The sequence below is a fragment of the Myiozetetes cayanensis genome, unplaced genomic scaffold (assembly GCF_022539395.1).
Source record: "Myiozetetes cayanensis isolate MyiCay16 unplaced genomic scaffold, myiCay2020 scf4, whole genome shotgun sequence".
NCBI lineage: Eukaryota > Metazoa > Chordata > Aves > Passeriformes > Tyrannidae > Myiozetetes > Myiozetetes cayanensis.
The window spans coordinates 28,882,367-29,132,270 of NW_026087631.1; the positions used below are offsets into that span (position 1 = coordinate 28,882,367).

The window sequence follows — 249,904 nt, forward strand, 5'->3', positions numbered from 1 at the left end:
AGATAGGGAGACAAAATCACACTGCAACACAGAATCTTATAATTTATCTCATTTTGACTTAGGAGCATTAACGTTACATCTAGAATGTGGAATTTGGTCACTACATACTGGAATTCTTACAGGATTTTTTAAATTGCTATTCAAAATCTAGTGCGACAGGTCTTTTTGTATTTGTATGGGTTTGTGACTGTGACATTAGGAGCAGTTTGGTCTTTCAGCAGTTTGGTTCTTCAGCATAGTATTTATGGAAAGAAGGGGGAATTGGCAAAGGGAAGAATCACTGAACTGTGAGTGTAGACAGAGTAAAACATTAAGTAATGGCTGCTGGATGTGACTGACTTTCAGAAATGGAATCATAAGCACTCCAGTTTCTCATGGGTCAGTGCTGTTATGGGGTAATATTTGTTTTCAAAGTTCACAGAGAAATTGAAGACATTCCCTGACAAAGATGAAGACTGAGTCCCTGATTCAGTAAGTTAGTTTTTCTCGGGGGGAAATTAGGTATCCTTAAAAACAAAAGTGGTGAAAATATGCTCATGAGTAGTAAAATCTGCTCAGCAGAGTTATTATAGACCACCAGGTAATTAACAACAAACTGGCTTTACTTTTAACAGTGAAATATCTTACTCTTTAGCCTTTCTGTCTAGGAAGGGATCATAGAATCATAGAATCAGCCTCGTTGGAAAGGACCTCTGAGATCATCAAGTCCAACCCTTGATCCACTACCACCACAGTTACTAGACCATGGCACTCAGTGCCACATCCAGTCTCATCTTGAAAACCTTCAGGGATGGTGAATCCACCACTTCCCTGGGCAGCCCATTCCAATGCCCGGACACCCTTTCTGTAAAGAATTTCTTCCTAATATCCAACCTTAACCTCCCCTGGCAGAGCTTGAGACCATGCCTTCTTGTCTTACTGATAGTTGTCTGGGAGAAAAGTCCAAGCCCCACCTGGCTACAACCTCCTTTCAGGGAGCTGTAGAGAGTGATGAGGTCTCCCCTGAGGCTTTTCTTCTCCAGGTTAAACAACTCCAGCTCCCTCAGCCTCTCCTCATAGGACTTGTGCTCCAGTCCCAGCCTTGTTGCTCTTTTCTGGACCTGCTCCAGCACCTCAATATCCTTCCTGAACTGAGGGGCCCAGAACTGGACACAGCACTCCAGGGGTGGCCTCACCAGTGCCGAGCACAGGGGAAGGATCACTTCCCTGCTCCTGCTGGCCACCCTGTTCCTGATCCAGCCCAGGATGCCATTGGCCTTCTTGGCCACCCGGGCACACTGCTGGCTCATGTTCAGCTTCAATCCAGACTCCCAGGTCCCTTTCTGCCTGGTTGCTCTCCAGCCACTCTGTGCCCAGCCTGTAGCGCTGCAGGGGTTGTTGTGGCCAAAGTGCAGGACCTGGTACTTAGCCTTGTTGAACCTCATCCCGCTGGAATCAGCCCAACTCTCCAGTCTGTCCAGGTCCCTCTCCTCAGCCCTCCTGCCTTCCAGTTGATTGACACTCCCCCCCACACTTGGTGTCATCTGCAAATTTACTAATGGTGGACTCAATCCCCTCATCTAAATCATTGATAAAGATATTAAACAGAACTGGGCTCAACACTGATCCCTGGGGGACACCACTAGTGACTGGATTTGAGTGTTGTTGTCAAATTAGAACTGAATCTCCTTAGCCATTGACAACAGAATATTGTGTGTCAAAATTCAGATACATTTGTCATTTGAAGAACATCTAAAATTATTGTAATAGGAAGAAATTAGGATAAGAGAGACAGACCTTCTTTCTCTACTGTATTACCAGAACTAGCCAGAGACGCAACCACAGGATTCTCAAGGTTCCAGAATTCACACCAATTGAATGAAACCACCTTCAGATTTGTATGAAAAAAAGTAATGCAAAGTAAATGCTTTGCCTTAGTATGAGGCAGAAAGAGCTGTTAAAAGAGAAATTAAAGAGAATTAAAATACCCTTTTCTTTATTAAGCTGCCCTGAAGACACAGAGAATGTGATTTATCCATTAGTTTTGTCCAGGTACTCTTGTCATAGAGTCATAAAATGGTTTAGATTGGAAGAGACACCTAAAGATCATTTATTCTAATCCCATGTCTGTGTGTAGGGACACCTTACACTAGACCAGGTTGCTCAAAACCCCATTCAGTCTTGCCTTAAAAACTGCCACGGATGGGGTGTCCACAGCTTCTCTGGGCAACTTACTCCACTACCAGCCTCACTACCCTCACATTGAAGAACTTCTTGCTTATATCTAAACTATGTCTACTCTTTTTTGTTATAAACCTCTTGTCTATCACTGCAAGCCCTGGTAAAACATCTCTTTCCATCTTTCTTATATGCCTCCTCAATTCATCCAGAGAGCCAAATAATGTCTTTGCAGAGCCTTCTCTTCTCCAGGTTGAACAATCCACTCTCTCATTCTGTCTTCATAGCAGAGTTCTTTCAGCTCTTTGATCGTCTTTGTGCCCCTCCTCTGGATCTGCTCTAACAGGCCATGTATATTTTGTACTGGGGACCCCAGAGCTGGTTGCCATACTCCATGTGGGGCCTCACAGGGGTGAAGAATAGGCAGAGAAACGTAACTGAGAGAAATGCTGCTCTGTAGCACAGCATCACCATGCACCCTTAATTACACCATTTCATCAGCACTTAGGTCTGGTTGCATATTGTTGTATAATAATGAAAAGCACTGCTGTGACAGTTGAGATGAAATACATGGGGAATCCTGAATATGTGAGCATAGGGAGAGACAGGAAACAGATGATCTGGGAAAGGAGTGTCTCCATGTGAGGCTGGTCAAGCAGCATCCATCTCTTCCAGCCTGTTCTCCCTTTGCTACAAAAAGCTCCTGTGTATTTGATTTCCAGAAAGGGCATGTGTCATATTTCACTGACCTTTTGTTAAGGAGGAAACAGTGGATGAAATGAACACAGCACAACAGTGTATGCTGGTATTTGCACCTTATTTGCTCATGCAAAAGAAACAACTGGATTCATAACTGAAATCATATAGAGGGACAAAGAGCTAGACTTCTGTGAGCTAGCCACTATACTGGCAGCTGTGCTAGAGACCTCCATTTCTGCCCTGGAAGCAGCAGACTGAAATTCCACATACAGATTCTCATATCCTCAGGGAACAATGCCTAGAAATGAGGTCTTGTGTGTCTTTTTCTAAAGAGCAGTTGCAGGGATTCTTGCAGCCAAAATTGCTATTGGAACAGCTCTGCTCACCTGAAATCTCAGCTGAGTGTTAATTCACTCATTGGAACTCTGCCCTCTGAAGTCCTGCAGATAGATAACCGGGTTGTCTGTGGCATCTAGTTCCTGTCTTTTGGTAGAGTGTGGTGGCTGACAGGGGGCCAAATGTGGCTTACACCAGAGGAGATGCATGCCAGCTGCCGTGTTGGGAAATCTCACTTTGTCTGATCTCCTCCCTGCACTTCTGGTTCATTAAGGAAAAATGCCAAGACTCTTTCCACCACAGAAATACATTCAGGTAGAGAGTTTCCCATCTTTACTGAAATACACAGGTGCCTGAGAAAACATGCAATAATGACTTCCACCCAATCAGAAGACTTCTAGGTGTCTTCAGGGACACTTTGCTGACATCCAGCACTGTGAATCCACCCAAAAATTTCAGGCAGTGTTTTTTAACCAAAAAACTCTGTTTCATAGCAATGAAAAGTTAAAAAAATTAACAATATGACACAGAGGAAAATGCTTTTGATCTTGTTTGACCTAGGCTAGAGCCCTAAGGACCTCAGTGTGAAGCTCATATGCAGGACAATCAAGACCCACATTACAACATTACTCAAGACTCCCCAGAAACAGCAGGGACTACTGTCCACGTCAAATACTAATTCTACAGCTTACGTGGACGTGGTGCACATGGTACCATACAGTAAACTCTATAAGTAGGCAGCCCAAAGAGTAAAACACCAATAATTTGATTTAACTATTCCAGTGACATTGGTGGCTTTTTCTTTTTTTCTTTCCCATGGTTTATAAAAAGTATCTGAGAGGAAAGGGAGCATCAGTCTGTAAAATATATTGCCAGTACATGCTCTTATCTGCAATACTATCATGGTACTGCCAGATCCAATAATCAGTGGAAAATAATTTCTCAGTAAAGAGTTACAGATTGCAGTGGGATTGCTTCCAGAGCTGACTGTCAGCTTAATCAACGGATCCTTGAATCCAGCGTGGCTATCATGCATCCTTGCTGTAGGATACCCCATTAGGCTTTAAATTTTGAGGTACTGTAGAACTGCCAAGTATTTCTTACACACCTTCAGTGAGATCCAGTTATTCATTACTTTGTACGTTTCACTTCTTTAATCATGGATCTCAGTAAAAAAATCATGAGCAACTTCATACATCCATAAGAATGTCCCTTACATTCACCTCTTGAAGTTGCATAAAAGAAGCAAGCAATGAGATCTTACGCAAAGGATCTGCCTCTAATTTCAGCAAGAACAAATTTCCTCACTTCTCATAAAAATCAAACAATGAATTCACCACATTTTAAATTTATTTATTTCTTCATCGTTGATATAATGCTAGTTAAATAATCTATCACATTAGCAAAAGAATTTAGCAAAGATAGTTGGCAGTATAATCAGGTTTTTGACAAATGTAGTTTTGAGAGTTGAATATAAAACATTTTCAAATGGACAGCGAAAAGAAGTTGCTGCTTTGTTAACAACAATTTTCTTAATATTCTTTTACTAATTGGTAGATCTTGAACAGAGTGACCTCTGATATTTTAAAGAATTTAAGTTACTCCGTAACACCAGATTACTATGCGCAGCTTTTTTTGAAATGTACCCCTTGTATTTGATATAATCATAACCAGTTCAGTGATAGGTCAAAATAAATCCTGGCACATTCAATCCTGAAACACATCTGGTTAAATACAATAATTTCTGCAAAGTAGAGGTATGATATTCATTCATTAACAAGACTCCAAATTCAGGATTATATTCAGACAATAAAAGTAAGTCAGACCCAAGGAGATACAACAGATTTGATTTGGGAATGGTGTGACCAGTAGGATTGGTTTATCTTTTCTTTCAGTGGTGGTGTTAGCAACATTTGGTTCCTTGAAATGACTTCTTGCAACGGAATCAAAGAATACAAGTATTGCAAAGAGTAGCATAATTCCATACATTAGGAATTAGATGATAAACCATTAAGAGCTCCAAAACCACCAAGTACATTTCCCTACATGCCATAGCTACCACAGTAGCATAAACATCCCTGGTTCGACAATAAAAGGTTTATGATACAGTAGATGAATTTCCAGTGATCTCAGATCTGAAGCCATGATCTTAAAAAGCAGCAAGGAAACCAAGAAATGCAACGTCCTTTTGCTTTATGACTGGCCTAGTAATGTTCAAGGCAGTGAAAGTTATTCAAATATTGTAATTCACAACTTCACCCTTAATATCTGGCAGCCTTTTAGCCTGCCCTGGAGGCAAAACCTCAACTAGCTTATCTTCTTTACAAAAAGGGCATTAATATACCAAATTATATTCTCCTTCAAAGCATAACAACAATGTTCAATTTTGCTTCTTCTCACCTGGGTCAAGAGAACTATTTGTTTATATATTTTGATAAAATTTTGATTTTATCAAACCCCAGAACTGCTATTACATATAATACTAAAATAGCCATTGAAATGAGGAAATGTTAGAAAACATATTTTTTGAGAGATTCTTCATGGTACGTTCACAGTTACTGCAATGACAGTAGACATGATCGCTACCACTATGTACAAATCAGTCATTCTGGATATTTCATTGTACTTCACAGTACCTAGCAGAAGAATATAGCCCTAAAATTGTAAACATATACAATTGGTTGCTGTGGAAAGGAAGAGGAGTGTAAGCTGGGGAAGAGGTAACAAATGTACAGCTAAGTCATGCAGATGGGAAGGTAGGAAATGGGGAAAACAGGGCTAGAAAAATGTTCAGGAAAACAAGGAACAGGAGGTGAGAGATGGGCATGGAGCTACTTAGGGGTCAATTCAGGCAAAAAAAGAGCCTGGAATTAAAAACTAGCTCTATAAAACTAGGACCACAAAAAAAGATACTCATGTCCATAGGGTACAGAAGTACATGCCTTCCTAGTGATTATCATATGCCTGGTTCTGGAGGGGACGATACAACACAGAATTTTGTACTCCTTCTTATGCCTGGTCTGTACTGTTTCCCCTGACTGGTCTCATCTCCTCTCCTTCCCAGATCAGACCTCTCTTCCTCCCTTTCTTTCTCCTCTATTATTCCTCTACCTTTCCTCTCCTGCTTTCCTGGCATCTGTTTTGTGCCAGGATCAGACAGGGTCCCTATGTCCTTAGGAAAGGTGGGGGACTGCCTTTTGGAGAGGTTTCTGCACAGTCAGGCTCTGCCTAGCAGCCACAGCTGGACAGAGGGTCTTCAACCTCAGAAGGCAACAGACAAACTCTGACAAGTTCCCACTGTACCTCTGAGAGATGACTTCTTTTTTTGGATTTATCATTTGTCTAAAATATATTTTTCAGTGATGTCAAGAGACACACTTTGGTTGTAAGCACTCATCCTTCCTGCCAAATTTCCCAGAATTGCTTCAAAACATAGGCATGCAGAGCTTCAACTGAATTACTGTATTGCTTATATTAACATGGAAGGGAGCATGAGTATCTTTGCCTCATACAGTTCTCTGATATAGCTGAAGTTTCCAAAATGTGTAAGTGGGAAGATTAAATGATACACTAATGAACACAGGGTTTTATATGGCAATGTGCCAGGCAAAAATAAAGATAGGCTTCAACAACTTGTCTTGTTTAAAATACCATGATCTGATAGGAGCACAGATACAGATGAATAACTTAAAAACAAAAACTGGGAGGAATGTTTAGGAGAGATAAGCAAATGTAACAAAATAAAATTAACAAATTGAAAACTTATAGCAGGAAAAAAATCTTCCCAACATTAAAATTTGATTAGCCGTAGAATACTGTTCCTTTGGGGACAGTGTAAGCCCCATGACTCATCACCCAGACTACAAAAATAGGTTGGACAAAATATTAGAAACATATGTCCTTCTGAATAACCCTGTGCTCTCAGATGGATGAACCAGATGACCGAATATGACTTTTCCATCTGTAGCATTCAGGAATCCAAGAGAATTTCTGTATTACTCTGTGACTGAACAAACCAGAAACCTCACTGAGAGACCTACTCCTGTCATCAGTGCTCATACCAATTAGCACCTTGTTCCAAAGCAGGCCTCTCTCCTCTAAACTCTGCTCAAAATTGTATTCCAAGGGAAAAAGCTCAAGGCAGAGAAGAAAATGAATGTGAATGTCCTTGTGTAGCAATACAGAAGATGTCTGAGTTTCTCCCCTGGCCAAAGGAGATGGAAATGCTAAAAAAGGGAAGGAAGGAGAAAGCACATGATTTATTGAAATGTGATCGGAAAATTATGGCTTGTCACCAAGGTCAACACCTCTTCCTGCAACACTGCATCTCCTCCTCATAAGCAGCATCAGTGGCTCAGAGGCTTTATCATACTGCTTACTCACTAGCAGGTATACACCCCTCTCTCGGTGCAGGAATCTTTGTAAGATGTTTAATGATGATTCAAGAAGCAGAATTAATTTACAGCTTAAATGGCCACACATAGTGCTGTCCTCCAAAGTACAGTCTTGATTGCCTTGAGTAACCTGTGCCATAGGAAAGGTCAAACACAAGGTTGCTACAAGAGAACTCCCTGCAGCAGCAGAAACAGACTGCTCAATCAGACAAAGAGAAAAATGAGGCAAGACAGAGGATAAGAGTTTTCACATTCAGTCTTGAAATTGTTAATTCCTTCAAAGAGGGACACATGTCTCACTGTAATAAATTGAAACAAGAGAATTTTTGAAGCAATAAACTGCATAGTGTTCAATAAAAGGAGTACAAAAATCTGTGTTCATTGGTAGGCAGAATGCAGTTTAAGTTAATCTATTGCAAATGCTCCTGTTATTAATCATTTGTAGTACTGGCCCTTTGAAAGGAATCATGCAGGTGAGCTCTAAAATTTAACAGGAAAAAAAACCTATTTCAGTTGCCTTCTAAGAGTGATCATTTTGAATTGTCTGGTTTAAAAGTCAGAAAAAGCATTATGAGCACTGGCACTTGGAATTACCATTTTGAAGTTATTTTCAAATCACAGGGATTATGTGAAAATCTGTGCCTTTGGTTTTCATCAAACCAGACATAAATATATAAACTTGTGATAAAAGAATTATTTCTGGGACACCAATTTCTGCCTAGCCTGTGCACAACCTCTGTCATCTATATTCAGTGAGGACTAAGCAGTGAGCTGTCACTGGAAACTATGACGGGCTATTGGATGCTGAACATGGATGTGCCTGCCCAAAAATCTAAAATTTATTTGGTGTTTAAGTGGCACAAGCTGGAACTTCTTGAGAATTGTAGACTATCCAGTTCATTCTCTTCTAAGCCTTCATGTTTTAAACAAGGTGTTTGTGTTTGACAACATTCAGATATTGCTGATGTCCAAAATTGCTGTTTCTCAAAAAATCCTTCCAATTCTAATGGCAGTGTCTTGAGTAGAGGACTATTTCCCTAGCAATGGAGCTGTATTAATCAGTACTACCTAGCTGTGGATCTTTTTGAATCTATCCTTCTCCTTTTGTTCCCCTACAATATAGTATTGAATCAGATGCTAGTAACTGAATTTTGCACATGATCCCATATACTTGCTTTTAATTTTGGAAAAGGAGATAACTAATTTTACAGCTTGAGTTTCCACAGTTAACATCATCAAATTGCACATTTAAAGTAGGAATTCACCCGCTTTTGTTATGCAGGAGGAAAGAAGCATAACTTTCATAATTATGTCATTCATGCTCCGTTTTATCACAAGTGACTAGTTTTATGAGGTTTGCATGGCCAGGTTTTGATAGTGGTGGGACTACAAGGGTGGCTTCTGTGAGAAGATGCCAGAAGCTTCCTCCACATTTAACAGAGTCAGTGCCAGCTGGCTCCAACATGGATCCGCTGCTGGCCAAGGCTGAGCCCATCAGTGATGGTGGTAATGCCTCTGGAATAACATATTTAAGAAGGAAAAAAATTTATAGCATAGAAGAGAAGAATACAGTGACAATATGTGAGAGGAACATCCCTGCAGACCCCAAGGCCAGTTAAAAAGGAGGGGCAGGAGGTGCTCCAGGTTACAGAGCAGAGATTCCCCTGCAGCCCATGGTGTAGACCATGGTGAAACAGCTGTGCCCCTGCAGCCCATGGAGGACCAGTGGGGTGCAGAGATTCACCTGCAGCCCATGGAGGAGCCAATGCTGGAGCAGGTTGGTGCCCAAGGAAGGGCTGTGAACCCATGGGAAGCCTGTGCTGGAGCAGGCTTCTGACAAGGACCCACAGACCAATTCAGTAAGGAACCCCTGCTGGAGCAGGTTTCCTAGTAGGATTTGTGACCCCATGAGGGATCCATGCTGGATCAGCCTGCTCCTGAAGGACTACACCCCTTGGAAAAGATCCATGTCGGAGCAGTTCATGAAGAAGGGTAGCCCATGGAAAGGACTCATGCCAGAGCAGTTCATGGTGAGCTGTGTCCTGTGGGAGGGACCCCATACTGGAGCAGCCTGTTCCTGAAGGACTGTACACCATGGAAAAGCGACTCATGGTGAAGCAGTTTGTGGAGAACTGTTGCCTGTGGGATAGACTCATGCTGGAGAAGTTCGTGGAGGACTGTCTCCCATGGGAGAGACACCTCCTGGAGCAAGGGAAGGATTCCTCCCCCTGAGCAGCGGAAGAAACAAACTGTGATGAACTGACTGTTACCCCCATTCCCCTCTCCCTGCACTGCTGGAAGGGAGGAGGCAGAGCACGGGAAAGAGGGAGGATTGAGGGGAAGGTTTTCTCATCATCCTGCTCTGATTCTGGATGGTAATAAATTCAAGCAACGTCCCCAAGTCGAGACTCTTTTGCCTGTGACGGTGATTTGTGAATGATCTCTTCCTGCCCTTATCTCAACTTAATAAGGCTTTTGCTACATTTTCTCTCCCCTGTCTAGTTGCAAAGGGCAGTGATAGAGCAGCTTTGGTGGATACCTGACATCTAATGGTAGTCAAGCCACCATGCTAGGAAAGTGAAGACCATTAAAGAAATTTTGGGAGATACTGTTTTTCTTTTTTAGGGGCCAGCAAAAAGGAAAATGTTGGCAGTAATAAAACACAGAAAAAGACAGCTGGAGATGACCCAAGGCTTGGCATGACAAAAAGGAGAGGGTTATTCACTGTGTGTGCAGAAGAGTATCTGGCACAAACCATTATTGTGAACAATTTGGCCTAACCAGGGCAACAAATTATGAGGCCCAAGACTTAAATGCAACAGGAGAGAATAACAGAATTCAGTAGAGACTTCTCATTGTGAAGCAGCAGAAAACAGGTAGGTAACTCAAGACTGAGTAGTACATTGTAAAGAAGAGGAGCAAAAGAATACCCTGGCTTAGATGGATTTCCTCTGGGAAAATGTAAGGACAGAAGAAAGCAAGGAATAAAGCTGCCTAAGGAAAGTTATCACCAAGGAAGGGATTTGCTGTACCAAGGGAAAACAGAAAATGAGAACTATGAAGCAGCTCTTCCCAGAAGAGGGTGGAGAAGAAATAAGGAAAACAGGCAAGGGATGAAATAGAAGGTAGGATAAGGATGACAAACATAAAATCATGGGAAAGGGGGCCAAACCATAAAATGATGTGCAAACAGAAGGAGGAAAATGCAGGGGAAGAATTTAATATGAACAGCAAAAGAAGCAGGTTTAAATGACTCCTTAGAAGACATTGATGGGCCATCCCCAGAGCCAACTTAAAGAGCTGTCTGCCAGGATGAAAAATGTGGGCTCTGAAGGGATCATCACAGGAGTGGAGAGTGCATGGGATGCATGGAGGAGGCAATGGGATGCATGACACTGCCAGATTCCTACTAGGATGACTCAAAGACATTCATGAGAAACTAGAGAGGACTGCGAAAGAGACAGAGGCACTCCAGTGCAATGCTTCTAGTACTAAAAGAGGTAAAAAGTTGGACAAGACATCAAAAAAAGTACAAACAGATATTGAGAGAAAGGAAAAATACCACAAATCCCTACAAATCAGTGCTACTTCATGGAAGAAATTTTCCAGTTTTCTTCTGTTTCTTCTGTACTCAGAGACAGAAACTTGAACATCTTGTTCTAATTTAAAAAAAAGTCTCCAAGCATAGAACTTTCTCAAGTTTCTCTTGCTCCCAGTAGTCCTCAGGATTCCACACACCAGCTAAACACCTGAGTTGAAATGGAAACAGCAAACTAACACTAGTTATAGAGGGTCCTCAAAAATAGCTTCTTCCTCTCAGGCAGTTCCCACATATAAAAACTGCCATGAGTGCAAATAAAATAAAGGATTTGAATTCTACACGTGTTTTTCAGGTCACTGTCTGAAGTTAAGTCTCCCAAGTCTTAATATTAAGACAGTCATTCTTCTCAAGCATGATGCACTTTGATATTGTTCAAAGTAAAAAATACTGTTGTTTTTAAAATATTTATTTGGAAGGGAAAAAAAGGAATATGTGTAAGCTTCTGTGTTGCATTTTCCAGATACCTCTTTCATCTTTAGAAAATGCAAGGTCTGTTCTAAGTTTCTAGAATACATTGAGAAAATTAAGATCATTGTTCTGATGAATGCTTCTGATTTATTTCTAATTGTCAAATGAGAAGCTTCGTATTGTGATAAGCTTCATATTGTGATAAGTTTTATCCCTTACCATCTTCAAGCCCTGTTAAATGCCAACAGGTACTAAACTCACCCTACCTGAGGGGAATATAAACTTTTTTGGAAAGTCAAAGTATTTTCATTTGATCTTACACAAAATATGTTCCAGCATTCACTTCCCCTGATCCTGTTTTCATGGCCCACACTTTGTGAAAGCCAGGTTTTCATGCAAAAAACCGAAGCTTTTGGCCAAAGGATAAGTCATATTCCTCTACAGTAATGAATATGGGTAGCAAAACCAAAAAGATAAGGAATGATTCTTTTGGCTATCATGTATATTCATAGGCCCTTAGTTGGGCACAACAAGTTTTTTAACACTTTTAATGTTATTAACACTCTCAATACTCTTAACTTTTCTGCAAATAAAATTCAAATAAAATTCAGTAATTCAACATAGGTGTAAACTTTTATTAGATGTGTTTATATGTACTGTTAATATTATGCGTGCAGAGCAGGAGACACACAGAGAGATTTCTGTTCTGAAATGTTTGGTCTCAGAGATGGACATCTGCTACCACCATGTTTTAGATCTTACTAATTTAAAACAGAAAGTGACTTACAGCGACATGCAAAAAATCACTTCAGATGTTCCCTCTTGGGTTGTTCCAGTCCACCTGCAGTTGCTGGTTCCCAGCATACAAGGAAATATCTTGCCAAAGCACAGAACTAGGTGGAAAGAATTCTAATGTTCTACTAATGGTACTATGGGCTTTCCTCAAAGTCTGTATTTTGAAACCATATTATTTGTTGTTTATAAATGTCAGTCATGCTCTTGTCAAACAATTTTGGTTTCCTGAGGTACAGGATTAAGGATTTAGAGAAGAATTCACAGTATGTAAACCAAGTTAAAATGATCATTTCAGTTACAGAATCATAACATCATTTAATTGGAAGACTGATTATTTCAGTGTTTTTCCCTTTATTCCTTTGTTCTCTTTATACCTTTATTCCATGTACAGCACTACATTATCAAAGAATGAAAGTGTCCTCTTTTCTGAGCTGCATTTCATTATTTTACAATTTTTAAAAAAAAATTTTATTTACAAAATAGAATCTATTTACATGGAAGTTTTTAGTCTAACACTAAGGCAATTCCTTTCTCATGAAAAATTACTGAAAATTCCTAGAATATTAGAAAAGACTGTAATGTTGAGATATAATCTCCTAACCCCAGTAGAAACAACAGGTGTTGGAGATCACTGAAGTCTGACAGGAACACCATTAGAAACTACAATATGTAAAAGAATTAAGTGTGTCATGTATGGTCAAACTTTCTTCTCAGCATCACTGTTTATCCAGCACTGCTGAGTGTTTCTGTAGGACGGTTACACTGCTAATGCCATTAAATAAGATAAAACTCTGTCATCCTGTCCTTTGCTCTCTTTGCTTTTTTCTACTGGAATACAATAGAAATACAGTAGTATTGTCAATGGATTAGGAATTTCCCTTGGTAGGAGCACTCACTCCCTTTCTCTCTAGCCTTTTTTTCTCTCTTTTTCCATCTTTCTGTCAGACTAAAATAACCTTTAGAATAGTATAAGTGCTCTGTCATAACCTCCCACAGTAAATAACAAATGAAGGAGATAATAACCCCAGTATAATAAAGGAGCAAAAATAAAGGAGATAATAACCCCAGACAAAGAGCCTTTCCTTTCTGATGAGCTTCTCTTCTGAAGAGTGAATACAGAGCTATGGAAGGAAACCAGATTCCTAAATAGTTCACATTCTAGTGGTTCAACACAGGACATTCTTTCCAGCCATACATTTTCCATAGGGAAACCACACAACACGATATGTAATAAGAAGCCTTGCAGACAGACTACATTGGCTTCCTCTAGCTTTTGCAAGGAAAATGCTGAACAAAGCACCCAGTTCCTAGACCTACCCCATTCCTGCCCAGATACAGAGATCTTACTGAGCTCCAACAGCATGGTGAATAGAACTGAAAGGAGCACAAATAGTTTTCTACAGTGTAGTATCAGCTTAAAGTAATAATTCAGTAACTTCAAATGGATGACCTCACTACTGGAGCAAAGAAAGTGTATCTGTCCTATAGAAATATTCAGTACATGTCATTAGAGTCACAGGCTGACTTAAGATCATACTGTATCAACTGGGCACAGCATAAGCTAAGAGGCTTTGTACTGAGCTCTGATTTTGCCATCCATTCAATTGAAAAAGCTGTAGAAAAGCTACAGCCACAGTGGGCAAATGTGCTGTTGGAGATGCCCAGCTGATAACCTGCATTCTGTGAACAACTAGTCCCATCCCATGGAACAACAGCAGCCATGTTCAGAGAATTTTCATCACTAAAATATAAAGGATTATAGAAAAATATGAAAACAGGTTCTTCTCTGATGCTCTGTGAGGAGAAAAGAGTCAAGTGTCCCAGCTTGCAGCAAAGTAACTCTGATTGGATATAAGGAGAAAATGTTCACCGGGGGACTGGTTAAGCACCAGCACAGGTGCCCCCAAAAGATACAGAATATCCATCCTTGGAGATGTCTTGGCCTCAGCCAGACCAGCCTCTGAGCCACTTGATCCAGCTTGGGTAAGAGGTTTGACGAGATGGTCTCCAGAGGACCTGCCCAAACTGAATTTTTTTAATGAAGTTAACATTTTCTACACAAATACTCTCCAACCATGTTTAAGCTACTTTCCTAGGTCACTTTGATTTTAGTACATGTTCTTACCAAAACTTTACCAACAGGGAAACAAAACACCTGAACTACTTCTGATCCAAAGCACACTGCGCTGCCTACCAGTCCCAGCTTCACTTCTGACCAGAGACTGCTCACATTTTTTCAGCAGATTAGGCAAAGCAAGGTTTGTTGCCTTGAGGACTAGCACAACTTTCCAAAGCTTGTAGTTCAGGCTAGCAGATCCAGGAGCAGGCAACTGATTTCAGTAACCCCACTCAAAACAGTCTCAGCATGGTTGCTCAGCAAGTTGACCAGCATATGCTACCAGCAGGTATATCCAAGATGTTCTTCACTAAATGAAAAGTGCAAGGTCGAACTATTTAGACCAGGTCTACTCTACCCCACTCTGCTAGCCCAGATATACCAAGCCTGTGCAATAAGTCTGCAAGTGAGGAACACCAGTGAATACAAATACCTTCCTCAGAAGAGATGGAACATTGCTAGAAGAGTCCTTAATGCAATAAAAGGTCTTTGCTCCTATCTTCCCTAGACAAACTTAGCACTTCAATACCTCCATACTGCTGAATAAATCAGTAAAGAGCTCCTCCTCTACCTTTGTCCTCCTTCTCACCTTGCCAGCCACACTGTACACTTGGAACAATTCCTAGACTGCACTCACAAACTGCTTCCAGACCTTGTCAAGGAAAGCCAATGTTTACCAAAGTTGTGTCAAGGAGATTCCTAACAGACTGCATTGGCAACTTCAGCCCAACTCTGGAGATGAGGACTTGGGACAGTTCACAGTCTTAAGAAGAGCATACAAGAGCATGTTATGCTATGCAGAAACCTCTCATTTCTACCATTCTTCAGAGATTTGCTGAAGGGTTTTGTTTCAGCTCCCAACCTGGATTTCCATGCTGTGGTGCAGATCTCAGCACACATAAGTTCACCCAAGTGCTGTGGCTAGTAAGTGATGAGTCACACTACTGGAAACAGCCCAGAGTTCGTGGTAGCAGGCAATTGTATAGCAACCAATGCAGTATCAAACAAATCATATTATATTATATTAATATTGGCAGTTCCAATGTGATATTATCTGTGGTAGGTATCTCCTAGAAAATTTGCAATTGACTAGGTAAAGAGGCTAAGGAGATGAATCAGTTCAAATGAAACACTTCAGAAGGAAATTTGAGCCAAGAGGTCACACCTAAGGATGAGTATCTGCTAGGGAACTAGGGGGAATTTTGTCTCTGCTGTTGAAGAGTACCTGCAGTGCAGGTAGCTCTGTTTGCAGCTGCAGTATGAAAGCCTGTGGGTGGTAGGAGCCCCAGTCAAGAGACCATGAACTGGTGCTGACCCTCTGCATTACAAAGGGCACAGGGACCCGTGCATCAGGTGAGGGAATTCAGAGACACCACATGAGCCAAGGACTCAGTAGGAAGACCCTACACTTGCCCCCATACAGACTGTGAGGGTATAAAAGCCCTGGGGTCCCTTTGTTCAGGATCCCCCTTGAGAAGCACCAGCTCCAGCTGTTATTGTGTTGTTGCACCATGATAAAATTACTTTCAGGATCCAGAGGTCTGAGACTTTGCTGTGGGAAACCTGGGGTCGAGTGGATAAGGAAACCTAGCCTTACTATGTGAGCATGGGATACGTGGGGAATCAAGCTCCCTGGAGCTGCTGTTGTCGCCAAGGGGCTTCAGTCCCAGCTCAGGTGGTGTGAGTATAACTTTCAGAGTTGCTACTGAATGGTCAGACAGCAAAGTTTCCTTAACACAGGGAAGTCTGAGACAAGGAAATAACCTCCAAGTGCAGATATTACAAGTGAAAATCCAATACTCATCTAGGTTTACACTACAAGGAATTTGTTTGGGAGGACGGTGAAGGTAAGAAGAATATGAAGCCCTACCCAAAGTAGCTATACCAACAAAAGACCTTACTAGGAAAGACAACTTTTTTTTCTGGATAATAGCTTGTTTCCCCTGGGGCCAGGTGAATGGGAGGCCACAGTGGCTTTGTTATATGTATGAACTGCAAATCTTTGCCTTTGTAGCTCTAGTGCTAATAAGCACTCCCTGTGCAAACACAGGTTAAATGTCAATCTTTTCTTGCAAAATTCTCTAGACTTCTATGGTTTAAAAAGCACTTTTAAGATAAAATTGGGTAGTTTGTGTACATTTCTGAATCTGTCATCCAGACGAAATTCTTCTGGCATGGCCAAAGCATTACCTTTTGAAGGTAGTACTACAGAATCAATGTATTCATATGCAAGTAGGATATATATTAATTACTGCAAAGGAAAGACTAATATATAAGCAAACAGCATGCTGCTTGTTCTGGTTTATAAGATTTGGAGGAAAAATTAATAAATCAAAACTATAAGAAAGCGACTGACCATGCTCTCTGATAATTAACAAGACTGATTCACATCTCTTGGAACAGTTAGATAGCTGACATATATCTGCCTAGAAAAATAGTGCCAGTGCTAGCATATCCCACAGCTGGCAGTGCTTGTAATGGCTGGTTCAGCATTCTACTCCTCTGGTAAGCATGCCTGCCTACCTGCACAAGCCTGCCATTTGGCCTTAAGCAAATTAGTCCCTGGGTTCTTGGCTGGGGTACTTTGGATGTGTTATTTAAAATCCAAATTTTTTTTTTCCTACTGATTTATCAAAAATTATTAGGTGTAACATGAACAAGATTTATTCTGGTCAAGTCCTTGGCATCATGCAGAAGGCTGGATAGCTGTTGTCTTACAGGGTCCCTAAATGGTGACGAAGTTTATCTAGCAATTGTCTTCAGTCATCTGCCAAACATGAAGCCAGGCAGAAGTGTCTTCACAGTCATGAAAAAAAGTAGAAGGGGAAGGGTTGAAAGAGGACTGCAATGAGGAAGCAATTAGGCAGAAATGCAAGGATTGTGCATTTCAGCCAGGCGTGTGTTCTTTTATTTATCTGGGTTTATAAGTGAAGACTACAACAGCAGCCAAATTTTAAAGAACAAATTGTACATCTTTAGTACTTTAGTTCCATAAATATGTAATTTTGGATGTTCTAGAAACACTAATTCTGGGCCAAGATGGAGTCAATTAAGAACACTATAATAAAAAAGTTAAAAAACCCCAACCAACCAACTAACAAAAAACAACAACAACAATAAAAAGGGAAAGTAAAAATAGTATATTTCAATACCACAAAAGATTTGTAGATCATCTTCAGCAATTGTGATCATGATCATGTGGAATTTTCATACCAGATTCTGATTTCTTCCACTGTATTACTTATGAGTCTGCCTGGTTGCTCTCCAGCCACTCTGTGCCCAGCCTGTAGCGCTGCAGCCTTATTGAACCCCATCCCACTGGAATCAGCCCAACTCTCCAGTCTGTCCGGGTCCCTCTGCAGAGCCCTCCTGCCTTCCAGCTGAATGACACTCCCTCCCAACTTGGTGTCATCTGCAAATTTGCTAATGATGGACTCAATCCCCTCATCTAAGTCATCAATAAAGATGTTAAACAGGACTGGGCCCAGCACTGATCCCTGGGGACACCACTGGTGACCGGCTGCCAGCTGGATGCAGCCCCGTTCACCAACACTCTCTGGGCCTGACCCTCCAGCCAGTTCCTAACCCAGCACAGAGTGCCCCTGTCCAAGCCATGAGCTGCCAGCTTTTCCAGGAGTATATTATGGGAGACAGTGTCAAAGGCTTTGCTGAAGTCCAGAGCTTTATGGTTTTCACAAAATGAGGCACATGCTGCAGCCTGATCTGTAGCCCACTGGCTAGGTATTTGGTGTTATATAGCAATTCTAAAATAGGAAATGCTTTATGATCTGTGTTTCTTCTTGTATATCTTTTCACATATTTGCTTAATTAGGTTCTGCATTACTATTTTTCCTATTATCACTTGCTCAAAGACAAGTGAAACTATCTAGCTTGGTTAGTCCATTTTCTTACCTGAAGATGGGTGTTGATAAGCATTTGATTTTCATTCCTAATACCACACTAAAATCAATGATTCATTAATACTATGTTTCTATTTAGTGCAAACTTGTGAGTAAACATCACTACCTAAACTAGCAAAAAGAACAGCAGAATACAGAGTGGATCACAAATCTCTCACTGATCTCTCTGTATTTGTTGTCTTAGAGGTATAAAGTGTTTGCCTTCTTTTAAATGATTATTTATTTTGTTTATACTCATGGCATTTGATTCATCCTCTGATTCACTAGAAATAGCCTTCTTTCCTTTTTAACTCAGGAGAAATGTTGGTCTTAACTCACATTAGAAAATGAGTAATGGCAATGCTATTTCTCAGTCCTTGTGAGCTCCCAATCCCTGTGGGTGAAATTCATCTTCATGGAAGGGGAGGAAGGGAGACGAGAATCTGCTGCAGACCTATGTACCATTTTCGTCCACAGAATAGGGTCTACCCGGAGACCCTGATACTTAACTCTTCCCATCAGAGTCTGACAATCATCTAGTAGTTAATCATGAATCTAATGATGACTGTCAATCCAGAACCTTGTCCCTGTAAAGATGCAGCAGTCTGCTCACAGCTTTCATGTTGCAGATCCAAGCCTCTGACTCAGACCAATAAAAGGATTTGGGGGTCAGTGACAGGGCCTGAGGGAATGGCATGAAGCTTTGTGTCAGCAGAGGTTTTAGGCTGGATGCTAGGAGAACATTTGGGCACTGGAACAGGCTTCCCAGGGATATGGTCACAGTAAGAAGCCTGAAAGAGTTAAATAAGTGTTTGGGCAAGGGTCTCAGGAACCTAGTGTGATTTTGTGGCCTGTCTTGTGCAGGGCCAGGAACTGAACTTGATGTTCCTTGTGGGTCCCTTCTAACTCATGATATCCTGTAGTTCAATTAACAGAATATTACTGTTCTTTCTTGCAACAAAAAATGTATGTATTAATGGAAAAAAGGCTATTAAACTCAGTTTGAACTAGTGTACAGGAGGACGTCCACAACTATAAATTGGTTATAAGGATGATACTTCAATCAAAACTTTGCAATGCAAAACAAATTTCCAAGAGCCTTTCTGAGAATGATTCAAACCAAGCGTTTGGATGCAAAGCATCCTTGTAGGCAGAGAACAAGGCATAACTCTTCCAGTCATCAAAAGTAAAACCTATATCACCTCTGAACTGTTCAATGTGACCTACTAGGAAACCTTCCAAAGCTAACAGTTCCAACTGGAGTTTCTTCCATGTGCGCAAGGATACATCGTGAGGACAGGGCAAGGGTTCTTCAATTTATCTTTATATTTTAAAGAGATCTGTGTCTCTATTATACCTTCATGTTCAATTATGAGGTGAGTTTAACAATTAAAATAATGAGGAGACTTTCAATACTTCTTAGTTTCCATAATTGAGGCCAGATTTTCAGAACAGACATGTGTATCAAGCACGAAGTACTTGGAGACCTAGTCAGTAGTGTCACAATGGGAACTGCTACACAACTAGCAATTTTAAACAAAAAATTACTCTAAACTGGTAATTGTAATAGGAATTTAATGTACTTATTGCATAGTTTCTTCTTTCTTCAAAAGAGCAGGCACACAATATAGAGGAGTCAATCCTTCCTCTTGCTCTAGCAAGGCTTATGACCCTTCGGTTCATATTCCTTCATAATCCTTATGAATCAGGAATAGTGTGGATATGAATGTGTATCAAATTTCAAGATCCAGGGTGAATCGCTTCCCCAGATCTGTAGGTCTTAGAAGATGGATAGTGTGGAGAAGAATATATTTCTGATCAATCCTGTTATATATTTGCTTGATATCAATATTCCATTTATTCTACTCAAGTCCACAGATGCAGTTATATTGTAATTTACTAGTTGGATTAAAAATTGTACTTAAAAATGTTATTTTATAACTGTTTTTTCTCTAGAACTTCCCAGTGGTCTCTGGGAACTGCTATATACAGTTCTGGCAAGCACTGACTTCATAGCTGCTATGAGTTAGTTATTTTTTTTAGGCACTATCCTAGTTGGCACAATGGGTTTGATTTTGTTAAAGGCACAGAGAATGGGCACAAATCAGGATTTTCTATTGAGTTCTTTACTACTAGCTGTTAATTTCAGAGGCTGAAAGCCATTGCTCAGACATTGCTCACCCTTCAGAAGTGCAAAAGCCATAGAGGTTGCTCAGCCTTCCTCTCTCAAGTGTAACTTGGCCCTCAAGCAGAAAGGACAATCTCTAAAATGTCAGGCTCTGGGCCAACACATGCCTAGACCAGAAAATAGCCTCACAGTAGTTACTTCAGTGGGAAATTTGGATCAGGAAACATTTTCAGGACCAGGGCCTTGACATATAGACTCTCATCTGATAGACTCTCATCTATCATTTCCAAGCAGGCAGCTGACAAACTGCTAAGGGTGGATCTTGCAGCATGAAACACTTGGGGAAAGCTGAAGCCCATTTTCCTTCAGATCACCCAGTAGCTGCCAGATTCCGTGGGGCTTTCTATCACCAGTGACCTCAACGGTATTTGAAGCTGTAATTTCACACCAGTGAAGTCCTGTAACAGCAAGGCCTGGGCTGTTTTGGGGAGGATGTGGTGTTGTTCAGTGGTCAGCAACGAGGGAACGGCATGCAGCCCCTTGCTGATGCTACATCAGTGGAGTATCCCAATGTTGCTTATTATGATACCAACCTGGACTTTGCACCAATCAGCACTTTGGGACTTAGGGTAGGTATCAGACAAGTTCACCCAGTGGATGACATACCTTTGCAGCCCATCCTGATGTAAAATGTAGAACTGATTCTGAGCACTCTTGGGAGAAGTGCCTGGAAGGTGGAGCAAGACATACTCTACTGTAACCGGCATTTGCTGTGAAATGCACTATGAAATATCCATCTCTGCATGCTGCAATCAAGTGACATGTTGTCCAACACTGATCATCACTATAGTTACAGGACTGATCTATTTTGGGTTTAAAATGGTAAAGAAATGTAGAATTTCATCCATTTGTAGGCTGGCCAGATACTACAGTGATACAAGCATTAAATATGACTGTGGTAAATTAAGTAACAAAACAGAGGTATGCAGACAGATATGTGGATTTTGAAATGTAAAACATTATGCCTATCTGTTTTGATCAAATTACACATTCTTCAGCATAGAATCTGCATGCTTATATGTAAGGCACCATGTGCATATATGCTTCTGTGTAACAGTTGTCCTTCACGCAAAGACCACTAACGAACAAACTGAAGCAAAGAGAAATCACACAGAAATTATGTCATAAGTACTGTTTTATTCCTTTTTTAAAAAAATTAAAACCCAGGAGACAAAATATCTTGTATAAATTGTGGAATACCACCTCTGCATATTACTTTTTTCTGTTTGGTTTTGTTTGTTATCAGTACACACTGCATTATAGCAAACTGTCTGGAGTTCTTAACAAATGCAATCAATCTGATCACATTAAATGGGAAGGTTCCTGCAAAAACTTATGAATCCGCTTATGAATTTGAAAACTATGCTTTTAATAATTTAAATACCATCTACCAATACTACAATGTCCCACTGAATAATTCAGAAAAGCATGTTACGTTCATGTTATGGCATTTCAAAAGCAGTATTTGTATTTTGAAGTCACCCTTTCTAATCAAGTTTCCATAAACAATCTGGTTAAGATAAATTAATTCCTAATTTGAAGTTTTGACCCGAAAAGTAAGTGCAACTAGTTTGCAGGTTAATTTAAAGTTAGCATTATGTCTAAATAACCACTGGTTCAGCTAAACCACTTTTGAGACCAGAAAATGTGGTACCCAGTTTGGGCTCTTCATTTCCAACAAAGGACATGGTGAAGGGGAACAAGAGAGCATAGCCGAATACTGCTGCCTTCAAGGGGTCTTGAATAGCAGAACAGTCTTCATGGAACCTCTTCTACCAACCTACCTACCACAAAACCAGGAGCTTCCAACACTAGAGACTAAGGAACAGCTGAAAAGACCATTCTCCCTTCTCCTTCCTTGATTTTCCCTACTGTGCCAGTCAGGCAAGACTTCTGACCCACACATCACCCATTCCTGACATCAGAATCAGATCAGTTTAGCCCTCATGGTCAAAACTATTTACACACAGTCACATTCTGTCCTTGTTCATAGAAGCACTGATAAGAGGCTTGCCAATACCCCACTTTTTGTCTGGCACCTGTCAGACTCACAGGGACAACCACAGAGAAGGCAGCCAGATGTTTTTCTATTCCATCCTGTTCCCAAACCTGATGCTCTGCACTTCAGTGTCTCATTCATGAGGTACATGCCCAGGCTTCCTACGGGCAAAGTGTTTACCACCTGTTCTCTGTCGTTACTCTGTGTACTGATTCTTCCCCAAGTGATTCAGTTCCTGTTTGGTGTCACTTCTCCACTTGTACAACTTTGCCTCTTCTTCCTAATGGTTTGTACTATCTCTTCTCTTCCATATTTTATCTTTTTCCTCCTCAACTCATGCCTGTTCTAATTCCCTGTTATCTTTCTCACAACAATATTTCCACCTAGCCTTTCTCTCATTATAACTTTCTAGTCTTTCTCTCATTATAACTTCCTCTTCCAGTAGCAAGTTTGAGAAATTACAAAAACAGGATGATGGGAAGAATACAAAGAGTGAGCTGTGGAATCCTAAACAGAAATAAGTTAACAAATTAAAAAAAAAAACTCCAAACACTGGAAGGAAAGCATCACATGCACTTGCCAGTTGGTAGCCATATCCAAGATCAAAGGCTTGTGCTCACTGCACATGAATCTTGCATATTTCTGAGGCTCAAAGCAAACCCCTGGGTCCTTCACAGTGACTTAGGCTGAGGTGTTCACATGTTACCTGATTTCTGAAAATTTGTCCTCTCTGTCAAAAAGAAAACATTTTGACTCAGAGAGACTGGTAGAAACCTCTTTTCTAGTTAAAGTACAAAAATCTCACAAAATTTTAAGTCTTCCTAATGGCAGTATACTTTCCGTTCATTTCCCGAGGCCTTGAGGCAAATGAAAAAAGTACTTAAGGACCATTTTTTCATCAATTATAAAACCAGTATCTTATCTTTTTCCCCATTATCTGTTAGCTGATCCATGGGAAAGAGTCTACGAAGACACTTCATTTGGTACAAAGGGAAGCAACATATCTGAAAAAAATGTTCTAGGAAAATTAATGCAGAACCTGGAAATTTTGCTTGACAAGGTTTCCTAAAAGCTGTGGGCTATAGCAAATGACAGTACAGCTCGTCTAGTCTATCTTTTTCCAATTTGCAGATCACCATTGTACTTGGACTAGAGCATGAGATGCTGTTATGAAGTACAGTGGCTGTCTTTGAACTTTATCGCACATAGTAAATCCATAACTGTGTAAGATTACCTTATTTGAGGATAAGAATTTAAAAAGTCAGAATAGCACAGATCAAAATTTAACCTAGGGTAGAAATTAATGTGGGGGAAAGACAAGAAGATTTCTCCCATTACTTACCACTGCAGCCAATATAAAACCACTGGTTTCTACCTTGCCATTTGTGGTTTTTCTGATGCCACTTAGATTGTCAGAGGTTATTGCCTCAAAAAAGTGTCTAATATGCACCTGCATTATTCATTGGTTCTTGCTGACTTTACAGAAGTTTATTTCATGTACACTTATAGATGTGAGCAAATGTGTCCCTGCATTACAATTGTAATATCGATTGGAAGGCATTTTAAGAACCACTCAGCATATATTCCACTAAATTGGCAGCAGTAATCTGTACACAAAGTGCATCTCACAGCCTAACTTCAACAAGCCCACTTTTACCCACAGCTTTCCTAGTGGGGAGCAAACATCTGCAGACATATTTGAGCACCTATAAAACTGTAACCATGGGCACAGACAAATCTGTCTTTCTTCTTCTCACAAAGGTAGCCGGCAGTGATTACTACTTATCTCAAACTGCTGCAGTTAATTTTTTTTTCCTATGATGGTACAATCTGAGTACAAAACCAGGAGTGTGATGGTCCCTGAAGTATCAGAACAGTCCTCACCCTGGCCCCAGGACAATGACACCTGCAGCTTTCTATAATATGGAAAGAATTTTCCCAAGCCATAGTGGGTGAATTCATCTTGCATTTTTTTTCCTCTTCATTACATCTAGTTGTCCTTCTGGTCTGTATTTTGCATGCAGTACTTGCAACACCATCTAGAAACAGAAATGTTATTTACTATCAGGGACGGAAATGATTGCATGTTTAGGGCATACTGAAATATGTGATCAGGTGCAAGGGAGGTACGTCTGCTTCAAAGCTGCTTGAGCTGGAAGCAGGTAGAATTACAGAAAGTACAGGGCAAAAGGGTTGACCTTTTGAGAACCATGTGTTTTGAGAACCATGTGTAATGTTACACTATCAGGCAGGAATATAATGTTTATGGACAAATGGAAGAAGAATTCTGCCATGGTCTGTTGCTTAGACAGCTGCCAAACAGGCTGAGTAAAATCTGCCCCAAAAAAAGCATGAGATCGTGCAGCCATAGGTTAGCCTGAACGACTGCATCCCAATTAAATCATCGTTATATGAGCGGCATTACAGCAACTAAGAATTGCCTCAGTACAGCACGAGCTTGTTGCTAATACAGATCACATTCCAGATCCACTTCAGTCTATGGCACACAGCCAAGTGGAAGAGTATCTGCTATGAGCTCACCGTCCTGGGGGAGAGAGGTTGGGCTGCAGGAAGCAAACTATATTGAACAGCAGTGCTGACCGGGTGTACCTTCTTCTCACTCAGTGGGTGGCTCCCAGTGGTTTAAGATCTGCTTCCATCTCTAGGGATTTCTACAAAGACGAGTTAATGAAAGCGTTTGCAATCACATTCTGCCTCCAGCTTTCCTTCACTTACCTATCTTTTTCTCTCTGAAATTAACTCTTCTGTGGCTACTCAGTACTTATATAAACCTTCACATTATTGTCTTGCAATGGCCATGACTGTGGATTGTTTATTAATCTCAGAATATCTAGAAATGCTTCTGATGCACCTAATTCTCAACTGCCCAGGGTTTTCCTCTTTCCCCTCTTCTCAGTGCCTTCTGAACACCAGAAATATACACCCCTTTACACCTCATCAGTTAGACTCCACTGAGACAAATGAGAGATCTGTTTATTTATCCTAGTCAGCTGCAAAGGAGTCCATTACAGCTTCAGTTTTCAGGGAGCTGCAACTGAGGAAGCCTTACCATATGTACAATTGTCTTCTCTTTTCTTCCACCTTCAGCTCATCTGTCACTGACTGTGTAGGTAAACATAACTAATTTCTTCCAGCTTACAGTGACATTCACTTCACTTTTAAGTCCTTTTTTTTTTTTTTTTTTTTTTTCTTTTTTTTTTTTTTTTTTTTTTTTTGTGTGTGTGATATGCTGCAGAATATTGCACCATTGCTTACTGCAGTATTAATCATTCTTGTCCCCAGGCAGCATATCCTGAAAGATCTGTCCCACACCACATGGTTGCTGAGGCAATTGCAGTTACTTCCATGTGAAAAGCTGGGCAGCTAGATCCAGGAGCCTAACCAGGAGTGTAACCAGAGAGTTAGCTCCCACTGAATCCCCCAGGAGTCTTGAATAAACCTTTTAAGAGTTGAGACTATGGAATGAATGAGGTGATACCTTGTGCTTAAGCTGAAAAATACTTGTGCAATCTGAAATTTAGATAAACTCTTACACTCTTCTTGTCAGTTTGCATTTTGTGGGTTTCACTAAAACTTTGCATTAAGACAAGCATTTACTTTGTCTGGTTTTGTAAAGGTAACTGTGCTTTCAGTCACAGTTTGAACCTAGGTGAATAATACCCTGTTTTTATCAACTAGAAAAATTCCTCCTCTGCTTTATCTGTCATTTTTGCTGTTAGGTCCTTATGTGAGACACCTGTCATCCTGCTTCTCCCACTCATGCACAGACCTACGATAAGAGGAGTAGCTAATAACACTGTGGCCTTGCGTTTTTTCGTTTCAATTCCTCACTAGATACCTATAAAAAGTATCTATATCCTTAAGTGGCTGCTGTTATCTCTGGATCCTTGGATTTACTCATCCCCTGTATATCACAGGACTTGAGCTAAAGCGAGAATCAGCCAACCATTTAGCCATATTAGTTCTTTACCCAAGATGGATCAGCATTACTGATGACCCTAAACTACACTAAGTTTCAGTGGCTTCAGCCCAGCTTTCCAAGCAGTCAGGGACAGAACCGGTACCTTAAATTTAATTTTCATTGGCCTATCTACAAAAAATTTCTGGTTTATTAAGCTATATCATTCCCTGTGTTTTGCCATCATTACTCACAACTAACCTCACTAACCATTTAGAAAGAGTTTTGTGTCAAATGTAATTATGCTCTGTTATTATATTTTATGCTTCATTACTTTCTCTTGGTTTTGTAATGTTGGGGGTTTTTTACCAACTTAAATCCCCACAAGAAGCAGTAAAGAGAAAGACAATACCAAACTGTGCCAGGGCTGATCCTGTCAACATCATAATCCATCCCTGAGAAGTACAACACCCACCTGTAGTACAGCAGAGAAATACTTTACTTTCATTATAGCTGATAGTGTTTGTTCAATTAAATCAAGGCACACAATAGTTCTGGCTAAATCAGAGCTTTCAGCTGTGTTTGCACAGGCAAAGAGAAACCTCAACCCTTTCAACACATCTAAGAACTACCCATTCAAGCAGAATGTCCCAAAAGCAAACATTCTCAGAAGGGAAACCAGAATTTAAAACCTGTTAAAACCTTCAAGTTTCAATGCAATCTGTTTTGTGGTCCCATTGTTTCTGCAGAAATTTCTCCAACGCTCAGTCTAGACGGTAGCCTTGACAGACATCTTTTATTCATGAAAGACATAGAGGGAGCAGGAAAGAGAAATGATCTGGCTGTTGCAGATTTCATTGTACACCTACTCACTTCTTGTTGCTATTTTGCTGACATCAGTGTGTTTTGTTCTTTTGCACCTATTATCCATCACCATATGTCCTCTATTCACACACTTGACCCCGGGGAAGGAAACAGCAAAGTATTCTAAACATCAGATATTCAGATCTCCAAATAGTCCTGTCCCTTGTGTCATTCACACACTTACTACGTGCATGTCCTCACAACAAATCAGAAGCAGATTTTCATTCAAGTTTTAGACCTCTTTTCCACAGACCATGGGGGCATGGGGCTTTGGATCACTCTGTCTTTGTTCAATCTGAGCATATGGTGTCAGTCCTGCACAGTGCTGATGCAGACAGTACCCAGATTGCACAATTCAGAATCTAAAAACTTCCACTGCCCTCTCAGTATTACTGGGGTGAGGACAAGGGGAGCATTTTTATGCCACAGAAGGAAGTTAAGGTCAAGCCATGTCTCAAAATCCACCTGTCCTCCCCCTCCCTCCTCCACTGACCAAGGACTAACTCCTCTGCAGAGCAAAGCTGAGGAGCAGCAAGAACTGGACTCTGAACTGAGCTGGAAGAACACATCTTGGCAAGGCACCAGCAGCCTGCAATTGTCCAAGTGCCATGTTCTCCTGTCTACCTCAAGGCACCCTTGCGCCAAGCAGAAGGAAGTGGAGGAAAAGCACAGGGGTACATTCCTCTGTGACTGTGGGAACACTTCCTACCTTAACGTGGTAGGAAGCCTGGAGCTATTTCAAGTCTCCACTGCTTTAACTGGATGCATCATGCACCCAGAGTCTTTTCATTGGTCTGGTTCCTAGGCTTAAAAAATCCCAGCTCTGCTGGTAGCCATGACTTCTAGCAGAGAAGTGATATTTTTGAAACAGAAGGCAAGGAGATTCCAAGGGAAAAACAGGATGCCTGGTTGTGCACCTCAAGGAGACACTGAGTAATGCCCACAAATCTCCGCTCACTGCTGAGAGAAACAACTGTGGACACGAGTGGAAGGTAGGGAAACAACTGGGAACACAAAGAGAGAGGAATATAAATAAATTTGTATTCTCCCACTGTATGCCACACTAGAAATTACTTTCCAGTTGCAAGCATTAGAGAATCAGGAAATTCAACCTTCACTCCCTTTCAACATCTTACACTTTGGCAGCCCACAGCAGTTCATTTGGCAGGCGCGTGCACCAAATGTGCCTTTCAGTCTTGTAACAGATGGAGTACATTACACACAAGACTGCATACCTCACGTACAATATCTAACTCTTAAACTAGGAAAGGGCATCCAACAGATCCCACTGACCACAAAATTGCTTCCATATCGTTGAGGGGAAGAATTCGATACATGACTTAGAAGTAAATATTCTCTCTCCATGGTAAACAAATGTGCCTGACTACACAGCCTCTGGTTTCATAGGTGTAAGAAATCTATTCTTCCATTCACATTTTACTCTGGATACATCCCACCTGAAATCTAGACCCAAATAATTAAATATGCTGTGATCTGTTTAGCTTTTTGGTATAATTCTTTCAGAAAGAATGAGTACCACAACATCTGGCTAGCTGTTTGGGTTTAGTGGCTTTTTTGTTTTATAATTATAAATCCCAGAATAAAACATTAGCCACACAGAATTGTCAGGGACCATAGGCTTTTGATTAATTTACAGATCAAAAAGTTTACTCAATCCATAGATCAAATATAAAGATAATGTAATTTCAAGTACAACTTACAGAAGGTTTTCAGAAATGCTCCTAGCAGACTGTTCTTTTCTAAGCACCCACAGCAGGTTAGTTTACACCTTTTAAAACATGGCAGCTATCAGGTGCATGTCTAATGCCAACCAGGAAAGAACAGCCAGTGGGTAGAATAAGAAAAATAATAGAAGGATGAAATATTAAAATACAAACATTGATGGGTTTATTTATATATTAAGAAACTTAAGGAGGAATTCACACAGTTGTGAATCACACAGTAGGTTAGAAAGTATCAGTGAGCGTTTAATACATATTAAATATATCTGCTAAATTATACAGAATATTATATAACTTACATTAAATGCTCATGTGTACTTTCTAGTTTGTGGTGTGATTTGAGGTGAGATATTCACTCCCTTCTGCAATTCCACAATCTGTCAGGTGGGGATAAAAATATTTGTTGATATCACTGGTCGAACCTGAGGACACCCTGCTATTTGAACAGCAGCCATTCATGTGTACAGTGTTACAGTTTTTATCACTGAATTGTAGATGATGCTGTCAGCACCATTGGTTCAGCAACACCAATATAAGCCATGGACAGAAAATCCTGCCTTATTCACTGCAAAGCTGTATTAAGAAACAGACTATGAGTCCACTTGCTCCTCTGTGATCAACATTGTCTCATCTAGAGTAGGTTCAGCTGCAGTCACAAAGCAATTCAATGTAAAATGTATGCAGCAGTATTAGCTGCTGCACAGCATGGCTTATCAGAGATCATGGGAGACATTCTCCCCTTCCTGATAAATCTGAGAAAGAGTTCTTCAAATTTTTACACAAGTATATGTAAACAGCTGCTTATTGATATCATGGCTAGGCTTCGTGAACGAAGATTTGAAAGGGCTCTACCCACGCTTGCTACAAGCACGCTGATGGCTAAAAAGGCCAATGCGAGATAGACAAGTCCGGTTGCAGAAGGCACAGCAGAAAGACTCCCCAGGTGATATCGACGAGATGCGATTCTTTCTGCGTTGTCTTTTCTCCTCGAGAGTGATCCTGCGTGTGTTCTCAAAAGCAGCAGCAGCCTTATAGATGGTGTCTCTCCAGACCTCACGATTGGATATTAAATACGTTTGGTATACAGTAAAACATAACACTTATTTGTGGACATAATGATGCATTATTTGGCCTGTCTGAACCCAATTATCTGGAGAAGTGCATACCCAATGAGACAGTAAATATATATACATGAACAGGATTGGAGTACAGAAAGGTTCAACAAAGTAATTGACTCTATTTGTTCTCATCTTACGGAAGGTAACCATATCAGGTCTACAAGAAAACCTCTAGAGTGAAATACTTTTCTTCCAGAAGTTCATTTCCTGCTGTCACAGGTTAAATTGAACAAAGCAGAGGTACAAAGACAGTGTTCAATGAATTCTTACATTTCAAAAAACTTACCCAGACCACAGAGACAAGGTAACAGGCAAGGGTAGAGATCCGTTCCTAATTCCTGGAAAGAGTACGAATTTACGAAGATAAATACTCCTGTATTCAGCCAAACCTTACCTCTTTGATTCAAGTACAGATGGATTTTGTTGTGGGGAAGACAAGTGCCAATAAAGCAAGTACACAAATTTCTGTAAGATGCAAAAAATGCCAGTATATGGGTGTATTGCTTCAGTAGAAATGTATAGCAAATAATTTCAGGCATAAAAATTCAATTCTGCTCAAGAACTCAGTTGCACCTATAAAACAAGTTTAATCAGAGCAGGCAAAAAAAGAGGAGTAAGAAGCACAGTGGACTGGCTGTGACTAGACCAAGCCTTCTCCTCTCACACAGACACACGTGAATCTCTTTGGTTCTGCTGTGCTTTTGACTCTAGACAAAGAAAGTATTGTACCCCACAGTCCTGGACCACTCTCCAGGACAGGGTTCTTGACTGTGGAGTGGATTGGTAAAGGACTGGGGCCTCGTGGGACTTTTATAATGCTTATAATTATAATGTGATCAAAGGCACTGACGACAAGGCATTCTGCAGACAGAGACAGAGCTGTGCTTCCAGAAAAAATGCCACACCAGATAAATCATCAAGCCTGAGTTGCCTGAGCTCTTCATGTTTGGTGGATGCATGCATACATTTAGGTTATCTGACCTTTGTTCACTACTTATGTGCAAGATATCAGTCAGTTTAAGCAATGCCACTCTGACATGCTCTGAAGTGAGGTAAGCCTATTGATTTCCTTATGCATTAAATCCAACTCAAAAATATAAAAGGATAAATATGTGAGATATATAGATATATAGATACAGATATATAGATATATACACGAGACTTTTCTGCATAGTTCAGGACTTGCTTTGCCTAAAACCATGACTCGGCAAGATGTAAGCCAGGTCTTCTAAGAAGGCATAGGACACTGTGTTGTGCATGTGCTCTGCTGAATACTCTGATGTGTGGATATTTACAGAATTAGCTGACATATGTCACAGATTTGTGACTCTCTGCTATCACCTACCAAGCAACAGTGGCAAGAAAGGCAATGTGTCCCCCTTCAGCAGTGGCAGTTCACAACCAGAACTTGGATTTGACCTCATCTGAATTTGGGGTGCTAAAAGCTGGGGTACAGGACAGTGTCTTGCAAGACTTCTGATGGAAACTGCTGCATCTAGACCAGATAAAACCAAAAGAGAACCTGAGTAAGAGCTCAGATAAGGGTAGGTCAAACATTCCCATTGTTTGACCTATCTTAGAACACTGTGTATGATTTGCAGGTAAACATGTAGGTATCCCCTTAAAATATCTCAAAGAAATGTACACATAATAAAGTACACCTTTTCAATATATATTCTCTTTACTTTTGTTTTGAATACACTGAACACAAACCTACAGTGTGGATTTGTTGTTGGATTATTACTGGGATATAAACTGCAACCTGACCATTGAAACAGCAAGCATCTTAAAAAAAAACAAGAACAAAACTAAATGAAACCAAACCAAACCAAAGGGGAAAAACTCATCATCAATAAAAGAGCAGTGGGTTTGGCCATTTTTTTACTCACAGTTACCAAATCTGTGAAAAATAGTAATTAAACACCTATACTTACACCCACAGGCACGAACATAGTATAAACATTTTGGTTTTTTTATTCTGAGGGCCTCAATCTTCACCCAGAAAGATTATTGAGACTATTTGTATTGTTTGAAGTTTGAACTAGATCATATCAGATATCTGCTTTCTTTGCAGTCTCTGTCTCACTCCTTTTACTCTCCCTTCCACTTTATTTAAAACACGTTTTTAATACAGGTCCTATCAATGCAGCTTCTCAAAGAACATTTCTTCTGCTATAGAAACTTTGCACAGGGGTAAAGGCAATGAAAAATTCATTTATTTCCAGTTTTGGAGCAATTCACAGAAATCTGTGTAGAGATTATGTGGGTTAGCAAAAACAAATCATTTGAGTTCTCCAGGCTCTATCTCCAGGTTATATCTTGGCAGGCTTCTGTTTCATCTTTCCAAATATTCTATAGAATTGCTATTTGTATTTTTGACAGCTAAACGCAGTGTTGCTGGGAGCTATTATTCCACTGCAATACTGCTTCATCCTCTTCTATCTGCTCAGCTATCCTCCCTCTGATGTGGGTAGGATTTTAAGATCAAATGCAGCTGCTTCAACAGGTGATCACTGCAGTTCACAAACTAGAACACTACTTGACCTGGACCAGAGTTTATACTGCTGCTGTAATGGGCTGGAAACACTCAGTGGTGAGCATCCAGATGTTCACCATAAAGGTGGTGATCTCCAGGAGGTGACTGTGAAAGAGTAGCTAGGACGACACTGCTGCTTCAGCATTCCTAGGGAAAAGTATGATCATCCAAAAAAGTCAACTATTCAATTGAACTCTACTCCTACTTAACAATAATACCTTACTACACATTACCATCTATTTTTATGCTTATCTTGTTTACAAGACCTTTACTAGTTTCCTAAATGGTTAAGAAAATCACACTGCTTCAATGTCCAAGGTAGCTACTTTCCATCTAAATCTATTCCTGGTCCTAGGACACAAAGTTCAAGTTTAGACATCTCTTTTGTTATCCATACCTTGCTCACCTTGTTGTACTACAGTGTGACCTTAATGATGTTTCCTCTTCCAAACTTGGAAAAGTGACAATGGATTTGATTTCCAATCATAGCATCTCCTTGACACTCCTTGACCTTAATAAATTGTCTGCTGGACTCTAAATGACATTTAACAGCTTAATCTCTGACCTGAATAGTGTGAGAGCTGCCTGTTTGAAAAAATGACTCTTTTTTCATGGGACACTGTTCCTGCATCTGACAAAGGTATTACTCCATGTAGAGCGCTGAAAAATAAAAGAAAGGGAATGATGGCGGATGTTTTATTCTATGATTTAAGTTCCAGGACACCTCCATCTTTCAAAAAAACTGACTGGGATTTTTTAGACCACTGCAATGAGTATTGTTAGACACTGAATTAAATCTTGTTGAACCTGGTTCGGCCGTTTCCCCTCACTGAAGAGGCAAAGCAATCCTTTTGCTGTAAGTAAAAGAGATTTGATGTATTTTTATTGAAAGCTTGAATGGATGCTGGGCACTTCAGTTAGAAAAGGAGTGAGATGCTGATAAAGGAAGAGAAAAAAAAATTAGATGTGGCACAGAAATAGGTACAAAACCAGGCTTGGCCCTAAACTGAAAGACAGCGAGGAGGATATTACTTGATTACTCCACTGCTCAAAACAACAACAACAACAACAACAACAACAAAACAAAACAACAACAACAACAACAACAACAAAAACACAACACAGATTTTCTGTATTATTGCAAGTAAACAAACTGGAACAAACTAACTCAGCTCATTGCTTGGTCTCATTTCCTCACTGGAATATCCTAAAAAGCCCCAAATGTTTTCTAGACACTTGGACTGAAAGGAAGGCAATTATCTGTGCTACATCTTTCAGGAAGTAAGAGAATTTGTGTGGGTTGATCTATTCCTTGCTGTTCTACATTTGTTCATGTTTCTGATGGGTGTATTCTGGTTAATTAAGCTTTACATAATTTGTTATTTAAATAATTGCTAAATTATTTAATTCTCAAGTTATTTGAAAGTCTAATTCTGCAAACAGGTGGAAAAAAAGAAACAGCATAACTGCCCATGAAACAGTTTAAGTTAAGTATTTTACTTTTCTACCATTCTCCTCCTCATTTTCCCCCACCCCTCAGAAGATGTGTGGTATTCTATAACTTGACCCCAATTTGCTCCAATTATCTGAACTTTCCCTCTCTGTTACTATAACCAACATCTTACTCACAGTGCTGCTAGCACTTAATATTTGTCTCTACAGGCACTCAGGCTCAGGAAGCTTTTGCAAAAGAAAGGCAGAGGGGAAATAAGCAAGAGAGCATGTTCTATAGTTCACCCAGAAGACGGAAAGCTTTCTCTCTTCAAGACACCTCCTCATGAGCCTCTTTTGTAAATAAATCCAGCATCCAAATTTAGAGAAAAAATAAATCAAGCACAATTAAAAGAACTTTACAGAAAAGCTTGACAGTTATCTTAGCTTTTGAAACTTTCCATTACTGACTCCCACATGACCTATATCAAACTAAACATCTTTGTTTAAAAATAAATATATTTGTCATTAGAAAAATGATACTTTGACTCCTCTCTATCCCCCATTCTTATCTCCACACCTGGTAGGTTGGCCACCTGTTTAGTGTAGCAAAAGAGCCTCTTCCCTTCTTATGGGAGAGCCAAGGATATAATTACTATATATGGAATACAACAGTCTTATACTTTCCACTTTTTATTTTTTGTGATAGGCTCTGCATCTTATTCTTCTGGGTAATTTCATGGTTTGTACATTTGAAGGTGGAAATGCAACTAGAATTCCATCACAGGTGTTGTGGACTGATAAAGATAGCAAATAAAGTCTATTTTTAGAGCTAGCTAGATAATAAGAAGTTTAATTGTTTATCACTAATGTTCCTAGACTCAGATGTTGTGATAATTGCAATGGATGGTCTGAAGTGGAAGAAACAGATGCCATAAATGACAAGACATGAAATGTTTTGCCGATGTACCTAAAGTTTTCCTTCAATATATCCTATTTACTTACAGGGGAAAGAAAAAAAACAAACCACAAACAACTTAAAATCCCCAAAAGTAAGCTTTTTATCAAAGACCTCTGTTATAGATGGAATTAAGTTTTATCCAAAATATCATTTAAATCACTTGATCTTTAGCACTAATAAGCACAAGGAAAAAACTTTGAAAACACAAGCTCCAGAGAAAATATGTACTATTTGGGGAAATTTCACCAGGAATTTTTAGATATGTCTACCTCCTCATCTTGTTCACATCTACTCATTATTCAAGTTGAATCACTTAAGTTCTCCCTGGATTTTGTCTGGTCCAAGGCCTCATCAAAAGAGGACTAGCCTCCAAGTAGCCTCTGAGTTGGATTAGGTTGCTCAGTGTCTGCCCTATGCCATGAAAGCTCAAGGGATAAACACATCTTCCTGGGGCACCTGTGCCAGCATTAAATCACTCACACATGTTTTTGCCTAAGAGTTACAATCTTTTTTGCTGCAGGTTGGGACTGTTGTCCTTTGCCCTTCAAGTACACACCCCTGAGAGCAGCAGGGTTTCATCTTCTAAACAGCCCTCATTTTGCAGCTCTAGACTGCCACAAGATCCCCTTCTAGTCTTCTGAAAATTAAGCCAGACAAAACCATTACCCTCAGTCATGGAATATGTTCAGAGATTTCCTGATGAGCAGGATAAACGTAGATGTCCAAACCTTGGATCATAAACCCTTAAACCATGAAACGTGCAAGTCCTATTATTTGAAAAGCTCCTCTAACCCCTCACAGTACACATGAAGGTAGTTCCAAAATAGCCTGGGATTAGAAACTAAATAAGCACTGGACTTTACACTGGTTTGATAATGATGTTGTTGCTACTGTTATTCTGAAATATTATTTTTGTCTGCACGAACACTAGTAATTGAAGACTGATTTTTGCTAGCAATAGTTATTCACTTTTTGCACAAATAATTTCTACAAGTAATTGAGAAACAGAGGAAAACTAATTCATTTCTTGTTTACATTGGCACTAGATTCTTCTCACTAAACAGAGTTTTTATGTATTTAAACTTATAGTTACTAGTCTTCTAAAGAAGTAATGCCCTTGGAGGAGACAATTTTCTTTTACTTGCTTTACACTACCTTTTCTTAAGCATAAACTATTTGTCTCCTAAGCAAGGTCTCTCAAATATTAGGTTCTGAAAAAAAAGGAAGATTATTTATTTTGTTTGCTCTGACAGTTTTCAGGATCTAAAATGCTGTCTGAATGAGATATTTTTCATGCAATGTTTCCAGGCACAAACAGTGATTTTGACAAAGCTTACCATAATGTAGGGAAATAATAGTTTCACCTGACAAAAGATTAGAGAGAATCAATAACCAATTACTTCTATGATTCTGAAGCCAACCCAGATCTTGCTTATGGAGTAAAGGACAACTACAAAATGAAGATTAGGCAAGATTTTTACATCAAAAGGTAAGTACTATTCATGTTTATATCAACTGAAACTACAGAATTATTTGTCTCAATCTTGTGGTACCAAAAAAGTGAACAAGCAGTTGTTCACTTGTACAGATAAAGCCTCTGTCACTGAAAGGCACATCAGAGAGAGAAAGGACAGTCTCTACCATTAACTTTTGCTTATCAATCAGTATCTCTATTTCCATTTCTTGAAGTTTAACTTTACAAGTCCTGCACTATTATCACAGGGCAACCACATGTCTAGAAATTCTGGTCAGTGTCATAGTATCGAAAAATGTTAAACACATTGAGAAAAAAACAAAACAAAACAAAACAAAACCAAGGCTTTTGCTGGTATACATTAGTAAAGTTGCATTGCAACTCTACTGGGAAAATCTGTTGGCTCAGCCAAACTAATGTAAACTATAATGGAAAAATCTTTCTTCTTGATCTCAGTTCTTTTTCCAAAATACCTTATACAGGAATGGAAACTACAGAAAACCAACCCATCTCCCAAGATTCTGTGGCAAGTCAGTCAGGCTACTGGTGTCCAGAGCACCTAGCTACTGTGCTAGCCATGCTTCCTCACAGCAGAACTAATTTACACCTTGCTTAACACCAGTGGCTGAGTACAGTGTCAACACTCAGGGAACAACCCTAGTGGAAAAACATATCAACAATTCCTGTAAACAACAACAACAGAGTGCAGGGGGGTAGGGGGGTGGAAGCAGTCTGACTACGGGGGTAAATGAGCACAAAGTTGCATAAAAAAGTCAGAACACAGAAGCATCTGCAGAGCCCTGCAGAGCAGAAACAGACATTTTTCACTCTTAAATGTAACTTGCCCATGAGAACAGTTCAGGTGGAAGAAATTCACATGGATAAACTCTACAGCCTAGCTAATAACTGTGAATTCACAGACAAATTTAGTTTCCATGGATGTCAGTTCAGTCTATGTAACACTTACTAACAATTAGGAAAAAAAATCCTAACATTTTTAAACATAATATTAAGCAAATTACTATGGTCATGATGAAAACAGACTACAAAGCCAAACAACCTGAAAATTTTGCATTTGATCAATTTACAAAAAAATACCTGGCCATACTTCAGTTTCAGCTTTTATAGAGGCAGCTACTGCACACCTGCGTGTTCACATACCAGAACAATTTTTTACATTTTCTACCTAAAAAGGAAAAGAAATATACAGCAAAAATTGCTTATAATTCTTAAAAAGCCTAGGGAAACAACTAATTCTAACTTAATGATTGTTCCCAAATGTATAGTATTCTGCTCACAAAAGAAATGTATTTCACTCAATAGATCCCCTTTGAAGCACTATGGTCATATATTGTTAAACAAATTGCTTCCTAATTAATGAATCAGCTTGGGAAAAAGTTCTTTAAGAAAGTCTATTCCAGTATGCTCAAATAATAAATTCAATTCTTTTTGTCTTCTTATATTCAAGAAATATTATAATAAATAGGTGCACAGACAGGAATGTCTCCCCAAAGATGGCCTGTTAAGTGAATATCAAAAATTAGAAGCATTCAGATCAAAAACATGAACTCAAAAAAAAAAAATTTTTTTAAGGGCAGAGGAATATACCTGATGCACAGGGAAAAGCAACACACCCTATCATGTGACCACTCTCTTCAATCAAAACTAATAACCCTTTAAATGTCACATATTAAATACACATGAAGTAATACTCAGAAATTACATTATTAGAAATTGCTTAGCAACTCATTTCAACTAACAAAAATACAAGGAAACCACAAATAATTAATACTTAATTAACAGAAAGCAAACATATTCATTAAATAAAGGATTTGAATAAAATTATTGTCTTGCATCTCTCAGCTCAAGTTACCATGACAACTTTTCTTTACTCATGAATAGCAGGTTTGAAGTAGTACCGAAGTATGATTCAGATGTACTCTACATTTTATTTATCAAGCAAGCTTCTTAGTAAAGAGAACATAAAATTCAAGCTTATTACACTCATTTTGTAAAAGACATCAGTGTGCACTACAAAAGACACTACAACGGGGATGCAACAGTAATTATTTTAATTTAAACTACTGACTGCTAGCAACAGTGGCCAATACTGAAAGCCTATGCTTACAAAATATTTAATTACTGTAAATAAGGCTAGTCAAATTTATTTCAAATATGAACAAGTTTTTCTTGCAACTGAAGTATCTCCATATTTAGTTCAATCACAAAAACTGCACAGGAACTAAACTGTTAATTTCAAAGTGTCAGTATATGAATGAGTAGCAGTAGAAAGTGCAGCATTCTCATTTGAGCTTAGTGTTAAATGGACAAGAAAAAGTGTTAAATGGACATGGTAAAGTGTCTTTCTTATCCTTCCACTGACTGTGGTGTCATCACATGGAAAATAGCTTAAATAAAAGTATGGTTTGTGGGTCTTTAATACTTTTGTGTTCCAAAATAGCCAAACTTTTGAGAATAACAGGATTAAAAGGAAAGAAGATGATACAGCATGAGGCAAGGAGTTTTACCACATAAATAAATTAGCTGGACTTCTTTCTCAGGACTTCCTTTTTCAGCTTCTTATACAAGTTCCATTCTCTGAGTTCATCAATTCAAAAACCTCCTTAGAATTAATAGAGCAGATTTAAAAGAAAGCATTTGCAATTATCACAAAAGTAGTATTCAACTTTTCCCAAAGGGTGAAGTTTCTGTTTCCTCAAGTAGCTCTAACGACAGGTGCAGAGACCCATGAGCTTACTCAGCACACCTGTCGTGGTTTTGCTCTGGGTCAATTTGCTTTTACACTCCCCACACAGTTATTATTAGTTGAGAGAAGGTTTATGCAGACAAAAGAGACTGGATTGGGGAAAAAAAAGTATGAGTATTTATTACTAACAAGCTAAAACTAAAGAACTATATCTACAATAATCTTACTTAAGTAAAAGCTGCTATGTATTTACAGAAAAATACTTCTCCCCCTACCCCTTATATCAGTTCAAGGAGGAGAAGCAATCTCATTCTCCATTCTCAGAGTTCCAGGTCTCCTCAGCAATTCTGCAGCACTTTCATCGCAGCTGGAACTCTTTCATCTCTCTCTCTTGCTCTGTGTCGGCCTCCAGGGCTGGGCCTACCCCCCTCCTGGGTTAAGGTTGGAGGCTGGGGGGTTACCCAGGTCCTGAAGGTTTTTCTTCCATAGGCTTACAAGGGGACACTTGCTTACTATGGATCTTCTTCCATGGAGTTACAGGGGATAATGGCTTATGAGTCCACTCCTGTTTCCCTATGGAGGTCCCTCTCCATGGGAGAACAGTCTTTGATAGACCTCTCCAGTATGCGTCTAGCATGGATCCCACACATGGATCCCAAGATCCCTGCTTGAGCCATTATTTGCTCTAGCGTAGGTCTTGTTTCTCTCAGAGTCACAAATCTTCAGTAGCAGCATGGATCTTTCACACAGATCCCAATATCCCTACCCGAGCTGTTTTTGCTCCAGCATAGGTTCTCTCAGGGTTACAAATCTTCAGCAGGACTCTGCCTCATTTCAGTCCTTCTCATGAAGTCTTAGCTTCCTTGTACATCCATAAACTCCTTTGTGAGCCGCATGGGGGTCTCCTCACCCCAACAATCTTTCACAGGTAGCAGGGATTTTATTTTTCAGTCTTTTCCCTGCTGAAGGGAGGGAGAGCAAAAGAGGGAAGAAGCAGCCCCCCTCCTTAGAACTTTCTTCTCTCTCCTCCGGTTGCCAGCGTCGACCTTGGACACTTCGTTATCTCTTCGCTGGAATTTCTTCTGCCACAGTTTCTGTCCAAGCAGTTCGTCTTTTAAAGTTTTTTTTTTCTTCACTCTCTTACAGAAGAGAAGGGAGTTTCAGAGCTACATCTGCCCCCCCTGGCCCATGCCAGGGGAGGAGGGGCCTGGCCCTCCTTGGGCCTGCTGCTCATCTGCATGGCTGCTGCCCCTAATTTCAACTGTGCAATAAATCTCCTCTTCAGTTTTCTTAAAGATGTAATTAGCAAAGGCGTCGCTGAACTTTTTGATCAGCTTTTTGTCCAGAAATCACCTGGACAAAACCATCCTCAGCCCCAGGGATGGGCTGGTGGGCAAAACCACGACAACACCTTATTAACTTGGTCTCAGAGTCATGGTAATGAAGCCATATGATCTACAGGCCAAAGCTGGTCCAGTTCCAGGCAACTTTTAGTGTAGTCAGAGGAAATGTATTAATTTTTTGTGTCTGTCCATAGAAATGTACTCACAGCCAATATTTTAGCTTCAGGTATGTGTTCTAGTTGTTTCAATTTTTAGAAGCTTGGCATGAGATACACCAGGAGAGAGCTTTAGAAAAGTGCACATTTAAGCATCAGCTACATTAACCCCCAGGAATAGAGCTGCTCAGCTGGGTTTACTGAGTTTATATTTGAAAAGATTGGCTGTGATCAGTGGCTTCCAATCTGAGGATTCATGCATTGTTTCTAACTGTGACAACCAGGCCTAGTCTCAACAGGTTAAGGTTAAAAATAAAAGGCATGTCTAACAGAGTGCTTTTTAGAGGACCTGAAAGGTGAAAAACACTGGCAGCCCTACCCATGAAGGTACTCTGTTCACTGCCATAGAGCATCACTTCACACCTCCCACTGACTGCACTGAGACTTCTCCTCCCACCAAGTCACTGAAAATACAGCTCACAGTGCAATTATTTCTGGCCTCTCTTTGTCAGTAACATTTCCCTCTGTGACTAAGGTCTTGTGCATAGCCCTGTTACTCAGCTTTCTTTATCTGCACAGGGAATCTCTTTTCTGTCACCTTGTGTTAATAAATATTTGCTCATGAAAAACTGTAGCTGAGCACTACTCCAATCTGTTGCAGAGAAATGCTGATTTGAAGTGTTTTAGAGTGTTTGCCTGAGGAATTCATTTGACCACTGTCTTTCACTTACTTGTGAAAGAACACATTTTTAAGCACTCTTAACCAGCTTCTGTTGGTATCTTTTGTCCTTCTCCCAGAGAGGTTATGGCATTAGAATCTAATTCTGAGGATAAAAAAAGTAGGATTGTCACATCACATTTGTGCCATAAAAGGATTTTCCTTAATAGTCTATACACAGGCTTTCTCAAGTGGTATTTAGAATGGCTGAATCACTAATATGAGTCAAAGTCACAAGAGTTAGATGAAATCTCAATGCAGAACCAGGTTGACTGATCTCAGCATAAGAAAACAATGAAGAAAACACGGAGTACTGTTGAGTTCTGAACAGCTAATCCTAATATTTTAAAGGCAAGCCCAGTTATCACTTCTATCACATATACAGTTATACTGCAAGTAACTTCAGGGTTGGGGGGGAGGAGTACAAGGGATACTACTAAATATTGCTTAAAAAACACCAAATGAGGTATTATGTGATTCCCCATCATGTCATATCACTTCCATACAGTACACACACCATAGGTATAAAGACAGAATTTGTGAACACTAAAACATGACAATGCTCTATAGCATCTGCAATTTTTTCTTTTACGGCACTTTGTCTACATATCATGTGTTCAAATTATCTACATATCATGTGTGCCACAGAGAAATTATAAAGCCACCAATAAATCACATAAGTAGCTTTTCTAAAAAGAAAATAATTATAGATTTGATGTTTTAAATATTTTAAAACATTACAGTTTTCAAATTAACTAAACATTGCAGTTTTAAGGCAATTTTTTGCTTGAAAAGAACAAATACTGGATTAAATTATATAAATAATGGCTAAGGAATAAAGACTATTTTTGAGGGAAAAAAAAAAAGAAAAAAAAGGCCACACAACTATACTTCAGAAAAGGGAAGAAAATATTTTTTTGCCATGCTCTCTTTTTCCTCCGATCATTTGTTGTGTTTAGAGGTTTCAAAATTTGCAATAAATCTCATAGGTGATAAATTAATAGGGACTGCCATTATCATGAACAGGGTCACCAGATAAATTGTAGGGGGTTATCCTATATATCAGATTACTAATCCTGCATTCATATAAATTTTTACGTAGGCAGATGGAATGCAGCACGGGTGAGTCTCTATTTAGGTTTTACCTGAAAAATATGTCAGTATTGAACCATCATATAAAGCATGACAGAATTATATTCTCTTTTCCACAATGAAATGGTCCATTTGTATTTCATTGAACATTTTTATTAAAAAAAAAAGCTAAGGAGGTGCTTACCAATATTAGAAGTCCAGAAAATATTTCTAATGTTCACTATGTGTATGTACCATCTTTTACCATAGAGCCAAACCTACTTCCTAGAAGTGACCTTTTCTGTCAAGACTGTAATGAGATAAGCACACGGTGACTATCCTTTAAAAAAAGTCTTGATTTTGTTCTGTTATCTGTACAGCAAAGCACAAAAACAACCAAACTTCAGTGAAAAGCTTCAAGTGTTCCACCAGCTCCATTTTGTGAAAATAATTCCCTGAACCATAGTGAACTGTAGCAAATTATAGTCACAAAGCCTTGGTGTCATTACTGCTTGGAAATCCTGCCTAAATAGAGGCTGCCTTCAGCATGAAAGTGACAAGGTCTGGCTCTTCACATCTTTAACTTCATTTTCTTCCAGGCTAGATAACAGAAGTTTTATCTTAAAACAAAACAAAACAAAACTGCTTCACAAGCTACTTTAAAAATATATTCAAAGCTGTTGGTATTTGCATAGAGATAAAAACAAAAAAGGGGAAGAATCACAATTTCTAAGAATTCCGTCACTTAGGGGAAAAAATCCATTACTCCTCCACACTATGAACCTGCCCAAGGTTGTATCAAGATCTCTATACGATCTTCAGCATCTCCACCATCTATTAGTATATATGACCAAGAAGATACTTGTCCAGTAAAATGAAGTTCATGGAGTTTTGTATTTTCCTTCTTCATCTTATAACATGGGCCCATTTGTGAAGTTGTGTAATCGTTCACTTAAATCAAAGCACTCTTTACATTTCATAAAAAGGCACATGCAAGGACACAATTTTGTCATGCAAAAATACATTTTGATTTATGATGCATCATAGCAAACTTTTCTGAACTTCTCCCAGGTCATTTCAAAGAAAGGAAAAAAGTTTGTCCAAATTTTCAATTCCCTTGAACCTACATACTTTAGTCTGTCACATACACCCATCCTCCATCTTATTGATGATATACACGGGCTTCTGTTTAGTATTACAAATCAAGATGATTTTTCCATTCTGGTCTATGTTGCTGCCAACAATGAGTCACCTTAATCACATGGCTTTTTAAGTGGCTAGTCCTTGTTCTTTGAGCTGAGTAAATTAAGCTTTTTGCAATCCTGACCTGCTGTGGCCTCTATTTAACATAACTGTTTATCTTTCTAAGATCAGATAATGATAACAGACAAATGCCTAGTTTCTGAGCTGCCTTACATTTGTGCAAATCTGCAGCTTTGAATCTGAATTCAGTAGCATTCTTTCAGGGGCACAGTGACATAAATTTATAAGGACTCCTTGACTAGAAACAGTGCTTTCTCTGACCAATTTTTAACCTAGGCCTAAAATACAGATATCACTCTAAAATCCCTGAAGTTATGGTTTCTATGTTAGCTCACACAGTGCACTACGGGAAAGAAAAAAAAAAAAAAAGAAAAGAGAGAGAGAGAGGAAAGATGCCCAAAAACTAATGAAAATATTATGTCCTGGTCCAATTGAGTTTTAAGGGCATTTTTCTGGAGGTGGTCAGAAAACACTTTGGTTTTCTGCATTAGGTAACCACTCTATCAATCATGTGCTTTATATTGCTTCTTTAGAAGCTACTCTACTCTACTCAAAAATCCATATTAGAGTATTTAATTTATCCTTCAGTAACAAACTTGTCTTTTATCTGAATGCTTTTCACTCCCAAGCAAATTGAAACTTGCTTTTACTTTCAATTTTGTAAACAACTATGTAATAGCAATGTAAAGAATGAAAAGGTATATTGAGATGTTTTCAGATTACCTTTAACATTTAGGCTCAATTGTATCTCTCTTCTCTTTATTGCCAAATCACTTACTTTCTTAGGCCCAGATGGTTATGTGCATTTAACCTTAAGCATAAAATTAATGGCACTGTTACCCTGCAGGAATGCAGGTAACCTGATAACATTGTTTTCACTTGCTCTCCAGGCTTATAGCAAACAGTTACTTGGAGCTAGAAGTGAAATTTTTAAGGATTTTATTCACGTCTTGGGCAGCATGGCTCTTCTGAGCACTACTGAAAAAGAAGAGGTAATGGACAGATATTTTAAAAAAAAACAGTCTGGATTTAACAAGCAACTGGAATTTGTACCATGAATGGTACTTGGTTTGTCTATAAAGCATGAAAAAGGAGATTAGATCCAAAAATAGGAGAGTGTGTCCATGAGCAAGTTAGGGTTTGGAGAAACATCCAGAATGATCATTAGGCTGTGCCAGAGAACATGCCTGGCTAGGCTTCAGCATCAAAGCTTATCAATTAACAGGGTTCACACACACACACACTCTGATTCTTCCCTTTCAAAAGCAAGTGAATCATCTGATACTCACTTTTGGGTCTGTGTGCACTGGGCAATGACATCTCTGCCCTGCTGTCTGAGGACTTCCTGCAGGTGATCCAAGCAGGTTTTCTACAGGTGACTGCAACTACAACTGTGTAGGACTCTGTGCAATCTGTTCCTAAAAATAAACACTTGTGCAGCTTCTGCAGTGTTGCACACTGCTAAAGCTACATAACTTTTAATGGCTCAATTTAACAATACCTTGCAGGTGTCTGCTTAAGTCAAGGTCATACCTTACTCTCTACATATACATGAAAATAAAAAGTCAAGACTTACACCCAATCTCCTATTCCCCTACCAACACTATAGGATGTTCTAGTTTGTTCTGATAGAATATTATTAATTGTTCTGTTTTAATATTCTCTAATGTTCCCCATATAGATCTGGCCAGACCAATACATCAGCAGTCCTGAAGGAGGTTCCTATTTTACATTTCACACTGGATCAATTTATGTTTTAAAACTATTGATTTTCTCACCATCTAAAAGTGTAAGTATTAGAGGGTGTTCTGTGGGTAGTAGAACTAAGAAGCGGGTTTCCTATGGTGTTGCGTCCTTTCTTCTCGACCCTCAGACAACACTCTTCCAAAATGCAAGCAACAGAATAAGCAGATGCTAATATCCAACTGTATATGTGACTGTCGACTGGTTAATGTGCTGCAGAACAGAGCATCTAACACCTGAATTGTCTATCAGTTTTTTTCAGTGAAAGCTTTTGTTTCTACAAAGTTACTGGTTTTCATCAGGTCTGCAGAAGTGTATAACTCATTCTAAGATTAAAGTTGAAAAAACCGCTTTATTTTAAATGTAAAATCTCTAATGCTAGCCAAGCATAAAGAGAACATGCTACTATATACACTGTAATATCCAGTCTCTGTGTTAACTATGTCTGTGTTCCAGCTGCTTGATTGCATCCACCACTTATCTATTGTCTGCTTCTGGGTTGTAAACACTTCATGGGATATGGGACTACCAAGTATCATTTGCCACATATCAGTGCACCACACAGAGTTTTCAAGCCTTGTTGGTCCTTACCATCTTTAAATATTAAACAAAAATTAAAAAATAGTGCTGATGAAGTAAATCTATAGTTGTTTTAAGCTACTTAGGTGCAATTCAGTCATGGTACACTACCCATCTTTAGCTTTCCATGACAATCTCTTCACATAAACACAGAAACCCAAAGATTTTTTGTTAACTCCAAACATTCTAACTCTTATTCATCAGAGAGAAAAACCCAGCAACTTTACTGCTCACTGCCTTTGATAGCTTGGTTTTTTTAAGTAATTGGGTAATAATGTGCCATCTCCCTTATAGCCATATGCCAGGGAAGTTCCCTATGAAAAGCTACAGTGACAGGTTTCTGAGAATTAGACCATCACACATTTGAGAGGTGTACAGATCTATTCTCCCGGCCCATCTGTTGGAGTGGCAAGGTGCCTGCTTGCAGACCAACATGTCCGTTTCAATAAGGCAAAAATAACAATTATTAAAAAAAAAAAAAAGCTTCCATCTGACATAATACATCCAGTATTTGTAGTTCCACAAGGAATCCCTCCTCAGTCACAGCAACACCATATGCTTCTTTCCCACAACACCTAGTGACTCATGTGCCAAACTTTGGTGGCAGGAAAAAAGAAGACTCTGAGTTCACAACTGCCAGGATGACAGACTGTCTATAGCAGTGGAAACCTGAGCAGTACACTAAGGTAACACGTGCTGTCCAAACATGTCACAAAGAAACACAATTGGTATCTGTGCCTGGTAAAAGCATTCATCCCTGAAGTGTATCAATTGTAACTAAGATATTCTAATTCATCTTCTCTAACTCCATATTAAAATTATAAACTTTTTTTTTTAACTGGTTTTCTCAGACAGGTCTTTTGGGCATTCTGTATTTATTATTCTCCTGGAGCCTTCATATCAGTATGTCCACATTAAAATAAAGTAATTTCTGACAGGCCCAAATTTAGCACAGGATTTGAAAGGCAAGCTGAGTTAATTCCTGTTTGCATATGATCGTGAGAACAAACATTCAGTAAGAACAGGGAAACCCATTGTTTTTGAAGGACTTACAAAAGCTGGCAACTCAGTAAGCAACTCCGTGAAAAACGTACAAAAAGAAGACTTGGTGTATTCCTTTCAGATGAGTAGACTCAAAGTTTAACTGGAGGAAAAGTTGGTTGATGCTTGTTTATCCTAATCTCCTGAATCTAGTAAACAGATCTGTTGAGAAACAAAAGCCTCTCCTGTAGTCATTTCCTGACACAGAGCAGAGTTTTTAAGTTTTAAGAAAATGCAGTTTTGGACAAAATACTATCTAGTTACCAGTCTAGAGGCAAACTTCCAGCCTAGCTGCATATATTCTGGATTGTAATTAGTTGAAACAGTTAATACAACAACAGTAGGGAATTAAATGTCAGATTTGGAAATCTGTGTTTATTGCAGACATCTGAATGACAAATTTAAACCTGACCAGGTAGCAGCAGAGTCTTCCATTGGAAAGTCTGAGTGAAACAGCAAGTACACACTGGTAAGCAAACCCAGCACTACATAGTGATAAATAGGCCAACAAGCACAGTGAAATAGTGACACCTATGTTTGAAAACTGTTTTCATATGGATATCAAGATGCTCTAAAAGGCTTCCAACTTTATGCTCATATTGAGTCACATGCACAGGTCTAAGTGTGTCGCAGTGTAGAATCAGGACTTCGCTATCTTGGGATTCATATAGGAATATAGTCTTCATGATGCTGAGAGTACTATAGTGATGCCACATTGCCTTTGGCTTTGAAGCCTATTTCTCTCCACCCTGAAAAAGGAGAGTTAATTATTTCAGAATGAGTACCAGGAAAAAAGAAACAAAAACATTACTTTGAGCAAGTACTACTTACAACACCAATAGGAAAGCTATAACAAAAGTCTTACTCTTCCCTTTGCAGAGTTTTGGTATTGTATTAAGCCCAGCAAGGAGGTATGTCTGCAAGGAGACATGGGGATTTGAGGTATCTAGTGCCTCAGCTGGCTCAGCATCTTATGCAATCAGTGTGTATGGCTGCAACTGAAGCTGGGTATGTCCTCAGTGGTCCCTGAACAAACTTCTTCTATAGAATGGACACCTGTGACTGCTTTAGATCAAGTTAAAGCCAAGACTTCTCAAGGAGAAGCGAAAACTTGTTTCCCGTTTTCACAGTGAATGAAGCTGTGTAGGTTTTAATATGTAAAGGGCAAGAATTGAAAACTTATTTGTGTTGCAGTACAAATGAATACCATAGTGTATAATTTATCATTTATAATTCATAGCTCATAATTGCTGTTAGTGAATGGGACAAATACTGTAGATTAATACCAACATTTTTCTTATTGCAGCCTGAAAGGATCTTCTAGTCTGCAATTTGCTAATTAAAGAGGATGTGCAATCACAGAATGAAAGAAAAGCTCTGATTATCTTAGCCTATGTGAAGCCAACACATTTTTCCAGTGAAACTACAATGGTGAGGGTTAATGAACAGCTTTAGTATAAAATAAAGTTAATTGTGCATATTACCACCAGTAGATAGCATTACTTCTTAACTACCATACAGTCTCACAACTGAGTATTTCCTTCTCTGAATCCCACAGTGCTGTCACTTAAAAAGAAAAATCTCCTAGAATTTCACATCCTACTCAGAAAGAATATATTAAAATATACTGAATTAAGCAAAAGATCAACAGTCATCAAATAATACTATAGAGGAGTATGTTAGAAGAAGAAGAGGAAGAAAGAAGGAAGAAAAATGTACGGATTGAACTGACTTCCAGTTCTGTGGGCTCCTTGCTGCAAGCCAAGGCAATTTCTCCAGCCTGCCCTCTTTTCTGAGGGCTCTATGGAAGCAGGTCACAAGATGAATAAATTGTCACACCATCTTCAGCTTGCACCTATCTGCCACCTTACACAGGATCCCTCAACAATCGTCACTGATTCATTCCAGATTTCTAGGAAGCATCAGGTCTACTATATAAGCAGAAATACATAAACTGTACTATATGCATAACTGCTTTCTCTGGCTAGGAGTAAGTACGGCTCACTGCTACCATTAGGCGAAACAACACTGCTCACTGACTAGCAAAAGCAGTCATCAAGAAAACATGTCACTCAAAACAGAGTCACAGAATATTCTCAGTTGGAAGAGACATAGGTATGTGTTGAAATATCCTGGATTTAAAAAGTCACCACTTCTTTCCTTGTTAGTCCAAATTAGGGAACTCCTAAGCACATCAGGACTAGGAACTTTTAACAGGGACACAGAATGGAAATGTCAGAATAGTATAGAAAAGGCAAGATGAAAGGTGTCAGTTGTTTTCTGAGCCGGCCATTTTTAAACACTCCTCTCACCAGAAGCTTTGTGTGGTTTTCAGCACATCTCTGTGCTTCCAGTTCCCCTGTTTCCCAGTGACCCAGAAACACAGTGATTTTCAAGGCACCTCATTTGTACGTAGGCAGCAGCTTTTACAGTAATGACATGCCAGCACCCTTTTCAGAATGAGAAATGCTGGGAACACAGTCAGTTCAGGGGAAATTGTTACAACTTCTTAAACCTATATAGAACCATAAGGCAGAAAAGTGATGCATTGCTCTGCAACACAATGATGTGCTCCATTCTTATAAACAGAAGTTGTGGTTATGGAACACATCTGCCAAGAAAACCTACCAGTAATTTGAGTACCCAGACACCACCTTCTGATTATCTGGACAAGAATAAGCAAGCAACAAATGTGGGATCTCTTCTACCCCTTTTCACTTGAAATTGAAGAACAGGGAAGAAACAAGTAGGGAGCATCAGACTTGTCCAAAGGACTCTGTGAACAGAACACACCCTGAAGAAAAGCCAAGTTACTGTAATCTTTCTCACTGTTGTCTAGCCCATTTCCACGGACTTAAATAACCTTATTCCAGGAAAAATGAAAAAATTAGTGAAACAAAACCTAGAAGCCATCTTCAAATGTGCCCCCAGTGTCAAATTAGCAGAATACTTCGCTCCTGTCTACCCTGCAAAGTGCCGTAAAATGACTGAACCTCTGTGGAAAGAAGATCACAAGCCACCACTTTTACAAACCACCCTAAAAGCACTATCAGCACTACCACTACTACAGAGTGGTAGTTCATAGAAACAAATAGTTATCATGTTTACTCACGACCCACCTTGACTGAGCTTTTCAACAACAAATAAGCAGTTTAAAGCCGCAACAATGATGGCAAGAATGAGTGGGTGCACATTTACATTAACTAATGTTTTGAAAATAAAAGATATTTCTAGAATGTGGGAATGTACCAGAAGCTAGAGTTAACTTTTCCAAAACAAGTGTAGTGTGTATACTATACACACTGCAAGATGGTGCCAATATACACACAAAACGTGTTGCTCTGAAAAGAATCAGTCCACCTACACAAAAATTAACAATCCTTTGGCTAAGAAATGACAAATTCTCACAACCAGAAGCTGGGGTAGGTTCATCTACCAACCCCACAGAGCAGTTGAGCAGCTCACATCAGACTGCTCAGCAGAAGAGTGAACACTATGCCAAGGACTAATGTGTCACTTTCCTGCACCAGTTTAAAGTTCTCTTTTTAACTCAAGAGTAAATAGATATATGCTGCTGTGCAGATCTCTGCACCAAGCAATTCCCACACTGACTTCCTGTGGCTTTTTCATTGATTGTGAGAATTATTTATATAATAATGGAATTCTTTTATCCGAAAAGTATATTTAAGACAGCAGCCTATTATGTGTCACTGGTGCTCAGATTACACTACAAATTAGCAAATGAGTCCTCTTTTGGAGATGCTCAGAGTGCATGAAAATCTGGTTTACTAACTGATTTGCCTGAGCCTGGGTTAAGTATTTCTTGTCCTTATTTCTACCAAACATTTGGCCCTAGAAGTACCGCAAAATAAAGAGAGCCTGAAAGTCAGGAAAGTCTCTTCCACAGAAAACTATTAAAACTGATAAGAACATGTTAAATGATAAAGGAAAGAATACAAGGTGAAAAACTGAATATCAAGTAAACAACTTTCTCATTCAAACTGCAAATGTGTATGTTAGGACAAGGAGCCATGGAGACAAGAGCTTGACAAGACTTGGCCATTTCTTTGGCTGTCCAGAATATCTGAAATGCTGCTAATTAATGTTAATACCCTCTGTGAGCCGTATCAAGCTTCATGCTTCTGGAGGTTTGTCAACCTCTAACAATCTCACCATCTACAGCTGACTTCACATTGGCTTATTGCTGGCTTCATAGCCTTTCCCTAATTCAGCTGGCACAGACAAAATACAAGGTACACTGCTAGACAGATCTCTGCTACACTCGAGTAATTCCTACAATCCTAGCAACTTCCAGCAACTCAGCATTATTGTCCTGGCCTTATTCCTCGCTATTCTCGGCATTACACTGACCTCTGGTGGGTTGCAGGAAAACAAGACGTCAAGAAATTAAGCCGACAAAATGCCAAGGAAATCACACCCTGCAAGTTTGGTGGGAACTCAGTGATGGCATGAAGAAAACCTGACATTGAGAGTGCTCCCAATCACTCAAAACAGCAGAGCAGAAGCAATGTCACACTAGTAACTCACAAATCACTTTAGAGATACTTCAGCTTCTACACATGATGTTCCCTCGAGATACTTTCTTTAACATGTTGTGGTAGGATTTCCTATAATACCACTAAAACATTGTATATAGAGCAGCCTCTCATTTCTATATGAGGAAAAGAAAGAAAACAGTAGGTGGATTTGCAAACTTTCTATGCAACACACACCTAGAACTAAGGAAAAAATGTTTAACATTTCTTGGCTATGGTCAGGCTATATTTAACTATTTTATTTTATTTTATTTTTTTCTTTTGCACATTTTAGTGTGCCCAAAGCCAAATCACTTGTTTTTAAGGAGTCCTGACCGTTTCAGTGACCTGTTTTGTGGCATGCAGCCAAAATACCAGCACTGACAAAACTCATGGAGCAGTTAATTGATGTTGGGAACAGAAATAAGAGGCCACAAGCCAGGAAGGGCAGGAACAGGTTTTCTTGCTGAAGAAAGCACAACAGGGAATTTTAGCTTTACAATTGAGTGTTGGAAATCACTCAGGAAAACTAAGGACACACCCAGAGTAGAACAAAGCAAGATGTTTATTAGAGATTCAGATTTTGACTGCTTGTTAGCGTTCCCAGGAAATCAATTACTACTGAAAAGGATGAGGAGCCAGAACTGTTTCTACTACACCGCCATAGTAGAGTGAGCCTGAACATTGAACTGCAATCTCCCTCGCATGTAGTGCTAAATATATAAAGAACAAACTTGATTTGACATTATATTTCCCAGGGAGTGGGGTGGTAGGGGCAGGGGGGGAGCCCTCTCCTAAGGATGTCAGTTGCCAGCTGTTGAATTATACTTTGAAAATGGGAAATAAGAATTAATTAAGAGATCACTGATGATCTGAAGTATTTTATAGATCTAAAGTCAATGCCATTCAAAATAGGCTCTTTCAGTACTAAGTTGTTAGAAACATTCTCTGCTCTTCAGTGATAAGAAAAGGCCTTTTATGCACGCTCAGAAAGTGCTCAACAATATTGTAACAGAAAGGGAAAATCTCAGTTTAGGTAGTGAGTAATACCAGGCTCACTTCAGTGCTGGATTCCAAGCAGCTCAGTGTAGCTGGGAAACACAAATCCTGTCCATATGTACCTGGAGACACAGGTACCTTGCTGCTGGAAGGTTGCAGTGGCACTTGCAAAATGGCTTTATGGATTTAAAAGAAAATGGTGGAGAAGTGTGCATATACTAGTGAGTGTAGACATTACCACCACTCCCTCCCATGCTTTCTCCAGCTGATGGGATGACAAGAACTGCACACTTTGGGCTAGCCAGATGATGATTTTTCAGAAAACCTTCAAGAATTTAATATTCTCTAGCCCTTCAACAAATGTGGCTGAAGCCATCTTGAAAAATATCACCTATTGATAAAAAGCAAAATAATTTCAGTGATTAGAAAAAAAAAAAATCTCATCAATAACTTCAAAGCCAAAAAGGCTGAGTGTTTCCTGTCTTTCACTGGGTAGATAAGCTATTCTATCTGAATCATTGCAGGGTGAAGTCATGCCCTCTGGCTAAGCTGACAGATTGGAATAACTCAGCCACTGCACGCTGCAGGTCAAGTACAAGGTTCTGCAACCAGGAACTGGCAATCCTCAGTATCAAAAGAGGCCAGGGTTCGAATGGATTCAGAGCAGCCCTAAGGAGAAAGACTTAGGGATCCTGGAGGATGAAAAACTGAACGTTGACCCAGCCATGTCTGCTGGCAGCCCAGAACGCCAGTTACGACTTGGGATGTATCCAAAGCATTGTGGGTAGCAGGTTGAGGAAGGGGATTCTAACTGAAATGACCACATTTTTCATATAATCAGTTAGTGTTTTATAGATAGAATGATTCTCATGTAGCTATTCAAGCTCTTCTGTATCCACACGTAGGAATAATAAACGCCACAAACATTTAAAATTTTTTCTTTATACTGTTCACTTACATAATAAAAATCTGGACTAGTTATATTTCACTTAAATTTCTGTCCAGGGAGCTGTCCCTGAGCTGCAAATCAACACCTGACTGTACCAGTAACACAGTTACAGATCTCCACTGATTTACTGGCTTGACTGTCAGCAACAATCTAATCATATCTTCCCCAAGACAGACTACTTGTGTATTTTAAGTATCATTTTACTCCAAGTGCTGCCCTTTATGCATGCATAAGTTTGGCTTGAAGTAATGCTCAAGATAATCTTCATGTAGAAAACAGAATTTCAAGCGACAAGTCAAAGGTGAATCTGCTTAAAATAAATGTTAACATTTAGTTTTGCTATAGAGCACTACTATGCCTTGTTTTAGAGGTTCGTCTAAGCATAATGACACAAAAACTAATTTCTGTAAACTAATGTTGCACTCCTGAAAGTGCTTAGGCTTCTCCAGAAGCTCTAAGTGGTGACATTTGCTTCCCCCTGGACTTTTTTGTCCTCTAACTTTTTTTTCCTCTGACTACCTAGGCTGCAATAAATCATCCTCTCCACTTGGACGTGTATTACAGCTTTCATATACAGTAAAATTTACATGAACCACCTAACAAATACGTATTCTCCGCCTACCTAATGCATACATACTTATATGATGCAGTCTTACACAATTCTTGAAACACAGATTTTGGGGGCCCTTTGTTGGTTTGTGGGTTTATTGTTTGTTTTGGTTCGGTTTTTAATATGCAAATATTACGTGAATGCCCCACAGCCCCCACGCCACACTCTCACAGCGCGCTGGGCGCGCACTGCGCCTGCGCACCCGGCAGTGTTGCGGGGCTCCCCGTCTCCCTCCTTGGGGTGCCTCCATCGTGTTCGTCCGGGTGGCCCCGGCCGGAGCTGCCCAGCATCTCGGCGCCTTTCACCGGGCGGATTCGCCTGCTCAGGACTCGGCCTGCTTGGAGGGCATCAGCTGTAGCCTCGCGTGTGCGGCAGACCCATGGACGCCGTCTCTGCGCTGCGGGAGGAGGAGGTGGTGCACGGCGTCTCCCTCCCGCTTTAGGGAGTAATGGTTCAGCCCCATGGGTCTCGGCGGGAGCAGCGGGGCGGCGATCGGTGCCGCGGCGGGAAGGCGCGGAGGAGGAGTTGGTGTGCTCAACTTCTGGTCAATTTGTGATCAACTTGTGATCAACTTGTGATCCATCCGTGATCAACTTGTAATCTTCGATTGTGGGCATGGGAACACGCAGAGCCTGCTGTCTTTTAAAAACCGGGCAATTCTTTTAAGTATTCTCGCTAGACTCCTTGTACTGTTCATGTATCTTTGTCGCTCTTCAAAGTACGCTGTGTTCTTTTTTGGGGGGAGGTTGTTTTGTTTTGTTGGTTTTTTTTTTTTTTTTCAGATAGAACCAGTAGAAATCTGTCGATAGCCTGAGCGAGTACCAGCGTGACCGAAAGGTGTCCCAAGAGCACGGTGTGCTTGGCTTTTCTTAATAAATATGTGCTCGTTTAAAATATTTATTTATTTATTTACAATCACATATTCGTTTATTCGCGGTTATTTAATTGTGAATTTTTAAGTATTTGGCAGTTGATGAATTGCTCCTTTTTATGTGCTGTAAGTTTTGCCGGGCTGATCGGTTCTAATACTTGAATTTTGGCCTTTGTGTTGCCCATTTATTCCTGCCCAGAGTGAATGAGATGTCAAAAAAGGCAAGCAGGAATTCCTGCTCAAACTGTTTTAAGGAGCTGATTATTTGCCTTTCTCCTCCCTGTTTTTGCAAGGGGAAAAACAACAACAACAACAACAAAACCAACCTGTTGAAATTGTATGGTTGAGCAGCTACGTAGCAAATTTTATACTTCAGTCTTTTAAAATGAAGAATCTCACCGTTATTAAAAGAGGAAAACCTAAAATTATAATGGCCACTTTTAGCATTGTTTAGCTGACCTGTCTATCGTGACTTCTTGCATCTGCAAGTAAAGAGTACATAACTTTCCAGACTCCTGCAGTGGCCTTTAGTTTTCCTGTTGTAAAAAGATACATAGAGATTCAGAATACTCAGCTACAGAAAAGATCAAAATCTTCTTCAATGGTGAAAAAATGTGGTTTGCTTTTGTGGATTTTAGGGTCTGTTATTAATGTCTGGTAAGAACAATATGAAGACTTAATCCTGCTATAGGACTGTTTGGTATTGAATAATATGTAGTGTACTCTTTTTCTGGGCTTTCCCTGGTGCACTTTTGGAAGTGTAAAGTATATTTACGTATATATATTAGGTATGTGTGTGTGTGTATATATATATATTATGTAAAATACATAAATCTGGCAGTATTAACTACCAGATTTCTACCAGGAGTTTAACACTGTGAATGCTTGTTACAGAGTTCTAGTGTGTTTTTGCTGGGAGTTCAGGAGCTCCTGGAGATGGCCCTGTGTGGTGAAAGCCTCTGAGCATGAGAAGGGCGCATAGGAAAAAGCCACAGAGTACTGATTTCACTGAGCTGTCCTTCAACTCGCCTTTTAGGATAACAACAGTTTTTTGTGCAGCTCTGTCCTTCAGGTTACTCTTGGAATGAAGGATACTTTCTGTTGAAAAATAAGTTTGTCAGTATGACTTTAGAGGAGCAATTAGAACTGAAACAGTGAGAGTGAGATAGCCTCATGGCTACATTCTCATCAGCAAAAGCAAAGTGGAAACCATAACGTCAAAAAGTTTGGTGTGAGTGGCCTGTTATACCAGTATGGGGCTGCCAGAGTGTCCAAGAGAAGCTTATGATTTTTCATATTTCATGTTTCAGGGGGGCGATATGGTGGAGCAGTTCAGAATACAAGGACTGAGAACATCAAAAGACTGGCAAAACATGAAAGCTTGGAATCTTACATGCAAGATGTTGTTTCATTGTAAAATCTTGAAAAAGCCAAAACTACTGAAAAGTAGAGTAGTGTAAATCAGCACCAAATCTGGTGCATAAACAAGGCATTAATAAAAATTGCATGCATTATCAAACATTTCTTCATTGCTGAAACTGTGGTTTATGTAACCTCCATACTCAAGGACAGGGCCAGTAATCCAAGTCTTTGAAGCCAGGAACTTCTTGATGCGTGCTGGAAATGTGATCTGAGAATGATCACTGGTCACTACATCGCTGGTTTTTGTTTGGGTTTTTTTTCCAGGAAAAAATGTAGCAGAAATCTTCAGTGCAGTAATGAAGCTCCATCAATGCTCTTGAAAATACTGGCACCAGAAAGTTTCATGCAATGAAATGTGAAAATCTACTTGAGCAATGTAAAAAACACAGACACACTTAATGCTTTAGCACTGCTGCTGATAGAAAATGAACCTGTGAAGTCCATCCAGACCTTTGGCACTACAGACACTAAATTTTTTGCAAGGCTGAGGAGTAAGGTGGGCACTCTTTGTATGAACCTGTTGGACACTGGGAGGAAAAAAGTATATGTACACCATTATTAGTAATGTATATAATATCAGGGCTGCTGCTTGTTTTTCAACATAAAATTACTGAATCTTGTCTTTTTATTAGTAGTGTTCTCTCAAACTGCCATATAATATGTCGCAGTTATATTGTATGCATGAGTTAATACAAAACATTGTGTTGAAACCCATCAGCCATGAAAGTGTTGTTACTGCCACCAGCTTGTATAGTATCTGAACTCTAGGTGGGCAAAGAGCCTCTATTGCAGGCAGGCTTTTTAAAAATTAGATTTGTACACTTGAGCTTTTCACTTCTTTCCCAAAGGGGTGAGGGGGAAGCTGATCCTTGTAATTTTATATCAGTCTCACAGATTTAGAGGATGTTATTGAAAACAGCTGTGTGCTACCATATGTCCAGTCTCACATTGTGTTTACTTTTTTTCGCCAGGAAGAATTGTTAGCACCAGCTTGAGACCACTAGCTGTGCAGCACTAATCCATAAGAAACAAAAAAAAAAATGTTTAAAAGATGGACTGTTAAGCATGTAGTGAAACAAGACACTTTACTGTATTGGGGCTGTGTCTGATAATGTTTATGTAGACAAAAAAAGGAAGATTTATGTTTCTGTTCTCAGAATTTCTATCTTTCCCAAGCTGTAATAGCAGTTGCTTTGGTTTGACAGTCCTGACTTCCTCTGAATTATTGTTGGGATACCAATGTACCCCTTTGGACTAAACAAACCCTGGAAGGGGTTGGGATGTAACCACTGAAACGGTTACAGTACTTGGAGATAGGGCTAGCTGAGGTTTGTATTGTGGTGAGCAAAAGTAGAAATTTAAATGAAGGAAACCTGGGTTTAAAAATAGCAGTAAAGGTATCTCTACAACATGGAAAGCTGTAGTCTTGGCTTATAACTACTTTCATCAGCTGTGTAATAATGGTACTTCAGCTAAAGTTGAAGTAGAGTGAAATACTCGAGAGAACAATTGGAAGTGCTGCTTGGCTTTTTTTAGGAAGACTTAATATAAATCAATTTCATCAGAAGAGCAAATGCTGAAATTTTGTATCTTGCAATGTCTGATTTTTCAGCATTGAATGTAAGCACATTATTAATACTGAGTTCATTTTTGGTTTGTCAAGAGGGAAGGAGGTTTAAACAAGTAATTAATTTTTATGATCCAACATGTAATTATTGGATGCACTTGAAAGTTTAGGGTTTCTGTTAGGGATTACATTCCCTGAGGATACCATCTGTTCAGGAGTTTTGCTCATGGGTCTTTGTTCTTGGAAGTATAAGACTGACAGGAGTAGCTTCTAAGATTTTAAACAAGCAAACAAAAAACAAAACAACCCCCCCCCACAAAGCTCTAGAGAGCAACAGCTAATGCCAGGTTTTGATGATGGATATCTAAAATGTTAATTACCTTCCAACAGGAAAAAAAAGTAGAACCTTAAGCATCAGTGTGTAATATAGATTTCATTGTGGGGTGGAAAGTGAAAAAAAGTGAGGTAGAGGGAGGAATAGGTGGGTGTAAGGGTCACAGATTACTAAAATAGTAATGCTGGTAAACGTGAAATATGATGTTAAGCATTAGGACTGCCTTTTATTTTGTATGAGTGGCTAACTAGATTGTACCCTTAAATAAAATGTCAGACTACTTGTTTATTTTTCTTCCCCTCTTCCTCTGTTTTACCTGAATTCAGTGTCTGACCAATTGTTGGAGTTGGTAGCAATAAACAGTAGAAGGGAGAGCATATTCTGAGATGACTTTAAGAGAACAAGAGAACAAAGATCTGTGAGCTAGATTGGTGTTGTACCAACCCTCCTTCCTGTTACTTGCCTCCAGCCCTCTCTGGAAGAGGGCTCTCCATACCAGAAGCTGCAAATCAGAACTTTAGAGAGGTGTGCACAGAAAGAAAACTGCCTTGTTCCAAATTCCTCTTAACATTTTAACACACTGCACCTAAGACTAGCTCTGTTAAATGGAAACAGTCTATCAGTGGGGGCATTCTTGAACATAAATCCATTGCCCCTTCTGCCCAGCAGAGGGGCTCGGTTCTAGTAAATTTAATGGTAGTGGTTTATGAAGAATGTGAAGTATATTCTGGTAGCCTCACTGAGAAAATACGTGCACAGTTGTAGCTGGTTTTGAGATTTTAACATAATCAGCAAGTGAAGTGTATCATTTACATTGTGACCAGCTGGGAGGGCAGTGGTTTTTTTCACTCTTGTATTGGGTCTGGTAGAGAGGCCCTTAAAGTGCTTGGGTCTGTATTGGCAGCTAGAAAGGTGTTGATATGGCATCAAGGCTGTCTCTTCAGCATTCTCCCCTCAGTAGGCAGGGAGTGGGCAAAATCTTGAGAGGGGGCAAGATCTTATTTGGGACAGCTGACCAAAGGGATATTCCAAACCATAGGAATCTGCTCAGCAATAAAAGCTAAAAAGAAAGGATAAGGAAGGGGGGAAGGGCCATTCATGCTTACGATGTTCCTACTCTGGAGCAATCTGTTATGTGTACTGGAAGTCCCAGAAAGGGGACGGATGTCATGTGCTGACGGGAAGTGGAAAGTAAATCTTTTGGGTTTGTTTGTTGTTTGGTTGGTTGGTTGGTTTTTGTTTTTTTTCCCATCTCCATGTGCCTTTATCTTGACCCATGAGGTTTTTTTCCATCTGATTTTCTCCCCCCATCCTGCTAAGGAGGGGAAGTGATAGAGCAGTTTGGTGGGCACCTGGTGTCCAGCCAAGGCCAACCCACCACAACTCTTACTCAGGAGACAAATAGAGGGAGAAAACAGGCACATTAAGGAGAGAGTGTCTGTGTGTTTGGTTTGACAGCTTATATAGTCTGCTGTTGCTTTTCTGGTGATTTTTAGATAAGGAAACTGTAGTGTGGATATACACTGGAAATAAAAAACTTGGGCTGACAACTTCCTGCTATGAGGAAAAATACTTAATCTGGAGAAGCTATATCCTCAAGTGGATTTTAATTGGTACTACACCTGTTTTTACCAGATGGTGGTGTCAAATGAATCTGTGTTTCTGAAGGCTTTGTGCCTTTGTGTAATGTAAATAAGACACACAGGCAACCATGGCATGCCCTGAAAATTCAAGTTTTACTTGACTTTTAAATAACCTGGACACAAGTATTGACACAGCCATCTATTAAACCAATTTAAAATAAAGCACACAGTTGTTTCATGAATACTTAATGTACATAGAACATATGCATCACATTGATATGTTTATGTATGTTGTTTTCAAACATCTTTCTAGGGAGTTTTGAATTAAACAGACCTTTCCAAAAGAAAACACGCTATTTATTCAGCTCAGTATTCACCTGTACAAAGGTAATGGATTTGGCAACTTAAATGGTATTGACTTTTTTTTTCCAACCAACATCTTCAATATAACGTACTTGATTAGAATACAAGTTGCAAGTGATACTGGTAAATAGGTGCAGTGTCAACAGCAGGTCAAGGCCAGCTCCTAATGAAAGAAACCAGCTAACTAAGCAAAGGAACCAATATGGGATATACAAAAATGCTTTTGTGTTGTGGTTGCAAGCCCTGTTACTAAATAAAATACATTTTTTGCAAAAAGTTAATCTATGTAGTAGTTGTTGCTTATTATTGAGAGAGTTCTGTAACTTACCAGTGCACTTAAGAGAAGTCTCAGAAGAGGTAAAAGCAGAGGCACAAAGTTACATTTGTCAGCCTGAGATCAATTCAGCAGAAATAGGATGAGAATATCTCAAGTATCAGTCCTTTTTGTCCAAGTGAGGAGAGGTCTGTGTGGCAGCAACCCTAGGGTACACTTTGCCTGACACAGTTATGCAGCTCGTGTCTTTTGCCTGACCCATCAGAAGGTACAAACATTTTGGACTGACATCCAAACTCCAGATCTGAAAATCCAACCGCCTCTAAGCAGTGAAAGCCCCAGGAGAGCTGGGTAAGGATAGCAACAGTGGAAAGGGCAAGATGTAGCTCAGAGCTGTAAGAGGTCAGTCACTTAAACATATAGGCCTAGTTTAGATCTACAAAGCACAGCTGTGACACAGTAAGTGCTTGCAGTGATTGGTCACTGGTAGGTGTCTCACAAAAATAAAAAGATCATAAGAAAGGGTGCCTTTCCTCAAATTATGGGAGAAGAAGCTTAAGGGAAAGGAGGCTCACATATATGGAAGAAATTGCCTTTTCTGTTCTATTAGCTGACAGTGATGTCCAAGTTTTGCCTTGTTTTGGCACAGACAATGTGTAATACAGGCACTATATGCTCAGTCTTTCTTTTGTGGATACAAAACTGTATTGTACTGCCCCAAACTGACATTAGACTTGGTAAAACCTGCTTCCTACATAGTCTCATTGAAGAGAAAACCACTAACTCAAATCCAGGGCTCTCTGTAAATTTCTCATTTAAATGCAAAAAAGTTGGATTGATTACAAAACAAATCTCTGGTGACTTGAGAATTGAAACTTTTCACTATTACACTAGACAGAAGCCTATTTTATGATGTAGTGGAGTAAGTAAAATGCCACACACTTGGCTGATGGTATCCAGCAATAACACACAAAAGCCCACAGGCAGATGACAGCATATAGGAAAACATGAGATTGGATATAAACCTTAAAAGTAATTTTCTTCTTCATCAGTATTTGAAAATTGGCAAGATATGGACACTATGTACAGATAATTCTCAAATAATAACACAAATGTACTGAAATACATATGTGCTACTTGTCTGTGCCTGAGTAAGGATTGAAGTCTATTGTTAGTGTTTTAGAAAGCAGCAAACTACAAGCAAGTGTATAATGCTTCAGTTTGGAACATCTTCTGGAAGAAATAAGAGTGACTTTCATTGCAGACATTGTAGCCAGTTCATATATGGTTTATCATATTTCAGTGGTCTTCCAAAAGATTGTGATGCTCTTGATTAAGCCATTTTGCCACAGTGATTTTTTTTTATCTATGGGTTGGGGTTTCCAGAGGTGGGAAGGGGGGTTTGGGTGGAGTTTTTTGCTTTTTCTTTTGTTTGTGCTTTTTTTAACTGTTGCTTGTGAGAATACTATACACCATAAATAGATCCTAAAGGATCGCTTTAAGTTGGGGCAATGACAATAAAACCATTTTACAGACTTAAAAAAAATGAACAAATACTTTAAGGCAAGCCCAACAATGTCCTAGGAATAAATCTGTAGTAAATTCAGAAAATTCTGAAGAACCTCCATGATAACAGAATATTTACCATAGAGGACTTCTCACTCTTTCCTTCCCTTAGATTTGTTCTCTGAGGCTGAAGAAGTAGAACTGTCCAAAGTAAGTGAGCAAAGAATAGTATTTATTGAGTCAATCTGTCTTCACTGGCAGGATGCAGCATTTCCCAACCTGCAGACCAATCTGTATTGTGAAAGGAATACACAAACTGTATGGTTACTGCCCTGGCTAATAACATCCACCTGACCATCTCAGATCATGAAACAATAAAGGATCAAAAAATTAAGTGGAAAATAAAACACATCATACAAGGCTTCAGGTATCAGTTTTGTTAGTTAAAATGTGTATTGGTAATCCCTTATGCTAACTCCAATTCTTAAACAGTATTGCTTTTCTGACAGAGCTGCAGTTCCCTGGTATGGTATTCTTGGGCTACAAAACACAGAATCACTGAAAATCACTGTAGGTTGTGGGGTTTGAGTGCAAGGAGGACAGATGTAGAAAGGCACATGAGCTACTAAAGCCATTTACAATGCTGTTTGACAAATTGAGTATTTAGTTTGAGAATTACACTTAGCAAAAATTACAAAAAAACCAAAGACTTTGCTAAGCTTCTTAGAAGTTCGCAACACCAGAAGGCTCATATATGTGCTGACTGTGGACAAATGGGAGGCATAGGAATGACTTTCAGACATTTGTACAGAGTGACAGGACAAGAGAAGAGCCAGGCATCACTTCAGATACATACTGGAAGATAACCCACTCAATGTGCAGCATCATTGAAACTTAGTATTCCTACCATGACAATAGAAAAAAAACAACTGTAGTTATCACACCTGAAATACTGCCTTTGTCATTTTATCGTAGTAGAAATGGCTCAGAGAAAAGTGACAGATATTTTATATGATAGAAGATTAAGGCAGATTTTGCTAATCTAGTTAAAAAATAACAAATAAAAGGCTATTTCCTATCTGTCTTAAATACTACTCCACAAGTTTCATTTAACCAGCACTTAAGTGCCTTGCTAAGCAGTTCTTAATACAGTGGGTCAGTATATATTTTCCAGTTTGTTTCCAGTGTGTTTTACTATAAGTTGGTAAATATATTTCTAGGGTATGGAATGTTCAATTAAATAGTCCCTCTACATGAAAGGACATTCAAAATTTAGAACAGTTAAAACTGCCAAGGGAAGGTAAATCTGTATCACCTCTGGAACTCACTGCTCTAGAGTGTTACTGAGTCTGTTATTTTTGATTCAAAATTTGTAATAACAATAAGAGCATCTGTTACTGTGCTAGGCTAAAATAAACCTTGTAAGAGCTATCAGTCCTTATGTCTCAGGACATAAGTTGATCCCCATATAAAATCATGAAGATAATTCTCCCCATATCACACTGTATTGCACAATTGACCAAAAATATGACTGTTTTACTTATCTTGAAGCATCTGGTTCTGATCATGTCAATTAACAGTCACTTTTTGGAACAAGGCTGTTCACTAAAAGAGCAGACTATGAAGCCTGTTTTGTTGCAGCAATTTTTTTTTCTTCCTTTTTTTTTTTTTTTTTTTTTTGTTCATTTTTTGGAAATGTTACTGCTGATCATTCAGTTTTACTAGGACTTTTCTTTTTGGTTGTCTACCAGGCAGCTTCTCCTCAATCAGTCACATCACTAGAATGGGATATCCAGTCAGTGATGAAAGCATTGCTTGGTCTTCCCAGCAAACAGGCTGCATTCCAGGTGTCCTGAAGAAATTACTACCACGTCGACATCAGTTCCTTCCCTTGCACACATAAACAAATTCTCAGCTTCAAAGACTAAAATCCATTCACCATCTTCAATTCATCAGTCAAGTCTCCACCTTGAAGCGTGACACCTGTACAGTTTTTATGATCTTAGTGGTGGGCTTTCCATCAACATTATTAGGGGATGGCTGAGATGTTTCTTCTATTAGACTGTCTTTAGATCCATTCAGTCTCTGAAAAGAACAAATTAAACATGTTGAAAAAGTTTTGGGGAATTTCAATACTGTATTTTGCCACCTGTTGATATGAAAGGCTTATGCTACAGATACAGCAATTTATGTATACATAATATACACATTTGACATTATACATATTTACATTTATACAATTTACATTATATATACAGCAATTTACATATACACACACACACACACCCCTCCCTAGGAATATTAAAGTCTCTTACATTTATTTGATCAAACAGAACATTTTCCCCCTCTTGCCTCCTGCCAGCTGCTGCCCCTCTGAAAAGTCCTAGTAAAAATTAGTGATCAGCTGTGACATTTCCAAAAAATTAACAAAAAATAAAAAAAAAAATTGCTCATTCAGGAAATGCCATAACTAATTATTTGATATTTAGCAAAACACTGCAAGCAAACACTCAAGGAATTAAAGGCCACTGTTGTGAGGGGGCCTGAGGCAGAGGGAAAAGAGAGGTGTTTATAGACACTGAACATTTTAACCTTAATTTCTCACAAGGTATGTATTTAAGCCATGTGTTATTGGATTGGAATAGAAATAAGACAATGAGAATTTTGAACAGAACGAGTTACCTATATCTACAAAGCATGTATATGTGCTTAGCCTTAAGTAACCCAACTTCCCCATCGCTGCTGAAGCAAGTCCTTACAGAAACATCAAGGACAGCTAATCTTTTTCAGTTTCTATCATATGCAGGAATAGAAGTATCCTTGAACTTAATTCCTATCAAAGAATAGGTAGTGTGTTAACTAGCCTTAATGTGAAAAATACCTGCTTATTGTTTTAAAATTGTACAAGCTTCAATTATTCTAATTCTTACAAGATAAAATAGGACATGTTTTGCTATTGTATTTTGTGCAGTTTCCACACTACATGCAGTATCAGCATGCAGTTTTGGTATATCCACATGCCAGATGAACAGACTTGATGACTGTCATGGGCAGTTAGATATCTGCAATTCTCTCTTCCATGTTTTGGTTTTCCTTTTGCATGCTCAGCTGCAAGTGCTTTTGAATAGAATTTGCTTCTCACATTTTAAGCTCAACAAAACTATCAAAGAAGAGAGATAGAATACTATAATATATGATGAAATGCAATGTGATTGCATCTAAAAAAGACACATTCTGTCCTAACCTAAAAAAATATTCAGTATTTGAGGAGGGGAAAAAAAAAGAAAAAAAAAAAGAAAAAAATGCTTTTAGCTGAAGCAACAACACTCTAAGAAGACCACTAAAAGAGGTAGAAAAATGATAGCAGGTTATGATTAAATCTGCATCACAAGCCCACTTGCATATTTTAAGAAGTTTTGAAATTAAGTTCTCCTTCTGTGAAGAGCAGGGTATTATGTTAAGGATGCATGAAACTCAAGCTGAAAAAGAGTTCTCCAGCAGCAAAAGCAGATGTTCACAGGGACATATGCTACAGAAGTGCATGTATTTTGAAATATCAACTAACTGTAAATAAAATCGAAATGCAAAATTTCTAGTCATACTGCTGCTGAGAAAAATCACAGCCAGCTTTACTTTTCAGTGAAAACCAAAGACTTAATTTAAATAAAGCAATAAAGCCCCACCTCTCCCTCAAAAAAAACCCCCAAAACCAAACAAAAACACAAACAAAAACCCACAAACAAACAAAATGGAAAATTGAAAAGGATTTACAATTACTAACCTGTTGAGTCAACTGGATGCTGGGACCTTTCACATCTGAAGATCGTGTAACAGGCAGTGGAGGGACCAGATCAGCTTTGACACTGGAATTATGATACCACAAAATGGATATTGCTTTAATGAAGTAAAATAAGTGTGCAGAAGAAGAATGAAACTGACCCAGACTGCTGCATAGATCTGAAAGGCTTATCGCCTGACTTTAGATATCTGAAAGCTATCATGCTAATCCTCAGTGGGCATCTATAGGGCACAGGCAACCCCATGCCTATCTTCTCCTGGTCTACAGAAGCACGTTAGTTCCACGGGCAGGGACACCTTCCACTAGACCAGGTTTCTCCAAATCCCGTTCAACCTGGCCTTGGACACTTCCAGGGATGGGACAGCCACAGCTTCTCTGGGCAACGTGCCAGGGCCTCACTACCCTCAGACTAAAGATGAGTCTCATCTGAAATCATGGATGAGCCACACCTCCTTCAGTTAACCAGCTACCCTTTAGCTGGTTAAGTACAACCTTTAGGGTTGTACTAGAGTTCCCATGAAACAAATTACAGAGTTAATACAGATGACATCTTAACTCTATTAAGGATGAAGGAATCTGGAAGGCAACTCAACTTCTCATGCCTTAGGCAACTTCATGACCTACCACTAAAGGTAAACACAGGTTTATTTCAACTTTTTCAGTTTTTCCTCCTTCCAAGTGGATAAAGCAAGCCACTGTGGCCCAGAATAGACCATAAATGGTTTTGTGGTTGTTTCATTCATGTGGCTCAGAAGACATACTATTTAGAGGGTTGCCTGAATCCTGTGCCACCAACCAGCCATGTTTATGCCACTTCTAATCACCATGATCTTTGAATAACTTTTAGGCTGCATTGCTAATAATCACATTCACATACTTCACTTCAGACAGGACAGATCTTTCACCATCAGAGCACTGGGACCGCCGATACTGACGGTAGCTTCGAGGAGAATGTGAATGCCTAATGCGAATTGGGTCACCTTGAGTCCTGAGAGAGACATAGGATTCACAGCAGTAGGTTAGTAAACCAGATCTTTGGCAGAAAACATAAATTCAGCTGCAGATTGCGAGAGACCCTCCCATTTCTTATTAAAGTATAACAGATGGCTTATTGCACTGGCTGAATTTAAAAGGCTGATGCATTCTTTAAAAAAGCCTCTACTTGGAATTCAATGCTTTAGAAGTGCAAAGATCACAAACTAGCATGCCCATATTTCAGCATGAAGTATAAATTAATGCATTCTTTATTAAAGCATCGTTAACATTAGCCTTTTCTGTTTAGTGGTGTTGTGGAAGCACATTATAATGCAAACGGGGATGCCATTTCTGCCACATGCAGCTGCACTGACACATGGAAACCCAAATGAGCAATTATCACAGTGAAATAGATGTTGGCTCTCAAGGAAATAGCTGTGCCCTGGCAGCTGCCCATGACAAGCCAGGGAGGGGGTTGCAGAGGTCAAACAGTGCCTTGGATGATCAGAATAAATATTCAAAACAAAGAAGAAGTTTAAATAGATTTGTTTGTTTGCATTCACTTGTCTCTGATTTTGTAGTTTATAATATAAAAAAGATCCAAGGATGGCTTAGGGAGACATACAGAACATAGAGAGATCTGACAGGTTCACGAGTGTGTGGGAGAGAGAGAGAGAGATGAAGATGATTTTTCTCATATTTTAAAAAGAGAAAATACTAGGTTTAAAGATTATTAAGTAACCTTAACCAATCCATCCTAGATGAGTATTTAGACTAGACAAGAGCTCAGAGATTATGTGTAAACCCATTTCTCTTTCAATATGACAGAGTTTACAGTAAAATAAGAAAAGTGGGCTTCTGTATACACAAAGAAAAATCCTGACATAAACTTACTCTACTTTAGTGTATGGAATTTCTTTCAACTGCTCCTCAGATAGGCCAGATGGATCCACAAGCTCCTTCCTATAAAGGATTAGGAAAATTAAAAAATGTAACAGTAACTATGAAGTGCAAAAATGTTCTTATTTTTATTACAATGGGCTTAAAAGATTTACTGAAAGAAGCTGTTGCCAGCTCTGAAGCTATCTTGACATCAAAATAGGAAACCTATTTAGAAATAAGTGTAACTTCACCTTGATTGCTTCAGCTGCATGTTGCATCCTGTTCCACCTTCCTCTCACCTCCCGGCAGATCTGAGCTTGTTGCTTCACATTATGATTAACATTGCATATACTAAACAATAAATATGCTCTGGAATAACTAAATATCTTCCTAATGGGTAGTTCTGTAGCATATGGGGTCTCATCCTAAAAGTGTCATTATTACAAACAAGGACATTTTGGAAGCCACAGAGGAATAAATCTCTAAAATGATGCATTGTTCTTTAATAATTTATTTACATACAATGGTCTTCTGTATTCAGTGCATTCACTGATCTGCAGTATCTTCTACACACAGCAGGTCATTAACACACACGTAATTTACTGTGGCACATAACTAAATCAGAACGTAATGCCTTATAGCTGCAGTGTAGGGCATGTGAACAACTACATTAGAGGAAAACCAAGCATCTCCCAGACCCTACAAGGACTGTACTTACTGAATATGTTTCCACAGTTCTTCTTTAGCTTGTACATCTGGGCTTCTCCTATAAATATGAACAAAAATAACAAAGGTGGAACTGTGAAAACGATAATGTTGCTGTTCAAATAACTTTTAACAGCACAGACTGTGCACAGAAATCTTGATAAATGTAATCTCACCATCCACCAATGACTTCAATTTTCAGGTTTGTTATCTCAGAAAAGGCATTAAACTTCATCACTTTATTTCAACTGTAAAGCAATTTCTGATTGAATGACAGGCTCTCAATCACAATTCCAGTTCCACTAGCCTATAGCAAGAGTATACATAAAATATAAACAACAGCAGAATTTCCCAAGCCACATCAGTGCCTCACTACTGCCACCCCTTATTCCTCCAAGGACAACACGTTTTGCAATAATACTTCAGTAAAAGGCCCTCAGAAATGTCCTATGGCCCACAGAGACCTTTCTGGGCAGAAGGAGGGACAGGACAGGACACATAAGGCTGACACTCCAGTAATGCCTGGCCATTCCCTGTCAGCAGGAGTTGCTTCACTGCAATCACAATTGCCTTCTGGTCATCTCCAAGAAGGGTTTCTGCTCAGTTTTATTTGCAGTTGGTATCCATATGAAAAAAACCCAAAGACCAAAACAAAACAATGAACAAATCAAACCAGTAACTATGCATATTTGTGCACACAAAATGTTGTACTAAGCATTTAATTCACAGGCAAAGTACGTACTAAAAATGGATAAATAGTAAAGCAAGCCTAAATGGCACGTGTCACATTTTCCACTGAATTACAGAGTATGCTGTTTCTAACTGGATCTCCTTTACTTTTACATTCCTTATCATTTATTATGGAAGGGTTAGTGCAAAACCACTGCTGATGTTGAAGCTGCACCTAGAATTCATCAAAACCCATTCAGAATAATATATTAAGTAAGCATTTTACACAGTGCCAGGGGATACATTTGCATGGAGAGATTAGATAACTCTTTTCATTGGCATTTTTATACCTAAACTCAGTGTTGACAGCCACGTTTCCACACCATCTAAGATATGAGATGCAACTTTTAGACATAACTGATTTCTCCTTCCATGCAACCTTTTGCTCCCTAAATAGCAGCTGCAAACTCTGCATTCACCCTGGGGCTGGGAAGATAGGCATCCTCTTCTGAGGCTGAATAATCTGGCAGTGGGGGATGAGAAAGCTCCCTGAAAAATGCCAGCTTCTCCAGGGAGGCTTTGTAATGCTTACAAGCCCTAGTTTGCCTGAGGAAGCAAAGCCTTAAGGTCACTCCCAAACCCAGGATCCACACAAAGCAGGGTATTGTCCACACCACTGACCCATTTGATCAGCTCATGGCTTTTACTTATTCATGGAAATACAGCAGTTCAAGATGTCACAAGTATCACAAAGTATCATGTGAAGCCTCACCTACAGTAAAAAATATTAAATTTGGGGGCATCATAGAGAGCAATGAAATAAAAAGTCATCTTCATTTTTCCATTTTCTAGGAACTGTACCTGCTGTTTTCTGTGACCTGTTCCAAGCACTTTACTCTGTGATCTCTGCCGTCTTCCTTTTGTCCATTTCTACAACTACACTAATAAGAAAGACTTTGCTCTATAATACAAGTTTAGAAAATGGCATCCCATTAAAAAAAAAAAAAAGCTAAATACAGTGATTCATCAGGGAAAACTGCTTTTAGATTTTGCATCCTGTAATTAGTTATTTTCCCATCTGTTTAAGAAGTGACACGATACTGGCATAATCTTACAGTATTTATTCAGGTTAACTCCATACCAAAGAATATGAAGAAATATGATACAGATAAACTAACTTAATTAAAGCATTTTCTTTCCAAGGGCTCGTTTGAAAGCAAAATGATGGAAAGTTTACAAAAAGAAAGGTGAAATGTAAGATGAAATGTAGGTATTGCATATACTGCACAGGAAATTCATGTTTGTGTGGTTCTTAAGAGCCCAAAACAAAGCAATTCTTTTGTTAGATCTTTAAAGCCAGATCACAATCCCCCTTTCACATTGGTTTCATGTTTTTACTGTGAATTGCTTTAGAATCACAGTTGTGATATATGGGACTCAGATTGTCCTATCTCAGTATCTGAATCAATACCTTCTGGACAATTTGTATGCTCATCAGTTTCTCTAACGCACAAGAAACCTAACAGGAATTCTCAGTAAGTGATGAAACTCATGGGGCGTTTTTGTTTATTTTTTTATTTTGTTTGTGCAAACTTGAACAGCTCTTCACATTAATAAGGTCTACATTATCTTTTGTTCTGCATCTGCACCCCTATTAATATTTCACTTTGAGTCACAAATGGTAAATTTAAATAGCCATGGAATTTTATGGCCATTCTTCTTAATTAGAAAAAGCCCTTTGGCTACACAGATGTTTTACATGAACTCTTGAAAATAAACCCTGTAGAACTAGAAGTGGGAGCTCTCTCCATTTGCTGATTCCTTTAGGAGAAAGAAAGGTCAAATTCTTGTCAAATATTTTTATTCTGGAGACCAAGGAGACACCACCTCACTACCACCACCAATGACTAATATTACTCATTATCAAACAAATGAAATGCACTGTGCCAGGTACAGTAACTAATATTTTAGCCACTACTTCACACTTCCAGAGTGTTAAGTGGAGTGCACTAATGAACTTAATGTGAAAGACTTATCTGTTCTACTAAAACAAAGGTTTTGAATTGATTTTGAAATGTGTACATTGAAATGATCATATGACAGCATTTAAAACCCAAACAACTATACCCTAGAGAATATTTCCTTTTTCTCTAATCTGTATCCAGTCATGTAAACAAACCATTGAGACAAACTAAATCAAATAAGTTCTCTTATAACCTACTACGGGTTAACAGTTTAGTGCCTTTTGCTAACTTTTTTCAAAGCACTTTGAAAAGAGTTCCCATTTTACTTTTTTTTAGTTCCTACTTGCATAAGTCAAGGATCTCTGCTGTACTTGGGAGATTTGGGCTTATTTCATTGAGGGTTTGTTTGGTTTTTTATCGGTGTTTTGGTTTTTTTTATTAATTGGAGGTTGAGTTAAAAAAGAGGAACACAGGAATCACTAAAAAAATAATGAAAAGAAATGAGAAACCATCCAGAATCTCCAGGATTTCCTCATTCCTTTGTTTCCTCTAGGACTTTTGATTGTTAAGTAAGATACTTCACATTTATGTTTTTTGTTAATAGTAGTTTAAATATAACTCAGAATGTTACTGCGCTGGGAAATAAAAGCCATTTCATAAGTAAAGTTAACCACAAGAGGGAACCCGTGCTGTCCAAACAATGACATTTAGTTGGCCTGTGGGGAAAAAAGAAAAGTTGGCTATAAATTTAATCAAACCATTATTAACTGAGTACATTTCCTAGTTTACAGCACTTTCTGTAAACAATAAAAGAAATGGGAATCAAATGTAATCAACTGTATTTTGTGGATTCCATGCAAGTGAGCTTTAATATTCCTGATTTTTAGTAATATATCACTGTTTACAATTACACCTAATAACACATGACTTGTGCAGCTGAAAGTGTGCAAGTCTGTACAAATCCTGTTAAAGTAGAAATTCCAATAATTGGAATTTTAATGGCAAATTCTATTTCTCATCAAGAATAAAAAATCTACAGAACTGGAAACAGAAATTAGTTTTAGCAACACAGGCAACTGAAAACAGAAGTCAGGTGGATTTTAATACTGAAAACTTCAGTGCAGATAACAGTTTCAGTTGGTATGAATTAATGTTTCTTGTTAAGTCTTAACATGAAAGGTAAATTTAAGAAAAGATGTCATTGGGAAGTACCCAAGTGAGCATGTTGCAGAGGTCAAATGTTACACCATCAGTGTAAGGGCTGGCAATATATCCATGTTAGGAGTCAGTGAGAGTGGGGATACAAAGACTGCTCTCTCTTGCCTCCATCTCCCAGTGCCTCATAGCTGCTCTCCCCAAACTCTTCAACATCCCTGTCCCTGACTTGCCCTGCCCTGCCCTGCCTGCTCTGCTGCCAGACACGCTGGTGTTGGTGCTGCTTCAGATGGTTGCCAGGATGGCAGATTAGACTGGACACAAACACAGAGTGTGCCTATACCCCAAATTCATGCCATTAGAAGAAAAACGCGAATTAAAGAAACCAACATTTTCATTAGTTTTGGAAAATTAATTTGAAAAGGTGGTAACTTCATCATGTTAAAACTGGCTGTCAGCAGGAATGCCACTGCCTGGCAGTAGAGCTCCATTGTGGAAATCCTGACATCAGGATGCAATGTATCACTGACTGCTGTTTGTCAATGGTAATTTGACATGGAAACATCAGCAGATGCTCTCATCTGGTCCACTGCAGATTTATATGATTAAACAAGTGTGCATGTATTTCATGCAAATGTCTGAAGCTATCACATAAAATCTGAATGCATCCACAGACTTGCTGCCTAGAAGCAGGGAATCACTGTCCTCATTACAGAACCAATTCTCAATGAGCCACAAAACCATCCAGGACTTCTTTCGAGGTGATGGAGAGAGTTCCTCTGTTACAAAGCCCTTCCTGCATTATTTGTGCTCTGAAATTCAAATCACTAAACAAAGGCAGTTTGACCACAAAGACAAATCTCCTAATGTGAGAGCACAGCCATGTAAAAATCTCTGTTCCTCAGCAGCTGAGGGCCACCACCATGCTGGAGACACACCTCCTGCTTTTTAACATGCTACAGCAGCCTTAATTTTCACACCAAACAGTGCAAAGGTTACATACGATCGAGATCTGTGCCTAGATCGCCGGTAGTTTGGATCTGCCTGGGTTTTCCCCTTCTGTCGCCGCAGCACAGCTTCCCACTGAGGAGCTGAGTCAACCATATCATTTTCTTGCCGTAATCTGCAAAACAAGTACCAGTTTAGTTTGAGGTCTCTGATGCAGGATGCTTTGAAAAGCAATTGAGATTTTTCTTTTCCCCCAAAAAATCCAGCTCCTGTAATGCAGTATTTTAACTTTTCATCTTGCTAAATTTTAATCAGTGTTCCTAAATTACATTAAAATGTAAGAACTGTATGAAAGAAAACATACTGATTTGTTGTTTAGAAACAGCATAAGCCAAAGAAAGAAATCATCCATGACTATAAGAACAGGCTCACAAACTGAATCATTCTTCCCAGCCCAAGTCAAAAGTCTAGATTTTTTTCCCTTTTTACAGCCCACCTCATCTTCAGCAAGTCAAAGACTCACGTCGTGATACAAGGTTCTACTACTACAACTTTTTCAAATATTTTGCTGCAGCATGCACCTTCCTAGGATCCAGAGAAAATCCCCTGATGCTCTTGGTGAGTTCCCACTCAGAAGAAACAGTCCCCTCATCCTGACCTGCAACAAAGCCCAGGATGAATCTCCCATGACACTCATTTTGTACCACTCCCTGAGGCTTTGGTCCCCATCTCTGCTTGTGTGCATCTAAACAATATGCTATGACTTTTATTTTTAATTTGGTTTCCTTTTTTTTTTTTTTTTTAAATACATGAATTCATTATTGGATTGCATTGCAGAGTGAACCAAATGTCAAAATCCTATCAACTCAGCATGTTGGTTAGCTCGATGTAGGCCTACAATGCCACAATCAGTCAGGACAGCCAGCTTGCCAGTGTTTGACCATTCCAAGTTCCACAGATGCTTCTCACAGTTTTGGAGTTGCACACATGAGTGGTGGAACACATGAGTGGTTGCACACATTCTAAGGTGGAACAAAGGGATATGCATGGTCACAGCAGTGAACTTAAAGTTCAGTAAGGATTTCAAAAAAACCCTGGAAAATATCACCTGAAAGTGGATTGTCTGATAGGATGGTACAACTGGCATAGTGAAGAAAACAGAGGAGCTTAAAATAAAATGGAAAGACTGACAGGTAAAACAAACAAGGAAGCCAGTAGAGATAAGGGGATTACACTGGAGACATAGGAAATGCAAAGCATGTTGTTGTTGCTCTTCACTGCAGATTTACTTTTCTCTTTGAGTTTTGAATTGTGTCAGGCTAAACTGGCTACACAGGCTGCTGCTTTTCCTTTAATCAGATCTTCTCTCACATGCATAATAAATTTTGAGCTGGATCTCCAACTACTGTAAACAGCCACAACTCTACCAAACATTAAAAAGCATCTAGAGGAGACTGCAACCTCAGGTTTTGATTTCGAAGCAAATTTTTTTTTAAATCTGTAATCTGGTGACAGGTATAAACATAAACTTCTATCTAACGATTTAGTAGAGGAACTCACACAGCAAAAAGTAAAGAATTGTGATTTTCATCCCAAATAATAAAATTTGTGGAGACAGCAATCATCCCACATTGTATAAACACAACCAACTGCCTCCCACATACAGCAGTCACATAAAAAGAAGACTTGCAGTGGCCAGACTGGCACTCCTACTGTGGGTGGTGGTTCTGCCACCTCTCCCAGACACCAACTCCTAACAGGTCAAGTAGACAGCTGTGCTCTGAAGGAGACACTCAAATGTTTGCCATAAAATAACCCATAACTACTCGTTCTTCTCAAGAAATCCACACAGGGCAGCAGAGCATGAGGTCCATACTCCAGCACAGAGAACATGATGTGCTTGAAACCACAAGCACCTCTGTGCTTGAAACCACACTTCCACACTTCTCAGAAATGACCTCTTGCTGAGGAAGTTCCACATCATTTCTGTTCAGGTTCATTCTACTAATCCTGTAGATCAGCATCTACTGATCCATGGCAAGCACAGTCCTTAGCAATGCCTTCATTTATCCCCAGGTGCTTCATATTTCAATTTTGCCTCCTTTCTTCTACTTGTTGAACCACACAACAATGTTCATCACTGGTTTTTATCTCTTCAATTTGAGCAAAATATTGAAAATCTAAATACATAAAGTAACATGGCAGCTATTAAAACAAGCTGTGTCAGCACACTTGAAGTACCACAGCACAACTCTACTATACGGGAAACATGAAGAAATAAAACATCCATCTTGCTGATGCAAATAACGGTACTATGCTCACATTTAACAAGGTAAAGGATGACCAAGGAAACACAATCTCTGCATTATTCAGATACAATGATCAAATTCTAATAATTTGAGGGAAATTTTTTTAGCTTTTTGGGAATAGAAATTACAAAAAAATGCTGAAAGAAATTTAACTCAAACACTAAATTTATATTTAAAGATTCTTCTGAATAAAAAGTGTTGCCCTTGTTCTCAAAGCCCATTACAACTTTCCTTTCATTCTTTTCACGATATGATCCCACAAGGGAACACATTGATTTATGCCTATATAGAAATATGTGACATATTTCACATGTTCCTGGCATGTGAAATAAATCCAGTAGAGATTAATAGCTGTCAGAGTAACAAATTAGGCATTGTTTGCAGGAAGACTTGATAAAATGGAAAGTCTTATGACTATCATCACTCATCTGTTGTCTTATAGATAGGGTTTTTTCTCATTTCAGGTGATATAGTAGCAAGGTACATTTATGCAAAAAAAAAATTCTCTTAAGCAATTCTAAAGACTTGATTCTTGACACGCCATTCAAAATACTTAAGCATGAAGTTTTTCTTTAGATACAATGTACAACAACAGGGGGCTTACTAGGACTGTGAAGGTCAAAGGCAGCCTGGGCTGCAGAGACCAAGAGATGGTGGAATTCAGGACCCTGAGAGGAGGGCAAAAAGCAAGATCACATCACTGGACTTCAGAAGAGGAGGCTCTGGCCTCTACAAAGATCTCCTTGGACAAGTCCCACTGGATAAGGCCCTAGAGGTAAAAAAGGTCTAAGAAAGCTGGTTAACCTTGAAGGATTATCTCCTCCAACCTCAAGAGCAGCTCCACCCCAGTGAGTCAGAAGTCAGGCAAAAATGCCAGGAGGCCTGCATGGGTGAACAAAGAGTTCCTGGCAAAACTCAAACATAAAAAGGAAACCCACAGATGGTGAAAGCAGGGGAAGGGAATGTAGGAGGAACTCAAGAACAGAATAGGAACCGAGGAACAGAAACATTGTCTGAACACGTGGAGATGAAGTTAAGAAAGCTGAAGCTCAGATGGAGTTGAATCCCACCAGAAATGTCAAAGGCCGCAAGAAGAGCCTGGATGGAAAGCCGCTTTGCAGAGAAGAACGTGGGGAGTCCCAGCGGACACGAAATTGGACACGAAGTTGAACACGAGCCAGCAACACGCTCTTGCAACAAAGAAGATGAATTGGACCTTGGGCTGCATTGAGCAAATTACTGCCAGCAGATCAAGGGAGGTGATCCTTCCCCTCTAGTCAGCACCGGTGAGGCCACACCTTGGAGCACTGTTCCAGCTCTGGGCTCTCCAGGACAAGATAGACATGGACACAATGGAGAGAGTCCTGCAAAGAGTCACCAAGAAGACAGAGGAATCTCTCATGAGGAAAGGCTGAGACAAATGGGGTTGTTTGACCTGGAAAAGAGACAGTTCAGGGGGATCTCATCTGTGAACATAAACATCTGAAAGCAGGTGCAAAGAGGAGGGATCCAGGCTCATTTCAGTGGTGCCCAGTGACCAGAGGTGATGGGCACACACTGAAACACAGAATCTCCACCTGGACATCAGTAAACTCCTTTCCACTGTGAAGGTGACCAAGCACTGGCACAGGTTGCTCAGGGAGGTGGTGGAGTTTCCCTCCTTGGAGATACTCAAAAGCCATGTGGCAATGGTCCTGGGCACCTGGATCAGGTGGCTGGACCAGACAATGTCCAGAGGTCCCTGCCAGACTCAACCATTCAGTCACTCTGTGATTCTAATCAGATGGCTCTTCTAAGTGTAATCAAGCAGGAAACTATTCTTCAGAGCACATTGTTTACTACTTTAATATATTTTTCTCCACACAATAAATTTTGACCACGGTATTAAAAAAGCAAATGCGTTTCTTCTATGATTAAAACACGCTTATCATACATTTTTCTTCACTTTCTTATGAATATCTGCCTTGAATAAAACATTCGTATGATGGAATGAAACCTCAAAGACTGACTGACATCAAGTAAAGAGTTTCTCCCCAACATTTTGCCAATGTTATACCTTCACAAGTTCTCACTTACATTTCTGTTTTTCTTCTGACAAATAGTTCACAGTGATGTCTTATCATGTGAACAATACATTCTATTCTTCTTTGATCAGATGCAGATTCCTTTGGTTAATGTGAGTATTTACTCATTGTATTCCAATAAAATAAAACAATTTTATTTCTGCTTGTGCCAGGGATCTGATTATTGAACTGGGAAATAAATTAAATTAATCTATGCAACAGGTAAAACTTGATTACCAGCAGTTGGAAGGCTCATTATAGTGTCCCATTTAACTCTGTTAGGGCTGGCTCACCTCTGCCAACAGGAAAGCTACTCAGCACCTCTGCCATTTCAGCTTGTTATATTCCTGCTCTGGCTGCTAACAAAATGCAGAAATTCATTATGACTGGTTATTTTCCTGTACCTGATCACAAGGCAAAAGTCTTATATTTCCAGTTCACTTAGTACTTGTTTAATTTAACATTGGTAATGACTTTTTATCTGGTCTTATTTTTATATGGTCTGATTTCAAGTGATCACCTAAGAGGAAGAGATGCTGCAACATTAACATTTTACTGTATCTTACATTTTTGAAAATGTGAAAAACTTGGAAACAATCCACACAAATTGATTTTTTTTCTTTTTAATTTTAAGTGTTTTTCCATGAGGTGAGGAAGGGTTGGTAAAGATCCTTTTATTCTTCAAAAAATGATAAGTAGTACCTAATCCTTCTCACAATTCAGTCTTTATATTGCAAGAAGTTCTTAAAAACATTCTTGTAGTCAGCCTCTAATTTCTTTCACTTGTTTGTGAGGCTCCCTGCACAAGGAGTTTCACTGGATAACAAAAAACCTGGTAAGAGTGTTCTAAGAGAAAGGAATACAAAATACCATTTAATACTGATCACTGAAATTACACTCGGCATTTCATTCAAACTTCAGCTGGAAAACAAATCTTCCATACACACTAGGTTATTGTTAGCCAAGTATCTTACAAGATTATGCTCTAATTTAAGCAAACTGCAAAGAAATCTTATGTCTCACATATGCTTTATTCCAGCCCCTTTGAACATCACAATGATTTTTTCCTGAAGCACTATCCAGCATCCATTATTACTAAGAGCTTCCAAAGATCTGAAAATCATTTATCACTCACAGTTCTGCATGTAAGACAACAAGAAATATCAACAGCTCGTGCAGGCAGCTTCTTAAAAAATTTGCCTTAAACAATTCCTCTTTTCTCCAGTCTTACTCTGTTAATGCAATATGAAGAAATTCTATGTGCTTTTTAAAAAGGTATTTTCATAAATAACTTTCTAATGCTGTTATCTCCAGTACTACATGAAAGGTACAGCTTTAAAGGGAATATAAAGCAAACCGGTTGTTTTGCCATCTTTTTCATATCAGCAACAAAAAAAATAGAATATATAAAACAGGATTTGTTAGCATTACTTGATATGAACTATTATCCTGTTAAAAGTTGACACTGTACACATTTTGGGTTTAGGCTTACACTTCACATTTTGGAAAATAAAATAGTTATACAATTAAATGCATGCATTCAAAAACAACGCTGAGTTTCAGATCCATTAAAATTATTTTCACATCTTCTCAAAAGCTTTTTTTCCTATAAATCTTCACTTGAATTTACTTGAATATATGTTGAAGTAGATCCTGAATATATAATTATCAAGATATTATCTTCTTTATTTGCATTTATATTGTAAGTCTTTTGTAAATGTGCCCCATATTTGATTTTGTGGTTCATTTCTGAGTTCTTCCCAAGTTCTTTCCAGCAAGCAGGCATTTGTTATATACGTGATACCTGTGTTTTAGCTGTTATTGCTCTTCTTATTCAGAAAAGGACCTTAAGCTTCCTCAGGAAGACTCTATGCGTATAAAACATGTTAGATTCCATCTTCCTAGGTTTATCTGAGAAAAGTCCACCTCCATTTGTTTATGTTTCATGTCCCCATGTCTAAAATATATAAAGGTCACCTGTTTCTCTTCTTCCGATGTTCCCTGTTGGAATTTTCTGATTCACTGCCACTGCTGGTGTTACAGCGAGATCGAGATCTGGAGAAGAGAAAAGAGACATCCCAGGATGAAATTATCTACAACCATCAAAATTACTGCAGTGCTAAAGAGGGAATAGCAACACTGCAAAGACACTACTAGGAAAATCAGAATTAAAAGACTCAAGAGGGCTTGTCTACACCTGCAAGTCATATTATCTTCTTCTCATGAATTAATAGGGAACAACTGCTTCAAAAGTAGTGCACCCAAAGTGTAGTGTCAGACGAATGCTATTTTGTTTTCAATTATTTCACTGTTTTGTTTTATTTTTTTTTTATTTTATCTCTTAGCATTCTTTGTGTATATGCTACAGCAGTATGCCTCTAAGGTGTGAAGTGTTGTATCTTTAAACTATATGCATTCTGGCTCTTTTCCTCTTACATATTGTGATATACCCCAACAGAAATGATACAGCAATTCTGATTTTGCCAGCAAAACAAAAAGCTCACAGATCTGTCTTTATTCACCACCTCAACTTCCACCTGGCCTCTAGTTAAAGTTCACATTTTTCAAGTGTTAAGCAGTATGAACAAAACACCACTGATTTTTATAAATACAGAGGGCTGAAGTGCACACACAGACCAGTGTGTACCAGCCTAGCTTTCAGATGACCTGATGCACAGCTACAAAAATGGTGCATCATGTGAGGAAAACAAAATAAAACAGTTACTTCTGTATTACCTCTGACTACAAAGCTTCAAATGGTAAGGTGACTTTTATGGTTCTAATTATTACTGAAAAAGACTAGTGGAACAGGCTGAATTACCTACAGACAAACTGCTCTTGGTTTAAGAGAAAGGCTTGGGCACTACTATCTGAGACCCTTAAATCCTTGATTGCATTTTGGACCAGACAGACCAGCTGTCAGGGTTTTGGTCCCAGAAACCAGGACGCTGTTATTGTACCACTGGGCTAGGTCCTAAAAACTGGTATTCTCACCAAAACCTGTTTCAGACCATTCATTCCTTAGTGTGATGATGGTCTCTGAATGGTCAGATTTGATGATCTTAGAGGTCTTTTCTAACCTAAACAATTCTTTGATTCTACGAGTCCCTCCAAAGAAAAACATGTTTCTCTGCTACATTAACATCTCAGCTAATTAATGAGGAAAGTTGACTGATATTGACATGAGCCAGTCTAGAATGATTTAGAATATCGGAAGTTAGAATCAGTGATGGTCCATGCACCAGAAAACAGAATGTCTGCTCTTGGCTTTTCTTTTGCTCTTTGGTAAACCACTTTCATAAGGAGACAGATTTGTCAAACTACAGAATGTCTTAGAATAATAGGACAACTAAAGCCTAGGAAAATCAGTTCAACCCAGTTTGTCTGATGGGAATAAGCTTGGGAAAGTGACATTTCCCCAGAAGAGAAGCAGAAACCTCTCTCCATTCCCAAATTTCATGCTCACAATCTAAAGGCACTGAGAGGGTCAGGATAGCCAGGTTCCCAGGTAAAATACACATGTTTCTGAGTGAAGCTAAAGTGGTGACAAAAAAGATGTAACTATAGAAAATTGTAACCCTAAAGGAAGAAGTAAGATTAAAAGGTGGTGCTGAAGAGACTCACTCCAGCACAAGAAAAGAGTTAAGAGCAACAAGTGCCCTAGAATTTCAAAAAAAGTACTTCAAAATACTTTTCTCCACCCCAATCTTATCAGATATTTAATAAATATTCCACTAATTTCAACATTAATAAGTCATTCAAGCAACACTATTCTTTCACACCTTCAGGTCATTAGCATGATTATTTTCTTCCACAAGTATTTTCTTACTGTGATTTAAGCAATTTATCCCATATTGTACCAAAGCATCAAAAATCACAGCATGGCAGGCAAAGTACAAGATAAAACAACCTATTTGATCAAAATCAAGATAAGCCCTTTCTCTAGTTTTTCAGGAATGGAAATCTGATCTGCCTTTTGGATACTACATATCAAACTACCTTGTGTTCCCTGTCAGGAAAGCACTTGTGAGGAGAGAGAAGGGCTGCTGAGCTGTCAGCTGAGTGGCAGCTGCTCACGGTTGCTGTCAGAATATTATCTTTTACTGAATATTAAACACCAGCTTTTACTGAACTGAGTAAGATACCAAAACCAGAAACAAAGGTGCTTTCCTAAGCCAAATGCAAGAACACATAAGATCATCATAATCTCTGACAAAGTGCCTTCCATCCTTTATTCTCTTTTTTTCTTGGTCATGCAATATATTTAATATTTTGTAGGTAGACCTTTAAAGGAGCAGGAAGGAAGGCATAGTCAGTTTGGCAGGATACACAGCAAATACAGTCCAGGAGAGGGCTTGGGGGGTTGAAGTGTGTTGCAGGATTTGGTATTTCAAAGAAACAGCTGGCAGAGAAAGCTCACATTCTGGTGCAGTCTATTTCTGACTACAATGAGAGTACAGCAGCCAAATTCTGAGGAAGTGGAGAAGGTCTGTTGCAATACACAATAACAAACTTATGCATTTGTATTGTAATACAGCAAGAACAGTCTTTGGGAAGAGGTCCCTTCTGAGCACTGGGGTTTTTCACCTGAGGTGCTTAACTAAATCTTCTCAGTTTTATGTGCTGGACATCTGTCACAGGACTACCCCTGGCAGCTTGTAATGGTAACCTTCTTCAAAAAAATAATCTGTTATCTGATGCAATAAGTACAAATTATGTAAGCACTTTCTCTGACTTCCTGTGATTGTCTCCGAGATGTTTGTATCTCTGCCAGAGCTCCTTTCCCGTGCTTCAGCAGTGAATCAGATCCTGAGAGTGCCTCCCCTCTTTCACAAGTTTCAACAGTCTCTGATATTGAAATGCACTCCACTGTCTCCTTATTCTGGCAGTGTGAGTAGGAGCACATGAGCAAGGAGAAGCACAGAACAGTCATGACAGGCTGATGTGGCAAAAATCTGTCAAAAACTGAAGCTGTTGAAGGCCACACCTGAATTCACACCAGCATTCTGTTTGGAATGTGACAATCAGTCAAGACTGAACAGGGGAGGGGAAAGAAGAAAAGCTTAAGAAAAAAGTCAGAAAAAAATGTGCAAAACAGTGAGAAGACAGTGAGGAGTTACACATGCCTTTGCACCCACCTTTTGCAGAACAATTCATCTCAAATGATAGCATACTTGCTTTCAAATCAGATTAATTAAAAATGGATAGAGAGGCTGAAGAATTAAAAACAAATCTGTAGTCGTAAAATCTGAAAGCTAAAACTTTTAGAATTGACTTTCAAGTTGCAGACAAGCCTTTAGTAAACTTTCACAAACTGCTTGCAGCATGGTGTAGTAACAATGTGCAAAGGTAGCTTGCAAGACTAAGCTGTGAGGAGGCTATGCCACAGAGCATTTTAGCAAAAGTTGGATAGGAAAGGAAAAATGAAATGGGCATAACACAACAAACCTTTTAAACATTAAGAAGATGGTGGAGAAGCAACGAAAGGAGGGGATGAAGTCAACTAAAATATGATCAGTACCTTCACTATAATTTCATAGCTGCTATAGATTATATATTTACCTTCTCCTTTGCTTTAAATCTGAATCTTCACCACTGTTTTGATTTTTCCTGCAGCATTAAGGAAGTTTTAATGAAATACCACTGAGTTACTTAATAAAAATACACAAAACCACCCATCTTTAAAAAAACCACAAAATTTTACCAAGTTTTTTGTTTCCTTTTGTTTATTTGTTTGTTTTTCAGCATAGAAAATAGGGCATATGCTTTTTTTAACTTTTCAGAATATCTTTACAATGAGTTTTGAAGGCATAGTCCCATTGAAGCTCTCACTGCAAACCCCTGACTTGCTGGGATAAGCATAGCATATTAGCATTTAGAGCTTCCTACTGTTTCCAACATAACAAGTCTGATGTTTCCCTTTTAACTCCAGTAAAAAGTGCATAAACAACACAGCTATTGTTATTAAACAGTTGGAAAAGGAAAGTGCATGAATAAAACCACAATTCAGGAAGACATAAATAAGTTAGAATCTACCTACTATTGTGAGTCTTCACAGTCTCGCAGGGCACGAGATAAGACTTTTAAAAACATTTTGTCCAAGAGAAAACCTGCTATTGGCATGACTGCCTGTCCACTAACTAGATCAGCCAAATGCAAATCCCATATGATAAAGACTTTCCATCTCAAAAAAATTCCTGTTGCATAGTGCACAAACACTTTTCTTTTCTTGGTACAAAACAGTTTTGCACTGAATATCTCAAGTCTTTTGTTTTTACAGAGCCAAACAAGTGCTTCAACAACTAAGGTACCAATGCATCAGACAACCTGTACTGCACTTGACTGCAGTTGAGTTAGTTTTCTTCCCAGTGGCTGGTATGGGACTGTGTTTTGGATTTGTGGTGAACACAGAGTTGATAATTTGTTATTGCTGAGCAGGGCTTACACAGAGCCAAGGCCTGTTTTTCATACTGCCATGCTGGCAAGGGGGCTGGGGGTTCATGGGAGGTTGGGAGGAGACACCTGTCCAGTTGGGACAGGTGAACCCCAACCGACCAAAGGGACATTCCAGACCATATGGCATCATGCTTAGTATATAATGTGGGGGGAAGAAGGAGGCAGTGGGGGGCATTTGAAGTGATGGTGTTTGTCTTCCCAAGTAACTTTTACATGTGATGGGGCCCTGCTCTCCTGGAGATGGCTGAGCACCTGCCTGCCCATGGGTAGCAGTGAGTTAATTCCTTGTTTTGCTTGGCTTGTGTGCACAGCTTTTGCTTTCCCTATTAAATTGTCTTTATCTCAACCCATGAGTTTTCCAGCTTTTACCCTTCTAGTTCTCTCCCCAGTCATACTGGTGGTGGTGTGAGTGAGGGGCTGTGTAGGGTTTGGTTGCTGGATGGGGTGAAACCACAACAAAATCCATTTGGGAAAGACATTGCTATCGACACCTATGAGGGCTCTATTCAATAGGATAAATCACCTCTATTGCCTTAGACAGAACTACACTGATGTACCTGAGATCACTAAGCATACACCATGAATGAGTTTCTTCCCTCTTGTTCTAGACAGCTAGTGGCATATAAAAAGGTGTGGAGCAGTTCAGAAACTCATCCAGTATAAAAGCCCCATATCAAAATAGATTTTCTAATCAATACAGCTGTGTTGTCAGAGACCCCTTTGCAAAGCCTGGCTTTGAAAGCCAGGTAATCATTTCAGAGCTGTCAAGAGGAGACGTAACTCTGAGGTGCTGCTCATAAGGCAGTCTTAGAAGACTGCAAAGAATGTGGCACAGTATCTATGCTTGCTTATACTTCACAACAAATCACAGCAGAACGTAGGGTGCCTCAGTGATGAAAGCAGCTTCTCAGCAGGACAAATCATCCCAGGTAACACAAAGTCTCTAAATACTGCATCACTTCAGAACTGTCCCTGTAATTTGCATTTTGGACATACTCAAGGACCCACAGCACAAGAATCTCCACTCATTTAGTTTTACTTCTCCGAGTTATTCAATTCAGCATGTACCAATTGAAAACACATTAAGTATTACATAGTGGTATTCTTGTTGGCATCCTCTCTAATGTAAAGTCACACATGGGACTGTTGAAGACAGCCTTATGGCTCATTCATTTAATCCTAGTGGCAATTAAAGCAAAGCAATGTACTTAAAATACTGCTCTGGGTTGGAAGCTCATTGTCAAGCAAGGGACATCCATCAGTCCTTTCGTTCACCAAACAAGAACAGCTGCAGCAACTGAAAGGATCTTGTACATGCCAATAATGAAATTTCTCATATTTTAACATAATTTTCCCAGTACCCAGAACAGCGCAAAAGCAAACAATCTGACCAAAGCTTCTGTTCCAAAACCAGATGTGGTATCCTCACTCAAGACTTTTTATTTGACTGGCTCCTCAAATACCCCTTTTTCCAGGACCCAGCTGTGCCTCCAAGAGCTGAACGCAGACATGCAGGACCTCAAGTTTCTACAGTGAGAAGCTTACAGTAATTAATCCCAGGCTCTTACCTCCTTCGGACTGGTTGCCCAGACTCATTTTCGCTGCCACCTGATGGGTTCCTTCGGTGAGAGTAAGGAAACTTTGGTGATTTGCTGCGGTCATGTGGGGAATTATACAGTCCACTAAGGTTAAAAAGGAAAAGCAAAGAGTCAGCTTTAAAATTTCCAGGACAGGTAGGCCAGCTAACTGAGGTCTAGCTTACAAAACCAAGAAGGCTCATACCCCCATGTGTACATATTCAGCTATACCTGCTTTTGTGCGTGCGTGCTATGTAAATACAGCTGGTACTGCTGTCTAGCAATAAGTATGTTTCTCTCTCCTAAATTTAGGAGAGAGATCTCTTAGCATTGCCAAGCCAACAAAAGCTTACAAAATGTAGGTCCAAGTGTATCCATATTCTTTTAGCATAATAAAATTTTTGTGCTTTTGTATGACTTATCCAACCCAGAGCTAGGTATTCAAATGCACCTCTATTCTTTATGTTTTCTGCACCTCTATTCTTTAAATTTTCTATGGATACAAGTATGAAAACTTCCTTTCATGACATATATCTTCATCACAGAGCTGATGCTTGGGAACATGAAATAATTTTAGTTCCATCTTTCTGCTATTCATCTACACAAATATCTGCCAAGAGTGTGGAGGTGTTTCAAGCCCCAGGTTATGTGCTTTAGCCTAAGTGGGAGCCAATATGTTGGGTTATTACCAAATAAATGTAGCCTTTCAACTGCATGAATAGATTACCCTGTGATACCTTCCCAGAGAAGAATAAAGACCATTTCCAAGAGTGTTACTGAGCCTGGCATGGAGTATATGTCACTCTTTCATGTCACCTGTCACCAGGGTGGTGTCTACTTATGTTCTGCCACTTTTTGGAGGGACTCAACCACTTATCTGTATCTAACATCACTTAGTCCTTTTCACAACTGTGTTGCAAAAAGATGCTAATTCTCCCAAAATTTCACCTAATGTGTTTTTTTTTGTTTTCCTTACAGCCTGTGACCTTTCAAGTTGGATACATTCTTCTTCACCTAATTCTGCAGACAGCAGATTAACCAATTAATCAGCAATTCTGCTGATTACAGCACTGCTCTGCACAGGTGAAAAGTTCCCACAGTTCATCTCAATGAGAATTATTATTAGAAGCTGTCAAAGCCCCTATGCAACATAGAGTCTGCTTATGTGTCTAAAACTGCATAGTCCTTTAGAATGCATGGATGTGATAAAACTCCATCCTACCATTCTTTGACTCCTGCAGGATCAAACTTGCTGCTGTACTGACCACAATTTAGGCACTAGAGCCAAAATGTGACAAGATGACACCACTACTTCTTTAAAAATAACGACAAAAAAAAAGGTCTATCTAGCAAGAGAATATTTGCACACTGCTTTGTCCTTACTCTGAAAACTACTGATGTTTACAGAAGGAGCACAAAGGGTAAATCATCATGGTGCCCCAAAAGACACGTCTGTGGAAAGCTGCTGGTGATTTTTATTCACTGATCACCTCCTCCTACACATAGTTTCCTCATTTTTAATTGTTTATTTATCCATGACAGAACCTATCTACTTACATGCAATACAGATTTATTATGACCCCAATAACACACTATTATATTAATATCCTTCAACCTACTGCTGTGGCATATTTACCATGGTACAATATCCAAGACATCATGCCCTGCCTTACCTCTGTGGGCCATTTTCCTCCCACGGAGCACTTGATTTACTTCTTTGGGTTTCTGGACTGTTTTCATTTTTCATCTTTTTAAAGCTAAATAAAAGTACATATATGTATATATATTTAAAACCCACAACATAGAATCACATTTTCTTTCACACTGATCTCTTAAAAATTAATTTTAAAGGCATACTGTCATTACAGAGACCCACCCTGTCATTTAGTTATTTGTCTGCTGTGTGAAAGAGAACAACTGCTATGTTGAAAAATGTCTCCTAGAAAGAAAGATCATAAGAGGAAAAAAAAAACAAACCAAAAAATCAGCTCTACAAGTTCATAATTATGGTGGCACTGAGTCAGAAAAATCGTCAGTCTTGTCTCAGAATAAAGAACAGACATTTAGGCAAGAAGTCTGACAATAGGGTGAACACACAATATTCTCTCACAGTCTTCCATAATATGCAGTTAATAGATTATTGAATCAGAGGCTTTATCTACTTTTTATTTCACATAACTGTTGATGAAACCTTCTTCCATGAATTTACTTAAACACCCTCTTGAATATTTTTTTAATCTTTGGCATAAATAGTGCCTGGTGGAAGAATGCTGCAGTATTTAATTGTGGCATAAACAGTTATTTAATTTTATTTCAGATCTTCCACCTGGCTCAAATCTTCTATCCTGTGTCGCTCACTGTTTCTGTGATTATAGAAAGAGGGGAAAAAAAAAAAAAAAGCAGCCCTATGAATGATAATTCCACAATCACAAATTGAACACCATATTTCTTTAATATACATTTTTAACAACTGTCTAATCTCTTTTCCAAGTGAAAGAATCACAGATTACTTCACCTCTCCCAATACAGGAGTCACCACATACCTCTGATTATCCTTATTCATATTTCTCTACCATTTTTCCAGATCTACAGTACCTACTTTACAAAGGGAGCAATAAAGGCATGGGGTAGTAACTATTAAAAAAATGACAGACCACAAGTTCATAGGTTCACTTAGTATCATATTCTTCTCATTCCCTCCCCAGTAAAGGCTTATGTCTTCTTTTAGCTATAACTAATGGTGTGAAAGAGCTGATTTCACTGACTGCTGAAAGGTGAAGTACCAGGACAGTCAAGGTAGTCACCAGCTTGATAGATTTATCAGTCTTTGTAACCAATCTCTCATACCTATAGGAGACGGGGGTGAAAACAGCAAGATGCTCCAATTCTTCCTGTACTCTCATAATTCTCCCAGTGTCCAGTTTTATAGCTTCTAACCCATTAATGCTCCCAGATGGACTGCCACTTCAAATGCTGGAGAATGGCTTTTAGCTGAAGCATGCTTTTGCACCCATGTCCTTACCAATGGCCAGGTATGGTTTTCCAGCATCACCATCTCTCTTTCTACAAGAACAAGCAGTTCACCTGATACAGAACTGGGCAGCCACACTGATTTTCACTAAGGTCTTCAGGAATTATTACTGACATCCTCCCAGTACAATCATTAATACATCGTATCTTTATAAAGTGCAACTCAAGCAGAATAAATAAAAGATTTACAGTTGCTTATCAAGAGAAGGATATAAGCTGGAGTTCTTTGCCCAGAGCAGGAGGTGACAGACTCAGCATTATGAAGGAATCATGGCTACTTAACTCACTAATCCACTTCTAACCTTAGCCTTTGGTTACTACAGGTCATTGAGTTAATCATTTAATTCTCACATAGTGAACAAAATGCAAAGCTACAGTAAGTCAGCAGGAAAAGAAATTAAATTACACCTTATCAAGTAAATCATTTTCTTAATACTGCATCCACTAATTATTGACTCATAGGTGCCTACAGTCTGTTCCCAGGCTCAGAAATATGTGCTTACTACAGACAAAGCAAGTAACTCAGGGAAATATGTCTCAATCCTATATTGCAAAAAGCAATTGATTTTGCACAGCATGAACTGCTGAACAATACTTATACTGAACTCAAAGAAATGTGAACACTCTTTTCAAATCTTAAAAAAGCAAGAGAGAGAAATTACCTGGGGGGTGAATATACTGCATTAAATTCCTGGGCCGTTATTCCTTTGGAGCAGACACATGCTTTATAGATACAAAGCTAGAGCACGACAGCTCTTCAGATACAAGTATTATCTCCAGGGATACAATTGCAAGAGATACTGAGTTCACTCAAAGTACCTGAAAAGGTTAGGATCTGAATTTCATGTGAGATTACTGTTGTTGGGCCTTTTTTATGGTTAACTTTGAATTTATACAATTTATGCATATGCAAACAACATACCTCAACAGTGAATGAGATACAGTTTAACTATGAAAACTCAGCTTGTGAGAGCTGATGAAAAATGTTTTGCAAACATGACTGACAATTAATGCAAGAATTACAAAGGATGGAGCAAACTACCTAATTTGCTTCACAAATTTTGGGTGCCAACTGTCACATATACTAAGCCTGGCAAACCTGAAAGGTGTTTTACATGGGCAGGCAGAGATACAGAGAAAAACAAATTAAATTCTAAAGGAAAAACATCTTCCAACACTTTTATTTTTTTGGTGCAACTGACTAACACTGTTAAAAACCATGACTCAGTAAGAATCTGCCTATGAATTGCTTTTAAACTGTCATGGTAAGAAACTAACTCAGAAACCTTAAAGCTTCCATGTTGAGAGCCCCTTATTTTGTTTCTTCCTCTATAGGCTGCCTCCCATTTCTTTTTAAAAGTTCATTGCTAAAAATTCATACAGAGCATTTGGAGCACAAGCTGTAGTGAAGGGTTCTCACGCCTCCCGATACGGCCATCTCTGTACTATGGAATAATGGCACTGCTTGCTTTTTATCTTTCAGTCTCGTAATAAATCCCAGAAGAGAATGTTGGGGCTGTCAGGATCCTTTGGATGTAATCTGGTCCAACTGCCTGCTCCAGCAGGGCCACACAGATTCAGTTGTCCAAGACTATTCCCAGACAACTGTTGAATTTTCTCCAAGGATGGAGATTCCACCACATCTCTGGGCAGCCTGTGCCAGCACTTAGTCATCTTCATATAGAAAAAAGTGTTTTCTGATGTTCAGAGGGAACCTCCTATGTTTCAGTTTCTGCCCATCACCTCTGGTTTTGTTACTGGGTACCACTGGAAAGAGACTGGCTCTGTCCTCTTTGTGCCATCTCTTTATTTATATACCTATATATTCTTTTCTGCTTAGTGGCCTCCCTTCAGCATGAAAATACTAAACTTTCTTTTAGCCTGTCATCATTAACATATATCATAACATATGATCATGATTTTCTAAGAATATTGGATCAAATTTTCCTCAAAATGAGGAAGCAATTAAACTCAGCTCTTCTACTGGAGGTCAACTGTACTAAATGTTAGGCAATTGGAAACACTATTCACTAAGTATTTTGCAGTAAATATTTTAGACCCCTCTTCATAGGTCAGCCCAGATACCTAGCATGTGAAGCCTGTACCTTCATTGAAGAGACAAGGCCAGAGTTACTAAGTTTAAAAAAAAAAAACAAAAATAAAACAAAAAAAAAACCAGACAAAACCCAACAAACAAAAAACAACCAAACAAATAAACAAACCTGTCAGGGTTACTGAGGATGCAGAGACAGACATTCAGGTAACTAAATAAAAAAGTGAGGTGCTGAGTTTTTGACTCATTCTTTTGTTAGATCGCTCTTTTTTTGATTCAGGCAAACATATCCCATGTAAAATTAATGGTGGGGATATAAACCCCTTTCTGAAACTGAGCTTTACATCTTGCTTTCAAATATGCTTAATTACTAGAGATGTGGACTTAAGCACCAATAAGTAGACACAGCAGACAACAGAAATTTAGAGCCCTGGCAATTCTCTACTTCTATGGATCAGGCAGAAACACTCATGAGTTTTGTAGGAATTGAACAGTGTAATGGGTAATCACCTGCCATATTAACAGCCTTGCTGGAGGAGAGCCCATGCTCAGCTCCTCACCGCCCACACATCCCAAGCATAGCTTGCCTAGTTCAGGGACAGAAGATCCCTGCCCTGAGGGCTCTGACAGCCAGCCCACAGATCCCAGGGGAGAGACTAGTAGGACTTCACAGGACTATCCTGACCAGTGCCCTTTGGGTCATTAACAGTTTTTTCCTATTTAACCTGGAACTGTCTGCCTTCCCATTAACTTGTGCTGATTTATGGTTTCCAAACCCTGTGTCTCTTGAAATCCCTGTTCCACATTCATCAGAAGATCAGGGTTTTATAAAATCAATTACTGGGCAACACTTTCTGACCTTTGACAGCAGATCATACGGTACTGAACTCAAGGGCAGGATAAACTGTTACTAATTATTACTATTGTTCCTCTATCCAACGCAATATTCAGTCCCTTAAGAGCTGTAAGGAAATGCTGGTATACATACCTTTTCACTGGAGAAGGTGCAATAATTTTGGTGGTTCCTTCATTTTCCCCATTTGTTGTAATCTGGCTCATGTTTTTAGAACCTGAAAAAAAGAATCAAAAAGAGAACAGTCCTGTAGCATAAATGCTTGCACATCTATTCAGCGTAATCACATATTGAACACAGGGCAGCATGAGAAATAAAATGACACACAAGCTATCTGGGGTATGCTCTACTTGCTAAGGGTGTATAAGGATCACACTTTTGTGTCTCATTCTTAATTTTAGTGTACCAGATCACAAGAAAGTTTAACATGGGGTGCATTCATTACTCTTCCACATAAGACAAAGTGTGAAGATGTTGTTCTCAAAGGGATATCATGCCACAGTCAACAGAAGGGAATTTCCTGCTCAGTCATCAACAGTGAGAAGGTGTGAAGAGAGTATAGGTTTGTTCCTACTGGTGCTATGATGTCACTTCCCACTAATTCTTCCTCTGACCTCTAAAAACAGAAGAATGTCTATGGCCAAAAATCACAATCACAAATAAATAAATATAAAGCAGATAAGAACAGGAAGCAGAAACGTCCAACCTTTAAGGAAGGTACTGATAGAGAAATGAAAATGGATTAGGTCTAAGTGTTAAAATACAAGGATATCTCAGGACTTCTCACCATATTTTTTCCATCCAGATACATTTAGCTTGCCCTTCCCAGGCAATCAAATACCCACACAATCAAATAAAATAACCCCTTATATTAGTGTGGGCCACAAAAGTACTGAAATCAGCAAAGATATGACGTTTTCAAACAAAAGAATTAATTTGCATACATCAGCTTTTAAAGCAGCCAGCACTGGTGAGTCCTCAAAAAAGAAACACATGCTTCTCGTTGTTGATTTCTATTCTATTATTTTAATAAGTATTTACTTGAAGGAAAACCTAAGACAACTTACCAGTGACTATCGCACACTGGCACAATCTATCCAGAAATACAAATTTGAGATATACAAATTTGATAATACAAATGAGACAAGATCTCATATTAGCTGTGTTTGATATCACTGTTACCCACAACAAGGACCTTGGATTTGATTTTTTTTTTTTAAACAAGAAAGCTCTTGCTGTACAATTCTTTTGTACTAATAACAAGCTTGATCAGGAGCTTTCTGTCCACACTTACGGTATGTACCACCTGGTGTACCTTTTACTAACTACAGTACTGTTCTACCAACCTGTGTATGATATAGATTATTTAATTTAAAAGAATAGACTCCATAAAAACTGTCCAAACACTAACACCATGGGAACAACTTATCTATATCACTGTTTCTTGCATGCTGAGGTAATAGCCCTCTCCAAAATACCTTAGATAGCCAGAAATCTCAAACATCTCATTTGTAGCAGGTTCTCCTGGTTGTTTACCTTTGGTCAGATAAGGTACTCTCAGCATTGTCTGCACTGAACTTTCCCAGTAAGCTGAATGCACACACTTCAGTTCCCTTTTACAGCCACCTTGGTGCCGATTTCTGCATTCAATTCAAGCAGACTATTACATTTTAAAAAAGTCAAGGGTCCAAAACCATAGCAGTCAGTCAAACTAGTTAGCTTGTCATGCCTGTTTCTTATCAACTAAAGCCATTTCACTGACGTTATCTGGAAGTAGTGTTTGTATTTAAACCTGGTCATGAGAGCAGAGGATGGTGTGATCAAATGGAAAACATGCAGTAAGAGCTCATGCTTTACACCATGTGCTACTAAGAGCCTGTAAAGATGAATGGACTTCCACAGCCTACTCTGTGATAATGTTTATTTTTCATGTCAGTTTCCAAGCCTGTAGCCTTAAGGGTGTGTATATCTCACACCCTATACATGAAATGCAGAAGTTGTCGCATCCATCGTTTTATAAAACCAGGGATTTAAATTAAAGCTTTAAAGTGTAAAGCTCAAAGTTAATAAATAAGCAAATAGATTAAACCATCTCAAGATGCATTTCCTAAAAATTTAACTTTCAAACCCAATCTCACAATTTTCTGGGAAAAGATTTATGACTGTGCCAGACCAACAGTTCTAGCTACCATGACTGAAGCTAGTGAAGCAGGGTAATGACAGGAATCTGTAGCAGTATGTGTGTTAGTCAGAGCAGGGACTGTGACTGCCTGTGATTGCTTGGGAATTATTATAATACAGACAGTACTGTAATTGTAATACCCACACCCAATTCTCCACCTGGCTTTTAAATCAGAGTGGCAGCACTTTTTTACACCAGTTTATACAGATATCCAGAGTATAGGGCAGGGACAAATCAAGTCCTCAGCTACCAAACAACAACAAACCCTAAACAATGTTTTCCACTGCTGAATAAACTCAGCCCTGTGGCAATAGGTCTGGCCACATCAGTGTTTGTCCTGAGAGGATGTTCCCAAGGAGTTTTCATGTCCAGCATTCAGCCAAAACAATAATGAATGCTTTCACCCTATGCACTGTCAGGAAAGCTGAACACTATCAGCCTTGCCCTAAGAGGGTAAGGCAGAATAATGAGAGAACCTGTTTGAGTTCGTGATTTGCAATTACAGCAAAATGCAGATGTAATTCTCTTTCAGATGAAACAAGGAGAAAAGTAAATGAAGCAAGTTACACATATTTCACTTATATGACTTTACAGAACAAAACAAAAAACCCTTCCCTAACTGAACGCCAACTTGAACATCAGCCTGAACATACAGCAAAAAAACCCCTATGCATTAATATAAAAACATACTATGAAACTGATATAAAAGCATAGCCATTGAAGTTTCCTGATCTGATTTTTCAACTAACCCTAGAGCAACTAAGATATGAAACGTATTAAGAAAGTGACAGAATGGAGGTTACTGCATTTTAAACCACTGTTACCTGGATTCTAGGAAAATAATCTGCCATGCTAAAGCCAAACTGTCTGCACTGTCTATCCTATCAGGGGAAGCAATCAATAGCACTGGCTTTTATACAAGAAAGATAGTTTTTCTCTGTTCACAGTATTCAATCCTTCTGTTAAAGCCAAATATTTTTACTGAAAATACAAATAATATTTTCTATCATCACCTTGTCACCTACTCCAGCTCTTAACCCAGGGTTCACCAAGTGGCTGCAGTCCTAATGAGTTTAGCGTACTTTAATGGACCAAAGAGACAAGGAAACTTTATTGCTTAGCTCTGCAAAAGATAGCTAAGCCTCAACCTTCAGGTGACAGAAAGAATATAAACAAAACCCACATCCCATATAATTGTTTATAACAGCAGAACGTGTATACCAAAAGAAAGAAGGGAACAGATTTCAGTGAGATGCCAGAGGCTGGAGGCTTTAGCACTTCACACACATTTATACGATGGAGGCAGAGCCAGTTGCATATATTACAGTCATGCATTTGTTCTAATTATCCCCAAAAACAGTGCAGTGGCTAGTCCCATTACTGGTATCAACAGACAAAAAAAACCCCAACCAAAACAAGAAAGGCTAATTGAACTGGCTGCAGAATGGAAACCTTTGATATACTTTATCTTGCAGTCTTAAGAAGAGAGAAAAAAAGTCAAGAGGCAAGTGAGGAAAGATGCTGAGCTCAGAGAAGGTGAAAGAAAGAGCTATCTGTAAGTTGTTACTGGATATTGGGGAAAAAAAAAAGGAATCCTGACTTTCATTCCATAAAACTAAATTATAAGCCATGTCCAGTTGGATCCTAATTTAAATGACATTTCACAGAAAATACCTCAAGAAATACACAATACATACAAAATTAAAATCACCCTGTTTAAAATGTTGAACAAGGCATATTTAATCCTTTTACCCCATACAGGAAAAGAAACATCAAGAACAAATGACTAACCATCAACAATACCCCTCTGCAGAGCCTCATTATGCAAAAGGGATATTTATTTTAAAAAGAAAGGTCATATTATTCTCTCAAGCATTTCAGTCAGGGAAATTTCTACGTATTTCATGTAACTTACTACACACCAGGGTAGTTTCCAAGATAAAAATTAGTCTGTAAAATAAAATCTACATTGGGTTAATGTATTTAAGCAAGGGATGTTTAAAATATATCAAACAGTCTTGATTTATTGTGTGAAATGGACTTTGCTATATCCAAAAACAGTTTTCGGTGAAAAGGGAAGGATTTATCCTGGTGACATGCAATAGATTGTCACGTTTTCTGACATAGGGAGGAGAAGTAGCATTAGTCTTCATTCAGCTTCTGAAAGCCTGTTTAAATGGAGAAAGAGTATTCATTGTGTATCACTGTGAATAGCCAAGGACAAAATGGAAAAGTAAAGATGACAAAATATGCTTATTTATAAGGAAAGAGGGAATTTAAACGACATAGCTCTGTTCCCTTAGCCCATATTTTGAGTGGGAAATGAAACAAATTTATTTAACAGTAATATCATTTGAGATAATGCACCTGCCTTAGTGGAAAATAACTGCACACGTGGAACAAATGGCTAACCAATTAAGTGTAACTAAAAGCAAAACATCCAGATGGGTAATAGAGATTACACGACTACATATAAGTAAAATGGTGACAAAGCAGTTGTTTTAAAAGGAAACAAAACATTTAAATCCACCAGAAGAGCAAACGCAGAATTCTGCATCATGTTACATCAGCAGAAGAGGCTACAGGAAGGTTTCAGTTTTCCTCACAATTCCAGTCAAAGAGACTGAAAAAAAAAATGAACAAGCACAACACACACAAAAGCACAGAGCCACACCCTTGCAGCAACACAGAGTGACTTTTGCTGCTTGTGCTAAGGCAATCATTATTTCAATTTAGGGACTAAGTTTTACCTGACAACTTTACCTCTCAATAGATAAAGTTTCCACATAACAGAACTGAGGACTAACGGGTGGGAAATGCTGTTTGGCTTGAACTCCTACCCAAAGAATGGGACAGTCCAGCTGAACAAAAGTTGAAGTCACTAAGTTCAAGAGTGTATGGCTTCTTGAACTCTCAGACACCCACTTACATTGACAGACACAACAAAAAGATAACAGAATCAAAATGCAAAACAGTCCGTCTCCTTTTACACTAAACTAAATAAAATAAAATTTAAAAATAAAAATGTTGTAAACTGCTTCTATTTTCCAAGGACTATACTTTTAGTTATCTTACATATCAAGACCCACTGCAGCTAAAAGGCAGAACACACCAGTTTTGTTTTTGAGTCAAAAGACAGCATCCAGAATAAACATGGGAGGTTTCCAGAGGTGTATGTCTATTCTCTATTCAAAAATAGGTTCTCAAATGTTTATAGGGGCATATTAATCCATTAAAAAAGAGAAATATCTTTGATATTTTAAAGCCCAGACAAGTTTTTTCTCAAACAGCTAAGACACACACACACACACACTTAACTCCATGCACAAGTTCAACAGAAATGCAAGTGCCTTCTGTCATAGATGAAGCTGAGCATACCCAGGTAATCACATGCAGAACTGGAGCTTGACATCTCTATTATTAAATTCCAGGAAACATCCATTATTCTAGGCATGACTCCTGTGATCCATGCTTAATCTTACACACTTCCTCTAACACCTGTAAAAATTTCTAGCTTCCCCTGACATCTTTAGCATGCAGAATAGATTTCCAGCTGAGAGATCTGAAACATGTTAAAATTGCCAAGGGCATGGGCACTAACTTCTGTTCCCCTTAATACGAAAGTAAAGGGATACTGCTTTTGAACTGAGGACACACAAGAGAGACTCCTCGGGTCAAGCAATCTAAATAATGGGATACCAACCAAGACACACAGGTATAAAATTCTTTTGCGAGAGACATGTCTACTGAAAAGAAACATGTTCTCACTGCCTGTTTTCAAACTTCCCCTTCAGACTTTACATTAGGCCTACACACATGGGGTTTTATCATCTTTAAGCCACAGCAACTGGAGTTTTTATAACCCGTTAGGTTTAGATAAAAACACTGACCTAAGGCAAAAGACACAGTCCATTCTGAGAGATCAGTGACGATGCTGCAGCAGTTCTGAATAAATTGTAGAAGATAAAATGAACCCAAGATGAAATAAGACATCTCCCCACAGGCTGAGCAAACAAGGGCTTACCTGTCTGTTGAGTTCTTTTGGGGTAAGTCTTGCTGCGACTTCTTTCAATGCTCTGGTCCGGCCGCGGAAGCTGCACTGAGGGGTCTCTGGTCATTCGCAAAGATGTTTTGCCACTTGAAAACACAAAGTCATGGGAAAACATTTGGAAAAGTTATCAAAGAAACAGAGGATCTTTAGACTGAAAAAAAGCTGTATGGGGTTTGGGTAGCATGTTTTGTTAGCTATTCACTTCTCATCCCAACTTCGATTCTGCTGAGTAGCACTACCCTGAATTTTGGGTTGAATCAGTTGTTGGCAAAATCAAGACACTGGACCAACCTCTTCCATATTTTGCATTTTCAAGAGGAACTAAGGCACTAAAACAAAATGTTGGCTTGTTAGGAGTAGGTCAAGATAGCATGAGCTCGTCTAACTCAGAATATTCTAACATATGACTTCCTTAAGTAATTTAATTTCTTCCTGAATTCTTTCTGTAAGTTTTCACCTCAGGAAAACATATTTAATATTGTCCAGTTCCAGCCAATAAGGGGATACTTCTCTGCCATGTGGAATGACAACCTCAAAGATTGCAAAACAAACTGTTACAAAGGGTTCTCACTAGCTCAGATCCAAACTATAATAAATTGAGTAAAAGTCCTGATTCCCATCTACAGTAAGGTTCCTCTTCATTGGACAACTTAAATAAGCTATTAAGTTTAAATACACTATTTTATGCTCATTTTAATGTTCCTCTCCATGTAACTAAGTAGAATATAGTGTTCATCAAAAAAATGTAAAATAGGCCTCATATTCCTCCCCAAAACTTCATGTTTGCTTCTGGAAACTTACTACACAAGAGAAGTAAGTTTTACAATTAACTCAGTTGACATCTGCAGTTTCATGATTATGAAGTAACAGGTACTGTACTAGAAAGCACCAAGCAGCTATATAGGTTTTACATATGGAGACTTCCTGAGTTATGTGAATAGACTCCATTAAATACTGATTGTATTTTCACCAATAGCCTTACACATGTAGTAAGCACTGCAGAAATTTTATCTTCTCAAAATTGTAAAAGAATTTAAGGACAAAAATTCCTGAATTCTAACACTACATCACAGTAATGCTTTTTTTCTTTTTGTATTCATTTTAATGGATGCTCCCAAGTCAGCCAGAAGGCACTTCTGCTCAATTTCTAAGTTTCACAACCATGACAGTCCCACAAATAGCAGATGCAGTTTTAACAAAACATCTGGGAACAGGATCTTCCTCTCCCCCTAATACTTCCAAAGTATCTGATCTTAAGACAAGGAAATTGCTTTCCTGAAAACTGTCTGCCACATAAGGAGAAATACCTAGAAGATTAAAAAAACACCCCCACCCCCCAAAAAACAACCAACCAAACAAATAAAAAAAACCAAATCACAACAAACAACAATAGCAGCAACAAAGAAAACAAAAACACAAACAAAACCAACCAAAAAGAAACAAAAACAAACAAAACAAACAGAGAAACAAAACAAACAAACACACACACAAAAAACCCCAAAACCTAAAAGACCAGCCAAAAGATAATATTATGGTCCCCACACATACACAGACAAATGGTGGGATTATGGTTTCTGCTTTAAACTAATGATGTGTACAGATACACAACAATGTCACTGCTTTGGGTGCTACAACAGAGTCCAAAGGCAGAGGGAAGACAGTCAAAGCTAACGGATATGCAAAGCAAAGAGAAGATTCTCAGGGAACATGAAAATGCTGTAACTACTGAATTCTAAGAAAAGAGTTCATGTCAATTACCAATTGATCATCACTATTTATCATTAACAACCTGCATTTACTAGAACACCCACTCAGGTCAGGAGGGCTCCACAAGAAATCACTGAAGCAATACAGGGAAGATTTCATACTAGAAGGGAAATAAATACTTTAATGTTTTCTAGATAAAACTAAGATTATAAACACATCTGTCAGTAATGCCCATCAAACCAACACGGCAAGCCATATCACAGGCCACCCTGGAAACTTAAAAAAATAAGATTAACTTAAGTGCACCACCAACAGCAATAGCTCATAGCTAAATGCTTCATGGCATGTGTTTTTTTTAACTGATTGGAAAGTTCTTGTCAGTTCAAAGCTTTCTCCTCCCTAGCCCCAGTGCCCTGCTCCAATCTGCTGAAATGGTCCAACAGAGAAAGTTCATCTGCAGTACCCCCATGAACTCCTATCCACTGTTACAAATGACGTAATGCAGGTTAGGATCCAACTAAGAAACCCAAAAGGCTGTATAACCATTTCCCTGTTATGTGCAGTAAAGAGAAGCTGGATCATGCCAGATAATGTGATGACCCAAAGAGTCTGGATTACGGAATACATATAGTGTTCCTTTCTGAAGATCAGATTCAGTCACATGAGCTCAGACTCAGAAGTGGCACTACAAGCAATATCTTACATCCAAGAGTAACAACTGAGTTTGAATTCTGATTGACTGAGAGCAAGTGTAATAGAGCTACTATTATACACAGCTATTACTACCTACCACAGATTCTAACTGCAATCCAGGAGCTGCTGGAGAAACTGGGGATTATGGTTTCCGTGTTTTCACAAAAGTATTCCTAAGAGGCAGTGGCAAAGATCTGTCTAACTAATGATTATCAGCCTTACTCATTATGATCCATGTATTTCATCTATGTATTTCTTGAGTGATGGTGGAAACAGTGCTCCCTATTTACTCTTAGGCTGAGTGTATGCATTCAGCGTCTTTCATGGCTTATAGCCTTGAACATTCATCCAACTTTGCCACCTATTCCACTCAAAAAAGATATACCCTTGTTTTGGTATTCCCCACTTGTCAGAAAACCCCTAACTTCATGACTTAAAGCAGTGATTTTAAGCACTGCCAAGGCTGCTCTCACTTTGACTACAGATGTTAACCAGTTCTGGGGATCTGGAGAATGAGAAGAAACTTACATTTGTCCCCATACTGCCAGACTCCAAAGGAGAGTCTGGTAAAATGGCCCTGATTCATGCTTTGTCTTCAGAACTGTTTTGGATCATAATCTGGGTGGGGTTTTCTTTCGTTGGAAGGAAAGAGGAGAAAAGAATGAATGAAGAAGAAATGAATTGAAGTTTAAACAATTACATAAATTCACCTGTACCGATGCTTATAACCTAGGGATCCAAACTTGCTGACTTTTCTTGACAGAGAGTTTGATTCATTCTCTGGCACTCTGTGTAGTTAGAAAAATAAAACAACAGAGTAAGTCACATAGCTGGGTCTCAGTTATGGATCCTTTCCCAAGTCAAGAAAAGAGAACACAGACTTTTGCCTCAAAAAAAAATTTTTATTCTGCCAGTTCCTCTTCATCTCTACCTCCAGACAGACTCTTATGGGCTGAGAGTCTCCCAAAGCCATCTGTTTATCCCTTCCTCTTTTGACTACATACCTTTTTATTTCAGGGTCAAGTGTAAACTGCTGGCACCAGCAGCCTTTCACTTAATATTTCACAGAAGCAGGAAAACCCACCACGCCACAGTAGCGAGACTGAAGGAGGGATTCAGAGCTTATTCCTTTACAGCACTGCAAAAGTCAGCCCCAAGCACACCATCAACTGGTTCCTAATTAGACACTGCACGTTTATCTTGGTGGTTTTTTGCAACAGTAAAATAAAGTGCTTTGAGATGTGCACTATTGGGAACATTTTATATACTCCAATAAGTAAGCAAAACATTATGGAAATTCAATGAGTTTCTATGAAAAAAACACCAAAAAACAAACAAACAAACAAAACTCCCAAACCAAACCAAAACCAACCAATAAAACAAAATTCTGCGCACTGTAGGAAATAATAGTGTCTGAAATCCAAGGGCCTCACTCAAGCCAATGATGCAACAGAAAATTTGATGGATGAAATCTGAATATCTATAGGGCAGCTTAAATCCTGTCATATTTGTAGACACTTCTATTAAAGCCTGATCTATGCAACCTGAAATATTGTTTTGAAAAAATTGATAAGATAAAAGAAACCACCAAACTACTCTATTTTAAAATCACTGTTTCACATCATTGTAAGAGAAGGGAAGGCATTGGTTTTTAACAGTATTCTGTAACCAAGAGTAAAAACGTGTTTCCATACAGCAAGCCTGTGTTACAACACTCTGTAGGTATAACAAGGTTCCCATTCAGTGCAGTGGCCCTAAGGAAACCACAGTTTCTGTATCACTCACCTGAAAAATGTATGATGCTCTACACAGCATTTCCAGAGATGTTTGCAGGTGACCTTGTTACGTGCTTCAAAAAAGAAGGAAGTTTCATTGCACTGAAAACAAAACAAAACAAAACAATCAGTATTCTTATGAGGGATTCTGCCAGTGAAGTGAATCTCATCTGCTGAACAAAATAATCAACCATATTCTACCAATCCACATAAGAAAAGAAAACAGTGTGATGAAAAGGAGGTTGTATAATTCTGTAGAATTCTTTCTGTAAAAGAGGTTTTTGAAAAACAGAAGAGAAAGGAGATTCTAGAAACACTTCTGTTCCTTCATTTGCAGACTCAACTTTTTTCCTAATTAAAACACACAAGTGTTTTTTTTTCAAAAATTATGATTCTGATGTTTTCTGAAACTGCAGCTCAGATGTCATTCAAAAATATTCTCTTTAACAGTTTACAAAAGGGCAAGAATAAGTGAAAGAAACACAGAAACTCAAGATTTATGATAAACTAATATGAAGCAAAACCACAGAAAATTCACAAAACAAATATGTAGGAAGAACCAAGGTAACCTGAGGGGGGGGAAGAGAGGAATGGAAGTTTATTTTAAAAAATCTAATCTCAGAATAATTAAAAAATGCTAGGAAAAATGTTAAAGTCATAAAATCCACCTTAAAATCTCTTAAGGGAAAAAAAATATTCCAAGCTCAAAACCTAATCTCTGGGAACTGCCAGAGAAAAGAGAAGTGAAACACATCTAAACTACAAAACACTTCCAACAGAAAAGATGAAGGAACAGACACGTCAGACTGCTTGTTTTCAACAGGCTAAACACAAAAACCAACAAATATGTTCACAAAAAATACTCTTTCATATATTTGTCACCCGGTAAACTCAAGTGCTCAGTTTTGTATCTGTGACTTGCACAAAAACTGAGTAGTCCCAGTCAGGTCGGTGTGAGTCCTCAGCGTGGTACAACACCACCATCTGCAACAAAACTGAGCGGTATGATTCATACCACTGTCAGCAGCTGATTTTAGGAAATCTGTGCCCTTGCATTAGTTGTACTTTTGCAGTGCCATGCATATGTAAGCAGTTCTGGTAGGTTTCTCCCACTCCTCACTTAATGAGGTATGGTGAGCTACAAGCACCTTGCAAACTGTGAACTAATTCAGTATGTTCTCTAGAGTTCAAAGTTTCACCTATAATTAAAAAAGCCCAATTATATCTCTATTAAAAGCTGTCAGGTAGCCTCACAAATTCACAAATTACCCTCCTCAAGCAGTCTTTCCTTCATCTTGAAATGAATAACAGTAAAAAAGACAGAATTTTGCACCTGTGGTTAGAATAATTGAGATTTCATTCACTGACCAAAGAAAAACAACAACAACAACAACAACAACACGCTAATTGAAAACATACACACGAGCTTAGTTTCTCCCATGCGTTTTTTTAATTAAATGGCTGGCTGGAACAGTCCCACAGAATAACCAAGGAACAAAAATCATCCTCTAGTCTCTCCTCAAAAGCATATTTTCTTCTGCAGAGCATCACATGAAGAAAGAGGAGTACAGGGAGTACAGTATAACATATGACCACTGAGAATGCTGAAAACCAGGATTCAACTGATACTGTTATGCATATTATATAATGATTCTGTAGTACACTACTCCCATAAATACATTCCTACAGTTCCTCTAACAAATTCAGTTTTGATAGGGGTCATTATCTCTCATTTGAAGGAACCGAACAGTTTAACTTAGAGCAAATATAAGTTTAATTCATAAAAAGTGTAACTCAAGATTCCTGAAGATCTTGAAGATTTTTGAGGAGAGAAGTAAGTTACTTCAATAGTAACCATATTGCTCTTGTTTCTCTGACAACAAGAAACAAGAGTCTGCCCACTGAAAGGTCATAATGCATTTTTACATTTTAAAACTTTTAAAGAAAACATGTCAAGAGTTACTTTGCATTTGCATATCTTAAAATAGCAGAAAAGTAGCTTCAGATTTCATGATCTGATTTACATTACAATTTCTATACCAGACTGTCATCTGATGTGATTTCATATAAACATCTGCAGTCATCTTCTAAAGAATAGTAACAAGTCAGGCCTGTAGTATTGCAAACTTTATGCAATATGATGAGTCAATTTAGCTTCTGTTAGGAAAAAAACGCAGTAACTCACTTTTAATATGCATGATCTTCCCCCTCCTTCATCCACTCCTAAATTTTACTTTTAGGCAAAGAATCCTCTGCTGTATTTAAATTTATTTAATTTTATAATCTCAGAGGAGAGAGTTTCTGGGATGTCAGAGGGCAGAGTAAAGCCGGGGTGATTTTTTTTTTTTTAAGATAATTTTTCGAAGAAAGCATTTTTGCCATAGCTTACTATTAGACCAGTTTGAAAGCCACTGGCATTCAGTGAAAGATTCCCATCGTGGAAAAGATTCTACTTGTCCAAGAAAAAATCTTGATGATTAACTACATGCTGAAACATAGAAATTTAGTATTCAGCAATCAAAGGCACTCAGGGAAAAAGCATAACCCTACAGATCCAATTTATCAAAAAGTTACAGAATTCAGATACGGAAAGGACACAAATCACCTTATTTGTGAAGAATTCAATAAGTCACTGCAACTAAGTCCAACCCAACAGCACATCTACATTTGGGACTTCGTTTACTTTTTAAGACTATTTAAGGTTTGCAAGAGTACTGCCATTACCCTCACAATTTATAAATGCATATAAAAAAATTAGGTAGTACTGAAAACAGTAATATCTTTCAGGTTTAACCTCTCTCCTCTAAGAGAAAAAATTGATTTGGACAGGTAAAGCAAGGATAAACTCACCTGTTAAGACCATGAACTTTTGTTTTAAATAAAAGGCAACATTTTTAGCATTTGGAATATTGTGGTTTCCTACACATAGTGAGTGTTAGCTGGTTTTTTTTCTTACTATTCCCATATATCTGAACCAAAAGACATAAAGACCTGTTATACTTCTACTAATGAGTTATAGGAGATGACAATTCTAAACTCATTCAGTGTTGCTTGATGCCTCACAAACTTCCACAGGCTACTCCTCTGGTTGCATTCAGAGTGACCAATGTACTAAAGGTGAGGCATTGTAAACCATGAAACCTCACTGCTTCCAGAGCAATCCTGGTCATCTGCACACTCTAGAGATCTCCTCTCTCCTTTGAACCATCTTGGTGTTTGACTATTCTTTCAGGAAGCCCATTATGCTCATCAAACAAGGAGAAAACAACTTATTTTTGTATGGTTATTTTCGATCCTATCTGTGACTTGCACAAGCAAAGGAGTGGGCAGGACAATGGGGTCAGAGGCTGCAAAAAGACAGGCACAATCCTTGCAGCAGTATCCAGCTGTTGAGCTGTTTGACTCACCTCCTCCTAATTCTGAAAAGGGCACACACTAAAAAAATCCGAGGAAAACATAAAACATTCCTCTCCTTTTAGATGCTTTAAAAACTTGCCTTGTAGTCTCCAAAACATGCTAAAGCTCATAGAGCCATAACCTCACCAACATTTTTACCCATAGGAGGGGGGAGAGACTAGAGTAGTGGATGCAGATAGCCTGACTACACCATGGGCTTATACACAGATGGACACCCAAACCTGTAGCCACAGCCTGTTTTGTGCTACCCCTCAACTCATCCAGAAGAGTGATCTGGCAGGGCCTTTAAGAACTCCACTAAAGAGCTGGCAATTGGTACAGAACTGCACCACAATGCCTCCATCCCTTAACTGAAAGACTGAAAGCAGGTTACCAGTGCCTTCAAAGGAGAAAAGTAAGAGGGGTCACCGCTCTGCTAACCACAAAATGCCTCTGGAACTGGTGGAGCAACAACGCTAGTCCAGGAGCGCCCACACTGTGCTTTTCAAACAGATCCCAGCTTGCTTTGCCACGCCAGTCTGACTGTACAGATTTCAGGCTCAGAGCTGCTTTGTGCTCAGATAGTTCAGTGCCCAGAGAGGGCAAGCTCAAGTCAAGCTGTAAGGGAATACACGCAATTAAAATGACAGTTCTTCCCTGTGGGGGCCAGATGATCCCTTGTTTGTGAAGTCTGTGGATTACTCCAAAGAAAAGAGGGTCACTTCAGTATACTTACACCCATTCCACTGCAGCCGCCTACAGAGCAAAAGCAAGGTGAAAGCCTATGATTCAGAGCAGGCCTTAGCTGCTATAATTTATGACAAGACATATATGGGATCCCACTAATCCAGGCTCAGAAAATGAATTAAGAATGCCCCAAAAGCACAGTGGGAACTCTGCCAGCACACACACCATCCTTCCCAGTCATGATAACCACTAATGTAACATAAGGAGGGATCTTGCCCCTTTACAGAGCACACTGTATGTTCAGCTATAACACAGTCACATACGTGTAACAGAAATACTAACAGTAGCTCTGAAGCTACTATTTCACAACATTCCTCTTTGCCAAGTTATACACCTACCTGGATACTATTGTTAATTCCAATAGAAAATACTCCGTCTTTATATATTTACATAATGCATACCAGTCATAGCTCATGCAACAGATGATGTTAGATCAGCTCAATCTTTAAGAATATTGTACCAAGTCAGGAATTAAAATTAATAAAGCTGTGCCAGTTTGCATAAAGCATGTCAAAATTGCAATAAACATATCTCTGCTTTGTATTATACCAATTAAAAAGCACTAAAAAGAATTTTTTTAAAAAAGCTGACAGTAACATTTTAGTGGCAATGAATTTAAGTTTATGCAGGCCTTGAACCAGTCTTAACAGTCCTTCTAAGATAGCTCAGAAAGTGGTTAAGAAAAGACACTTTCTTCAACCAAAACAAACTAAACTGTTTCATATGGTATATTAATGCCACTGTGCTGGCTCACCTCCATCCCCCACTACCACTCTGACTTATGTAGGTGTAAATGCAAATGATAAAAAAGTCATTTGAAATTCTTAAACCATAAGGAAGATCAAAATGCTATTTTTGTCTGGAAATTGTATATAAGCTAAATTGGACTTCAGACTGGGAGGAACATACCTTCAAACCCTTCCCAAGAAATTGCAGGAGCAATAAATCAAATTAAAAGTTCCTGGCTAGAACTGGTATCTCAAGATGGAATATAGCATTTGAAAGGAATAGAAGAGGTACAGCTGAACCACTTTATTAATATAATTATTTTCCAGATTTCTAAGACTTAGGAAAAGCAGATTAAAAAAATAAAGCATATTTACAGGGTTTTCTGAGACTATTTAAAAGAATGCAAAAATACTGTATTCAGACAACTTTCAGCCACCAAAATGGGGAGTATTATGTACTTCTGATTTGCATCAGTAGTTGGTATTGCTCTTGAAGAGTCTTTACCAATTTCAGTTTATGAAATCAGTTGAAATAGGCCTCTTCACCTGAATATTGAAGACTGCAGAGGAAGGTATGTCTTGAAAGTGTGTAAATAATTTTTAACTGCACAGTTTTGGAGGTTGTTCTGACTTGAAAGTACCCACATTTCAGAATCTCTTGAAATAAAAAATTCATAATTCAAAAAGACCATCCTCTTATGACAAAAATAATGAAAGCAAGTGCTTTGTACATTGAATACTTTCTGGTTTGGTGAATGAGAAACATGAAAAACATGAAAAGCTTTGCATAAACTCTGTGAAGAAGTGAAATCATTCATGTGCATGTTCAGACACAGTGCAACTGAAGTAAAAGGTGCAGTTACAGAAAACAGCGTGGGGTTGTGGGGAACAGCACAGAACTGCTTGGTACCTACAGGCAAAAAAAGCTCCACATCTCTCACTCCTGCATATTATTACATTTACATTCCCAGCCCACACAGTCTATCAAAGCATGTTTTTTGCTGTTTTGTTTCATGTCCTTAGTTGAGAGAGAAATCTAGGGGAGCCAGCCATGTTCCTCACATGGGGGAAGCACAGAAGGTGTGCTGTGCACCCCTTGGAATACTCACATCCACATAGTGCATCCATTGTGAACAAGCTCTGTTTTGCTGGTGGAGAGGGAAGGGCTTTGGCAGCCACCTGTACTGCTGGATTGTTTCCAGCAAGGTTGCTCAACAGACATCTATCTCTACCAGGAATTATGCACAGGCACTAGATGGATTTCTGTTTTCCTAAAGAAAACCGCAGGAAAATACAAATTTTCTCACCTTCACAATTTTTTTGCAATTGTTTGTCATGCGCAGGGAGTCCTTTCGTGTAGTCCTTGCAGGGAAAGGGTTCCTAATTTCATGCTGATACTTAGAGGTGCCACAAAAACCTAACATGTTTGTAGTTCGGAATTCACAGCGTGGGTCCACTCAGGGACAATGAAATACTGATTGAATGATTAACAGCAGTGAAAAAGAGTTTCAGTCTCACATGTCAGGATAAGTCATGGACGGACAAATATTAAAGGCGGTATTTTGTTTATGAAGGGGCAATAGCCTCAGAGAGAAAACACAATGCAAGGAAAGTAATGAAAAATAAAACCATAAATACTGATGGTCATGCTTGTACACAATAGCAACAGGTATGCAGGAAAAAATACAAGGAAGTTAAATATAGAGGAATTGTTCTCATGGAAGAGATATAAAGGAGTACAAGAGCTTTCACTACAAAGCAGAAAAGGTGAAGCACCTTACTTTACTATAAGACACTAAGCAATAATATTTCCACTCAGTAAACATCAAGTTCATGAAAAGTGAACATTGTAAACAACAAAATGAGCAGCCATAAGTATGGCTGACACAGACACCCCACAGTCTGATTTTTAGGCAGTCTAAAGATATGGACCTGTACATTTAGACTGCCACATCTGTCATCTGTCAAGAATATATGGATGTCCAGTTCTATCCCATTCTGGAAGGTTTGAAAAAATCTCAAACAAATCTCAGGAAGAGAGAATAAAGAAGTTACAAGAGAAAAAGCAGCACCAACAGCTTCCTCTTGATGAGCAGGGGTACTCATGAAAGGTGGCTGTCAGCATGAATAAAGGCAGCCAGTGTGTGTGGAAACATGAACCAAAATCCACCCTACACAGAGTTTTCATTACCATATGGAAAACATGATTCACACAAAGCACTCGATTCACTCAGAAATAATCTGCTCCGTTAGATGGTGTTAGCTTCCTCACTATATGCCATGAAGTCTCATTTGAGAAATGGGAAAATCCTCATTATTTCTACTCTTCCTGAGTATTTTCTGGAGTTCTCTCCGACTAACTGGAAACATGTAAAACATTCCAGACTTGATATAGCACAAATGATACAAGGAAAGTATTAATTCCCTCAGCTGTAAAGTGATAGCCCTGGGGGCAGAATGGAGCAAAAATGGCATATTTACTCTCCTAATATATAGTCATGTTCCACATGGAAGGACAAAGTGATGGTATTTGTTCCAAAAAACAGAGGAATAAAACAAATTTGGAAATTAATTTTTCGAGGAGTATTGGAACATACATTCATAGAAATACACTGATGAGCTTTTCCTTCTCTGGGTACAGAACAGCATAAATTGTTATAACCGCTTTAATCTAGAGACTAAGGCTACTATTTACTTATTTCAGGATATAATTTTGTTCAAAGTACCACCAGGCTGCTAACAAAAAGGGAAAAGATCTTTCTGTGCATTTTGGTCTTTTCTGATCTTCTTAAGACATGAAGCACTGTAGAAACACTTCAAATTAGTATTAGATGCCAAGGAGAATTTAATGATGGTACACACCCTTGTACTTACTGTTCACTTGAACAATTTCCTAGAAGTACCTGTCGAGGCTTGAAACTACCAAATTCTGTCAAAATGTTTGCCTTATGATCACAATAGCAAGTGTTCACCAGCCATCAACATTCACAGTCTCAAATTAGGCACATTTTCTAAAGCTTCCAGGTTTTCTACTCGGCATGTTAAAACTTTGCAATTTCACATGGTTTGGACAAAAACTATACAAATATGGCATCAAACAGAAACTGCAGCTTCACTTACAAGCAATTAATTCAAAGTCAAACTCTGACTTGTAAAAGGTAAAAGGTGAACTACACATGAACTGCACATGAACTATCATTCACCCTTTACATGAAACACTGTGACAAGTTTTGCCATCCTCCCTCCCCCAGCCTTCCAACAGCTCTCCTATTTCAACAAACACGCCATATGAAAGAAAATCTACAGATTACCACACCAAACCACTTGGGAGCATCAAAGGCAAAATTTACCAATACATCTGTGGAGACACAAAAAATGCTGTCAACCAGTCAGGGGTACACTTATATTTCGCAGAATATACTGAAAATACCAAAAGGTCTCATAGAAAAATCACAGATGAGACTAACAACCACTACATACGTGAACAAAGATACATAAAAAAACAGTAAAGGGGATTACTGCCAGCAGGTTAATACCACTTAAAACTATAAACTTTCAATCCTGATCTTCCAAAGAGACATACAAAGTATTTTCAAAAAATAATTCCTCAGACTAAACTTGTAACTAAATCAGATACCAAAATTCACAGAGTGACTGCAACTATTTGTTTCATTACACTTCATTTTTTTTCCTACATCCCCAACATTCCCCCCTCCCCCTATCCCACAGGCTTCACAGGTGATGAATATCTTTGTGTTTTTTACTCTGACTCTACCTTAAAACCTCCTCTTCCGCTATCAGATTGTTGTCCTTGCTCCACTGGAACCAAGATTGCTTTCTCTCGAATGGCCTAACAGCACATGATGTTGAGTTCTGACATACAGGTTTCAAGCTGTATAATATGGCTGCTTGTGTCCGAGCTACAAAATGACTTGTGCCCAACAGCTTTTTGAGTTTTCCTTCATCCACATTTTGTTAATATTAGCTTTCTCTCCAGCCTAGTGTAGAAGCACTTTGAACTAGGCACTTACACAACACCATTAATGAGGCATTCCAGAAGAAGTCTGATTTATAGAGCACAACATAAAATGATAAAATTTCATTATAGAATTCCTATTTCAGTACTGCTGAAGTTCTTTCCCCTTGGACAGAAAACCTTTCTTTACCTTTAACAAAACTGCAAGCCACTTCAGCAACATTCAAGGACAGGCTGGGTGGGGCTTGGAGCAAGGACAGTCTAGTAAAAGGTGTCCCTGACCATAACAGTGGTTTTGGAATGAGGTGATTTTTGAACTCCCTTGCAACCCAAACCATCTTACAATTCTAGGATGCTGCACTTGAGGATAATGCTATTTTCTTGCAGTAATTATCAATACAATGAATTTCACTTTGATGGTTTCTTACAGTAAATTTCAGTAAAAGAAAGTAGACTTGATGGACACACAAAATTTCCAACATCATTAGACCTGAGATAACTTTTTTTATCCTTTCAGGCTTAAATAAAGACTTACATCTTTTCCCAGGACTCTAAGTTCAAACTGTGTTTCCTTGAAGTGAACTTTTGTAATTCTAGGCCTGTAATATTGAGACAGACAGAAAGACAAGACAGAACTTCATGAGCCTTTAATTTCATGCATCATAAAATATAAAGTTGTATATATTTACACACAAAGACAAAAAAGAATTGATAGGAAGGTTTGTTTTTCAGGTAAGTCCCAGATATCAGCAAAAAATTAGTGGTATGTAAACATTTCAGCATGAGTATGGTAAAGGTGATCTACTGTTTTCAATAATAATTGCATAATCCAGAAAAATCTGCATAATCCAGAAAAAATATTAAGAATTCCAAGTAAACTTTTTTCTATTGCTATAATTAACCTTCCAAAGAGATATCACAAACCATACATTTTCATACAACATTGTTCCTGTGTTAGTGCGACTGCACATTTAAATAATACATACCAGAAATATTTTCCTACTTGTTTTTTATTCTTGTAGACAACAACTCCTATGGGTGTTAATCCTAAAAAATATTCGGATTTGTTTTCACCCTAGAAAATAAAGGTGTATGTCATTCATACAGTTTCAAGTTTTATCACAATAGCAGTGAGGTCCAGTGAGGAAGTCATCCTGATGACTTGAATATACTGTTTTGCTCTGTACGCAAATGGGAAAATAGTACTTGATCTGCGGACACCTATACAAGAATTTGTAGGCAAGGGGGGAAGGAGGCAAGAAGGAATGGCAGTGAGGGAAAGAATTCCACATACCATGGTGAAAACCAAAAGTAACTAATTTTTTTTTTTAACATGGAATTACTTTTGGCTGTTTGGCAGATGGCCAAAACTCAGAAACTAAATTCTTTATTGAGGCATGAATGCAACAGATATCCCAACTTTCAGATGAAGGAAAGAAGCAATTTTCTGACCTATTCTACTATAATACAACCACACAGCTGCCCTCTCTGTCCTAAACTAGAGTCAGTTGCATATTGCTAGCAAGTGAAGTAGCTTTGGGAGAGCCAGGCTTTTTTTGTTGTTGTTCAGAATGGGCAATGGCATACAGGGAACAGTCACGTGCATCATCTCCTTCAAAGTCCTGAAGTCAGTATACAATTCTCAAATCTGGGAGAGAGCAGGATGAGACAGACTGACTGTGGAAAGTGTCCTGTGTAATTACAGACCTTAAAAAGTCAAGCACTCCTGGCAAGTTCTGACTGTGCTCCTCAGTAAATTAACTGCTAAAGGTGACTTTACTTTTAATATGACCAAATGAGAAAAAACATCTTGTTATGTGTGTGGCTTCAATCCCAAATGAGGGCTTCTGTTGCTGTTGTAACATATGTAGGAAAAATTATATTCATGGATTAGACTTGGGCATATTGCAACTCACCCCTCATTACCCAGGCAGGGATTTCATTGCAAAGCAAAAGCAAGCCATGAGAAAAAAAAAATCCAAGCTCTGCTAATTTAACATGATTTTGTTGCATCATGTTGAATCTTGTTCCAATAACAACTCCACCTTTCTATGAGTGGGAAGGGCACAGAGCATGGGATATGAATATAATTAAGCCACAGGGTGCATTAAAAAATACTTTATATTGCAGGCTACACATTTTTCAGCAGGAAATACACACTTAATCTTCTGGTAGTATCTTGATTTCTTTATTTTCTTTCAAGTAATTTTACTAAGTGCAGACATCTAACTCAGTGAACTATTTATGTTACAACTTCCTATTTGAACCCCTGATTTTCTTTTATTCAAAAAAACCCTGCCACAAGTGCAATTATTCAAACAAGATAGAATGATGTTTCCATCAGGAAACATAGCCGCCAGGTGATGACTTGGATCCAATCCCAACTTAATGCTGATAGACAAAAGAAGTGAAGGCTTTTGATGAGGCAATACAGATAACTTGCAATGCTGCATGATACAACATGGGAAAAACTGGAAAGGTACTCTGGATCTTCAGTAAAACCTTCATGACAAATACTTTAAAAAGTCAGACATGCTTCTGTTACCCCACCTTAATTTTTGCAACGGTATTGAAAAGGTTTCAGGAGACACTTGTTATCATTTAAATAAGAATAATATACAAATTTTTCTGTCAAAGATAATGGCTATAACTCTCACTCATCTCTCTTGACACTTTCTCTATTTACTTCTTATGTATCTGAATTTGTTTTTTCCAGAGTATAACTGATGGCTTTTTTATAAATGTAATAGAATCACAGCATTTCATCTGAAAACCATTAGGCTTCTGTATGTATGAATGACTGAATTCTCTCCATCCATAAGTATCTCTTCCTTTGCATTTTTAAGTACAGTGTTTCCTTCAAGTTGTTCTGTGGACTGTTTCCTACATGAGTACAACTATTTTTTTTCACTGTTACCAAGTCTAAACAATACTTACATAAACAGGATGGAGATCAACTCCATACATTTCCAGGGATTTGGCCACGCCTAAATAGTTTACTTCTGCCTCAGCAGGAACTTGACCCCTGTAAACAAAATTCTGTGTAAGAACTTTGAACTTCCAGTCAAAAGATAAAAATTGATCGTATTAATAAACACAGTTTGCTGGACACATACACAGCCCTTCCTACCACTTTTTAGACTGTTATTTTGTCTTTTCAACACTCTATTTCTTGCTCCAAGTAAGACAAGATCACTAGGAGTTTCCGACCACAGACATATATGCTGTCATATATACAATATGTACTTACTACAGTGGCTAATCTTGTCCCTGCAAACACACTTCAGATATTCCATTTTTAGGCCTCAATATGAAAAATAACTTTTTTCCCAATAACTACATGATTATTAATAAAGCAGGAATGGCTTTATTGTATGACTGACTGGGGTGCTATTTCCCCATAGCAGTGCTGAAGCTACAGATGATTTCTGAAAGCAAGGTTCATGACTTCAGATAAACTATTCCTTTCTTGATAAAACCTTGCCTGTAGAAAGTCACACCAACTGGTAATAGCCCAGTGTGCTACTATGAAAACAGAGTTTGGTGTTTGTCTTGGGAGATTAGCAGTTTCAAAGATCCAGCCTCTATTCCTATCTGCAGATATCAGTTCATCAGTTGAAAAATACCATCAGCTGCATTCTGGTAGTAAACAACTGGGGAAAACTGGGAGGAAAAAAAAACCCAAAAAAACCCAAATCAAAACAAAATAAAAAAACCCCAGCTACTAGGAACATATTTGATATCACTGACAAAGGAGTTATTGTCAAAAAGAACAAAATTACTAAATAAATTTAAAGCCTTATCCTCAGAATTTAATTTGTTCTTCCCTTAATATCTGCCATTGATACAAGAGTAAGATTCTTGTTTGTAAGTCTGAAGTAGCTGAAACTGCATTTTCATTTTCACTCCTTTTCAATACTTCTGTGAAAGCTACGGGGCTGTTATTGGGAAAGTACAGCACACCTCATAAAAATATCAACTCAAAAAAATGTATATCCAGCTTCACCCTGTGATTCTTTTCTTAGAGAAATACTTCACTGGATTTGCTACCTTTCAAATCCAGTGTGTGAAATAGAGCTCAGCATTTTGATTCAAGACCTGGGAAAGTCCTACAATATGCACATTCCTGCTTCTTGTCTCCCCATTCTCTCTAGCCTAGCAGCTACTGTCCAGGTTTTCCCAGCTTTGTGTTATGCCTGACAAGGTAAAAGACACATCCAGCGTCAAAGACATGAAGTGGCATTGCTAAATGCAATAGTAGAAGTTTTCAAAATACCTCCTTTGTATCTGGGAGATAGGGTCCAGCCCATCTTATCCCTGCTTCAGATGATAGCTCTTCTTTCCAAAGACTCTGGGAAATGCAGCAGATCTAAATCTCATCAGAAAAATCCCTTTCTTCTAGAGCTGGATTTCCCAGTAGATGTGTCATTCATTGTCTGTCTTTAGAATACTTAGAACTCTGGATATTCAGCACATCAGTGATGTCATGTTTGTCACATCTTTTATCAACTTTTGCTCTAAAAATTTAGTCCACAGCTTGATTTTGTTCACTGGAGCAGTACTGTCCCAGTGAACTCCCAGGCAGGCTAAATATCAGTCCTGAGAAAAGCTAATTACCCCTTCATGAATTAGTGCTAGAATCCAGCACTAATTTAAATACTGATGGTAGTCTTTCCTTAGTGACCTTTCTCAGAAAAATGCTGATATGCTTATTCCTCTATTCTCATTTGTCTCTGAAAGTACTAAAGGACTCAAATAGCAAATAAATATGTGTCTTTTTATAACATATTTACATGTTACAAACATAACATAATGTTTCATATTTATATAAAAAACTGTATTTGCAAAAAGATTACAGGAAGTAAACATGTGAGCTGGAGCTTCCGAAGAAAGAAGGTGGAAGCCCTGAAGTCACTGCTTGATCCTCCAGATGTGCATGACAACTTTGGATCACCTCACACTGTTATCAGCCTTGGGATTGTCATGCTGGCTTATAGATGGGACAACAGTCACAGCAGGGAGACTGCAGAGACTTCATGAAGTCAGAAACCCCCTCCAACCTCTGACTTCCCTCACCGTTCTTGATTTAGAAATTTCCTCAGAAAACGGCATCCTTACTGAATCCCTGAATAGCTATTGTGCTGTGTAAAAAAAAACTGAGAGAAAACATGCAATCAAAAATATTTTTTCTAGATGTAACGAGCAGAAAAAAGCTATATGCAGTGCTACAGCTGTCCTAAAAAAACCCAGACAAACAAGCCCTGTGTTTTCATGCTAAGATCCAGAAAGAATAAAATGGTTCTTTCAAACCTTATCACAAACCTGTCCCTGAAATATCTCTGATCAATGACATAATTTGGGATGCCCTCAGCCATTACAGTTTCGAACTTTTTAACTAAAGAGACCTCTGTCATCTGTGTAGAAGTCAGTGCTGGCAGTGCTGATGATAAAAATCACGTTGAGCTAGTAGTGGGTACACCTTAAATTCACTCTTCTGTTGCTGCTAATTCCCTCACACCTAACTGCAGCCAAGCAGCGAGAGTATCAGAGCTCTAAGTCAATAAGCATATAAAAACACGAGAGACTGTTATGACAGTTAACATTCCACAACCACTGTTTCCTTGGCCTCTGAATTTCATTTTCAAGGTTAGAAACCTTTTGAGGCAAATGAGTCTTAATCAGATTTACTAATGACTATGCTAATGACTACAGAAACTTGGGAGAGAGGTATGAATGCTGCTTAGTATTGGTGGCCTGGTTCACAGTAATTCACCTCAAGTTTCATTTCTCACAAACAACTTCTGTGATGTTGAACCCAGCAAATTATTTGTGACTCAGTTACCAACCTCTGGAACAGAAAAACCAATACTTTTGCACTTCACAGAAGCATCTGTAGCAAGTTCTCTAAAATGCATCAATTATATAATGCAATCATGCAACCTCACAGAGATACTTATTGAACAACAGACTCTCTTCCCTGGAAGAGAAAGGTCAATGTGGCTACTGTCACAAGATGTAATTACTGGAGAACTTTTCAAAGAGAACAGCTGTGACCCTGAGTTAACACCTATTCTCATTAAACAAGACACAGTAATAAACAATACTACAGGCAAAAATTACTTAACCTTTATCCAGATTGTGGCTTCATTACAGCAAGAGAATCATGATATCTAGATCTACATACAAGATGACTGATTATCTCTGCATTACTTTGACAAAGGGTTTGATGAGCATATTCATAAAATGTTTCTTACTGCTCTCATCTTAACAAATGGTTATATCACAATTGCACTGAACTTGGATTTGTTAGAACAGGCATCTTTACACTTACTAGGAACATGAGCTTGGAGATAAGCAAGTAAATGTTTATTTTGGCTTTATGTATGGTTGAACTTCTGGCATATGTTTTACTAAAACTGCTGGGTTTGAAACACCCATACCTAGGTCTGACAGACCTCACATTTCCAGTTATTGTCCTACTCAGTTCCTAAAAGAACAACTTCGGTTATATAAAATCTTTTCTGTTTCTGAAAAGCACAACTGGATGCCCTGTGCTCTTTCCTCAAGTCCAGAGATCTCCATTCTGCACCACAAGCTGCTCCTCACCACCTACCAAGCATCTCTGAATCTGGCATTACCTTACAAGTTCCCAACAGTACTGAATTCTTACATCAGAGTTTTGTGTATCTGCTCTATGGCATCCTCCAGCTCTTCCTTCTGGTCTGGGACAAAGCGGTACTCCGAGACATAGCCTGCAGTGTGCTTGTATGGGTCATAGTCCCCCAGCTCAGCTGCAGGACAGAAGAAGAAAACAAAGGTCACCTATTTTTAGTCTTTTATCTCAATCAGAAAATATGTCTGGGAGTGCAAATGGAGACAAATATCCTGAGACACGCAGAGGGAAGGTCTTCTAATGGCATTGTTTCTTGTGAGGAATCACAAGGCTTCCTTTTTCTATAAAATATCAATGTATTTCCTAGATATGAAATTCACTTTCAAAATAAAAATAACTTTTAAAAGAATTTTCTTAAAGGAAAAAACATAATGAATAGGCAATATAATTTTCTTTGAAACAACCTTGAATTTGGATACATTAGACATGTCTGTTCATATGCTGTAAATTGTAAAATAATAAGTTGGTCAGAACTCACATCTACTGATTTTAACTATAATTGCATCTATCTGAAAAACTCTACAAATGTTAGTATTTCAATTTTTTAATAACCTTGAGTAATATCTGTAGACTGGGATTCTTTGAGAAACACTTCACAGAAGGTTTCTATCCAATGCCCACTAAACCAAAAATATAGCCAAAATAAGGCTTCAAGAGCCAAGAAGGAAAAGACTCATCTAATTACCAGTGTTTCTTTCCAGAATGTTACAATGGTATTGTTAGAAAAAGCCCCTGATACGCTCCATAGGAATATTGAGAAGTTTCTCTGGAAAACCTCCATAAAAATAATGTGGTTCTTGCTCACAGTAGGAATAAGAATAGGAATTACTACAACAGCAACAACTCCAGCATTCCCAGGGAGAAAACTGGTATATTCTGCAAACTGTGCCATGGATACTGATTTTACCACCTTCACCACTATAACAGTCTGCAGTCTTTGATCACAAAAAGAGGAAAACAACTCCTGTGTTAAGGAAATGATTTGCTCAGAGGCCAAAGACAACATCCAGACACAACCTGAATGGTGAAAGCCAGGCCTGTGGCTGGAGCAGAACGTGTGGCCCTGGCTTCTCCTCCAGATTTCAGCAGCTGCTAGCTCCACTGGGAAAAACACCGCTGATAGCGTTACACCGGCAGAGCTCCTCAGTTATTTCTGAATTCCCACAAACACACTTAATCTCAGCTTGGAATAGAACAAAAGCCTGTCCTGGGACATCACCCTTGAAAAAGCACCCTGGACTGTGGTGTTGATGCCTTGGGGTTCTTACGTTCAGTATCTGACATATATATTCAGTTCATACGTTCAGTATAGACATTTTTCAGGTGTCTTTCTATACTTTGAGCAACTGCAAACCCTAGATAAAAGGATAAAGCTTTTTATAGAGTCCATGGGAATGCATGCTTGCTGGTGCCTGGACCAACCTTTGCCATGCTTTAACTCTCCTCGTCCCATAAGCTTTCTCATTGTTTTCCAACAGAATAACTGAGATTAGAATCATAGGAACAGCATATTATATCAAAACAACAGCTCTAACCTCCTTAAAATTGATTACAGGAGAAAAATTTATTCTTTTTATTCATTTCTCAGAATACAATGAAGATGTTCCTATCATTGCATATTTTCTGCTTCATATTTGCCATATTTTTTTAGGGAAATCTGTTCAGAATGGTCATCTATTTACAGTTCTTCAGATGAAATCAGTCACATTAGTTTTGTTCTGTTTTGAAATGAATGTATAAAGTGTTAATGATGTCTTCAGTCACCACTTAAAATTAATTATAATGCATGATTAAAAGAAATAAGTTCTCAGTTGGTCAGAAGAACTTACACTGAATTATATATGCTCCCAGCTGTGCTGCCGTGTTGATTGGACAAGGTAAACGGCCCTGTAAAACATCTTGCTTCACCTGCAAAAAAAACTGATACCTAAAACACAAAGAGAAAACAAAGTTGTTGTTTCAAGCCTGATGCACCAATTAATATTTCAAAGTACTCAGTTAACTGTAGATACACCATGTACCATAATTATCTGATAGTAAAAAATTGTATTCCTCCCTGAATGGATTTTCCCATATTGACCTTGAGGTAATAACTAAGATTAATTTAGTGAAAGAATGTAGGTAGGGGAGCACTCTGTAGTTTTCCCATCTGCTTATACTGTGCAGACGCAATTAATTTTCCCCCTAATAATGTCATTTTGCTCTTTTGGCTTTCATGGAGCATTGAGGAAGTAGGGATGAGGACCACAATCAGAAAAAAAAGTTTAATCTGATCAACGGATCAACATAAAGGAGAACTGAGTATTGGATACTTCTTTACTCTAATATTCCCTCTCCACACATCAGAGTATCAACTATAATGCAGTAAGCAGGTTTGAAGGAGTCCATACCTCCATGTCCTTGGAACAGAGATGGCAGGGGTAAAAATGTAATTTTCAAAGTCATAACCTGCTTCTACACTTGATAAAGCACATTCTGAGAGCACTAACAGGAATAAACATGCACAAAATAGAAAAGTAAGGACAAGGAAACAAACCATCATACAAAGGGTCTGCTTGGTTTTGCAACTCACCATAATAATTTACAGGAAATCTTTTAAACACTGTTCAGATTTTGTCCAGTTTTATGACAACAGATTTATGCAGTGTTTCACACCATCCTAAGTGAATTTCTTTCACTAGCTCCTATGAAACTAACAATACTGAGAAGGTAACTTTTCACAGAAAGAAAGGGGTCATCCATACAAGCACGTACCTTTTTCATTATACACTAGTTCAGTGTTATCTACATAGAAGCCTTTAGCTACTCTGCAAATAATTTATTCTGTGTTGGTACAAGTTACTTATGAAAGCACCTTGCAATGATCTGTAAGTTCAAAGTGCACCTACACTGCTTTCATGGAAGTTTACAAACTGCAGGTTACACACAGCTGACCCTCAAAACATTTAAGATCCAACCAAATTTACTAGACTTTTCAGCCAGATGAGCCTCTGAACAAGGATGCCAGTGTCTTTCTGATTAATGATCCCCCAGAATTTGTGCTGCAACAGATAACAGCAATGAATGTCCATCCCCTAAAAATGGTTAATATTCTCTACCTTAAAGGAACAGAGCATTGCATAAGAATTTTCTGGGAATGTCATTAGACAACACAAGCACTCGGTGTTTCTTCACTCAGTACTACTTCTAGCTTACACTTGCAGTCCTACCTACACAAATCTCTGTTTGAATTATGATAATGACAAAGAGAATTTTACACCTCCCGTGGAGAACACAAAATCTTCTTTCCAACATGAAATGCATTTCTGATATGCACCTGTATTTCTCTTAGCACTTCTCCATCTCTACAAAGCAGAGCTTTGAACCACATGATGCTACAAATTTATTTTCCTTGGAGAGGTACCTATATGTCTGCATCCTCAAAGTGTAATCTCAAAATAAAGCAGCATAGGAATCTTCAAAACAGCCACCTTTTTGCAAGAACAGAGCCAAGTGTTAAGTGCTTAAGTGATTCCTATAAAGTGAACAATCTCAATTCCCACTGAAGCCACTAAGCCCCTTACAAAACTATGCCTTTTGTTCAAACCCGTAGCTAAAGCACTCTTGTCTTGTGTGCCGTCAAGTTTTTATGCATATATTATAGTGCCTAAGTGCCAGTTTCCTCTAGCAAACACATCTAGCAAACACTGTAGTGTTAGCCTTTGCCTACAAGGCAGACAGATTTCACTGTGAAGCAATTACAGATTTGACAGGTTTTCATTATTTGCAAAGAGTAATCATGTAATGACACAGATCATTAACATCTAATAACAGAGTTCGTTCTCATATCCTTTAAAGTAATAAATACATGCTTCAATCGGTTAGCACAAAATAGTTAGCACATCACTGGAACTACACACTTAGGCAGTAAATTATTAGCATAAATAAAAGTAGGGTCCTAAGTGGAAGGACCTTTAAGGGTACCTTCCAAGCCAAGTTATTCTAAGCAGGTGGGTTTTTGTTGTTTCTTTGGTTAGGAGGTTGGTTGGTTGGTTGGTTTCCACTTCCGCCACCTCTGGAAAAAAAAAAACACCTTCCTTCCAAGACTTACGAGCCTACAGAAATAAATGGTTATAAATATTTAGGGTATTTGATTAATCAATGCGTTTTGTAGAAGACCGTCAATATAATATATCTGAGATTCTCCCTCTATATGATGTGCCAATTCTGCATGACCAAATACTGACATGAACAGAGGCTCCCTAATCACACTACAACATTTCTTGACTATATTCACACACCTAATCAGCAGTGCAAATCAGTGACTGACCTCATCACAGGGCAAAGAGAAACAGTTTTTGAAAATTTAGCTCCCTGCCTCCACCCTGACCCCTGTGAGGAAATCACAACAGATTCAGTGCCAAAACTCCCTTCCCAGAGCCATCTTTCCCTGTAAGCAGGATTTAAAGAACCTCTAGAAAATTACAAGAAAAATGCATCAAAATTCCATGGCACAGGGGCATCCCACTGCCACCAACTTACACTCTTTTACCTGTGAAGTCACAGCATTTATTATTTATATCAGGCCAGATTTAATTTAGTTTTGTTTATTGGAGACTTCCATTCCTTGTGCCAGCATGGAAACAAAAGAATTTTCTCACTCCAGTACAGGAAAAATATTCTGCCTGTGCTGCAACAACTGCCACCTTTGACAAAGGAAAATTATAAACCTTGCATGCATTCTAATGAATTCTCATGTGTCATATTCTTACAACATCAAAAGAAATATTTTGATACTTGTTAATGCAAGCCAGCACACTAATTTTGTCCGCCTACCTACCCAAATTCTCAAATTTCCTTTTGAACCTAAAACTAATGGTCTGAGACATTTCATAAATAAACCAAACAGAAAACCCTGTGTGAGAGAGTTCAGATAACCATGTGTTTGCATGTGTTTGTGTGCATGCATGTGCATGTGTTACTGTGTACATCCTCATATTTTGTAGAGGCCAAGCTTAGGTAAAAGAATCAGAAGCATGCAACTCTTCAATTTCCTTCACATATTTTTAGAAAGACCAATAGAAATCCTCTTGAAAAAAAGCTCAGGAATTTTTGCTATGGCCAATAAAGAAGAATATTCATTGTATTTACATTTGATATCCAAGTAAACTCTAAACTTGATTATAGTACAATATAAACGAAGAAGAAAAAAACCAGAAAAACATGACCACAAATGCATATCAAGGTCCTTTAGTTTCTGATGCACTAGAGAACAACTTTTCTTCTTGGGCTTCCAAACAGTGGTCCATATCAACCACTGTGAATCTCACAGCAATATTCTTTCTACACACCAAATGTTCTAGCAAAAACATTCAGATGTTCAAGCAAAAAAAAACCCAACCCAGACACACCACAACAATATGCACCTGGCTGAAATATGTTACTAGTCTGAGAACAACAAACTATCCTTTCATTGAATACTATACCTTGTTATTTCTTCTTTAAGTTTACATGGGTCCTCTGCATAAAATTTAATGCCAAAATATAGAGTGTATGGTGGTCCAGCTGAGAGAAAACAACATTTGGTATAAAAATTAGTTGTCTTGAACTGTTATTGTTACAAATAACTGTTATAGTTGATTACAAAACAGCCACTAAAAAGCTTATCTTAATACTTTATGAAACTTGGGAGTTTCAGAAAAAAAGTGTAACATCCACATAGCAAATCCATACATTTACACTCATTACACATGAGGGGAAAAAAAGAATTTTTATTATTATTTTTAGCCTTTTATTTATTCACATTTTGTCTGTCTGCTTGGAATTTTTTCTTATTTTGAATTTTTCACTTTAGTTTTCAGTTCTAACTTACTATTTCTCCAAGAAATTCTTTTTTGCTGCTTGATTTTGACCTCTAAATACTACTTTCACTGAAGCCTTTTGAAAAATGTAATTGTACACGAAATTTGATTCTCTGTCATATGCTATAATACTGAATACTAATCCTTTCCACACTTTCAAATATCTTATGCAGCAACTTTAATCACGCACCAGTTCAATCAATAAACATTTGGAAAAGCTTTTCTACTTCACCTTTTAAAAATGTTCTTCTAAAAAAACCTGATAACTCAGTACCAAAATTCTTACAGCTACATTTATTCCACATGTGCCCCACTTCTACATCTTTTATTAAAAGGTCTCCAAATCATGTTCTTTAATTATAATAAAAATTACAGATCTTGTGTCTGCAATATCTGAAGACTATCAGTAATAGCAGACACCCTATTATCAGTAAGAGGCATTACTTTTACTTTCATAAGCAAAAGTGAATCTACATTAACTATGGTACACAAGACTATGACAGAGGTATCACAGCTACTATAAATAGTTATACAAATTAAGAACAGCACCACTTATTAGTCTAAAATAAAATTTAGGCATGCAGAAATCTTTTGACAAAAATCACACAAAATATTGTAAAATAATAGCATGTGCAACACATGTGTAAAATTTTGATACAGCTAAGAACTGCAGTAACAAACGTGTTCAAGAACTATCAATCTGCTGTGACTAGAAAACAAATATATTGCAGGCTGTATGGATGAAACATTGTCCTTGTTACTTCATCTTCAGATATGCCCCTTAAGTTCAGATACATACTGTTTATCAGTTCTTTATGTTCAGCGAGGGTCTTTGCAGGATCCAGCCAGTACTGTGAGACAGATAATTATAAAAATTAGTTACTTAACATGGAAAATGCTCCCTTCCAACTCAAAACATTCCATGATTCTATGACAAGTACCCATCAAGTGTCAAGAAATTTGCTACACACTAAGTAAAGAAGAAATAATTTTTATTTTCAGAAACAGTTTCACGAAGAAGAAAGAGAGGATAACTAGAAACTTGCACCAAGGTAGGAAGGGCACAGAATCTTCCACCAAAGTGTTTCCAGCACTAGTTGGACAACTGTGTCAAACTGACCGACGTATGCTTGGTGCACCACAAAGGGATGAGCTGTTACATGGGTTCCCATAATGTTTGACAGGCAATCTGCAGTATAATTTCTCACTGATTACTCTACCCCACCTTTATCAAACATCTAATAAAAGTCATCCTCATGTTACTGCTGACCAGAGACCAATTGTGTACTTCACATTATGGCTACACAGGTCACCTGCATCCTGCTCTTTTAATCCCTCCAGCTACTTATTTCTTCCTTAGCTTGACATTTCTATGATTCAGTTTGGGAACAAAGTGTTGAGGCAGCTGCCAAGACCATTCTTGTCTTTATTTTCTTCAGCTGTCTTCCCTCATACACAAGCTTTTTGCACCAGCTGATTGGCACCCCATCTTAAAACACTGGAATTGGAAAGGCTGCAGAACGCAGCTCCTAGAAGGAGTCATTAAAGGCAAATTAAACTACTCACTTAACACCCACACCTTTTTAGCTGAGGAACTACACAGGCCAATAAACAAAAAAACTCCTTACCTGTATCCCTGAACTAATCTTATCGGGAATAAGAATAATGTGATTAATCTAAAAATCTGCCCCTTCTATCCAGAGAACTTCTCTGGTCTAAAAAACCAAAATCGCTATTAGAATGAGTATGTAGCAGAAAGAAAGGAAAACATTGCAAAGTATTTGAGTGGAAAATCACAAGCAAATAATTTCAGAAGTAGTTATAAACAGCTATCATTGTATCAGGTTCTAGAAAACATGTCTTGTGAAGAGTGGCTGAGGAAGCTGTGGTTGTTCAGTCCAGAAAAGAGGAGGCTCAGAGGGAAACTCATTACCCCCTACAACTACCTGAAAGGAGGTCAGTCCCTTCTGCCATGTCTCCAATGAAAAGAGGAAATGGCCTTAAACTGCACCAGAGATGGTTCAGATTAGACATTAGAAAATATTTTTTCACTGACAGAGTGGTCAGGCATTGGAATAAGTTGCTTGGGGCGGTGGTGGAGTCACCATCCCTGGAAATGCTCACGAGGTGTCTGGACGTGGCATTTGGGCACATGGTTTATTGGTGATTATGGTGGGGCTGGGCTGACAAAGGGACTAGATGACTTGAAGATCTCTTCCAACCTTGATGAACCTGTGTGATTCTGTGATTACTTTGACAGAACATGAAAACTAGTAACTTCCATTAGCTGCTGATCCATCTGCAACAGAAACAGCAGTATACTTTGCTCTTGGTCATTGCTATTTCAAATCTTGGACTGTTTGTTATGAAAATTTCCTAAATTTTGAATGAAAAAAATTATTCAGTACATGCTTATATCAAATACATCCAGTAACTATTCAAAAATGAACCCTCCTAACCTCAAGAGAAGGTGGGAAGGGAGGAAGAAATGATCACGCTTATTCAAATATCCCATTAGAACTCCAAATCAGCAATAATCTAAGGTAGCACACTAGGCTGATACACAGATTTCACAGCCAACAGATAGAAAAAAAAGGCAAAATAACTCGGCAGTGCACATTCTGGCTATGCAATGTGGTTCAAATGTGGTCTGACCTTTCCTCAAAACCGGCATCACAGAATGAACAACATGCTGTCAGTATAACTTCTTAAGTCCGGCAAGCCTGTGCTACACTGCAAGAAATCAAAACTATCCTGTTTCAAAGTCAGATCAAAATCTATCACAGAATAACTCCTTCATTAAATTCTCCTGAACAGAACTAAATGGAAATTGGCTTCAAAATACATTGCCTCTTAGTCCTCTTTGCAGTTGAACTTTACATGCATAGGTAAACTGATTATCTGTTAAAAATTAAAAAAAAATGGATCGACACTCAAATTTGCAAGTGGAGTACAGAACAGTTGCAGATTTCTGGTTGTCTCTCTGCAACCTGAACTCCACTGCCTCTTGGTGTCCATGGGATTCACTGGCTGCCATGAGACAAACTAGGATTTGGCCAAGTAATTAAAGACCATATGGACACAAGGAGTCAATGCAATCAAAACACAGTCACATTGGAACTTAATTCTCACTAGGTCGTACTTGACTGGCAGTAAAATGATATTCTTTGCGTGGTCTTTTAAAGGAAATTTCCAAGCTTGGGGGAGAGGGACAAAATTCAAGGGGAAAATTTTAGATTCAAAGGGCATATGAAGAAACGAGAGGGAAGAAATCCGTTTATTCATATCACTAAATATTTCCTTTTCTTCCCTCCAAACTGAGCAGACAGGAGGAGCTGCACCCTCATCCCTGGAAGACAGATTGCTGCTACTTGTATTAGTAAAAATAAGTCTCAGCTAGCATGAGAAAATACGTGGGTGCACGCAGGTGAGGTTAAACACTTCAGCATGCTGGGGAATAGACAAGAATTTCATCTGCCTTTTCATTTCTCCAGTAAGTACTTAGCATTGTGGCAATGCCACAAACCCACGCTTAAAATCACTGTGTAGCTATTAATTATTTCAAAGGCTGCCAAAATTTCCTCAAGAATGCAAAAGGTGGGGGGAGGAGTGAGAGATTTCTAACATTTTATTTGTAAGCCAAAGATGAATGGAATTTCATGGATAATGAGAAGGCATTTTTCAAGCCAAAGTCAGACAACAAAGATGAAAACATTCGAAAATCCAAGAACCCCAACAACAGAGCCCTCAGAGCATACACATGTGTATTAGACAGTTAAATGTTTGCATATACCTGTAAATAGTTCTGGGTATAGTTACACTTTCAAGCTCATATGCTAAAATGCCAATAGAAATGGAACAAAAAAAAAGGGTCTTATTAATTCAATACACTTGCAGAACAGTTGCTGACAATAAACTCTACATTTGTGAATGCCAAAGCAGCTCTGATGCTCAGCCTTCACTCCTTTCATCTCTTTGGCATCGAGTGTGCCACTTCTCAGTGCTTTCCCACCTGTATCTCTGCTGCATAGATGTACAAACATCTCACCACTGTTGCAAGAAGATGGAGGATGCAGAATATACCTAAATAGCTGCAGAGGCCAAATTTTGTGACTCTGAAAGAAGTATTTATCACTTACAGAAGAAATGGAGGAAAAAAATAATATTTTTTAATAGCACATATCAATTCAACTATTCAATTACTAACTTGATGGCTACTAGTTTACTAATTGTTCTTTACAAACAAAATATGGTATTATTTTAATCATTTTTTAATTACTAAGACTGATTATAAAGGTACAGTGTAATTAAAGGAAATAATTCCCTTTAGATTTTTGGGTAGAAATCATTTTAAAAAAATGTTTTGAAGTACAGCATAAAGAATAAATGGGGTCTTTTGTCCTTTGTATTTTTATAAATCTGACTCCTATATAAGCCAGATGTGTAAGCAGTATGCATCCAAACTCCGTGCATTATTTCATATTTAGCCCTTCTAAATGCTTGCAAACATTTTACCACAGATCTGGAATCTTCACTTTTTGTATCTGCATAGGGTTAAATTTGGGTCAAATTCCATTAACCTGTTTGAAACAAAATATTAACTAGGTTGAAATGTTTGCTGTGGTATCAATCAATGAAATCCTGGACTGTCTTAATGAGATTCTTATGGAGCCATACCCATCATGCCATATGTGACAGGCTTTTTCCACATTTAAAACAGCAAAAAACCACAACTTTGAAGAGAAGAAGCATCATTTTTCAATTATAATCTGAAATTATCAAAATTTTTCTGCAACTTAAGACAACAATAACAATTAGAATTGTTGTGTCAGTTTTTTTCTACAAATGTTCAGTGCAAAGAACCTAAAACTGCTAAGCTCAAGATGTCTCTATTCTATAAGAAATGCAAAAATCTTCAGGCAATTCCTACATAAAAATATGTATTTAACATCTCTGTCTTTCTTTATTAGAATCTGAAGCTATATTGATTATATTTAGTATCAGATCATCAATGTATCTTATTGATCCTGCTGCACTCTAAAAGTTTACTCTTACTACCTATAATTCACTTGACCATCAGCTTTGTCCAGATTGTTTTAATCCATTAACATTCTTCTAAAATTTCTTTCTTATAGTCAACATCATCAGTCTCCACTTTCTTTTCACTGGTTATGCCATCTATCTTAAAAAGCACAAGTCTTTTTCCTCCTAGATAATTTAGTATACCATTCTTGTGGATAAAGGTAAAATCCATTTTAAAAAAAATCCATTCAGCAATACACAAACTAAGTACAATTTAAGATCTTGAGGTCAGAATATGCAGTGCATTGTATGACAGTAATTCCCTGGAGAAAAACATTATTGATTGCAAACAAAACTTCTGTTAAAATTATGCCCTTCTTTCCATAGCTAAGCTACATTACAGCCTGTTCAATCTGCTCCCCTATCCCCTCCTCATAGCAGGGGAAACAAAACATGTCAACACTGCAGGGTGGGTACATGGTATAGAGACAGGGTTATATGTTATATGTTATATCCAGTATAAATGAACATGGTGATACAGCTTTCTGTATTTGTATTTCTCCTCTTAGTGCCTAAGAGAGTATCATTATGTTGTACATTGTCACTATAATAGCTCAGATTAACATTATTGGAGAAGAAAAGAGGGATATTTGCATCACAGCCTGCTGCACAATTTCTTGTAAAAGAAGCTCAAAAAGCCTGATTCTTTTGGAAATTGAAAAGGGAATGCCTTTGGGCTTCAAAAGTACCCTTTTCCTCATCAAATTCTGCACAGTTTTTCCTGAGATATTATGCATTAAAATTGCTATTTCCATCCTGTCTTTTGCATGCCTCAAGAAAATATTGGCCTCCTTCCAGAACAATAACTAGCTTGGCTGTCCTAAAGCCCCCTGGTAATGCTAAAAAGGCAGTGGCAAAGGCACTCTGTGGAGAACACCTGGGAACTGCAGCACAGCAGGAACCAGGAGAGTGGCAGGATAAGTACATCACTGCGCCAGTGTTTGCCCCAAATGTCAAAGTGGTGAGAGAGTGTGGCCATCAGGTCAAGGAAAGGGATCCTGCCCCTGTACTTGGCCCTAGTGAGGCACATCTGGAGTGCTGTGTCCAGGTCTGAGCTCATCATGACAAGAGAGACCAGAAGCTCTTGGAGATGGTCCAATGAAGGGTAACAACAATTATGAGGAGTCTGGAACACCTCTCTGATGAGGAGAGATGTGGGAGCTGGGCCTTGTTAGTCTGGAGAAGACTGAGAGATCTGATTAATGTATATAGATATCTCAAAGGGGGGTGCCGAGAGAATGGCCCCAGACTCTTTTCAGTGGTGCCCAAAGACAGGACAAGGAGCAGTGGCCATAAAGTAAAACACAGGAAGTTTCACTTCAACATAAGGAAGAACTTCTTTCCACTGCAGGTGGCAGAGCACTGGAAGAAGCTGCCCATAGAGGGCGTGGAGTCTCCCTCTCTGGAAACATTCCAAATCTATCAAGATTTGGATCAAGTCCTGCATCACCTGCTCCAGCTGACACTGCCTTGGTGGAGGGGTTGGACTGGGTGGTCTCCAGAGGTCCCTTCCAACCCTGACAATTCTGTGATTCTGCGAGGCAGGACAGTTTCCTAAGCCACCCTCAGCTTCTGCAACACAATATTCTGGTGATTGTGTCTCACCTGAAAATACCAGATAAGGCAAAATGTCCTGGCAGATGAGGCAGAAGGCAAAAATGTCAATCAAGACTCAGATGACCATCAACATTAAGAAGCATGAAGACCATATCTGGTCTCAACTTGTGTGTCAGTAGTTTCTGCAGCAATACAAAGGCTCAAGTGATGGACTGATGATAAAGCATGCTAAGAGATTCAGTGGCAATCAGAGAAAACTGGTCTTTCTTTTAAAGTATTTGCACCAAAAAAAAAAGGTGCACTACATTAAAAAGCACCACATAGTTTGTCAACAAAAGCACTAAGAGATTAGGAAACACTACTGACAACCTACAGCACTAGTTGAACCCATCTGTCCATTTGGATGTAATTTTATGTCACAAGACTTTTAATTAATTATTAAATGTTACATTTTATTTAATTATTAAAAGACACTTTTTGCTGTTCCTTAGGAGTCTTGTCTTCTTCAGAGCACAGGACACATATAGTTCATGCTGTTCTGGCAGCAATCTGTAATCTCCGAGAGCTGGATTTTGCAAATTAAACGCTGTCCTTTTACCGGGAAGACTTTGGGGAAAACCCAAATGTCAACAAAGCAAAATTTGTACAGTATGATCAGATTACTACCATACAGAGATGAACATCCAATTTATGATTTATCCTACTGTTCATGGTCCTGCCAATGCCACCCAGTTTTGTCAGTCCCTCTGCTGCATCCAGCTATTCTCACAGGCGGATTAGTTTGCTGACTGTTCAGGAAGAGATCATTTTAATGTTATGTATTCATACAGTACATAGTACAGTGAAAGCTTGTTCACAGATCAGAGCCCTACTGGTACTACTAAAATAATTATGATACCACCCACATAAGAGGTAGCACACCAACACAGCACTTAAAAGACCACCTGGAAGTGCTGAGGCATGCAAAAGTAATGGGGAAAATAACTAAACAAGTTCTTTCAAACCCTTAATAGGAAAAATGCTTCTTTTGTGATTGGTTTGTGTTCTTAAAAATACATAGTTTTGCCTACCCTGCTTTATTCATCAGTTAAATATATAGTGGGACAAAAAGCCTGACAGTGCAAATAGTAAAACATTCCCCACCACAAGTGATGTATTAATAAATAGCCAAACCTCCAAACACTTTTCTCTCTCTGAGACTAACTCAGGAGCATGGTTTTAAAACTAATTAGCATGGTAACCTTTTTCCTCTTCCCTTAGGAAATCTACTGTGGTCGATCCAAAAAATATCCCATCCAAAATTCAAATGCAGGCTTCTTGCCAGCCACTACAGGACTAATTCCCACAACAGCCCACAGAGTTTTAGCCAAAGTGAGCATGCAATTGAATATATGCTTACAGCTAAAGCACAAGGTGTGTTTGTTGCTTGGAAACTTTCCATTTATATTGCCCATTCTTAAAAGTTTACTAGATTTCACTAAAAATAGCAAGCTGGAAACATAAAACCATACACCATAAACTACATAAAACTACACACAGTAGCACATTCTGACTCATTTATGAACTTTTTTAGATGAAACAGCATCAGTTTTTAGTTACCCATACACAGACAAACATGAGGAACAGGCATTTTCATAATATTTTGTTACAACATAACTCAAGTGTAAATGCAGCAGTACAAACTTGGCCACTCACTGTGGCAGCATCTACATGGCAGGGCAGATGCACTCAGTAAAGTGGCACACAGTTGTGGTCTCTTATTCTACCTCCTGTATCCACACAACACGACTGGTGTTGGTGCAAGCGCAGGTGAATGACAGAAGTGGGATGAATGCCTTTCTAAACCAGGGCGAAATCAAGAAACACGGTGCTTTCCTGACCTTGGGCTGGTCAGAGGACAAAACCTGAAGCTAACATTAAATTTACACCACAGGAGCATCACATGAGAGAAGAAATTAAAAAAAAAAGGCTGCATTTGTATGTGGAGAGGTTGAATTAATGGGGCTCTGGCCTACAGCTCATGCACACCACCACAGTACAAATACACTAGTATCATACAATCAAAACATCCAGTCTGTTAGCAGGATTTGTCCTAAAGCGTGTTCTATGTGTCAGGCCTTTCACAAAAGAGATGTAATCTTATCTGACTCTCATAATGTTATATACACCATCAAATGCATCCTGTGTATGCCTCTGGAAACATTCCCAGTAATAGCCACTTCTATTGTATTTGCCCCTATAGGAAAAAGGAAAACACTTTTCAGAGTAAAAAAAAACCTACCTGCTCTTCATTCACACCTCAGTTTCCTCAGGAAATCAAAAATACTGTTTTTAACAGTCTACTTTTAGTTCACAGCTTTCTTCTCCATGGAATGAAACTTGGTTAGAAACTTATCAAGGAACTGAATTCAAAAATGTCCAGACTACAGCACAGAAATTAAATACAGTGTTTGGGGCAGTCTGTAGCTCTTAGTAGTAATCAGTAATCTTCTGTTAATACTATTCTGAATTCAGTCTCTATCAACTTCTACTTAACAGAAGAAACTGGCAAATATTTAGCCAATTTATTACTGTTTAGATAAAACAGAGTCTTATGCAGTAGTCTGATCACAGAACATTGACTTCAAAAGTGTAACTTCTTGGCCTAATTCATCCATAGGCCAGGCATTATTCCCTTAATAAAAGTAAAGTGCTGTGAATACAGCACCAGTCTCTCTTGCCGAGCATCCCCAGCTCCTCACCTCTGCCTGCAATAACCCTGCACAGGCCATTTAGGGAGGTGGGGGCACTCCAGACAGTGCTGCCACAAGCCACTGCCTGCTTCAGCTGAAACACCTCAGCCTGGTTTCAATCTTCTTGTCTATTTAGGACTGTAATCTCCTGGTGGAAAAAGCCTCAGACATCTGGTGAGTCCCTGGCAAGAAGGCTCTAGAGAACATGGGCTCAAGGACACAGAGATGGTTCAGTCAGAGAGAATATGTTATTGCCAAACACACTCTAAAAGAGGCATCCAGCAAGTGTTCCAAGGGAAGCAGGCTGTGATGTGCTCAGGAACACAGCTCCCCAGACACTGCAGGGCAAAGCGAAGCTGGACAGTGTAAAACACCAAGAACTAGCTTCACAGTACACTGTTAAAGAGGAAAAAATATTGATCCTACTTTCATATAATAATTGTTAACTCTTTATACTTCCTTCGCTTAGTTTTCAACACCATTCAGTATTTGATTGTGTTCCTGTCTAAGATATTAGTGGCTATTCCAAGACTCTATCGCAAACAAATAGAGAAACTATTACTGGATACCTGTGCCAGGAAGTAGTGAAAGTTAGTGAAAGTATGACGATAGAAAGCTTTACAGGCGTTTATAGCACAACAAGGTAAATTTTATACGTGGAAAATCCGATCTGCCATGTGTTTTACTCACCGTTTGATGACTTCGGTCACAGTAGCGCAGTCCAAAGTAATCTATTTCCACCAGGTTTAAGTGACGAAATACGTAGCCCAGGACAACCGACCCTTTAGTTGACTTCTGTGGGAAAGAATTTACAGAGCCTATTCACAAAAATGCTCTGCTTTTGTCAGCTATGTGCAGTGGCATTCATGCATTCAGTTAGCTTTGTCTAAAAAAAAGAAAAAAAAAGAGGCAGTTCGCACTGCCTTTAACAAAAATTTCAGCAGTACAGATGGAAACATTTTGCCCTCATACACATTTGAACAATAATTCTGTAAAATACTGTTAGGAAGCTGGCAAGTCAGTAGTTACACAGTACAAAAAGAACAAAAAACCCCAAACAAACCCTGAAAACGGAGATCAGGAGGCAAAACTGCCCTTAAGATCTAAATCATATATCGTTAGCTGCTCTGTTACTAATCTTTGCAAAGAAGGTTTGTTTTTATTTGTTTTACTTTTAAACATTTTGATAGTAGAAGGGGGAGCAGTCCAGCACCCTGGATTGAAATAATCCTGCTGTTTCCTTGAATAGTACTTCATTAGGTGTCTACTACAGTATTTGCAAACAATGCTGGGGACCATATTGCAAACAACATTGTCCTGTTGAGAATGCATTATAAAAAGCTGTCTTCCACCTGAATGCCTTGTATTTGTCAGTTCACCTGGCAGCCAACAACACACAGATAGGAAGGTGGAGAACAATTACACAGAATGATCCCCCACCAGAATCAGTCAGGAACTTTTGACTATTACAGTCCTAAATTCCACAAGAAAATATGGACATAACTCATAATTAGGTTTTGCTTAACTGCTTCATATTTTGTAAACTACTAGATTGCAGTAAAATCACCAGAAGGATAGAAACAGGAAGAGGAACAGGGTATTGATAGCACTATTCCACTTTTTAGCCTATAAACAAATAACTACAAAATTAAAACAGTAAGGAACACTGATTTAAAAATCCTTTAACTTAGCTTTGCTGGTGAAGTATCAATCACATAACAACAGTGAAGATCTATTCTCTTTTCTTTTTGGAATGTGCATTTGGTCAGGCTTTGTAACAATAGCCACAAGGGCAGTGCCAGTTCAACCATTTCAGGTGGCCACTCACATTCAGTGCAAGCCATGACAAGGTATACCTTACATCTCTGGTAAGATGGGAATTGCATATCCATGCTATTTACCAGATTTACTATAAATCTGCTTAAACCAGGAGATTTTCTGGAAAGGTTCTCAGTGTCTAAATCCACCTTACTGGTTATTTACACTGGTTATTTAAACCACAATTACATATTCCTAAGCATGTACAGTGAGCCTTAATGATCAGCCACAAAACATAGAACAATCTAGGTAAAAACATGATTAGGGTAGGCAGAAATTCACTAAATCTCATCTTAGCAAGTTGGATAAAGCAAAGCAACACAGTGATTTTATCATCAGATTCCTCAATAGAAAACTGAATTTGGGTTGTCAGAACAAAGCAAGACAAGAATCAGCTGTAAAGTGACTATCAGGAGCACTGCAGCAAAAAAAACAGAACAAAGCAAAACACATCTTAAAAATACAAGCAATAATTAAAAATACAAGCAATAATTGTACTGCCTTGTCTTATTTTTAAAGCAATTGTTATTCCAAGAAGCAGAGGAGCACTAGTTGTCATTCATACTCTGGACTCAATGATCTTGATGGGTCCCTTCCAAATCAGCATATTCTATGATTCTGTGTCACATAAGGCAAATTACCATTTTCATTTAAACAGTACAACAATGTCTTGGAACCTAGGCATGCTAGAAACAGATACAGGAAAAGCTCTTATTTTGAGCCCTGACTCCAAACATCGCATGTAGATAAAGGAAGGCAACACTTCCTACTAGGCACTAAACATTAAAAGAACATTTTAGACAAAAGGAACTCCACCATCAGCCACTCAGAGTCAGTGGGTTTTGACATGGTTAACCACAGTGTGGACAGTAAATCCTTGCAGAAGGTATAAGAAGAATTACCTGCATCATGACTTACAGCAGACATGGAATGGGGCCCACGCAAGCCTTGCTGAGCTTCTGTGATCATGTGAAGGCCAAATATGTTAGCTTTCAATAAGCTTTCCACTCCTTGTCTGACGAGCAGCATTATTCACAGCGTCAGTTGGTTTTATTAGCAGCACGAAGAAATACTAATCAAGCCACAAAGATGAAGTAGTCAATTTCCCATTCAGGCATCTTACAATAACAGTACACATTCCTGTAATCAAAGAAGCTTAAGCCTTATAGGAGTTCGTCTTACATGACTCTTCATCAGCTTAGAATACAGCTACCCTTCTTGGCTGCAAGTCTTCTACTTCAGTCAGCTGAGGACTGCAGTACTACATATTCTAGCTACCTAAAGCTTTTGGGACAGCTTTCTTTCTGTAGACACTAAAGGTAGCATGTTTTCCCCAAGAAACACACACATTTGAAACTTGATTTAGTTGAAATTTAAGCTTCCTCTCTTTCCTTTCAGAGATAAAAGGCTTTTTAACTGCTTTTTACATATATTGCTAGGCACAAATGCCTGTCAATTTATTCTCTTGTTGCAACTCAGTCAACACTTCCACAGTGGCAGGTCCTGTGGAAACAGATGGTCCAGCTGTGAGGAAATGTTAAGCAAAATCATCCAACTTAAAATGGCTGGGGTTTCTCCACCTCTACAACAGCAAGATGCTCAGTGCTTTGGTTATCCTCAGCCAAAACAGACTGTGTGCTGTAGTCTCCACGTCTCTCTTCACCAATCCCTTTCACATCTTTCAGCAATGCCTGTGTGTGCACAAGGCAGTCCTTTGCAAGGGAACAGCCAGGATGTGAGCCAGGCCCTATCCTCACACTCTTCTAATCTCACCTTCTTTAACCTCATATTTTCCCAGCACTGATAGCACTCTTTAGGTAAAATACTGACCCTTGGAGAAACCACTGCAACCTCATTTTTAATTCAAGTTCGCATTTTAAGCCATGTGATTTCAGGGTTTCATGCCAGTAATTTGCCTCTTCAAGTCGAGTCAAGAAAGGAGTTTTGCTGATGAATGCCTAAGTGGCTATTACTTAGTCCTGAAATACATTTTTACCACATTTGTAGAAAGTTTTGCAAAATAATAAAAGTCATCTTATTTCCCCTGATAAAATTACAGCAAAACTTGAACTAAAACTATCAAAGATGTTAACAGAATTACATTCACATCCTATGGCATTGCAAAAATCACATAATCTGCCTTTCATTAAGCTCAGACTTGCTAAAGGTTTGCATTCTTAGGGGTAAACCCAAGTATATTTGAAAATATCATCAGCAATGCTTTCAAGAGAGAACAAAGAATTGTTCAAATGAGTCATAACATCTTTCTTTACATGTTAGCACTGCAGCTTCATAAACCAGAAAGGCAGGTTTCTACTGGCTAAAGAAAATCACAGGGAGAACACTCAGGAAAAGGCTGATTCAATTGCACTTTTCTTCATCAAATAGAAATTGTTCTTTTTAAAACAGTATATACAATACTACATTTTAACATAATCATATTACAGTATATTTGTACACAGAAATTCTTATCTTTCACACTGCTCATCGCTTTTTAGCTCCAGTGAAGTTTTTCTAACTGGATATTTTTAATTTACTCTCTTGTGTTCTACAGTGCAGTGGAGGTCAAATCAGAACCATGGTTGACATTAACTGAATTTAAACACAAAATGTCTGCCTCAGTAGGATGGTAGTCCCTCCCTCGAAGGAAAAGTGCTACGGGTAGTGAAGCCTCTTTTTATTAGACTAGAATAACACATTGCCTCTTTTAGTTCAAGAAGCCATCCTGAAACATTTCTCCTCAAAGTAGTTCAGTCCACAGACTCTATATCTTAAAGCCTCATAAAAGCTAAGGAACACAGAGATGAATTTATGAGCCTTCTTTCAAGAAAAGGACTTAGAACTTTGGTTGAACATAACCTCTGCCTTTTTGAGATGCCTTCCTCCATCAGAGAGTCACATCTGATGCTGAAGTTGTTATTCTGCTTATATACTGGCAAGAGATAACAGAAGAAAAGCAGAAGTTTCCTAAAACTGAACAAGGGAGTTTCTAACAGAGTATGGAAAAACAAGGAAGATGTTACAGGGGATGATACACAATCATGCTGAGCCATTCAGACACACCTGTGTAACATCTCCTGTCAAGGACAGGGTTGTGTGGGTTATGCTGCTAACAAGCCCTCCAAGCAGGAAGCACATTTGATCTTTGTCTATTCTGCCCCCGTACCTCAAGCTCAGAAAAGGCTAGCCACCCCCACAGTTTTTCACCACCTTCCTCTGACAAAAGCAGCAAAGCACAGAGCCCTGAAATCAAAGTTCTTGGTGTTTTTTAACAACACAGAATAAGGACCCCTTTCCCCCAAGGCAGTCAACCAACCAATTTGCATAACACATGTTCAAGCAGAGAAAAATCTTTAAATTAAAAATGCTAAATATGTACAAATATTCACCCAAGTAAAACACATCTTGACCTTAATTTCCAGAATGCATGTCCAAGCAGAGAAGAATTTACATTAGTGTTATTTTATATGTGCAAGCGTTCCTCAAAACAATCATGTAACAGACATAAATACTTTCAGGAAACTGAGGATTTAAAAAATGCAAACGTAATTTGCACAAAGGCTGCCCTGAGTATACACCATTCAAACGAACCATCCAAACTGTACAAATCCATCTCTGCCTCTTTCCTCATCTTTTCCTGACAACAGATATGCCAACCTGTTTTCTGAGGTTTTTTGTCTGAACTTGAAAATTTATGAATTTTTCCAAGAACTCCTTGGAAATTTATGGACACATGCACAGACCTTCCCACCCCTGCACCCAAGAATTTGATCTGATATCTGCTTTACCTGCTGGATATAACATATGACACTGAATTCTAAGTGCTGTATATTAAGATACCTGTAGACAAGTTTGTTTTCACTAATAGTCAATCTAATACATTCCAGTTAGAAAACACTATTCTAGAAAAATATCTTAAGGTGCATCATATTTTTTTTTTGTTTGTAATTATTGTATCTGTCACAAATTTATCTAGTAAGGGGTAAATTCCTTAAGAGAAGGATAGATTTCTAGGAGCATGGACTCCAGGCAGTTAAACATCTCCCTTTGTAACTACTGGCTGGAATGCACTTTGAGGCATTGCCACAGAGAGACCTATTTGACTCTGAAACATAGGAAAACAAAAGTTAAAGAAATAATATTTTAAAAATATCTGGATTATGAAAAAGCAGTTCAGTGGGCTTCTTTTCTGGGAGAGAAATATAAGCAAGTATATTTACATGATATAGCAATGCAAGTTGTACATGACACACACTATAAGAAATGCTCTAAGCAGGAATCAATGTCCAATGAATAACACAAAGGGCAAGTGGAGCAAGCAAATAAGTAATGGGAAGACAGCTAAATTTTGGATGTGTAATTAAATATTTACTAGTGCTTTAAAACTGATCTCTCATCTGCCATGAATGATATTTTTTAAAATTACAGCAACTATGCTGTTGCTACAGTTCTAGAGGAATTCTGACCATATAAATTTTATTTAAGAATCTGTTCACCAATCTATTCCCTAATATTAACATTATCCAGTTCATTAACACCTATATTCACTGTACGACAGATGAGTTAAGGTACCAACAATAATGCATTTCAAGTTTTCAAAAGAAAAGAACTTTTCTGAAGAACTGAATACCAATGAACATTTCCATCATTCTCACATACTTTGAATAATTCTACATCTAAGAAATAACCATTACAATAATAGTGAAATTTAAAAATACAGCATACAACCACTCATTTGGAATGGTTAAGATGTTGGTTACTACTGTTTTTCTCCTTTTCAAAAATACTCCTCATACATAGCCGTGTGACCTGGTGTACCTTCTGGTCAGGCAGGGGCTCTTTGTGTCCTGATTAGGGACAGAAACACACCACAAGCACCTGGAGAGGCAGAAGACAAGTACATGTGAATTGATAATGCAGGAACTTCTCATGTGCTCTCACAGATTTGTTTTAAATAGTTCCACATGAATGTGGAAGACACATCCCTTTGGACCCACCAGAAACCATGAGACAAGAGAAGGCCCTTTTCTCCAGGAAGCCGTGAGCAGTTCCGTGGTCAAACAGGGCTCTCATTATTGTGTGGTGGAAGTATTACCCTGTCAGAGAAAAGATGGTGTACTCACTTTCAACACATTCATTCCAGTTAAAGTAAGCATCTGCTGTTTTCCACGTCATGATATGGTTTCTGCAAAGTTTTTTTTCATTCATTCTTCATTCAGTCTTTCTTGAAACCTTCCTCACGTATACTTGTTGCAATTTTAAAAGTCTATTTTTATTGTTGCTTATTTTGGCATTCTTGATTTCCATTTTGTTGCCTTTTCAGCTCTTTTGCCATAGTTTTTTTCTATTTTTGTCTTACTTCCTTTATGTCTTATACTTTATTAAAGCAGTATTTCTCACGTTAATTCTGTCAATGTACATAAAAAATATGATTTTCAGAATTAATAAACAGGTACAATCTTTTTTGTTTCAATCATCTACTTCTGGTATGTTTGGTTCTATTTCTCCTCTTTGACAGATTTTGTGATTTCTGCCTATGGGCAAGGGGGAAGCACTTTAAGTACAAAAGCCTTAATTCTAACATTCCTATCTTTTCTTGTGGTCATTTATCTAATCACTTCTATTAAATTATGTGTTGGATGAATTTTTGTGGAGCATATTATGCTCATTATGCACAGCAGTTTTGGGCATAAGAATTTATAATTTAAATATGTCACTTGCTTTACTTAACTGCTTTAAGTGCAAGACTGACGGGAGAATGTCAGTAAAGCTTTAAGAAAGTGTTTAAAATTATAGGCACTTTATCAAACTGTTCAGAGATTTTATTATTACTTCAGCTGTTAAGCAAAGCAGTAATAATATTATAGTCTTATTATAAGAAGTTGGTTCAAACTATTAGCTGGTAGAATAATAAGAAGGTTTTTGTGTTGGATTGTTTGGGGTTTTTTTCAGAGTAAGAAGAATGGGAAGGAGAAAAGATCAATATACATGTTGTTTTGCCATTTCATTCAGTCAGAATGAATAGCTATACTGTCAGAGCTGAGCATACCTGCAAAAGCTTGTTTGTACAGAGCTCTACAAGACTGAACAGAAAGCAAGACACCTTCTCATGCTCTCTCTCCCTAAGCAAACTTGGTGTCCCGCTTAGCACTTGCTCTCAACCCTGGAGACTCAGATGCAAAGACATGGAAAAGACAAATAGAGGGTATATTTCTTGAAAGGACAGAGGCACCTTTTCTCCCTGGCTCTGGCGTGGGTGACTCGGGGAAAGAAGAGAGGGGAAAATACAAGATAAAAATACTAGCCCTCTCCATTAAATAAGCCTTTCCAAGCACACATATCTTCAGCACTTTTGCATCTTTCCCTCTGCAAGGTGATGTAGATTTGACCCTGATCCTTGATTTTGCAGAGCTGACCTTTCTGTGGAACAACCTCTGCCAAGGCACTTCTGAAGTCAGCTCAGGCCAAGTGTAAACCAGAGCTGTCCTCTGAAGTTGCTTCCAATATAGAGGCTCGAGATGCACAGAGTTTTCCTTGGTTGAAACAGCCACAGCCTTTACACTTTCAGGGTTCCACATGCTCCCTGGGCTTGGAGCAAAAGTGATTTTGTGAGCTGTCTTCAGGGAAGAATCACAGAGCCCCACTGCTCTTGGTGCTGGTGGGATTTGGCTGTGGCACAGTGCAGGAAGGTGAAGCCAGGGTGAAGCAGCCTCCATGAGATCCCCATGCAGGTGCTGTTCCCAAGGGACAGCATGATCCCTGTTTCCTCTAGTCAGTCCTAGGGCAGAATAGCTCTGCAGTCAGACTGCCGGCAAACGGGTATGGAGATCTCCTTTCCCACCCTGGTGCCAGGCAGCCCAGGGCTGGGATGTGATCTCCTCTTCCACCACACATCCATGGGAATCCTGCTGGACCACGGAGCCACTCATGGCTTCCTAGAGAAAAGGGTCTTCTCCTGTTTCACAGCTTCACAGACTCTGGTGAGTCCGAATGGATGTGTCTTCCACATTCATGTGGAACTATTTGAAACAAATCTGTGAGAGCACATGAGAAGTTCCTGCATTATCAATTCACATGTACTTGTCTTCTGCCTCTCCAGGTGCTTGAAGTGTGTTTCTGAAGCATCCCTAATCAGGACACACAGAGCCACTGCCTGACAAGAAAACATCATGGTGTTTTCATTTGCTGCTCTCCCTAGAAATCTATTTCTTTCCACATGTCAATTGCAAACCAGATATCTTGGTACTGAATTCGATGGTTTCTACACTGCATCCATTCAACAACTTTTTCATATATAATCATTGCATTTTATGAGTGCTTATTTTAAGATTCACCTGTGTCTGAATATATTTTCATTGAAACATACTGCTCATTTACTGTTCATATAATGATAATTTTCCACATCCCAAAATGCTTTTCCAAAATATTTTATCCCTTTAAATATTTAAAAGTTTTATTTGATGTAATTTTATTTCTCATTTTGGCTGACATTACAATATTACTTACTACTGCAGTGCTGACAGATAGAAGGCAAAGGTATACATATATTATCCTAAGAAAATGTATATACTTTTTCTGTACATCTTGAATAACTGGATTGCCATGGCGCTTCCCAGAAAACTGATCTCATCCTTCTGAAAACTTAATTCTCATTTAAATTTCTCGAAATGAACATCTGGGACTTTCTATGAAAAAAATAAAGACCGACATTTTTAAAAATACCTTCAATTTTGTTTAGTAGACATTCCCCATGAGAGCAATAGAACATACACTGTATGTAAGTCCCAGTACTTTTTTTTCTAAAAATAGTTTTCTAGATATTCTCCTTAGCAAATGTTACACAAATACACACACACACACACACACAAAGTCAAGCAGTCACGATATTTGCACCAGGACAAGAATAAGTTATCCATTATCAGGCTGTAATGGCTGCTAATGGGGAACTCTATACACCTGCATTCTCTCCTTCCCCTTCTAGAGTTTCTGCCTGTCCTGAGGAGATGCTATCCAGTGCGATACACTACATGGGGTCATATTACCATTTTACTGGCACTAGGCTGCATTCAACTTTACCAGCCTTAACTGAAAAAAACATAAAAGCCACTCCATGGGAAAGGAAGGATGCTAACAGACCTGAGGCAGCAGAGTGGGGATGAAAAGGACGTATCCATCACAGCTCCTCGCTGCTTTTCACCCTCTGACTAGTACTGCCTGGCCCCTCACACCCACACTCACAGCAAGACTGCCTCATTCAGCTGTCAGTCAATTCCTGAGTCTCTGCAGATTTCAGCCCTGCATATTTAGATGAAACAGAATCTGAGACGGGTCTTTTTTTTTTTTTTTTTAAGAATTATACTAATGCACATAAATAAACACAAAAGACAAGTGTTAAGTTCAAATAACAACATACAAAATTTATATTCAAAGCACCGACACAACCTGTAAACCATTAATTCATTCTCCTGTGTGTATGTACTGTGTCAGTGCCACCATCAATTGTTTCTCCTCCTCCCACAAGTCACACAGGACTATCACTGTCTTCTCCCTGGCATCACTGCTCATTCCTGTCTGTCAGTCGTGTGCTCCTTAATTAGATCTACCTATCTTGGCGGGGGGGGAAGGGGATGTTCCTAATCACTTCCCAGTTTCTTGTCCTTTCCTACATACTGTCTCACTCCAGACAGCACTAATAGCACCCTCCATGCTCATACTTTCTTGTCACAGACATTGCTGCTTCCCTTCGCTGACCATCCCCAAAGGTTCCTGCATATTGCAAATTTGGCCTTTATCCCTACATGAATCAAGACAGGAAATTTCTCCACAGTCCTGAACTGTGGGACAGGTAACAAAGAAACACATTTGACAGATCCAGATGCAAGGAAATTGTTTTCAGTTTTGGCGCCCAAACTCAAGCACTAGAAACACCATTACAGAGATGATGTGGTGGCCACCAGGGCCTGCTAGGGATGGTAGAGATGGAGCATCATTATAGGACTTCAGTGATAAAGGCTGAGGAAATCTCTCCTGAGAGACATATTTCAGTATTTCAAATGGGCTTATTGTGGGTATGTCTTTAAAAGAACAGAGAACAATGGATCTCTGGCATGGTGACCATGCTGACAGAAATTACCAAGTCTTTGTTTCAAGGGTTTTTCAGACAAAAGTTGTCTGGTTTTGTTTTTCTTTAACAGCCACTTTTTTTAGCATGTTTTACTCTTGAAAATAACTAAACTGATTTGAATGAAACTTTGTGAAATAACTCATCACAGAGTTCAAAACTTGATGACTGGCAAACCTACAGGCAACTCCAGTGGGGCTATGTTCTGAGACGCTTAGATGCAAAGGGGAACCAGGTTCTAAAACATTCCCATAAGTGAGATTAAGGCACAAACAAGGCCAGATGCTGAATCCCAAAATGATAATTCAACTTTATTTTATAACACAAAGGAGCAGAGAGAAAGAAGGAAGATAGAAAAGTAGGAAAAACTAAGATTAACTGTTAAAAACACAGGACAGGAGTTACCGCCACCACAGTAAGCAAGCTGGTGGATCTCTGCTGGGCTTCTTCCCTTGTAGCCTCCAAGGAACGAACCGAACTGGCAGGGTAACAGAGTGGGAGCAGCTCTTGCAGCAGTCCTCCAACAGCGCCCCAGCAGTCCCTGGCCACAGCCTTAAATACCCTGGCTGTGGTAGTCCCTGGATGCCCACTGCTGCTTCACCAGTATCCAAGCAAAGGTTGCCTGGTACCAAGATGGGCCCAGAGTGTCCAATATCTGGTTCTCCAGTCTCCAAGCAAGATCTGCCTGGCATACATTTTTTGGCAGAGTAAGTCCTTGCCGTGTTCTTGATTGCAACAACCTTTTATATCTTTTGCTAGTCTGTCTGCCTCTGATGGCTTGCTAGGTGCCTCCTGGAGCTTTTGCAAGTAACTCAGCTCCTGCAGCAGCCTAGCTGTGGAATTAAGGCTTTTTAGATTCACGCTCAAGTCAGTGGCAAAGCAGGCTCCATCTTTTAATCAGACTCCATCTTTTAATCGGCCCATTACAGGCTAACAATCCTCTCCATAGCACCTTCCATTCAGGAAGGTCCCACAAACTTATCAGACTGAATTTACAGCTATTTCCTCAGAGATTTCATTTTAAAAATCAGTATTGTTCTGAAGCAGTTCTTGAGCATGGAACTGTACCAGTAACCCAGTTATCCCCCTATGAAAAAGTAATGCACAAAATATCCTGTGTGGTTTTAAGAGAAACTGTACCCTATTTTAGTGAAGTTTTTTTTTTCCTTGTGACCTCCATTCCTTTTCCTTTCTAGTAATTAAACCTTTTGGGTAATAACTTGATGTTAATCACAGCGATTCACATTCTCACTAGTTTCTCACTGTTTACTCTTCATTTGATCCCTAAAACAGGTAGTAGATTTTGAAGTGCCCTTATATGACATGGGAAAACTGCATAAACCAGAGAACTCAATTTGCACGTTCATGTCCAAGGAACAAGGTCACCGTTCCACCAGTCATCAATCAGTAAGTGCCTACTTGCCATCAATATTGAATCTATGTGGAAAGTTTATATCCTCTAACATTATAGACATTCTTTTTCTTCAGCTTAAAAATTTCAGATATACCACAGTTTTAATTACGCATAGCAAATAAGATTTCCCATGTACTATACACCTATCTGGAAAGACAAAGCAGGATCATTTTTCTAAAACTGTGTGTGCAGCCTGCCATGATTAACTTGTAAACTCATCAATAAAATTATGACAATCTCTTTATTTTTAGTAGATCTTTAACATACCAAGGTTGTTGGGGAAAGATTTATTTAATATGAGGATAAAAAGCAAATAACTGCTATAACTTCACTTGAAACCTGTTCCTAAGCAAGGTTTTTGTTCTTTGATATGGAACCTGTAAGAAACTGAAAATTTTACACATGGTATAATATAGTATGTATGATATCCATCTACCTATCTCTCTCTCTATATATACACATATATATGAGAGTTAAACTTTTATATATGGTGGCTGCTTACCTATGTTAAAAAAAATTCCAAATAATGAAAAAAGCAACCCCTACACCATGTTACACCAAGTAACATATCTATGATAATTCTCCATGAAACAGAATATAAAGCAATTACATACATATGCAGTGTTGGATTAATTTCTTTACTCCCAGCTCATAGGTAGATTAATTCCAAGCATAGCATAAAGATCTATACAAAAATATGACACACATAATTTTACAGAACTAGATGCTTCTTTCTTCACATTTAGTATAAAACTAACAGATACATCTGTTCATTAACAAAAGCTTCAGAGATGTAAGCAGTTAATCTGTTAATGCTCATAGTCTATATATTGTGGCTCTACTGAAAAAGGCATCCTTGCAGCATCTTCAGATTCAGACTCAAGGGGTTTGTTAATAAAATGCCTCAGGCATGGTGACTTTTACTAATTGAGGTGGCTATGTGCTGTACTCTGTAAGTCCACTCATATACCTCATGCAAGAAGGAAAACAGTTTTTAAAACAGCTTTCTGAATGTAGACATGAAATCACAAACATATTTTACATCAGGGAAAAAGAAAAGCATTGGTTATTACCAAAAGACAACAAAAATCTGCTTAGAATCCACTGGTGATACGAAAATAACTCATTTAGATTTAAATCAATATTAATTTTATTACTGTCTTTTAAGGCAGAAAATTTTAAATTAATGTTAGAAATAAGATTTGAAGTCTTTGGCCTAAAATTTGCTCACTATGGAGCTACTGGAATCATGAGCTTAACCACCTTTCTTTGGACCAAAGCAGCAAACAGGTCCCAGCTACCTCCCAAAAATAAAACAGAGTAAAAACCGATGATTGCAATCAAAACAAAATAAACTATGAAACTGAAGACTGATTGTAAAAAATGTTCTGTTTAAATCACAAGCTTAGTGGTAAATCACTATTAGGGGTTATTATAACGAGTCTGCATCAGAGGAGCTCCAGTTCTGTTACAGCTGTACCCTGCCACAGAGCACCAGATAAACCTGATTGTGTTTTAAAGTGAATTAATTTAAACTATGGGATATACCCAATGCAATTCTCTCACTGCAGGCAAATCATAACATGTTCTGCAGACTAGATCATTAAATTTCAAGTAGAAAATAATTTACTTTCATTTTTAGCTTGCTCAAAATCTGCTTGGTGTATCCATTTCTGGAAGCCAAAATGATTCATCTCTGATCTGTGTTGAATACAAGACTTCTGGCAGCATAACTTTTGTTTACATTAAATACACCTTTGTGTGTGACTTGTGTCATTTGGACATGATCCTATTCACACTGAAATTCAAAAGTTAAAAAGGTAAAACTTTTGTTTGAAGACAGGAGATTCACACCCTTCAGTCGTGATCTAATTGGTTGAGGGTAAAATAACGTAGTTTGCTTAGAGTAAAACTAGCAGCATATTAAGCAGAACTAAATAAAGTAATAGCCCCTAGATTTGCCCTTGCATTTTAGTTGAGACACCATTCCTGTAAGTTTTTAAAGTCTACCACTTCATGTGGACTGCAACCATGCCTATGGCCTATCACTTTGGCTGGTAAATGAGATATGCCCAGGTAGTAATTCTTGAAGTGCTGTTACAAAGTCAGTGACTCCCATTTTCCAGTGTGAATTACTACTAAGCATCCTTCCTATAAAATATAGATTTTTAATTCTTGAATTTTGTGGTGATATAGAGTCTTAGTACAAAACTTCTCTGCTGACAATAACCACATAAAGACTGTTATATAAGACAACATCCAAAACCATATTAGAATACATATCTCTCTCAATGTACACAGTTACAATGTAAAAGTTAAATTATTTTTAAGTAACTGTACTTGTTTAAAAGCAGAGGAGGCTGGTTTGTTATTTAAAGCATCCCCCAAAATACTGATGCTTCCCAGCCACAGGAAGATCTGAAACTTCATCCCATGTAGCTAATAAAAGAAGGACAGATAGTAAGACAACAGTAAGACAACAACTGTTTCTTTCAAGTTAGAAGTAAAAAAAAAAAAAAAATACTATCCTGGTCATGAAACCTAGTTTCAAGTTCTTTTCTTAGAGATCATAAATGAATTGCACATTGAACAATGGCAAAAAAAATAAAAAATCTCCATCTGTTTGATTTTATTAGTGCAACAAGTCCTTAGAGACTCAAGACTTTTCAGTATCTTCCGCTGATACAGATTAGAAGAACTTCAACTGGGTTCACAGGATAATTCACAACACTTGTAAACACCCAATATTCAAACAACCGTAACAAAGCAGTTGGTTGTACAGTTCCAGGTGACAAATCTAAAGAAAATGTTTGAATAGGTCAGATGCACAGCTGTTAAAAAGTCAAAAACATTCTTGGTTTATTAAGCAGCAGGATACTATAGGCCTTACTATGTTTCCCTATACGTTTGCTCTCACATCTGTCAGGAAGGAGAAAAGGTGTGTAACTCCACTGTCAAAACCAAGTGGCATAACTAGGCTTCAAAATACTTCACTGTTTGACAAGTCAGCTCGTGAAAAAGCTGTTTTGACAGCACTCAACTCTTTGTGTCCTAATCCTGTATTCACTGCACAAACAAGACACTATTTAGGAAAACTATTTCACAGAAGCACTTCAACAGATAACACTTACCAAACCCAGCACTAATTTAAGACCTAACGAACTTAAACTGTAAAGTTTAAGATTTCTGTTTTATGAAAAAGGCTATTTTGTATAATTATTCCAGTAATTTATTTGAGAAACAGATGCCTCATTTAAATTAACAAGCAGAATAGATTGCCACTAGGAGTATGAAGAGGACAAATATTTCCTTCTAAGTCATTTTATAGCTATTATAATACCTATATTTGCCTGCTTTCATAAGGCAGACCCAAAGTATCTGAGAGCAGTTGGATATTCACACCCCTACAATTCTGGGACAGTTCTAGGCTGATTAAGATCAGAAGTTACACATTAAAGTCTTGGTAATTTATTGTCATCATATCTAGACAAAGTAAAGCTTTTTTCATATTATGTATGGACTGACATCAGAAAATTCATGACTATTCCTCCCTCTTAACTGGGTGCCTGAGTTATATCACACTGATTAGACCTCTTCTTCTGTAAAAATGTGAGTCTGGCCTCTCTACCAAACAAAACTTGGAATAATTCTGAAGAAAACAATTACTAAACCCACACAGATAAACAGGGTGCAACGAGGCACATTTTTGCTGGTTGTAGGCTATTCTGACTTACTAAGGAAGCACCCTTCAATGCTGAGAAGAGATTTTCAAGAACAGAAAATTGTGAGCATCTCATCAGTCTGATCTTCAATACAATATCTGGTTTAACATCACACAATACATTATTAATAAAATCAGATTAAGTGTAGTTTAGTAGAAGAACTCTAAAACAGACAGGCAGGCTAAAGTAAATGGATAGCAGATTTTTTCATTGTTTAAAGGAATATTACCAAAACGAATTCCTCTAACTCTGAACATACATCCCTTGGCATTTTTTTTTGTACTTAGGCAGTTATTACAAATCTACAGCCTAAAATTAAGACGTACAAAGGAAAAGGTTAGACCTTACAGAAAGAGGGTAGACACCTTACAGAAAGAAAACTTTCCAAACATCAGGATCAATAGAAATGGGATGATACTCAATCAGGCAAAATTGCAAGGACATGCTCTTACACACCAAAACCATACATTTCAGTTACATCTGGAATGTCACTAAGCAGAAATAAATAGAGTATAGAGGACAAAGGTGTATTAATCAAGCAGCACCACCAGCACTTGTCATGAACACCCTAAGTCAGCAGTTCACAAGACAATCAAATGCATTTCACCACCATTTTGATGTTCACCTGAAGGGCAGAGCGCTGCAAAGTGTTCTGGAACCCCTGCCACACAGACCGTCACACCAACAGGAACCCAGCAACCAGAGTTTTCCTCTCAATCAGAAGTCTCTTTCACACTACACAAGTGCTAATGTAAACGCAAGGAATGTTTGCAGCCTAACAGACATAAATTAAACATTGTAGATTAGAGAAAAGAGGAAATTATGGTAAGTTCATCCAAGTCCTGTACAAAGACAAACTGGGGGAAGTTCTGCAGAGGGACATAAAGGTAGCAGCACGAAAGGGGTACAGCAGATGGACCTACAGGTGTCTAGGAGAACTTGTCTGCACTGCAGAGAAGTCAAGGGAGGACACAGTTGCATTAAGAAACAGGGCCAGACTCTCATCAAAGTTGCTCAATAAGAAATGATCACAAGGTGCAGTAAGGGAAATTCATTACTGGAGAGTAAGTGCAAAAATAGGCCATCAACAGGTTATGGAGCCTCTGTCATCAGAGAGAGTTAAAGTTCATGTGGGAAAGATCCTGACCAATTTGCTCCAACTTGGAAGGCAGGTGAACTACATGATCTCAGAGGTTCCTTTGAATTTTAATGGTCCTATCACATAACTTAAGAGCCATACATTGCACAGTTCACAGAAGAGAGTTAATTAATGCTGCATCACTCTACATGGACTTGACCGAAATTAGACTTGAACGTGAACTCATGGAAATAGCAGTTTGGAGTAAGGATGTCAATATCTGTGGCTTTCAAAGATGTTGTAAGAAATCTCTTTCTCATCCAGAAAATATGAAAATAAATGTATACAACTGATACAACTATAAAAACTGGGGGAAAAATTGAGAGGTAGACTATAAAATTCCCAGCTCCTAAGAGATCTTGTGTAGACTTGTAGTCAACAGGCAAAATCAGTACTTTTTTATGGAAAAGGTTAAAAATGATACACTTACTGTTCTAAGATAATAAAATATTGTTTAGCCAAATGCTACACAAACTGAAAAATATTTTTAAGTGTGATAGCACATGATTAATTAATAGTGCACACACTCATAATGACTATTCTTACAAAAATACTTTATGTTCATTTTTATATTGCTTATTTTCACATAAAGGGAAAGCAGCAGTTAAAAAAAGTTACACAAAGCTCCTAGATATTAACTGCAACTCTTAATCACCGTGAGATATTCTAGTGTTAACCAGCAAGTCAGCTGAACATTAAAAGTAAACACACCAAAAGATAGATTATACATCAAGTCAGTTACACCATTAATCTCTATTTACCTATAGCACAATTTACAGAAATGCTACCTCTGAGGAGTTTCTAAAGAGAATAGTTAGAAAACTCAAGGCCAGCAGCACTTGTCATGAGTTCCTTTCAACAATTATTAACAGGAGACTCTTAGTTCCAGCAGCCTACTTTCAATAAATTACCCTGCTGCTAACAGGTCCACTTTGAAGCAATGACACAGGCATCTCAGTGACCCATATAAAGCCATTTCAAGCACAGCATTATCTGATAGCTTAGCATTAACTATAACATAAGAAAACTGACTTCACAATTCTTACTTTTACTTTTGTCTTTCATGTTTTTATTCAACCAACTAGCTACACATACCACTATGAATTATGACTGTTGAGAAGAGAAAACTTTGGTCAGCTTAAACAGAGTCAGCTATAATCACTTCTATTGTAACAGAACAATGCTTTGACTTTCCTTTGGGAAGGCAATACAAAACTGAATTTGCTTACACTTACTAACTTAACGAGGAAAGAAACCCAGTCCCAACAGAAACTGGAAATCAATCTTTCACTCGTCAGTAATTACTGCTTATAGGCTGGCAAAAAATTAAGAAAGAGTCTTGCTATTGTATACAGTAGATATGTCTGAACTTAGCACCGAGCTGTAACTGTTAATGGTGTCATCTCTCCTAATATATGTCACAGAGACAAATTTGCTGGGTTTGAATTATTACACAGATAGAGAAAAAAATGCAGTTTTTGTTAGAAGACAATTTTCTTACTAGACCTTTGCAGCTCAAGCATTTCACAGCCAAATCTGTAAATACAACAATTTTTGTCTTCTTAATGCTAAGATTATTCTTCATTCCTCATTTATATATGGAAATATATATTTGGGGTTTTTACTTTTTCCTTTTCATTTTTTCTATTTCCTTAAGGGAGAAACAAGTGCTATCTGCCTCTAAAACTCAGGCAGACCATATAGCCTCTCAGTTCAAAAGTCATCACCAAAACAACAATTGCAAGTAATTGTAATTATTTTTAGAAGTGTAAAGCAATTGTAAAATTGTAAATTTGTTAAAAGCTGGTTGTTCCAAAGGCAAGACATATTTCTTAGTTATAACAAGCAAAGTCCTATCTCAGCTATTAACATGCTAGGTACCATCACAACTGTACAAGTTTAGCATTTAAAAAGAAAGTTTCTTTCATGCCAGCTTACTCCTTAATACTTATACGCCTTTCAGGGAACATTTCCAATATTTCTTCTTCTGCAGTTTTGTACAGAAAAACATAAGAAAACATTTGTGAGCTTTGTAATTTCATGGCTCAAAACACCAAGCTCATATCCTGAAGGGAAATATTATTTCATAACCTCTGCTATATAAGTAGGTAGACAACTGATGCCTACATCAGGTTACACCTGTACACCAGTTTAAATAGATGCAATCAATTAGCATGTAAGACAATTGCATTAATAATGCTCAAGAAAAGACATTTATCCTACTGATCCTTCATTTTCCTATCTTCATAAATCTATTAGAAAGAAAATAAATTAACTCAAGATTTCAGCCCAAATCTGTGGTACTGGAAACCCAGGCTCTGTTTCAGAGAGGAATTACTGCAACAATTGGACCCCATACAGATATGTCAGCAAATCCTGATTTTAAGCTGTTTCATTAGGCATTGGTCCAATTCCTCTACAAAACAGGAGAATTGAAACAGGTCCCAATTCACAAATTATGCTGTGGATGAGAAGGTTGCCCATTAGTTGGGATTATACCATTTTCCACGGACAGTTCCACAAAGGGAATGCATTTTAAATGCAAGAATTTACTTCCAAATGTTTCAAATTATCCAGTTGAAGAATATGGAAAACTGTCATTAACAAAGCCTACTAACATTGTTGGCTTATTCATCCCTGTGGTGATGAATGTCCTGCTGCCTCATTCAGACCTCCCAAATTCTTTGAAATCCAGCCCATAAGGTCTCATGTCAGTGGCATCTCCGGATGCACCAGTCCTCCATGTCCTCCATCCAGCTCATGTGATATTGGCAGCCCACAGATCTACCTTGGGGCTGAGGAATATGCAGCAAACCTGTTGCAAGCTTGAGAAGCCCATGGCCATGCACCTGTGCCTGACAGTTGCTTGCCTCTGGCATGGGAAGTCCTGAAGCATCCCATCAGAGGAGTTTGCTACAAGCAGGGAAAAATCAGTTCTTGTTACTTGTATGCAAAACTTGACAAGTTTAGCTTCAGCCCATGCTTGCATTATCTACCCAGAAGGATAGGTGAATCAATCCTAGGCCATTTTATTTCTTTGAAATTAAAAAAAAAAAAAAATCACCGCAGGAGGTTCCAGCACCCAGTTACTGTGTATTTCAATTAAAAACTTTCAGCTTCTTTGTGAAAAAAGTAAACATTATGTAAACTACAATTTCATTCCTAATTTGCTGGCCTTTAACCAGCACAATACTTTAAACAGAAACAAGATTTTGACTGTGTGTGAAACCAAAGCCACAATACCAGGTCAAGTTCTGCTAACTCAGTCTCTAGGAGCACATTTGAACATAGAACGTCCATTTTGAGATACAATATATATGGTATTATTTAAAGAAAACACAAAAACAAAACCTACTGCTCTGTGGACTATGACATGAGCTTCACAAGTGTATGTACCTCAAACCTCACAGAGAGACCTGGACATGTCTTCATGCCTGCTACTGTCTATCATATAGTAAAAGTATTCCTTCTCACTATAAATATTAGTAACAACTTTGCAGCAGAACAGATCTCAACATATGCACTTGAATTGTAAGGCTACTAAAAAATTTTATTGTATTAGGAAGAAGCTTCATCGAAAGATATTAAAGGATACATGGCTGAATGAGTAGTCTGTGTGTTCCCACAACTACTATGACATTCAACAACTGGAAAAAAACTTACATGCTTCTACATTCAGAGTTATGAAGTAGAGAGAAGACATACTCTGTACAGCCCACCAGGATACATCTATGTCTGGTAATATAAATACAATAAATAAAGTTATAGTTAGGAATAGGAAGCCTATTTGGAGCATGGAATTACAAAATAAGAAAGCAAAAATTCAAAAAGCAAGTGCCCTTTAGTATATTAGATATGTCAGTAGACCTTGACAAATTACAGAGATGAGCAATCATCAACCATACGAAGTTCAACAAGAAAAAGTGCCGAATTCTGCACCTGGGATGGGGCAACCCTGATTTACGGATAGACTGAGGAATAAGATGTTGGAAAGCAGTGCCAGGAAATGGACCTGGGGGTCATGGTCGATGGCAAGTTGAATATGAGTGAGCAGTGCCCTGGCAGCCAGGAGGGCCAACCCTGTCCTGGGGGGCATCAGGCAAAGCATCGCCAGCTGGCCAAGGGAGGGGATTGCCCTGCTCTGCTTTGACCTGGGGTGGCCTCACCTAGAATATTGTGGCAGTTTTGGACACCACAATATAAGGAAGATATTATGCCATTAGAGGGCATCCAAAGAAGAGCAATAAAGATGGAGAAGGGTCTTGAGGGGAAGCCGTATGAGGAGCAGCTGAGGACACTTGGTCTGTTCAGCTGGAGGAGGCTGAGGGGAGAGACCTCATTGCAGTTACAGCTTATTCATAAGGGGAAGAGGAGGGGCAGACACTGATCTCTCCTCTGTAGTGACCAATGACAGGACCTGAGGGAATGGTCTGAAGCTGTGTCAGGGGAGGTTTAAGTTGGATATTAGAAAGAGATTCTTTCCCCACAGGGTGACTGAGCACTGAACAGGCTCCCTAGGGCAGTGGTCACAGCACCAAGCCTGACAGAGCTCAAGGAGCATTTCAACAACACTCTTAGGTACACAGTGTGACTCTTAGGATGTTCTGTGCAGGACCAGGAGATGGACTTATGGGTCCCTTCCAACTCAGGATACTCTATGATTCTATATTCTATCTATTAACATCTTGAATATCATAAATGCAAACAAAGCTTACAAGGTACCACATTTTCTCCATACATTAATTCACCACCCTCTGCTCTTCAGAGCTTTAAAGCTTTCATGTTGGTCACATATGCAAATAAAATATCATTAATTCATTATCAGCTTTAATTTCTCATATGTTGTTTCAAAATCTACTGACTGGAGCTTGCAGTAACAAACAATTACAAAGGTCTTACATAAATATTGGCATTTTTATCTCCATTCTTCTTTTTTTTTTTTTCCATTTTCATTAAGGGAAGAATAATATTATAACCCAATAATACTAGCAAATATAAAAAAGTAGCTATTTTACACGAAGTCTACCATGCCTTATAAAACCCTAAAAATTAAATTATCAGAAGTGTCAAAAATCTATTCCTTTTGCAACCAAATTATGGTGAATTGTATTTGAAAATGCATTAAAAGTAACAAAATAAAACTACAGATTATTAAAAGAAGCACAAATAGATCTTATAACTAGTACATTTTTAAAATGTAGCTAAGTATTTTTGAACTACATATAGCGGTAGAATAAAACTAAATGGATGAACTCAATGCTACAACTGGGGAGGGAGAACAATCATCCACCATGACTATTGCCAAGCACATCTATAACTTTTTTTTAATATTTCCATTTATCAAATACCATTACTCAGGAATATGAACAGCATTATCATAACCATTTACAATAACATATTCTTTTTCTAATTTAAGAAAAAGAGTCTGCTAATATTTTTTGTAAAAAATCTTTATTGCTATAGTTAGCAAACTTGGCTGCTTTCCAAGTTCTCTCTCGTTTCTCCACCTCAACTGGACAAAGGCTGAAAACAAGATTAAAAGCTCTTGGGTCAATATATGGATAGAGAGATTGCTCACCAATTACTGTCACGGACAAAACAAACTCAGCCTGGGGAAAGGTGATTTAATGTGTTGACAATTAAAAATGAGAGAAGGATGGTGAGAAACAACAACAAAATTAAAACACCTTCCATTTCTTCCCAGGCTTGATTTCACTTGTTTTCTGAGTCCTCTGGCTCCTGCTTTCCCCAGGTAATGCAGAGGGATGGGGAATAGGGCTTGTGCTCAGTACAAAGCAGCTCTGCTCTGCCGCTCCATCCTTCCCACTTTTCCCTTGCTCCCTTCACAGCAGCCACCCCTGAACACCCCTGCTACAAAAACCTTGCCATGTAAACCCAGTGCAATCATGTAAATAGGTTACAGAATAATCCTTGCAGAGTCTAATTAGATAGTGTTCAATACCAATATGATTCTGGAGGGTAGGAGGAGAAAAAACTGTTTAGAAGTTTTTTAACATTTCAGCTCTAGCATCATATGTAATATTTCATATGTAACGTTTTCTTCACCAACATAATTAACTCCAGTAAGGGGAAAAAAATTAAAATCAACAATTTGCTTTGTATAAAATAAATTGGTATTATGATAGGGATCTGTTTTTCACACATACATACACTCAAAATTTGTAGCCTATTGTGACTGCAACTCTGTACTGGAGATGTCTGGCAGTTATAAGAAGTAAATCTACCCTAAATATTTAAAAGTAATACTATAAAAATACTAACAAACTAGCAATTAAATTAAATTTAAAAATGCTGTGAATTATATATCCCAAAATACAATTTCTAGTAGATAACTGTCTTCTAGGTTCAAGCAGAATTTTTGCAACAGGTTTCCAATTACCTGTAAGGTAATATAAAACCACCCTAGTAAAATTTGTAGGCATTCCAAAAATCACTAAAGTGATAAATAATGAGGAAAGCCAGTTATTGGTGAAAATAATCCGAGTCACTTGGTTAGACAGGCTCTCTGAAAACACACATTGTAACAACTGCAAAGGGCAAAGTCATCCATAAAAAGAAAATTACACCAATTTTATGAAGTAAGGTTTGTATCCTGAAAAGCTGCAGCTCTGAATGGAATTTGGGCATCACCATGAATAAGCAAGTGAACATGAGCTCACAGTGGTGGAGTTATTAAATGGGGGCAGGGAGAGACTGAAACAGCCCTGTGAACTCCTGCTCCATGTATCCAGGTAGGATGGTGACAACACTTCAATATAATTGAATAAACAGGATTAGTTCTTTGCCTCTATACTTCAAGAAATTCAAAATGGTTCAGATGATGATTTTAAAAAAATCTAAACTCTGGAAAATGTGTCATTTGGGAGGAGAGAAAGAATTTTGACATTTCAGTGTATCAGAAAGGAATTAAAGGTCTGTGCCTCCCAGTATCAACACAAGGAATATATATATGTGACAGATGGCTTTTTAAGAAAAGAAGACAGAGTAAGTTCAAATAGATAAAAGATATCTACACAAATTTGCAGTACACATTTAAAAAAAAATTTCACAGTGACTATAACAAACATGTCAAACAACCTAACAAGTGATATGGTAATTCTTAATTTGAAACCTTACATTCTCATCACTGCCTTTTTTTCAAATTGAGCACAAATTTCTGGAGAGGCAGTACAGCACATATTTAAATTATCAGCAACTAATGAAGACAGAATTATCCTGAGTCAGGACTGATACAAGGATATCACCCTAAAAAGAAGTACTTACTGCAGTTACTGATTGCAGCTCCAGTGGGGGATGTCTGGCTGTCTATAAACATAACAGAAGCACATATATTTCAAAGCCTGGACATTTGATTCACTTGTTCATCTTTCCAGTTTCCTCAAAGCACTGCCAGCTGCATTCATCCACCAACAGTTGCCAGCACCAGTAACAATAAACCTCCTGACTTCTCGTTCTGCTAATGGACATCAACCACACCGAGCTGCAAAACATTCTTTGTTTGAGGGCATTTCCCAGAGTACATTTTCTTTTAGCAAGTATCACGCTCCACACATACCAAGATAAATGGTTTCCACTACACTCTTGGTATTATTCCCCTTCACTTATTTCTTACCACTCCCTTTGCACACAAGGCGTTTCCCTCTCACCCTTGCTTACATCCCTGTGCCCACTCCCACCTCTTCTCCACTCACAGCAGAGTCCGGCAGACCCTCCTGAACCCTCCCCTCCTACCCAGGGCTGCAACCTGCACCTGCTTCTCCACTGCTACACTCAGCTTATAAATGTTTACATTAAGATTTATGAGCTTATGTTGGGGTAAGAGGAGGGCACAGAATCAATTATGTGGGTGTGGCTTCATTGAAGTTCTGGAGTAGAAATGGAAAAAGAGGGAAGGGTAGAATTTATGAATGTAGACATGTTCTGTCAAACACTGTTAGCTAAAGCAGAAGTGTTTCTTCTAGATTAAATTCCATTTCCCTTATAAAACCATGAACACCCTACATTATTACCCCTTCCTTGGGGGAGCAGAAGGGCTCATTGCCAGTCAAACTCTCCATAATCCTTCTGAATAGCAGTGCTAGGGTTTCAGGGACACATTATCATGTTGGAGGGGAGTAGCACAGAGCAGTGAAATTCTGAAGTGAAAAAATTCTGTGATGCAGGAGTTAATTTTTTTTTCTCTGCCCAGAAAGGGTGAAAAGACACTACTGGCTGGAAAACCTTTACTTCCCTTAAATCAAAGTATTGGCTCTGGTGATACTCTATACTAGATATACTAGTCTTTTTGTTCATAGCAAGAAAACAGCACTGTATGCAAATGCTGATGGATAAAAAGCGCTCTCAAATAAGCCAGAACAATGCAAAAGGGCTGGAAAAATTACTTCTATATTCCATTGCAATTGCTATGTCAATAGATATCCTGAAGCTCTGGGATTCATTAAATTAAGGGCAAAATAACAGACAAACATGACAGCAGCTCAAGAAAACAGTAATTTCATTCCAGGTATAAAGAAATATTCTAATGCATTTTGTCTGAAAGAAGACAAATGCCAATTTTTAAGCACTTAGCTTTCTTGGTGTTCTTTCGCCAGACAGGCTGTTCTGTCATATCTGTCTCTGCAGGTCTATGAAACTATATAAGCCAGCAAAAATGAGCTAAAAGATGGACAGTTTTACATAATAATTGCTCCAAATTTGAAGCTGCATTGAAATTAGCACTTAGAGCAGAAACAAAATCCTTTTCCTTCACAGTGATGGGGGCTTTTCCATTTCAATTTGACACAGTCTGCCAAAAAAGGCACTGAATTTTCTTCTTATGGAAGCTTCTAAAAAATTAAGAATGTAAAGAATTACTAAATTCTTTAAAATAAATAAACAGAAGCAGTTTCTGAGCTGATAGTTTCAGACTTCTCTCTCTCTGACAGGTTTCTGTATCTGTATTTCACTCACATTTATTTGTCTATGTAATACCAGAACCCACAAACTCCATGTTCACAATTGTTTAGTAAGTCAGACACAAAATACTCTGAGATTTAAAGTGTCACACTTTGACTTACATATGCAATCTTACATATGCAACTTAACTTGTCATGATTGATTTGAAAGCTAGATAATGGATACTTTAAAATGGCCTTATGCTTTTCAAAAAAGAAGTAAACAACCAGGAAGATAATGGATTTTAGTTTAAAACTGAATGGAAACTAATTGTACAAATGCTATTTGGATTCATTAAAGGGGGTGGCTTTGTTAACTGCCATCAGATCTAAGTTCCTTCCAAACATTTCTGACCTCTTCTAGGTAAAAAACCATTCCTCCTTCTTTCACCTTGCAGATACAGTCATGGCTACACAACTCACCTGGCAGGTAAGCCACACTCAGCTGGGAAGCCCTGGAAACAGCAGCAATTACTAGTATTAGCTGTTTTCAACCAACCAAGTTATACTGATTACTCTTTTTATGTGAAGGTTAATAATAGACATGGATGCATTTTGAAAGGAATAAGATGAAGAGTACCCTTTTGTGGGATCTCTCTGGCTGAGTGAATAAGAAAATGAACTCTTGCTTCAAAGCCCTGTGCCTGAGACCAAAAGATGAGCTGTACTGAAAGCAGTCATGCATTAGGCTTCCTGTACTGATAAGCAACATAACACCAACAAAGATGACTTTCAACCCTACAGTCTGTTTTCTTAAAGTAAGCCTTTCTTATTCCTGCTATAAACTGGAAAGAGGATGGGCAGCAACTGGAAGGGTGGGTGTCCCTGGAGCTGCAATCCAGAAGGAGAGAGCCTAAGATGCACTAAATGGAAGCAGAGCAAAAGAGCAGAAATAGGCAGAAGGAGAGAGAGAACAGCTCCTTTTTCATTCCCACGACAAATACTGTGCCATGTGTGAAATAAGAAGCACCATTCAGCTCTGCCTTCTCCTGCCTAACACGGAGGGAAGCACAAAAATCTGCCTTCAGGAAGCAGCTCATGAGCTTTGCATGTCCTGTGTGCCCCATCCATCTATTCTCACCCTGTTGAGAGACTCCAGTTGTGAAATCGTTGGTTCTACAGAACCATCCTCAGATCATACACAACACAGAGAGAAAGACACGTGAGCAACCAAGGAGACAGGATGAAGAAAACACACACACTCACAACATCTAATAAAAACAGAGTAAAAGGAAAAAGGTAAGAAAAGAGCATGGATGAAATAGGAAACAAACAGCAACAAAAGCACACTGCTAAAAATCTCAGAAAATTGCCTGTCAGACATCAATTTATTACACATTTTGTCCATATCTGGGTTTAAAAGAATAATTTCTACTTCCTCTTGGATACTGCATGTAAGTCTAATTACAGAACACTCCCATGCAGGTGAAGTACATAGCATGCAGCCTGGATTGGCTTTATACTTCCATCATACTGTTTATTACCTACAAGGCAAAAATCCCACACCTTCTTCAGTCCCTACCTACTCCATGACTTGCTGCTATTACAGAGGTGAAAGAGTAAGCTGCTTTAGTATTTCACAAACAGAATATAGGACAGAGTAATTTGTGGGAAGTAATCTAGAAACAGAGGCTTTTCATCAGTTCCTGTTGGGCCAAGTAGGGATAAGGGAAAAAATCTAATTTTGCTGCCAGAAAGTTTCTTACACATAGGTAACCACACACATAATGTCCAAAATTCTCTGAAACAGACCTAGACATGCTGTTGAGATTTGTTGTTTATTCGCTTTTAAAAACTAGCCATGTTTGTTTGTGGCACTGTCAGAAGCATACCTGGCTTTATGAAACCACGACTGGCACCCTGCAGTCATGTCAAGACAGATTATTTCCACAGTGATGCTCCACAAAACCTGTCACGAACTAGAACTGTAATACTGCTATTTTCCTCACAAATCCACAAACTATTTAGAAGTCCAGACAGCAGCTTAAAACCCACTTCTAAACATTACACTAATGGAAACTTCAGGAATATTCAGACCATATCCAAAGGCTTCCCAGCCTGGCCACACTTCAACTCAGAACACAGCACCACACACAAATAAAGCACAAAACCACACCTGGCCTATTCAGGCAATGAAATGCAAACATCATTCAGAAAACCAAAATGAAAGGAGCTCTTTGCTTCCAGGGAGATTTAATGTTCCCTACTATTGTGCCAGTGGGACACACAATTCCGTCTCCACTGACCTGATTTCCCTGATACCTTGTATTCCCATGTAAGAGGCAGAAATACCTGGAAAGGCATGTTAGTGTTAGCAATGTACAGCTAGAATCACAGAAGGCTCAGGCTGGAGGGGACGGTGACTCATCTGGTCCAACCTCCCTACTCAAGCAGGGACATCCAAGAGAACATGGCACACAGTTGCATCCAGACAGTTCTTGAGTATCTCCAGTGAAGGAATCTGTTCCAGTGCACAGTCACTGCACAGTAAAGTTCTTGCTCAAATGCAGGTGGAACATCCTGGGCATCAGTTACTCTCCATTGCCTCTTGTCCTATTTTTTGACACCATTGAGCAGAGCTTGTCCATCCTCTGACACCCTCCCTTTGGGTACTTATAGACCTTGATGACGTCCCCTCTCAGTCTTCTCTTCTTGAGCTTGAACAGGCCCAGCTCCTTCAGCCTTTCCCTGTAAGAGAGACACTGCAGTCCCTTCACCATCTTTGTCACCCTCCATTGGACCCACTCCAGGAGTTCCACATCTCTCCTCGACTGAGAAGCCCAGAACTCGACACAACACTCCAGATGTGCCTTACCAGAGCTGAGCAGAAAGGCAGGATCAGCTCTCTCGATCTGCTGGCAACGCTCTTCCTAATGCACCCCAGGATTCCTTTGGCCCTCTTGGCCCCAGAGGCATTGCTGGCCCAGGGGCAGCTTGTTGTCCATCAGGACCCCCAGGGCCTTCCCCACAGAACTGCTTTTCAGCAGGTCAGCCCACAGCCTCCTCAGGCACAGGACCCTGCATTTGCCTTTGTTTAACTTCAGACAGTTCTCTGCCCATTGCTCCAACCTGCTCATCATCTCTCGTGTCCAGCATAAACCTTAAGCAGAGACTGATTAACATTTTAAGACAGTCAGCAGCTAAAACTGGAAAAGAAAGGCTGCAAAGACAAAGCGCTGGAGAAGAAACTGATTTTAAAAATCCTAGATAAAATTTATACCAATTACATAAACCATACAAAATAATTATCCTGGAACATGTACAAACTCCACATCTTTACAATTTTAATGCACAGTCAATGGAAATCTGCAAAGATGCTGTAAGATAGCAAATATGCCACCAATAGCATGGAAAACACACCTGAAAACTCTGACCTTCAACCTGAAACAATACACTGCTTTTAGGATTTATGTTCTAAAAATATATGGCGAGTTGATGTAGTCACATAATATTATACTAAAATGTTTTTTATGTTAATATCGGTTTTACATGTTAAGTTAGTCTCTTGACAAAAATAATTAAGACATTCTTATGGCATGCATGTGTGCACAATCTTCTCTAAAATGAAGATTTTCCAGTGAACATCAATGTTTTGAAACTTTTAACACCAATTCTAGTTCTGCTAGAACAACATTTATGTTGTTTTCCTAATTATTGTTTTAAATATATGTTTTAAATTTCTTGAGAAAATCACACACACACATTTTCCCCATGCCCCTGTCAAGTTTATCAAGGGTCTTTTTCAGCAAAAGAGAAAGTGACAATAGTTGACCCTCAGCCTTTTAAAGTTAATGGAAAATAATATTTAATTAAGATGTGTATATAAAGACACAATGCCAGTTCTTCAAATTTACAACATCCTAGTCAGAAAGATGACTGACATGGCACATCACATGGACAGCATATCTGTAACTTCCATCCCATCACCAAGTATCTCTCTGTTCCTTCACAAGGGGTTCAAAACCCTTTTCCAGACTTTTAGGAATAGCATGTGAAATAGAGCAGCTCAGCAATTCTTCAGCACATTGCATTCTTCAGCCGCCAGTCTCCTGGAAAAAGGCTCTGGTCTTTCAATTATTCTTTTTTTTAAGGTAGACAGATAGAGATGCAAACATGAATTACATTTATACTTTTATATATTGTATATTCTTTTATCTATAGTATATAAAAAATGTAATGTATTTTTATGTATAACATACACACACACACACACATGTAAGTGCTCCACTTGTTTATCTACCAAGAATTGCTATTGCTAACATCTGAAACAACTACCCACAATTAGAGCTGGACTGGCAAGATACGAATTCCTAAAAATGTGGAAAAAATGACCTAATATAACTGAATTGCTACCATTAAGCCTAAGCTTAATTACAAACTACTAACACTTTATTATAACTCCACTCTAAACAGCCCACCAAGGAAACTACTGACCTTGACATGTCAAAGCACGCATTATTAAAGAAACAGGGACACAACAATTTTATGCATGATAGTAAAACATTTGAGTCTGTTTTGTATGACAGGTCAGTCCATTGATAAACTTAAAAATTATATATGTTATACTTTTGCACCAAATACTGCAGAGTCAGCAGGGAGCTTCAATATAATACCAACTAAAACAATTATGTTGATTTACCAAAAAGGCACTATTGTAATTTCTCTATTTGGAAATTATACTATTAAAGTACAGCAAATTTACTGATAGAAACTAAAGTTCAGCAGAAAGAGTGAAAAATAACTCTTTAAACAAGCTGATACTACAGTATAAAGTAAAGATACAGTAAAAACTGTTACATATTGCGTTTGTTTGATGACAATAATTAGCAAATTTTTTAAGATTATGGATTTTTCTCCCAAAATGTTTACGCTGCATCCTGTGTAACATAAAGGGCAAGAAAATTGCTTGAAAGGCATTTTTACACTGTGTAACCTTTTATTCAATTTCAGGTTAATATTTTCAGTACCTACTCAGTAAAATCTACAAAACTCTGCAGGTAATTTGCACAGAACATATCCAGATTCTCAAAAATCCAGAATATTCTTGCACGCAACCAATATTTACTCAAAGTTTTAGTTTCCAGGTGCACAGATTAAAATACTGTAGCTCACTATAATCTTAAGCCAGCCCAGGTTCTGTAAACTGGAGAGATAATGAATTTTTTTCACAACTAATTAGTCTGCTGAACTTCAGAATGAAACTTTTTCTTGCTGACAACAGGCTCCAGCAACATGAAGTTAAAGGAAAAGGTTAATATGGGGAAAAGAAGAAATCACAATTTGTTCTGCTTTATGATAAAACTATGTCAAAACAATATTACACATTCTAAAATGTATCTTATTTGATGAATTACGAGCATATTGAGAAGGCTGCAGAGAACAACTCCCCATGTATTAAAAAAGATTGTTCTTAGAACAAGTGCAATGCACTGAACCAACACTTTATTTTTGTAAACTCTCGCAATGACACCAATTCCTAATATATTACAAGTGTGGTTGCAATCAACAAAAATGAAGGTCAATACTGAGCCTAGATATAAATCATGAAGTTTAATAAATCCATAAGGCAGGAAGATAACACTAGAAATGTACTGGTGAAGGTATATAATCTGTGGACGTGCCCTTTTTTTTTCTTTAAAAAAACAATAGCTCTAGAAAAACCCTAGACAAGAAAAAAAATCCTTTACTTCATCACAAACATTTTTAATAATGATTCAAAAAACATTGCATATATAAGAGAGTGAGGGAAGAAGTGTAGATTTAAAAGCATTTATTTTATATTACATATATTTCTGATCAGAGGAGCAGAAGAAATAAAAATTTACAAGTGGAATGAATTACGACAACTTCAAATGTAAACTGTATTCTGTAATTATTTATTGCATTTATTGTCAGCAAAATGAACAATAAATTTTTGTAAATTAACTAAGGCAACTAAATTTTCTTTGGAATATTCCTATTTTGCTCACACAAGTACATTTTTGCAAAGGATGCAGGGACAGAACATTAATGCCTTTGCCTTACAAACCACAGAGTTGTTTAAAGAAGACTTTTAAATAGCATTCAAACTTTTCATGGAGGGGATATGGGAGCATTTGAAGGAGGTCAGCAGGTGTTCAGTCCTTCTCTGCATCCCATACAGCTCAAAGTGGAAACTGTCAGCAAGTTCCCCAGTGGAGGCTCCCCACTTCAGGGCACCTTGCTGGGCTGCAATCCAAGGGTTCCAGCTCCCACACACTCCTCTTCACACCGCCTTTGCAGGGTGGGGAAAGGGAGTGGCTGGGACTAACCCTGTTCTAGCCATAGCCAGGTGGCATAAAACTCCTCAGGAATCACTGCCAACTGGAGTAAATTAAAGCAGACCTCAGGCTACCTTACACAGGGCTGGGCCAAGTCAGGAGAGGAGAACCACACAGCTGTAATTAGGACAGAGTTCAAGAAACTCATACTCTCTTAATCAAAAATTTTTTTCCTTGTAATTTGGTTGAGCAGGAACATTTTTACAAAGGTGTTTCTAGCATAGCTCCTGCCTTTCCCCTCTCCACAACCACAGATATAAATACTGAAAATTCTAAGCAGGAAGTAGCATGAATGGAAAGGGACATTATCTCTGCTGCGTTATTTCTATCTCTACTGCACTCAGGATGTCTGGATATTAAAAAAAAAAAAAAAAAGGGGACAGAGTCAAAAATTCAACTGCAATGCCAGTGCTGCTATCGAAGGTACTCCTCTTCCCCAGGACATGCATCAGGTATATAACTCAAAACAGGCTGTCCCTGAAGACCAGAATCTCAGGAAGGCAAGTGTCAAACTGGAGACAAACATAAACTCTTAGTCTAAAGTTCAAAGGGACTTTGGTAAAACTGAAGCCAACAACACTAGAAAATATTGATTCAATGTCTTCTTTCAGTTTCTGTAACTTTGCTGCCTGTACAGCAGTTGGCAAGAGAGGTGGTTAAGGCTATTTACAGGTTCAGGCAAGTGTTTCACTGTCAGAATGGCAACATGACCACAATGACACTGGAGAACTTTTCAAAGGCAAGAGCTCAGAAGTGGCTAATAAGAAACCTTACAAATGCCTTCTTCCAAGCCTGAGGCCAAACTGCAAGGAGCTTTTCTTCTGCATCACATCAATTCACTTCAAGGAACTTCCCGGAAACACAGAACCACTTAGTTTGGAAAAGATCTCCAGGATCAAGTCTAACCTCTGACCAATTACTACCTTGTCAACTAGACCAAGGCACTGAGTGCCACATCCAATCATTTCTTAAGCACCTCCAGGGATGCTGACTCCACTGCTCCCCTTGGCAGCCCTGTCCAATGCCTGACAACCCTTCCTGATGTCCAAATTTAACTTCCTCTGGCACACCTTTAGGCCATGTCATCTGTTACTGTCTCTAGTTGCCTGGAAGCAGACGGCTCTTCTAGAAACCGTGAGTTTTCTAAAATTGTTCTAAAATCATGAGTTTTACCTGGGGGAAGTAAATTCATGCAGATTTTTAAAAATGGGAAGGGACACTGGATGCAGCAATGTCACGGAAATGATAAAAATTAGACCCCTCAAATGAAAACAATAAACTTAAATTTAAAAATTAATTCTGCAGGGACAAATAAATCTGTCTACAGCTGCAGGCATCTTTTTAAGAGAAGAGGGGTCAGGAAGTTGGCAGAGCTGGTGGGTGAGATTTGTTTGCGTATTTTTTTGCTCTGCTTCTCTTTTGTGTGTTTTAAGGCATGCCCTGTTCTTTTAGATTCAATAAAATCCTAGGCTTTTGCCTCAACACATTTTCACTCTTCAGGGTTCTCTCATCTCTTCTAACAAAGAACTGTATGAGAACTTATATCTGATAGAAGGACCTATATCTGAAAATATCAGTTTTAATTAATATGTAAAATATACATTTCACACTGCAGTGCTCATCTCCCCTCATGTCACTTGCCCCTCCCGCTCCATTACCATCACCATCATTTGCAGAGATGAGACACAAAAAGAATGCTAAAATACTGCAGGTCCCTATGGTAGGGATTGTAAAAAAATACAATTACTAATCCCTAACTCCTATAACATAAAGTTAAAACAATGAAACAAACAAACAAACAAAAAAACAAGACACATACACACAAAACTAAACCAAAGCAAAACCTAAACCAAAGCAAAACCTAAACCAAAAACCAAACAAAACCAAAAAACTCAAACAAACAAAAAAGAAAAAAAAATCCAAACAAACAAGAAAAACTGCAGAAATGTGAAGCCCAGACCCTTCCAAGGGTTAGACTGGTAGAAACAAGAACTGTGCTCATTTACATACCATCTCAAGGCTTTGGCCAGCAGACCAATCTTACCAGTTTCCAGTCTCCCTATCATCTTCTTCAGAAGTCTATTTCATATCACTTCTGGACTTCTGCTGGATCCCAGCCCGGCTAAGTTTAAAGCTCCCTTGGAACAGGAAACATTCTGCCAAGCAAAAAGCTCCAGGGACAGCCAACATGAGGTAAAGAGATACAGATACACATTTGGAAAGTGTGTTGTAGTTTGGAGCAGAAGAGGAAGAAGCTGCCAAATCTTTTGTAAAGTCACAAGGTTAAGTCCTCCCTGCATGGAGACTCGCAGGAAAACACAACAGAACAATAATCCTTAGAGGCAGCAGCCTAAGGAACACTGCAGCTCAACCTGTCAAATAAGAGTGTCCATATGGAGGCATAAAAGGATATGATATTTAAAATGTGCCAATGACATCAGCTGACTTGCTGCAGACAGTGCAAAAGGGAATCTACGTTCAACCTGCTGGCCACAGATGAAATTGCTCCGAGTTTTTTGCTTCATTGACAGCATAAGGTAAACACTGTCATCTGTTCATTGGGCAGTCTCTCTATTCCTCTCTCTTACCAGTATAGGAAAAAAACAAAGTAGGTGAAGGCAGACTAAGAAAGATATATAGATTAATTTAATCCACTCTCCTTGTCATCCAGAAAGGAAACATCAGAACAAGAGGAACTATTCAAGAAAGCCCAGAGGGAACAACAAAGCAACACTTCATTGAGAACACAGTGCAGAAATAAAAATGAAGTTTTCAAGGTATATGCAAAAACACTGGGCAGGACAGAAAAAGTCCTGGAAATTTCCTTAGGTACATGAATATGAAACAGTGGTGGAAGAGGTCTGCATACAACTTAATGCCCCATATTCATACAACCTCCCCCATCCTGGTGGTCAGACAATTGCCTGGGTGTCTGTCCTCACTCAAAGTCAAAGCTTCCAGCATTTCCTGGCACCAAGTCTCCTAACATGCTATTAAAAAGCATGTTACAAAAGGTTAAAGATCAAATGTACTCTATGAACAGAGCCACTGAAGTTAGGAACACATGAAAGTAGCTTAACTGAAAACAAAAGTGACCCTGGCGAGATGTCAGGGAAAGCTTTCTACTAGAAGAGTAACAAAGGACTGCAGCTGAGCTCCTGGGAGGCTCCTTTAGTTGAGGTTTTCAAAAACAGATCACACCAAAAGAACCTGCAAAGAATGAACCACATATTTGTGACCATGATCTTGTGTAATGTTATTCACTATAAACTGACTATATATCCTACTCATCTAATTCCCTTCTATCCCTGTTGTTCTATAGAAGCAATATTAGCCATTGAGAAATGATGATTTTTACCTTCAAGGAGAAAAAAAAAATCATAACACTTGCTTTAACTCTGAGCTTCCTCAGAGAAATATGCAGGCTTACTGGTTTTAGGAGTCAGCAGGGTTCATGCTTTTGAGTTCCTCTCTGCAACCATGACAACAGAAAGTTTAAGTTATTTTAAATGAAAGCATGAAAGAAATTCAAGTATTTGCATTGACAAAAACACCACCAAAATGCAATTAACTATGAGAATCAGACTGTAGCATATCAGGTTTGAAGCCTTTCAGAGAAATCAGTCCTTTCAAGATACTTATGTAAGCTGAACTACCACTGCCACAAACTCTGAAGGCACTTAGCTGACAGCAAATGAAAGGTAATGCAACTAAATCCTCTCACTGCAATCTAAAATAAACTGAATTACTAAATATTTGCTACTCATGCATATGGACAGCTACCAGACTGAACACTTACCAGCTTGACCACAGGCCCAAACCTTTCCAGAGAAACTCATTAGAATCAGCAGACCCCACAAATACTGTGTGCAAGTAAAATATTTAGATACTGCAGGCCCTCTGGAGAACTTAATTTTAGATAGGGTAACACACCTAGCTGAATTACAGAACTTTAGCTCCCTGTCTCTACATAAATGACTCTATAATAGACAAACTTGCCTTTTGAAATACAGTTTTAGTATCTTCCTATATGAAGAACTGCAGTACTGCTTAGAGGCAAACATTTCAGCAGCAGCTGTTCCTTAAAACTGTTAAATCCATATGTATTAATGCAATTTATTAATACAATTGATTGTTTGTTTGTGATTGTTTGTTTATTAAAAATACAGGCTCAACAGCATAAAGTTCTCTTCTTTTTCTAGCACTGAGTAAGAAAATGCCAAGTCATATGGTTAAGATGCTGCTTCCCAGCCTCAGCTCTGAGTCCTGCTCTCATAGACCCGGTACCTGGATGTAAGTGATACTTTTGTCCTGATATTTACTCTGTAACCAGTAATTCCGTCCTGAGACAATTTTTCAGAGTTACCCGAGTGCCAAGTACACCCTTTAGAAAAGACTTTTGAAAGACTCTTATGCAAGCACCTGAATACTTCTGAAAATAACTATCATGCCTGTGCCTTTTGTTTACAAATGCAATCCTGCCTATGATTTTGTGATACACAATAATTCCCAGTGAAATTGCCAGGATATTCCTCACCAAGATCAGATCCTTCCAATTTCTTCTTTTAAATATGCATCACTTTTTTCTGTTTGATCTGAATTCTATTTGCTTTGATACACTATTGTCTAATGAAATTTGAGATAATTCAACACAGGAAAGTATTCTTTTTTCCAGCTGCAGTAGAGCACGTGTGGGATGACTAAACTCTAACCACTGACTTAACATATTTTGGCTTAATCAAGTATCACTAGAGGATATAATTCCCCACTAAAACAAGAGCCCAAAACCAGACCAAACCTTTGTTTAAAATAACAAACCATTTTAAGCAGATCCAGCCTTCCATTTAATAAAGTAGATTAAGGGGGAAAAAAAGTCACAACAATTATCTGTTGTGACATGGTTCAATAATTCTGTTTTTTCACCAAAATATTGTTTCTGCTAATATTTACCATAATTATATATATACATGTGTTTCAAGGCACTTTAATGTTCTCCTACATATTCTTTACCCACAAGCGAGTAGCCTGTATTACACAGGCACTGTCATAGTGCATACTCAAACAGACTAGAAGTGGATTGTATCTTATTTTCCCCATGAACACAGATGCAGTTAGTTAGAAAAACAACTTTTGCATGCAAAGAAAATCTTGAAGTTTGTGGATTCAACGGGCTGGGAGACCTGATGGGATGATCAAACAGGTTTGAGAGATTGTGGGATCTGACCTTTGATAAGCTCAGTACTTAAAGAGAAATTAAGTACTACCTGCTAGGCCTTGTGAGATGAGCTGCCATTGCAGCTTTGTGTTAAAGATGCTGAAAATTTGCAGGCTTGCCTATAAACCTCCTCCAATTCACACTGCTCCTGGAACCACCAGTGTGCCTCCTTCCCAGCCTGCCCCAGGCAAGGGTGGTCAAGCTGCTAATGCTAACCTATTAATTAACCCCATTATTTTTCCACTAAGGAAAAGTTAAGCTCAAAAGTACAGAACTATTTGTATTAACATACGTTGTTTCCATGATGGTTTACCTTTATAATTTTTTGCAACAAAACCGGACATCCTTAAACAAAATAATGTTAAGCAAGAACCGGTAACCCATCAGTCCAAAGGTACCCATAATATACACTTCTAATTTGTGACAGATGCCTAGTGAAATTTTCTCCCAGGAAAATTCTGCAAATTTTTACTATGAGGGCAACAACACCAGGCTAATCTGCTATTCTTCCCCTTGAGACAATATTCCCTGAACTGACAACTTGGCCTTTTTTCTCCTCCATCCTACCCTGCTCCCCTTCCACACCTGCTAATTTGCTCATTCATGTATTGCTGCAGCCCTAGACTAGATCTCTGAGGCAGTATCTGCTTCTGCCTTGGCTGATTGTGAAGCATTTTGATGTTTTATCAGTTCACTCAAGTGCTACCACAACTACAACGTGTCACTCTACAAAGTAAACTCCAGCCCAGATGTCATGTGGGAGGAAACAGCTGTACCCTTGAAAAACAACCTAAATCCATATGTACTGTGAATACTAGAGCATAAACTAATAGAGTCAAAGGCATTGTTTAATTAAATGTTTAGTTCCTCCTTCCAGATTGAAAATGGCTAGTACTCCTGACAGAGAGCAAGGCTTCTTTTGTGTATACTTAAAACAACAACTACTGCAGTTTCCTTTAGGTTATACTTCTGTTTTCCCTCTTATGCTTCAGACTTTGAAGAGCTAACAAAACCCATGCTTTTCCTTGAATTTTTTTCCCCTTTTTGCAAGCCTGTACTGAATAGAAAGAGCCTGCATCAGGCTGGTCAGGTTTCCTGTTCCCCTGTAACTCCTCCTAACTAACTTTAAAATGCCAGCACATTTGTATGCACAGTGAACTTCACAGCAAACACCTGCATCTTAAAGGCACTGTACACTCTGCTACCTCCTGTAATTTACTGCTTGAGTACATTCTTTTGGTTCATTTTTTGTACACTTGGAAATCAATGTTCAAAATTCAATTACACTGGTTTACTTCAAGTGATTTTTCTTACCTACCCCATATTCCTTCTGTATGCAAGAAAAGGAATATGAATCAGAGCAAGCTTGAAAAACTAGATAATAAGAGCCATACTGTTAGATGCTCTTCATCTTATAGATAATAATATTAAGCCCATCTGCTCTATGTGGTTACATTATGCAGAAAAAAAAATGCATATTAAATGCACATTAAGATGAAGAACCTTTAATCCACTGTAGGCAAAGGCAGAAGAAACTCCATCACTCTCAATACAATTGCAACAATCCACTGGTAGGTTAGATACAAACATACACTCAGTATAATCTCCTCAAGTTGAGCATGGAGATGGGCACAGCACACATTTATATAACTTTTAAAGACATGTGAATGCAGCAATAAACATTGACTTGTATTTTTGTGACTTTTCAAGTGCATACTTAAACCTCAGTAGAGCAGGCATGTAAAAATCTGGCTGGTTTGAACTCTCATCAAGACAACACTCATAGTAGGATTAAACATTATTGAAGGAAAATTCATTTACCCTTTTGATTGTGAACTTTCTTTAGGGACATTATCTGTTTATTAGAAGTTCTGGATTAATATTCTTGGAGGAATACATTATGTGTATGTCACACACAGCAATAAAAGTATTTCTGTATGCTGCCTTGTTGCAAAGATTCAATCTGACCTTTCTAATACTCATGGACAAAAATGAAAATTAAGATTAATAAATAACTAAAAATCAGGAAAAAAAAATTTCATGAGCACAGATACAGACTAAGCAAGAGGAAAAAAGAAAGCATGTCTATAACAAAAGGCTGGTTTTGACTGATTTTCAGCAAACTTAGTGCAAGTGTTTTAATTCCCTCCCCATCAAACCTTCCTCTCAACAGAGTATGTCAAGTGAGAAGCATGGTTTCCTCCAGGACTTTTGCCTACTTCTGGAGCTTCTTCATGCTACAGGAAAAATGTTCAGATTCTACAAAAACACAAACACTACAAAGAAAGATTTACAACTACAACAACAAAAGTACTGAGGAACTTCTTTTGACATTGACTTTCCTTTTGACATTTTATAGATTCCTCTCCCCAAACATCTTAATTTCACCGAGACCTTTCCAACTTCTGTACAGACACACACAATACCAAATATAAGCCTAATACTTTTCTCATCATCCATTCTGACTTTTCTTCACCTGTTTACAAAGGAGCAGACATTATAAATAAACATGGTTTGCATTGCAGTTTGTCTTTAGACAAAGATTTCAGAAGACAGTTAATGAAATCTGTTTCCATAGCAGATTTTTCAGAAGAAACAGAATAAATTATTGAAAACAGGAAAACAGAATAAATCATGAAAACAGCAAACACTTCCATGCTGTAAACATGGAAGACTGAGACTCAAGATCTGAATGCCAAGACCTGAAAGGCCAAGGATGACAACCAAAAAGGTTTTAGTTGTTTTAAAAATTCAGAAAATTTATTTTTTTTAAATATGAACAACATCTAACACCTTTGTACAAGATCTAACACATTTTATTTTCAGTAAATTTTCATTATCTAATTTCCATTTGCAGAAAAATTGCGTTCAGTTTGTCTCCTCTTGAAGTTGGTTCCAAAGCACACCAAGACACCTATTGTCTTCACTGGAATTGAAACCAGGTACACAATTTCAAATATTCCCAAATTAGGGAAAGACCTTGGTAACTCACTATCACACAGGGAAAAAAAGAAACATTATTACTAATTGGATGCCTGAGGAAAAGAATTGGTTTTTGCAGGAATAGCCCAGGGACACTGGAGCCACAGATGAAGGCACCACAGGGCTAAGAGCATTTTCTTAATAAATCTTATCCATACTAATCTGTAGCACTGAGAGAGCAGAGAATACTCCCCATTTTTGGAAAAAGGTAGTTTGTAGAGTTAACTTAAAGGCCCTATAGTTTGCCAAACCTTAGCACAGAAGAACAAAAGACTACTCAAAATAATCCAGAATAATCCAGAATAAACGTGGTACCTTTGAAGAATACCAAAAGCATTTGTTTCCAAGGAAGATTCCCACTGCCTTAGAGATTGGTGTGTTGCGGATGAAGAACACAAGCATTGAAAAGAGAACTGAAGGGTTCAGCCAATTTATACACCACAAGAAAAGGCCTATGGGCACATGTTTTGGAACATCTAAGTCCTGCTGAGGGACTTTAAGAAAAGAAACAGGGGGGAAGAATATGACATCACTTCAAAACAGAGTAAAAATATTTGATTTTTTGAACTTAAGAGTTTTATTCCATCCTGAAAACATCAAAACACCTTTAAGCCCAGTCCCTCCTCCCCTAGCCAAAGCAGCCATCGTAAATTAAACCTAAAAAGCTGAGGGCAAGTCAGGATATTCACAAACCTCTTCAAAATGTTCCACTACAAGGCATTGTGGCTTTCTTCCCTCCATTCACGAAGGAAATGGCAATACAAGAAAGTTTTTTGAAGTATAACCATGCTGTCAATTTGCATATCTCCTTCATTTGCCCAGGACCTTTTTCTCCTGATCACCATTACTGAACTTAAGCTACTTTTCTCCTATGATCCCTTCTAAGGTGTTCTAATTTGCTCTGAAGGGAGATCCATGCAGAGTTGTCAGGATTACTTGCTGCATGGTTCCCTTCAAGGCACCACGATACATATTATTCACCCCTTACAGTCATGTATGACACTCAGAATTAGGATGGTCTGAGGCTCAGTTTTGTTTTGTGCTGGCATATTGGATAAACAAACCAACCATACAGACAAAAGATTGCCTGACAGCCTGAAGCAGACTTGAAAGGACCCCCGAGGGGGAGGTCTGGACTGTGTGAAACAAGTGCAGATGTGTCAGGCTGCTCTGCTCAGGCAAGGATGCCATAGGCCCCTTGCACTCTCTCACATTGTCTTCCCAGACAGTACAGGCACAGCCACAGGAAACCACATAGGAAACAAGAACCTGAGGGCTCCTAAGTGGGAACAAACACTGAAAAAGCAGTGCCAGTCATGGCCTTCCAGTCCCATTTGGTTCTGACACAGGACTTCCTTTCCCTTCAACAGCCTTGATGAGATTACACTAATTTATAAATAATAGACATCTTCTGTACCACAATAAACAGATAACACCACCAAAACAGAATCAGAGCAGAGGCAAGGCCTGATGCAGCATTCTTCTGTATCTGGTGTTGGCCAACAACAGAGAGTTTTGAAGATAGTTTATGATGTCCTCAATAAAAAGATGTGGAGAAGCTGCTTTCATATTACATGTCATACTAGTACTCTAAGATTACTGCTTTTTAGAAGGGATACCTAATCATTTGCTTCAAGTTGCAAGTCAGTGCTAAACTCACTCCTCATTAATCTCCTAAGTATCCTCATTTTTGTAATTCTGAGTTGCTATTTTCACCAGTTTCCTGTGGTACTCACAAATGGCATTAAAAAAAAATTATTTTCCCTTATGGTTCTGAATGTAGTCCCTTATAAAGATAACTCTTGCTCTGATACTGTGAGGGGAAAAAGAACTAAGCCCCATAGCATTCTTCCTAGCCACTATTCATCCACAAGTAGGCAAGAAGTTTGTCACAAATTTTTTACGCTGTGACACTGTGAATCTGAATAAAACTGATGAAAAAAACCCTAATGTATTTAAAACCTAAATATCTAATGTATTTAGAAGATTCATAATAAAAAAACCTAGCTATTCAATATTTAATAAATGAGAAGTGTATTACTATAGATAGGAAATATTTTTTGTAATACTACAAATAACATATTCTCAGACATAAAAAGAGAACTTTCAGTGAAATATATAGTGTGTGGAAAACAAAAATCAGATCTAGTGGTTTTTTCCTGTAAGATTTTTCTTCTAGCTCAATCCTACATGATGATCAAGTGCCTTTAGATCTGCAAAGTGTTAAATCATGTGCTTGCATACATTAGTAGTCATGCCAAATTTTACCACTAATTGCACAGGAAAACTGCCATTTTCTGCCTTTTGAACACTTTTCGTCCAATTGAGATACGTCCTCCTTTTCCATTACTGAAAGGCATTCTATCTCACACAGACAGAGAATTTATCCCTCAGTACATTCATTTCTCATTTTCTGAGAACACAGGAAAGGCAGTAAAGTACTGAGCCATTTATTATCAGTGTGGCTCACTCAACCACATACAGATTTTACCCATGTACTCAAGACTTCAGGAACTACAGGAAGACAGCGTCTTCTCGTCTGCCTTATGGAGAGCCATTTGTAACACTGCAAAGTTTAAAATGTGAATACTGACAAATCCATAAGTACATGAACCATAGAAATTAGAGCCCCTTTTCCTCACATTAGTAACTATTTATTATTATATTGACTGTATTATTTATTTTAAATGTAAGCAGGAGGACTCAAATTTATAAAGGATTCCCTTTACTAAGCATAACTAATACAAATACCTGATAGGAGGGTGGGTTTGCCACTTGTAAGAACTTCCCTCACACCAAGACAGAGTTTTGAAAAAATGAGTGGCAAGGAGAAAGAAGGGCTTCCTAAAAAGGAATTCTTACAAACCTCTGAGACTTCTAAAACCAAGATTTAACATAACATTCCTAGCACAATAGGTTAATGATGCATTCATCTTACTAAAGATTTCCATGCAAAATTATCAAAAATGCCTACATGGGTATATTACATTTTGGTTGTTACTTTCAACAGAGATGATTTGTAATATCAATTCAAAGAAACTTCTGAGGAGTCTTTTTTCTGTCTCTGGAAAGGTACTACTAGAATTACCATTCACAAAAGGTCTCCTCCCTTGTCATCAAACAGCATTTATTTTCCCTTCCCATTCATAGTCTCAAATCGCCCCCCCTTTCTCTCCCTCTCACTCTCTCTCTCCCTCTCTCTCAATTTCTGACCTCCCCAATGCTACTCTTTTTCTTTTCCTTCCTTCACATCAACAATGGAATTTACTGACTATGAGATTACTGTTGCCTGTGTTCCCTGACACACCTCCTTACATTTGCCTCTAAAAGCATCACTAAGCAGTCCACTTCTGACCACTGGGACAACAGGCAAAATAAGGTATGGTATGTTTAGGACGACACTGAAATTTTTGCTTTTAAGCAATCAGTATTTGTGGTCACAAACCAAGGAAAGCAGCCTTATATCACAGATAAAGCACATTTCCCACTTAGCAAGATTTCCTCTCTTAATGCTGCAGCAAAACCAAAGGAGCAGAGCATTCATTTTGCAATGTTTCTATTGGTTTTCCACTTCTAAATAATAGCATGGGTTGACCTCAAGCATGTCCCTTTGACCTCAGTGCCTACAGTGTTCAACCATCCAAAACTCAGGATGCAACGGAAGAAATGGGAACAAAAGCACAATCAATACTGAAATGACAGGTTTCATTTTAAACTGTGAAATTAAATTGGTGTGCAGCAAGCACAAGATCTGATCAAAAAGGCAGGGTCTAACAAGTGTACTAAAAATGCAATCTGCAAAATTCTGTGCAGATATCATTATCCACTTGCAAACATCTTGGTTGTGAATAAAATGCAGCTAATGTAGCTGCTCTATCATTACAAAATTAAATCCCTTGAGAAAAAATAAATTAAAAGAAAGAGAATTTACAAAGAAATATATAAGAAAAAAAAAACAACATTGGCAAATAATCTCTCATCTTTGCACTAAAATATAGATATTAGTAATGATGCAACACCCCCAATACATAATTTCTTGTTTTCTCATAGGTGTTCAATATCATCTTGGCATCAGATACTTTACAGCATGAAGTGACATAAAATTATAACTTTTGATGAAATCCTGTTTCTGAAGCACTTTTCAAGTTATTCAATCTCTTCAAGAGTTTCCCTCATATCCTGGGATAATATTTAGTAGTTTTTCTTCTTGAGGGAAAGGGTTACAATACTGCAGGCTTGTTAGGGTAGGGTGACACTGGCAGCAGTTGATTTTTAGATTAGAATTTTAATAAACTATGCTAACACTATTTAACTATACTAAATAATTTAATCTAAGACATGTTCAAGAAATCCCAAGTTGCAGAAATCCAAAACTGCTTAATGACAAAGCTGCCTCACGCAGCTTACATTTACCCCGGTTATATTATGAAATTATTGCTCAATGAAACAAATCAAAAAAAAAATTTATAAAAAGATCCCTTCGACAACAGTAGTGCTCAAACCTCAGGTTGACTAAAAGGTAGCTTCATTTGGAATTTAATGGATTTCCTTCTTGTTGTCATGCTGGTTTCATTAATTCAGTCAAGTGCACCTAGGGAAAATGGAGTGTCTCAATGTTCATTTATTTTATGGTTATTCCACAGGGTATTCAAAATTGCTGGCCTCATCTGTAAAGTTACTGGTAAAATTAGTAATCTATTTCAAATATGTGACAGTAATTCTTGAGGAGCAGTTAATAGCAAGGTTTGTGGGTTTTTTTGTTCCTGTCATTGTTTTAAAACTAGAATTGTGCACAATTTCAGTCCATTTTCAGAGGACTGAAATAGTGCAAAATTTCACATGCACCATCTGATGCTCAGTGTGCAATCAGATGACTGTTTTATATCCATAACAGAAATTTAAGAAAGAATAGCATCCTTCTGATATGGAAGGGCTACGTTGTATCAATAATTTACATTTTGTTAACATTTTTTTGCTGGTTTTGTTACAGGCAATCCTTAGATGCATGGTATCCACAGCATTGAAGAAGAAAATATGTACTTATTTACACTTGGAACTTGATATTATCTGTTTAGTTTTCCTGCTGCTATGCAAAATCTGTACACATAACAGAAAACTGTTGTTTTATAAAGAACACAAATTACAAGGATGAACAAGGTTTAGATTGTGTCCTTTTAATCAATTCACTTTTTATTAACTATTCTTTTCAAAGCAATATTTTGAATATCTAGAAGAATCTGCCTTGAAAATATTTATTAATCAATACCAAAGTGGGCAAAGGAAAGATACAATTAAATATGGTTGAAATTTGATATTACAGTTTAGTAATTACTGTCAGTCATAAATTACCACAGATGGAAAGCAACTGCAATCAAAAAGATTTTTAAGATTTCTGAAGTAGTATAACTACATAATTAAGAAAATTTCTCACAGAGAGATGCTTTCCTTTTTAGTAAAATGTAGAAGAATAAACCAGCAGAAATCAGTTCCACAAAGAATACATTATATATTCACACAGCAAATGTGAATTTAACTTTTAACGCCAACTGCCAATTAAAATAATTAACACAATGTAAGAACTTTCTATTCATAGTATTCTATTTCCTGCTGAAAAGTGCATTCATAAAGCATTCTCACAAGGATTAAAAAAAAATAGGACCTATCATTTCCACAGTGATTCCTTGGTGTCCCTAGAGCTAAATTAACTTAATCCAAAAGTGCACCCCACATTTTCTGTATTTACTATATTTTGAAAACATGAAGCCTGAAATTGGTCAGCTTCAGTGAGGAGGAAAACAAAAACAAAACAAAACAAAAAAATTTTAAAACCAAACAAACAAACAAAAACAAACAAACAAACAAAAAACACCAAACAGGATAATGCCCAGAAAACTTTGGTATGTTTATCTATTTCTACAGATCACATACTGAATTATCTTTTCAATTATTCCATAAATACCTTAAAAACATCTGTCATATTTTGATGAACCCATTTGTATATCTTACACATCCAACCATTTAACATAGTTCCTAACCTCAGACACTCACTATTTCAGGTTTGAGGGGGTTTTTTTGAGGCAAGAAGGGTATTTTTTAAGCCACGTTGAAATGCTGAAGCCTGCTTTCAGGTATTTGGATCTCATTTTGTTCAGTTCTCAGTGAATCATTGTAAGGAAAAATCTGGTTATTTCCCAGATAAAACCCACACAGTTTCATTGGAGATGGAGTATCTTACACAGAGATTCAACCCACAGGCATAGCTTACAAACCACAAAATGCAACCCCTTATAGAGGGCTACATATGGAGGACCAGAAAGCCTTGTATATCACAGAAGTACCAGTTAACACTTTAACATACCAGTTAAGCGGTATGGTGGCCAGAATATCACTATTAAAGTGTAATACCTAATAAAAGAATACATTGTAAACAGAGTCTTCCAGGAAGAACTACTGTATCTTTTCTATTCATCACTTCTCTAATGAAATATTGCTGTTGGCCCACTACACATGGCAATCTAAACAGGACATAAAAACAGCACTCAGAGAGGAATTTCAAGGAATACTTCAGAAGTGCAATGACCAGATGGCTTAAAACTAATTAGAGAGCTTCTTCCCTGGGGAAGTGGACAATATTTTTTTGAGATCTTTATTCCAGCCAAAGAGATGCAAACAAAAAAACAGAGAAGATTCACAATATTTTTATCTTCTTCAGGAAAAAGAAAACAAATAATTGCCTTAAACTGTTTCAAGGAGGCGGGGCGGGGGGGGAAAGAGCTGTTAAATTCTTGTTGCATACACATTACAGGACGACCACTCTTTCTGAAATAGCCTATCACAAATAGGTTTCATAGCATTATTTTCTAAGATGTTTCCTTAATCTCCACCAACAAGTTTTTGCAATAAGGCACTCCATACTCATTCTCAGAGGACAATTACTCCAGTTCTTAACAAAATCGAAATATGTAATATCCACAACCCACCAGTCAGGTGTCATACCAAAAGACTACAGAGGTGTCTCATGACATCAACAAATAATCCATAACTACTTAGAAGGTACATTATTTATTATTACTTAGAAGGTAGTAATGTACATAAAAATGCCTAAGTTATTGTTTAATCTAGGTGAAGACAGGTCAAAGTAGCAGTCCTGGAAAAGTGATTATTTTTCAGTTGGCAGCTGCTTCTTACAACACTTCTAGAAAATTCTGTTAAAACCCCATTTCTTACTTGAAAACTTGAACATCCTTTTAAAGAGAAAAAGCTGCTCCAGTCTGAGACCATATACCTCAATTAAACAAACTGTACTAGAATCTAGTAAATAGCCTCTTCCATTCCAAAACTGTTTGAAGTAACAACTGCAATCACTTTATTGTTTCAAAACTTGTACTCTCCAAAATATCTCTGCTAATGTACTAAAAGGAAACATAAAAATTAAGACTATGAGACATCTGATGGCCTTTCCTGATTATCTAACTATTATGATGGAGAGCCAGCTTTCACATTTTCATACAACAGTGCTCTGACCTTAAACCATGAAGACATAAAGGGAGAACAGAAAGACAGTACTGGTAACAGTGAGAAAACAGAAAAAAAATTCTATGAGCAGCAAAAGTCAGTTTGAGAAACTACAATGAAGAGATCATCATCACAAACCCCTCAGAGCATAGCCCATGGCAGACTGGTCAGCTACCAGGCTAATAGGGCTGAGAACTTTTTTCCTGGCTCAGATATTGCCCTGCTGTACAGTCATGAAGAAGACAATCAACCTCTTTGCATCTCAGCTTCCCCACTTTGCTTTCCCTAACAAGCTCTTTGAAGTCCACAGAGAAAAGTATCCCTAAACTGCATTCAAAGTCATAGTCTTGTATGAACTTTTCTCACTGTTTTAATATGAAGCAGAATTTGAAGCCCACTGTAGTATAAGAATTTGTTAATAAAACTGTAATTAAGAAAATTCATATTTTGATGTGGATAGTTGCTGTCAAGCATAGCAAGCCAGAAATAACTACTACACAAGCTAAGCAATGCATCTTCAAAACTCTACAGCAGTTTGGAGACAAGTATCTACTTTATGACATATTTCTGATTCACTGAAGAAACAAACTTGCCTAGGACTCTTACAGGCACAGAGCTTAATCTTCCACCCTTCAAAGCAAATAAAACTATATCCACTAATATCCAGGAAGTACATAGATAGTAAAGAGCTATTGAGCTGTGGTTTTTATTTCTAGCAGACATGTATCTACTTGGGAGAAGAAAAGGGAACTATAACTATAACAAAAGAAAGATCACATTCAGAATCTGAAGTTCTAAGAAAAGCTTTGTTTTAAAATAAAATATATAAGAATATTTACAATCTACACACAGATGCCAAAGCTGAAATTCCAATTAAAAAAAAAAAACAAAACAAAACAGGCTGCTACAAAAAGGGAGATTCTCTTTTCCCTAAAGTTCCCTGCTGTGCAATGCCAATGTTTATGCCAAAATGTTAACAAACTATTACTTTTCCTGTCAGATCCTCATATTGTTCCGACTATGACTCTCTGTGGTTGAATCCAAGACAGAGAACGAGCAGGTGGAAGAGATGAAATATTTAGCATTATACCACATTCAGAGAACAGTAAGAATGGCAAGAAACCACACCCTCATGTTAAACTAAACAGTTCCCAACACTGGAAGTCACACATTCTTGAAAAGAAGTTACATCTTCAGACCCTTTCTTTCCCATGGGACAGTAATTTTTATTGGACACTGTACAAACACTTCACTTTCCGGGTTTAGATTCATTAAACTAGCAAGAGGAATATCTTTGCAGATTACTTTTTTAACATACTTCTCCTGCAACTGCACATTTATAGGCACCAAAAGCATATATGCATGCATAACACACATACCCACATCTGTGCATCTAAAGGCAAGGTTTTCAGAAGTGTCTAAACTTAGACTTCAAAGACTCTACACAGGTATGAATTCCAGTGTCACAGTGATTTGCTTACTCCTCTGTGCTAAGCATGGATTTGCCATGGATGAGCCTATTTGCAAGCAGTTGATTCAGCAAAGCTTGAAAATTCTCAGTACATGTAGACCTGGTAATACCCCAGATTACAGTTAAAAATATATTGTAAAATGTAAACTCCCTCTCCCCCCTACCCTCCTTCATATTTCCCCAGTTGCTTCACCAAACTTTAATCATATAAGCTGAAAACATACAGACATACAGACTTTTATTCTTCAGAAATCTTAGGTAATACAGGTAATATTAGGTAATATAGGTAATATATAGTTGGAAAGACTCCTGTCCAACGATAAATTTTGGAAGAACTGATTTCTTTCTTTTTCTTTTTTTTCTGATCCAACACTGAAACGATGCTCTTACTTCGCTAATAAATTCCAGTTACCGGTATTTCGATCAAGGGCTCCGAGTGCCTGAGACATGCGATTTGCTGTCATCAGGCTTAACCAGACAGGACCAAGTTAAGGGCCTTTAGAAAAATCTCAGTTTTCACATGGTCTGTCAGGACTCATTAGCGCTTGGCATTTGACGACTTTGAAGAGTTCATCCGCGCCGAGCGCGCTGCAGCAGAGCCGGAGCTGTTCCCACCGGTCGGGAATCGGGGCAGCGGGACGGGGACGCGGCTGGACCTTCATCCGTCCGCACGGGAGCTGCTGCCCGTCCCCAGGGGCGGCTCCCGCTCCGCTCCGCTGCCTCCGGTCTCTCCCGGGAGAGAGCACGTTCCAGAGCGGGCACGGCAGGGAGCCCAGGGCAGAGGGAGCGGGGTGGCTCAACCCGGGCGGAGTGACTCAACCTGGGCGCGCAACAGCCGCCTCTGTCTTCTTTTCTTGGTAGCAAGTACAGAACAATACCTGTGGTGGCGAGCGTCCCGACTGCCGCGAGGTGGTCGGCACCTGCTCGCTTAAATGAGTATCTCGATGTAAAAGCCCCCCCAAAAGCCACGTCGTGCCCCACCGGCACGCGTCACCCTAATAACACCTGTCCATAAGGAAAGTTAAGACATTATTTTTTCACCCCTCGAAACCGCGTTTTCCCACAGTCGCTCCCTTCCAGACTCCCTAAGCGCACTCGGGAGGCAGCCCGCGAAAGGGAGCCCTGCCCGGGAGGCTCCACTGCACCGCATTCCGCAGCCCCGCCGGCGTCCTCACCTTGATGCCCTGCTGCTGCGTGGTCAGCGTCAGCTTGGACTCGTCCAGGAGCAAAACTTCGCAGTAAAATTCCTCCGGGACCGCGCAGAAACAGCCCATGCCTGCTGCGGTGGCCGGGAGGGACGGGGCGAGGAAGCGAGGAGAACCCCGGCGCGGCGGCGGAGGGGGGCTGAGCCGGGTCTGGGCCGCGCCCGGCTCCGCCGATTGAGCCTGGCGGCTCCTTAGGGCGCAGATCCCGGCCCCGCCGCCATCCCGCCGAACAGCCTGGACAGGGGGTGCCGGGCGCTCCCTGTGGAAAAGACCAGCAGCTTGTTTTAGGAAGGATCCCGGAGCACAGCCCTAGCCCGCGCCCGGCTGTCACGGCGGCTCCCCCGTCGCTGCCGCCCCGGGGAGGTGCCGAGCCGCCCACCCGGCCCGTCCCCCGCCCCGTCCACGCATGTTTCCGCGCCTCCTCTTTGTGTGGAGCAGCGGGCGCCGGGGGAGCCGCTCCGCCGCCGCAGCACGGGGAAAGCGGGGGATGGTCCCCACCCGGCCAGCGCCGTACCTGCGGCCGCGGAACCTGCGGGGCGACGGCGGGGCCCGGGGAGAGCGGGGCTGGCGGCCCTCGGCTGCCCGCGGCCCATCGCCTCCTCCCCGTCGGGGGCGGAGGTACGGAGGGGAGCGCCGCCGGGAGCGACCCAGCGCCTGGGCAGACGCCGGCCGCCTCCTGCCGGCCACGGACACGGCTCCCCCCGGGCACGGCTTCCCCTGGGAAGGACCGGGGCGGCTCTGGGACGGGGAGCGGCAGCGGCACCTGCCAAGCCCGAGGAGCCGCCCGTGGGCTGCTCCGCATCCCTCGGCATCCCACTCGCATTCCAGGTGCGGGGCCAGACCCTCGCTGCCCTGTCCTCGAGCTCAGCCGGGGGGGCGGGAGCGATGGCCCCGGCCGCGGTCCTTGCTCCTGCCCCGTCGCCTCTCGGTGGCCGCGGCAGCACTGACCCCTGCGAGCTGGACGGCTCTGCTCCCCAGAGGGCGTGTGGGAGGTCTGGGAGCGGGTTTTGTCTCCGTACTTGGCGTGGTAGCACTTCAGGAGATGCCAAACGTGAAGGGTCATGGAGAGGCTGACTTTAGAGGTTCTTTGGCAGGAAGTTTATTCTCCACCATAGTGTTAAATAGTGAGGTTGCTACAGATATGTTCAATTTACAAACCAACAGCCCTGTAGTATTAAAAAAGAATAAAATTCAAAACCAAAACCCAACCAACAAAGAAAAGGTAGAACACAAAAGAAGATTGCAACTGCCTTTCCAGTTGATGTCTATAGTTTCTGGAGCACACACCAGTCCACCTCTGCATTTTCCCAGCTGCAGAGTCCTGTGCAGGGCCAAGATGACACTTGTGGGTCCCTTCCAACTCAACATGTTCTGTAGTTCTGTGGCTCTGTGCAATCTGTATTCTATGATTTTTCCCTCTCAGGCAGAAAGTTAAGCCCTGATCCCACAGGTGTCTGCCCATTTGCTTAAGTTTGCATGCATGAGTTGTCCTGTTGAAGAACATGCAAAGTTTGCATGTGTAAATTTAACAATATGCAGAAGTGTTTTTTTATTATTAACTTGTTCATATTGCATAAGAGAAGGGCACAACCAGATTTCTCAGTTGACAATCCCTAGGTATGTAGGTAAGTCTGCTTTTAATACCTATCCTAAATAAAACCCTGCTACTCCCGAGAAAAGCCACTCTCATTTTCGTGTTTGAACTTGGGCAGTGGGGTGTTGGGTTCTCTGTATCCATCCTGCAGCTGCCAAAACAGTATTCCATAAGCACTGGGAAGATCAGGACAAGACCTACTATATATGTTCATAAAAATAAAGCCTTTTGAATAGCCTATGAAATATAATGACTTCCAGAAGTTTAAAAATTTGAGTTCCTAACCTAATTTGTTGGGCAATATATGAGAACATCATCCAGAAAGCACAGGAAATTTGGAAAATTTACTCCTGGTTTTCTAAACACATCTAAACACATTTTTCAAACAGTTCTTGAATCCCTCTGACAGCAGAGAGTTTTCTAGAGAACAGATGGTTCCTTTTCCCCTCTCTTTAGTCTATGTAAATCCATATATCATGTACATTGTGACATAAATTACCCCCTAAGTCAGTTAAAGTCATTACATATGTATAAATTATTGATTAATCAAGTGAGAGGGAGGGTTCAGTGAACTCATAACCTACTTTGAAACCTTCAGTTGTAATTTTAAAGGTTCATAAGGCTAAAGTCACAACCCCAAAGTTGATCAGTTTAGATCAATAATAGCCATGCTTATATGTTGTTTATAAGCTGTCCAAGTGAATTATTTCACGTCTTCTTTTTTTGAAGATCAACTGTACATTGGCTGATTGGTCCATGGGGAAAGCACAAAATATGCAGCCATGTTGAGTTGATGCCAATGTTTAAAGCACAGAGTTACGAACTTATGGACTTGTCTCCTAACCAGCTATTGCCAACAGCTAGGCACTTGACAAAGCAGCATTACCAGAACCTACCATTTGAGATGAAAACCTGGGAGGGGATAGTGAACTATGAAAAATTTGAGGAAATTAGCCAGGGGAGCAGAGGAGGAGGGGGTGGAATGGATGGGATCTATGCTATGAACCAGTATGAGCCCTGAGAAGCTCAGGAAAGCAAAAACAATTAGAGGGCAAAAATGTAGGGCCCAAGCTCTTCTTGGAGTTCCATACTGCGTAAGGCCAGCCCTGCCTCAGTAGTTCAAGTATCAGGCCAGCTCACAACTTGTGAGAAACATAAAATGGTCATCTATTTTCCAAATCCATTAGGAAACTGAGCTCTTTTTTATTTCTCTCTGTGAGAAAAAACACAGGTCAAGCACCGCAAAGGAAAATTCATTGACATAAGCTCTCATCACACAAACACTTTTTGTTTAACTCAGGTATGTAAGTATAGAACCAGGGCATAAAGGCATTTTTGTTGATTGCCTGTTTGATGAAGTACCCAGCAGAATTCACTGCAGCCTCTGTGATGCAGTACACTTTCATTAAAATGTTCAGTTTTAGCTTTAATCAAGTATTTTCAGTGAGGTGGTATGAACAAGACACTGAGCACCACAAGGACTCCTATATATAAAGTGACCTATATCCATATTCTAGCATATAGGTAATTAAACTGTCCAAAGGACACAGGTTCACATATCTGGTTTCTCCCTAATTTTTTCCCAGTTTTGGTCACAAACATTTGCTGCTGGGAAGTTGATCTTGTAGCAAGAGTCATGATGACTTGTCTTAGCTGTTATGACTACCGATTCCCTATCACTTGTTTTTATTGATATGCAGGGATGAAATTCCTGCATGTGAACTTGCAGGGAATGAGTGAAGAGTTAAAAAGAAGCACAAAGCAACCTCTTCATCTTCCTTGTCATGTAAAGACAAGCCTTCTGGAGTCAGTTCCATGCTTGTGAAGTTTAGTGAAATCACTGAGGTTTAATGCAAGAAGCTTGAAATGAAAACAGAAAGCAACAGCACGTACTCTCTGGGCTACATGAATAGCCCAGAATGCATCTTTCAATAAAGAAAAAATCTTACCAAGACTATTGTTCAATAATTATTGTCCAATAGGATCTGGGGTCTTTACAGGAAAAATAAGATACAACTCCTTCAGCAGCACTGCCCTGCTCTGGTTTGACTCGTGTCCACCTGCCCATACACTACTACCCTTGAATGTTTGCAGTCCTCCCAGAAAAGTTTTCCACAGGTTCAACATGCCATTAAGACCTTTACTTACTTGTAGGTTTTCCACCCAAAAAGAGGAGCAAAATAGGCAATGGAACAAGAATCATTTCCACATAGCGTTTTACAGCACTTTGAGTATGTTATAACAGTGCATGAATTCACATTTCTCATTTCACTAATGAAGGCTTCACTTAAAACACATTCAGGGATGCTATCATATAAGGTTTTGTTCTGGATTCAGTGTTACTGCTACACATTAGACCTGTATGCATTCACTGCACCATTAGAATCCATGGTGAAAATGAAAACATTGTGAAAATAAATTTATTCAGATATCATCAGTTTTATATTTCCTCCCAAAATGTTGACATTTGCTATAACAATACATTTAGAGTCCCTAAAGTAAGACATGCTTATCAAGACCATTTAATTATGAGAAATGTTCTATTAAGGCCAAAGTTCAGATATACAATTCAATGATAACACACAAAAAAAATAAACAAAACAAAACAAAAACACAACAACAACAAAAACAAACAAACAAAAAACACTGAAACAAACAAAGAAAAATACTTAAAAGGCCCCAAAATAAACTTGAACAGCTAATTAAACGTGTTATTAATTCTATAGCAATAAACCTTGAGGCCCCCTTAACTGACACGGCACCGAGTGACAATCCATTCTTGGTGGTTTTGCTCATTAAACAATGGGCAAACATTGCAATATTGCAAACACACTCTTAACAAGCAAGGAAATAATAAGCATCTCTCACTGTCTGGGTTTTTTTAATAAAGAAACATGAAATTAAATATACATAAAAATATAAAATAAAGCTTTCAGGATATTCCTTGTAAACTATAGAGCTAAAATTATGAACTGCAAAATCTGTATACTTTTATCAAAGCAAAAAAAAAATCTAGTTTCAGCTACTGTTTATTGAACCTAATTTTGTGTGTGATGTGGTTTTACAAAATGTCTGTCAATATTTTGACAAGTTACCCCTATGCAAAGAAGAACCAGATGATCCTGTTTTATTTTGCTTATGTTTAGCTTCCTCGGCAGAACTTAAGTAAGTTTTAATAGTAAAGATAATTGGGTGGCAAGATGTAACAGTCTAACTTACCAAGAGATAAAAAAAAAAAAAACATTCTCTTCAGGACTTCAAGTTATGTTCTCATAGTTTAGACTGGTACCTCGGAGACCTAATCAGCAGGAAAAATTGAGGCTGTGAAAAACTGTGGATATTTGGGAAGTGAACTTTTTCAAGAGAAAAGTTAATCTTTTTCAAAGAATACTACCTAGTGGATAAATTGTCACTTGTCTTAGTAAAACACAACTGAGTAGATCCAGATCAAGCACTGAAAAGAAAAGATTATTGCCTCCAAACTACTGTACTTTTTCCTATCGCATGAGAATAACTTCAAAAGTATATCTTTGGGATAAGACAGTGGGCAATGATATGCTAATACCTTCATGCCTAGGGATCTGGTTCTATGCCTGTTCCAAGGCACTAGATACACTCTGATATCCTTGTGAAAAGCAATTGTTGTGAAAGCACTTAGTGAAGCATCTTTTATCCCAAAGACAGGCAGGCCATACTGACCGGCAAATGACAAGCGACTCAGGTAATCAGTCTGCTGTTATTTGGGCCCCAGACTGTTCAAACACAACAGAAACCATGTTCCTCTGTAACTATTACCTCTTCTTTTCCTCTCTCCTACTTTCTGAATGCTAGTCTTGGAGATTCTCAATTCTGTTTCACAGAAGTTCATTAGACGAAGGTCTACGCGTGCCATGGAAATAAAACCAGAGACTAAACCCAAGCAATGATTTAGGCAAGACAAACATAGGCTAACAGGACTCCCCTCAGACAGAACTCCAGCCAGGTCAGGGAGGCAACCAGTCAAGACCTTGTTAAAGTGACACAGATGCCACTTAATGACAAACATTCTATATAGGGAGTGTCCCCCACCCATAAGAGAAAGTGTTTATACAGACAAGTCATCAGTAGGCAGTTCTGATGGAGAAAACTGCTGACTATTTTTATGAAGTTTAATAAACTCACCACCATGAACTTTAACTTTTAAAATTCAGGTCCAATTTTTTTTTTTTAAATTATTAGATCTTTAATTTGTTTGTCTTCTGATGTCTGGATATTATAACCACAGTTGAGATCTTCAATGCTAATCTTAAATAAAATTTCTAAATTAAACCTGTCATTCTCATATAGCTAACTCAATTTTGACTATTATGAGATATATACTACAATAATATCAGCAGTAGTATACAGCAATACTTCAAGTTTTGGATAATCTGAAAATCTAGATACTTTCTAATAAAATCTGTGTGGAGAATTGTCCTTTCTGGGTAAGGAGTGCTCTTTAGCTAGCGTTTGAATGCAGAAAATTGTCTGGAGAGCATCAGCTATTGTGAGCTATGATGAGATGGGATGATGGGATGTTGCAAGAAATTGGAAGAAATAAGTCTTTTCCTCAGTGACTACACTTCTCTATGCTGATTTCTTATGCAAAGGGATTTAAATAGCTCCCTGCAATGGATTAAGGAAATGACCAAGTTGTCATATATCTTGTAAGCCCCTGGTGGTCTAGTGGTAAAGGCGCCGCGCTATCACCGCCGAGACCCGGGTTCGATTCCCGGTCAGGGCCACTCCCGGGTAGGTGGGGCTCGTTAGCCCTTAAAGGCAACCCATCTACGTCCTGAGGACCTCACTGCCACTGTCCAAGCTCGCTTGGCCCCGGCAGATGAACCTTAGGATTAAAGGGTGGGCTCAGTTCTGCGCACACTGTGTCTCACCTAAAAAATCCAATGCGCAGGCTGCAAGGTGTAAAGACCTTCCCCGGATCTTCGCTCGCGAAGACTGGCCATTATATTTCATATATCTTGTAGGCTCAGACATTTGGTAAGAGAAAATACAGACTGAAGCATGTCACATGTAGCCTGCTGTGTCTTCCTTTCAGGTTTCCTTTAGGTAGTTGATGGATTGGAAGGATTCCCTTAAGCTCCTACACCAGTCACTGAATCTGAGTGATGCTGAGCCTGCAAAGGGATTGCTGCAGTTCAAAGTCAGACAAGGCCACCAAGCTGCCTAATTGATTTCCTCTTTATCACATTCCCTTGAATATGGGGAATATTTCTTGCTGCAGAGGCCAGGAACTTGCTCTGATAAAGCATATTTTCTGGAATTATTAAGTCAGGTTGAACGAAAGGATGATCTGGAAAGTTTGCCCCTTTTCTGGGAGTTGTTTGTGAGTGTGGTTACACCTCACTGACGTGTTTCTGTGTGCATCACTACATAGCCTTTGAATCTCTCTTTAAAACATATAAAGAAATTGTAACTGAGATCTGCGTGGGACAGGAAGTCCCTTAATAAACCAAGGAAATTAAAGAACTTCAGAATAAAAATTCTCAGCACCTAAAGTTATTCAAGGAAATGGATGACATAAGATATTCACAGCATTTTCAAAGTCCTGGTGCTGCTACTTTTCTTATTGTCATGCTGTACATCTGACATGGCCTTTAAGAGTACAGCAATAGCTACTGTTCCTCATCATTCTGTACACTTAAGAGTTTAACTTCATGCTACCCCACCTCTGAGTTCAAATTACTTGGCCATGCAAACACTCAGGTGCTGGGAAAAAAGAAAAAGATCAATTTCCAGCAGAGGGGGAGACAGAGGAAAATACAAGGAAAGGGCAGGAGAAAGAGTAGGAGGAGAAAGAAACTGATCTGTTTGTTGCTGGGATGAAAAGAAGCAAAAGTAAATATACAATACAGAGGTGAAAGCCAGGAATATGAAAGAAACAATGAGAGGCACATCAGAGAAGAGAGAAAGAAGAAGAGTGGAAGAAAAGAGCATATATACTGAAAAAGAGTAAGAGGATGAAAGTATTGTAAAAATACTCTAAGCAAGAGTTGCTTCTCTAGGAGCTGAGCCTGCCAACCAGGGACAGTAATACAGTATCTGACTAGGTCATGAAAATGTAAACAGCTTTGATGGAATTGAAGTGCAAATACTGCTTGCACAGGTCTTATCCTCCAATGTAATATTTTGCCTTGAAGGCAGATGGAATGTGGTCTGAGAACTGTGAGTGTTCCTCCGCATTATCTGCTCCCACAGACCTTCTGTGTTCCTCACCATCCAAAGCTGTTCTCTTTGCCTGGCTTCTTACTTTGCTAAATGGCATAACACAATTTTTAAATGTGTGCTTCTGGTGCTTTCAGCAGGGAACTAATGATGTGTCTCACTGTAAGTCCTTCTAACCACATGGGTTAAACAGCAAGGCATGCTCTAATTGCTAATATAAAGTCTTCTTCGGCATTTTTAAGGTTTGGTTTGTTAGGGGTGTTTTTCCCCTGCACCTGAACATACAAAATGAAGCAATTGCTGAAGAAGCAAAGTACATTTCTATATCTTGAAAGTAAAAATGGGACTTTGTCAGTCTTAGAGAACAATACATCCCACATTAGATGTTGAGAAATAATCCTGAATATCTCAGTGTTAAAGTGTACACCTCTATGCATAGCATACTATGTATTCTAGTTGACTGCAACATGGACATTCACTTATTTTCTAGGACATAAAAGTAGGAATGTTACTCAGCTAACACAACACATAAAATGTAGTATTATTCTAATATATGCATGTTTTCAAACCCACCACATTACAGAATAGCACAGATTGCCAGGGTTGGTATAGCATTGCTCCAAGGGTGTAAGGGGTCTGTACACAGCATCTGTGAAGAGAAGATTAATGAGTTTAAGCCATATCTTCCCGATTAATACTTCTACAGAAACGCTTTTCCTTTACAAACTAATAGTGTTCCATATTCATAACACCAAGTTCACTGATAATGTTTCCATTGCTGCCAGCACTGAATGATCACGATGAATTTTTAATTTGCTTGTACGTGTATTTTATATCATGTTCATGCTGTTTTGATAGAGTCTGAATTCCTGGAGTCTAAATTATTGCCAGAACAGCATACCTGAAATACCATTTTGAATGGTTGCTTATTTATACCCTGAAGTCTGTTGACCCAACTGATGCTTATAGCCAAGTTCTACATCATTCCTTGCATACTTATATGCATGTGCTTGCACAGATAATAATGTTACTAAGTTTACCAATTAAAATTTAGGACTCATGTTGTATTTCTGTTTGTTTCTGTCTGTACCATCAGAAATTAATTAATATATCATTAAAAAATAAGTAAAAGTCTTATCTTTATACTGCTTTATACAGATGCTAACACCTGCTTTGTAGAGGTGTGAAGAAAACCAAGAAGGCTGTATTAACTGTATACCAAACATTTCTAATGCTTCAGTTTTTTTGTAAAAGATGTAAGGAGTGGCAGAAGGGTCAGAGAGCTGACTGAAACAACTTGGACCTTTCAGAGTAGCAATCAGGTCTCCTAAAGCTATTGTTTCACCTACTATGAAGCTTTTCAAAGAAAGCATGACTCTACCTAGCTGGGCATCAGCACGAAGTTTCAGAGCAAGGATCTCATTTTGGGAAAAAATTTAAGAAGCTGACCTGCTTCTTATTGTCCTTCCTGTGTAATCCCTCTGACCTTGGAGCAACCACGTTTAGAACATCGTTGGGCAAAACTTGCACTGGGTACAAGTGTCCAGGTGTTGGTAGGACATGCTGCAGGAGTGGCCACTGGGGGAAGAGGATGGGTCAGCCCCACACACAGACAGCTCCGTCCAGCTCCACCACAGCCACTGCAGGGCACAGCCAAGTCCCTCAGCCAGTGTGGTGGTGACCCTGTAATAACATATTCAAGAAAGAGAAAAAATGCTGCACAATGTCTGTGAGGGAGGACTAGGAAAAATCAGAGGAAAGACCTGCAGACCCCAAAGTCAGTAAAGAAAGAGAGGGAGGAGGTGCTCCATGTACCAGAGCAGACGTTCCCCTCTAATCCATGGAGGACCCCATGCTGATGATGTAGAAGATCCCATGAAGGAATCTGCAGCCCATGGAGAACCCTCTCCAGAAGAGCTGTTGCCATTGGAGGGGAGTTCACACTGGAATATGTTTGGCAGGATTTGTGACCCTGTGAGAGGACCACACTCTTCCCAAAAGCCTGCACCTTGTGGAAGGGACCCCATACTGGAGCAGTTAGTGTGGAAGGGATCCATGCTGGAGCAGTTCATGAAGGTCTTTATCCCACAGGAGGGACCTAATGCTGGAGTAGCGGAAAAGTGTGAGAAGGAAGGAGCAGCTGGGAGTAACTGGAGCATTGAGAACATGGATTGATCCCAGACCCTATTCCTCATACTCCTCCTCTGCTGGGGACAGAAGGAGGTAGAAGCATTGAGACTGAAGGAGAGTAGTTGAACCTGGGGAGAAGCTGGGAAGGTCTTTCAGGTTTTGATTTCGTTTTTCATCATCCTCCTCTATTTTTAACTGACAATTAATTAAATCAATTTACCCTATGTAAAGTCTGTTTTGACCATGACACTAGTTGGTAAAAGGTGTCCATCTTCTTAATTTGACCAATGAGCTTTTCATCTTATTTTCTACCCCTGGCCATCTGAGGAGGGAAAGTGAAAGGGCAGCTGGGTGGTCATATGGCACACAGTGAAGGTTGACTCACCACAGAACTGATGATAATTCAACTGATATCAAACAAAAACCCTAAGAGGGTGGTATCAAAGGATAAACTTGGAAGGGGTCTCAAAGTGTTTCTAAGTCAAACTCCAGCATAATCAGGTATGAGGCCATAGGTAAGGTTTCCTCCGGACATTATTCAGCTCAGTTTTTAAAACCTCAAAGGATGGAGACTACACAGCTTTATACTCTCACACAAGAAAATGACAGCCATCAGGGCAGAATACTGTTTGTACCTATATGAATATGCATAAGACAGACACCAAATCAGACACCATGTTGGTTTGCATGAGGTTTTGAACATATTGGAGTTCTCCAGCCACAGAGCATTTGCCTCATGAGCTTTTTTAATACAGGGAACTACCAATGCCTTTTAGACAAGACTCATTTAAGATTAATAATTTGATTGTTATCACAAAGAAAACTCATGAACAGTTTGAGCTTTCATTTTGCCTTATATGAGAGCATGAGCTTTAAGTTCATGGAGGAAATCTGAGTAACTGAACAGTTGCTGTGTTTTGAGGTTATTCAAACACTTACAGAACTAGCCAGTATCTGCACAGTATTTGTGGGATTATCCTGCATATTTCTTCATAGGCAGAGATATACCTGTTTAAAGAATACTGTGAAGTTATTATTAAGTAATAATTTATTATTATTAATAACTTAACAATTAAATTATTAATTAACCTTGTCAATTGATAGTTATTTGGGATCACCTTACTGGGCACAACATTAAAAAAGTTTCTCCATGCAAGTTCTTGCCAGGATGTCCCTCTTAGTATCAGTTTGCTCAGAACAGCTAGCTTTAGTGAAGAATCACTTAGTTTTTTCCTCTGCATCAAAGGGGGCTGCATTGGCACTACTATCTAGAGGAGAGCTAGCCAGAAGACACAATCCTTAGAGGCAGCCTAATGCCAGAATCCATTCTCTGAAGGCATGTTTTAAATAAGCCAATAACCAATCAGCAGATCCAAGCGTGTAAGTTCAGGTTTTAAACTCATGGCCAGAGAAGCCAGTGAACTGTGGAATTGGTTCATAACATCTAAAGCTCACCGTAATGCCTCTAGCTGATCTTGCATGAACTCTTGTTATACCTTCTGATATTTCACTATTCAGTGTTTTGAAGGGCAGCATGTGCTCAATACCTTACTACCTTTAGGACACTGGTTGTTCTCTTTGCAGAAGGTATATCATGACACAATGTTATAGCAGAAATGTCAGTAGCAGAACAGTGGATTGGAAAAAAATAGTCATTTCAATTCCTACATTTCTGCCTCCTAATGGACCAGAATCAGTGAAAATATGTTCTGCTAACATCAGGTCATTCTCACACACATTGCTTCTTCTGAACAGGCACATTAAAATTGTTTGCAAACAAATATGGTTTCTAAATGAAGAATATTCTTTTCTCAACAGTCTTCTGGGGTTATTCATTCATCAACAGCCTGAAGAAAGAATCATAAGATGTGGCTTTTCATACATTTGGGAAAGAAACTTGCCTTTTCTTTCTCCATGTTTTTAATCAGCTGACAGAAAAGATCCTAAGAACAGCAAGATGCCTCTTGTTCTTCTTCCCTCTCCAGCAACTTTTGGGAATAGTAAGAAGAATGATTAACTGATTGATTTCCATGGCAGAGTACTTAAGCCATGGCCCATAAAAACAGTTGTCTTTTCACGTAATGAGTTTCCCACTGGACCATTTTCTTCTGACATCCAGCATCAGTTATCACTACCTCCAGAACTAGCATCTGCTGTGCACTTCAAGTCTCTTTTTCCTTAGATATTGATTATTTCCCATTATAATATTAAATCAAAGGAGATGAATTTTTTATCCTCTGTGACAGGAAACTCTAACATCTGCTTATAACAATAACAAGCATTGTTAAGAAATCATTAGGGGAATATAACAGATAAAATTTATATTTCAAAGCAGTGGGAAAAAATAGAAATAACTGACTGATCCTCACAAAGATGAAGAAGTGAGATGGCCAAAGGTCACTATGCTTTTCCTACAGCTAAGAAATCCGAGGTGGACAGTAATTTAACCAGGAAATTATGGCAAGTCAATGTAGAAATTGCATCTCAAATTATTATCTCTCATGTAAACAAGTTGGTTATTGCATTTTGGCATGCTGTTTCTCATCATCTGCTCCTTAAAACATCTCTCTGATTAAAATACTAGTGAACATGGTAACTCATGGCTTCTGAAGAGATTATAAGTGTCATGTGAATAGGTCCAGAATATTAGGATATATATATATTTTTATACATATATAAAAATATATATTTATATATAATTTATATATATTTATATAATATATTTATATTTTAGAGAGAGAGAGAAATGTTTTTAAAAATAGGCAGATTTAAAATCTCAGCATATTAAAATCAGAAATAATTAAAACTTAGTATGCCTAAATTAATTCTTAATGGGTTTTACTCCTTTTTCATTTTTTAGTTTTACTTTGGTTTTCATTTAGTAAAAGAAATCCTGTGTGTGTCCTACAATAATACTCAGACTCCGAGGCCCACAGGTCTGCAGGGATAACATCAGTGGATTTTTCCTTAAGAAAAGCATGTTTACAGCTCTGGTATTCAGACTTGCATTTTCTTTCCTTCAGCATGGAAGAAGTGGCAGGGACACTGTGTGTGAACCAAACTGTGTCTGTACAATAAAAACGAGAAATCAAAAGTTTTAATTTGTCATCTCATTCAAAAACAAGATTATATGTTTCTGCTTTTTTGTGTGTGTAATCCAGGGTCCTGGGATCAAGAGAAGCCTCCAGAGAAGTCAACACAGCAGAGCACAAGAAGTGCATAATTTATATGCACTATACAGCTTGTGCTCTAAGTGTCTGGAAATTATCTTCTATGACATTAATTAACCTGCAGAGTGAGGGTAGCACAGGTGTACTGAGTCAGGCTAGACAACAACAAAGCAGTATATTTAAGAGCTTTGCTGATGCTGTCACAAGAAACCTCTTGGTGGTAAGGACATGCCCTTTCTTCTCATGGATCTCAGCCATCCAGAAACACAACTCATATCGATTTGTTTTGCTGTGCCATAGGACTCACATTCTCTATTATATCTTTTTTGCTTGAGAACTGGGCATTTCTTTTTGTTTGCTCCTGGAAATGAAGTTGGTTTGATATGACCGTGAGAAGAGTAAAGCCCACAGTAAAGACCTGTGTGCTCCCTGGTGACAGAAAAACAGCCAGATTACTGTGGCTCCCTCCTGTCTAATCACTTCCAAATAGATCATTTAAAGACAGTTTTCAGATAACTACTTTGTACTAAAATACCAGGAGTGTGACCTTCATATAATGAATCACATAATCTAATTTATTACACTGCTGCTCTTCCTTGCAGAAGAACTGGCCATTTTTCATTCTGCAACGTTTAAGCTGCACATTTACATTGAAAATCAAAGTTTCATTTCTGAGGATGATAATGCTGATTATTATCCTTTTGTTCCCAAATACACTCAAATACGCATACATAGCACTAACAAGAACAGAAAGAATGCAAGCACTACTGGGTTATTAAGTATACTGTGCCACCAAAAAGCTGTCATACAAACATTCATGAAGATTTATTTTCTTGTGAAAAGCTTTTAGACACCTTGAAAGAAATCCAAGAACAACACAAAAATCACAGATACAGAAGGAGATGACTGAAAGGTAAATGCCAGTAAACTATACTAGTAATTCTGCATGCAGATTTCATGAAAATAACTGATGGTGTTTTTGGCATGTTTAGTGAAGCCTTCTGACACTCCACATCTATTCACAGTTCTTATACAGTACTCAACTGCACCGCTATTATAAAAATAATAAGTATGTCACCACACTTTATGCCAGTAGAGAAGAAAACAAAACACGAACTTGGGTTTTCCTCTATTTCCTCAATATGAATACACAAACTGACATTTAATGCCTAGACTTATCACAGAGTCGGGCAAGGAAGGGGGTTGCCTAGTAAGTTATGCAACCAAGTCTATTAAGTTTGCGATGCACATCCACCTCAATGAATTTTCCTCAGGGTTTGTTGACAATCCTTACAAGCAAAGCTTGTCATATGAATGATACCTTCAACTACTGGTGCTATTTGTTTTGTGGTAGACAAAAAGACATTATTTTGGAGTGGATTAACATTGGTCATTGCAGCCAAATATCAAGCTGAAACCATAGGATCATTTGGATTGAAAAAGACCATAAAGATCACCAACTTCAACCATTAACCCAGCACTGCCACATCTACCACTTGTCTCTAAATGCTGCATCTACACATTTTTTAAAGACTTCCATGGATAGAGACTCTACCACTTCCCTGGGCAGCCTGTTCCAGTGCTTGAAAACCTTTATGTGAATAAAGGTTTTTTTCTAATACCCAATCTAAGTCCCAGCACTCCCCAGTACAACCTGAGGCAGTTTCATCTTGTCCCATTGCTGGTTACTCAGGAGAAGGGACTGACTCCCACTTCGCTACAACTTCCTTGCTGGTAGTTGTAATTCTCTTTCAGAAACCTTGGACGTATAACACAGAATTTCAAATCTATTTTAAGATTTTGCAAATTACTTCAGAGAATTATATTGTAAATGGCCAGTAGAAAAGGTAATCCCTGCCCTTGGTTACATACAGAAGGTAGAAAGGGAGGATGATTCAGTATTATTAAAGGACAAAAGCTCAGAGACGGACTAGGGAAAGACTGATGACCTGTGTCACAGAAGCTGTGTAATGACATCATTAGGGCTGCATTTGCTTTCTGCAGACTTGAGTTTCACTCATTTATGGGAGAGAAGGATCAAGGCAGCAAAGACCAGCAGTCCCAAAGATGCCGTACTCTCTGGCTTGTCCTGATAACCAAGTTTTATAGCCAGTGCAAAAGGTTAAGGGGAATGATCTGCCTTTTGCATCTTTGCAGATCAAATGTACAAGTTATTCCATTTAAAAAAAAAAAACCAACATGAAGAAGTTGCTGATTTATTCCAATTTCTCTGAACTATTCAATTTTGTAGATTATTAAGGAAGATGGATATGGAATGTGCAATGTAAAGTACAGGGAGAAGAGCAAATTGGCTGTGTAATGGTTTCCACAAACCATTGTGGCAAATTTAGCAACCATTAGTATATATGCAGAGACTCTTGAATACTTGCAAGAACTGAATAAAGGACAGTCAGGCCAATTAACAACAGTCCCAAGGACAATTAATCTTCTTCCAGTCTTAATAAGAACACATCACACAGGTTCCTCACAGGTATTCCTGCCTCATGGTTATGGATTACAGGGATAGTAGGATGAGAAATTGCTGACTTCAAGCTGCACACCACTAGATGGCATTCAAAGCATAAGCCATAAATTTCACTGCAGTCTTGTCAGGATTTCCTTGACCTCGTTAGTAAATTAAGGCAAGCCATTATGTGCCCAGAAGACCACGATGTTTTATTCAACGAATTCTTAAATAATGATATTGTACCTCAAGGGAATCTTGAAACAGGGAAGCACCAAAGTTATCTGGCTAAAGGGCGTTTCTGTCTCTACAGTGCTGTAGAAAGCTGAAATTGTGAAGAAGGGGACAGTATGACTTCTGAATTGAAATGTTATATAAAATATCCCATAAATGTTCCTATGAGATAAAATAAATTATAAAACTGGCAAAAAAAAAAAAAGGTAGAAGCCTATGGATATGAAAAAAACCTACTATCTACATACACATGCAAAGCATGTATACATATTTTATCCCTACACCTATGCCTCTTGACAGGACCAAGAACAGATAGCCTACCTTCCAAAAAAAACAAACATCCTGAGCTAAGACTATTTCGTCCATCTGAAACTACAGTATGGACTCATATAGAAAGGAAATTTTATTTAAAAATACAGATACAATGGTTTAAAAGCAGAAATAATAAGGTTTTAATTACAATACAATGTAGAAGAATGCCTGAAAGTTTCTGCTTTCTCTCTTGTCACGTCTTCCTTCTCTTTCCCTTCTTCAGGTTCAAACAAATAAAATTACACACACTTGCTATTAGTTTCAAAGAAAATATGTATGAAAAAGGTGGCTGGGTAGGCATACTCGGTTGTAGTGTTAGGCTACCTGTGTGCATTAATTTAAAAGAACTAGAAGTGTCCTGGGAAAACCAGGGAAAACCTCTCCTCATTCTCATTTCCCAAGAGTATTGTCAATTCAACCTGTACCAAGAGAACATGGAAAAGGGAGAGGGACTTCATGCCAACTCTTAAAATTCCTGGAAAAATGAGATTTCAGATTCAATATGCAATCAGTTATAGAAACTCTACAGCCCTTGTGTTTTAAATATGGAACCACAGACCAATCATTTATTATGTTGCTCTAGGGGTTTTGATTTTTTAATTTTTTGTAGATTTTACAAGTAGTTGCGTAGTGAATGTAGTTTTAATGTAGCTGCATTTTATCCCTTACCCTTAACACAGTTACAGATAGCCAACCCTGTTACCCAATTCCCATATCAATCCCCCCAAAATCCATTAACCTGTTTAGTCTCATTTTCAAGGTAGAATTGAAGAGAACACCCCAAAATCTGCGCAAGATATAGATATAGACAGAATGACCTTTGGGTCCAGAGCTTTGGAAAACCTCCAAGGATTTTGGAAAACCTCCAAGGACTGCACGTGCTCCAAGGAAGATGAAGATGAGGAAGAGGGGTTCCCAAAAGTGCCCCAGACTCAATTCCCAAAAGGTGTGTTGGGGGGCAGACCAGGGCAGGACCAGGGGTCGGGGTTGGGGGGTGGCCAGACAGGGATTGGATAGAAATCATCATAAAAGTTGTAGCACCTGTATTCAAAAGTGCACACGTGGGTTTGTATTCCTGGAGCCTGGAGGCTCATTAAAACATCTGCTGCTTATCTTACCTCCTACCTAATTTGGCCTGGAGTATTTTTAACTCTGCAGCCTTTTAGGCAACAATTAGAACCAACTGCAAGCAAAATAGAAACTAGTCCATTGCCAAGAACATGAATAAAATATCCCAGATATCCAATAAAATATCCCAGAAACAAGACAGGGAACAAATAAAGGCATAAAAACATGTTTCTGAAGGAGAAGAAAGACTTGGCAGTGCTCATTATGGTCAGTTTTCAGTTTATTCAGAGCAGTCTTGAATCATTCTGGAGTAAAAGTCAGATTCTCGGGAGCCAAAGAGAAAAGGATGAAGTTCTAGGTTGGTAGAATATATCACCCTTTGGAGTACATGTTAAAATCAAACAGGGATCAGGTAAGTAAAAAACCAGTCACTAAGGAAACCAGAATTTCTCTTTTGATTTTTCAAAGGTTTAAATTCCTTTACCATGTTAAGTACTTCAAAGGTAGCCAGCAAGTGCTCTCAATGACAGCAAATTCTCTGTGTTTCCTGTATAAGTCTGACTTCTTTGAGGTACAGGTAACCTTTGCCACAAAAATCAGCATTCACAGTTTACATTTTATGACCTACTTAAAAGACTGTAAAGAGTTTGTTATATTGAAACACATAGTGGCCAAAATATGTAAATCATTCAGGTGCTTCATGTGCAGCTGATTGTCTGAGCAAATCACAACAGGCAATTCATTATTCTAGTATTTTTACAGACACCAGAGGCATATGGAGTTGTGGATTCACCTTTGAACTGCCTTGACACATTCTCAGCATGGAAACCTGCAGACATCATTTGAAATGGTGTGTTGAAAAAGCTAAGATGAAACATTCAATACAGCACAGTATAACACAGTGGTCTTTGTAATACCTCATTTATATTAGCTTTCCTCTTTAACTTCGGGAGCATATGAAATTATATTGGACTGTTACACTGATTTCAATGAAATGAACACAAGCAATAGGTTGTTATGTACTTTCACTTCAACTGGATTAGCAGGAGTAGAACTCCTAGAGGAAACCACAATGTCAGTCAAGGAAAAGCCATTCAATTATTTTATGTAAGTACCATACAGAGAAACATAATCCTACCTCCTTTTTTTTTTTTTAATCATAATTGAAAATACTTACTGTTTCTCAAAAGTAGATTTTACGTGCAAGAGCAGATTAGCAACACAGAATAGATCTCGTAGGCTCTAACTTATTTTCACCTTTATTAGTGTACACTTATTATTCATGAGGAATCTTATTACAGACTGAAAAATGAACCGAATAAAAGAATTTTATAGCCTGGTGAAGTTAATCCAAGTGTTGAGTTTTGGGGTTTTTTTAATTATTAGGTAGTCCTATAAAGGCAGTCAAAAGCTGAGGAAACAGCAATAGCTTTCTTGCTCCTTGCATGATCCAAAATAACACCTTGAAACCTCTCAGTCCTCACTACGTCTTGCTCTATTTACAAGCAGGTGTGTCAGGCACAATCCACAGAGCAGGTCCTGAAGTCCACTGTTCACTGCATCCAAGTTGCAGAGATGTTATCGCTCAAGCTGTATGTCCTAGACAACACCAGAACTGTTCTTCTGGCTGAGTTAATGAGTTAACTGAATCAGAGAAGGCTGCTGAATGTGTGTATTTATGCGATTAATGTTCAGTTCATATCTTCATAGCTGTGCTTTTCTTTCTCTATTCCCATTCCACCTTCCAAGCTTAACCTCTCTTTGTTCAGCTTTTCTCTTGGCCCTGACAGTTTCCCTTGCTCTACCTTTTTCCCTTGTTCTTTTAAGTGCACTCTCTTCACATTCCCTCATGCCTTGGCTCTTCTACAAGACTTTTACCAGGGATCAAACAAGCCTGAACATGCAAATCCTGTGATTAATTGTCAGGGGTGGGGGGAAGGCTGCACAAGCAGCTGCACAGATAAGTCCTGAGCCCTGGCAGAAGTTGCAGGCAGCTGTGCTGATGCATCGGCAGCTTGGGTGTAGTGAAGGCCAAAGAGTTTGTCCTCCTCGGCCTCAATACATTGCAGATATGACCAGGCTCTGATATTAAACATGACTGGGGTTTGGCTATTTGTCAAGCCAAACTTGCAGCTTCCTTGCTGCCAGGGAAAGGGGTTGGTGGGTGATGCTTCCACTTTGACCTGGCACTGCCGCTCACTGCTCTTTCCTCAGCAGCAGCAGCAGCAGTATTTGGCTTTTTTGGGTATTTGGCTTTCCTGCTCTGCAGGATAGCCAAAAAGGTAAGGTAATTTGTTTCTCATGGCAGCCTGTTGTCCTTGATGGTTGCCTTGAGTTAGCCCTGCCTCCTATTCCTAAGGCTGCCAAATTTTTGGATGTCAGAAGATGCCAGAATTAAGGTTATCCTGTGTATGTAGTCTGCGACAGCCTTTAGTTACCTCTGCCTTGTCTCTGAAGAGCCCATGCCCAACTCAACCATATAGAAAAAGCAATGTTCAATAAATTGCTCGTTTTTCCTACTCTCTGTCAAAAGTTTGGGTAACTGATCTTAGTGTTGTTTTTCTGAAAATTGTAAAGCCCTTACTTCCTTCAAATGAATCATTAAGGGCTTTCCTATGGGGTTCCTTGCTACAGTATCCAGGCACTTCACAAATACTCATGAAGTACTTGCAAAGTGAGTGTTGTCCTGCTTGTGATACACATTGCTCAGTAGCGCTGCTGGAAGGTTTTATTTCACTGCACAACCTGCTGACCCTGCATCAAACTGAGTAATTGATTCTATATGAGGATGCTTCCTCTTCTGCAGAAGGTGATGAAGCATATTATTAAGGAATGAACAAGATGCTCTGCCTTCAAGTTTCACAAGCATTTGTTGTCTGTAAAGGAATAGCGAAATTCAGAGTACAAGCTGTCCAACCTGGTACAAAAGTTCTATATAAACTAGTTCCAAGTCTGTCTGCATCAATGCAGGAGGAGTAGCCCAGGAGTAGCAGCACACCAATCCTGGCTGGGATTCCTTGGCATCAGCCAGAGCTCTTGTGTATCTGAGGTGGAGCTGGACAGCACCAAGCAGGGCCATGGACTTGGACACGCTGATTTTTCTGCTCTCCATCCCTCAGGCTTAACTCCGTCTTCTCTGCTTCTTCTGCTGTGTTCCTAAACCACCACTTGCTCTTTGTCCTACTCCTGTTCTCTTCTCCATTCATCTTAGTATCTCATTACCCGTCTTCCCTACTCAGGCTACTGGTCCCTGTCGCAGCCAAGAAATTCTGTAAGAAATTCTGAACACCAGGTGTCATTCCTGCCTCAGTTTCATCCAGATGGCTCCAGGCCAACATCTTTCTCTCTGCTTAAAATGAAGCTTTAACTGCAGGCCACAAACATATTTTTATGGGTTTTTTCATGGTCACGTATTACAGCATCACCCATCCTACTCTCCAACAAGGAAGGCTTACCGGGAGCAGGTGTCTCCCTTATTTAAAGGTGTCACAGTGACCACAGAAAAAGAAACTTTCCTGTGGACCTTCATGAATACATGTGTGCTGTTAAATTAAAAAAAAAAATCCCAAAGCTTTAAGGAAATTAAATATTGGAATACACATTACTATTCTAAAGCAGAATAAAATAAAGAGAGAAACAGAAATTGTAGTGTTACAGAATCAAAGGAAGAACAATTGGGAGGACTCTTAAGAGATCATCTTATTTTTAGTAAATCTTGTGACAAATGCCTATCCTGATTCTTTTGACAGTCCCTCTAACAGTAATTCAGTAAACAGTACTTCAATTCCCATTAGAACATCTTGCCCACTACCTAGCTAAAACTTTTCTTTCTCTCACTTAAGCCCATTAAATTTTAACCTTCATACTTTGCACAGGCAGTAAATTGTTTGAGTTTATGGCAGTTTTTGCTCAGCTTCAGATTATTATTGTGTGTCCCATCAGTCTTCCTTAAGCCAAAGAACATAAGATCCTCTGATTTTTCCCTACTGGTCTTATTTAGTCCTATTAAATGTCTTCTCCAGACTGCCTCAAATTACTTGCATCTTTCTTAAGGCCAGTACCTAAGCCTGGGACAGATTCTAGCTGAGCTTTACCAAAGCTGAGTTGAGCAGACAGATTAATGCTCTACTATATCCCAAATATCCTGTTGTTGCCATGGGCAACGGCAAAAAGGAATAACCAGTGGTTGAACCCCTTCTCATTAGTGAGAAGAGTATTTGCCATCTAAGGAGAATTGACAGAGATAAGAAAGGTTGTGGAAAGTGGATACAGGAAACAAAAAACTGAGTCCAGCTGAGTCCAGATAAAGGAGCAGCAAAGGCAAGTGAGGGCAACACCATATGCAAATAAAGAATGGGGAACTGCAGATAATAGGTGAGCACTTTACAGGTTGGTTAACTTAAAGGAGATTGCAGGTGTGCACAGATCTCTGGTATGTGCTCTCTCCAGGCTGCAAGGGCCCCAGGCTGTGTAGCCAACACCTTTGTGCTGCACATTCACATCTGTATCCACAACATCTCTGTGTGTGAGGAAAACTGCCCCAGTGGCTACTGCTCAACTGGCCATATCTGTCACCCATTACTATTCTCACATATACACATCTTGGAATTCTGTTTACCTCACAACAGCACTATTTTTTTTTTTAACTGAACTTTACCTTGTAGTCCAGTGATTTTCAATTTCCTTTTAGAAGGACTGCTGTCTCAACACTTTTCTTCACTATTTAGTAGTGATAACACTTATTTACCTTACCCTTGTTCCTTCTTAATGCCATCCTCATTATTTTGTTTACCAGAGTCATTTTGATTTCTAAACCCACCCTCCAGTGTACACATTGTCCTTTCCACCTTCATTTCAGTTCAAGTTAAATAAGCTTACACTTTATCTATGAAGCTCACTCACATTCTTTCTTTAGTATCAGAGTTTGGAACCAGTACATTTTGAGACAGTATTTTAGATCAGTTTTATTAGTTATTTTTTGCTCCTCTAGCAGATAAAGTTGAGAAAGACAGCTTTCTGGCAGGAATATGTAAAGGTTTGCCCCTGCTCAATTTTTATTATAAATTTTTAAACAATTTTTGATAATTCTAACCCAAATGGATAGATATTTTTAGTCATATAAAATGGCTTCTAAATGTGTACCTGTTTCTAAATCTACTCAGAATTTGTTAGTCACTTGAAATACCACTTCAAATATTTATCATTGAAAAAATTATAAAATCCATATAAATACTGCTTTTTATGCCTCCCTCTAATAACAAACCTATATTTAAGTAATAATTTAGTTAAATATATTAAAATTGAATGGTACAAATATATATACTAGAGCTAAATCAAATCTATGTACCTTGAAAACATTTTCCCATGCACATTTCGAATACAAAGCAATAATATTGCTTCTTCTTAAACATTTCTAGAAAACTCCTTTTTCAGTGCTTACTCTCTGAATAAATTTTACTATCTACAACCTCAGTGCTGGGGACACAGCACATACACATCACTTCAAGACCCTGCTTCCTTCAGCATAACCACAGGCATCAGCATTTGCCATGGTGGAACATAGGAAATTGATCTTCCACGTTTTCCCTTTTCTCTATGGACCAGGTGTCCAGCCACTGACAAACACTAAATTTTTTCCACTATCAAAGTGACCAGCTCAAATGCCATTAAAAACCTCCTTGTTGTCCCAGTTTTCTCCCAAAATACTGATTTCTGTATCTTATTTGATGTGTAAGTTTCAAAGATTCCTCTTAGAATTTGCTATACAGTGTAGTTTAACGGTGAAACAAAGGCCTGCTTTCTAAAGCTGGTGTTCCTGGGTGAATTAAGAAATCCTGCTCCTACAGCTACTCTGTTTCCACTTCATTTTCCACACGTTCAGTGCTTTCTGGACCTGACCAGAGCAGCATTGGCCACATTGAACAAGTCCTTTTCCAAAACATATGTAACTGGTAGTTACTATAGCAAGACAGAGATGTCAAGTGAAATTAACAAAGATCTGCAACACTAATTATTTCACCAACAGTAGTTAATAATCTAGATATTTGTAATATTAATATGTTAATAGCGTTAAATGATATTCTAGATGTTTTAAGGAACACTTTAAGAAATAAAGAGTTTCCAGGTCACTCTCAAACAGATTGACAGAGTAGTCTCTGGTTTTAAAGCCAAGACAAATTAATCAATAACTACATGCAGTTGGTTACAAATGCTTTCCTAATCACTGAGTCCTGACTGATGCAGAGCATATTCAGCCACAGTCTCTGTCTACCTTATCAAACACACAGCAAATGGACCTTTGTATTTTTGTAACATTCCTAATGGCCAACTTCTCAAGTCTTATTCTACATGGATACAGGAGCTGAAGAGAAAAAAACATTCTCTAAAAGACTATAAGTGGAATTTTTGTAAGTACCTAAGTTAGGTATTAGAGATGTCTCTTTCAAGGAGGCAGTAGGTCTACAAGTTTGGCTCTCATGACAGTCATCATCCTTCATACCTCTGTTTATACATCTGTTTATAAAAGGAGTGCAGGTCTTAAATAATGCAGATACTTTTTAAATTTTACTTAAATTCTGTGGAGTGATTAAAGAACCATTCCTCAGCTGCAAAGAACATGAACAGTAGGCCAGCATTAAGTTTCCTTACTCCATTTTTGGAGTCTATCTTTTTCCTAATTAACTATGGCATTAGGATACAACTTACACTGTAAAAGAAACAGTGGTATTTAAAGTGGGTGTTAAAAAAGGAATCCTACAAACTTCACATTCTTTTGGAATTCGGCAGTGTCCCTTTGCAGCAATGTGTGATGTTCAATATGTGACTGTAAAGAGCCTATTTTATCACCTGACTGTCTACTTAGCTGCACTTCTAGGAACGAGAAAAACTCTCTAGTCTTTTCTAAACCAGTTGGTCAACTCATTTCCATACTTTTTCAGAAAATGTTGTATTTAGACACAGGTAAAATATTCTAATAGACACAGTATACGTGTGGTTGTATTGCACTGACTGGTTACAAAGGGTAATGAGGCAAACGGCATCCTAGCCTACCAAGAGTTACAAGTTCTCAACACCTTTAAAGATTGGGACACTCTAAAGGGCACCTTCTTTTCTAGTTCAGTCTTAGGGGAATAGTGGTAAACTTACGAAGAACAGCAGCAAAATACTTCCTACTGATCAGATCTGTGCAATGAAAGTTTCAAGTCCACAGCCAAAAGCAATTTGCCTCATCTCTGTTCAACTTTTTCAGAACTCTTTCTTTCTAAAAATATAACACTTGATTTTCTCAAACTGACATTACTTTTCATTTCTCCATTCTCTCGTAAAATGCTGTTGAGTTGCATTACATTTCATTCCATTTTGAAAATTCAAAGCGATTTTCGGTACTGAAGTCTCTCCCTTTATTATTTCCATTAATAGACTTAATACATTCAGAAAGATGTACATTTTTCAAAAAAATCTAACTCATTCCTGTTTTCTTACCTTTACTTGCACAGACTAAAGCTCAATTATTGCCAGTTAGTCTATTTTAGACTACATTCTTCACTTTGATTAAGAAATTAATTTGAAAGATTGCCATTTCTGTCTTTAAAGTGCTCTGAAGGATCTTACCAAGTCAAACTTCTCTATTTGCCTGAGGTTTCTCACCAAAAACTTTCTAATAATCCATTAAAAATCAGATAGCATCTTAAATATCAGTGTTGTAAGTACACTGTGATCACAATAGTATACTGTTTCATTCACAACAAGAGGACTTCTAAAAAAGGCTATTTGGAGTGAGTTGCATGCATTTCATTTGCATCTGACTCAAGAAGAAAAGAACAAATTCCCTGTACTTAGCTGACTGTTCCCTATCTAACATGGAAAACAGCTGAAAATCCATAAATAAGTGTGATGTGCTGCAGTATGACATTGCTGCAAAATCATTTGCTGTAAAAACACGGCAGGCATCTTCTTTTTACCTGCTCTTTTGTTACATGTTTTTATTCTACATAATAGGCATAAAGGAAATCTTAGAAGCTATTTTTTGTCTCCATATATATGAATTAAGTATGCTCTAAAAACACTAAGCTAACAACTGTAAAGAGCTAGATTCTTTCTTTTAAGTAGGAAAGGAGTGGCTCAAGCAGAAATCATTCAAACAACATGAAAAGGATCTGATTCATTCTTTTCCATCATTTTCTATGACTGTTATCTTAGTTATAAAAGGACAAGTTCCATTATGAAAGTAAATTATTAGCAGGGTCCCCAGTATTGACCAGGGATGACTATATTGTCAATAAATCCCAAAAAAAGATTTGAAAAAAACGGCTAAATACAGAGGATTTGCTGAGAATAGTAAACTATTCAGGGAAGTCTAATCTAAAGCTGGGTGACTGAGTAATAAAATATTGAGTGAAATTCAGTGTCAGTCTCTGGGGAAAACCTAATATAATTATTACCAGAAGAAGAACTATTTGCACAGCTGGTGGAGAAAATACAATGCTTATTCTTAAAAATCACTGGCCTATGGAAATGCATAATAGGGATCATGCTAAACATTAGCCAAGAAGAGGAGAGGGAGAATAATTAGATTAGCTGTGCCAACTCAGCTCCATATTTGGGAAAGTAACATGGAAGTCATTGTGCAGACAAGTGTAACTTCATGGTCAACAATCAGCAGAGACCACTGGTGGGAACCCCAGGACAGAAGAAGGAGGGAACATGTGCAAAGGGGAGAGAACATATGCTAATGCCTTTGGGGAAATTATGTATGTTTGTTCTGGGAAAATCAATGAATAAGTATTTAAAATCTGGTTTATAAACAGGGGCTTTTCTGTACTTGATGTGCATGATAGGCTTGGAATTATCCCCCACCAAATAAAGAATGACTGCTTTTTAAAACTAAAACTGTAGTGTTAGAGAGTTTACTTTCTGTTTGTTTTTTAGTAACAACCAATGAGGACCTCCAAATCACAACATCTAGGTAAAAGAGAATCTGGAGTCACTGTTCTCTGAGAACAATGTCTCTCTCTGTCAGCACCATGCTTTGATGTGCTTATAATAGTAGCCTTATAAAGGGTGCTAAGGATGAGTAATTAGGGAATCTTAAAACAGAAGTAGAGGATAAACTGAAAAATACCATTTTATCCTCCATAAACTCTGTCATTCTTGCATTTTGTACATGCAGGCCTGAAGCACATAGTGGAAGTATAAAAGATAGAGAACTCAGCAGTAATGATCACCAAGTGTATAACAGGTTTAAGTTTCTGTATCAGCTCAATACAAGTAGATTTGGACCCTTTCGTCTGGAAAAGCGGAAGAGAAAGCAAGGGAAAGCTGAACAGAAGAGAGTTGATTAATTTTTCTCACAGATCAGGCACAGGGAGAAGAAAATGAAGTCATCAGGCAGCAAGCTTAAAACAAGTAAAGGGACATAACTAAGCCAGTGAATTAATCATCCTCAAATATCAAGTAGTCAGAGTAGGAGTGGACACAACAGATAGGACTCAACCTCCAGTTCAGGAAGTTCCTTACTCATCAATTGCTGGATACTCCTTATTTCAATATCACATACTTTCAATATTATTGTATAACTTCCTGAGTTACCTGCTAATAGACATTGTCTGAGATGGGTTACTGGATTGTCTGTTTTGACCCAGTTCTGACTACACCTCTGTATTTTTGTGCAGTATGACCTAAAATATGCTGGTTCTAGGGCTGGAACTGACATAGAACAAGCCACAGCATCAATGAGATAAAAGTTATTTCTGAGAGGAACAAGTAGTCTATCCCTGCATTTCTGTGAGTTGGGGGGCTCAGGCTGTCAATACCACAACAATGCCAGTTTTTAAGAATCAGCATTTATTAATGTAAAAAGCCAGAAGCTGAAGTCTGGTGTGAATGTGACTGAGATTTCCAACTAATTTTACATAGGTAATGTACAGACACCACATGCAAAAGACGTGGCTATTACCCAGCCAGGATGAAACCCTAAGCAGAGTTCCTGTAGTCAGCCTTCATATCCATCAGCAAATTCCCTGACTTGGCCAAAGCTGTTGCTTTCATATTTTTGCAATGGTAGCAAGCCTTACTCTAATTTTGGATGTAAGTAGTGTCATTCTTACCATTAGGAAATATATACTACTGATTAGGTAAGAAAATAAAGGAAAAAGTGCCAAAGGCAAAAGTTCAAATTAAAACACCATTGGAAAGTGGGAAGAGAACTCTTCCCAACAGAAAATTAAAGTAGGATATACCTGGAGGAGACTTCTTTTTAGTAGGAAATGTGTCTTGAAGTTGACCTGACAGGCTACATTAGGTTACAGTGCTCTGCAGAAAAAGGTCACCACACTTCTCTACTAATGTATTACTTCTTATGCTGCTCACAGCAGTAATCTCTGGCACACATTGATCAGCAACATTAAGAGGCAACAAATCATGAATTGTGTCCTACTTTTATCTCCTGACAACTTCAAGTCATGTGTCACACAATATGTTTAACTTTTTTTCTTTTGATTAAATTTTTTTCTTTAGGAAAAAAAACCACATATTGTAAGCAACATAAACAGGCAGAGGAACAGGAAGATTAAGAGGCCAAGATTAAGGAAATGATGAATAAGTAATACAGAAAGATATATACACTCATTATAAAAAGAAAAATTCAAAGCAAAATCAAATGTCGGGTTTGTATCAAACCAGAACATTCTGTGGGTTTGTGGTTTTGTGTTCATTTGGTTTGGGTTTTTTTAAGTATTTATATAAAAATGAGGTCCTAATAGAAAATCAAAAGCTTGGACTTCATTCTATTAACACAAAACTAAATTTTCAATCTTTGGAATTCCCAGTGAACAAAAATTACAGTTTACAATCAGCTTTTGAATTCTTCTCCTTCATTTTCTTTTAAAAGTTTTCCAACCTGTTTACCTAAGGCTTGGAGGAATGAAGTGCCCTGGCCATTGAACCCTAACAATAAATTAGTATTTTCCATTAGTTAAAAATATGCTCAGAACTTATCCTTCTGGTCACCCCTAGCCTTCAGATTTTCTCCATTTATATCCCTTAATATTCATTCTCCACAGTTTTAGAAATCAGGTTGACTATTAAGATGTTGGATGGTCAGCATTCCCCCTCAGGATATCCTACTGACCTACTGAGCTTTCCTACCAGTTTAACCTCAGATAAGAAAAGCCTTTTGTTGGTAGAAAAATTCTTTCAGTGTGACCTAGTTGCTAGTTACAGCAAGATTCGCCCAATAAAATGTTTCATTTAAAAACTTTTTCACTGATACTTCTATTCAATAGCTTGGGGTTATTTTTCCTTCCTTCCTGTACACACTTGTGGGATAAATGAATTCAAGTGTCTTGCTTTTGAGTGAAAAAAAATTGCCTCTATCCAAACCAACAAAATATATTCGAATATACTCCCTTCCTAGTTAGACTCATTTTTCTCCTTTGTTGGATACAACGTTTTAAAAAATTAATTACTCCACTACAATCATACCCCAGACTGATATATATCATTTTGCAGACAGCCCTTTTATCGAACCTCTAATCTCGGCACAATCTTGTTTGCAGTTTTAACACACAGCATATATGTCACCTTGATCCATCCTGTAATTGGATACCAACTGCACGGGAGCACAGCCAAAGAGCCATTACACCCTGCGGAGGCAGAATAACCTTCTCTTAGAGGAGAGACCTATGACAGCCCCAGAGCCTCAAACTACTGCCACAACTGCTCCTCACAGTCATTGACAGTAATAGGGTAACCTACTGTTTCACAAACAGTGTCTGTTCACAGAAAAAATGTTTTGTTGGAGTTGACAGCAGCTTTTCTTAGAGAATGAGATTGGTATTGCAAGACAGGCAGTAATTTGCACGCAAACAAAACCACCAGGCCTTTTTTTTTTTCCCTTTTTTTTCTTTTTTTCTTCCACTAGTTTGTGCCAGTGATACATAAAATATTAAGTTATCCATAGAGTGTCAACTTGCAATGAAACTTTTTTGTATTTCATGACAGTTGTGTTTTTATCCATGAAGAATTCACCAAGTGATGCAGTGGGAACTAACTAATTTTCTTTACACTGTACAATACAACATGAGCTTGCAGAGCAGAGAGATTGTCTCAGTTTAAGCATATCAGTAGTTTTCTCTCATCAGAGAGAAAATGTGAAAATGTACGGATGAGCCCAAAATTTGGATCCAAAATTGGATTTTCTCTCACTCAAATAATGGCCAATTACAGCTATTCTCAGGGCAAGAAGATATGAAGGACACGGTAAATATAGACAGGATGAAATACTCCAAATTTCATATAGTTAGAAAACATGGTATGATACAGAATTTTGGTTTCTGCTGTTACAGGCTCTGCTGCAAGGCTTGCATCCTTCAAGAGGTCTATGAGAAGGGGTCTGTGAACTGTCCTTAGCACTGCTTTGAGCTAAGTGGAAATCCATTCCACACAACTGGTTAAGGAAGAGGACCCTAGCATGAAGCCTTCAACCTTGTCCTCTGGTGCAACACCTAGAGCAAAGAAAATTTACATTCATTAAACAACAGCTGTGTTTTCTCTCTTTGCCACTCAATTTTCCACAAAATTTTCTTCCTTATTTTACCTTACTTTACTTCCTTAATTTTTCTTTTCTTTTACTTCCTTTGGCTAGAAAGCTAATTGGGGAATACATTGACCCATTTTTACATGTAACTTTAACGTGTAGAAGTGGCAAGAATTTTAAAGCTTCAGCTTTCCTGGCACTTATAATTTAAAACTGCAGGAGTTTATTCCAAGATGTAACAGTGGAAAAGTGTGTTTTCATGCAGGATAGTTATGAAAAACGAGCCTTTAATCAACACTGCAAATTACGAAATTATATGAATAAACTAGGCAAATAAAATTAACTCCATTGTAAGCAATTGCAGAAAAAGTCCTCCCTTATGCTGGCTCCAGCAGCCAGATAAACAGTTACTACATTATATCATCAGAAAAATTAATTTGCTGATCACAAGCCTGAGGGAACTACACTGTTACCTAGCAACTAGTGACAGTAGCCCCTTTTTACTAAATTAACCCATTGATGAGTGGGAAATGCATAACTGGTGTGTGGATTTGCAACTTCTTTGCTGGTCTGAGGCTATTTCTGACCACATCAGAATGAAAGCCAATTTTTTGCCATTTCAAATGACCTACACTTGGCCTCAGAAGAAATAAAATTATTATACATTTTCCTTCATAACCAACATCTTCTGTGAAGATGAATCTGCCACACTATATTTTGTCATGTTGCAAACAGCCTCAGCCCAGAGGAGACTGTGACTGAGCTTTCCACACAGCCCAGCTTTTTTTGAGAAGTCCAGGTTTTCCATATAAGAAAGCTGCAGTATATCTTTTACACTTTCTTTCTGCATTAACCACTGCAAAATTTAAATGTAGTGCCAAAGTAGTGCTGCCACAAGGCATCCTTAAAGATCCTGTTTTTATGATACACCTTTCAATTTGTTCTAAATATAGAACAGTTTGTAGTTGTTGCTTGGCAGGTATAAGTTGAGAAATAGCTATGATTTCCTGATAACCGACATGAATAAAAGGCAAATAGTTGGGAAGTCAACACTTCCACTGAGTCATGAACTCCAATTAAACCCTATAAACTAAAGGGCTTATTTTTTGAAACAAAATCTGAAATTGCACCTTTTACTCAAATGCCAGGAGACCATAACAACCTATCAGGAAGTCTGTCTTACTGAATTAGTTTCCTAGAACTGTATTTACAATGGATGGAATACCTAAGATCCTGATGACAAAAAAATCACTCTCCTACAGAAACATAATGTGGAGTAAGTCCCTGAAATTAAGTGAGCTGTGGCACACATGAAACCAGAGTGAGATCCCAGAGGTCACAAGCTTTTGACAAAGGGCAAAAGGCCACTATTTTCAAGGTCTGTAGTTAGAGATTTGTAGGAAGTATCTATAGAACCACCACTGTCCAGACAACCCTTTTCTGTCCAGACCTCTGCACCTGATCTGGTGGGAGCAGAACATGCCGCATAAACTCATACAAAGCTTAATGGAGGCAGCAGCAAACTCAAAAGAAAAGGGATCGGATTCAGAACATGAAGGGTGCTCAGGATGAGAACAGCAAAGGGACTTTCTCACATGGCCAAGTCTGGCAGACACTGAACTCTATGTAAAGCTAAGTGAAACTCTTTTCAGGAATTTCAAATGTATTCCAGAGTAAATACAGGCAGATTGGACTGCAGCTGATGTTATACATCCTCTTGCTACACAATAAAGACTACAATGTACAAGGTAACCTTTTTTAACACCACAGTCCTAGTGTATTATGGAGCTCTTACAATACCTGAGGAAAGATTCTGAATATACCACATAGCTATGGTGGTTGGCCCGGACTTTTTATTTGCTTGTTTTGTTATCCTTGAAGAAGTCCTTTAGAGAGATGATTTTTGCTCTGCAAAACGTTCTGCAGTATGAACACCTATCTAGCTGCAATATTAGAGAGAACACCTTCAGCAGGAAAGGTTGGAAGTGTCCCAAGTAAAGGGGAGACATCTCATTTAAAGAGAATGTGCAGGTAGATGAAGTTATATTAAATTTAAAAGCAAACAAGATGAAACATTAGAAAACTGGTTACAGTAACCTATTATAGGAAAAAACTAGATAATAAAAATTTCAAGGTTAGATAGTTTACAGAAAAAGATTCTGAACTGCTTGGTGACAAGTAAAAAATAGAGGTCAGAGAAACTATGCTTATGTTAATTGGAGTGGAAAACAATTGCTGATGAAGCGATCAACTCTCCCTTTTAACTGGTTTACTTTTTCTCATCCTTTACCTATTCTGACCTGTATTATCTTAAAATACCCTTTTTGAAAATAATTGTCTCTATTGTCTCAACACTTTCACAAATAGCCATTTTTTGTTTGACAGCTTGACTTTTAATTATGTCTTTTCTGACCTTTTTTTTTGTATTCCCTGGGTGTATTTATTAACCTTACTTTGATTTGTTGCAAGAGTGCTAACACAGCACTAATTCTGGTTTCAGCTTGTTAGTTGTAAAGCAGCAGTTACACCTGAGTCCTCTTAATGTCACCAAAAAAATCTAATTCTCCTGCCTCTGCAGCCTGAGTCCTCAAACCTCAGGATAATCTAACAACCTGTGAAGCACACACATTCCTACAGGCAGCACTAAAGAAAAAAGTGATAAGTAATTAGGTGTCATGATTTATACATCTGTTTCTTCCAGATCCTACTTGGTTCAAAAGTACTAATGTTTGATTAATGTGGTCTCCCTTTTGAAATCTCAGCTGAAAATACTAAGTCCTGGGTGAACAGATGGTGAATTAAATTGAATGATAAGAGAGAAGGAGCTAAAGCACTTTGAACAAGAAAAAAGCAGGCATAAAATGGAAACAGCATTTTCATTCCTTAAAGGGGTAATACACAATATGTCTTGCTGACCATAGGAGGACCCCTTAAATACTCAATTTCTTCATTTGTGGTTGTCTATATGTATTAAATTTTTATCTTCTTTTTTTGTTGTTGTTTTTTTTTAGCACAGAGTGTAACACTGAAAAACATTGAAATACTGGCTTTAGGGTTTCCGAAAAAAAAACACAAAACAAAACAAAACAAACAAACAAAAAACACCTAACCCACAAAGCAAACAAACACTGAAAGCTCCTGTTCCTTCTCAGATACTCCTGTTCATATCAATGCTAAAAAGAGAGTGTACTTCCTTTGTAGAACTGCTTGTTCAGTCCTGGTAAACATTCTTCCGTCCTGGGAACTTTGTTTCTGTGGGGTAAGCAGCACTGCCAAGGCACCACATGGACCCCAGAGAAGAAGGGACCAGCTGGAGAGGTACAGGAGAGGACATCTCTGTCCCTTTGGTTGAAGAGGAGGAATGGTTCCTTCTCATCATGAAAAGTTCTGTAGTAGCTGGATAGAATTCCCATAGGGACTCATCTGTCTCCACCACTGTAAGGATGTAGCTGAAAAGACAGGGCTGCTCCTGAAAAAGTTCTGCTCCTGCCAAGCTTCTGTTACTTGTGTCACCAACATCTAGAGTTTCTAAGCTTATTGTGAGACTATCACATCTGTTTGTAACATCCTGTATCTTCAATGCAATATGCTGTACTTCACTGAACCATCAACAAATCTAGCAGCAGATGTTTGTGTGCATCTCATCTGTGAAACTGTGCCTGGCTGGCTGAGGCAGACTTTCAATATTGTGTTTTCTACTGCCAGTCCACTTGAAGGGACTTTGTTCTATCCTTTTTGGCTGCTAACCTTTCTTCTCCAAATCCTACTGCTTAAAATAAAACCTTTAAATGGGGTGTTTAGACAGTTTTACAGACATAAAAAGCAAGCAGATGTATAGAACATTTTTTCCATTCCTCCCTGTATCTTTCTAGGCTGGTTATTAGAAGATTAAACAAAACTATTAAGCACATACAAATGTGTTCACTTCGTTTCACACATCTGCTTTTTCAAAGTGGGACTGCTGTGGAGGAGTTTCCAAGAACACAGTTTACATCAAATAAAAGAAGAGCACCACAACACAAGTGGATTGGTTAACCAGTACCCAGGAAACTACTAAACTCCAGAGGTTTACCTGGGGATAAAAAAAAAAAAAAAAAGAAAAAAAGGTGTGGAGTCTATCACAGAGATTGAAATATTTGCACCAAGTGCTTATAAGTTCTTCTGGTTTGATCCAAATATCCAACCCCAAAATACTTGAAGCAAAATATTACACAACCATGACCTTTGTATCTACTAATATCATAGTATATGTCAAAATTTTACTTATGCTCCATCTGTCTATTATTTTCCTGCAACTCTTACTGGCTGGTTTTTAGGGCAGCTGGCCACGAAGAAACACTAAATCCTGGCATTTGGTGGAATTGAGGTTATATGAATATAGTCCCATATTAGTCATATATAGTCCTATATCTGCAGTGCAGATCATCATCAAACATAGTTGCACTTATGTCAGGGATCTTAATCACAGCCATGGGAGAAACAGACTGAGTGATGGAGCTGGGAGTGACTATAACAAAACAGGTTAAGGTATCTCAGAGTGTCATGTCTTAGGACTGATTTTCAGGGGTGCTGAGCTTTAGAACTAAAGCAGCTCACTATGTATTTTTCAGTTCTTTCCAGATGTATACTTCCCCCCTGTTACCCATAAAGAGGCTAAAAGTCCTGTGATCTTGGATCAGAGGATTGCAATGTCAGTTGCAGAAAGAAATAGAAATTCATTATTAGTGCCAGCTAAAGCTAGTTCCTACTGCCATTTTTCCACTGTGACAGTTGGAGGCTGAATGTTCTGCAAATGAATAAAATACACATGCCTTTAGAAAGCGTGCAAAGTATATGTTTCTGCGCATGTGTGCTCCAGTTCACTGGATACTGGAAGAACTGAAGATCAGATCAGAAAATGGGTGAAGATTAGAGGTGAATAAAAGCTCCCGCAAATATATAGAATTTAAAATACAAACTGGCTTTCTATACCAGATAGAAAAGATGTGAAGAGAGACAGAGTCAACAGGAGTTAACAATCACAAATATTTCTTGTTCAGTTCCACTGGCACTACTTACTTGGGTGTGAAACACAAGCAGCTGCTTAAGCTATTTTTAAGTTTCTTAATACTTGCTAGGGATGAAGTTACACATTTAAGATCATGTTACCAGCCACAGTGTAACATGGTGTTACTCCAATTACTGACAATACATAGTTAATGTGGACTTAAAAATGCTAAATATTCCCTAATTCTATCTAAATTTAATCGCTGATTCAGCCTGAACCATCTATTTATTTTACTCGTTTTTCCTAAACAGTTACATACATATAAAACACAAGAGTGCATAAATATTACAGTCCTCAGAGATTTTTCTTCACATTTGATTGACTATAGAATTACTGAGACGAGAAAGGATGAAATGCGCAATTTCAACTTTAGAATTTATTTGTGACTTAATAGTGCTGTTTAAGAATTTCCCTGTTAAGTGTATAGTGATCCATTTGTTAAGAAGGCACTCATAATGCTCCTGTAATCACTGGGACATGGCTCGCTGTTCTCCATATCCTCTCTAAATTTATTTTTCTTGGCAAAAAAAGCACCCCAACCCCTATATGCATTTAAAATTCTCAGATACGACTCTACAGGTACCTGTGCATCACCTAATCATTCAGGCACCTGTTCTCTAAGTGGGTCCGGGTTTTACCCCATAAGTTCCTACTGAGTTCCTGCAGAGATCCGAGGACCATCTGTATGCAGTCAGAGGGAAGACAGAGGAAGTCACCTTCTGTGTAACAGGCTGATTGCTAAAGGACCTGTGCAGTAAGCAGGAGGTTTGGCTTTGTGGCCCTCCAGAACGCAAGGGAGATCAAAAAGTCTCTCAGTTTCTTGTTTGTTTTATAAAAGTTCCGATGCCACCTGCAGGTGAAATTTCCTCTGACACCTATCTCCTTTTGTGTCTACCCGCCACACAGTCTCATCCCTTTTGTCTGCTCTGGCACTTGCCAGACCCTTCTGAGAGATGCAACAGAGCAACAACAAAAAAATGACACAACCAACCACTTCCTTTTTCCTGTGTAGTTTCTGACATGTCGGTGAATTAAACTGGACTATGGAGGTTAGGGGCAAGTATTAAAGAATCAGGAGGAGAATCCAGGCTTCTTTTGATGCTAACAAGCTACAATATTAGCTACCCCTATCTCATGCAGCTGTATTTTAAACTGGGGACTGGTTACCAGGCTAAAGACCAGTGCAGGTGCCTGAGAAAGTTATCTTCCACTTTCCTTTCTGGATTTGTGCCACTATACAGCCAAGAGTATAAGTCTATGAGATCACAAAAGACTGAGCAAGTGACAAAGAGAATCAGCTTGCAATTTAATGCTGTTCAAAACATGTCATTATTTATTTTTGTCACCTCATTGCTGCTTAAATGAGGAAAATTAGAAGTTTAAGTTTTCTGCCTCTCAGTTCATGAAAATTTGCAAATTTTTGCTTCCAGACCAGTTAAATATTCATTTTGTATCTTCACACATGGCCTTAACTGATAATAAAAAACATTATAGAAGCCAATGACAAAAGTAGGTAGTTTATGGCAATGCAGTGATATTTATGATCTTTTTTCCCCCATGTCTACTTCCAAAATAGAATTGTTAATAGAATGGAATACCCATGCACATAACTGCTGTGGCATTCTCAGAGTAACACTTTTCCCATATACTGTACCTTTAATCTGAAGAATTGTTTGAATGATCCCTTTTTCATATAAATATTACCAGTTTTCATCTTCAGAAAAAAAATCTAAACCTAAAATGATAGACTACATATAAATGTGCTATTTCAAATCTGATCAATTTAGTATGGGTTTTAATAAATGCTTCCTGTGCTCATCACAACTTTGCAATTAAACTGAAGGAAAACAGTCATTTTATACTGACATTGCACTGACGATAGGGCCATCTCCCCTACACATGTTTAACTCATCCATTATTACACTACTTAATTAGAAAAAAGGAAATGAAGTCTCCTTCTCCCTAGGTGATCAATTAGACTTCCCTATTTTTTCCCTCCACTCCTCATTATTAAGATTAAAATGAAATTACATAGATTAGCTGCTATTTCCATCTGAAAGCAGGAAGCTCTGTTACAACAGACTATTGAGCTAAAATGCAAAATTTTGAGTAAGAAATAAAGCCATAGCACTGTCATAATTATTTGGTTTAAGACATGCATTTCAAGGAAATATTTTTAAACTTAAACACCATTATTTAAGCACTGATGAACTGATAGTCAAGCAGCAAGAGGACTGAAAATTGTAGTGAAGAATCTCAGTTGTAATGCTGTTTTCCTTTTCTCAGCAGGATGATTACCTGATCTAATAGGATCATAGAATGGTTTGGGTTGGAAGGGACCTTAAACATCATCTACTTCCAACCACATATCATGGACAGGGACACCTTACACTAGACCAGGTTGCTTAGAGCTCCATCCAGCTGGGCCTTAAACACTTCCAGACATGGGACATCCAGGACATATCTGGCACTAGAATGGTCTGCCCAGGGAGGTGGTGGATTCTCCATCCCTGGAGGTGTTTAAGAAGAGACTGGATGTGGCACTTAGTGCCATGGCCTAGTTACTGTGGTGGTAGTGGATCAAGGGTTGGACTTGATGATCTCAGAGGTCCTTTCCAACCCATCTGATTCTATGATTCTATGATTTTAACCTGTGCCAGTACCTCACCACCCACACAGTAAAAATTTTTTTCTTATATATATATCAACCTACTCTCTTTCAGTCTGAAGGCATTCCCCTTGTGCTGTCACTACATGTAAAAAGTCCCTCTCCATCTTTCTTGTGGCTTCTCTTTGGGTACTGGAAGGCAGCAATTAGGGCACCCTGAAATCTTCTTTTTTCCAGGCTGAACTATCTCACTTCTCTCAGCCTTTCCTCACAGGAGAGGTGCTCCATCCCTCTAGTCATCTTGGTGGTCTCCTCTGGACTCGCTCCAATAGGTCTATGTCCTTCCTGTGCTGGCACCCCAGAGCTGAAGGTGGGTCTTACCCACAGTGCTTGCAGCACTGAAGGTGGGTCTTACCAGAGTGGAGCAGAGGGGCAGAATTCCCTCCCTCACCCTGTTGCCCACACTGCTTTGGATGCAGCCCAGGATACTCTTGGCTTTCTGGGCTGTGAGTGCACATTGATGGCTCATGTCCAGCCTCTCACCCACCAGCTCCCCCAAGTCCTTCTCAGCAGGGCTGCTCTTGGTCTGTTCATCCCCCAACCTATGTTGGTACTGGGGGTTGCCCCCAACCCAGGTGCAGCTCCTTGCACTTGGTCTTATTAAACCTCATGAGATTCCCATGGACAATTTCCTGAGTGTCCAGATCTGTCTGTCTGGCCCCATCCTTTACATGTGTCACCTGCACCCCTCACCTGTAAATTTGCTGAGGGTCTCAATCCCTTTTTCTACATTATTAATTAATGCATTAAATAACACTGGTCCTAATTCAGACCCCTAAGAGACACCATTTGTCACTGATATCCATTGGGGTTCTGAGTCACTGACCACTAACCTCAAATGTGACCGCCCAACCAATTCTTATCCATCTAACAGTCCAGCTATAAAATCCATGTCTCTCCAATTTAGAGACAAGGATATTGCAGAAGTCCAGATAAATGACATCTGTAACCCTTGCCTTGTCCATTGATGCAGTCACTTCATCATAGAAGGCCACCAAGTTAATCAGGAAGGATTGCCTTGGTGGAGCTGTGCTGGCTGTCCTGAATCACCTCCCTGTTCTCCACGAGCCTTAGCAGAGCTTCGAGGAGGATCTGTTCCATGATCTTCCCAGGCACAGAAGTGAGGCTGACAAGCCAGGGTTCCCAAGGTTCTCCTTTCTCCCCTTTTTAAAGATGGCTACAGTATTTCGCCTTTTCCAATCATCTTTAATTTTACCTGACTACCATGACTTTTAAAATATCATGAGACTGGCTTGGTAACTACATGAGCCAATTCCCTCAGGACTCTGGGATGCATCTCACCTGGTCCCATAGACTTACATACATTCAGGTTCCCTGGGTGATCACAAACCTCATCTCTTACAGTGGGAGGGACTTTGCTACTCCCTATCCTGTTGTCCATCCACCTGAGGGATTTGGGAAAAGAGGTAGTCATTGAAGACTGAGGCAAAAATGTTGTGCACCTCAGCCTTTTCTTCATCCATTGTTACCAGTTTAAAGGTATTGGTGGGTACACTTTTTTTGACCTGAGGATCATCTCATATTAGTGCATAGTTTATTTCATTTATAGAATCATAGAATATCCTAGTTGTAAGGGACCCACAAAGATCATCAAAGTCCAACTCCTGGCCCTGCACAGGACCATCTCCAAGAATCACGCCATGTGCCTGAGAGTGTTGTCCAAACACTTCCTGAACTCTGTCAGGCTTCTTGCTGTGACCTCTTTACTGAGGAGCCGGCTCCAGTGCTCAGCCACCTTCTGGGTTAAGAATATTTTCCTTATATCCAATCTAAACCTCTTCTTACAGAGCTTAATGATATTCAGTTGGGTCGTGTCACTGGTCATTGCAGAGGAGAGATCAGTATCTGCCCCTACTCTTCCTCTCACAAGGAAACTGTAGACTGTGAGGAAGTCTTCCCTCAGTCTCCTCTTCTCCAGGCTGAACAGACCATGTAACCTCAGCTGCTCCTTATAGGGTTTTTCCTTCAGGCCTTTTGCCCTCTTCATAGCCTTCCTTTAACAGACATTTCCTATACTGTGGCCCAAAACTGCCACAATATTCCAGGTGAGGCTGCCCCAGTGCAGAGCAGAGTGGATGTGATGGTTTAGACCTGGCTCCCAGCCAAATGTCCAAACCCACAGTGAAAACTTCCCCCTCCCTGTTCTCCCAGGGCAAAGGAAAAAAAGCTATACAAACTGATGAATCCCACAGCAAACTGAATTATATCAAAATATGTATTTTTACATTTATCACAGTTATATAAAATTAAACTACTATGTACACAGTAAAGGGACCCCAAACAGCCCCCGGAGGGAAAGGGAAAGGGGAAAAAGGGACAAAAATAAAATTAAAACCAATATGCACAATCAAAACCCAGGAACAACTTAATAAAGAACCAATAAAAGGAAATCCTACTACTCTCCTTGAGATAGCAAAATCACGCCAATCGACCTCTGGCACTCTCTGCCTCCCAAGGTCTACAAGGCCTCACTAGGCCTTACTCCTCTACACAGGCAGAACCAAGAGCAGAGAACCTGCAACTTCAGATCTTCCAGAAGAGAAGAGGGCAAAGGCTTCTGTCCCTTCTTATTTATACCCTGGTTTATGTAAAAATTGTATGGAATACTGGTAACATGGCCACTTCCTTGTTTACGAGCTGGTTGCCAGGAAGGCCTAGATTAAAACTGTCCCAGCGGGACAATCCTCTCCCTCGCCCGGTTGGTGAAGCTTTGCCTAATTCCCCCCTAGGACATGGTTGGCCCTCCTGGCTGCCAGGGCACTGCTGACTCATGTTCTACCTGTCATTGACCAAGACCCGCAGGTCCCTTTCCATGAGGCTGCTCTCCAGCCTCCCTTTCCCCAGTCTGTCTGTACATCCAGGGTTTCCCTATGCCAGATGCAGAATCTGGCACTTGTCTTTGTTAAGGTCCATAGAGCTTGAGATTGCCTATCTCTCTAATTTGTCGAGGTTTCTCTACATGGCCTCTCTGCATTAGAGGGAATCAAGTGTTGCTCCCAATTTTATGTCATCTGGAAACTTACTTGATGTTCCTTCGAGTCCTGCATCCAAGTTTTTTATGAAGATGTGCAAGAGCACTGGCCCTGGAATGGAGCCCTGGGGAGCCCCACTAGTGATGAGTGGCCAAGCCTAGTGTCACCCCATTCACTATAACCCTTTGTGTTTGTGCCTGGCCCAGGAGCCAATTGCTCACCCACTACATGACATGTTTATCCAGCTCGACATTTTGTCCAAAGGATCCTGTGACAGACAATATCCAAAGCTTTACTGAAATCCAAAAATCTACATCAACTGTTTTCCCTTGGTCCACTAGGTGAGTTACCTTGTTGCAAAAGTAAATTAGACTTGTCCAGCAGGAACTTTGCCTCATAAGGCTGTGACCTGATGGATGTGACCAATGACTGTGTTGCCTTTCAGATGTTTTTCACTACCTTCTAGAACAATCTGCTCCATAACTTTACCAGTCACTGAAGTGAGACTGATAGGCCTCCAGTTTCCATGTCATCCTTCTTGCCTGTCTCGAAAACTGGGACATTATTTGCCAGCTTCCAGTCAACTGGGACCTACCTGGATTCCTAAGACCATTCAAAAAGTCATGGAGAGGGGCCTTGAGGTGACATCAGCCAGGTCTTTGAGTATTCTCTGACGAATCTCATCAGGCCCCATAGACTTACAGAGATTTGTTATGCTTTAAACTCACATTCTATGAAGATTAATGAAAAAGCTGATTGGAAAGGTAGTTAATAATTAACAAGCTTGATCTCTGTCTAGTTCATATGTAATTAAGAAAGGTGTGATCTTTCTTTTTTCATTAGCAATTCAATAAGTACCTTGTGCCTAATACATCCGTGCAGACATCAGCATCCAGCATCCATATAAAAAATTGACTCCAAGATATGGTGAGAGGTTGCCTGGCAACTGCTCTTTTATTTTATTTTGAGTGGCATTTTTGGGGCAGGGAGAGAAGAAGGAAAGAGCTGGAAAAGTAAGTTTGACTCAAGAGGCCTGCTCTGATCTAGATTCCTGTGTTACTGGAGGGCTGTGAGTCTGCTCAGTGTGAGCATGAACCCCACACAGGACTGCACCTCGCGGCTCTGTCGGTACATTGTGCACGGCTCCTCTCTCCCTCTGTGTCTCACTCTAGCTGTGTGGTTTCTTGTTTGACCCAGCCAAACAAGCCTCATTAAGAGGCACAAATAAACTGGCTTTATTTTTATGTCAGTCACATAAGGGAAATCTGTGATGCTGGGCTCCAGAGAGGAGTGCCTTCTCTTCGGATTACACGCCAGGATACTCATACTGAAAAAAAGGATCCTCATGTAGACCTGGGCTTAGTTTCATTTCTGTAGATTACAGTAGTCCTCCTACCCAGCTCTCCTGAAGGCTGCTAAAATTTTCAGGTCAGCTCATATGGAGACAGTGGTTCAATGAGTCTTGGGCCTATAAAGCAGCAAACACAAATTCAAAGTGTCCTTTCTCAGAATACTTGGGACCTGTGTCCCCATGACCCTCAGCTTAAGGTAGATAGGATAGTTTAGGCACTTTTTTAGGTTTTTGGAATGTTTTTTTCTGACTCGGTTATAAAGTACTTTATAGTACTTTAGTATTATAGTACTATAGTACTGCAGCATTTTAGTACTATAGTACTATAGTACTTTATAACCGAGTCAGAAAAAAAAACATTCCAAAGTACTATAAAGTACTATAGTACTATAAAGTATATAAAGGACTATAAATTACTTTATATTTAAATATAAGAAGAATAGGCCAAAGGAAAAGAAAAGGTGGAGAAGTATGGAAAAACAAAATACATCAACAAAGCAATACACTGAGAGGGTAAGATGTGAACTTAAAGGTATGCTAATACGCCAACACTACAATCAAGAAAACTGAAAAAAAATAAAAAGGAAAGAAAAAAAAAATCAAACAAACCCCCAAACAAACAAAACAAAGTCCATAACAAAACCCCGGAGAACTTCATATCAGATATTTTGATTTTCTGTTGTATGTCTGGACTACCTACAAATTCAACATTTCTCTACAAAAGCTGTAGTAGCTTAGAAAAAAAAATAACTGTAAAACTTTCATGAGGAAAAACAAATCAAATTGCATAAAATCCCTCAATATTTTAACAGCAGCAGATCAAGACTATGAGTTTCTGACTCTGCTCCTTATGATGCCACCTTGTGAGGACTGTAATTTTCCCTCTGCACAGTGCTGCCATTCTTTTCCATCTATTCCCTCCAGGTAGAAAAATAATGAAACCACTTGTTTCTTAAGTTGTTTGAACCATTATCCAGCAGTTTTCTCTGTATCCCATTGAGTTAATATATTAAAACTGAGTGATTTTTAAAGGGTATTGCTAACCTTTGATCTTTTAACTAGGCTTGTTCTTGTCAAAAAATCCAATCCATCTTACTCTGTCTAGTTTAGTTTTGTTTTTTAAAGTAAATGCAGCACACATTTAAAGTGCTGAAGACAAAGGTGCCTGATGTGTTAGTGGCCATATTAAAAGAGTACCTGCTTTATTTTGTGGGCTCTTTTGATATACCAGAAAAATAAATTATTGGGGAAAAATATAATGCATTTTTTTAATATTATTTCATATTATTCTTTTAATCAATACTGGATACTACAGAGGAAGATTTAGATCCAGGCAAAACAAAACCAACTGACAAAAGCAAAGGGATCTGGATTGAGACTAAGAGAATGGCCTTAGTATGAACTACATCATCTAGATCTGCTTTTAAGCTTATACTTTTTATCTGTTTCTCTGCTCCTGCTTTCACTTACAGCATTATAGGTGATAACAGCAATGGGAAATACTAAAAAAATACCACCTGCATGCAACTGACAGCATTCCAATGCTATTTTCTTTTGGTCCTTCTCTGAAACATAGTAAAATCTCATCTACACCCATGTTCCCATCGTTTTATATTTCAAAAGGAAAACAGTTTAGATTCATATCCCAGGGTCAGAAAGCAATTTAATGTCTGTGTTTATAAAATAGAGATTCATGCAAATGTCAATAATAATTGTTAATTTATTTAAACCACAGCTTTTTAATCAGCCGCCCTATTACTGGTGTTCCTCCTAATGTCTGCACTAAGTAAAATAATGTGTAAAATAATAGTTCAAGTGTAAATTCTAACACTGCCTCTCAGAGTGATTGCACCCTTTCCCTTCATGGTGTTATCCAGAAACTGCACTAGGACATATGCAACTATGAATGGAAATCCTTTTAAGCAAAGGATTTAGGACAGTGACCTGTCAACCCATCCTGAAATTCTTTCTCTTTCTTAGAGCTCCTCATTGATAGTTAATTTCTGAGAGCAGCTTTTCAGCCAGTGGTGTATGAATGTACTAGTAATTTAATCTGGAACACGTTTCACTAGTTTGCTTTACAAAATGGAAAACTTTTTCACAGAAAAAACTTCTCACAGAAAACTTTTCACAGAAGGCAATACATACAAGTCAATACATACAAGGCCTGTTTCCCACTTTGTCTATTATCACTGTCACTCTGTGAGGAATGAAATTCAATTGATTCGACATGATTTGTTCTAGATAAATCCATGCAGGCTCTGTCTTACTGTTTTATTATCTGAATACTTTCAAATGATCACAAAGAATTTGTTTCTCCATCTTCCCAAGAATCAGTATCCAGTGGGACTGCTCTGCAACTCATGTTGTCCCTCCTACATGCCTTTTTTAAAGATAAGTAACACAGTTGACTTTCTTCCACTCTTCCTTTCTTTTTGAAGAGACTTTGGAAGTAATTGCTGAGGTTTACAGAGTGCTGACCAGAATACACATAATATGTTTGTATTCTTTCAAGGCTCTCTCCCATTTTCTTGCCAGTTCTTTAACCCTTAGCTAAAACTATGTTTTATTCTGTTCAGGCAATGAGCATCAATAAGCTCTAATTGCCTTTCTGAGAAGAGAGAAGCAAAATAGATAGCTAAATGCTTCAGCCCTATCTGTTCCTCCTTTACTTTGTTTTCCCTTAGTTAAATTGCTGAATTAAAAATTCCTACATGAGTTTGTTTTACTTTTCACGTTTTTTTCAGACCCTGGATCACACTGAAACTCAATTTGTGCCTTAGTCATCTCAATTCATAGCTTTGTTCATTTTCATCTTCCTTTCTGCAGTTAACAGGCATTAAATGTCTTACAGGCATCATGAGCATCACTTGACTGTAACCTCTGAGAAAATAGTGGTGCTTTCCAATCTCCTATATCTTGGCAGAATCGAACACATTTAAGTACTGACAGCAAAATATTAATTCCGTTTTCAGCTGACAAAACAGCCAAATCAATTAGTGGCTTAGACAGAAAGATCAGTTATTTGCATTCATCATTAGTGATTAGAGTGGTGGAAACAATAAATCGATTCCAATAGTCATTTGCTACTTTTACAATTGAAAAATAAATACTCCAAAGCTATTGTAAAGAGAGAAAGAAAAATGCTTTAGGAAAATTGATCATTGGAAAGGGGACTGCAACCAAGTGGTTTGATTATTAATACTAAGTACCATTTGCAGATGGGAATACCTCTTTTAACTTTTCAAGCACTCTGTTACGTAGTTAGGTACAATTAAAATGAACTCTTGCTTCTATTTAGTTGCCCAGTTCACATACTGAAAAATATATTAAAGCACAGGTAAGTAGGTAAGTATAACCTGATTTTGAGGGTTGTGTAACATCTGTTCTTCAAGTATCAAAGAATTTGAGAATCTTGAGTATATTTACGTTTTTAAGCCTTTGCACATATATCTGGTTAGGTATATCCTGTAAATCACTTCTTTCTACACATTTTAACTAGAAAGATCTTACTGTATTCCACAGATTTTTGAAAATATTAGATTATTAGATTGCCTATATGCAGGGTTTTTTTAATTTTTGTAAGGCAAATTATAGAAAGACAAATTACATTTCTTTCACAAAAAGCTAACCCAATTTTGTGACAGTGTTAAAAATGTGAATTTGTAGGTGTTAAATTTATAACATAGTGTGCTAACTGAAAAATAAACTAGAATGCTGTTGTTAAATTCCTTGGTCATCAATTTCCCAAGCATATTTTAGCAAAGCATTAAAAAGAGCAAGCGTTTTCATCCAGTGAAATATATGATCTTTAAATAACTGACCTTACATTACATTTCAATGAACAAAATTACTTTGATGAGCTGTAAATCCTTTTTGTTATGAGAGGAAGTTAACCTTGGATATTAGGAAGCAATGCTTTACTGTGAGGGTGGTGTGACACTGGAACAAGTTGCCTAGAGAAGCTGTGAATGCCTCATGTCTGGAAGTGTTCAAGGCCAGGCTGGGTGGGGCTCTGAGCAACCTGGTCTAGTGGAAGGTGTGTCCCTGCTCATGGCAGGGATTAGAACTGAATAATCTTTAAGGTACCTTCCAACGCAAGCCATTCTATTATTCTATGAGTTTGTGAATACAGATGGCATAGCCTGTTTCTTTCTGTGTTACCGGCACTTATTTGGAGACTTGCACAGCTTCACACTTTGTCAGAAGTCATTTGCCAGACAATTCTACTACATCATGTTTGAAAAGGGTATCAGTTTTTATTATGATTTTTGCCATTATATTCAATTGCAAATTGAAAGTCCTCCCAACTTACTAGCGTTAAAAGATGCAGATTACAATGTTGTGATTTTGTTCTTTCCACAGCAATCATCTTGCTGAACTATTATAATTCCTACCAAGAACATCATTATGTCTCCAAAAAAAAAGGACTTAATCACTTATGTCATAAAGCCCAACCTGCAAAAACCTAGAGTTCCTGACTTAAATCAATAATGAATCAATGAACCATCTTAAGAGAACTTCCCACAACTCACTAAGATCCTCATGTCTGCCAAAAACTTTATAAATACTGTAGCATGAGAAGTATTCATTAGAAATACATTTTATTAACTCCTAGCTTGTGTTTTAGTTTTCCCAAAAGACCATACATGGCAGACTAGTACAAAAGGTACTAGAAAAAGGACACATTTAAGCTGTCCTTTTTCTAAACTTGTCTTCCTTCCCTACAACTTTCCATTTTTCTACAACTTCCCTACAGCTTTCCATTGGTTTAAGGCTCCTATTAGCATACCAGGTGTCACATTTTCAATTGACAAGAAAAGATATGCTATATAGTTAATTTATTTATGCTACTGAACAACCACTGTATAAACCTGTTGCTCTGGACTCTGATTTGTAGTCAAGGGCCTCTCAGGTTAAAACTGTGTAGGAGGGTGTTGCTGTCACCTGACCATCCTTTACCAGTTGCATCTGACAGCTGCGTCTTCTAAACTGTGGGAGTGATTATAGTTCCTTTAAAATCTCGTGGTATGAACGGTGGTTTGTCAAGGTCTGTCTGTTGAGAAACTGAGCTGTCTGCATAGCAGGGAAGAATGGAGTATCTTGTCAGACATCCCTAGTTAGACACTCATTGCCTGTCAGTCTGATCCTGCAGTCTTTGATTCACATTGATGGTTAGAAATCAAGAGATTTCAAGAGTATTTGGAAACATCTAGTTCCCCTATATCTTTGGGTTTATATTTAATTAAAAAGAAGCAATTTTCCTTTTATAAATTTTTCTCAAAATAAACTGACTTTTGCTAATAAATAAAAAAAAACCAAATACATGTAAATAAAACTTAGAGGTTCTGGCTGGGGCAATAAAATTTCTCATTTCTGAATCTCAAAACACCTAAAAACCTTCATTTATTGGTGCTATTGATCCATTGTTTTGATGTAGATAATTGCTTAGATTTACATATCTCATTTTAAAGCTAGAATTGTGTTTATTGTGCAGGAAATAAAAATAGGCTACACAATCCAACGAAAATGAGAATATCCATGCTTCCTTTACCTAAAAATTTTTAGGCAAAAAGTCCTGTGTCATCACTGAGACTGGTGAAAGAGCTAATCATGGTGGAAGTATCTAATTCTGTAGCACTCCAACCCTGCAAAATCTGTAAATGTGGCAACACTGCAGTGAGAAGAGAGCAGCTGAAACTGCAGACTGAGTGATTGGGGCTCTGCAGAACTGAAGTTCATGTACAGCTCTGCTGATTTGCTGAGCTCTGTGGAAGCAGAGAGGCAGAATCAGCAGCCTGTAATGAAACTTTTAATCTCCCTGTAATTCAGAAAGCTAGCCCAGCAGGCTTTGAACTCATCAAAACTCAGAATATGCACTTGGAGCAAACCTTTTAAGATGAAGCCTATTTTATCTGAACAGTGTATGTTTTCTGATCAAAAGTACAGAGAGGTATTTCAGAGATGCCAAGTCTAACAGTTTCCTTTTAAGCTTGACTTTTTCTGCATGAAATATTTTTGGATCAGATAGGTTCTATAAAAGCATTAAGGATTCCTTTGCATTCACAGTGAAGCAAAATATTTTCCCTTGAGGGAGCTGAAAAGCTCTGAAAAAAACAAACGTTCTGTCACACCAAGTTTAATGGGAGAGGAATGATATTTTGTAACTGACTCTTCATACTATCAGTATACGCTAAGATAAAAAACAGCACTAAGCTCCTCTGCATATGAATTAAAACCTTCCTTGGGTGTGTCTTCTCTCTAAATGACTGACTAATTGACTGGTGTTTAAGAATTTATTGTCCCTACCTGGAGTGGAACACACTTAACTGGGTATTATTTTTTCAAGGACGAATGTCCCAGTTTTAAACCTCACTCCTTAGCCCAGACAGTTTGCTGTTTTGATGCCCTCTGTGTCTTGGTCTCAACAGTGTTTGTATAGACAACGGCTAGAAATATAAATGCGGCTAGTTACCACAATCTGGGATTTATGCTGAGTGCTTGCACTCTAGCAGAACTGTAATCCCCTTTGCCCCTGTATGCTAAGTAATTTCAATTTGGAAATAAATGTCATAATTATCATGAGGTAAATGAGATTTAAAAATGTTAAGCTTCTTACTTTGTTGCTCCTTCATATCTTCAGAACTGCTGAGAAGTCAAAGGCTGATGAGTGTCAGGTGAAGATTAAAAACGATTTTTGTCCTCTGCAGAATATTAACACATAGAATTATGCCTGAAAAGTGGGAAACCTTACTGAAACCATATTACATTAACTATTGAACAGCCATTCATTCCACAGGACTGTGACTTGTTTATATTGAATATAGTCTCATTTCAACCCCATTTGAAATAATCACATGCTTGTCTTAGAACAGTTCCACCACATGGTTGTCATCCACACATAACTCCATAAATCTAAAGCACAATATTAGCCTGGGATTTTCACATTGCAGAATAAGGAGTACTAGTCAGCAGGTATTAACTAGATTTAGGGGCAGATGGGTCTGTAGGAATACGAAGACAGTCTCAGAAAATCGGTGGTGAAATATATACCAGTTTATAGTCTGAAGATATCTCCCCATTTTTTTCTGTAAAACTAGTGATACAGTGGGGACAGTTTCATTGATTCCTTTGTTAAAGTAATTTAACTGCAATTTTCAGAGATACAGGGCCACAGTTGGAACATAATGTCCAGTGTTTTGTCCACAGCTGTTCCAAATATTGAGCCTACCAGGACATCTTATTACTACTAATGTGACGTCCGTGGGTCATACTAACTACAGAAAAGCTAAAAAACACTGGTTTCTATCTACTTTTATTTCCATTTTTACATCGGTGTTTTCAGAGTAGACAAAATGTTTTTCCTCTTGTGTAGATCTACATTCGAGTGTAAGCAGGAACACAGAGACAAGGAGTTGTTGTGTGACCTACATTCTCTCTGTAATTTTTGGCAGGTCATTTAAAATCCTTTCTTGACTGCTGCCCTAGCAAAATAAGTGCTACCAGTTTTGTAAATTACATGATATAATGGCCAGTCTTCGCGAGCGAAGATCCGGGGAAGGTCTTTCCACCTTCCAGCCTGTGCATTGGATTTTTTAGGTGAGACACAGTGTGCGCGGAACTGAGCCCACCCTTTAATCCTAAGGTTCATCTGCCGGGGCCAAGCGAGCTTGGACGGTGGCAGTGAGGTCCTTAGGACGTAGGTGGGTTGCCTTTAAGGGCTAAAGAGCTCCACCTGCCCGGGAGTGGCCCTGACTGGGAATCGAACCCGGGTCTCGGTGGTGACAGCGCGGCGCCTTTACCACTGGACCACCAGGGGCTCCACATGATATAATTATAAAAGAATAAAACAAGTTATTTTCTGTATCAGCAACTCCTTTTGGAGATCTATGGCAATTTGCTAAGTGAACTATTTCAAACTGCAATACACTGATAGCAGAATTAATGTATACAAGTAGAACAAAAATACTGAAGAAAGCAAACTAACTATAACAGTATCTCAAAATGAAGAACTTTATGTTGTTAGATAGCAGTGTATCATGGTACTGCCAACTGTGAGAATTCAAAACTTGAAAGCCAGTCCCCAAAAAACATAACACTGACTTTAATGAACATTTAAACAATTTATTTTTCCTTTTCTAACTTTCAGACTACAACTTCAACTCAAGGGACTTGTTCTTAAGAGAATAAAATCTAAATGCAAAAAATTGGTACATCACACAAACTGTTAAAAAAGATAACATTAAAAACAGCAGTGAATTATTCTAGCATACAGGAAAAGCAGGAAGACTAAAATTATTATATCAGAACCTTGTGAATACTCTGAAAATCAAAATGTATGCACACAAAACTGTAAACAATGACACAATGTTAGGGTGTAGTACAGAATCATAGCTGTAGTATGAAGGGACAAAATAAAAATTGCCCTTTTCACCATTCCATTTAAAATAAAAAGTATTCTGATATACTTTTTCGTACATGTAAAGTTAAATAACAAGGTAATAGGAATACATCTTCTAGATGAGGAAATGAAGGCTAAAGGACATTTAAATGTAAATACTAAAAATATGTTTTGAAAGTGTAAGGATTTGAAATCAACAGGGCTTGTTGAAGATCATCCTAAAGCAATGGTTCTCTGGAGAATTTTTGACAACCACATCTGACCACCATAAGCTGTTTAAAAAGAAGCTATTTATTTTAATTTTCTCAAGAGGAGATTGAGGAATGATTACAAAGCATGACATGCATACTGGAAATACTCTTACCACAATATGCTCAAAGCAGTCTTCAATCTATTATCCAAGCAGCTCATAATACAGTATAAAAGTTTGGATACTGCTTTGACAAAACGTGTCTCCTTGACAACTCTCCACTAAGAGAACTAAGAGCAGCTAAATAAAATACATGCCATGTTATCTGTCCTTTAACATTTCTGTGACAGGTTTTTTTTCCACAAAATCTTATTTTAATATTATAATTTGAGGGAGTATCAAGCTGTATGACCACATAACACATGTAAGAAAAAGAAGAGGAAGTAAATTTGCATACTACACGTTAAATCATAGAATTTGTTAATACAGTACGTTATGGACATCAAAACCATAAAGATCAGTTGGACAAATTCATGGAAGAAAAAATCTGACCTGTAGTTAAAAGAGTCAGGAAGTCCTGTAGGTCACAGCTGTTTGAGTTTGGAATAGTAGAGGGAGAACTACCGCTATATACTTTCTTCAGTCTTGGAAATAAATGAATGCATTTTTGAAACAAGATTAAAAGTTAAATTTTTCTGTCATTTAATTTGCTGGTTATAAACACTCAAATAAGATGAAAAACATTATTTTCTAATCTGGCACAGGCAAGCAGCAGTCAGATATGATACATAATTCATGCCTCTTGAGCCAGTCTTCAAACACTGAGTGTATTAATACAGAGGTACAATTTGCACTCTTTTAAGACAGGTATCTCTAAAAATATGTTAATATCCAAAACGCACTGCCAAAATAATAACACAGATTTAATACTTAATATTATGAATTTTGCTGAAGTCACTTATCAGAGCAAAGAAATAACTGGTACAGCAGTTACATACATTAATATTTTGTGTATGATGTATTTACAGCACAGCATGTGACTGTACAAAGCAGAAGTGGCTACAGCACTTGGAATATTTAAAGATGAGAAAGCTGCCAATAAATATTAGCCCATAGGGATAAATAATTTTTATTCAAAGGAAAAAAACACAACATGGATTATACTGAGTTATTAGTAGAGAGGACTCCAAAAATAAAAGCCCTTGAGATGAAGATGTAAAAAAACAAGACAAGACAAGCAGGTAAGTTTTTTTAATACTTGTTTCTAAAGAATGAGTTTTGGTGTTTTTTTAAGTTAATCTCACATCTGTGTATTAGTGAAAAGAGTACAGCTTTGCAGCACTCACAGTGGCAGGATGCTGTCTGGAGACCCAGATTCCCTCAAGGCAATTGAGGTACTATTTAATTCTACCTTCACCACACAATTTCCAGTCCACCCACTTTAGTCATGTAGAAGTAAGTACCTTCTGTGTCCTTTGGCATCACCATTACCATCATAACCTCAAAACTCACCCATTACGGTTATGCGACTGCTTGGCCAAAATGCTGGCAGGAGTTTGTGTTTGTGCTACATATGGTGCAGATGTTTTCTCCATAACCCAGTGATTAGTGCTCCTACCTTACCCTCACAAGAGTGTTTATGATGGACAATTAGTCAATGACCCCCTCTGGCCACTCAAGACACAGGAACACACTAAACACTCCTCTGATAGATATTCTCTTAAAAAGAACTGAGTCTGTGACCAGTGCTCTGCCAATGCTGCAAGTAAACAGCCTCAGGATTCCTCAGCTGAGGCTCTTCCTTTCCTGTGAACAATCCAGATGTCCGTGAAACATGACTAGATATTGGCTAAAATCCTCTGGGCTATTAATAAATGCCAATTCTGGTTAGAATCGTGTTTTAGCAAAAACATTTCAAATGCCCTCATGTTACAAATTAGATGGCTTCGTTCTTGACCTTATTATTTTTCCATTTGACAGCCACCTCCCTGACAGATAACCCAGCTAAAAGCTGTGGGTAAAATACTGCTGTAAGCAAGTTATGTGTTACATTTTTTAACCTCGAAAATAAAGCAATTTTTTTTTTAACCCAGTGTCTCAAGAAGTAAATAGAACTCGAATGGTTTTTTTTCACAAGTTTTTCCTAACTGCTTAGATGTGATTAGAAGCTACAGGAATACCTGAGGTTAAGCAAGGGAACAAAATTATGGCAATGGTCTCTATATAAAGTTTAACTTTTGTAATTCTGAATTATATACAAAAGATAATATATTGAGTATTATTTTTAAAAATTTATCTCGACACCACATCAAAGGAAACAGATCTATGATTTCTAGACTATGGAGGGCAGTAACACTCCCATTTTTTACCATCTTGAAGCTCCCTCTATTGAGGCAAAGCTCCAGATGGATATAGCTCAAAAGGCTTAAATTACAGCAATGAAGGTCTTTTCATTCTTTTCCTTCATTCACTCACTGAATAAAATAATTTCCCTCATAATGCAGTTTGTTTCCTATTTTACTTTTCTCATGTAAAATAGCTGAGTTCACTTTTATATTTTTGGGACCTGCAGAATACCAATGACAAAAGTGAAATACAGTGACTGTGCCAATATGCAGGGACTGACAAAGAAGTACAAGATAATTAAATACTCCCTTGGTGTTTTGGGGTTTTTTTAAGATATAGGTTTCCTTACTTTTATTTCTTTCTCCTTTTCCTTGTGTTGTGTTTTCCCTTTCCTCAGTTCTTCCTTCCTCCTTTTCATTTACCAAACTTCCCTCTTATTGTTTTTCCATTAAAAATAACATTCCAGCTTCTGTTTTTTCTCATCAACCCCACTAAGAGGATATTAAAAAAAAAAAATCCCTACACTTCCTTTGGGAAATGATTCATCACAAGGGATGGATTTTCACTAGTACTCTAGCATGAACAAACAGTGGGGGAAAGCATGTCTTCCCCCCACTCAGTGCATTTAGGCTGCCTGTACCACAGTTTGGCTCTGAGAGTTCAGCCCCTGCTCTACTTGTGGACATGTACGTGCAGGAGGAAGCATTCACCTGGCAGAGCTGTGGCCTTTTTCAAAAGTCCTCCACACCAGTCCATGAGATGGCTGGTTATAGAGAAAGAAACAGACTGGAAGGAAAGAGGAAAACACATAGATGAGAAGGAACCAGCAGGACTGAGACACTGGCACTACCTACGTTGGCTGCTTATCTCTCCAGACTCCTTCAAAGTCAAGAGGGTGACTCTTAACAACTGCAAAGCAGGTGTGTTAAAACAAATGGGTCTGAATACATTCCTTACAATTCTTTTTCAGGGCTTTTTCTTTGAAAGATGGAGGCTGTACATAAAACCAGAACAGACTGGATTGACTAAACCAGAAGGCTTCAGTCCACTTTCACTTTTTTTTTCATTTCTATTTCTTTCATAAGCAAAAGTTGCTACACTGTACTTGCTTGACACCACAAAGGGCTAAATAAATTCCTTAGGTTGCAGTAGCGCTGCACATTTTTATTTACGAATTATCCAAGATAAAGATTTTATGACAGGCAAGCCATGATCCTCTGCTTACTGATGCAAAGTGAGGCCAGCAAATGTTTCTATACAATCACTCTGAATCCATTTGTATAGTGATATTAGTTTGAATGCTAACGTTTGAAAGTGATGTTGAGCTGCATATTCATGTTTATTAGAGCAATTCACCACAGTAGGAGGTGTTCAGGAACCAGAAAATGTAAAGGGCAATGCATAAGGGGATGTTTTATTTGTAAAATGTACACAGAAGAGGAGCCATTAAAAAAGGACAGAATAGCAACCTAAAATAAGCAGGAGGTGTGTACTTGAGGAAATGCTGTCAGGAAATATACATGTGTCCATGCTGTATGGACACAGCAATCACCAGCATCAGAAAAAACATTCTGTGCTGCCAGTGGTTATCTGAAAACCGATTGAGTCACCTGAGGCAATGCAACACACTGGAAAACAAGACTGATGAAACCTACATGAGGATCATGGGAAATCAAAACACCAGTTCCTTTTGTTAGTAAAAAGCAACGTGCTTTTCAGAGGAAATATCATATACCCACCCCTCCCCTTCATTATTTGCATATTGTGTTGGGTAAATACTGCTGGTACTCTGAAACTAAGCAGTAGTTGATACTGTAACTGGAATAGGGCAGAAACAAAAATCTCTGTGTTGTGCAACCTATATGGCCCCCTTGGTCTAGCTCAGGATTATCAGCACCCCCATTTGTGCGCAAAATCCACCCTTTCTCACGTTCTCCAGCTTGAACGCCCTGAGAGTAATGCTGTGCTGATGTAATTCAATATAATGTTTACTGGTTAGAATGTGGATTAAACAGCCTGTGAATAGCTTGACGATGATCTAATTGCAGCCTAAAAGCTTAAAAGAGACCAGTGACAATGCAACAGCTGTAATTTTTCCTAATTTTTTCTTAGAATCGCAGAATGGTTTGGGTTGGAGCTTTTAAAGGCCATCTACTCCAAGCCCCCTGCAATGATAAGGGGTATCCTCAAGTAGATCAGTTTTCTCAGAGCCCTATCCAACCTGACCTTGGAGATTTCCAGGGATTGGGCATTTGCCCCCTTTCTGGGCAATCTGTGCCATTCCTTCAATTTTTTTATTGTTTCACATTATTTAGCAGCATTGCTTACTGCACGGAAGGGCCTAAAGAAGGTTATTTATAGAAGAAAAATAGAGAATACATAGAAACAGAGTTGTTGTATCCTGTGCCTTCCATTTAGTAAAAAGAAAAAATAATGCAGGAAAGAAGAAAAAATATGATACTCATTATCCTGTATGTTTTAACAATTATTTCAAGGCAACAACAAAATCATTAATTCCAAATAATTTCTAGATGTCAGACAGCCCAAAATAGAAACTATTTGCGTGTGAAAAACAGCCTTATGTTTTCATATTTAAGCTTGATCTCTTTTAATATTTTAACTGACATTACCATTTCCTTCCTATAGACAAACATTTTTAGGGTTTGGGGGTTATACTTTAAAAGTGCAACAGAAGTATTATAATTTGCTTATTGCGCTAAAACATTTACTAAATTAAATTTAATTTCCAGAAATTAAGGCACAATGTGGAAGGAGTGAAGAGATGCAACCAAGGGATTGATTTCCAAAGTGTAGGTTTTTATGTACGGAAACAGACATACCTATTTCACAGTGGTCATTTTTTTTAGCTCCACCAGAAATCATGCTCACATGACAGTAAGACTCCCCTTGAAATAGAAATCTGTGTGCTAACCTACCCTCTGATATAAAAATAGCATCAATATACAGATGTGCGTTGCTAATCTGTAAAAAGTGAAGCAAGCTGATATCACATGGAGACAGAAAAAGTTAATCTTAGACAGAAAAATTAACACAAAGCAAATGAAAAACATATGTAGTCATATATGCAGGCTTGGAGCTAGAAATTTGCACAAATATCTGAGCCAACATCAACAGGGGCAACTGATGTCTCATTGCTATGGTATCCAGGTAATTTTTACAAGGAGAGAACACAAAGATAGATTCTATTTTGCTTCTCCTTTTCTTCCCTTCAAAAAAGTACAAGAGAGTGCCAGAAAGTACAATAATAGGTCAGACAATAGTGTAATGCCCAAGGTCTTGTGATACGATGCAGTGAAATATACTGTTCTTCTTAGCAGATGGGAGAACCATTACTTTCTTTCAAACAGTTGTTCACTTCTGAAACAGAAAATATCCTTGTTAGAATGCATATAGAGGAACGCCTGCATTATAGCCTTTGAATTTTTTGTTGTCTATTTACTAGACGGTTAATTTATTGATCTAAAATTACTTTACCAGGTGCTAAATGGTAAGATTTTATTTGAAAATGTGCACTTATTTTACACAACCTATCTAGTCTTCCTTCTTTCCTTTACACAGCCCTGTGTGATACAACAGTCCCTCACTAGAAGGAGCAATACTTTTACAGCCCTAAAATTATAAGTTTATCTCTCAAAGTGAATATGACTGAACTGCTTAGTATGAACAGGCATTTACTTACAGTGAACTCTCAAAAAAAAAAAAAAAACCAAACCAAAAAGTGACTGCTCCTACTAGGTAGTGTACTGATCCTGACCAGGAGACCATTCCATGTTTAGGAGCTAGTGATCCACAAAACAGCTAACCTAAGCAGGCAGGGGGCTGTGCTGGATATACAGGGTGGCTTTCAGGGTTGTTCTGTGCTGCACAAAATCCTGGGCTGCAGGATAAATTCAGCAGTCACAGGAACAGAGGAGCCCACAGGCAGCTGCCAGTGGGTACCAGTGATTACACCACCTGCCTTTACCTACATGTACAGCAAGAAGTTCTCATCACAAAATCCCTTAGGAATAGTTGTGTCTTCTTGTGGAGAAAAGATGACAGCTCACAGGACCAAAAGAGAGCTTCTCTTTCCCGCAGACAGGATTTGCTCTGCACAGTGTGACACGGGAAAACCCATTCAGGTTCCCTCTGATGTTGTACAAACTCAGGGTGCCCAGCAACTGATGGGACATATGATTTACTTGCTACCTTTATTATTTTTCTTATTCTGTCTAATTAAAGCAGTTATCTTATTAAGCCATTTTCTGTAAAAGCCTTTCTTACTGATCCTGAAAAAGCCCTGCCCCATGTCTCTCTGACCTCACCCCTCACCTTCTACTCCAGTACAGAACAGGGTGGTACATGACAGGAAGAGACAGGTTTGCTTGCACTACTTACCCTCTGCATTTGATCTTTTTCTAATTCTTGTTTGTTTAGGAGCGTTTATACATATTTTACATCTCCAGCAATAGTTTCAAGTTCAGATATTAGAAAAAATAAATGAATGAATTCTTCTGACTCTTCCATGCAAATTCCTAATCTATAATCCATAGGCTGTAATCATGGAAATGCTTACACAAACCCATAATCTTTCACAGCACTATTCCTTCAATGAAATAAATTTAAGTAGATGCACAAATGTTTCTATGACTGAGGACTGAATTTTATGTGGTACCATATATCTGATGGTTGAGCTAAGGCATATCTGTTAACTTCTCTTTCTTGTGTCTCTGTTTCCTTACCTATAGTAGCAGCTGAGCAGAGCAGATTTCTGCAAACGCGGGAAGTAACCACAGAAAATCAGAAAGACATCAGGGAATAACTGAGAAAAGGAGATGGTGAAGATAGTAGTAATGAATGTCTTATTATGCCAGAACTACTTTAAGACCAGATTTCTTTTATTCAAAGAAAATAGCGTAAACATTTATTCTTTAATATGAGGAAAACAAAGGTGTGGATATAGAATAATTATCTGTGAATCAATTTGATTTGCAAAAAGTAAGCTTGCAGCCATACATTTTTAAGGTTTCAAAATCAGGTTTTCTCTCAGGCTTGCTTCTAATTATTTATCATTATATGTTACTAATTTTTTTGTTTGTTGCTCTAATTTAATACTATCTTGAGATAATACATGAATTTAGCTTTTTTTTATGAAGTTGTACATTATGAGACATTTTGAATAATATACGATAACGGATTCACTTCAGAAATTGGCAGAAATGTCAGAAAATATAAAAATTTTGAGGATTCAGAATGTATAAAGTATTAGATGTGAATTTCCAGTTTGCTAGATGCAGATTTCTTTGTAACTGTTAAATGAAGTTACCAGATTAGATTTCACTTATTTTAGAGTTGAGGGCATAGCCCACCCTTCAAATATGTAATGGATAATCTATTCTGGTTATTTATTCAAGTAGCCTACAATAGCTACCAAGTTACAGGTAAGAAGAAGGGTAAAATTGGCTTCTTGTACTATTCTGCCTTTCCTTATTATCTCCATCTAACAAATTGTCTAAGAAGTGAACCATGCCTATTTTCCACAGGGTATTTATAGCTCAGCATGTTAGACTATTTCATGAATAGCAGAGAATGTGTACAGGAGACAGCCTCTCTATTAAGATGCAAACTGTTCTGTTAAAGTATTTAAGAATCATGTAGCAGCAGCTGTGACAGTGCCAGAGGTAATTAAACTCAGGTTCTAAAAATAAATAAAAAAGTGCATGGTGATGCAGTCCACAGTTGATTTTTCCTCCAAGCAGTAATTATGTAAATTTACCCTGATAATTGTTGCTTAGACTGGAATCTTCCTGCTATGTATTCATGTCAATAGCAAAGATCGAGTCAATCAACCTGTGTGCTGCTTCTGCTGAGGTCTTCACATACAGTTAAGCTTCTGACAACTTTGGCTTCAGCCTTTGCACTGGCTTTAATGCTGTTACAAGGATGTCAACAATCCATCACCCAGGGAGGAGGAGAAGCCAATTCTCTTGCTCGTGTGGCCTCTGCGTGTTAACAGTCTGTTGGTTTCTCTTTGTTTTCATATATTCAAAAACCTTCACTTAAGACAAGGTACACTGTACTTCCCCTGTAGTTTGAAGTCTGTGGGCAACTGGGATGCATAGAGGTATAGACGTGTCAATATTTTGGATCTACTTCTCATATGACTTTGAAGCTATAATCTCAGAAACTGAATATAGTTTCTGCTTCAATTGTAAATAACAATCCTAATATTACAGTTAGATCCACTCATTCAGTTTTTTTCCTGTAGATGTTAAAGATTTGTGTGTTATCTTCTGCATTTCAAAACACCTGCTTCATACTTGTCAGAAGGTGTTTTTGTCTAACTTTACAGAAAACTTCAGAAAAATAGATTGGATTAAATGTTATTCAGCTTTTGTGCCTAATTTACTAAAACTGACCAGGAGCAGAAACCTCAAATTACTATTACTTAGAAAATTAGACTGTGATGTAAATATTAAAAAATGTTTAAGCAAAGTTGTTTTAGCACTTTAAAAATTACAAATATTTAAATTCAGCAGTTTGATAGCAGCACATTCAAGTTTTTCAAATGGATTTGCAAGTATGTACTTATTAACTCTGTCCTATTGCACTACCAAGTAAGAATGTAGAACTGTAACTTTTACGATATTCCTCAACGGGGACTTACTAACATGTAATTCTACTTGGACTGTCAAGTCCTCCAAGATTTGGCTCCATCACTTCCATAGATTTCACAAACCTTTATAATTTTTTCCTCTTTGTTCAATCGTAAAATGGCCATCATGACACTGACTTCTAAAAGGCTCCCAAAAGAGGAACTACAGAGCAGTAAACCTGAATTCTGCACTGGGCAAGTTTGGTGAAAGACACCAAAAAGAACATAATTAAATGGGAGTGTGGATAAATGATTTCAACTGAGGCAGAATCTGTATGAGTATTTTATGACTTCTCTTTACACATGAATCCAATGGGATTCTTTGAAGGAATCAGAAATCATATGTGTTAGACAGGTCCTGCGGATACAGTCTGCTTATATTTCACAATTATGTACCCCTATTTTTGGAAGATTAGGCACAGTTGTGCCTTTGTCTCAAAATACATAGAGCAAAACTTAAAGACGCACACAGATGGGTGTAAAAAACTTGGCACTTATTCCACATTAGAACTGCCTAGCTCAACCAGGACAGCTCATCCAGGGAAGAAAGACAACTGACAGGGCATTTCACATGAGAAACAATTACCAGAGAATGCTTTACTATCTCTGTGAACACATGAATTAAGTAGTATAAAATAAAACTAGTAGAACAAACAGAACGATACATTCTTCACAAAGAGCAAAACTAAAGCCACATCACATTACCACATTTTTACTAGATATAGTTCACTGACTGATCCTTGATTCCAGAAGAAAAGATGTCCTGATTTTATGAGCAACATAAAGCAATGAAATGAATGTATAAATTAAATAACTGAGTATCGCACAGGCAACCTTCCAATTTCTTAATATTTAAGTGCTTTTATTTACAAATTATCTTTTTTAAGGTCGTTGGTACATTGTACTAATAGCTCCACCACTCTGAAGCGACACACACTGAGCCTGAAACAATTGCAAAGGACAGCATTCTGATGCATAAGAATCATATATCTCTCTCCAGTACTCCTGCAGCATCCCACTGCAGTTTTCATCAGTTTCAGAAAGGATTTTCAATTGTGATTTTCATTCTTCATGAAAGCTTCTGTCAGCTGTCCCAGTGCTGGAATTTATGAGTTGATCAGCACTATTTGTAACCAAGCAGTGCCTTAAAAAATCTCCACCTGTGAATGGGGAAATACTTTGGCACTTCATAGTCTAGACTAACAGGCATGTCAGAACAGCTTTCATTTTCAAGTAACCAATTGAGTAGTTACTTAGAAGTATTTATTTCTGAATCGTTACAAAAACTCTTGCAGTTCATCTTCCACAAAAACACGAAACACACAAGATCAGGACAGTAGAAATTTTAGGTGAGCTGAAATATCCTGTCTCTGGAGTATAAAAAGACCTGGATTACTTCTAAAATAAGATTATCATGTATAGTTTCAGTAACATGCTTGGATTTTTTTTTAAGTGGTCAAGATTTTTTTTTTGTGATCTTTCCCATAACGATGAATTCAGCAATGCTGATATCTATAGGCTACCTCTATCAAAAGATCTCTCTTATTTTTTCTTAGAAAGTTGATTAACTCAGCTGGCTTCTACTGCACAAGAATTGTGATTAAGGTATGGTTCATCACATAGGTAATGGCAAAATTTTTTCAGCGTGGGCTAATGTAAGACTATACTTTTTCCATCTATATTTTTCCTAAATTCCTACCATTTCTCAATTCTTAGCACATGCCTGCAGGGGCAGAGAGAATGCCCCTCCTGTCTCCAGGGGCTCCTGGATGATGCAGGATTATGGAGTGGAGGATTGCTGTTCCTTTCAGCCAGTGACTTTGGGGTGAACCTTCCATGCAGGTTCTCTGTCCCATGCGAACGTCTTTTGGATGAGGCTCCACTGTTCAGCCCCACCTCTTAAATTTCAAGTCAGAAACTTGGCTCCCTAACCATTTTTTTCCTCACAATTTGCCACTTTTAACAGTGAAGTAGTTATATTCATGAACTTTTAATTTAGGCAGTCTTTAAAGATTTCCCCAGAATACTGTGTGAACAGAGGAGTTACAGTTTTCTTGAACTTTACATAAGCATTGCAAATACCATTGCTATCAGTGAACTATGATATAGATTTTCAGAAAGAAAGAATGTAGAGATGGTCATGTAGCTATTTGATCTCACTGATAGAGATATGTTAGTTTAAATTGAGTTGTATCTGACCTAGATCTGATAAATCAGGCCCAGGGTTTTTTTTGCAGGAAAACAGTAGCAGTATCTCAGCTAAAGATTATATTATATTAAAAAAGACCAATGACAGTAAAAATCAGAAGTGCAAATATTTCAAATTTCAAATTTTATGTCTTTTATACAAAATTATCTATGTGTGTTGATTTTCACATAGCTTGGGAAAAAAAGCATTATTTTCAGTAATTTATGGTATTGGATTATGTTTTATGAGGTACTGATATATAAGACAAGATTATTGTGTTTCCATTTAAGAATATAAATGCTTGACTATAAGTCTAAACTGGTTCCTCTAGGGTCTACTTATAAACAGGAGGCAGAATCAGATAACTCTAGCAGGTAATTTATCTTAAATATCTAAAATAAGTTAGATTTAATTACCCCATGTTGTACGTTCAAAGCAACTTCAGGAGGCTGAGATGAATCTTACAAAGAGTGTACAAAGCCATTTCCGATCCAAACAGCACACTGTATTATCTGCCATATTTACTAAAATCTCACAGAAGTCAATGCTCAATATGGAAATAAGTATTATAGTATGTACTGGAGCATAGGCATGCTGAAACAATGTATGAAGACTTTCAGATAAAATGTCATATTATAAAGAATACTGAAATGTACTGCCCTGTTTCCCTCCTAAAATTCCTAATCCTTTTCCTCCAAGAAAACTGAAAGTGCAGATACCAGAGGTGTTAGTTCATTTATTCTAAATAATAACCAATAGAAAAGTTTGTCAAGCTCACACTTTGGCATAGTTGCTTTCCTGGTAAAGAAGTCATATATGATCAAGAGAAAAATTTGAGGAGGAGAACAAAGATTTTCTCTGTTTGGAAGAATACATAAAAATTTGTTCAGGAACAGTGCTAATTCTGTTGGTTTTAGGGCTCATCTGAAATCCATATTATTCTTGCCATTTGTAGCAATAAATTACTCCTATACACAGGATAGAGACTGATTTTAACGTTTCACTTTTGGAAATGACCACATCAGCAAAATCACCCACCTTTATTTGTAAGTTCAGTTTTAGTGTCTTCACTGTGTAAACTATTTATCATTACTGTTTGTTCTGCACTGAAATGTTAGCATGCTGCTAACATTTAAATGTTAGCAGGCTGCCTGTCTTTGCACATACTATAGTAGCTTGGGGTACCATAGGTAATTCTTCTCCTGATCATGGGGAATGTTTCAACTGCAACAACTGGATTTTAATTTCTCCAAAGATTCTATCACTTGTGTCCTGACCTTTGGTAGCTATAGCAGACTTTTATCTGAATTTTTTCTCAAGAGCTTCCTTTGCCCATCTGTTAGATACCAGCTTCTCTATGCTTTTCAGGTCTTTGGAGTTATCCAAGAGAAAATTTCTAACTCTGCCTACTAACTCTTCTTGTAGTAAAGCAAGAACTATTTCAAAATCTTCTAGGTTTAGTTTCAAAATCATCTAGGTTTAGACTTTAGTGGTAAAGCATGTAAATTGAACTCTATCTTTAGGATTTCCCTGTCTTTTCTATCTCCAAAGGGGGTTACCATTGTTAGTTAAAGACGCAGACATCTGGTTTTCAGGAAAAAAAAAACACCCTGCTTTTAGAAAGCTGAAGATTCAGGGTGCAAGTTCAGACCTCTTCTGATGTCAGGACTTGAGCATAACTCAAAATGACTCATTCTCTGGATTAAACTCAAAGCCATTTTTCATGAATATTCAAGAACCTCATATTTAATTTTTTTCCCACTTTAATTCCAGCACAAGAAAACTTGGACATATTCCATTCAACTTTCCCTTTCCTTTATACTGACAGGATAAAGTTAACTAAAAATTATGTTGCTTTAACAGTCATCTCTTTTTTTGATCCTGTAACCCTGAGCTGGGATTTCTTTTCTGGCATTAGTGTTTAATTTTTTTTCCCCTTTGCTTTCCTTTAGGAGTGTGAACCTTAGCATGAACCAGACTACCCATCATATGCTTCTTTGCTTCAAGTTCTCTGATCTAATTAGCTAATGGATTGATATTTAACTATACCAAAAATAAAATTATAAAAAAACCCCAAGCTTTACAGTTCTAATTATGCCTTTAGGATTCTGGGATTACAGAATAACCAAGTTCATAACTATGTCACCTGAAAATCACTTTTTATTTTTTCCTTTGGAACCCTACATAGGAAGAATTATGGGTTCTTGCTTTCCTATTTCCTTCTCTTGATTGAAACTACACCCATCTACTGTTGTCTAGTACAACACTAAGTATAAGCTTTCAATACTATTAATTGCTCAAACCAAACACAAAAAAGGGAAGTCATTCTTACTAAGGGTCATTTTACTTTGTGACTGGCGATCCTTAAATAGAGCTGGCTGTAAACTACTGTCTAAATTTTTCTCTGTTTAGTTTTACTTAGTCGGGGTTCTCTGGATTGGCCTTTGTCCTGAGAGGTAAATGTTGCCAAGATGTCTCCTACAAAATTCTGTTTGAATCCACAACACTGCAAACAGCCAATTGTGAGAAATGCTTCCCTCCAGAAATTATATTCTCCAGAGCGTGGAGAATATTATTCTACTCAGTAACACCATTAACAACAGTGACATTTTTCATGTTTTTATATAAAACTTAGTCCAACAGGAAAGCTTTTCACAGTGAGCTGTAGAAGTGTGCCTGTAAAAGCACTTCTGAAAACAGTCCATCTCACAACCATCATCTGAAGACACTGAGTAATAGCTGGAGAATTTCTCTAGGTGGGCAAATTCCCCTTTGAACAGGCTATAACTTTTCAGAGTGAATCTTCAGAATGATCATCTTGTTCAACTGTCAGACTACTGAATTAGAGCTGCTGTCATTTCATGTCACCCAGTAGGTCTCGGGATCATTCTGGCACATGCTCTTATGTTTGCTGACTGAGGGCAGAAAATGACTTCCAAGTGTCAAACATTAGTGCAACGGAATGTTAATCTGACCATGATATGAATATACTCTTAAAAACTAGAGCATAAATTGTAACAATCTTCAGGTGACTGGCTGGCCAGCCACCTGAAAAGACAAGAAAGTAGATTATTTCAAATACTATTTTAAGAAACATATTCTAGTCCACTACTTTTATGATACTATGGTAGCAGTTACCCTTATTAAGTGAATTCCCCAGCAGGCACACAGGCAAATCCTATGTTTACTTCTGGAATGGGTAGTCACAGCAGCAGAAGGTACAATGGGAAGGAAAGGAGAGGTCATAGCTAGGGCAAATTCCTACTGATTTCTGATAGTGTGTGCTTCCTTATGCCACAATTTAGGGCAGTTACAGCCAGATCCCTTGAGAATTGTAACTATTTATTGTTTTTCCACCTCTCTTGTACATTTTTGTCCTCTATGAAACAGTCAAGCTAGAGAGTTCAATACAGTGATTTGCTGTTGCTCTCAGTCGAGGCAGATGGTGTAAAAGCCAAAGTTTCTTTCTTCACTAGCAGGTGTTCAGCCACAGGGGCCAGGGAGGTGTAGCTGCAAAGTGCCGCAGCTGCTGCTTGAAATGCTCTCAGCAAACCCCTGAGCAGGGTCACGCTGCTAGGACAGATATAGTCCCTACTTTTTTCCTGTGGCAATAGTACTGTGCTGCACTTCAGCACAAAGGTACAGCTCATAGTCTAATGCATTTGTTCACCTTATTACCTCAAGGAACCAAGGGACTGCAAGCTGTAAATGGCCACTGTTGCAGTTTCATTTCCCTGAAGCTGTTTGGATAAGGTCTCTCCAGGCTGAGCAATCACAACTCTCTCAACCTTTCATTATCAGCCCTCTGACCATTTCCATGGCCCTTCTCTGGACTCACTTCAACAGGTCCATGTTTTTCCTGTGCTGGGGACTGTACCAAGGGCTTTTCAGAAGCCCGGGTAATTGACATCCATAGCTCTTCCTTTGTCCACTGATACAGTTACTCCATCATAGAAGGCTACTACCTTAGTAAGGAGGAACTCTGAAGACAGATTCTTATAAATTGAATTCAAGAAGTTTTGAAGGCTTCTCTTTTTATGAAGAGGGAGGTTACTGTGTGTACCACAGAGACATTTAAAACTGTCTTTATTTAGACTGTCATACAGCTGGGCATTCTTTGATTTAATCCAAACTCCTTAGAATACGAAATTATTGTTGTTCTTACCCTTCATCTTTTAGGCAATATGCTGGGGAAACTAAAGGTGATTGAACTTACAAAAATATTACCAAGAACAATTGCCTTTCAAAAAGCCACCATCAGTGTGATACATCATATGACTGTAAAAGATAACATTTGGAATTGTAAAATCATTGAATGGTTTTGGTTGCAAGGGACCTTATAAAGACCATCCAGTTCCAACCCCTATGCCATAGGCAGGGACACTTCCCACGAAACCAGGCTGCTCAGAGCCCCATGCAGCCTGACCTTGAACACTTTCAGGGATGGGACACCTGCAACTTCTCTGGGCAACCTGTGCCAGAGCCTCACAACCCTCACAGTAAAGAATTTCTTCCATGTATGTTCACTGTGCCCGTTTTCATAATATCAATCAAATTTGTATCAGTTTGTATTTAGCTATTCCTGATCATGGTTTGTAGGATACAATTTTATCACACTTGAAGTAAACACAGGTAATCATGGTACAGCAATGACAG

The 249,904-nt window shown here is 38.5% G+C and overlaps 1 protein-coding gene and 1 non-coding gene across 9 annotated transcripts; one reads left to right on the forward strand and one right to left on the reverse strand.

The window, feature by feature from the left end:
- The first annotated feature begins 55,388 nt into the window (after positions 1-55,388).
- Positions 55,389-55,524, forward strand: LOC126647703 (small nucleolar RNA SNORA13). Its single transcript, XR_007630651.1, has one exon. It is a non-coding gene; the product is annotated as a small nucleolar RNA SNORA13 (small nucleolar RNA).
- A 4,744-nt stretch (positions 55,525-60,268) lies between these two features.
- On the reverse strand, positions 60,269-184,291 carry EPB41L4A (erythrocyte membrane protein band 4.1 like 4A). Of its 8 annotated transcripts, none has more exons than XM_050328392.1 (24): positions 184,216-184,291; positions 183,672-183,960; positions 133,538-133,642; positions 124,276-124,327; positions 123,102-123,180; positions 119,466-119,563; positions 117,634-117,754; positions 113,901-113,988; positions 111,950-112,038; positions 111,499-111,562; positions 102,127-102,218; positions 101,052-101,129; positions 97,915-98,027; positions 91,844-91,925; positions 87,446-87,529; positions 85,764-85,877; positions 83,302-83,349; positions 79,717-79,794; positions 73,423-73,542; positions 68,645-68,692; positions 67,939-68,007; positions 66,947-67,057; positions 66,052-66,133; positions 60,269-64,355 (listed from the first exon to the last, which is right to left on the reverse strand). In XM_050328392.1, the coding sequence occupies exons 2-24, from the start codon at positions 183,768-183,770 to the stop codon at positions 64,227-64,229; spliced, it is 2,043 nt and encodes a 680-aa protein (XP_050184349.1). In that variant the 5' UTR covers positions 183,771-183,960; positions 184,216-184,291; the 3' UTR covers positions 60,269-64,226. The 8 variants fall into 8 exon arrangements, with proteins under 8 accessions (XP_050184349.1, XP_050184348.1, XP_050184347.1 ...); XM_050328391.1 differs by lacking the exons at positions 183,672-183,960; positions 184,216-184,291 and adding exons at positions 135,584-135,737; positions 167,358-167,505; XM_050328390.1 differs by lacking the exons at positions 183,672-183,960; positions 184,216-184,291 and adding exons at positions 135,584-135,737; positions 167,324-167,505.
- Between the last annotated feature and the right edge of the window lie 65,613 nt (positions 184,292-249,904).

Coding starts and splice junctions, on each gene's coding strand:
- EPB41L4A (XM_050328391.1), bottom strand. CDS start 135,694: ATGCTGCTCGTCAGACAAGGAGTGGAAAGCTTATTGAAAGCTAACATA. Junction 112,039..113,900: donor TTGATCTCCATCCTGTTTAT/GTAAGTATTGTT, acceptor TTTATTTTCTAG/GGTGAAAACAAATCCGAATA. Junction 98,028..101,051: donor GGTTATAAGCATCGGTACAG/GTGAATTTATGT, acceptor TGTGTTTTCAAG/TGGCAAAACATCTTTGCGAA.